The sequence below is a fragment of the Neopsephotus bourkii genome, unplaced genomic scaffold (assembly GCF_033783945.1).
Source record: "Neopsephotus bourkii isolate Nb327-2 ecotype Australia unplaced genomic scaffold, CSIRO-AGI_Nbou_v1 NB_1358, whole genome shotgun sequence".
NCBI lineage: Eukaryota > Metazoa > Chordata > Aves > Psittaciformes > Psittacidae > Neopsephotus > Neopsephotus bourkii.
Genome location: NW_026901837.1, coordinates 3,545,399 through 3,773,094, shown reverse-complemented (window position 1 = coordinate 3,773,094; position 227,696 = coordinate 3,545,399). Strand labels below are relative to the sequence as shown.

The 227,696-nt window shown below is 41.2% G+C and overlaps 4 protein-coding genes and 1 long non-coding RNA gene across 10 annotated transcripts; 2 read left to right on the top strand and 3 right to left on the bottom strand.

The window, feature by feature from the left end:
• Positions 1-7,648: 7,648 nt before the first annotated feature.
• On the bottom strand, positions 7,649-9,184 carry LOC133219507 (uncharacterized). Its single transcript, XR_009727463.1, has 2 exons — positions 9,053-9,184; positions 7,649-8,118 (listed from the first exon to the last, which is right to left on the bottom strand). It is a non-coding gene; the product is annotated as an uncharacterized LOC133219507 (long non-coding RNA).
• An 894-nt stretch (positions 9,185-10,078) lies between these two features.
• On the top strand, positions 10,079-56,228 carry METTL24 (methyltransferase like 24). 2 transcript variants are annotated; one of them, XM_061366815.1, is made up of 5 exons: positions 10,079-10,572; positions 30,566-30,664; positions 34,302-34,441; positions 40,074-40,302; positions 55,218-56,228. In XM_061366815.1, the coding sequence occupies exons 1-5, from the start codon at positions 10,288-10,290 to the stop codon at positions 55,530-55,532; spliced, it is 1,068 nt and encodes a 355-aa protein (XP_061222799.1). In that variant the 5' UTR covers positions 10,079-10,287; the 3' UTR covers positions 55,533-56,228. The 2 variants fall into 2 exon arrangements, with proteins under 2 accessions (XP_061222799.1, XP_061222800.1); XM_061366816.1 differs by lacking the exons at positions 10,079-10,572; positions 30,566-30,664; positions 34,302-34,441 and adding an exon at positions 35,678-35,812.
• A 10,754-nt stretch (positions 56,229-66,982) lies between these two features.
• Positions 66,983-104,336, bottom strand: CDC40 (cell division cycle 40). Its single transcript, XM_061366814.1, has 15 exons — positions 103,824-104,336; positions 95,145-95,231; positions 93,457-93,586; positions 84,807-84,890; positions 83,777-83,916; positions 83,123-83,219; positions 81,324-81,463; positions 79,650-79,724; positions 78,954-78,999; positions 77,466-77,567; positions 76,085-76,200; positions 75,869-76,002; positions 71,277-71,353; positions 68,942-69,086; positions 66,983-68,040 (listed from the first exon to the last, which is right to left on the bottom strand). The coding sequence occupies exons 1-15, from the start codon at positions 104,013-104,015 to the stop codon at positions 67,863-67,865; spliced, it is 1,743 nt and encodes a 580-aa protein (XP_061222798.1). The 5' UTR covers positions 104,016-104,336; the 3' UTR covers positions 66,983-67,862.
• A 666-nt stretch (positions 104,337-105,002) lies between these two features.
• WASF1 (WASP family member 1) lies at positions 105,003-195,205 on the top strand. Of its 5 annotated transcripts, none has more exons than XM_061366809.1 (9): positions 105,003-105,246; positions 169,345-169,505; positions 177,497-177,631; positions 187,352-187,505; positions 188,177-188,294; positions 189,089-189,261; positions 191,333-191,512; positions 192,819-193,456; positions 194,297-195,205. In XM_061366809.1, the coding sequence occupies exons 2-9, from the start codon at positions 169,373-169,375 to the stop codon at positions 194,452-194,454; spliced, it is 1,689 nt and encodes a 562-aa protein (XP_061222793.1). In that variant the 5' UTR covers positions 105,003-105,246; positions 169,345-169,372; the 3' UTR covers positions 194,455-195,205. The 5 variants fall into 5 exon arrangements, with proteins under 5 accessions (XP_061222793.1, XP_061222797.1, XP_061222792.1 ...); XM_061366813.1 differs by having other exon boundaries at positions 105,003-105,282; positions 189,092-189,261; XM_061366808.1 differs by having other exon boundaries at positions 105,003-105,282.
• Positions 195,206-216,237: 21,032 nt separating this feature from the next.
• GPR6 (G protein-coupled receptor 6) lies at positions 216,238-217,717 on the bottom strand. Its single transcript, XM_061366860.1, has one exon. It carries the CDS (start codon positions 217,715-217,717, stop codon positions 216,713-216,715), a length of 1,005 nt encoding a protein of 334 aa, XP_061222844.1. The 3' UTR covers positions 216,238-216,712.
• Between the last annotated feature and the right edge of the window lie 9,979 nt (positions 217,718-227,696).

Sequence of the window (227,696 nt, the reverse complement as noted above, 5' to 3'; positions counted from 1 at the left end):
CTGCCCATCCTCGGGTGTCAGTCTCTGGCAGTATCTTATCAGCCATCCCTCAGTTTCTCCTCCTCACCCAAGACCCTTGCCAGGAACTGAAGCAAAGATTAACTCCCCAGCTCCAGCTGAGGCTGAGGAACTTGCAAAACTCCATTTTGATCATAAATCTGTCTATGCTGTTGCATTGGCTCTGCAGTCTTGATCTAGAAACACAGAGCAAATGTCAGGGAAACACTCTCATGTAGGAGAGGATTAACAGTGGAAGGTCATTAAACCTCCCTGACTTCCTATGATGATGAAAAGCACCCTAAAGAAAGAAGGACTTAGCTGTCACCTGTGCAGAGCATTTTATCCTTGTGCCGTTCCTTAAGCCCAGGCGTGCCTGGACAAAAGTTAACTGGACTGTACTTGAATATTTCCTTCTTATCCACATTTTCTGATCTACATTGAATAGGCATCCTGGGCAGATGGCAACTGATCTGTCACGCTCACGGGGAACTTCAAGGATGTAATTATGGCACAGAAAGAGAATGACTATATTTTGAGATTTCTATCAATCCTTGCAGTTGCAGACAGCAGATGGGCTATATGATGGATTTTAGAGCTTGAGCATAAAATAATAGTGTTCTGCAACAGGGAATTTTGTTGATCTTCTTTGCACAAACAACGCCATAGACATATTTTCTAGATGTAGGGGTTTTGTCTATATTTAAAACAAATTTGCCGAATATCTGAAAAATACACAAAAATTGGCATTCACCAGTCATTACGATTCTTTTCCAGTTGAATGCTATTTGAGATGACCTTCAGTGTGAGACATTAAAATTCATTAGGAATAAGTGTAATAATTAGAAAGAAGATAATCGTCTGGACCGAGATTTGGTGGTGTTTTTTTTTCACAGCTATTAAATAATCGCGTATGTTGTACGATGCTTTATTTATCCTGCTTTACTCCTTATTATCCACAAGAGGGAGATGTTGGATCAAGCAGTTGAAACCTGCACACTGTCTCAAAGAGTAAATGCAGCGACCCTAAATACAGTGGAAATGTGGGTGCCCGATGGGATCCCACACAGCTATAAGGCTTGGAGGACTTGGGTGCTGCAATAGATCTTAAAGAATACTTTTGAATCCATTAGGTCTGTAACATGTCATGGGGAGAGCTTAAAAAAATGTATATTGAGGAAATAGAAATATGAAGGTAGCAGCATAGTAGAAGCTGTTGTTAATAAAAACCACAGAACCATAGAATAGTTTGAATTGGAAGGCACCTTAAAGATCATTCAGTTCCAACCCCCTGCCATGGGCAAAGACACCGTCCACTAGACCAGGCTGCTCATAGCCCCATCCAACCTGGCCTTGAATTCTAGGAATGGGACAGTGACAGCTTCTCTGGGCAACCTGTTCTAGCGTCTCACTACCCTCACAGTGAAGAACTTCTTCCTAATGTCTGATCTTAATCTACCCTCTTTCAGTTTAAAGCCAGTTCCCTTTGTCCTATCCCTACACATCCTTGTAAAAAGGTCCTCTCCAAATTTCTCGTAGGCTCACTTTAGGTACTGGAAGATGCTCTGAGGTCTCCCGGGAGCCTTCTCTTCTTCAGGCTAAACTAGTCCAACTCTCTCAGTTGATGATGGAGCAGGCACTAGGAAAACACTGTCCCACATTGCTTTTCACGCTTTCTGTTCATGTCTGTTACCTACCATGGGGGCAATATATTTCTCACATTGTAAGAGGTGTGCACCGTGTGCACCATGTGCATCATGTGCTGTGCTCCTGTCACTACTGCTTCTCTTGCCTTCTTATTCAACTTCTGCAAAGTTTGCCGACCAGCTGGTATCCAAGCCTTACATTAGCCTTTCCTTACATTTATGAGCCAGAGGAGGAAAGGGTTACTTATTTTCTGTGTCACTAGAGTGTGACACAGTTCTGAAGCACCTCCAGTCAGCATTTTGGCTAAAGTGAAGGTCTGGAAAACAACTTTTCCTTCAGGGAATGCACTAGAGCCACAGAGAGAGCCTCACACTTGCCTTCCTCCTCATCAAATGAGTGCAGGGTTGGGCTTCAAGCAGATGAAGCCTCTCCTCCCTGCACACCTTGCAGCCTGGTGAGCCAAGAAGTCTGCTGGCCAACTGGGCTCCTTTGAGCATTCAAGGAACTGGATTTGGGTTTCTCACATCCCACATTGCTGAGGCAGTGGCTACAGGAAGAATAACCACACTTTTAGGTGTGTTTTCAATAAATAAAAAAAAAAAAAAGAGCTCCTTTTTTTTTGAAAGAAAGGGGCTGTGGCACCTGACTCTAGGAAATAACCCACTTCTCCATAGAGGTAAAGTGTGAGTTAAAGACCTTGAGAAGCACTGGCCACTCCACATTTGAAAATCCCTCCATATACCTTGGTGGGCAAGGTCTGTGCCTTGTTCCTGTGTCGTAAGTGTATCTATCTGCAGAGCGTCAGCACTCCAGGAGTAATCACAGGGCAAATTGCCACAGAGATCTGCAGCAGGATAATTGCTTCAAACAGACAGATAAATAGCTTTTTCTGGCACTTAATGGGCCTCTTAAGTGAATGGCAATAAACTCTATGCGAACAGATGTTTTCCTTCTTTTTTTGTCCTTTTGCATCTCATCCATAATTATGCACTAAAATGTTCTTGTCTGGGTTGCTGAGAGCTATCTTGCTGCTGTTTGTCTTTGCAGTGGAAGACTGAGCAAAAAGTCTTGATGCCTAAAGGCTCCCGTCACTTGTACATCAGTGATCATCTTTCCCTTGTGTTAAGCCTGGGGGAGGAGGGAGAATTTGGGGGGAAGATTTACCTCTTCCAGCTACTGCTTTGCAGCAGCTCTGGGGTCTCTCCCTGCCTTCTGCAGTGCCCTGGGCTCCAGCCAGGAGGTTCCTGTGTTTGCCTGGCTTCAGGCATTGACCCAGCTGCTGCTCAGAGTAGTTGCTTCTCCTCTGCCTTGTGTGGGAAGTTAAGTGTGCTCTGAGAAAGTCCTCCCCACTCTATGCCACCTCTGCTATGCTGACCCAAGTGCAGAGAGGTGGCAGGGCAGGCTGTCCTCTGTAGCCACTGGCTTTGCCTCCAGCCTTGCTACTAGGACTGTAGCAGGAACCACACAAGCTCTGCAAAGAGCCTTTATGCTTTCACGTGCATATACTTTACCTTGTGACAGAATAAAGAGGAATGACCTTGCTCCTGAAGAAATTCAGTGCATTCTGGCAAACGGATCTCCTAACAAGGAGTCTGCAAGCGAGACAGGAGTTGGGATGCAACCACAAGCATTAGCCTGGTTGAATGTTCACTGCTTGTAGCAATGCCTGCATCTTCACAAACCACCTTCACATCTTCAAAGCGTGTGTCTGGCCTCTGCTTTGCACATCTATGGCTGAGGATGGAGGCAGACAACGCTGTGGAAAGACACGTGCCAGAAGGATGACCCCTGTGGTAACACCTAACCTATATACAAACTCCCAGCTAAGGAGGTCATTCCATTTTGAATCAATACCAGTATCTCTGCATCACTGATGCTGCTCTACATTCCATTGAGGACAGAGTGACTTGAAAGGAGCCTATGGGAAGAGCACTGAGTTTTACCCTCACCGTCTGGTCCTGGCCAGGCTGCTCAGCTGCAGGGGAGCTGCAGCATCTTTTTTGCTGAAGGCAAGGCCATTTCTCTTCTCCTTGTTAGGATTCTGTCTAAGACATTTACAATGCAACCAGCTGAAGGAAAGGATTGCCTGACCACATGGTAATACTTCAGAAAAACAACCTTTTTGTTACAGGTAAAGACAGTGATACTGAGTTTAGTGTCCTGCAAAAATGGGGCACTCTTCAGACACATGGGTAAGACCTTTTTTAAAGGTGGATGCATGCCATTTAATTGGGCTGCACACTGGTCCAGGCCATTTTTGCATGTCTGCTGTCCTGTGAACCCATCAGGTTCACCAAGGACGCTGCCAGCCACTCTCAACTTTTATCCTATTGCCTTTAATGAGGCATAAACTGTACAGACACACTGCAGTATATCAAACAAGACAGACTGTGGAAAAAGTCCACAGTGCATTAATTACAGGTCTTGATTTGTCTGTGAAACTGCTACCTGGAACATGTTCTCCCCAGCAGCCCCAGTGCTTTGGCTTGTACCTCTTCTCCCCTTGGAGAGACCTTTTCCCCAAGCAGATGAAAGTCTCTCTCAGTGATCAAATTGTGACATGTGCTTGATTGCTCCAGTGCCACTGCTGTCCCCTGTATAAAAACTTTAGTATTTGTACTGTACCATGTAAACCCATTAAAAACATGCAATAAAAGGCTTATGTAACTTCTTAAAGGCATAATTACTACTCCAGCTGTGGTGTTTTGTAGAATTCTGAGCATTATGGATTAATCCCTTTGCCAAATTACATTTTTTAATGAAATATATTAATCCTTGAGCTTAGAAGTGTAAAAATGCCAGTAAAATTGATTGCATCCAAAAAAGGGGAGAAAGCTGAGCCCAGAGTAACACCAAAGTAATCTTTAAAGCATACAGAAAATAGGATTTTGTAACAGAAACTGAGGGTAATTTTTAAGCAAAACTGGACATTTGTCTGGGATTACATTATAGATACAGTGGAAATACAGACAACAAACTAATATCATAAAAATCTTTGTGCAGTCGTACATGAACTGCCTATCAACTACCACTGCTTAACTCCTGCAAACTGGAACAAGGAACATCTTTTTAAAAAATGGTGATACATGTCAATTTTTACACTTCTATCTGTTCAATAAAATTGAGCAGATTTACTTAAAAAAGCAGGCAGAATTTTGCTTTTTCAGAATGAGCAGACAATTTAGTCAAAGGCAGACCATGAAACTACTGTTGTTCCTCTCCATGAGTGAAAAACAGCTGCTGGAGGGAAAAATCGTATTTTTAAACACCATGAAGATTAGGGTTAAATAAATAAAGGTAAGGCCCAGTGATAGCAGAGAGCTGCAGAGCATGTTCTATGAAGGGCTGTCTCATTCCTCTTCTCATTCCTGCAGTGACTGTATGTGCACAGGTACAGTTATGTATGTGTGCAAATATGTAAAAGCGTGACTCAGAGGTAAATCCTGATCTATAATCCCCTCTCCAGGCCACTAATTATCAACTATATCCTTCATTGAATTCAGAGCATGCAGCTTGGCTGTGGTGTCTGAATCTCTCTGTAGCCAGAGGGAAAAGAGAGCTTCTGCCCGTGTCTGAATCTCTCTGTAGCCAGAGGGAAAAGAGAGCTTCTGCCCATGCCTTGCACTGAGCTGCCAAGCAACAAGATCAATCTTGTGTTAAGCTGGCTAAGTAGCCACGAGCTTGAGGAGAGCTAATGGGAGCCCTCATGAACATATATTTTTTTTAGCTATTACCTTCAAACCTACTGTGGCGAGCTGAGAAGTGGTTTTAATGATCCACGCAGCTGAGCTTTAGCCTTAACAGCTGTTCAAACACCTATTTCTCAGCAGCGGTAAGTGGGTAATAGACAAATGTGGCCAATTTACTTCTCCATTGGTAACATCTGAAAGATAACAGAAAGAGGTTCTTTCTCTGAGTTTCCAGTGGGATTTAAGGCACAGGAAGGAGCAAGGGTTCTACTGCTTTTCACAGAGCTGCTGGCTGCGTGCAGGCTCCAGGGGGGTCTCTCACTTGATGTATAGAGAAATACTTCCAGGATTTCCAGCTGCAGTTTTTTAAGGAGCAGAAGCGAGACCAGACTTGCAGTGAAGCCATCTCTGAGAAGTCACCCTGGGAACTATAAACATTTAATCCCACATTCCTCAGGGTTATGGCAGAGCTTTGGCACATAAATGTGCAAGGCAGTAAAACAGGCCAGGACCAAAGCTCTGACTCCTGAAGACTCAGAATCAGAGACACTCATCTTCTGTGGGGAAGGACGCACTGTGCTTCTCTTCGTGAAGACACTTTTGAGATGATCTCGTGAAAGTTTCTATGGAAAACGTCTCTTTTTTCATGTGTACAGACAATGTCACTGCAGTTTTCAAAGCAGTAGCCAGGAACGTAGGAGGGAGGAGAGGGGAATAAAGTTTTCCTTCGCTCTGTCCTGTAGATTTTGGCAAGTGGCTCATACCAAATCCATCAGGGTTGTTAAACAGCGTCAAAAAGAGCATTTTTATTCATTTACTCATAGGAGGAATGTTTGATTTCTACTAACAGCCTTTCAAGAATCCAGGGAGTTCCTAGTGGTGTTTTTCCTCCCTGGGGCTTAGTTTTGCACAGAGATTTGGGCAGACAATTTGACTAGCCGGAAGACAACCAGAAGCCTTGACAGTGGGTGGAGGCAGACAACGGATGGTAATAGGCAAGATGAACTGAAAATTGACATAAAGAAGATCAACATTGAATAACTGTTGCAAAAGAGATATTTTGCTACCAGCAACATCCGAGGCAAGATGCAATTTGTAAGTAGCAAAGACAGCACTGAGACAATGATTTCCATTGATGTGAAACTTCTTCCTTCCAGAGGTTCAGAACCATAGACAAATTTGTAAATGCGGGAGGTATTTTACATTTTTAGAGGCTTTTTCTAGGGAAATGAAAGGAGCTGTAGACATCTGTGGCACCTACATAAAAAGTAGGTACAGTAGGGTTGATGTCTGATTTTGGTTATCAGGGCATCACGCTCGCTGCTCTCAGAATTTGCATGCTTATATTCAGAGTCATTGTTTCACATCCTATGGCAGAACTTTGTGCTCTATTGGATTCGGCATGATATATGTTCCTCCAACACCATCTATCTTGCTTTGGGAAGCCATTTGCTGTCTGACTCAAAGAGAAAGCATGTTTCTGCAGAAGCTGTGATCTCTCAGCAATCATCCCAAAAGGGCCCATCCTCCAGCTAAACCGGAACTGCATACATTATGCTGCAATCTTAATTTTCTTTTCTTCTCAACAGGCATTGCTCATTTGTAGGTGTCTTTGCAGCTAATTCTTGGGAGAAGAAATTAGTTTATAATTCACTTGTTAGATTGGAGATGTGAGACTGTTTAAGGTACTGTCTTGATTCCCATTCATTCTCTTGACAACCCCGGTAAGATTTCGCATTGTTTCTGAGGTTTCCTGAGATCCTTCTCTACTACTGCTCCCTTTTCTCTATCTTTAGAAACCCTCTGTTGTGTTTCAAACAGGCAGTCTTACATTCAAAAGAGAGGGGGGCGTGGGAGGGGGAGGAGCATCAGAAATTCAAATGTTTGTTAAAACACAAAAGCACAAGGAAAACACTGAGTTAAATTTGTGAACTTTTCTTTATCAGGACCACTCCTTAGCATGCTCACAGAGTGGGGCTGATCAGCTTTCTAAGAAAGGGAATGTCTTATACAAGGTCAGCATTTACAGTTACAGCTCAGTGATGACAAGGAGAGTGGCTGGATTCAAGTATTTGAGCTTTCTGTTGAAGCTATACAATGAGAGCAGGATAACGAATGGACCTGTGATGCTAAAACCAAGGGAGACCTTGTGGCTTTTATTCTGCTCAGTTGGACCTCTTGTACTTGAATATGCATTGTTCAAGCTCTTAGGAAAACTTTCATTTCCCAAGGATTAAACTTCAAGAGAGAGTTTAAAAATGTATTTGGGCACTTGATACTTTTTGAATCTTGGCCTTTAAGCTTCTGCCTTTAAGATTTTCTCCATAACCACACAAACACAAACTTTTATTTTAATAAGACCTTCACATGCCATTATTTACTGACCAGATGCTGATAGTTTAAAACAACTTTGGTGGTAAGAATTTGGTGATATAATGATTTTGGCTGGCAGTATTGCAAGCCTTGTCACATTTATCCCTTCATTTAGTGCACTTAGCCTATGTCTAAATCTCTCTTCCCAGAGCAGCAGCATTACTTTTGTCCTCCGGATGAGTGATTCCATTTCACATGGAGAAGCAAAGGGATTCACAGGCAGCCCTCCCTGTGCCAGCCTGAGTGACGTTCTGCTGATGAACTCCAGGTGATGCTCACGGATGGAGCTGGGTGCCCATCTCTTAAGCTGATGTCAGGTGTAGCTGTTGCAGTCACGCTCTCCCTCTGTCCTCATAAATGTGTCCTTCCCTTACACTAGCACCAGGGCTTGTCTGGTCTGCTTGTGAGCCACCTAAGGGGGGGTGGAAACAGGAAAAAAGCATGTGGTTGTCAGACAGGTCAGCACCAGAGCCAACCTGGTTCCCTGTGGCAAACAACTGAGCCTGACCAGGGATGGGGACCTCTGAGCAGGGACAGGGGGAGAAGTGGTCTGATCTGCACTGCATTTCCCTAAAGGCATAAACCACCCAGAGGCTGTTCCATGTTGGCTGTAGGCTGACCAACAGACAGGAAGGTGTCTGATAAAGGTGTCCAAGTCTATTAGGAAACTGCTCCAGAGTTCTTGAGATAGTTTTCATGTAGGTCACTGCCCTAGTTTGGCTTAGCTTACAACAAAGGGGCCCTCCTGCTACAGGAATGGCAGCCAGCACTGCCACCTACCCCCTTCCAAGAGGAGCCTGCTGCATTTAGGGCGATTTAAAACAACCATGGAATCGCTTTAACCTAACTTAGAAGAACACCTAAAAAAAACCCCAAAGGTCATCAGTGTCTAAATGGCAGGGAGCAAACACGTGCCCTGCCAGTACATCTGTGCTTGGAGCCACGTTTGAAATCCCACGTCTGCAGAGAGGCTGCTTGCTCCCTTTCCTATCTTCCCGCATGCTAATCCTCTGTCCTGCTGCCAGCAGGTCTGTTTGCTACCTGCTGGTGGGCTCCCTTTTTCCCCGTGCTCCTCTCTGACCTGCTGCCCTAGCAGCAGCCAGCTCCGGCTCTGGCTGAGGCTGTGAGCAGGCAGGAGAGGTCAGAGCGGAGCAGAGGGCAGCTGCTGGGGACAAGGCTGCAGAAGGGAAGGAGGAGCTCAACGCAGAAAGCGCCTCCCTTGCCAGGAGAGAAGGCAGGGGCACTGGAAGCACGTTACTGCATGCCGAAGGCAAGAGTCGCAACCTTTATCCCCGACTTGCAAAGAAACGGGAAGTAATTGCACGGCGATGTCCTGCACGTCCCACCTGAGAACGTATTTGTTACTCACTGAGCGGCATGTGCTGCAAACTGCCAGCCATTGCCCTTCTCCTTGTGCACAGAGCTTGCCTCCTGCCCCTGACACACTTCCCCACCCGCAGTTCCTGCTCCAGAAAATCTCACCAACCACCACCTGCTCATTGCTCAGCAATGCTTTAGCGTTGTGGCTTCAGACCAAAGCCAGCCTGTGCAGCATGTCCCCATTTTGAGGGCTGCATGTGTTCCTGCAGAGGTAAAGCTGGACACCCACCCACTGCACTGCCCCTCAACCCTGCTCAGCTCACCTCCAGCCTTTCCTTCACAGTTGAAACCAAGGACATACCATGAACATTTCCACCTGGCCTGAGCTGACCCAGGAGAAAGGTTCGGATGCAAAGTACAGACCTAGAAATCATTCATGCACATGAGGTGTTCCTCCCCAGCTGTGGTTTCACACAGGGTCTCACACCCTTCAAACAATCAAGCCCAACATGATTTAACTAATCACTAGCAGCTGCAGCACTGATTACTAAGGGTAATAAAACTTTCCAAAGCAACTTCTATTTTTGTGGTATTCTTGCTGTTTGTCTATTGATCCAGACCTCCCTGGAGTCAGCTTTGCTAGCTTTACTTATCTGCAATGTCTGGCAATGCTGCGAGGCCTTTAAAGACATGACAGAGGGGTTAGGATGTTGGTGTTATCTTGTCTGTCCAGGCTTATCCATTAGCATGCATGGACATCTCTAATCTCCCGAGAAACAAAGTCCTTACTTCCAGGGCCAGGCTGCCCTTTCGTTTGCTTTACTTGAGCATGGACAATACACAAATCTCCAGTAAAATTCCACTACTTCATGGCACTGCGATCTACAATGGGAACACATACTAACAAGTTAATACACTTCCATACTACAAAGGTGGGTCGATACAACAGAGAGAAAACTTTTCGTAAGAGATGTCGTCTGTCAAGCCGGGCCTTTGAAGGCAGCATGGCTCGGGGTGCGTGCACTACTGATACGGAGGTGTGACACGCTACACGGCAGGGACCGGGCACCGACCCACACCCCATCGCAACAGGGACCGGCGCCGGGACCATGGCAGCCACCGGAGCAGGGGCATCGCGGCCCCTCCCCGGCCGGCCCCACTCGGGGCGGGGTCTCCCAACTTTCGGCTGCGGCCGCGGGGTCCGGCCCGCCGGCGGCATGAGCCCTGCGGCGGGGCCTGGGCAGGGCGAGCCCCCATCGCCATGCCCAAGGAACGGCCGCTGTGGCGAGGCTCGGCCTTTCGCGTCTGCCTGCTCTCTGCCGCGCTGTTCCTCTGCCTCCAGCTGGGCATGAGGCGATCCTGGTGCACGGAGGAGAAGCCCCGGCCGGCAGCAGCAGCGGGGCGGGCGCCTCCGCCGGCCCGCGGCACGGAGAAGTACCCGGCGGCGGCGGGCAGGCGACGGGTCACCTATGTGCGGAGCGGGCGGCGGGGGAGCGCCGGGCCCGGCTGCTGCCCGCTGCAGCCCCCGGGTGGCCGCCGCAGGAAGGTAGGGCGGGACGGGAGGGAGTGGGGGGCACGGGGAAGCACCCGCAGTGTGACGCCAGGTGCTGAGAGTGACCGCGGCTGCGCTGGTGGCCGCAGGAGTGTAGGAGCCCGAGTGTAGGAGCTCGGCTTCGCAGATATGGTCTCTTGAGGTGTCGCTGGTACCCGAGAAGAGGGGGTTGGGGCGCGTTGGTTATGATGAGGCAGTGTGATAGTTGCTCCTTAGGAAGGCATCTTGTGGGTGGTAAGGAGATCTGTTTTGAGCTGTACTGCTCAGCTGCAGGAAAGGTGGAGTGTGGTGTGCACTGGGGGCTGAACAAGGTCAGACCTCGGTCTGGAAAGGCAACTTAGACCTGAAGTCACCAAAGTAGGTCAGCAGGTGGGGCACCCCAACATGAGCAAGCTTGGAATGAGCCCCTGGCATTCCTGGATCCAGATTTCATTTCATTCACTGAAAGCTATCAAGAAAAGTTTCTAAGGCATGCTCTGCATGAGAATTAATGCGTTGGTAGATGGACCTGTGACTAGGTTCAGACATGGTAATGACTGTAAAGCTTTTTGGAGATATGAGGACCATCACTGACATTTAGAGTTCAGCAAGAGTTATTTTGCGGAGGTTTCTTTGCAGTCTTTCAGGGGGAGAAAAGCCAGCTTCCAAAGGCCAGGAAAGAAAGAGTAACTTGTCACCTATTTTGAGTTCCCACTGTCAGGTTGCAGTAGTTAATGTCTGTGTGGAGATGTGCAGATATTTAAGGAAGCTCCAATGACAGTGAAGAGAAACAAACGGGATTTTCTAGAGATAGGACCACATTCCTGGTCAAAGTCAGTAACAATTTCTGGTGTTTGCCTTGACAAGAATAAACCCAGTTTTCTGTGCAATGGCTAAACCTTCTCCTGTCCTTAAACTGAAGCTTAATCTGGGTTTGCCAGTCTTGTGGTGTTTTTTTTCCTGCCTGTGTGCCCCCAGCAGTTTAGTGTTTCTCTGTAAAGAGGAGATGAACAACGAAATTGTGAATAGTTTGAGTTGTACATTTACCTGATCTTCTGTGGGGAGCTGTGATGGAAAAATGAAGGTGCTGTTTTCTGTCCCTGGTTTCCTGAAAGTTTTACAAGGAGAAATTAAATAATCATAGACTTGCAGAAAGATTTGGGTTTAAGGAAGGGACCTTAAGTCTCATCCAGCTCCAACCCCCCACAAGGTGCAGGAACACCTTCTGCTAGACCAGGTTCCTCAAACACTATCCAACATGACCTTACTTCCCTCACTTCCTGCACCACTGCAGCAATGAGGACAGCATCCTCCCATATTTCTTTAGCATAATGACTTTGTGGCATCCCAGTGTGCTGTGGTGTTGATACCATCTTGAGGCATCTAGATCTTGCAGGGTTGTTTTTTGTTGCCAATGTCATGTTAGCTGGTATTTTCCTAAAGCCCAACTTCTAAGTGTTAGTGATTATTGAAGGATTTCAGCGTTAATGGGGGAAAAAGACTGTGATCATGTGGATTCAGACAGTTTCTTGAAAACACATGCTAAGTATGGCTTCAACAAACAGGAAGTAAAGCATATCCTAATTTATTTCATTATCTTTGAGGAAATCCTAGTGGAGAATTAGCTTCAGGAGATGCTGCTCATCATACTGGAGAACTGGGAGCACCTTGTGGTGTTGGAGTTCAAGGCTCTGGAAAGCCCACAGTGCATTGGTGCATTGCCAGGTGAATCACAGAATCCCACACAGAATCCCAAGGGTTGGAAGGGACCTCAAGAGATCATCTTGAGGTGAAGCATGTGAACCATCACTGCTGTGGTTTGTGGTGTTGGGCATGTTGTTGCTGAGGTCTCATTTGAATCCCACTAATTAAGTCAAGTGAAAAATATTAGTACATATAGCACAGGGTGGGGTTGCTAGGTTAAGCTTGAGATCATCAGGTGTCTCCCACATTTAGCTATTTGACTTGAACATGCTGCTTAAGGCTGAGAAAAAACCTATTTAAAGTGAAGATAAGGCTTTGGGGATAATGGGAGTGGTGTTCATGGAGTTCCTGTTTTTTAAATAGAGTTGTTAAAAATGTAAGGGGGGAAAAGTAATGGGAAAATAAAGTAGAAGTGGTTTAAATACTGCCATTCTTTTCTTGTGGAAGTGGTGATCATGCATGATAGCTTAAAGTGATGAGTGATTCATTTATAAATATAAAAATAGTGCTGGTGTGTGTAAATGCTCCCTTGGGAAGAGAGACTAGCTCCTTACTCAGATCGTATGTGCTGTACCAGGTTGGGATTGCTTTTTGCTGTGGGTTTTATATGTTTTTAGAGTCTTCTGTCTATAAAGCATTGTCAGTCCTTTTCTGAAGTGTGCAGAGGCTTTATGGTGGTGATTTTGGAGTGTGGTGTGGTATGTGAGCCAGCAGGACAGCAGTAATGGAAAAGCAGCTTGGCCAAACAACAGCCATCAGCACCGAGGGGTGTGGGAGGGAGGCCCAGACAGGATGGAAAAGATGGAGACTGGTCCACAAATGGCCCCTGCATCTGCAGGGAGCTGCCTGTGGAGGTGTTCGTTGCTCCTGACTACTGGTAAATCTCCATCAGCCAAGCGAGTGGCTGTGCAAGCAGATGGGAGGGTTTGATCACTGAGGTTACAAGTGTCTGCTTGTGCCTTAAGAGGCACACATAAAAATGTGAACTGAAAGCAGCAGGGAATAAAGTAATTTAGCAATGTGACAGCTCTGGGAGCTGCTGGAGATGCCTTTTTTGATGCTTTTGGGAGCTGTGTTGCTCCCAGCTGTTTTGCTCCCAAGGGAACCTACCAAAGAGCCAGTGCTGCTGCTCTTGCTGACAAACAGTAAACAAAATTTGGCACTGAGAGCTTGTGGTGGTCATCTGAAGAATGTGAAGAGTTACATGTGCTGCAGATGTAAAGCAGGTGGAAGTTTGTAATCCTATTTGTGTTTTGGTGGGAGTGCTTAAAACTGTGTTGTTGCTAATAAAATGGCCAACACTATGTTTATAAACTGTGATTCTAGGTTCTGGTTGTGTTAAGCACTGGTCTGCTAACACATGCAGCAGATAAAAACTCCATCTACATGGAAGCACGAATTTTGCCACGTTGCCTGCTTTTGCAATAGGTATTAGTGAGGCTGCCCACATAGGGCTGCAGACGCATGAAGTGAGTTTTAAAAGGTCAATGCAGGGTGTGATGGTAAAAGAAAAAAAGGGGGAAATAAATTGTTGCATTTGGAATTTGAAATAACAGCAAATTCTTATGGCAGTGATTGCAAAAGGTTACGTTGGCTCTTGTGCACTGAAATGGGGAGGAGCTGTCTCCAAGAGTCTGGTTAAGAGAAGCTGGACTCCTTTGCCTTCTGGACAGATTTATTTCCGGGGTGGGGGATGGAGTTTTATATAGTTATGCAGGAAAGAAAAAAGGCCAGTGTTAGTCTGGGCAGGTGTTTCAAGCTCAAGCAGTTCTGCTTAATGATGCAGCAAGCACTGTGACTGTGTCTCTCCTAAAAAACGAGGCTCAGGGTCTTGATTTCTGCATGGGTGTAGTGGGACTGCAGAGTAGGGGACTCCTGTAAGCCAGGCTCGGAGAAATCCATGGGGCTGATGGGCTGCAGCTGCTGGTGTGTCTTCAGAAAGCCTGCTGTAAAACAAGCAAATTGCAAAATTTAGTTTGAAAATGGTAGTACTGGTTGGAAATCACTTTGATGTTGTAGCTGTCCAAAGGTGGGGAGTGCCAAAATTACCCTGGTGTTATTTTGGGTGATCTTTCATCCCTTATCTAGGGATGAAACGTTTGTCTCCAGAGATTGAAAACTAAGAGTGAGATTTTGCTGCTGGGCCATTTGTATTTGTCTGGGCTTATAACATACTTTGAAACATGGATGTTACTGCCTAAACCAGAAAAATCTTGTGAAGTTGTATTTTTATAGGTGTTACACTCGTATTCATTTGTATTTTGGTTCTGTATAAATACAGACTAACTGTCTTTTGCTGTTGCTTGTTGGATTATGGGTTTTGTTTTCCTTTGAATAGGAACACTTTCCGAGTGGTTACTGCTTCTCTGCAGCAGTGACTGGTAACAGCCTCATCTTCAGTGTAATTGAAATCTGCAGATTATTTTGGAGGCAGACCTTCAAAGTTGGAATAGCTGTTTGGCAGTTAATAGTAGGGCAGATTCAAATTAACCTCATGCAATTTAGCATTACATTATTGGTAAGATTTTACTTAAATTTTACGTTTGATTTTCAATTTAAAAATGACATTGCTACTTATGTTTATATCAGAGATACATAGGGCTTATACAAAGAGTCCTTTTTCATTTTTCTACAAATCTGGTTAAAAAACAGCATCAGATGTTTTAACTGCCTATTTGTATGTGTAGTGTTTTCAAGCTGACTTCATGTCTTCAAAAATAAGGTTGAATAGGAAATTACTCTGCCTTTTGATGAGCAGGAGCCAAAATTCTTGGAGAAAAGTTGCTTATTCTGAAGTCAGATGTATCCGCCTGTCTTTCTGTATCCCATGGTGTAATATGTCTGGTCTGTTTTGGACTGGGACTTTTATAACAGTTTATTCATTATGTATGCCTGGAGCAATGTTTTAACATTACAGCAGTGTTTAACCCAAAGGGCTGGGGAAGCTGTGCAGCGAGTCATATCAGGCTGTGTTTAAAGGAGCAGGTTTGCCCAGGCTGAGCCAAAACAAGGGAGCTGCTGGGGCAGCAGCATGGGTCAAGGTAGCCTTTTGGTTCTCCTTGTGAATTTAAATCCAGAGCTTATTCCCATCACCACACTGGTGTACCAGACACAAGATTTACAGCATGCAGCACTGTTCTCCAAATGCTGTGGTAAGGAGTGAATAATGTCCTAGCTGTGATGTGCACAAGTTGCAGTTGTGATTCTGTTGCAGATGAATGCAATGCTGAAGAGCTGAACATCGCTTATTCTTTTGAGTGTGCCTGCTTCTGGATACCTTCTTTAATAACATGTTGGCAAACTGGAGAGAGTCTCAATGGAAGGAAGGCGTTAAGAGGCCTGCAGGGAAACCCTGCTAGAACTGGTACTTGTTTTGAATAGGGAAAAGTAGGTTTTGAGAGGAACGTGCCAAGACTCTTCAAACTTAGAAAGAAAAAATATTGTTTTGTTGGGTTTTTTTTTGAGGAGCATAATGCCCACTGCAAATAGGACAAGAAGTAATTGGCTAAATTTTCAGGCAAAATATTAGTAAAAACTTTTAACTTTGCAATTGGGTAAGAAGTGGAAAGACTCCCTAGAAAAATGTGAATTTGGGGTAGCTACACAGGGAAGGTTTAGGTGTTGTTAGTTGGGCTTCAGGGCAGAGAGGTGGAGTCAGTCACTCTCCTGAGGTCCCTCTGTCTACATTTATCCGCTCTGCAATTAGAGAAGCAGTCTGCCAGGTACAATGTGATTAGCCAAACTGGATTTTGGACTGAACAATGATCAAACATCAATGTAATAAAAAGAGGAATGGGGTCTTTACAGACTGTGACCATTGCCCTGGCTTAATACATCACCAGAGAGAGCAGACCCCACCATAATTGTCCTGTGATGATTTAGTGGACCCCAGAGGAAGGAAAGCTACTTGAACAGCTTTTTTCCCTCTAGCTCTTTGAGGTCTCTTGCCAAATATAAACCGACCCAAAGTTGCTTAGCTTGTAAGATTAGCACAAGGTAGGAACTTACGGCTTCAGACCATTAGTACCCTGGGAACAGCTGTGACAGTGTTGGTTGGTTTTTGTTCAAATATTCAGGCTAATAGCACAGACTGAGATACTGTGTTTGGAAGAAAAGAATGAACTTTTATTGATAGCAGTTTTCAGTAGCATACAAGCAAATCTGGGGGGCTAGCTCTGCCTGTAAGTGGGGACAGCTGATACACCAGAAGGTACCCAAGCATGGGAATCCCTTTCCAAGTAGCCAAGCAAGAGCAATACTTGACTTTCACTGTATTTTAACTGCAGATGAAATGTGTTTATGGCAGACTGTAAAGAGGAGGTTGTAATGTTTTTTCTGACAATGATGTCACTTGCGAACTTGTGAGGTAAATCATTGCTCAGAATAACCTTGATTCTTACACACTTTTTACTTAGGTAGTAAAAGTAGGTTCTTCCCTTGTGAATTTTTGAGAGGCAGCTGGGGAATATTATTCTTCAGAAAATCATTACAGCTTTATGAGACTTAATTATATGTAGTAATACATATTTCTTTCAAATACCTACTCAAGGATTTCTTTCAGCATGCAAAGGCAGGGAAACAGTTTTTTCTAGATAGCTGTGGGACAGAAAAAATGTTTTTCAGGGTATATAAGCTTTCCTATTTAAGGACATAAAACAGGGACCAAGGTGATGATTTCTTCTGCAGAAGCTTTGCTCCATGATAGGTTTTACATCTTTTTCTTGAGCCATGCTAACTGATCCATGGGCCTTGTTCAGAACAGGAATCCTTTACAACTGTGGTAGCAGGTGCAGAAAAAAATACATACTGAAAAAAACAGGAAAAAACCCCATACTGATCCAGTCCTGTTTGCTGTCTTCAGCTTGAACCGTTGAACGGAGCTGCTGTGAAGTGACCCACGCTGCCCTTCTGCCTGTACAGTGATGCTCAGAGAGCGGCTGAACAGCAGTGGCCATGGCCTCTTGTGTCACACTAAAAGGCAGCAGTTCAGTAACTACATACTCTGCTCTAACCACTTTCTTCAACCCCTCCACAGTTGCCCGTGTATGGGGTACTGCGTTGTGTGATCTGGTGTACTGCTGGTATCTTGCTAGCAGTGAACAAGCAGGACTGCCTTCACATGCTGTGCACGTATGTGCTCAGAGGGGGAAGGATGTCTTCTGCACAAAAGAAACCGTTGAGCAGGAGGTGGGAAGAGGCGAGCCATGGTATGAAGGTCAGTTGTACAGTAAGTCACAGTCTTGTCATGGGAAAAGAGCAAGAGTCCCTGAAAGCTGGGAATTTTGACAGCATTGAAGACAATGAGCACAGTTAGTACCAAAAATAATATTTTATTACGTTTCATATTTTATACTAGAAATAATAGAAGTGAGGACAGTTTTGAACCTGCAGCTTTGCTTGCTCAAGCAGTTCTCGAGGTGGCCAAACTTGCTTCATTGTTTTCTAAAATGTCCTTCTCTGGGGAGAAGAGAGGCCAGAAAGAGAGATCTGGGATGAGTAAAATTCCCCCAGGAAGATTTAGGGTTTTTCCTTTATATCTCTGACCTTTAGCTGCCTTCTTATGAGACAAATACATAACTTCCTCATTAGTAAGGTTTTCGTCCAAGTTTGCTCAGTAAGTTCCCATCAACATTTACGCATCCAGACAGGCAGTCAACAGAGCTGTGTGTCTCCTTCAAGACTGCAGAGTAGGTACTACCACGCCAAACATCTCTCTCATGCCACTTTTAGTGAACTGTGGGCACAGTTCAGACTGATGTGCAACTGGTGGACCTTTGGTGTGAACCCAGAGCAAAACTCCAGTGGATGTAGTAGGGATGTATCCCTACTACATCCCTTACAAGGGATGCAGTGGTGAAGAACAAAACTCTCTAACAGCTGCCTTGCAGACTTGTACAGACAGCATGACAAGTGCATCACTTCTCTTACAAAACAAGTTTAGATAGCATTAGTGAGGGACCTTCAGTCTTCACACAAGCAGTTCGGTTTCATTGTGGTAGACCATGCTGTCCTCCTGCAGCCTGGCAGTGATGGCTTTCACTCAGCACAGCTTAGATAAAAGACTTAACACATAGGTGAGGAAGTCTGTGTGAACCATCACTAATCGTTGATGGCATCCACAGAGCCCCCTCTTATCTCTAGTTCTAATATTAACCTGGAGCTGTGTTTGTCTTGGACGGCTGTTCAGGTGCTTCAGAGCTGTGAGTGGTGGGTGTGAGTCATTTAATCAACTCAAGTGTTTCTGTAGCTAGCAGATACTCACCAAGATATGTTTGTGTATGATCAGCTGTTGTCCAGAGCCCTTCCGTGCTGTGTAAGTCTAAAACCAAATGGCATTCACTTCAGTGGGACGTGTAAAAGGGAGAAAAGAAGGGCGTTTGATGTGATTTTATTTTTAATTGTGGTATAGCTTGTATATCTAGGAATCTATAACATGCATTATTCACTCTGTTGTTTATGTTAGTGTTTCTGTATGCAACAGTGACAGGATGACACACTGTCCTATTTTGCTTTAGCCTGTCTCTTAAGAGTAATAGAAACCAAGTGTGCAAGTGGACTATCCCTCAAGTAGCAGACAGATGAAAGCCACGATTTTTGAACTCTTAGGGACAACTGGGTCAATTTAAGGAGGAGAATGGTGGAAACATTCCCAGCTGGTTATACAGTATGAAGTGGAAGAGTTTGGACCTTCAGTGACATGTGTTTTCCCCTGCCTGATCTTCTGTCTTCAATAGTCTTACTTTTAGATGTGCCATCGGGCTCGGGTGCCATCAAGAAAGGTTCTGGCTGTGAGGTGCTACTGGGCTGCACTGTCAGGGAATGGGTGGAGGAGGTGTCCTCAGGTGACTGCTGGCACCTGAGCACAAGTCCTGGGCCTGTCTCTGAGGAGAGCCCCTTGGTGGTTATTATCCTTTCTTTTTAATTTCTGGGTTTTTTTGCAGCATTTTAAAAACCCACCCTATAATTTGTGTCCTCCCTGACACTTGTGTAAATACAATGAATAAATCTTCCCTTATGTCTTTGTGGAATGATAAATGTAATAGATCCAGCAGCTGTTACCATGTACACAGAAATCTTGCTCCTCACCGAAGTCTTCTCTGTATGCTTTGCAGACAGGAACAAAGTGGCTTTGCAGCATTCTTTGAAAATCAGTACCATGGAGCTGTTTTGGCTCTGCAGGTCTGGGGAACTCTTATGAGGAACGTCCTTCCTGCTGCCACCTCTCCCCAGCAGCAATGGGGATTCTCCTGACTCTGGGAATGTAGGACCAGGAGGACTTCTGTGTGAGCCACTGACTTCTGAAGTGTCTTAGGATTCTCGGGTCAAGCCACCTACTTCAGATTTTATATGGAAACCTCTGGGTTTACATGCTTGTTTCAGAAATTGCTGACCAACAGCTCATTTAACAAGTGACCTGCTGACGTTTACTTTGGATTCCACCTTCTGATAGATTTCAGGTGCAGCTTCTGGTGCATTGCTGTAGGTTTATCTGGAAGTGACAACATTCTGGGTTGTATCCAGGACTGACTCTGTGGCTCCTGCAGATTGAAGGAATTGAACCTTCTGCCCTTCTTGGGCTGTGGAAGACAAACTTTGTGGGCCTTGAGAGCCTAGCAAGGAAAGCTCTTCAAAGCGCCAGTTAGGCACCTCATCTGTCTTGGGGGTATTGCTAAAATAGTGAGTGCTCTGTGTTGTCGCTGTTGGTTTTGATGAACTGACAAGTCACTATGTTTTATTTTTTGTGTGCGTGTGACAGGGTGGTCTGCTGGGGAGGACTAACCTAGAAGGAAAGTAAGCAAAGAAGCAAATACTGGTGATGTTCCAGGAGCTGGACCTTGTAGGGGAATGCGTGCAGTTGAAAATGGTGTTAGCACCAGTGAATGTTAACACTGTAGAACTGCTCTTGCTGTTTTAACCTCCCCCTCTTTGCCTCCTCCATCCCCAGCCCTCTTCCTCATTCCTCTCCTAGCAGCTGGCTGGCTCAGATGATTAGCTGGGAGCTTCAAAGTCAGTGCCCTTTATTTAGCATTGTCTTTCATATTTTACAAAGAGACAGTGTTTGAAATGCTAGGGGGAAGAGATGGTAATGTCTATTGATACGGTGTGTAATGTTAAATAATACTTGCCACTTAGAAGCCTGAAAATAGTAAAAATCAGTTTGAAATCCTTCCTGCTCCCTGCAGAGTTGACAGCATTAGTTGAGGATCGAGTTTTATCCCAGAGATGAACACTGCAGAGTAGAAACTGCCTGAAAAAGCCCCAAAGGAACAATGAAATTGTTAATACTGATGTCGTGCCTCTTTTTGGACTTTGCTGATGGCTGTTCTGCAGCACTGAAGCTTTCAAAGTGAACTTCGTTTCATCCTGACTAGGGCAAAGCAACGCCATCTTGTTCCTTTTCCCTCGCTCTTTTGAGAAGATTAAACAAGAAGCAATTATGTGTCAGTTGGCTGCTGCTGATCTTCTTAGTGTTTCTTCTTAGTTAGATGTCTTGATTAATGGTTTGATCTTGCAATTATTATTCATTAGGAAATCTGTGGGACTTCTGGGTGTATCAGGAGTTCAGGGTCAAATCACGTAGCTGTTTGGTGTTCTATTCTTTGTAATGCTCAGAATTAGTAATAAAACATTGGAAAATATCATTAACTACAGAGGATGGTGCATATTTGGCCAAGCCCATCCTCCACAGGATTATTATACTTGGATCTATACTTGTCATGAACAAAAAGTGTTTTAAAATTGTGTGCTTTGAAATGAACTTGATTTTCTTCTCTTTAAATCTTGGACTTAAAATCCTAACAACTTGTAAGCCAGCTGTCGTTTCCCTTCTAGACATGGGGAACTAATTGCCCAACACACTGTTTTGTTTTGCTTGGAAGACTTTTGCATAGCTCTAGACTAAGGGCAGTAATTCATAATCATATCAAAACCAAGAAAGGGAGTATGTTTGTAGACATTTAAAGCTCATATACATTTCATTCTGTGCGGCTCCACTACCTTGTTTTATTAACTAACGCTTGTATGAAATAAGGAGTTTAAGGAGAAAGAAGTAAAGTTTGGCTTTTTAAGTCTTCCCTGGCTATCCAGTAAAACTCAGTATGTGAACTGATGGTGGGTTGGAGGGACGGAAACTCCTAGGTATCTATTGTGAATATTTTGTATCTTACCTTAGGTTTTACCCTGTGAAATCTAAATCTCTGTGAAATTTAAATCTAAATAGAAGTCACACAGCCTTTCAGTTTACCCATTGATAAGGATTAAAGTTTACTTACTTTATGATGTTATAGATGCCTAGATTATATACTGCCCTCTCCTGCTCCCTGGACATAGAAGGTCCTCCTGGATGGAGGAGAAGGGGTTTTCTGATCTTCAGATCTCTCCTTAGACTGGAAGGTGTGGTGAACTATTTCTGTTTAGACATTTGTAGTCCCTCTGGATGGGAAAGAAAGCTGCACAAGTGTGAAATGCTCTTATTTGTGTGAAGGCATGAAGTTTTACTTTAAAGCACTTTCTTTTTCCCTAGTTTTTAGCCTCAGGCCAAGCCTACAGAAGTCTGTGAATTGGCCGCCAGAGCTATCTATCTGTAAATCACAGAGTGCTGGAATTGGCACAAAATAAACTTGGCTTATCTGGCTAGCTGAGTATTTACTGATGAGTTCTGTTTGTTGTACACTGTGGTTTGAATATTGCAATGAAGTAAACCTAGAGGAAAATAGCTTTTTGTATTTTAGCTATTGTATGGATTGTGACATTTCCTGTGTCTTTTCAACTAAAGCACTTAATTTAAAGTAGTTATGAATGCAGTTTGAAACTGTGGTCTTGCCTCTGCTTAGCTGAAGGATGGATTTGACAAGCAGTGACCAGTAGTTGCTCTGTCTCTTTCTTGGCTGTTATCCTTCAGTATTGGCAAAGACATGCAGGCACTTGAAAGAATTCAGCTAATTGAGTATCACACTGCTTTAGCAGTTTTAAGAATTTGCTTCTATAAATTTCAGTTTGTTCTGGCTTCTGGTTTTATCTCCATCGGATATAAATCATCATGCTGTCAGCCTCTGGATAGCACTGGAATGCTGCTGCCCAATTATTTTATTTTGTGAACATAACAAAGAAATCCCACTTGGTTATTTTTAAAGCCATATGTCTCTTAGCAGAGTAAAATCAATCTCTCTTTTAATAAATGTGTATTTCTCCCTGATGTTGCTGGGATTTCGATGGCAGAGCTGTCAAAACTTCGGTGACCTCCAGACGTCTAAGGAGGGGTACTCTGGTGCAATGATGCCTTTTCCTACTTCTGCAGCTTCCAGTTCCTTTGGTTGCTGTGGATTTATTCCTCAGTGGTAAAGAGGGGTGGTAGTTATGCTGTGCAAATAATGAATTAGATGCAATGCTTTCCAAATTCATGAGTGCCTACAAATTAATATTTTGGCAAGTGTTCTGAAACATGTGCTTCCTGTAAGTCACAAACCTGCACCCAGGGTGATGTACATTAGTCACTGAGGCCCAGGTCTACCAGTGAATTTGCGGGAGGGGTGTCCACATGGGTAATTTAGACCTGGGAAGCTGGTTCCCAGTGCCCATTTCCTGTGGAAGTTGGGATTTTGATTTGAGTTCAATGGAGTATTAGTCACCTAAATTCTTCTACAGATCTGGCTGTGTCATGTTAGTTTTGGAAGGCACTCTTTATTTTTCCAAAGCCATTTCTTCTTAAAGTGATACAAATTCTGTCACTTAAAAGTCAGTGCCAAGCATCCTTTTTTTTTCTGTGTGTGCTTTTCTTATGAGACACTTGTTTGGGGAGAAGACACAAAACTAAAAGTAAAGTTGGACAGAGCTTGAGTGTCAGCTTTGCATGGGAAATGCTGAACCTTCCAAGGTATCAAAGTTGGTGTTTTGCATCGAGGTTGCTGGTGTGGCTTTCCTGCAGGTTAGGCCAGCAGTTCCCTGCAAGCACAAGAGCTGTAATTTTATGTGTGTGGCTCCGATGCATCCTGTCAGATGGGAAATCAGAAGCAAAAGGAGCAGAAAATGAACATGAATATTAACAAAGGGAGAGCGGAGGTGAAACGCTTAGCAGCTGCTGACTTAGAGGGGTTGTTATGTATGCATGTTCATACTGATTTGCTCTACAAGGGTAAAGAATCTCTTGGTTTCAATTAGCATGCAGCGGTGCAAATCTTTCCTAATGGGAATTGCATTTTCATTTCAATGTAAAACTTTGCATTCAAGGTGGGTTGCTTTTTCCCTTTGTCCTGCTAAGCATAAGAGTTTTACTTATGATGCAAACTGAGCCTTGGGAAACAAATGCTGATGACCTTCGCTGGATCAAAGCCCTCTGGGTGATGCTCAGAGCCACATAAGTTGGCATCAGAGCAATTGCATCCTGCTCCCAGGCAGACAAATGTGTCCTCCACTGAAGAGGCTTGGAGAAGGTGATGCATGGAGAGCAAGGAGCTGGAGGGGAGTTCCCTAGTTCCTAGTTCCCTCTTCAGTGAAATAAACAATACGTGTCTATACATAGAAACATCTGTAGTTACTAGAATTCATACACAAGTTGTGTTAGAAAGTCATTTAAATTTAAGATACCAACTTCTTAATGCAGAAAACGATCTTATCACAGGACTGGTTTCCATAGGCAGGGTTTACCGTGGTAAGTAGCCTTGTTGCACAGGAGAGCCTGACTGTATACGTTACATTGCTCGTCTTGGTATAAGGCTTTTGTTCCTCAGCCTAATGTTCCACCACCAAGTCTTCAGTTAAGGCCATATAGCAGATCTTCCTGGAAGATACTCAAAACATACTGAAACCAGGGAGGTCGTCAGGGGCAACCAGCATGGCTTCACCAATGGTAAGTTGTGCCGGACTAAACTAGTGGCCTTGTATGATGGAGTGACTGCATCAGAGGACAAGGGAAGAGCTATGGGTGTCATCTACCTGGATCTCTATAAGGTCATTGATATGACTCACCACGATATTCTTACCTCTGAATTGGAGAGACAAGGGTTTGATGGGTGGGCTGTTAGATGGATAAGGAATTGGCTGGATGGACACATGCAAAAGGTTATAGTTGATGGCTGAATGTCTAAGTGGAAACCAGTAATGAGTGGTGTCTTTCAAGGGTCTGTACTATATTGGGGCCAATACTATTTACTTTGAGCAACCTGATGTAGTGAAAGATGTACTCCATGGCAGAGGGTTGGACTAGGTAATCTTTAAAGAGCGGAAATTCTCAGTTTAGGTGGCTACAGGACTGGGTGTCAGCTGCATTTCCCTGTGGTACTTCCAATGCCTGATGCCTCTCTCAGTACAGCCATGCACATGCGAAGTAGGACCGTATGTAGCAATTTCTACAATATGGTTTCTTAAGTGAAAACCTTGTATGTTTAAGAAAGCCAAGCTGCAAAGAAAAATAGAAAATAATAGTAACATTAATTTAAAAAAGGGAAAAGAAACAGTTCAGACATACAGGGATGGGATACCTATAAAGCCAGCCGTGTCAGCAATCAATTCACCTGGAGCTTTAAATATTAGTCAGTCACTTCGTAAGCCTGTGTTTTAAATTACAGCTTACTGATCCTGTGTGTTTCTCTGGTACTTCTAAATTAACAGCATAGTGCAGGATGTTTTTGTGTGTACATCTGTGAGCCCTCTGTGTGATGCAGATTATGTTTAGCTAAAGGGAACTATGTGAATTGGCCTTTCTCAAGGAGGTCTTTGCCAAGGCTGAGGCATACTTGTTCTTTCCTATTGACACCCCTGCTTTAGGGTGGAGTTTGTTTTACTTGTGCCATGTATTACTGCTCCAAACGTAAAATATTCAGAGTTACTCAGTCTTGTGAACAATAAAGTACAGTTAAGTGGTGTTGAAGGCTCACAGCTGAAGAGTAGGCTCCGTCCTCTAAAGTAAAAGTTTTTCTGCAGCATGGCATGCATAATAGTGTGATCTAGGCATCTTCTTCTGTGGTGTTGAATGTGTACAGTGTAGGTGTTTTCTGAGGCCGGCCTCCAGGCTTCCTTTGCAGGTCATGGAAAGACATGGATGTTTCCAGTGTGCGACACATTTTACTTACTTTAGATGTCTCCTCTATAGTGAGGTGAATCGTTCCCTAAAAGAGCCTGTCTGCCTTGTCTCTCCTGTCAAATAACTTAGCTCCCTAGCCCCCTGTGGGAGCTTGCTCCTTGGTTCTCCTCACTGCAGGAATGTTTCTTCATTCCCAGCTCTCCCTGGAGCTGACCAGCTAACTGCCTCTGAAACTAAATGTGGGTGCTCACGAGGGATCCTGCACTGCTGGAGCTGCTCCGTGTCGTCAGTGAGAGGAGCAGCGTGCCAGGTTTGGCCGCCTCCATCTGCAGGAGCTCTCCCACTCATCTCGGCAGGGTTTGCACTTGTTGCGTGTCCCTCGTGAGGCGTGCTGGCACATCCCATAAAGTCAGTACTTGGGTGGGCTGCAACATGCTGCTTTCACTATTTAAGCTTCTTTTGAATTGGGGTGGGGGGAAACAAAACAACAAAACCACTGCAAAATAATATGCTTAATGCCACAGGTGCTCCAGAGGGAGTCTTAAATACAGTGATGTCCTAAGCCCCAGATCATACCTAGGGGCAATCCACTCTCTTCAGGGATTCACTCCAGTAAATACACATTTGCCCTGTATATGTCTGAAATCTTGCAATTTGAATCCCACCCACTGGATTTCAAACTGATATAAAAGCCCTGTGAGATTTCACCCACGAGCAAGCTCTGTTCTGCTGTACCCTTCCACAAGGGGTGAGCGTGGTGATACACAGAGTAAAGCCAGAACAGTTGGAGGTGTGAGGATGTTTATGTAATTTGTTTCTATAGCTAGCACATGTTTATGGTTATTGAAGCTTATTGCAACGAGTGCTTTCCACTCACATTTCGTCCTGACTCAAATGTGAAAAATCATTGTTGCACAGTTTTATCAGAGGATTTTCTATTTTTCCCTTGATTAAGACATCTGCGTATGTATAGACAAGTGTTTTGTTTCTCATTTGGAAGCAACAGACTTCTTGGCAGGGCAATGGGATTCCCAATTTGTAAACATGGCTAATATGTTTCTTTAATAAGCTGCTAAAAATGAGGGAGGTTTAAAGGAGAGGAAAAACAGTTACTGATTTAAAAAAAGATGGAACTACGTAAAACTTCTGTAAGTTTTAATAATATAAGTAATTACAAGTAAAAATAGGTAAAAATTCCCTTTCAGAGTTAAGCAGAAGGGAAGAGAGGGGTTTGGCTGTTTGGATTAGTGTGCTGAAACTAGGATTGATCTAGAAAGAATGTCATTATTCATGTGTTCAAGTTTATGCTAGAAAAGACAGAAATTTTGCAGATCTACAGTTTTACACCTGCTGGATTGTGAGCCTTTTACACATGCTGATCTAAACTTTATAATATTATTTCAGATTTTTAGGGTAAAGAATGCATCCTAGTTCATTAAGGGATTATCAGATGACTCTCATAGATGGCTGATGGGAGAGACAAATCTAGACAGAAGTTGTTTCCAGAGAAAAGTCACTGTGATTACTGTCAGGTTGGGCTGAAGGAAACATCAGTCCTTCTCCTGAAGTGTGTAGTACCTGGGGGAAAAAACAGACCTTCAAATGCATCCTAGTTTTTCTAGAACAGCAATGACATTGCCTTAAGATTTTCTTTGCTCTGTGGTTATCCCATGTGGTAAAAATTTAGACATCCTTCTGGGTAACAGTTTCTGGATATCTGTTACCCTTCTGGGGTATTTGAAGTCAGTGTCCAACCAGTGCCTGTGATAGAGTCTTGCTGAAGACTGATTCTTCTCACAATACTGATTTCAGGTAATGTATCCATAAGCAAAACAATGTATATAGAGTAATACTTCAAGATGTTCAGTATGATGTTTTGTATGTGATGTTGTAACTTTCTAGGTACTGTCATCTCTTAATATCGTGGAATTAGGATATGCTGGTGTTTGGGAAACAGTCATGCTGTCACATGGGATGAGCCCTTACCCTGGAGAGATAGCACACTGATAACAATAGCCAGAGATGAAGAATGTCTGCACCAGTTTTCTGGGTCCTCCTGGGTGACCTTGGGGAGATCTGTCTGAAATTCATATCCAAAGCAGTATAATATGGGCTGTAATACCTCCTTTGCTCCTCTTCTGTACTTGCTGTAGAAGCCACCCATAAAAGCAGCTGCTCCTCAGCCTGTTTTGTGCATGAGCCACAGGGACATGCTATCAGCTATTTATTCTGGAGGTTTCTGTGATGCAAGTATCATGATGCCGCAGTTCTGTTTGCTTTGAGTAAATAAGATTGCTAAGTCTAGAGAGGAAAAACTTCTCAGAATAATGAACGTGTGTTTATCAGGAAAAAAACTGATTTTCACAAAGCAGTTGGTTCAGGGGTGCCAGGTACATTTTAGCTGTAGAGTTATTTGAGAAGGCTTATATGGAAACACTATGGAAGAGGCTGAAAGTTACCTGAAAAGCTATAAACAAAGGCTACTGGTGTACATAAGGAATGGCTCCTTCAGGAGGATATTCTGTGAGTCCTAAAGATATCCCTACTGCATCATTTACGCCAGTGAGTTACCTGCTGGGAGGGTGTACCTGGTCCAAGAGATGTACTGTATTTTCACCCCAGTTCAGTGTCTGTGCATCGTATTGAAACAACCAACGGGGTGTTTAGTAGGTGTTAGGAACAGACCTCTCTAATGTATTCATTAGTGAATGAAAACAAGCTGCTGCTTAAGAAGGAGGCAGGGACCAAGTGTGAAATTTGAGAAGCTATTCAAAATCATTGCTGTCAAACAGGAGCTTGGCTCTGATCTTTGTCAGAAAAGCAGCATCTGTATAGTGCTCCTAAATTTAAAGAACTATATAAAAGGCTGATCTCTTTCCAGGTTTTTTGTGGCGTTTTTTTGGTTGATTTTTTTTTTTTGTTTGGTTGGTTTTGGGTGGGGATTTCTTTGGTTTGGATTTTTTGTTGTTGCTGAGTTTTTTGTGTTTTTGTTTTGGTTTGGTTTTTTTTAGTGAAACTGCGTTATTATGTCACTGGGGTTTTAATCTTCATTTTCCTGTGTTTGTTGATACATTTTGGAGTTAGTGGGAAGGCAGTTTGGTTTGTCATGTTTAAAATTTAAGAACCTGAGAGTAAGCCACCGTAGCTCTTGGATATTGCACTCTGCTGAAAAAGAACCTCATTCACATGCTTAATTATAGGGATTTTTTCTTTTTCTTTCCCATCAACTCTGTGCAGAATATTCTTGCTGAATAGTGCCACAGTGGCCACCCTGCCATTCCCCTACTTAATGAGCGACTTCTCACACAAATAGATTTCAGAATAACTGGGCACAGATGTTTAGGTGTCTGTTTTGGTGGGGGTTTTTGCCCCAGAAAATGATTGTCAGTCTTCATTTCAGCTTTCAAGCCTGCTGAAATGGCAGCATTCCTCTCATTGCAAAGGTTATTCAGCCGTGTGAACTGTGACTCATTCCGAAAGATTACATGCATTTCCCTTCCCAGCGTGCACATGTCCTCCTGCTGCTAGCTGTTTGCAGCCTGCTATCTGCAATCAGTGGGTCAGGGGTACATGCTGCTGCAGAGCTTTCTTGCTAGCTTGCTCCAGTCTTGTGCTGTATACAGTATAGGAGCCCATGTTTCCTGCAGGCAGCAAGTTTCAGGATGGAAAATGCTACTTTCATATGCTTCTGGGGGAAAAAAAAAAGTCTCTTTCAGCATCTCTGTACAATATAAAAAAACCCCAACAAAACAAACAAAACACACACACAAAAAAGACCTAACCAAACAAAAAAACCCCAAACTAAACGAAATCCTGAACAAACCCAAAGAGCAAACCTTAAAGATACAATAAACCTCATACAGCCCTCCTGGTTCACATTTACTCCAGACTGTGTTTACTTAGGCTGCAAAAATACCAGTTCATCATACCAGCTCAAGGCAAACCCATCAGCTCTGGTGTCCTCTTTGAACATCTTTCTTTTCTAGTTTTGCCTTCTTTTCTTTCCTGTGTTCCTTTCTGGTGCCAGAGGATCCCCACTGTCACCACTCCTTTTCTCCTGGTGCTGCAGACCAGTCCTGTCTGGGGGCTCAGCACCCCGCCTCTCTGATCTGCCTCCATCCTCTGTGGTTAATTGCCATTTCCTGGATGTTTCCAGGGCTTCTTTTGAAATAAGGTCCTGTGAGAATTGGAATGATGTTTCTGTTTGCATGTTACTGAAAGTCGACATGAACCCATGCGGTAAAAACCTGATCTTGTTTGTTGTGGAAGCTCAGTTAACTGGGGATGATTAAAGGGAAGCTTGATAGTACCTGCCCAGACATGGAAGTGAGTTATGGCACCTGAAGAAGAACAGCCATGAGGAATCAATCTTAATTTAGTACAATTTAACATTGTGCTTGTATTTTTATCTACTTGAGGGCAACAGATAACATGTCTAAGCTTCCTAGTGTGACAAAAGCAGACACAACTTGGAGAAGGTGGCAGAAACGAGAGCACAGAGTCCTGTTGCTCTGCAAGCATGTAAAGACCTCTTCTGTCCTGTTCTGTCTATGTGGGAAGTGTTGCTGGAAAAGCTGTCAGGATCCCCAGGGTTCAAAGCTGAGGGGGCTCGCAGGGAGTGCAGAAAGCCTCCACCAATGCTGCTTCCTACTGGCTAAGAAAATGAGTGGTAGGGCTGCGGGCAGCCACACTGACCTTTTTTTTCTGTAAAACAAGGAATTCTGGTGTATCTTGTCAGGCAAGTGTTGGAGAGGAAGAGGACTTCTGTTAAAGACTGCAAGAAGCTGGCTCTTCCATCAAATCCAGATTTTAAGAATCAGATTATTTGCAGAGGTTTCTTTGGTGATTTGTGTTTGCAATCCAAATTCTGGTTTCAACGGACATTCAAGCAGAGATACGCAATAGATATAAAATTATTTCACTGTTTTGCTAGAGGATTTAGTTATTCAAATCTTGGTTTTCTCCATGTGTTTCTGCAAGCCAGGGCTTACTTGGGTGTCCTGGAATAACTGTGTTGACACATGTAGCCTGGATGAAGAGCCCTTTCTTTCTAATTACCTACGTCTGCTTTCAAAGCCGATCATAATAAATTATAGTTAGATGCTCTTTCACCGTAGTTCAAACTCTGCTTTATTCTGAAACACTTTGATGTGTAGGCAAGCCCCTAGGAAACTCTTTTTGTTTGAAACTAAATCTCCTCAGTTTATTTGCCCTTGCATTTTATCCTTCCTTATACTGAGAAATGAATCCTGTTCCTTTAAGGTGTTTTTTTGCTTTGCTTTGCAGACTGTAAAATGGCACATAGAGCTACAGCCGTGGGCAAGTCCAACTGCTTCCCTCAACAATGAGGCCTTGAGGTTCCTGAAATACATTAGCACTTCTCAGGTAGGTTTTTCATTTCAGTCTCTGTCTAGAAAACAGTTTGTCTGGTATGGGCTGTTCCTGCTCAGATAAGGAGTTAACCTCACACCAGGCTGGTTTCGAAAATGCTTTATTTCTATAGTGTAGAATGTTAACCTAGCACTGACATTCCGTATGAATGTAAAGGTCAAAACAGGGTAGAAATAATGCATTATTTCCTTGCTTTCCAGATGGGTTTATGTCCTGACAGGTGGAGGTGAAATTCCAGACATGGTTCTTCTCTCTCAGACATAGAAAAGTAGAGAGCACTCTGTAATGAGAGAACTGTGTATTCAGCCACTTCGCTTCTCAGTAAGATAACCAGGCTCATTTTAGCTAAAAACGATGCATTTGAGGTTCCCAGTAAAATGAGGTTTCCAGTAAAATGAGAACAGGGCATCAGTCCCTAACTTGGACAAGTTGTCCCAGTAGAATCCTGATGTTTTAAGGACAAAAGTGATGACCTGGAAAATTAGTGGTTTTATGAGCTTTTTCAATGGTGACATTTCCAAATCCAGATTGTGTTGACAGATACTTCCAAGGTTCAGCATATGTGGAAATTGGGCCATCATGTCTTAATGGAGGCATCACTTCTGTACAATAGCATTTATGCATGCATTTTGGGTAATAAAAAATGGAAAGTTGCTGAATGCTGATAATTCTGACAGGGTGTCTGCTTTTGGTACCCAGGCCTATCAGCTGTTGACCTGTGAATACAGATTTAGCTGCACCACTGCTTACTCTGGAGAACAGAAAAAAGCCTCGGATGTTCATGTCACTGGTACATCATTCACATATGAAATCCTTTCTTGATGCAATGCTTTCAAGGCTGAGATGAGATTCATTTGAAACACATCTAAAAATATGCTGCTCTGCTGATGGTGTGGTAACTGTGAGGGAAGCAGCGTGTTCACTTATCTTCCAGTTTCTTTCCAGTGGGTACTCCTGGCTAAATGCTCAAGAAAATGACATCTCTGCCTTCACTCCTGCCAGGACTGAAAGGGCAGGAAGCAACATGATGGGTATGGAGACATCAAGAGATGTGTGTAGAGCTCCTTGTTCTGTTGTACAGAAGTTTATGCAGTGGAAACATGTTAAGCTCAAAATGGCCTTCTTGGTGACTTAATAAACTCTGGCAGATGCTGCTAAACTCCTCTAGTTGGGTCAAAGCCTACAAGGGCATCAATTAGCAGAGAGTTTATTGCTTCTGACACACTAACGAAGAAGTTTTGTTCCCAGAGTAACTGGCCATGGAGGGGGGCACACACAAACATAAGTGAAAACAAAAAAAGAGACAAATCCTCATTCCTGACCTGGAAGATTTTATAGATTAATAACTGACAGGATAACACCATGATTGGTTAGAGCACTTCTGGAAATGGGATCATCTTATGTAGATGAGCATGAGATCTCATTTTCCTTGTTTGCTGAGCAAGTGTTTACTAATTACTGTGCCTGAGTTCAGCGGCCTGTCATTAGTGTAGGATGTCTCAAACTGCTGGAGGGGGGAGATGCCATGTCAGTAGGGTTGGGATGTATCCAGAAAAAGCTTATTCGATGCTGGTATCTAATGATCAGAAGAACCATGTTATTTGTACGATAGTAGTGAGTAAAAGCCCAGAACAGGACGTGAGCTCAGAGAATCAGGGCCTGTAAATCATGCAACAGGCTGATGATGGTGCTGAAGGCAGAGTTCTGTGCTTTTTATTTCATTTTTTAATTTTGGTAGCAAGAGCTACTAGGTAACAAGAGCTGTTAAGAATTGCTCCAAATTCTGAGTGTTGTAATTGCTCATAATGCCATGAGTCAATTAAGTGGCAGCACTGTAGAATCTTAGTTCTCTGTAGAGAGCACATTATTCCTCTGTGTCTTAAAATTAGTGCTTGTTATTGCAGTGCCATTTATTCCTTGATTGTCATGCGACTGAAGGGAAACGTGTAATGGGGTGCAGTGCAAATCATTACTTAAAACTTAGTGAATTCTGAGAGCAGCAGGAAGAGATGCTATATTAGCTTTTATGAATTTTCCATGGGAATTATGAGCTGAGCAGGAGCAGGGAGGCGGTGATGCAGCATGCAGCTTTTTGGATGTAATTCTCCAGGTAATGATTTTTCACAGCTTAAGATTGTTAAAGAATGAGAGTTTTATTTACTTATAATAAGGCACATGGTGTGCCTGCCACAGCAAAGGCTGCCTTCCAGTTTTTACTCCACCCCTGTGTAAAATTGTTCCATTTCTGTGGTTCTAGGTGGGGTTAGACATGTGCTTTTTATTCTGGCTAAAACCAGGAGCTGAGCCTGGGCAGGGTGCTGTAGAGGAAGGAAGGAGCAGGATGAGAATAGTCAGTTCAGGACTGATGTGTAACCTGGTTTTGTTTCTACTAGTGTTTTTTACACCATTTTTATTGTTGGCCTTCTGGCAGTGCCAGCTCCCATCCCTGCAGCCAAGATCGGTACTAGGCCCAAAGAACAATTTTTTGTCATGATGGCCCAGCTGTGTTCCTGCAGCTCTTCTCAGTCTCTGCTTTCCTATCTGCATATTCTCAGCCTGTGCCCTACAACCTCTAAATTTGATGGCCAGGCTGCACATTGTTTGAAAAGCCCTTCGACAACCGCCTGTAAGCAGGTGCTGATGCAGTGCAGCCCAGCCTCTCCTGGGCAGAAGCAGCCACAGCTTTGGTGCTTCTGGTCCCTGCTACCAGTGTACTGATGCTGTGGTGGCAGCTGTACACATTGCACTGGCTTTCCATTGCCTGATGTGCCCTGGCTCCTGAATGTTGGAAAGGCTGCAGCACACCTCAGCCCCATGCCTACCTCTACCAGACAGATATGGACAGGCAGACCTGGTGCTGCAGGCATGGGCTCCTTTGGGGGTGTCACTCGCTCCACAAAAGCCATAGCTTCACTGGCTTGGTCACTGCTGTGTTTTGGCTGTTGCAGGCTGCTGCTCAGCCGCTGGCAAAGCTGACTTCACCTCTCAGTTGAGTGATTTTTGACACTTCCAGATTTCTGAAGAATCCAGCATGTTATAGTCCTTTAGTTTTCGTCTTTATGAGGACTTTGACTTACAGTGTTCCTCCCTGCAGAGGACAATTATTTCTCTGTTCAGTTAAGAACTTGCTTAAATCCCTTTGTTGTTGGAGAGGGAATGTGTTGGGTTAATGATCAGATCCCTTCTGGAACTGAGATCAAGGACACTTTAGATAAGGTATACAGTGTACGTTGCAGTGACACTGCAACTTGTTATTACAGGCTTGAATCGTGACATGATTTTAGCATTATTCAGGATGCAGAATCCACTCCAAGGTTTGAAAAGAAAAATAAAAATTTTAATGCTGAAAGAAATTTTCTTGGGAAAAATGATTTTGGATATAGTGCTAATGCTTAATTATTTGCTTTTCAAGTTGCATTGCTAACTGGGGCATTATGTAAGCCTCAGATTTCACCAAGCAGAACAGATGATCAAGGAAAAAAAATCATCACATCTCCATAGCCGTGTATCAGATTGACAATCAGATTTAAATAAAGGCAGTTAACATTTTCCTTCTTTCCACTCTTTCCCCAGAAGGCAAATTAAAAACAAAAGTCCTGCCTTAAAATGAAACATCCTTTGATTTCAACAGATTTCCTGTGAGCACATGAACTTGAACAGCCTGAGAGGGCATTCTGAAACTGCAAAGAAGCCCTGGTCTGTATGTCTTGATGAGAGGTTTAGCCTCATTCATCGAATCAGAAGCAAGCAGTGCCGTCTCTATTCTCTTGGGTAAGTGCTTTCTTTAAAGACAGCAAATTGTTTCATGACACCTAGTTTCAAAAAGCCCTATAAATGCAACATAGGCTACAACAAGGTTGCCTTTTAAAATACAGACCTGTTGAGGTACTTCTATACAATCTCTTTTTAGGAAACAACCTTTCTCCATGAGGGTTTTTGTTTTACTTTGCTTTTCTAATGTTAGTATGAAAACAGATCGCTGAATGGTGAGTGGTAGGTCACATAGGAGAAGATGGAAATTAGTGAGAGAAACTGAGAAACCTACAGCATCTTCCCTGAGCAGAAATGACTTGCGTACTTATAAATCTTCATTAACTAGACCTGGGACAAATTAGTACATTTCCATATGAAGGTGTGTTTGCTAAGCACTTCAGGGGTGACATGGACCAAAGTGATGATAATAAAGGCCATTGTGGCTTTATTTTACAACATCTGTAGTGTTTATGGTGTTTACAGCTCTTGAAATTGAAGTTTTCACTCTTCTCAGAACAAGTGCATTCACAGGTAGTAAAACCATGAGTGCAGTCTGTTTGCCTGCTATTAAAATACTGCTTCCTGGGAGGATGAGGGAGGTCATCGGGCCATGCTGGCCTTTCACATTACCCGTCAGTGCACAGGTGCATTAGGAGAATGATTGCTGGGCTCTGGAGCTTGTGTCACACAGATCACCACATGGCTCCTGCCTAATAAAAATGTCTTTGCTGTTAGGTTAGAGGTGTATTGGAAGGCTTCATCTGCCTCCAAACAAAGCAGGTTATTTTTGTGATTTAGTTGCTGTGGGTTTGCAAGTGGTGGATAGCAAGGACCTGTTTCTGAGTGGCATTTCTCAATGATTAGCACATGGCAGTTAATGCCAGCATTTAATGTAGAGCACACTGCAGTCAGAGGGAGTGTTGTCTGTTTAATTTGGGTAGGCATATATTTGGATCAAGCTTATGTTGAGCTGAAAAAAACAAAATCCTCAGAGGGTGAACGGTTCTCTGGTTTTGTTCAGCTGCATTGCTCCGTGGCAGATCAATACCATGCCCCTTAGAGACAAATCACATATACAGAGAGCAAATTCCTCTCAACTATTGTTGCCTCTTATTTTCTGAATATTCTCTGCAGTCTGTTTCAAATTATACTTACCTGGTTCTAATGCAAAATACAGGTTTAATTCCACCGCCTTCCCTCCACAAACCCCCCACCCCCTCAGGTTTTCACGTTCCTGTGAATGTTAGGAGAGGCCCATCCATGCTAAGGTCTGGATTTATCTGCTTGGCTGTAGTACTGGCTAACTGCCTGAGGCTCCTTCTAGTAGTCAGTAGGGAGAGGCAGGCACATTCAGGTGGAAAATCAGCTAAGCTAAATAACATTTTGAAGGTAGGTACAGCTTTCCTTTGATTGTGGAGGAAGTGAGATAATGTGGCTGCTGGCTTTAGATGTCTTGGCAACATACCCAGAGTTTAGTAGAATTAATCTAGCTCTTCAAGTTACATGACCATTAATATTAGACCTGAGCTCCTGTATTAATGTCCCTCTTCCTTCTTGCTATAGACCAAGCGTGGGTTGAGAATGGTTATTTTTGTTCAATTAGCCAATTGGCACAATGCAAAGTTGACTTCATCTGTGCTAGGAAATGCAGATTTGTCATGAGCTGACCAGCACAAAGGTAATTTTCTAATGTTTTTTAACAAACTTGAGCTGGTGCATGTATTATACAGTGCTTTATATGTTCTGCTGGTTTAGGTATGCTGCAGGGATCCTGAAAGACAGATTTGCTGTACTGATGGAGCAGTAGGGCTAAGCAGAGATTGAAATTGTTGTTGGCACAGCAATCATCAGACACACATGTGCAGTAAATACCCAACCATGATGCATCACATGAAGCAGCTAAAAAGGAAAAGGAAAATATTTGAGGTTAAAAAGGAGCAGTCTTCAGTCCTCCAGTTTACTTCCGCAGCCTTTGGAGCACAGTTCTCTCCAACTCATGTCCTTAGTTTATGACAGCAGAAAAGTAATCTTGTTCCAAGTAAGACAAAAATCCCCTTTAAACATTTTCGTTATCTCATATACTTCATAAAGAGCAAAGGGGGAGCAGCTGCTTCCAATGAAGAACATTCTCTGTAGAGAGGATGGATGGAGGACAAATGTGAAAGTTCAATGTGAGTGTTACTGGGAATCCTGAATTAAATCCATATATCATTAAAACCGGACAATTCATACTGCCTAGGCATTTCTGTGGAAGAGGTTACTTGTGAATGGGGGTGAGAAGTGTCTGAAACATCTGGAGATCTTTTTGAATTAGTATTAGTTGTTTCCGCTACTGGGAGGCGGCAATGTTTTTGCTTGGGTGACAGGATTCCCCAGTATGATACATAATTGCAATATGCATTAGTGAGCTCTAGTTATTAGTGCTAAATCTGCTTAGATTAAGCTAAATCTGTTACAAACACCACAGGCAGGCACTCAAGCTGCGATAATATAAATAGGATTTCACAAACTTACCAGTTAAGCTTTAGAGTCTTGCTGCAATACTGTATAAATGCCCTTTCAGGTGGATCTTAAAATGTAGGGGCTTTAGGATCCAGGCAGGGGATGCTTCTTTTTTCCCACGCTGCAGAGCTTGGTTATCTTCCTTTGAGAAGGAGGAGAAACAACACAGAAAGGGAAAGGTGCACCTTAACATGCATGTTTCTACAGCTCTGTCCTGTGGTCTCTGTGGGAGCTGGAGTACCTGCAGTTATCAGGCTGGATCAGCTACAGGTGTTCCCTAGAGCTGTGCTGGAGGAGACAAAGCAGCTTTTGTGCTACCTGCATGCTGGCTGCACTCCAGGGTGATGTGGGGGCCAGTGTGATGTTTCAGTTCAGTGTTTATTCCAAGTGGGAGGCTCTGTGTGCTGTGACCCTCTGTGAACCCTAGGAGCAGGGGACAGCCAAGGGACACTGCTCCCTGTGGTGCTGTGCTCTGTCCTGGTCAGCATCCCTGCCCTGCTGCTGGATGGGAGCAGTGCCAGCAAGCCCTTCCTTCCCACTGGCACGCAGACTAGGAGAGCCATCCCTCAGCTGCTGTTGCTGCTGCTTTGAAAGCAGCACCTCTGCTCCCATTGCAGGGGACTGCACGCAACTGCCCACTGTACCTGAGCTCCCTTCTCCTTTACAGGAAAAATAGGTCAGTGTACTTAGCATTCTCTTATTTTGCTGTTGCTGGAGGCAGCAGCTGCTCTCTCGTGGTGATGGGGAAAGGCCTCTGCAGTCTTCTGTGTGTGAACTCCATGCCTTTCTTTTAAAATCATGGTCCCTTTTTAAGTAACACAAAGCCTTTCTTAGGAGACCTGATTTGTTTACCACTTTTCATGCTGTGCTATCCCCTAGCATGGTCACGTGTGAGCCAGGAATTTTACAAACCAGTTCTTTTGGAGATGACCTCATTTTCTCTCCTAAATATTTGTTGTTTGTTACATCTCTCCTCAGGCACAAATTTGAGCTGTTAGCTAGAGTGCCAGAAGATGTATCAGCACCTTCTTCACTGTCATTATATTTTTTCCCCTGTTTTGCACCACTGTGAACCCCTCTTTGCAGTCCACGTGAATGGCAGTCTGTTTGGAGGCGGCCTGAGGTTTGTCTGCATCAAAAGCATCTGGTCCTCTACGTTGTACCAGCTGGTATGATTTGAAGTGTGTCACGGACACATGTGTCTGTCAGTCTCTGGCAGGCTCATCACTCTAATGCTGTAACTGTCCCCAACAATTCACATGTTCATTTCTAGCCAGCTTCTCATTCCTAAGGGATTACACTGGTCTTTGTCCATCAGTGTCCCTTTTGTAGAAAGCCACATGCAAGTGAATATGTCAATTCACTTGGTTAACTTCTGAACTTTTTACTAATGTGTGTTGAATTTTTAATTCCTTTTAATACAAAAGGAAGCTACTCTCTTTTCCTCCTACGCAGCTGTGCAGGCTGGAATCATGTGAAATAGAGTTCTTAAAAGCATGCTGGGCTGTTTCTGCAAACCCTGTCTTCTCCTGCTTTCCTAGGATACCTGAAGGAAAAGGTGGTTGAGGAGAAGACCTTCTAATAAGGCACCGTTACACTGTGCTTAGCCAGTATCACAGCAAGTGTCATACCATACTGGAAACTTCCAAAACATATGTTCTTCCAGACATTGTTTCATGAGTTGGATTCATTTTAATTTATCAGTGTGTCATTTATGGAAAATGTTTAGTGCTGGCTTAGTGTCATACCATAGTGTATCATGATTTAAAATGTATTGTGTTTTACAGGTTGATGCAAATAGATTTTAGACTCACACCATCGCTTAGGATAATTGTGGTGTAGTGTAGCAGGTGCTCTGACAGTATGACTAACAGTAGTGCCATGTAACGGTTTGTGTATGATAGATAAATGCCATGCTGTTAGTACATAATAGATATTCTTAATTAGTACAACTTGTTGAAGTGCTGATTTAAAAATCTTGACTCTCTTCCCAGCACTACATGTGTGTATAATTTAGCATAATTTAGGTTAAGTTTAAGGTTTCGTGCATGATTTGAACCATGTTTGGAGCAAGCTTGGAGGAGCAGGAATGAGGAAGACATCCTATTTTACGCAGTAGCAGAGGCCTGTGGTCCAGACATGTGGTTATAATGGTAAATACCAGAACTTTTTAGTTCTAGTGTACCCTTTGTGAACCAGCTGGCTGTAGGAAGTGGGAATATGGCACAGCCTTGTAAAGTACGTCTTCTTCTTCCAGAGACGGGGACTGAGACCATGGCACTGTACAATGAGGCTATTAATTTTTCCTCTTTTGTGGGGTCTTTGCCAAATTAGCAGCAGTTTTCTCTGAAGTTGTGTAAAAACTCTGGTACTGTTGTGAAGGAGTCATTTTTAGATTTGCCTTTTTTATCTGTGTCTTCCTGTGCCCAGAGAAAGAGAGGCATGTCGTTCTTGTGTCAGTTTTGTATAAATTTTAAATGTATTTGTTCTTCTGCTTATGGCTTGGTCATTGGAAGTCTGTGCAGTGGGGACTAAGGAAAGTTGTAATCTTGTCAAGAAAAAGCAAATTGAAAATAGAGGAATATATATAGAAAAAAATAGATGAATAATAACAGCACAAAGAGTCTAACTTTTAATTTACTTCTTACAAATTATGTCAGCTTCTGAATTACAGAGAAGCTCTTGGGAAGGTTATCAGCCTGGCTAAAAGTGGATTAGTTCTTGCCTTGAAAGGAGCTGTTCATTCTAATTGTATGCAGTATACAGCTTGAATTTTCTGGTGAGGTTAGTTAAGCCCATTCACTTTGGTAGTTTAATTCTATAAATTACCAATGTCATTAAAAGTTTCTTAAGGTCAATTATGAATGTGACATTGGAGAAAAATAACACATGTTCCTTTAACTTTCCTTTATCTAACTACTTACTCCAAATCTTCAGTAGCTGTTACTTTTGACCATTAGCTTTATTTCTGATCACCTCATCAGAATTAGGGTTAGATTATGTTCAGTACTGTGGATGTATCCCAAGAAGGAGCACAACAGATTTTCCACTTTGGTTCAGAAACAAATACGTTGGATCTTACTGTAAATCTTCAGAATGTCCTAGTTCTTTTTGTGGCATTAATAGTTAAATCTTTCTGCTTTTGTAGGCTAGGCAACGATGACAACCAGTTTGAGACAAGCATGGCCAACAGTGGATGTGAGGTGCATCGCTTTGACCCCAGCATCAAGTCAGCACACATTCAGGAGGGTCGGCACCTCTGGTATCATCGCCTGTCCATTGACTGGAGGGATCCCAATCCAGCCATTGCTGCTCATAAACTTCACAGCAACACGAAGAAGCTGGGCACAATATTGAATGAATTTGGACATCAGAAGGTAAGGACTTGGGGGTCAGGTTTCTGACCGCAGGGTTAACTGTTCGGAACGCTGCAGAGCTTCCTCCTTGCTGTCTCAGGAGCCATGAGCACTTTCCAAGGTTATCTCCTGACAGCAGATCTTTTTTCAGCATTACTTGTAATACATTTCTTGAAGGGGTGCCTTTTCCATCTTTCTTTTTCTGTCTGCTGATGACAGCTACGTTGAGTTTAAAACACTAGCCATATACTAAACACTTCCCTCATCCTCTCCTCCTTTTCCCTTCAACTAGCTGGTGACATTCAGTGCTAGCATTTTGAGTCCTGTGGAACTTCTGGTCTTTGCCTGAGTATGAGCACTAAGCTCCTCATGCAGCCAAGTTTACAAAGAGTGGAAAAAAAATACTTGCAACAGTGATTAGAAGAGAAGAAGTAATGGATGGTTGTTTACATTCTCAAGGTCACTGGTCCTAATTACAGTCATCGACAACAAAAACATCCTGTTTTGAAATTGGCAGCCATCTGTGGGCTTTTTTTTCTTTTAACATTTTCCATTTTGTTTTTAGGGAACTGTAAAGACATTTGAAATCTTCAAGCCTCAAATAAGTGTTGCCAGAATACATTTGAGGAAGTTCCTTAGGCTGCTTTTAAGAGAGTTTTTTCGTTCAGAAGCTATACAAGCATGAATTCAAATGCTAATACACTTATTTGCCTGAAGCTAGTTCTGCTTCTCTGCTGGGTTTTTTAAGAAATAGCCTGAGCTAAGGAGAAGCTTTTCTGTAAGATTTACAAAGCCAGCAGAGCACTGTTTGTTTGGTTTGTTATTATAAACTGCAAGATGTCCTTTTCAGTTCACTTCTTGCTTTTCTTTAGTATTTTCTTTTGGTTCAGCTCTACTGATTGGACCGTTTTGAAGATAAGAGCAGAAAAAAGCTTTTTTCTACTTGTTAGTCATACTGTAACTATACTAGGCTCTGCATTAGTGAAACATCTGGGAAGACAGGGAGATGGCTTTTCTTTGACATGTGCCTTACATTAAGTGGTTTGATTTTAGAAGAATTAGTCTCACAGCAAATGATTAATGACCTGGTCCAGAGAAAGCGTGGGTCTTTTGATGCACGAGACCTACTGAGAACAGTCAGTTCCCAGGTTATCGTGGTAACACAGAGTGATTGTAAGACCTTCTGTGAATGAGAAAGTGTAGCTATGAATTCTCAGTATATACCTTTCTGGGTGAAAGTTACCTGACAGGAAAACAGCTGGCTCACACTAGCCAAGGAACATAATGCACATATTACACATGCAGTTAGGCTCTGCTCTAGCTTCATACACATAGCATAGGTTTTGGTTAAGTATGTTGGCACATTATGAGCACTGTATATAACCTCTTGCTCTGTTAGCATTAAGGTAGCAGCCATGCGCAGATTATGACATTAGTGAAGTCAGAAGCTGACTTTATCTCAGTGAGGATAAAGCTGTTACATACTCTACAATCTTCTTTACTTGTGAAATACCTGAGTGGGCTGACCCTCCTCACATTGTTCTGTTTAGTTTTCATCATTTGGAAGGCAGCCTGAGAAGTTGTATGTCATGTAAAGACACCGATAAACTCCAGTTTAGTAAGAGAACATTGAAGTAAATACTCTGACATTCAGGTTTTCATTCTTCCGGTGAATGTGAGTGGAATGTTCCCTAGACTAAATAAATAAGTTAATTCAAAACAGTTTCACAAAATATTCTCCAAAGCTTTTTTTTTTTTTTTAATTAGAACATGCTCTTCATTCCATTCTTTTTAATTTTAAAAATCCTTCTGCCTACCCTCAAAGGCACTCTGTTACCACTTCAAGGCAGGAATCCAGGAAGCTGCATTTGAAGTTAATGCTTCATTTTCTCCTTGCTTTTATTCTTTGTGATTTGGTACTTGATCCAAGACCCTCCAAGTGATTGAGACTATTTCTGCTGATGCCAGAGGCTTTGGATTGAGCTCATGAAGAGAGGACAAGGCCCCCTCTAATTCTTGCCATTGTAGCCTTGAAAAGAAAACATGCAATTTGGGGGGTTTGTGTGCAAGGGAATCAAACAGTTTGAATGAGCTTGTTTACACTCTGACTGGGATGAGAGCACACCTGCTATTCTGCAGTCAGTACTGGGACCTCATCCACAGAAAGGGAAACCCATCTTGATTATGGCAAGAAATACAAACAGGGTTTTGTTATTACAGTGGATGTGAGCAAAGATTGAAAGAATTGGATCTTCCTAATTGTCTGTGTGGCATAACAGTCTTCAGTTCTCTGGGGAGTGTAAATAGCCTGCAGATAGAGGACTTATCTAGTACTATATTAGGATAAGACTGACAAAAGAAACATGTAGTCAGAGTATTTGGGGGAACTGTTAGAGTGTGAAATCTTTTAAGCCTTGGAATAATCTCCAAAGGATGTCATGAGAGTCCTGTTTCCTAGTACACAAATCTCAACTGAGAATTTACTGGTGTATCTTTTAAGAAGAGCAGTATTTTATTTGCCACAGGAAAGGATAAAGCTGTAAAAATTGATCCTTCTCATCTTCCCTCCCTTCCTTCCACCATTTTTTTTGCTGAACATGCACACTTTGTAGCACACGACTGATAAACAGCAAGAAGAGGAGAAAGCCAAAGGATTTTCTGTCGTATTGCAGTGGTGTTCAACTTTGTGAAACTTTTTGCTTTCATGTTCTCTGACTACATACTGGGATGCTACAGTGCTGATGTTCCCTGTGGATTAGTGGTAGGTGGATGGGGAGCTTCTTAAAGAGTTGCTGGATCGTTCAGTTCAGAAGGAATCTTGAGAGGCCTGTAGTTTAATTCCCTGCTCAAAGCAAGGCCAGCTGTGAAGCCAGACAAGGATATTCAAGGCTTTATACACTCTGGTCTTGAAAAACACCGAGTTTTCTCCAAAATGGACACAGCACAACTTCTGTGGGCCAGCTGTTGTCCTGCTTGACTGTCCATTGTGAAGATGTTTCTCCTTATATCCAGTCCGAAACCCCCCTAGTTTCAATTTATGCCTATTGTCTCTTGTCCTCCTTGTATGTACTGCTGAAGAACCTCTCTGCTGTCTTGATGCCCTCTTGGTAGGTCCTACAGACTGATCCATCATTCAAGGCCATGTCATACCTAGGTTGAACAAGCCTCATTCCCCCAGCCTCTGGGGGGGGAGGGCAAGTACTGTAGTTCTCTACTATCTTGGTGGCTCTCAGCTGAGCTCACCTCAGTTTATCATTGTCTTGTGTTGTGGGGACTGAAACCGGATGTAGTATCTAGATGCACTCTCACAATTTGCATTACTTGGCAGCATAACTCAGCAGTGGATGAGATGGTTACTTGGAAACAAGTAAAGCTAGAAACAAGAATCTCAGAATGTGAAGTAAAAAACCTTCATTTTATCAGGAAGTGCCCCTGGGTGTAACTTTCAGGGGACTACAGGCATTCAACTCCTGCCATTCAAGTCATTGTGAGCAGTGTAAGAGACCAAACTGTGTCACTGTTTACCATGAAAAGAAACACAAGGCAGTCTGTGAGTCCTGATTTTGATTTGAAGGTGTTAATTTACACTGGCTCTTCACAAAGATTATTTTTTTCCCCTGACAACCTGGCTTCATGTTATTGAACAGGTCAGATTTAGGGTTTCAAAAGGAAAAACCTCCTCCCTTTCACCTGTTACTTATTACTCGACACTTCAAAATGCTACACCCTGAAACCATTTTGATTAATAGCCTCATTTCTTCCTGGGCAAGTAATTTATCACTTGCTCCTCTCCTAAAGCAGGTACAATAGAGTCTATGTCATGCTGCACTTACAGTTTTTAGAAGACTGGTGTGAAGGGGCAAAAATTAAAGAAAACATTTACCATTTTGGTTTAAAATTTGCTCTGTTCATAGTACAGAAACAAATGTAAAAGCCCTGGAAGAAAACTGCATAACAACTTAGTTATGCATAGAGATTTGATTAACAAGACACAAAATTAACTGTGCGTATTCAAGTTTTGGAGTAACCAAATCCATGTGGTTACTGTTTACCACACACACCTCAGGACTGCAGGGACCAGAATAGTCCTTTGAACCCTTGACCATGCCTAACAGAATCATTTAACTTTGATTATCCCTTGCAGGGGTAGACTTAGGCAAGGCACAGGGAGCCTGGGGGTTGCTGTGAGTTATGTTCCTAAAGGGCTGCTCAAGTTCAGTATGTGGATGCCATTGGTGTTCATAAACTCCGTTCAGCTGCCATTTTAACTCGCATAAGATCCTCAGTACTGGCTGATTAAGTGCCTGCAAGCTGGTTTATGTCCTGAGGTAGAAGCCTGACCTTGGGTTGAGAAGCCAAGAGCTCAGAAGCTCAGTAGCTCTTTCAGGGAGGTGAGTCCTTGTCACTGTTGCTGCTGCAGCCAGGGAACAGCCCCCTTAACCTTGCTGGAGCAGAAAGCTCAGATCTGGGCTTTGTTGCCTTTGGTTTAGTATCAGAAAGACCAGATGAGACCAGATGTCTTGAAGCACTGCACCATACCAATCCTTAAGTAAATGTCTGGAGTTCTGTCTTCAGAGGTCTTTTTTTTTTTTTTTCTTTGCTTTATTATGCATATTTGGGGCTTTTCCAGAGTCTCAATTCTAGAAGGAAAAATCCACCCTTCATCTGATTTTAGACCCATTAATTTCACATCCAAGTTTACTTGTGTAATCAATGATCTTTAGGCTTAAGTGGCCCTTTTTTCTGCAGCTGTTATTTACCATTCAGATATATTTGTACCATCCAGATATAGTTATGAAGAACAGCTCTTGCTTTGGTAGGGTTATCACACTGCCCTCTTTAAGTCTTCTCCAACATGAGACATCCTCTATTTCCTGTAACATCTTATTAAGGTTTTGCTGTCCTACTGCAGCTGGAGCATCAGCAGTCAGTCCTATTCAGAAGTCCCAGTGGGGTCTCTGCTAATGGTTAGGCTGTGACTGCCTTATTTCCTTTCCTCTCCTGGAAATGTCTGCACTGCTACTGCTTGTCGTAGCATTTGCTTTTATGTAGACACATCATACTGTTTCTTTGTTATATCAGTTTCTGCATGGCACAGAAGAAAGAGTTTTGTCCTGGAGCACTGGTTTTTTTGAAGTGTAGATGGCTGATCCTAGCCTGTTTATAGTAGAAGTAACTGCACTGTAAAGTTCCACTTTAGCACTGGCTACTTTTGCACCAGGCAGATTTGGGGCAACTTGGTTGAGTGTGAGGTGTCCCTGCCCATGGCAGGGGGTTGGAACTAGATAATCTTAAGGCCCTATCCAATCCTAACCATCCTGTGATTCTATGTAATGCCATAGCTATAAGAGCTTATAGTCTAAATAAATGGCCTGCCAGGTGGTGGAGGAGCATGGAAGTCACCTCCATTAAATTTCTACATTTGAGATAGCCTTTGAGGTCCTCATAAACTCAAGGGAAACCATTAAGTTGCAGTTCATCTCCTTCAAGAGCAGATGTTTAAAACAGGCTGGATGATGTGACCTGCATGTCTCAAATTGCCATTCAGAAGTTCCAGTTCTTCTCTGTGACCTATAAAGGAGCTTAGACAACTGGTTTGGGTTTAGATGTCTAAGGCTGGGTGAGGTGCATCCAGTCTTGAGTGGCTTGTCCACAGACTCTGCTCAGTATCCGTCTGCCTGAGATGCTGCCTCTACTGAACATGTGTTTGACAAGTCCTAACTTTGGGACTTGAGAGTGCTGCAGACCGGTCTCACTCCTGCTATCCATGCTGGTTGTGCTAAGAGGGAGAGCACTGGAGATAACAACTGGGTAAGCTAGCCAGAAGGTGTAATTTTATTTTTTTTAAGTCACCCCATTAGGGCAAAAGCTGGGAATGCTGGAGTGCACCTTATTCTACAGTAAGCATCTGCCTCTAGCTCTGTAGTTTATGAGTTCTTGTAAGACTTACTGCCCATAACACATTCATTCAGTCCCTTTGAGGTTATGTTTGCACATGCTGGGCCATATTAATTCCCTGATTAAAACAACCTATTTCCTTGGAGTTACAGGAAAGCTGCAGTTTAAGCACTAACCATTGCCGAGTGTGAACCTTTTGTCTGGGGGAGCATCAGTGAGTTGCCAAATTTTACTCCATGTGCTGAAAAGGGGCAATCAGACTGATGCAGATGCTTCCAGCTGCAGTTGGAAATGCTGCCTTCTGTAACCTTGTAATGATTGCCCCCAGTTAATATACAAGCTTCTGACACAGTGTTTCTTTCCTGGGTTGCATATATGTTTTAATTTCAGTGGTAATGAAATCAAGGTGGTAACTGCTCTGTGTTTGCTTAGTCAGCTGAGGCTGCTGTTGCGTAAAGTATTTCAATTGTAACTAGATTGAAGGCTTTGGCTGCAAGGAGAAATGGGCTTGATAACCTCAAATTTCTGGAGGCAAAGATCTTTGGACAGTGATTTACTGCTCACCACCTCTCCCACTCTGTGTTGTATGCAAGGAATGCCTCATACGCATTCCTTTACAGGGTTTTCTCTCAGTTCCTTACCTCTCCTTTTGCTTCATGTAAATTCTCTCTACCAAGAGCAGTTCTGAAGATATTGTTAAGGATGGTGGTGTTTCTAGGGAGCAACCTGAGGTGCCGTTCAGTATGTGATTGTCAGGCATGAAGCGAAGGTCTTTTTAATGATACTGTTGGCTGAATGTGATGTGATATGTAGCCTTTTCTTCCCCTAGGAAAAGGACTAGTGCAGTGCCTGAATTGCAATGAAAGTATTTTGCTGTTGAAGTAGAGCTTATGCAGGTCATCTTTGGAAACAAACAAAAAAACAAGAAAAAGGGGGATTTTCAAACCACATTATTGTCTGCTAAAAACTGGGAAGGAAGGAGTGTTGTTTTTTAGGGTTTTCTTTTTTTGTTGTTGTTGCCTTTGTTGTGGTCATTAGACCCTTTAGAAAATATTGGGTATTAATATCTGCTTTCCCCCAGCTTTACTAGAGGGCTGCACAAGCTGTGTTCAATTCCAGCACAGTTCAGTGCACTAATGCAGTTCCACCTTCTTTTTGACAGCAGCAGCAGCATTCTGCTATTTTGGTGTCAAATGGTTGCATTCAGAAGAGCATGGTACTTGCTGCAGGCACTGTGGAGTCATCACTGGTATGCTGCTGCTGTAAGAAGCCAGGCATTCCTGGTCCCCTCTTCCAGCTGAAAGAAGAGTTTGTCAGGAGCCTGAGGAGCCTGCCATACCTGGTACAAGATGCAGAGCATCTGCTGAGCTCAGACCTGTATTCATGCTCCCCAGCTCCTGCTTAAGCCATTAATACTGGCTTAGGCACAGTAATGTGCATCTGTAGGGTTTTAGTTCGGTCAAGGTGCTGAATATCTGCTCAGGGTGTTGGTCCATTACATGACACTGGATTAATGAGAGTTGAGAGCAGTCCCCTTTCCATAAGCATCCTGGGCTTTCTCCACTGCTAATTTCCAGGGAGTAATTCACATTAACAAGTTTTTTAGATAAATGCCCTATCCAGAGCACTTAGGAACTCTACACAAAAAAGTCATTTACCCCCACATGCACATTTGTACCTCGTAGCTCATTCCTCCTCCCTGTCACTGTTCATAAATTCTTGTTATTGGAATTGGTCATCTCTTGTTTGATTACTTTCCCATTAGTGTCTGGATCCTTTCTGGTCTCATTTTTGAGCTGACAGCAGTTTAAGGTATCCTTCTATTCTCAAAAATTTGAAATCCAGAGATCAAAGCTACAGCAGCTCTCCTTTCCCCTTCTCACTGCCCATACCAGATGAAATCTGGTAGTTGTGCAAGCAGTTCAGGGTGTTCCTTATTCATGCTTTCAGGAACACACAGCTTTCTTCCTGCCTTGGTTGCAAACAAACAGCAGGGTGGACAGTGAAGCAGAAGGGAGGCAGGTTGGTACCTTGGACCAGAGATGAAATGAAACAGATGTCCATGAAGGGTGAAATCTTAAAGAACTTCATTGCACTGGCTGGTGCAGGTGGGAACCAGGTCCTCCAGATTTAGTTGAAGCTATTCAGTTATACCAGGGCTGCATGTTCTCATCCTGCAGGAGATGTTCTTCAAGGTGTGGTAAACATTTTTTGAAGATGGGACTCTGAGCCCTTTCTTCAGTTACTTTTGAAGTCCCCCATGGGCACTGTATTAATAAACAATAACGGGTCTTACCACCAAAATGCTGCCTACTGTGTACAACCATTTTACAGTAGCCTAAGCCCTCTGTCCCTTGCACGTGTTCGCACACTTGCAGGTCTTGCTCCTCAGGGCTTTGGGATCCATTGCTGCTTAACTGTTTGGCTTCTAATGTAAACCTCCTGTGCCAGCTGCTGCCTTGTCCCCTTACAGTGTGTTTGCTGCTGGCTTTCACCTTTAGGAAGACTGGGATAATGTTGCTTTATGTAAGCACAGAGCAGGGTCCCACCATCCTTGCTTGGTGCTGGGCTGACACAAACAGACTGCAAGTGTTTGCTCCCCTTTAATGAAGAGACTTGAGGCTCCAGTGTACAGCATTTATTCTTTTGAGTAAACATCCGTTCCCACAGGCACCCAGCAGCGTCTGGCAGAGAAGATCAAAAGAACAGAAATAAAAGGATTTTCCCCCCTTAGCGGGGGGAGTGGGCAGTGGGACATCTCCTGTGAGATTGGATGGCTGAATGTGCTCTTTGCAGGGCAACTCGTGTGCTCGGCCAGGGCAGCGTGTGGAGCGGCTGCACTTCCAGCCTGGGCTGTTGGCTGCTGGTGGAATAAAGGCAACATTTAAAATGCCTGTTTGCAGCATGGGCTTTTCCGAGCAGAGCTCTTGCTGATGATCAGGATGTTAGATCATTTAAAGTCAGAGTTTCCGAAGCTCCCTTATGGGATTTTTCCCACTTGGGCAATCTAGCCATCAGACTGAGGGACCTGGTATGGGGATGTTGTTTTCATCTTTTTCTATACAACAGAAGAACTGTGCAAACTGGAAAAGGTAATATGGTGCAAATGGGAGCTGGAGCATGGTGATTCTGGTCAGGGATGCACCTTGTGAGCTGCTGCCATTCTGAGCAGGAAAGGTCACTGTCTGGGGAGCTCATGTCCTCACCCTGTTTCCTTTGAGAAAGCATCTCTGAGTCCTCAGCTAGTGGTTAAGCTCCCATTGCCTGCTGTGGAGACTGGTTTCGGTTTAAAGGGTTGGGGAACCAAGATCTTTGATGCTCAGGATTTTTGTGAGGAGAATATCCTCTCCCTCAGCATTGTCTACATGTAGTGCTGGCCTTCCCCATGCTGAGGGCTTGTAGATCCTGGGTCACTTGTACAGAAAGCTTGGTCTTGCTGGCTCGAAGGCTAGACAAGATGTTAAGCACAATACCTCTAGCTTTAAGGTCAATAGAACATAATGCTAACTACCATCAAACCTGTCTCCAAATCAATTCAGGCCTGGGGACGTGTATTGTTTTATGACCAGGAGATGAGTTTTAAGACCACACATGTGCTGCAGTCTCTTGCTGGTCCAGTGCCCAGTGTGAATTAAGGTGGGAAGTTGCCAAGAACTATTCCCATGGTTCAGAAAAAGGTTTGTGATGACAGGAAGGCCATAGGTGAAACTCTGCAGCCTCCTGACCAAATGCAGACAGGGAGAAAGGATTTTGGGCCATGCTGGTCTCCCAAGTCAAGTGACAGTTGTTATACCAGATTGTCTTGTCATCTGGTAAAGTGGCTTTGAAAAAGACTTCCTTCTAGCTAAAAGACCCCTTCATCTCTGCCTGTCCACTGAAGTAAGTGACATTGCTTAACTGTGCTGGACTGGAGGAGTGGGGAGTGAGGCCATCTCCTTTTCTGTGATGAGTCTTCAGAGAGAAATTGCTTCCAGATGGAGAGAGCATGTGGGAAACCTCTCAGCATCAGAGACGAAGGGAGGAAGTGGGGAAATAATAGTGCCAGGTCATCCCCATGCATGGGCTTTGTGGCTGTGGGAGGGGGTCACTTGGGGTGCTCTCATGAATCCTTACTGGGAGTGTCTGGTGTGGGACAGCATGGGTAAAGTGACTGTAATGCTCTGGAGCACACAGCTGAGATCGATGCCTCCTGCATGCGCTGGGTGGGCTTTCTGGATGGGTACATTTGTCTGGGCCCATTACTGCTTCTGGCAAGCTGTTGCTCTACTGACAGGGAAAGTTAAATAACTTTTCTTTTTGAAACATTTTTCTCCAGCTTAAGTAGCAAATTTAAAATGAATTAGTATCCCACTTTTATGGGAGCACATCACCAAAATGGGGAGAAAAAAAGACTTCTGACAAGGCTGCTAAGGATCAGCGGTGAGAGCAGAGGAACAGAGCTCTCCTGCTCCCACTGCCGGTTCTCTATTTTGGTGATGTGCATATTGTATGAGTGACTTCAGCTGGACAGTTTTCCCTTTACTGTACAATAAGACCAAAGACCATGTAAGTACGCAGCTGCACAAACTGGCTTTGTGGCTTTGATGCCTTAAGCAGATCTTGAAGATGTGCCCAATCTGTCACTTTGGGAGCGAATTATCTCACATGACACATTTGTCCCGGAGTCATTTTGAAGCTGGCCATACGGACCATCACAGAGTGGGGTGTAAGTGTGGGTAGGAAGGGAGGGAGGTAATTTGAAGGAGAAGTGCTGCTGTTTGGAGCTGTACATCAGTGACCAGTAGTGATAGATTTTCCTCCTGATTTCACCATCCGTGTTGCTCACATCGTGCCCACAGCAGGCCCAGTCTCCCCAGTGAATGGCTTGGAGAGAGCCAGGATGGTTCCCCCTCCCACCAGTAATGGGGAGCATGGGGAAAGGCAGTTGCAAGCTGCTGGGAGCATAATTTGCTATTAGGCTGTGTAGCATCCTGTCTGCCATCAGTTACAGCCTTGGCTCAGAATGAAAGGGACTGAACATCCAAGCCATCACCTGCTGGTGAGGAGGACGTGTGGATGTATTTTGAAAGGAGAGAAGTATTATTCTGAAAGGTTGCAGATGGAAAAAGAGAGAAGCTATGTTTTGAAAAGCCACACTTAAGAACCTGTTTGTTATCTGCAAAGTTATGTGCAATCAAAACATGAATTAAACAGCTTTTTGTAGAGGTTTCTTTCTGCTGAAAATAGAGAATTTTATGTAGGTAAAGAGGGGAAAAACTGATGCATGGGCAAGCAGAGTTTATCTTGCTGTACAGTGGATGTCAAAATGGTAACCTGGTATCTGAGAGCTGGAGCAGAAGGTTATTTCTCACAGCCTCAAATCCCCAGTGTGTAGCATGTTCAAGGAGGATGGGATGGTTCTGAGCTCTACTCCTCCACTTGAAAGCTGTAACCAACTCTCCTCTCCCTTATTCCAGCTTGTGCTGCAGAGCTGCTCCCACAGAAAGGGAGGGATCCTCCTTACCTGATCCATACAGTATTTGCTGGTTTTGCCTTTCCTGGCTGCTGCTTTCACATGCTGAGTTCATGCTGAAAGTAATACAGCTAAATTGCTTCTTCTAGCTACTCAATCTCAATTGACTCTTCTCTACAGGGAGCTTTAAACGGTGCCCACGGGGCAGCGCAGAGCCTGAAATCCCCCGTTAACCCTGGTATTTCAAAAATGATCAAGGCAAACAGATCCCTGCTTTAGGAAATTATGCACAGTTGTAACAAGTCATTACCTTAAAAAGAAGAAATGAGCCTTCATACAATATGTGTTGGCCTTCACTATTTTTCAGCTGTTTCGTATGCTTGGTTATGCATGAGAAAAGGCCTTTCTTTCTCCTCCAAGTCTCCAGCTACAATGCTGCAGTACTTTTTCAAAGGAGCTAAACTGAGAAAGCATTAAAAAAATATGCACTTTGTTTTTACTTTTCTGTGATAACATAGTTAGTTTGTGGAAGATAAGAGGAACCAGCTTTAGTCTGTGAGTGCTTGAAATGGGTGGGCAATCAACTGCCATCTTTTATCTCTGGGCACTGTAGCTCTTTCCCCTCCAGGATTTACTCCCAGCAGCAGATTCCAGTTGTGCTCCCAGGTGAATTATAGCTCTGAATTTATAGAGGTGCCCACTAATCCTTTCACTGGCACTTTGAATCAAGGCGTTTGGAAGGTGATGGTGTGTTTGTTATCAGTAGTGTGTTGCTTATCACTGATGGTAAATACCTCCTGAGCAGTCTAATCATCACAAAACTGGTGTTAGGTGTTAGCAGGACCCTTGTTATTCACTCCAGGTACTCTTGAAACAAAGCTGTTCTGCTGTTTATTTTACCCTATCTGTGGCATAAAATGTAGACTTTGGGCTGAGATGGATGCCTTTCCTGGTAGGCAGTCACAAAAGTTGGTGGGTAGAGACAGGTATCTTCCTTCTTCTAGGTCTCTGAGCAGTGCAGAGCACTAAAGGCAATGAAAAATCTCTGGTTTGTGTGTGCAGCACATCTGCACTAGCCTTATATTTCCTTCCTGGACATTTCAGTATGTGTTTAAGCGGTTATTATGGTAACTCATTTTATCCTACTGAGACATCGGTTAGCAGCCACTTTTTGGTTCAGTTTTGCAGATACAATGCAGAGCGTGCAGAGTGCCTGCTGAGCAGCAGTTAGTGTCTCAAGAGAAAAACAAACAAACCTGGATGATGACTGGAAGCATGACCATGGGAAAAAGATGTCCTACTGTTACCATAAAGAAAGATCATGGGAAACCAAAAGCAAACACTGAGAAACATTTCTCCCCCAACCCTCCAGAAAAGAAAGGTTTCGAATAATCGTTCTGCTTTCAAAGTTACAGAAGTCTGTGGTTTCTGAAGTGCACAGTCCCATGGCAATTGCACCCATGTGGAATCAACTACCCACAAAATTGCATTACAGGTACAGCTGCGAGTTGGTATCTGAAAAATAAGTAACCTATTTCAATGTATAAAGGAAAACAAGTGAGCTCAACCATGAAGTAGTCCTCTGTTGAAATGTCATGAGCAGCATATCATTTACATTCGGCCTCCCCTTGAACCCAAAGGAGTGCTATGTTAAACTGTTTCACTGACCCACAGATAGACAAACTGACAGGCTTTTTGTTGCAGAGTTAAGTTAGGAAATACCAGAGCTAAGGTTGTCTGTGCAACCTTCCTCTCCGTTCCCCGCGCAGACGTGCCACAATACCGGCTTTAATTCCATAATCCCTCTGTCATTTTCCACTGGCCCCCTGCCTCCTTCAGTGTGGAGGAGGCACAATGCTGCCTTAATGAGCAGACAGACGGTGACTTGGCTTGTCATTATTCGGTCTATGACCACGGACGTCATTCAAGTCCCACTTTCCAAGTCCTGCTCTGAAAATGCAGTGTTCTGTTTTCAGTTGGTTTACAGCTTGTCCCACAAAAGTCTCACAGCTCTTCACAGGCACAACCTTTGCACCCTACAGAGGGTTTTCAGTGGTTAATACCCTCATTTTGCAGATGGAGACCAGAGACATCAAGCATTTAACACCTATAGATTCTTGCCATCCTGTGCAAGCCCGCTTCCAGAGAACAAGTGAAGGTAGATGTGGTCACCCCATCCCATGGCCCCATGGTTTCTGGCTGTGGCCTGTGCAAAACAGAACAGGAGAGATGCTCACAGCACAGCCCCTGCCCTGAGCCCCTGCTCAGAGGGGTCTGCAAGCCAGGGCGCCAGTCCACATGGACAGAGCATAGCCGGACACCAGTGCAGCATCCTGATGTGACTTAGGAAAGTGGTTGCCTTGGCAGTGCTTTTACATCGGTCACCCAAATTTATCTCCTGTACCTGCATAAGCGCCTTTTCCAACACCATCATGATGGTTAGGGTAGGCTGCCAGAGAGAGTCTGGGGTTTTTTTATTGGTTTCTTTTTTTACTGTTCTTGACTCTAAATGAAGTCTTCAGTTTTTCACTTCAACTGCATCTTGAGTGTGAGCAGATGGGCAGCAGCAGCGGCTCAGGTGGAACCAGCACAAGCAAATCCTGCTCTCACAGCAGGGGGAGCTTTCCACTGTTTGTCTCTGGGACACACAGGCCCTTGAGCTCTGCAGCTTGTGAGTACTACTGCAGTCATCATTTTCTACCAGGTGTGAAATTGTGCTGAAATGCTCTTTTTTGTATTGAAGCATGCAACTCCCCCCCCACATTTAATCTCCAAGCAAAGTCAACCCGCACTTGTGTTGGGCTGTGAGAACTTGGATTACTGAACATCTTTACTACAGAATTAAATAATGGTCTAAACCAAAAAAATTTCTATTAGATGTATTTTTCCCTTCACACAGCCTCATGCCTTCTTTCCTGCTATCCCTTTGTCTTTGGAGGAGCTTCCCTTAAAACTCTGCAGACTCTTTGCGTAATTCTCTGTTGATTTAGTCATCCTCACTCAGCATCCATAGTGATGCCTGCAAAAGCTTTGGACAGCAGCTTGGCCATGGTTAGTTGTGACCTGAGCTGCTCGGATCACCAGCTACCTGAGCAGACATTTATTTCACTTTTGCCTTCTCTTGTACTTGTGTGGTGCATGTAGCATCTGGTACACAAGGATGTTGCTCTACTGTGCTGCAAGTAATGGCTGTTAGTGTTTTGTTATGATAGACAGATAAAAAACAGTAGTGCCTTAGTGTCTTATTTAGGTCAGCTTCTTTTTCCATAGCTTTGATACCATGACAAGATTTGTGAAAGAGCTAACATTCTTTGGTTGTAGAATGAGCTGCATCAACACCTCAGGGTACAAAGCTTTCCAGACCAGGAGGTGGAGGCAGGAGAAGGGCTGTGAACAGACAAGCCTGAAACTTCACATTGTGTGCATGTTAGCCCTGGAATGCTCTGAGATTTTTCAGTTTATTTGCAAAAGGATTTGTACATAGAACAATTATGTAATTATAAAATGGACAAGCCTGGTCTCTGAAGTTACTGACAATAACTACAACATCCCTCATTTTCACACAGTCATGGTGTTTTTGTTGCAGATTGATGTCCTCAAGGCAGATGTGGAGAGTGCAGAGTGGAAAATCTTGGAAAACCTGATCCTGGAAGATGTTGTTGAGCAGATAGGACAGCTGGTCTTCGAGGTGCACATCCACTGGCCTGGGTTTGAGGTCAGCGGCAATGACAGCACCGTGGTACGGTACTGGTACAGTCTGCTCCGGGAACTGGAGCTGAAGGACTTCAGGCTTTTCCATACCTACAAAGACTTATCAAAACCACAGATGTTTCTGAAAAAGGAAGCCTTCAATGCCAGTAGCTGTTACACACTGAGCTGGGTAAATACAAGATGGAAATAGCAGAGAGGAATTTATTATGTGCGACTGTGAGCCATCTGGCCCCGTAGCGTTATTGAAGAGGACTTCAGCATCACTGGCTAAAGTTCCTGAGTATGCACACAGTGACTGCTATCAAAATGGACCGGGTTTCATTTTTATATCTGGTTAAAAGAACCGGCGCTAGGAGAAGGTACATGGTGCAGGTTTATACAGCGATGTATTTGCCAGAGGGTACACTCTCAGAGGACAGAGGTTTCTGTAAAAGTCCATCTGGGGGGCTAACAGCAAGGCATTCCCAGGCTGCCGTGTGCCAGCACAGAGGGCATCCCTCTGGGTTTGCCCCAGGAAGCTCTGCTCACTGAGCTGTGCTGATCCTCTGGCAGGGGAGTGCTCATGAGGAGGTGCCTTTCTCAGGAAGGGTCAAGTTTTACTTCTTTGTAAAGCCATCATCTTTGATTTGCACCTTCTTTACTTTGGCCTTATTTCCTATGGAACAAATTTTAGGGAAGAACAGTATGTTCTTGAACCCACTGGCAAATTTCAGCTGAATTTGGCAGAGGCAGAAATTGCCTCCAAACTAAATTCCTACCTGTTTTGTTGAGCAGCTTCTGAGAGCTCTGACTCTGGCTCTTTAAGGCAGTCTGGCTGCGGGAAGTGTATTCAGTGCTTCTCACGCAGGAGATGGTGGGACAGTGAGACTCAGCTGCCAGAAAAGGCAGTACCTTTTGGCTCCCACTCAAACTCTGGTGGCTTCAGCCACAGAAGACATGACTTCCCTATTTCATCTGCTCAGAGAATGGCCTGTTTTCAGTTACACTTACAATGGCCATAGCAAATGGTTTGTCATCTAGTGAGTTACTTGTTTAAAAGAGCTGAAAGTGAAACCTGGTCTTTTCAGTTTGTTTGGGGGTTTAGTTGAAGGTTTTGCTGGTGCCTTTTCCCATGCTGTGCCTATTCACCTGCTGTGTCCTCAACACCGCCCTGGCCAGGTTGGTTCTCCCTGGCACCGGGAGGCCAGATCCTGGTTCTGCACTGATGCCGGCAGAGGTGCTGGCACAGGAGGGTACCCTGGTCTGCAGCCATGCTGAGCTCTGCAGGCTGACGTGCAGGTTGTCTGCAGTGCACTCCCAGGAGCCAGCCTTGGCTATTCCCTGAGGAGCTAAGGAATGGCGGGGGAGAGCTAAACTACATAGCAGGTTGGGTTTTTTTCCTCTTTAAACGGATTTTGACATTAAACTTTGCATTGAAATACAACGTGACACCACTTCTATGTCTTTGCTAGATGGCCTTTGTAACTACTTTTGCCTTCCCTCTTCTGCAGGGCTGTGTTTCTGCCCTTGGCATGCCTCAGCCAGGCGTTGTGTGTTTAACAAGTCTCTCTCTTGTTGCCATGTTGTTCCTTCTCTTGTAATCCTGGCATTTCCTTTTCTCACACCCTCCTTTCCTTTTTCACCGTCTCTGCTGCCTCAGCTCCCTCATCCACTCCTTCCCACAGCAGGGCCCTGAGCTGGACCCAGCATGCCCACAGGATCTCAGCAAGCAGCCAGAGGTGAGGAAAATGAGTGCAGGAGCTGTTCCTTCAGGCAGGTGAGTCAGGTTTCTCCCAGAGCTTCTGATTTGCCTCACTGCTGGATGGAGCCATTCCCCTCACCTTCCCAGGCTTCAACCCTAAGTCAGGCATCCAGCTTTCCTCCTCTCCCACCTCTCTGAGGACTTGAAACTGCTGCAGTGAAGCTGAGTTTGAGCACCCACATTGGCCAGAGATGGCACAAGCTTCAGAGTGTTAATGGAGGATGCAGAAAACCCCCTCCCTGCTTCAGTGGTGAAGGATGAGGGTGGTGATGGTCTGGTGGAATGAAGGGGATTTTAGTCTCTTTGGTGAAAGCCAGCTCTGTTCCATTGCATGTGCAGGTTTGTATCAGTTTTCCTAGTCACATTTTAACTTGTGGCTAAATGTTAACCCCTTTCTTCTCTAACAAATGCATGCTGGTTTTCAATCTACTGCCTTTCAGTCACACTGGCAGTGCCTTGAGTTGTGTGGAGTGTCTTATTTACTGGCTCTCCAGTTTTATTTTCCTTTTAAAAAATAATCCATCTACTTTAGTTACACTAGGATTTGCTGAAGTGAATTGTAATTCTAAGGGGACTTAACATGGGCTTCTGCACGTCAAATATCTCATTTAGGGAAGAAGGATGGTGCAGCTGGACCAGGACTACTGAGCAGGTGATGATCCCAGCTATGCCTGTGCTAGTAAATAAAGCAGTGGGTGACAGCATGCACAGGAATGGTTATCTGATTAATAGATTAGGTCCCTGGCACAACACTGGCTCAGGCCATTGTGGTGGTTTAACCCCAGGGCAACTAAGGACTGAGTTGCTCAATTACTTTCCCCCCAGCCCAATGGGATGGGGAGGAGAACCAGAAAAAAAGGTAAAATTGATCAGCTGAGATAAGAACACTTTAATAATTTCAGAAAGGAGAAATAATACCCAAGAAAGACCAAATGGTGCATACCATTGCTCACCACCTGCTGACTGATGCCCATCCTATCTCCGAGCAGCAATCAGTCCCTTCTGGGTAGCTCCCCCCATTTTATATACTGAGCGTGACGTGCTGTGGCATAGAATACCCATTTGGCTAGTTCAGATCAGGTGTCCTGTCTGTACTTTCCTGGCTTCTTGTGCGCCTCCTCACTGGCAGAGCATGAGAGACTGAAAGTCCTTAACTTGGAGGTAAGTGCTGCTTAGCAATAACTAAAACATCAGTGTGTTATCAGGGAAAAGGTTCTTCACTGAGAGGGTGGTCAGAGGGCGGTCAGTCACTGGAAGAGGCTCCCCAAGGAAGTCATGGCACCAAGCTTGCTCAAGGAGTGTCTGGGAGATGCCCTTAGTCATATGGCTTAGTTTTAAGCAGTCTTGTGAGGAACAAGGAGTTGGACTTGATGACCCTTTATTGGGTCCCTACCAACTTGAGATACTCTGTGATTCTATGATTCTATAAATGTAGCTTCCATTTCTCCTCCTGCACATCCTGCCTCGACTGGGGAGCAAGGAGCTTTGCAGAGCAGGGCAGTGTGGGGGCCCACTGGATCCTCAGTGAGAGCTCTGCAGCTCTCAAAATCAGGATGACTATTGCAGCTGTGTCAGATTCCCTGTGTCCAAGGCACTGGGTAAAGCACTTCTGGGCAAAGCTATATCCTGAGCTAGGTAATATACAACCCAAGAGATCCACAGCCTCTGATAATGGGGAGGAGGTGCCTTCTCCATGACAGCCATGCTAGCTGCAACCTTCATATTAAGTACTGATGTTGTTTAACAATGCAGGGCCATGAGCAGATTCAATATATGCAAGAGGGTGCCAGGATTTCCTAAACCAGTATCTCACTTGTTGGAACCATCATGCTTGCTGCACTGCAGAGTGGCTCAACTCCCATTTTGCAAATAATGGGGTGGCAAAAGCTCAGCTGCAAGTTTTGATTTATTAATAAAGCATAAAAATATGGGCTTTAGCACTGCACAGGTTTTCCCTCCTGATTAGTTGTAGAGTCACTAGTTTATCATGTTTTATTTAAGAAAGGGGTTAAAAAATGGTGTGATCTCTGTCAGATATTAAAATTCCAAAAAGATGTGCATCTTCCATATTTATTGGCCTGAAGGAAAAGTAGTGATGTGTATGTAAATTACAGAAATGGAGTAGAGATCCATTCTGGTTCTTCTCTGGTTAAGAGTTTAGCAAACGCTCAGCTAATCTCTTGCTCAGGGTTGCCAGGTAGTGTCAGGAACAATACAATACAGGCTGTAGCAAATACATCTTCTGCAAGAAAAGATTCCAATAACTATGGTAATTTTTAAGGAAACCTTATCTCAGATACAGGATAGATGGAAGCCATTTATCATTCTGGAGGCAGTTATCTGATACTATGGGAGAAAATTAGCAGCTCCTACTTTATGCGCTATCTGTGCCTTTCTGCTTCGCATCTCTTAAAGAAGAGTTACAGCCTGCCTTCTGAGGTCTTCCTTTTGTGCCCTTACCACTTCCCTTCTATTGATCTCTTTTACCTAAGGGAGAGACTCTTAAATGAATTCAGTTCCCATCTCCTGATGGCTGAGCTGCCAGGTAGGAGCACAGGGTGCAGGCCAGCACTGGCTGACTGCCCCAGTTGGTAGGCTGGCACTGAGGGATGCTGCATGGGGTGAGTCTATGTTCACCTACTGCCCTACCCAGGTACAGTCAGCCCCTACCTGCTGCAGGGTTCCAGCCACACACCCTGCTGAGGTGGTATCTCCAGATATTAGTAGTAACCTGTTACAGACTATGCTGAGAGAGAAGGGTAGGGATCTGTGTCTGCTGGCAGCCAAAGGCTCATGCTGCTCCAGCCAGAGCTGAAGATCCTCAGCCAGCCCCCCAGGCTTACTGCTGCATGCCGGCTCTCAGCCATACCAGCTACCTCAGGGGTACCCACACATCTGAGCCTGCCTTGCTCTGGTGGGATGGCTCCTTGCAGGGAGCACTGCACTGCCCAGGAGCAGCCCCAGAGGCCCGTGGACTGCTGGTGAGATTGTGAAGCAGGTGAGGAACTTGTTGAGCTCATCTTCCTGCAATAAGCCCCGCAGTGACCGCATGCCAGCCTTGTACTCCACATCTCTTCCCAGATCAGCCCTGCACAGAAATGGTGGTAGCTGCCCCCTTCTTCAAGGGCTAAGTACAGTGTGGACCATTAAAACCAGTGTGGGCAGGGCATTCTCCCATTATAGCCACAGCCTGGAGACTGGTAACTGCGTGGCCATGTCCAGACAGGAAGAAAGGGCCTGGCCTGGCCTCGCTAAAATATTCCCAAGTGCCTGGTGTGAGCTGCACCCAGCACCTCCTGCAGAGAATGCAGAAAAGCCTGTTTTCCCCTCTGGTTGATCTGAGAGAGAAATGGCCCTTCAGTGAGTGACCTGCTGCAGGGCTCTGCCCTCTGAGCTGAGGAAGAAAGTCAGACCCAGCCTTCAAACTCCTACTGCCAGGAGCAGCGCAGGAAGGTGCCAGGATCAAACCAGGGCAGGAGCACAGCGGCCAAATCACCCCAAGTCATCAGGTGAGAGCTGGCAGACGTGTGTCTCCAAGTTGACCTTCCAGCAACATGCTCAGCAATGTGTTTGCACAGGAGTTCATTGCAAAAGAATGCTGTGTCCCTTTTCCTAAGTGATATATCTCATACTGTGCCATCTGCCAGGTGCTCCTGGCACCTTCAGCTGGCCCAGATCTCTGCAGCATCACCTTTACTGGTATTGCCCAGCTCCATTTTACTCCCGGGCTTCTTCCCCTTGGTCCCCAGGTGCATTGGGCATCTTCCTGCAGGCACTCACATCAGCTCTTCAGAGCCTCCGGCCTGCCCACCCTCAGGTCATTCATGTTGGCCACAGCCAGTGCCAGACACAGTTTACAAGGACAGTACGACCTAATCTGATTCCGGAAGAGGAGTTGTTACTGCATTACTAGGACATCTCCACCAGAAGATGTTTCAGCTCAGTCTGAAGTGGATCTTTGCATACGTGACCTGTGTGTAGTGGCAGTTTTATTTGCCTTCTGTGGGGTGAGGGCATTTTCCTTTCAGAGAGGTTTGCAGTGATTTATAAATCACACACTTCTGTGAATCAGCATTTAGAGGTGCTGCCTGTGACCTGGTGAAGATGAAGAGCAGCAACAGATGTGAATCCCTATAAATTATCACATGGGCTTTCCATAGAGAGCCCACAGCAGCACAAGAGGGGGAGGTGTTAGGACACTAACACATTTCTCCAGGGAAACTCGTTCTTTTCTGAATGTGACACTGGCATCCTTGGAGATTCCAAAATCTGACTAAAGGAAGGTCTGACCTCCTGCTACACTCCAAAACATGATGTTTATGGAACAAATCCAGCCATGAGGATGATCAGGGAACTGGAGCACCTCCTATATGAAGATAGGCTGAGAAAGTTGGGGCTGTTCAGCCTGGGGAAGAGAAAGCTGCGTGGAGATCTCATAGCAGCCTTCCAGTATCTGAAGGGAGGCTATAGGGATGCTGGGGAGGGGCTCTTCATTAGGGAGTGTAGTGACAGGACAAGGGGTAACGGGTTAAAACTTAAACAGGGGAAGTTTAGATTGGACATAAGGAAGAAATTCTTTCCTGTGAGGGTGGTGAGGCACTGGAATAGATTGCCCAGGGAGGTTGCGAATGCTCCATCCCTGGCAGTGTTCAAGGCCAGGTTGGACGAAGCCTTGGGTGACATGGTTTAGTGTGAGGTGTCCCTGCCCATGGCAGGGGGGTTGGAACTTGATCTTAACGTCCTTTCCAACCCTAACTATTCTAGGATTCTATGATCCTATGAGTGCTGCTCAACTGTGAAAGATAAAAGCAAGCATAAAGGGAATATATGTGTGGCGTTTCTTGGCAGATGCCAAGAAGATGCATCACCCAGTACACACCTGAAGAAATAGCACTCATTCTTCCTGGTGAATTATTCAACATCTGAGACCATCTGGTTCATTCAAAAACTTTGATTTCCTGAGCTTCATTAGCAGCTTCCCTGCCCTTGAAAGGATCCTCAGGGTTATTCAGTAGGAAATCACTTTTGATTTCTTCCTGCTTGTTAACACAATGTGACGTTTAATTGCCGTCAGTAGAGACCTGGTTAGTACCAGTGGAAGTTCAGAGCTGCCCTACATTCGGAGACATATTTATACTTACCTCCCTCCACTGGCTTTCAGGGGTAGGGCAAGCCTGGCGTTTGAAGGGAACAGCCTGTGATAATGAATGGTTCTTCCCTTAAATAGAAGTCCCTTCTCACGCCATAGTTTGACCTACCTGATGTAAAGAGCTTCATCTGGTTCAGAAATAGACCTTTGCAGAGACAGCCTGTGCTGTGTCCCTTGTTTGGACGGGTAGGACCTCACACAAGGGGAAAAGAGGCTCCTGCTTTGAGCTGCCTAGAACTGACGACTCAAATGTGAATACCGATACAATGTCGATGCTCTGTTTGGTGGATTACTACCATATGTGTTTGGTTTTCAGTAGTTTCCTGCAGGAAAGTGCAGTGCTGTATACAGTACCCAACTGCTGCAGGTGATTAATATGCTCCTGTGCCTCAGCTGGTAATTCCCACCGCTATATTTGAGACTGTTTCTGAATTAAACCCGAACAATGTGAATCCCACCCTTGCATCCACCTTCAGATACCTAGAGCGGAGCCACCGCCCTGGGTGCCTTGCTGGGAGGTGGGGATGGCTGACTGGTCACTGTCAGACCCCACCTGACCACTCAGACCTCTAATGCGGAAGCAGCAGCAGCAGCAGTAGCCGCAGCAGCCATGCCCCAGGAGCACCCATGTATCTCCACTGACAACAGCAGGAGCAGCTGTGGCACAGGGGTTGGGACTTCACCAGTCAGCCCCTCACTGGCCTCCCAAACTGACCTGGCAGGCAGGAGAGACCCTGAAATGTCTTCGAATTCCTTATGAAGTGAAGGAAAATTGCTCTAACAGGAGAATGCGGCATCAGAAGAAGTATTCCATAATGTTATTCCACTTCTTGAATGTTGGAGGAATGACACAAACCAAAAGAAACCAACTCGGCCCCTGCCCCAAGGTACTCCCAAAGGGTCAGCACCACAGGAGAGAAAGAGAGGAGCTTGCTGTAGGGAAGCTGTTCTGACAAAACCCAATGTGGTTTAGAAAACCCCAGGGAATGGGCCTGCCTTCTTTTCCTGCAGATGTCTGGCCTGGCAACTGACTTCATTTGGAGTCAGACTTCCCTCTTCATCTCCTGAGGAAGGAATGTTGGAGGGGATTAGGTTTCCCAGAGTATATACAGAGGAGACAAAGGACCAAGACTGTGTAAAGGTGAGGAAGCGAAATACAAGCATCTAATCTGGGCAAGTTGCTGAGATCACCAACTGTTGGAGTCCCAGCTGTGTGGGGAAGTGACCCTGGTGCAAGCTAAGGTGAGGAAGTGAAACTGTTACAGCCCTTCTAGGACAGGTGTTTGTGTATTGTTTCTTAAAAAAATGTTGCAAGAGTTTAAATCCCACTGAAAAAACCCAAACCCACCAAACCCGAACTTATTCCACAACTGAAGTTCATCCGGGAGTTAGTGCTCGGCACAAACTGGGGGGCAATTGCGCTGGGAGCACTGGGAAAACGTGCAGCTCCCAGAACCATGTCCAGGTCACTGTCAGTGGTCTCGAAGTGCTGTAAATTTCACATTACTACAACAGCTCCCCAGGGGATTTGTGGCCGTGTCTTTCTTTCCCAGACCAGAGGGGGAGCAGGCTCAGGTGGTCTTGACATCTGTCAAAGTAAGCAAAACAACCCCAAGGCCTAATGAGAAGCTCGTACTCTGAATGACAAGCTCAACGCATCTGCAAGAACACTTGGTTTTAGCAGTCTCCCAGTGGCACGAAGCACAGCAGGTTAAAAAGGGACTCGGGCAGACTCAGTGCTTTAGGGTTTAACACATTTTAAATGTTCTATCACAAAAGACAACAAGCAGTCCTGAGGTCAAACTTCCAGTGTACCTGGAAAACCTGGAGGTCCATGTTGCATTGGAAGTATTGCTGCTTGTTTCTAAAAGCTTTAAACTCTGTGAAGAGCTTCTGTAAACGTAACCCTGCCACAGCAGTTTTCCCTGAGTGCTGCAGGACAGGACAGGACAGCCAGGGTGTTTCAGCAAGCATGACAGAAAAGCTGCATTTCATTGCAGGCTATGATTTTGAGCATATGTCAGTGAAACCCTATGGTAGCAAGTCCCTGAGTAGTCTCCAGAGAACCAGCGCCCTGGGAAGTGATTTTTCTGGTGTGTAGGTTCAACTGTTGAAAGTCTCCCAAGCAAAACTCCCCTCCCTCCTCTGTTCTCCCTTGTGCAGGCTGTTTGTCATATGGAGTCTTCCTAGCAAACGGGAGCATGATTTTGTAATGACCAGCTGGCAGAAAGAAGGAAAGTACATTGTGTTACTGGGCTGTCAGTGCTGCAAGGCTCGCTGTGTAAATCAGCCTTTGAAGACCACAGTGTTAAATCAAGCATCTGCCCATTGCTAAAACCTGGCTTTTTACAAGACATCCTTGGATGTTTCTGGATGTCCAGTAATTTAGATACTTGTTCCTTATAATGAGGGCAAAGACTGAGCAGTCCCATCTTACTGGGGACAATTACAGACTCTGAGAAGACAGATGCCAAGACCATCTGCTTCAAGAAATACCAGCAAGTTGCAAGAGGGTATGTGGGATATCTCTCCTCTTGCACATGAAAAGAAGTCCAAGAAGAAGACGAAACAAGGCCAAAGGAACTGTCAGGCTTCCCAGGCAGAACACCCAGGAATGATGGAGGTAGTTCACTTCTCTGGTATTAATAAAAGTGGCAGCATATTGGAACATCATTCCTGAAGGTTACAGAGCACTACGATGTTGTGACGGCAGCCCTGCACTCCAGCTTGCTTGCATTCCTTCCCGGCAGCACGACGGACTCCAGCCCTCCCAGGAAGCTCCTTTCTGCTTGAATCACATTGCATTCTCTGCCTAATGTTAGAGGGGAGTACCTTGGGGGAACTTGAAACACGCTTTTTGTTCTTTCTCCCAGCACTGCCTTTCCTCTGGCATTGTCTGCTCACGCGTCAAGTCAGCCCAGGGGACTCAGTCCGGACTTGCTCTGACCAACATTTGTAACACCATTTTCTGGTGAAACATGAAATTGGGAAGATAAGAGCTGGACATGATTCAAGTTAATGAGCCCAGCAAGAAATCTTTTCCCAGGTGTCTGCTGGAAAGACAAGTCTAGACTCGCACCACAGACACAGTACACCGTCTATCCCTGTGCACAGCAAACCAGCTGACAGTGTCGGCTTTGGAATTTGCAACTCTAAGATGACAACAGGGAATTAACCTCATAAAAATTCCCCCTGCAGGCTTCAGTGCAGATGTGAGAAATTCCACAAAAGATTAACACGGAGACCAACTGTGAGGAACAAAGGGTTTTATCTCAGAGTTTCTGGGGGACTTTTGATTCTGGGCTTCTTGCAAACATTTAATCCCAATTCATCAACCTCAGCACAATTGATTGAGTCAATGCTTACTTTTTCTTTTCTTCTAACACAACATCTAGTTGTATTACTACAAATGTTTATACATCTTTTTATACTTTGTATATTCTGTGTCTCTGTGTATGTGTGTATATATATATATATATATACACAAAGTTCTGCCTGGTAGGTGACATATGGGAAACCAGTCCCAACTACAGACCAAGCATTTTGCATGTTATGATTTAAAGGCTTTTAAGCATTTGGGAAAGGTTTTTGTGATGCAGAAACTAATGTACAGTTCCTGTGAGAACTTTTTCTATCTACTCTATCCCTCCTCTCCTCCCCAGTTCCCTGTACTTACAAGCTGTTAATGGCCAGGGCACGCTGCCACACATCCGTTTAGGAAATGGATTTGAAGGAAGAAAACCACTCTAAATTATTTCAGCCCACTTTTGGCTGACACAGCTCTTGGGCACAGTGCACACCAGAGCTCAACTCCCAGCTCAGGAGTTCAAGTCTTCTCTGTGAGAAGCACCATGTTGGAAATTTACCCTCTGTGACACAGCAACAGCTCACTCCCACCCGCACCCTTAAGAGCTGGGAAACAGCAACAGCCTCTTCTCTCCTTGCAGAGGGGATGGTCCTTGAGACACAGCACGCCGGCTCTTTTGTCTCTCTCCAGGCTTTACAATTTCCTACCTCAGTACTGGCATGGGTGCAAGGCCAGACAATGTCAAGTTACCACCAATGCACCTGTTGTGAAAGCAGTGTGTGGGGCGTTCCAGGTACACAAGGCTGCTGAGATGGGAAAGTAAACAGAAACATAAAAACTTTGTGCAGCTACATGACAGCATGAACGGACACGGAAAGACTCAAGCTCAGCTTTAGAGAGTTGGTCTAAAGTGTGTAAGCTCCATCTTCACTCATAAGGGCCTAACTTTCAAAGAGTACTCGCTAAGGAACAGAACTGTCTTGTTAATCAGCCAAAAAATCCCAAATCAACAAAATTGCACAAAACAATGAACCCACTTCCTTCCATCCACACAATTTGAGATCCTTTGCATACCATCGATTGAAGCGCCTTATCTTCTATGCTGCTGTCAATTAAGGTAATTATTCCTTTGCTATTGCTTATCCTTGATAAGCAGCCACTAGAGTTATAGTAAACAATATAGGGTAACTCAAAAGTGTAATTGAAGACTGATCCATGGGATAAAAATGTGTAATTAATTTCTTTCCATTATGTGCTTAAAAAGACAGAAGATAGGGATTGCGAAGGATTTGTTTCTCCTGCTTCCAACTTGCATTAGTTTTGTATGAAGTGCAAGAGAATGGGTTTATCTGAACACTGGTACACAACTGCAAATTAAAATACGAAATAGCAAGAAACATGTTATATGGACATGCTAGACAGAAGAATTAAAGATAACCAGACTTTTTATAAAAAGATTTATTAAAAATAAGTTCTTTAAAGAGGAAAAGGTATGACCCACCTATATACATTAAACTGGCAAATCCTTTATGGGGCTTATAATACAATGTATTCCAAACTGAACTAGCAATATTACATCTTTTTTTTAAACATGTCATGCTTATTGGAACATAAAAGCATATGGGAAGAGAAAAAACAAACACTTAATACACAACCATTACAAGCAAACTCTTGATTCAAATCAATGACTACTTGCAAAGATGAAACTCGGTGATCAGCATGATGCTATTGGTAAAGGCAGGCAGAAATAAGAGTTCATGAATAGTCTTCAGTGGATACAGTTTATCTGACAGCTGCTAGCTTCCAATTAGTTCTTCATTTGTATTGCGAGTTAAAAGATCTTAGCAAATGGGCTTGTGTTCTATAAATGTAGAAGTACTGGGGACAACAAAATGCCACCCAAAACCAGATAAAGAAATGCAGAATTTCCAGCTCTATTGCAGTAGGTATCAAAGATTACTTCTTAGGAAGCAAGTTACACAATTGCTCATTTTCTCTTCTAACTCCCCCCATCTCTGGCAGTCAGAACCACAAAAATAGTTTGCCTTAAAATTATTTTATTTTACAAGAGAGTTTTGCATAAACAGTGACATGACAACACTTGGTTCCACATGCTTCAGGTGACCTCAGCTTCTCATACCCAGAGGTCATACTGAGAAGTAAATCCTTTCAGTTGTGTCTTTAGAAGATTTCCCATTTTTTAGTGCATACATACAGCTAGCTGAGAACTGCAGTATTACAAACTCCTACTCATCCTTACAGAATTTGTTCTAATCTCAGATGTATACAGGACTTAAATCCTGAGATCTCTGTAGCATCCTCTTTAGTCCCATAGTTTAATAAGACCATCCCAGCCGCACGTAATGACTTTAGATGTTTCGTGTGGATGCCACACTGCACCGATACAGACTTTATCATGTGCTTTTAATCTGCTGTAGAGTTTTGTTGTCTTCCAATCCCAGATGTTAAGTTTTCCATCTGCATCTCCAGATATCACATAGCTGTATTAACAAGATTGAAATAAAAGCTGTATCATCATATAATATGCTCATATCATAATACTTTTATATTGAGCAACGGAAAAGGGCTTCACCCAGTGAGCTTCCCGTGTGACAGCCTGCAAACATATCTACCAAAGAATTAGCATTCATCCTGTGTTCTAATGCGCATAAATCCTGCAGAAGGCGATTCATCAACTGCAAGGTAAATGTGCTAAGGAATGCGATTATACCGTATATTGTGTTACTGGAGCTAAAGAGAATACATCAGCAAGAGAGAGAGTGCTGAAGTTTCTCTAAAATTTATAGATGATTCTACTTTTTCCTGCAGTGTTGCTGAGGCTATTCTCCAGTTTTTATAGTAACACATACTTTATGCATGTATAGTGTATGCAATGTACGAGCATACTACTGAGCAAAGAGGAGGAAAAATATAGTTCTTTGAACAATAAATGAGGATAACCACACCAGGCTTGCAAATTGGCAACACTGGGCAAGTCCAAATCCCAGGTATTTTAGACAAGTGCTTACTGTGGGAACAGACCCTATGCTACAGACCACACACAACAAGAGCTAGATGCACAGGAGGGTTATGGCTTGCTACACCAGGGCTAGTCTCTGAATGGTTTAACAGCAATGTAAATCATCTTTGCAGAATGGGGGAATCAGGAGTACATGGACTGTTACCTAAATTTTGCTCAGAGTAACCACTGAGTATAACTTAGTGTGATCAAATGACAGATTAAATGTTCCGTTCTGCTGCTTGGCTAGAGAACTCTCTCTGATGCCGAGTTAATGTGATGGCTGTGCACCAATGAATACTGCAGAGGATTCAAAAAGAAATTTAGTGTCTGTACTAGCAAGTTTTAAGATGAAGCTTATTCTCTCAAAAAACCAAACTTACCTCATGTCAGGTGAAAAATCCACTTGACAAGCATAGCCAGCTACCATGTGACCTTTGAAAATTTTCTTTTTGTTTAATCTGAACCTGTTCTGAGCTCCAAAAATCAGAATTTGGTTATCCATCGACTGGCAAGCCAACCATTTCCCTATAAATACAATAAAGAAAGGTGCTATCAGAGTGCTGCATTACAAAAAACAGACTTAACTGGAACATTTGAAGAGATTCTTATAACTTTTCTTGCACTATCTTAATCCAGATGTTCATCATTATGTAACAGGGTTCAAGGTAGCAGCTGATATTTCTTCTACCTGGTACAACTGTCAAGAGACAAAACCTTACATTTGACAGGATTTGAGACACCTATTCTACAAAATGCACTCAGGACTCTAGATAAGCTCTGGCTGTTACAAGAACGTGCTGCATCAACCCCACTGACTTACTGATAACTTTTTAAGCTACTAAATTTACTGGCGCACGTAACCAAGTAATTCAGATGAGGGGGGAAAAAAGCCCATTTAGCTGCAATCTATCTGATTACCTGTCTTGTGGATAGTCTGTCACCTCTTTCTTTAGAGAAAAAACAGGTCTAGGGTAGACAGAGGAGTTTTTAAATCGTTACATTTTTGCAACTATTTAGTATTCTCTGCCCCAACAGAATGCAATTTAATAAAGATACTTCAGTGAAAGAGAAAAACCCAGGCTTTTCTTCTTAAGTCTACCTCATTTTGCATCTTGGCAGTGCATTAACTCCTGCCTGAGAATCCAATGAAGATAATGTGTTACAGAACACCACAGAACAGAGATTTCTGTCCTGAATTCAGCAAATAGTCACTGTCTTTACAGAGTCTTATACAAACAGGGATAACGTAAAATGTGCTGACTTGACTGTAAATCTGATCACACTTACAGCTACTAGCTTGGAATTTGAGGATTTGTGCAGTCTCCCAAAGAAACAAATCAAATGTATACTGCAAGCATGTTATTCTCCTACTTCTTAAAAAGTCTGTTTCCTCCATCACTCAGGAGGAAAAATTTAATTGATAAGATTCTTAAATCAGTGCCCATAAGTAGAAAATTTCCACATATGTAAGATTTTCAGTTGACTTTTCTTTAAAGGACTCAGTTCCTTTATTGACACTAAAATGATGCATGACAGGTATGGCACAATCTGTAGCTTAACTATTCCTACATAACTTGTTTTGTGTGATACTGGACTATTGTAGTAAAGATAGTTACTTAATGTAACAGTTAACTAATGTGTTAGTTAAGGTGATGTCTTGAGCTGAAAAGATGACTACTTCATTCCCAACATCATTTACTGTCTCATCTCAGAATCAGATACACAAATGATAGCCAGACAGAACTGGAAAAAGAATGAAAAATCCAGTATTTCAATAGGGAAGAAGGATATGAACTGAACAATTGGGTTAGAATACAGCAAGTTGTGCAGAAACAGGGGTTGAAAAAGGCCAGCTTGGGAAGCTCATACTTTTAAACACAGCTCTCTCTCCAGAATCTTCCTTTTTATATTAGAAACTCGCTTCTATTGTTAAGAATAAAATATCTATGCTGGAAAGCCATACAATTTGATGCTGACAGCTGACTGAAAATGTTAGCTCTACAACAAGTTGATCAGTCACTACTTGGCATAATGGGACTGTTAACTGTAAATCTGGCAACACTTTAATAATGTTGACACTAAAGCAATTTAATTTTGGCCAAAACAAAGACTGTCCTGTTAGAAGGATTTTCACTGACTACTGGAAGCTCTAAACCTTTATTCTCCTTCAGTCTGCTTCTAATTGAAGAACATAAACATCAGCGAAACATTAACATCGAGAAACACTGAGGTTAATTCGGTATTTCTCTTCTGCAAGAGTTGTTTTGGGCTATATTCAGAACAGAGAAGAATAGCATTACCAGGATCATGTACAACATCAGTTTCTGCTTTAACTGTGGCACCACAAGGACTGCTGAACTTCCTTAGTACTTTCAAGCCATTGTCAGTTCCCACCATAGTTTCTCTTAGTATTTTAAATATAGCGAAGAGCATATTGAGCTCTATGAAGAGTCCTTTTGCCCTGTTTGGATGAAGGTCTAAATTTAAACAGATACATTTATCCTGATATAACTCTAATTTTTGACATAATTTTTATTCTTAAGACTTTTAAATCAAACCCAGATCCAGTCCAATTTTGGAATAAATGCACACACTGGTTCAGAATGGGTCATGTGGGGTGAGAGGGGGACACAACACAGCAACATCATGGAGATATAATCAGTAAGACATGTCTATGTAAACGATGCCTAAGAAGGCAGTAAAGTTTTAACTTACCATTTGGAGACAAAGTCACAGCTGGCATTGAATGCATACTTGGCTCAGCAATATATTTGAAGTCTACAGGAATGTCCCTGGAAAAGGAAGAAGTATGTTTTATGAAGACATGGAGATATTCCAAGGGGCTGCCTCCAGTCAGCTGATTTACTCAGCCACTGAGCCATGCAGAGTGCATCATGGTGTCCAAAGGATGAATGTGTAAAAGCTCAAAAATATTAGGAATGCCCACCTAGACAGCTCCAGTTGCAAAGCCACCTACAGGATAAACTTTAGAGAGTGAATTTACCTCCATCAAATAACCCCAAGTGCAAAGCAATCATAATTCCAATTGTTAAAGAGTAAAACTGCAACACAAAGATACTCTATTGCCTCCAGTTTAACTGCAGCTCTTACAAAATTCTTATACAGATAACAAGAATAGACTGATAAATGCAGGTATTTTACTGGAATGTCTTATTTTCTGGAATGTCTTATATCTTTTAATTGTCAGTCCCTGCAAATGCCCTTTTCATCCTGATCTCCCAAAAAAGATTGCTAACCAATTCTGAATGTTCACAAACCTGAACCGTGAACTCCCTGGTCTCAACAGCATACAGGACTATGCCAATGCACATTAAGAACATACACTGTCCTATACAAGACTTAAGGAAAAAAGAAGTACAGTCTAATCCTTACTCAACAGAAATGTAATTTGGTTTTGACTATATAAATTGAATTACTAACGGTCATGCATACTCACAGTATTCCTCATACCCTACACACTAGAAGACTGGTAAGGAGGGAAGGCATGCACATGTGTTTTTCATTAAGCAAAATAATTCTCCAGCAGAAAATAGATTTTATTAATGTATTTAGCATAAAGCATTTAAAACGTTCTGTAGCAACATTAATTAATACAAAGGGTTTATGACTGGTTTATGACTTCATTGTTTAATTGACACAAATAGAAGAGCTGCTGGGACACTATTGGAGCAGAGCGTGGGTGGCTGTTCTGTACTAGCTGACCGAGCCTTGCTGGATGGCAATATGGTTGACATTAGCAAGGCAATTACAGTTCTGTTTTATTATAGAGTAAGTGATTTCCTGTCACCTTGTGTTAAGCAACATGCACACGGGCAACAGGGTGAGAAGCTGCTCTGTTGTCAGGAAACAACACAAATGTTCCTGTGAGTTAGATGGTAAAATCATTTACCCCCCAGAATAAGAAGGTCAATCCACTTAACACAATCTGTAGATATGAACATACGCAAGGATAACTGGCTTCCAAACAGGCAGGCCTAAGACTACTGGTGGACAGTAAAACTGTAAAGGAGTAACAAAGTCCACGTAATCTCTAAGGCTGACCAACAGAAACTGCACCCCACCCTACCCTTTTGCATCAACACTCAAAACAGCTTCAAACCCCACCTGCAGCACAACACAAAGTCATCACTGCGGTAAGGACAGATCCTGATCAGCTCCCACTACCCAACACTCCCTCAAGCCCACTGGTCATCTGGAGTCCTCAATGCCAAGGTAAAAGCAACCCCACTTTAGGCCTCATTAAAAAAAAGCCTCATCACAGAAGATGCATCTCCAATGCCAAGTTGTATTGCTACAAGAAATTTAAATGCAGCACAGGTTGTCCTGCCTTCTATTCCTTTGCAGATGAGGGCACGCAGGCTCATCTACAGGATTTATTCACGACAAGTCTGCTTCATGTTGAAGCATACCAGACACACTTAGGACAGCTGCAAGATACACTGCATTAAGTTATTAGAATAAAGAAATACACTTACATTTCACGTTTTTTTCCCAGTCTAATTTCTAAATAAGTAGTATCAGCCTGCTGCCTCAAGAAAAAGCTAAACCAAAAAAATCATCAAGAAAGATGCTGTCATGGCTTCCTGACCTCGAAACTCATGTGATATACAGCTTGTTCAAATACTTAAAGATCTTCAGGTTCCCACTTCACAGCATTTCAAAGGCTGAAAAGTTTTAAATATCAAAAGTAATACCTGCTAGATAAGATTTAGAAATGTGATACTCTGGGGTTCTAATACAACTTCTTCCCTAACCAGCAGAGCAAAAAATCCTTTTAAAGAAAGAAGTATTTGTGTGTGTGTGTGACCAAACCAAACCAAAACCCCAAACCCAACCAAACCCAATTTTAGGATCTACACATCATGAAGAACTCTCTCAAAGGGTACAGTCTCTTTACTGAGAATGGTGGAGAAAAGGCCTGCTGATGGGTATAGCTTTACAGAGATAAGCCTCAACCTGTTAGGATAATAACTAAGCTACCACAGTATAGTTCTTGCTTTGCTAGTTCACTTGAAGGTGAAAGGAAATAAAAGTCTCCAAGGTGAATTGCCCACATCATTTCACTGCTTTTCCAAATAGGATCAGATGCACATGAAGCAAAGACAAACTAATATCTTGCTTTTCCAAAAGAACACTGCATATGATACCCATGCCAAGTTTAATATCCCTGCTGTAACAATACAATCACAGGAAATAGGAAAGCAGGTAAGTTTAAAAGTACTCCCGTTAAGATTCCTAAAGAAACCATTTAATCTGCAAGAGTCTGTGCTATACTCGCAGTCTGAATGTTCAGCAACCAACCAGCTGCAACTGAGATCTATGCATAGGATGAACTCTTGGGGAAAGGAGGTTTGAATTCTCAGCAGAGAAGTTCCTCACTGTGATGAAGGCTGACACGGCACCCCATTACTAGCTCTGGCCAAGTCAAGGAGCTTACAAAACATACTACAAAATTCCTCTAGACCATTGAAAGTAAGCAATTAGACCAGCTTTAATTACTGGCTTTTAAAGCCATACTCACATCATATTAACTTCTGCTTTGTTTCTGTAAGATACTAAAGAAATATTGTGCTGGAAAACATATGAACAAACATACAAAAAAGTATGTTTTAGTAACCAAATCACCCTAAGTTGCAAATTATTTTCCTTACCAACTTAGGAAAAAATGATTTGAGAAATAATTTTCCACAGAAGTGGAAGTGTATAGTGTGTAGTGAATATATTAACTTAGCTTTAAAGCATTATAAAACCTTGGATCTTAAAATTAGTGAAATATATACTATTTATGATAATACATATATCATGGTAGGTTGTAGAAAAAGTTTTTGAAGTCACGCTTACGGAGAAAGCATTACATTTGCTTTTTCTAAAACAAGAAAAAAACAACCAATGACTGTTTTATGCCATATTGCCAACAGTTGATTTCCCTGTTATCTGAACAAGGAAGCATACAACAAGTTCAGTATGTATTTTTTCTTCAGAGGGAAAAACCTTCTGATACTGGGACAATCAGGTTGTGATATTCCCATGCCAGAACCTTTTTGCCTTTCCTGCTCTTCCCCACAGAGTGACTAAATCCACCCACTTCACTATTTATTTCAGCCATCAACACAAAGCTCACAAAACAAGGGCAATCCAATCTCAAGGAAATAAGAGATTTGTGCAAGTGAGATCATCCTCCCACTCACTAGAGAGGAGGCATTCCTCAGAAGATATGCTACTGCAAAGATTTTTCTTTAAAGAGCTCAGTAAATGTATGGGTCTAATTATGAAGTATAGAACAGAGGCTCTCTTGGAGTGACATATGGTGACAACATTACATGTCTAGCCTAAGCCTGGGTTCCCAGACTTTGGTCATTACCACTGCTGGTACTGGCAATGATAGCAGCTGATCACAGACATGCTGAGGGTTTTTGCTGGCTGCTTGGGTAACATTCAAATGTCACAGATTTTTTTGTCTCTTTTGTCTAGGTTTGCCACAGAGCTGTCAATCTAGTGTCCGTATTGCATAACAGCTTTGCATGTGTGAGCAGCAAAAGAAACTGATACCTAAAGATATGGAATTATTTCAGAGAGAAATGTGAAATCCTAGAGGAATCTTACAAGTCTGATAATCTTAGTACCTAAAAACTTGTGAAAAACATTTCAGTTTGGAGAGATCTGCTTCCTCCTCAGGTATATTAAGAATTGGAAGTCATTTAAAATTATAGGTTTTATGAGTTTTTCTTTGACAGACTCTCCCTTCTCTGTCGTCTATTTTATTCACACTATGAGTATCAATGGTTGCCAACCCCCCTGAAATTAAGCTACTTTGATTAATGTATTTAGCAGAAAACACATGCAAGATGTCCTGTATCAACATTAATTAATACAAAGGGGTTATGATTATTATATTAATAATAATATTAATGCTAAACTACTCATTTAATAGATGGGCTAAGTATTATATGATACTATGCATATCCAAGTTCAAAGCATTCAAAACTGACACACATACACAAACGTAAGACTGCAGGTTAATTTAAGACCTAATACTCAAGGAAAGGAGAGAGAACAGAGATCACTATTAAAGTGCAATGTGCTTCAGGATGACAGGATGTCTTATGCTTTCTTTGGGGGAGGAGGAAATCTGGGAAGCATCTCAAGCATTAAGCCAGCTCTTCCTCAACTAGCTAGAACTGGGTACACTCCAGTGTTCCACGTGCTATGCGCTCTTTTAAAAATAAACTCTTGTCTCAGTTTGCTCATAATACACTTTAAGTTAAAATTTAAAAACTTAAACTTACCATTCCCAGACTCTTAAACTCTTGTCATCAGATGTACTCACAAACCTTCTATTTTCATCCACAAACACAATGGTGTTGACAGCTCCCAAATGCCTATCATATTCCTGCACAATCTCACCACTTCGAATATCCCACTACAAATAAAAGAGTCAGAATAAGACCTTTATTTTTTACTAAATATCAAATTTTAGAGTAAGAGATAGTACACAGACATACCTGCACAATTTTCTTATCTGACATTCCTGCAACAAAGAGATTTTGTTTATCTTCATCAGGATTGAACTTGACACAATAAGGAACCTTCCTGTTTGTGAATCTTGAAATACACTGCCCTGCAACAGAAGAACCATTCACAGTGCATTAGGGTGGAAGTTCTATGGGCTGATTAGTTTTTGCAGATATTGATGAAAACCATTTATTTTACTTTTACTAACATCATAAAATACTTGTTTCATAGCCTTGGAGAAGATTAGAGAGTAGAATTTACCCTGCTCTTTGATTAGACCTTCTTTTACATGTTTGTATTAATGCAACCTGCACAACCACATACACATATAAACTGTCCCCTACATTTACTACAGCTTTCTAAAAATATAACTGCACAGTACCCTGTATGTCATCAGGACACATCAAAACTATTAGGACCAGTCAGGACATCACAAGCTGACCAGTCTTTGCAAAGCATCACCCTCCTTACCATCAGTGGTCTTCTCAACAAGAGACAAAAATTGGGGAAGAATTCCTCAATCCTAAACTTAGAAAAGGGTAACAGTAATCCAACTGCAAAACAAACCACTGACCTCCTCCTCTCATAGTCTCAGCCATAAATACCCTAATTACATGTTATCTGTAACTTGCAGGAGCCTCTTTTTTCAGGTGTCTAAATGACTGAGTTCAGACTGGAGAATCTAACTTACACCTTCCTGTCTCCTGTGTAAGACTAGCAGCACTGCTAACCAAGAAAGCTAATGTTCCTTTTAAACATGGAAGTTTCCTGTCTTAGGAACAGACTTAGGGTTAAAAAGAATACTGACAAAAACCTATCCTGTATCTTTTTAGCTTAAGAAACTGCTGGAGCAGAATGCTACAGAGCATCTCCCAGACAGTTCTGTGAGAGCATCAGGCCTACCCTCCACCTCCCTATACCAGCAGTTTATCTTATTTGGAGTGCTCTTCAAGTTCAGGTTAACCAAAAGACCAAGTGAAAGAATTCTTTTAAATTAAGCATATTAAAGTATGATTTTATTACTAACTAGCATGTTTATATCTACAGGTATAAAAAGGTATAAAGTTAATTGATCTGGTAAAACTTTGTCTTTCTGTTGAAAACTGTTCTAGCACTACAAATAACTATCAGACTTCTCAAATACAAAAGGTATATGAAATACAGCTATATAGGTAGTGTCAACTGCACCATTACACATAACAAAACGTTTAGAGGAAAAAAAAAAAGAAAAGACTATTCATCCTGTAATACAAGCCTGAACACTGAACTACAAGATGACATTAAGGACAACTGGAAACAACATGACTGACAATATATCAGTATATTTACTATTAATTAAACATAGTGCCAAACAACAGTTTGTAAGCCTACCTGTTTCAGTGTCCCAGAGTTTAAGGTAGCGGTCATAAGCAGCACTAAGAAACCGAGTGCCAGCATTATTAAAACAGATGTCTCTAACAGCTTTGCTATGTCCTACAAGGCAGAAAAAAATGCATTGATAAACTATCTATTCATGCCTAGAATTAATGTTTTTGTTTCTTTAAAAATGTTACGCATGTTAAATACTCCAGTCTTTAACAATTCGGAGAAAACAAGAAAATCACTCAGTGAAGTTATTCATGAGCACTAGTAAAGAAAAAAAAAAAACCCAAGTAAAAGAAAGAGTAACTCCTAAAGAATAATGAAAATAAACCCCCCCAAATCCTCACACCTCTAAAGCACTGGAGATAGAAACAACAGCACTGCACAGAACCAAGCACTATGAATCATTCATAAATTGATTTACAATCAATCTTTGGCTTCTAAGATTGTTCGAGTCACAGTTAAGAGCTGCAAGAGGAATTTGAAACACTGTAATAATTGTCAACATATAACGAAAAACAGGAAAGAAACACTAAAGAAGATACATTTAAAAGAGGAACATTTATAATTAGAAAACAAGTACAAAATATGGGAAATATCAGATCAGAAAATTAATAGTGCTTTCATCTGGTGTTAACCTTGTTATCCCTCAACGCCAATTGTTTCATGTGACCACTGCATTAGACTTGTAGGAGACCTCTTTAGTTACAATATTGGCACAGTAACTTAAATACAGCAAAATAGCAGGTTAATCTGGTTTATAATAAGGACCTTTTGAGAAAAGCAGTCAAACTGTTCAGGAAGAGTAGTCTATTGAGAGATAACCTTTTTTGAGCCATCATTTTCATCACGCTGCTGTCATCAGAAACATTAGGTGAAAAAAAGACTTCTTTGTTATTACTCAACATATATTCACTCAGTGTTCTAGAAATGTTCCCATTTCAAAAGGGGAATCAGTTGCTTTTGTTCTGTATTCAAGGCTGCTAAGAAGTTTGTATTTCTGTCTCTCTAGGATATCTGCTTTAAAAAGCACTGGTTACATGAACAAAGACAGCACCTGAACCTAAAAAAAAATAAATTCCCATGCTTTCTGCACAGAAGAAATGACCTATTTGAGATGGGATCATCAGACCATGAGACGCCCTCACTGCATAAATACAGAGAGCTGCTGTTCTCAACATGAAGTTGGGGCAATTCAATTTCAAGATTTTGCCTTTGAAAAGGAGTTTTGCATAAAGTGCTGATGACTGCAGCACACTAATGTTTTGGTTTGAGGGTCATAAGATGTTCTACATGAACATTAAATTATATGGAATAATGACAAAGGCTCATTAAAAACTTGCACCTTTTTCAATTCTTATTGCCAAGATCATACTGAATACTACATGCTGGATGCCTACAAGTCCTCTCTGTGATAAATTAATACGCAAACCTAAATCATAGCCTTCCATGAAGTTGTTTTAAATGAAAAAAAATCAGTTAAGAAAAGACTATTACCAATAAATGTTCGTAGACATCTTCGATCTCCATATACTTCCCACAGCTTGGAAAAATAAAAGGGATGGGGAGAGAAGATGTCAGTTGTTAAACAATAATGATATTGTGCAAACATACATGGCGACATGTAATTAAGAAATTAATTTCAAACATATGACACCTACTGATTAATCACAACTATCACCACCCAGAAATTCACACAAACGCTCTGTCACCTTCTTGTTAGCAAAGCACCCTTAAACTAACTAAAACCCCCATACCATATTCCAACTTCAAAGCTCTAAGGTTTTACTAGTAGAAATAAAACCAAAAAATATCACCAGCTTTCTAATATGATGCATGATGGCCTAAAATGAGAACAGTTCAAGACCACAAATGCTTCAATAAAGAGAAACCTTTTGCCAGCTGTAAAACTAGGCTCCATAGAAAACAAATTATTATAACAACAAAGGCAATAACCTGAGGAACCTGCAACCTTCTAAATGCTATTACTAAATGATTAACACTGTTCTAACACCAACAGTCTTGTACACTTTTCCATCTTTGCTCAAACAAATTTGCACTTGAAAAATCAAGTCAGAAAACCAAAAATAACACAAATGAAAGATATTTGGTAGAAGCACTAAATGCACTGTCTGTATTCTGTGATAGTATTGTATATATAAAAAAATATATATTACCAGTAAAATAACTTACCTTAATTTTGCAATCCATAGAGCAAGACAACAGTATATGCCCAGAGAGAGGGAACAATCTAACTGCACTGACACCCTGTAAATAGACATAATTTAGCAGTAAGTGGGGCATCTAGATGTTTCCTCTGTTCACCTTCCCTCTTTTCTAAGGAAAAAGCTTACCCTCATAAAATACACAGATACTGTACCTTGAAAAGAAATAACCTGCCCACGTTCCATTTTGGAAACAGCAATGCATTTTGAACAATTGTTATTGACAAGTTGATTCATTTCAACAGCTGCGTACATATACCCTTTTACAACACTCACACTCCTACTGTGTGTGACACAGCAAAGAAATCCAACCTGTGGGTTTAGGGTGACTGTTTCTGTATAACAAGCCTTTTCAGGTGGGGCAGGTGAGGAATTTTTCCACAAAAAGTTTCTGGGGAGCTCCATTTCTTACACATACTACCAATGGCTTGTACCCAATGAACTCAGATTCCCTGAGCACAGCAGATTCCCACTTACCTATTTCAGATACTCCTTCCAGAGAAAACCCAAAGAACAACTCATTGTTTCATGTCCTTCTTTCCATTTCATGTCAATTACTCTATTCATATTCTACCCAGTTCCTCCCACCCCTGTTTGGAGTTGGGTGCTTTATCCTCCCTGTCATTGTCTCCTTATATTGTCCAGTTTTCTAGGGTTGTCAGCCCATCTTTCATCTGCTTCTCACATCAGTAATGTCATTCATCTCAGGAAAAAGCTGTTTTATGCACCAGTCTGCTTTAATAGGATAATAGGCAGAGGCGTAACTAGAGCTTTGTGGAGGAAATGTTATTCTGGCAAACACTGATAGTTGCAGCTACAAGCTTTATGATGCAGCAATCATTTAAAAAAAAAAAAGTTTAAAGCTGTGACTCAAGTAAAAAGGGGTAAAAACTGAAAGTGTTCCCTGTGTCCTTCTTTCTTTTTTCCATCTTTCCAATATCATTAAGGTGCTGCCCGTTGCCAGATAGCATATTCCTTCAAGCAACACTGAAAATTAGAGACAGAAGCAGCAGCAAATCCAGTATAAACTTTACAAACCTGAACCGTGGAAGGCTCCTTTAATACCAAAATATGTACATACTTATGGGCTCTTGCACAAGAAGAAACTGTAGATGTTAAATCGTATCAAAGAAAAGTCTCAACCAGGCACACCTTTCAAAAGTAGTAGCTTTTTGGGTAATAGTATTTGGGAAACTTGCTGATGCACCATAAGCACAAAACCATTATAACTTTTGATAAGTTTGATATGAAATGGCCCTTAATGACTTTAACTATATTAAAAAAAAACCCCAACCAAAACAAAAAAAGGCATCTTTAGGGATCTCTAGAATTAGTCTTACTCTTATTCATGTGGTAGTTTAGGAAGTAATTCCACATCCCACAGAAGTCACTGAATAATACTTGTCCCTTTAAGGGAGATCAGGAAGCCACTATGCTAATGAAAAGGTGTATGCAAGTAAATAACTGCATTTAAGCAAACACCTTGTCTGAGTATGTAGTGCAACCAATTACATGCATAACATAGTAAAGACAAAAATATCCCTTCCTTTTACTGACACTTCAGTTTTACAAAAGTTACGAGCTTCAGACACAAAGTGAAGCGTGTTTTTTATGATTCACACTCACAAACATGACTTCCTACCTTTGTATGTCCAGACCACACGTGGATTTGTTTCTTTGGAAGATAGCACTTTTCAGGTGGCATTGTAGAACGGAGATTAACTCCAACATCTTGAGGGACATGAAGGTATGATCTCCCCTGGTAGTCATACATTTCCTTAACTGAAAAGGTAAACACAGAACTCTGAGAATCCAAGACCCTGTACTGTAAAAGGTTATAGTCTTCGAAAGGCTCAACAGCCACTCAAAATTAAGGTTTTTCTGAACATAGCGGATCTGCTGTGAAGTGGGAGGGAAAGGAGGTAGGAGAAGAAAAATTCACTCCAGAGGACACAGATGGAGAATCTTATTTGGCATCAGTTAAGCTCAAATTAAATCATTTCAGCAAAGTCTGCTTGGAATCTGATAATCTGGACATGAAGACAGTCTCTCCCCACACACACGTGACTCTTCATCAAACAGCAAAAAAGTGCCCAACACAAGGGCTGCTTACACTAACTCTACATGGATTCAAACGTGCAACTCCAACCCTGGCATTTGCTTGCAACTCACATTCCAGCCAGCTCTGTGCCGTGTCAGTCATGTCAACAGAATGACTAATCAGAGTAAAAAAAAGGATACATTTGGCCAGTGTGAATCAATATTGGTCAGCAGTAGCCAACAGCTGCTCTTTAACTAGATTGAAGAAGTGATTAGACAATCAAGACATGCAAGGATGCACTATGCTCGGAAATGGGTACTTGAGAGTAGACGTGCTGGACAGCCATGACATTAAGCTCTGCACTGATTTAATTTCTCCCTTTCTGGAATATTGTTATGGCAGTTTCAGTTGTACAAGTGACCTCCTGCACAGTATCAATGCTTACATATTTCTGCAATATTTGTTTTTGAGAAGACTAAAGTTTATCTTAGAGGGTCTTTCACTGCGAAACTTCAGGTAAAGGCCATTAAAAAGCTGGATTAAAAAAAATAATTATTCTACAGGAGCTCAGTGGCTAAAATTTTAGGTTTGTTAAGATGATCACAATTCAATAAAAATTGTCATGATCTGCTACTAAAGAATGAAGTACTAATGCCAGCCACTTCTTCAATGCATGTAAGAAAGGATACTCCAACTTGTGTATGTGAGCCTGCCTGTAGAAAGTGGTAAACAAAGAGATATTGTGTTTACCACCTATCTATGCCAAGCAATATAAGGCTGGACTGTTTTACATGCACAGAGTTGAAGTAACAGTTTCCCCAAAATCACTAAGTTTACTTACTACACCATTTTATTTGAAGGTACCACTATAAATACCGATGCTATAGGCTTCCATAGGATAATTATTTGACACACAATTATTTATAGTATAGCAAGAACATTTACATTAAAAACTGAGGAACTATGAAGTCCAAGCAATTTTCTAAATTGTTTGTAAGCCATAACCCAAAGTACAACCTGCTGATGAAAATACTGGCATTCAGAACTGCAGTAATTCTGAAGCTGAAACTAAGCCAAACTCATAACTTTAAAATGCTTGCTCTGTAAAACAGCAAAGGGATGTGCACGTCTAGTAACATTAAAAGTAAATAAATAAAATCAGTGCCCTGAAAGATGACATTTCTAGACTGCTTTTCACAGTATGAAGTGGAATTAGTCCAAGTTTATCTCTTTCCCTGTCCTTTACACTTACACCTGTGAGTGCTGTTATCTCCAACACAAGAGACACGAAGGTGTCTCAGCAAAAATGCTGAGGCTGTCTGCCTTCGTTGCTAATTAACACAGCAGGCAAGAAAACACTGTGAACAAGATGAGGAGAACAGACAGGAAGATGGCACTACCATGTAATATAGTCTTCTCCTCTCCAGGTTTATCATCTTCTATTTTTCCTCTCTTCTGCCTCTTAGCTGTTATTTCATCCAACTCTTTCTGTTCTTCCTGGAAAAATAAACCATGATTTTTAAAAAATTCAGTGTCCAGAATCACATCACAAAATCCAGAGTTGTACTGCTGTTTATTTACTATTTAAGAATACATTTGTTTGCTAAATGATACTAGAAATATTTCTAAACATCAGTAAAGAGAATACCTTTCTCAAAACCAGAATAGTTTGAAAAGAATATTATCTTTTTATTCATATACTACAGCTAAGCATCACTGTCTGAACACGGATGTGTGTTGGAGGGTTGTGTGTGTGTGGGTGTGTGTATGTTACTGGGGGGTTCTTTTGTTTGGCTGGGTTTTTAAACAAGTTTAACTTTCAGTTCTTTTCAAGCTGCTTCTGTATATATAAACCTCTTTCAATCACTCTACACACAATGCACACATACAATGCCCTTTATTTCCAACCAGTCTTGCAAATAATATAATACAAAATATTTGGATTAGCTTATTTGGATATATAACTTGAGATGTATATCATCCTAAAGCATAGGATGGGTAAACCACTGCAATGTACTAACAATCTGTAGCTATTGTGTTAAAATAGTACTTACTTCTGATGGTTTGGCTACTTCTTTTTCATCAACATACTTTGCCCATGGTCCCAGAAAACCATCAATGTTGGATGCATCATTCTCCTTGAATTTCTTCCTTTTTTCAATTTTTCTTTGTCCTGTTTCAAACACTGTTAAACCTGAAGAAGGAAATAATACATTGGCTGGCTGCTAACACAGAATACAACATCACAAGTCACACCATAATCAGTTTAAAAGAAAAAGCCACCACCACCACTCTTTCCAATATGCACATCAGAATGGAAAAAGCATTTGCCTAAAACTGGCGAAAGCATTGCTAACTTTTCTAACTATGAACACTGCCAACTGGACAATAACAGAGGAACCACTTAAACTGCTTTTTATGGTTTGTTAGACAATGCAACCATCCATGTACCCATGCATTTTTTAACACTGAGTCTGCAGACATCAATTTTCATACTTGAAATAGGGCAGTGTTTGAAAGTAGAGTCCCAGCAATTGGCTTCTGATCCCCCTCATCCCTTTACCATTTAGCAGCCTTCAAATGGCTTTTCTTTTCCAAATAACCCAACAGCTTAACTCTGCTAAGTAGAGATAACATGCAGTTTCCAGCAGGGGTGCTAGAGGTTGTATACAGCAATCAGTTTGCTGAGTAGCACAGTTAAGATGATTAGCTGCATACAGGTATCCTAATAAAGACATATGACAGTATTAGCTAAGACAGAACATAAGAAGACCAAAAAACTGTTTCAAATATACAGATCAGTTCTATTTATGCAATGGCACATGCCAGGTTCCAACTGCAAATACTAATTTGAGATTTGACATGACAGCCTGAAATATCTGCTCCTTCAAGAAAGCAAAGCACTCCCATATCTCTCTTCCCTTTTGACATTACAACACATCTTTTTTTTATTGCACCTTTGGATATGCATAAGTCTCCCATAATTCCTTCCTCTGCTAATACCACTTCCATTTCTCAGTAAAAAAAAATAAATTGAAACAGTAATCAGCTGCAAGTCATTATATGAGATTCGGAACTAATTACCTTGATTTTTCTCAGCTTCTTCTACAGAACCAATATATTTAGTAGCAACTTCAGGGTTATCTATGGAGGGATCTAATGCATAACCTAGAACAAGAAGAGAGATAAAATACTGTTATTTCAAGCTTTTTAATTTTGTACAACCTTTAATACTTTGACCCTGCCCCTCAGATTTTTTTCTTGTTGACTCTCAAGGAGTTAGAGATGAGGAAGGGTTGATACTTTCAAATCCCATCCACTTTTTACTCAGCCTGAGTATTAAGATTAACACAAAGTATTATCACAAAGCCCTAAGTATGCGCTGCTGCCAGAATGCTTCCATTTGTATAAGAGAGAAGCAAATAAATATAATAGGCAACAGTTAACATAAGACACAAAGGGAGGGTTGTCACAGGAAGCAAGATCACCGAATATTTCTAGTGGGAAGGGTTCCCTGGAGGCCCCTGGCCCAATGTCCTGCTACGACCGAGGTCAACACTGAATTCAGACCAGTTTGCTGTAATACAAACTTTACTAGTTTTTTAAAATGCCGTAGCAGCCTCTTCTTGTAGTAACGTGGCATAAGGAAGAGACCAGCTCAAAATCTTATGTTGAGACGTGACTTTAAACAGATGCTGCTTTAGTTCAGTGCCCTGTTCCTTGGTTTTCAAAGCCAGTCAGTCACACTGAAACCAACCCATTGCTGGTGCACGCCCAGAGCTGTTCGGCCTCAGCAGTAACCTCTAGCCCTGCAGCCTCCTGCTCTGCCCAATACCTCTGCTGGGTCAAAGAGAATGCTACTTGTGTCTGTCAAGCCTGGGGATGGCAGCAGCTGGAAGGAAGAGGACACAGGGGAAAAATGAAAGAAATTAAGTTTTCTAGGGCTTTGTGCATATTCTGTCTCCCCCAGCTGAAATTACTTCATCCTCTTCCTGCCAGAGTTGGGAAAGCTTGTTCCTTCAACTTGCTTTAACTAACATGGATGGTATCAGAAGCAGCAGCAATTGCATTTAATTTTTAAGAAAATCAAGTATTTTTAATCAAGTATTTATTATCATTTCCTGATTACAGCTACTGAGTCTCATAAAAATCCTAAACCAACCAACCAATCAAAAAAAAAAACAACCATCAACATGAAAACCCTGCTGAATTCACTCTTTAAATAATTTATAAAATGTACCATCATTTCATAGATACTCAGGATATTTTTATACTGAGGTTCTCATTTTAATATGCGTATCTCACAGTTTTTCTCCATTTCTAGAGCGGATAGCAGGATCTTACAAGAATAAGACAGATGAATAAATTCATCTGGTTCCCAAGGAACAGGTGCACTGAACAGTTAGCTACTGACCACCATGGCTTTTTTTTTTTTTGGAAAGACTGCACCCTAGTGGACATATCACCAATTTATTAAACGTTATTCAAGTGACAAAATGTCCCTTGAGGACTCAATGAGAATCTCTCTGAATCAGGAAGGGGCAGAGGTGGAAAGACAGCAATGAATATATTAATCACTGGTAAAAGTAATCACATACACAGAAATCAAAGAAATGCTACAGCATATGATCTAATACTTATATTTCTGACGATTCAGAGACAATCATGAACAGTGGGACATTGCCCAGTCCACCCCAGAAACCAACAGCCCATAAAAGCACTTGGATACACACAAGTTGAGAACCTATCAATATCATTACAACAGCCCAAAGAGGTCATCTCCCCCCCCCTCCACATTACTCAAAGACTACTGTCCTAGAAGAGGGCCCTCATAATTTCTTTTCAGACGCTGGGGGAAAAAAATATAATGAAAATTAGCAGAAGAGTTATTCCAAGAACATACCAAGTGTTCCCATACAGGTGGAGCAATTTGTAGACCAGTTCTGGAGCTTCAAACCTGGTAAGACCCAGCTCCAGAACAACATACGCCCAGATGCTCCATGAATATGATACAAAGATAGAAATGCATACCAACGCCCTCTTATGAAATATAAATTCCCACTATACCTATACCAAACAACAACAAAAAAGGATCATTCAGTTATTCTAGACTATTACTACAACTCACTTCCAAGGATAAGCAAACGGAGAAGACACTGCAATTACGCTTTTGCTAATTAGACTGCCTGCTTTAACTAAGCCCCTATTTCAGTGAGTTCTCTTCCAAGCTATAATGATTCTGTTAAGAGCAGAGAGATATTTCTTTGGCTTTATGTCAAAATCAATACAGTGGATTACTTGTCCTCCAACTGTATTGACACAGTCTCTGGGACTCTATTTGGTCAGTACTTGTAAAAGAGGGACAGTATTCTAATGAATAGAGACCCTGGGCCAAGCAGAGCTTCCCATGGAAGTGGAGACTTCTTATAGCTGGGTTGAATTTGGTCCAGCATCATTCTCACAGCAAAGCTCTGAACAATTTCTACTTTCTAGTGGATATGTGAAAGAGAATCTTTTCTTTCTGGCTGGGACTCCTAAACGCAGCTGCAAAAGACAGCTTTCTTTTATCCTCCTCAGCTGGTACACCATATAATGTGCCCTGACTTCTACATCTCCTCCAGTGTTATTTAGGAGGTAGATATTTCATGCCATGTTTTAGCAAGGAAAGGTACAATTCCACCTACATCCATAATTTCAGTGCACCTGAAAATGGTTGGTTAAATTATCAGACTTTGGTACATTCCAGAAAGACAGATAATTAGAATTATGTTTACACTGTACTGCGCAATGCAGCATAGAGAGATCCAAGATAGCTCAGGTATGTGGAAAAATGCAGTTGGACTAAACCATTCTGACTGCACTGGCCTCTCCATGGAATCAAAGTAATCAGAGAATAAAGTGCCTGCAATTGTAAGAGGTAATAGTGACTGTAGGTGTTTTATGTAACATGAGAAGATGAAAAAAAAATTGTGTTATTTCCAAAGTCAGTCTTTTTAAGCTCTTAAAATATCAGTCTTACTGATGAAGTACTCCTGTTATGAGTATTCAGTAACTTGGTTATAACGAGCTTTGAGATTCATGGGCAGCAGACTGTTTCTTTAAAAAGGACTTCAATACCTTGGGAAGGAGAGATTTTAAACTACTAAATGCCCTGTGAACAAAGCAGTCCACTTCTACAATGAGTGCTGATGCTGAAAGAGCCATTAAATTATTTTCCTGCCATATTCATAAACAGTTTGTGTGCAGCATGTAAAAAATAATCTCAAAAAAAACCACTCAGAAAGGAATTGTCAAGAAAAGAGATGGCTTCTTCTGAGGGTACAGACACAGAAGAATAAATAAGGGCTTATCTTCTGGGGCGTCCTAGTCTTTTTAGTCATGCTCCAAGGACTATAATATTGGCTTTTGACCATTTACATCATCATGGCCTGTGAAGTGAAATTTTTGTTTTTCTAGAGATAAAGCTTTCTCTTTAGTAGTTGAAATCATATAATTTCATGCCTTATATGAATGGAGTTAAAATAGGGTAGATTACCTATGACTGCAGGTGCAAAACTGGTTACTAATTTAAAAAAGTCAGACTCTCACAGAGTAATTACTGAAGGCTTTCCATCAAATTAGGAAAGGATTTTACACTAAAATGGCCTGCCCAACTATAGTATTCAGTATTTGTTATGGATTATGCCATCAGAAAAGGATCCCATACCTGTAAAAGCTGCAGCTGACAACAAAGACAAGTCTGAAACACCTTCAGCAAAGATACGATGAATGATAAATACCGAAAGCAAGCAAGCAAGAAACTGGTTAGGTTCAAGAGGAAAAACACAGGCTGCCAGGGTACTGGTAGATACACTTAATAAGTGTATCCTGACACCAATAAGAAAAATAAACAAGTAAGTAATAATAAAAAAAGAAATCTGAGATTTATTGCAAAGGAAAAACGACATAAAACATGGAACAGCACTGGGAAGGCCTAATCTAGACTCGCATGTCAGGGTTTAAGCAATGCAGTCAAAATAAAAATTCAGAAAAAAATTAAGAGTAACAAGAATGATAGAATACTGGAGGGAAGGGAAGGCCTAGAAAAGACTGAGGAAACATGCTTGTCAGTCTAAAGAGAGATAAAGGACAAATGGCAAAAACCTGATGGAACCAAAGGTAGTTTCAACTTGCAAAACATTAGAGACAACAATGACCCATGGCTTGACAGGGCTGCTAAAGGGAATATGAGGAATAGTTTAGATTTGTAGCACAGAAGTTTTAGGGTGGTATCAATAAAATCTCAACTATTACACTTGTGAAAAAAAACTACAACATTTAGAATCATGCAATAAGTTATGTTAGAAAAGACCTTGAAGATCATGGGGTCCAACTGTTAACCCAGCACTGCCCAGCTCACCACTAACCCATGTCTCTGAGCGCCACATCTACACATCTTTTGAATCCCTCCAGGATCTTAAAAAAAGCCATATCCTTAAGCAAAAGGCAGCACAGAAACCTAAAACCTCAGATAACAAGGATAGCAGTAAGCACAAAATCCCATTTCAAATGAGGGCAGGGAAATGGAAAACCCGAACATGCATACGAAATGGCAGAGGCTAAAAATAAACCATAGCAAAATTGGAGTATCTTGTTTTAAATTTGTAAACTAATGTATTCTATTCAATTATGTCAGTATTACATTCTTTACCAGGTAAAAAGAATACAAAAATAAGATGGTCATACCAGAAGGGAAAAACATACTATATGCTACAGAAAGCTTAAAGACAATTCAGATAACAAGTTAACAGGCATTAAAGGACCCTTTGGATTGAAATTCCAGTTTTAAGTAGTGGTGAGTACAGTTGCTAGGACTCCCTTTCTGAGCATTCAGACAGAAGGTACAATAACTATGAAACGGTAACAGAGATTAAACAGGTGCTAGGGAGAGAAGCACAGTAATAATGACATGGTTTAGTCAACTCCTTGTAACAGACTGCAAATCTCACACCAAGATGTGACAGAAACAGCTTTTTTACACACTGTACTTGTACCATGAAGCAGTCACATTAAAGGCTCGCATAGGAGGAAAAAAAAAAAAAAAGGGCCAACTGAGCAGCACAGGAAACTTGATTTTAAAACATCTTTTTTTCTAAGTATACACATTTTAACAACAACCACAGTGCACTATAAATTCATAAATTAACACTGCTGAGGAACAAAAGCAAGCCATAAAAACATTCGCTACAATGATCTCAATCTCAGAACAGACGGGCTATATTAAATAAAGAAGATTTTAAAAAGGAACAGAAAGTGAGCAAAGGGTAAAAGCCTTTTTCCAAATGCAGGGACACTTCAAAGACACCATGTAGGAGAAAAAGAACTAATGTCTGCCAGCTATTAAAGAAGACTTTAAAGAAAGCAGAAGGAAGTGGCCACAGCTGAACAGTATGTAAAGAGAAACTATTAGAAATAAGAAACTATTCTTCAAAGAGCTGAAGTTGCATCCAGATGTGAAAGATACAAAGAACCAAACTCTAGCAGACAAAGTAAACACCACAGGAAGGCAAACCCCCTTTGCCCCTCAAAAAGGAGGAGAAAAATCACAATAAGGTATAAAGCCTAACATTTGCCCTTTGTCAAAAACTTCAGGGGCAGAAAGCATGTAGGCCAACAGATACAGGAATGAAAAGAGCATCAGCGAGGTTTTTTAAAATACATGTTCATTGTGAAGGAATGTGGTAGGCTCCTGTGCCAGAACCTCTCTTTATGGGTAATGTGACAAAATATCCATCTCAAAGTGAAATGTCAGGAGACTAAAGAGTCAAATAAGTGGTAACGAAACACTGGGAGCAGATGGTAGTTATCCAAGAGATCTAACGCAGAAACACAGTGCAGAAATGCTCATGCTGTATCACCTCAATACGATAGAAATGGAACGTGTCAAATACAATGCCAACTTTCAAAAGATGTTTCAGAGGAGATTGGGGGAACCAGAGGTCAACCAGACAGACGTTTGTATGGTTAGAAGTTTCAAGCAGTAGAAACTATAATGAAGGAAATAAGGAGCATCCAATAAGGCACTTGGATGAGCATTACATATCACAGCAGAGCAGACAACACAGCTCTCCACAGAGGTAAATTACAATGACAAAGCTCCCAGAATATTTCTGAGGTGACAAACATGAATGAGCAAAGCTTGGTTGACGTTCGATGCCTTTACAAAACCAAGTTAGACTGATTACAGAATGTCTCAAAGAGTCTTTAAGAACTCCACAGGTCTTCAAGTTATTAAAAGTTATTAAGACACTGTCAAGAATAAATGAACAGTTTCCCCAGCACAAGAAAGTTTCTGGCAGACACATGCTCAGGCGCATGCTGTTCAACATATCAATAAATTATCTGGAAAAAAGGAGCAAGTAGCTTTTACAAAGCTACTCAAAGTAGTACAGATAAAAAAAAAAAGCCATATTAAGAATTCTTAGAAGCTCAAGGGAAAAAAGCCTCTCACTTTATTGAGGCACAGAAATTCACGGTGAGATTACATCAGCTTTGCTGTTCACGTCAGGAACAATATAGTGAAACTAGCAGAGATTAAGAGAAAGAAAGCACAGCCATAGATACGGAAAAGCTGCGACAGAGGAAAGAAGATTGACCACTGAAAATTCATAAATATAGAGACAGTGCCCTTAGTTGAGAGACTACACATCGAAAAAAAGTATTCAGATGTATCACTATTTTCTTGCGTCTTTCTTCTGCTCCTCACTAGGTACCAACTGCTGCCCGTGTGTCTAACAGGATAAAGGGTTGAAAGGACCTCAGTCCTTTCAGTGAGCCAGGATATCGTGCTCATTTACTGCATCTTCTAGCTTGAACTTCAACTTTCCAGTGCTTGTTCTTGCAGTTTAAATTGCCTATATCTCAGCCTTTTCATAGCTCCATTATCACTGTACCCAGATCATTATCTCTTGAACATGCCCATAAAGCTGAATACTATAGTTGCTCAGTTGCCAATGTTATTAGTCTTAAAAATGTATTTTTTATACTCTCTTGTAAGGCAGCTTTCAATGCTGCACACTGGTGACATAAATCAACAACAGGGGCTTTGGGCAGATTTACTACCTCTATCTTTCTCCAAACTAAATTTTACAAACAAAAAAATCCAAACCCCAAACAGTACATGCACGCAGATCCTTTTTTTCCTGTATCTGTTTTACACATACACACACAAAACGCACAACCCATACAATGCAACATTTTATTTCACAGGAAAAAAAAAAATCTCATCTGTCAATTCAGACCCTGATTAGGGATCCTATTTGCATTATTTATCAAGTTCTAACATCAAATTGCAGTCTAGTAAGTTAAAGTTATGCTATGGAACTAGATACCTATTTCTTATTTGCCACATCCTAACAACTCCATGAAAAGTAAGTATTAGCTAAAACTGAAAAAAAAAAAAAAAAAAAACCAACCAAAACCCAAGGAAACAAATCTCCCCCAAACCAAACTGTCTTAAATATATTTCAATTTTTAACATTTAAAAGAAAACCTCTAATAAAACACAAATACAAAGAGAAACTGAGGATGTTATAGTGTCTGATTTTAGGTATTTTTTGCTTCCAGGTTTCACTGTAATACATGGCTCCTACAGATGTAACCAATAAAATTCCAGTCTTGACCATCACAGAATGCAGTAAGTGAATCCATGCATGCATAAAGCCCTAATGAATTTAAGGAGACTTGTGAGAGGTAATTTTGAGCCATGACAGTTTGCAGGTAATAGTATTTTGAATGTAAATACAAATAAAGACAGGATCAAGTCTGTCGTGCAAAAAGCTGAGTGTTGCAACACCTTAAGGTTACACAGGAAGTATCATTACTTGCCGAACAGACTGAATTTGAAGTACATAAAGTGATACTTCATCTGAAACCAAAGATGCATAACTGCAAGACAAGCCCTTGCAGCCAAGTTTAAAATTGAAATGAAAGCTTACAATGAAACACAGAATAAAAATTAACCACTGTTTTATGTAAATATATGACAGGTTTGTTCTTTCAAATGAGTCCAAAATAATGCTTACAATCCACAGTCTTTCCACATTTTTCTATTTAAAAAAACCCCAACATTTTTTTCTCACAATCCGTAAGAAGTCTATTTGAAACTCAAGCCTCCCCAAAACTCAGACATATTATTTTTCAAATGCAACTATTTACAAGTGTAAAGATTCTTCAAGATGAGAAAGCAGCTACTAAAATGACCACCAACCTGGAGTACTTTGGGTCTGTCTTTGCTAAGAATATTTTAGTGATATATTCCCACTTTTTTCAATTCCTGTTCATTCAACTTGTATCTAGAGGCAACCACTCTGAAGAAACTAACAACTCAGTAAGGCTTCCTTTTAGTTTTGAGAAAGCTACCTTTAGTTAGGATCACGTGAAAGAATCTGTCATAAAAAAAGTGTGAAATTTTGATTCATTTTCTCCACTGATGCAACTAATGGAAAGATTAATGAAGAGAGGCTTTGTAGGAGGTCATAAACCAGATTACAGTTTCAAAAGGCAATTACAAAATTACATTTCCCAAATAAATACTATGATATCCAGCCATATGGATTCTCCAAGACCTTTCTCCATTCTAGGAAGTCTCTTAAAAAGCAATTTACAAAACTTTCAGTTCTATTAAACTCTTCTATAGACAGTCCAACATGGGCACAGTACGGGTGGAGGTGAATTCTACCTCTTAAGGACTTACCATAGGTTGCAAAGGTTCTTCTTTGTTGTTCAAACATGAAATCATTGATGTGAGCTGGTTCTGCATATCCAGAAAGCATATTTCTGGGTGCAGCCATCTGTTGAGTCCTAAATGGGTTTTCTGGTCCAAACTACATCAAAGATGTTTAAAGAAAGTATATCAGAATTACCGGTTTCTTATTTATGTGCATATAATTTTTCAAGAAAAAAAAACACAGGGGAAAAAAATCCCAGCACCCAACTTGTCTTTCAAAAATTGTAACAAAATCACTTCAACTTTATATTTCTTCAGAACTACTGAATAATCTTCTAAGTCCTTTATTTTACACAGTAAGTGCTTGCACAGTTGCTCTGTACAGCTCATTTTGTGATTGAACTCTCTACCCTGTATTACTGGTACAGCAGACAAATCAATATCAACTACTTGACACAAAGTGCCGCCATTCAGTATGTGATCAGTACAACCATTCAGATGACAAAATAACTGCATAATGTTCCTCTTAAGGGAGAGACAGCAAAACCTACTAAACTTGTGTACTTAACGCAGAAATTACACTGCCAACTGCACTTAAAAAGCAACTGGGAACTTGTGTTATTTCAGAAAATTCACATATGAAACCCTGTCTTGTTTTTCTTCTTGCAAGACAACAATTGACGGTGTTCCTGACCATACCACAGTTAGGGGAAAAACAAATAAACTCCCACCAGTGAATACAAACAAATGCAATACACTGAGACTAATACAAAAATAAATGTAATTGTAACCCTATGACTGTTGCCATATTTGCAGACACCTGAGACTACCCCATATTAGGCTTCCCTAACTAAAAACACTTATACAAGGTAGCACTGTAGTAAGTTTAAAGCAGTATTTTTGCTCACTCACTTCATGGGTATGTTGCAAAAAGCAAGCTTGCTATGAAAAGACCAATTTATGTGATTCCACAAAAGGTTTTGTAAGCATAAAGTATAACTAATATAGAAATGTCACACTGATGCAGCCTTTGTCTACCTAAAATACTAACACCTAGTCTAACAGAAGACAAGCTGTACAAAGAAATACTGAAATCAGCTAAATGCATGAACAGCTATTTTTATCTTTCAGATAGTATGTCAATTATAACAAAATAGAGAGTGGCTCACATGGTACCAGGCAGTCCAAATTCAGCCTAAAATGATTTTTCACTATACACATTCAGCATAGCTTAAGCTACTAAAATACTTAAAGCTGATGCAAATCAAAATACTGAAAGAACTTGGATTTTAATTTTAAATCCTGCTCCAAAAGCCATGTATCCCCAAAACTTAACCATTCATTTTTCTAAGTAGCATGTTGAACAAATATCAAAAATGTGAGAATAGCAAGAGACTACTTTAATGCACTTCATGTTTTCTCAACATCTTTATAATGCTATTTTCCTACCTTGATTTTTCAATTTCCATAGCTATCATTCTAATAAACACATTAAGAATCTTCTTAGAACAGCTTTATGCAGAATATTAAAATTCAAGCATTAACAATACCAACACAACTGTGTAGAATCTTTTTTCAATTTCCTCAAACTAGATTCCAAAATAGAGCAAGCATTTAAACAAGGTATGTCTTATATGAATTTCACATGAGATTTACAGAACCTCTGCCTTTAGGCCAAAGGCATTTCTGCTCTAAAGATCAATACTGTTTCTTACCTCAGGTGCAAACATGGTATCATAAGTGGGATTGTACTGAACTTCCTTGATAGCAGGATCAAGGTGGACTCCTGTTTCCACATCTTCCTGAAATTAAACAGACATATTAATAAATCATTTTCCACATACAGACTTTCAAATATGTTACATTACCCCATTTCAGAACAAATTAGGGCTGTAGTTCAAGTTGACACTTGCAGGACTGTGAAAGGAGTAGCCTGGGCAAGGTTTCTATTTATCAAAGTATTGATTGCAAAACCCATGTTGGGCCCTCACTGAGAAATCCATCTAAGATATATGAGGAAATCTGCATGTGTATTATTACTTCTTTATTTTTTTTTTTTTTTAAGGCTTCATGCACGCAGTTTAAAACCAGTCGCAAGATTGGAGCAAGCTTTTTTTTGTTGTTTTTTTTTTATTATTTTTTTTCTTTGAGGATGTTTGAAAACCAGACTTTGTAAAGAAGAGTCGATTAAGTGGCCACCAATTTAATATAAAAGTGTGAAACTAGAGTCTACAAAATGTGTAAGGCTGAAGTCATAAGCAGCTGTTCTGAAAAACACCTGGGATAAAATATTAGGCATCAGTGCAAACATAACATGGAATGAGTTTCAGATAATCCAGCGATCCCTTATCTCCAGGTTTTTAACAAAAAGGTGTAAGTGTAATTCAACTTCAGTATTTAAACACATTTCCAAGAATGCTGTGACAAAAATTTAACTCAATAGATGAAGAGACAAGAAAGAGGGCCTAACTGAAATAACAACTTCTCAAGCAACTCAAAGAGAAAAACTCAGATGAGTATACACAGCTGAAAACGGAAAGCAGAAAAGATAGGAAAGGCAGTGCTCCAAAAGACCTGGTTTCACAGAGCTCTACTGAAGCTCATTTACACTGACCCTGAATTGACACACCTGCACATCCCCAGTTCAGAGCTCATGAAGGAGAATGTTACTTTGCAGTATTATTACTGGTATTACTTCCTACATCTTTATTCTAGAATAAATACATTTGAAAGGGATATACAATGTGCTAGTATATTGATAATATCCCTAGTAATTTTACTGAAAAACCTACCTTAGCATCAGCATCTAATCAGCGCTCACATACATGATCCAAAAGCATTTGCAACTCAGAGAAGTGGCACAACAGAAGATCGCATTTTAGCAGTAACTTCCTCAGCACAAAATTACCTTTAAGAAAGTCAATCTTGCTTTGCAATATAGTATCTTGAAAGACCAAAATGGCATGTTATTTACTTGTTTAATATTGTTAGCTATTCTCTAACATGGCATGCCCAGAAGCCTTTTTTTCTCCCCAGTTTAATAGTAGTTGAATTACAAATGAATTTGCTTAGACATGCAAGACTTAAAAACTTTTAAAACCTTGTTTTCCAGACACAGAAAAACAGTACCTTTGGCATGTTATCTGATCATATTTGGTCAAAACTGCTCAATAAAACCAAACCAACCAAAACTTGAGTGTTTGGTTGTTTGTTTAGATTTTTTGTTTTGGTTTGGTTTTTTTTGGGGGGGTATTTTTTTGTTTTGTTTTTGTGTTGTGGTGTTGTTTCTTTTTAAAGAATGACATCAGCTATTCCATCAATTTTTTTTTCTACTAAGATCACTGTCTTAGATCCTTAAATCCAACTAGAAAACTTTACTCTCACTGTATATCAATTATTCTAACAGGAACGTCCAGCCATTGCACTGCTCTTGCTTGAACCCTTAGCACTGCCAATTCCCAGCCTGACCTTGCTCCTCTCATCACACAACCTTAACAATTCACTGGGTTTAGACCATAATGGCTACCCGTACATTCACAGCCTGACTTTCATACACTATGAACTTGCATGGGAACAGCACAGCAGGCCCAATCCAGTCATTCAGCAACAACAACAAGAACAAAAAAACCCACCCCCATCCTCAGTTAGAATAGGAGCATATCAAAACCATTTTGTAACCTGTATTACCTACACACGTTCCCTTCTGCAGTTCCATGACCTAAGGATATTTTCCACAGGGACTTTTCCAAGTCATTGAATCATAGAATCATAGAATAGTTAGGGTTGGAAAGGACCTTAAGATCATCAAATTCCAACTCCACTGCCATGGGCAGGGACACCTCGCTCTAAACCATATCACCCAAGGCCTCGTCCAAGAGCTTGCTCTGCCAGCTAGATTTTACATTTTAGCAACCAACCTTATAATTTGAGAAAATTAATGTCATTGATAAGATGGCAAAATTCATCTTATGAACTGCTAGCGACATTAAAAAAAGTTATCAGTTTACTTGAAATTAAAACACCTCTTCTTTTTCCCCTGCTCTTTAAAACTGGAAAAATGAGAAAAACCCAGTATTGCAAAACTGCCAAGAATTTGTCAGTTCTGCTATTTTTCTTCCTCTTTTCTCCCTGTTAAGTCCTATTATATGCCACTTGGTAACTGAGAAAAGAAACAGATTGTGCCATGAAAGCTGATCTTCTGCTGGACAATTATAGCAATTCTGGTTCTACTTCACTGCTGGTAGAACAGTGCTGAGTCACTTGGAAGCCATACAATATGTTCACTCCTAGACCCACCACAGGCATAGTCTTCTGTGTGAAAACCACCGAGCCTTGAAATTGAAGCACATGTTATATTCAGAGCTACGCTCCCCAATACCTGCAGCCTTATTCATGTTTTCATATATTTGGGCATCAAATGATGATCTGTTAATACGCTGCTGAAACACATACTGGTTCTCTTTTCATTATGCCATTTCACTTTAAACGATATAATAATTTGAATGTGTCCCAATCCCTACTTTACCTTCTCAGTATTTTAAAGAACCAAAATCTTCATAAGAAAATAAAGCCTTGAGATAACATTCTGAAATGCAAGAGTTCAACAGCAAGAGTTGAAATTGCAGCAGACAGATTATCCTTTGGTCAGCATCTGATAACTGCTATTTTGTACAGCATTATGAGACTCTGGTAGGTAGCAGAAACATAAAAAATATGAAACTAGTCTATCAACCATTTCATAAATTGCCAAGCTGTCTGCATTGGGGTGTTTTGATGGTTTGTCTTTTTAAAAAAAAAAAAAAGAAAAAACAAAAGACAGAGGAAAGAACTCCAGCAACCTCTGCACACAGTGAAGATCCTGGGTACAACTGCATGCATCGCCAGAAGACCATGTCAGCAGAACTCATCATTCCAACACCCAGAAAGTGAAAAAAGTAAACATACAGGTCTTACAACCCTGTCCCTTTATGCTGGCATTCTACATGCAGCCACCACAGCTACAGCAAACAGATAAGGGATCACAGGTGCAGCAGTCTGGCAGAGCTGTGTGACTGAGATAAATAATCTAAAGGATCATGTCCATCTGCTGTGCTGTAGTTCTTCCTTTGGTCACATACAACATATCTTGATTTATCTAAAAGCCTAAGGTGTGCAATCTGTCATGCAGCTTATGTCCCAAGAGCGACAAAAGTGGCTCTGTGGGATGGAAAACTATTAGAAGGATAGAGTGAAAGAGGAGGGCACCTGTTAACTTAATGATGGGCTAAGTATTACTCTGTATAATTTCTCACTCACAAAGGCACAGGAATCACAAAAAGGAGGGTTAAGAAGCTGTCAATTTAAACAGATACAGGGTTTCTCCAGGGAAAAATAAAAATTGAGCCATATGATTGGCCATGAAGCAACTTGTGTTTGCTCCAACTTGGAAACTGTATAAATATGGGCTTTATGGCATGCTGTAACACCATCAAAGGCGGTATATCCCATATAAACTGAAAAAGAAAAATAAAGGTTTTAGGAAGTTATGTTTTACCAAATATGGCTTTCTTGGAAGACAATACAATAGAACTACAAACTTCTGCTCTGTGTGTCACCTCTCTGCTTTTCTCAGCACTGGTAACAAGCACCAACTGAAATATAGTGGCTACACTGGGCACCGCATATCAGCTAAGACACATACTACTGAAAAGGATCCAAAAGAGAAATTCAAGAATCAGAGGCCTAAGAAAATGACACGTACAGAAAAACTGAACAACCTAATTTACCCTAAAAAAGATTCAGATTATATGATTAGCAGAAACAAGGAAAGCCAAACACTGAATTTCTCAGTCTACAGATCCACTGAAGTTCTGTAGAAAAGTTAAATGAGTGTCTACCTAAGCAGATGCAGGTATCACTCTTGATGCAAGGCAAAAATGCAGCATTGTTGTCTTATCATTGTACTACTTGATATGTTGGTTGGGGTTTTTTTTTGTTTATTTTTTGTTTGTTTTTTAAATAGGTGTGATGTCTACTTACTTGCAGTATCGGGTTGATTTAAAGTTCAGATATGACTGGATTAGGCAAAAAATATTATTTGATATTTAGATGCTCTCCTTTTGTGTCTTTCACCCTCCAGCACAGCATCACACTGTCCCAGGCAAATGGTACTCAGGGCTGTACTCTGTGGTATTAGCATTTCCTAAGGAATCTACCTTGGGACAGAAAGAAGCTTTTGATACTAAGCGTAGACGTTATAACTCTAGAGATCACAGAATGCCTAGCTCCTACCAAGGCAGGCTCCACCTACCATAAAGGCCCTTTGGCCAGTTAAAAGTCAGCATAGGAAAGAGCACAGGATATAGAAGGGGTTTTAGACTATAAATCCAATAAATCAAATTAGCTTTCCTTCCTATGGATTCCTTAAACATGCCACAGTCCTGGTTTTCTTTGAAAAAACACTGTCTGAAAGCCATAAAACAAAACCATTATTGTATATGAAAAGTACTTGATTTATAGAATTCAAAACAGTTCAACAATAATAAGCTTGACAGAAGTTTTTTTCTGCTTCATTTTTGTTTCTTTGTATGCATGCAAGACAAAAAACATTTTTAATTAAACACAGGCCAAATCCCTGTCACAGGCATCAGAGCAAACCTTAAATAAAGGCTTAAATAAAGTTCTTTAAAAAAAGAATCTGCAGCATGGACTGCAACACTTATCTGTGCCTTAGAAAGAATACAATGTTATTTACATTGAGGCAACTCACAATCCTTTTAATCCACAATATTTTAAAGCTTCAGTCAAATTTTGTAATCTCCATTGTGCTATTATGTGGCTACCTGTAAGTTTAATAAGAACCATTCATGCATTTAGAAGCAGAATTTGACACTTAAATCTCAAGCATTTGTGTAAGCACAAATTTTGTTAGAACAAAGCAAAGGTCAGGGTTTTCCAGTTTCATATCATGCAAGCAAAGAGTTATGATGTCTATATGTTTTTTCTGGATATTTTAGATAATAAATCTAAAATGCTTCATTCTCCCAAGGTAAATTCATTACTAATTAGCAAAGTAGCTAAAAAGGGCATGCTGCTTTGCATAAGACCTAATTAGTTTTAATTATCCATTAAATTACAATATGGTAAATTAAGACCCCATCCTATGAGCCACAGAGGCTGACACAATTTGTCACTTACCAACTCTTGCATAAACCACTTGAGCTGTGAAATATGCTGTATTATCTTCTTTAAAGATTTTCAGACTTGTTACAAAGAGAAGAATGGCATTTGCAGTAAAGTCCCAATATTTCATTGTTTTCAGCTTTTACCCATTATACCTATTCATATTCTCTTAACAGTAAATGTCCATCCCACTAACTTCAATAGAATAAAAATAAAAGAGGGAGAAAAGGGTATGTTAAATGGATTTGTTGAACTAGTCTACGTTCCCAGCATCTTGCAGGATGCCAGTTTCTAAACATCTGTTCTCTACAAAGATAATATTGTGTCAAAGAAAGACGACAACCCCGCCATATTAAAAGAAGCCAAAACATTCCTAACAAATAACACCTAAAAGTCACTAACGTTCATTATTGCTACAGAATGGTCACACACTGACTTTGCATCATTTGTATCTCCATAGATGGGGAGGCATTAGGTTTTAAAGAACATCAAGAAATGCGACTGAAGTCTCTTTCTTCCACTGAAATAGTATTTTTCTGGACACCTGCATACTACCAAAGGTAAACTAGATTCTACAAACAGACCTGAGACTTCCAACCCCCTCCCACATCGAAGACAACACAAATGCTCCAGCTCTTGGACTGGGCCAGGACAATCTAGCTGATTTTAACCAAGATGAGTATCCTCCTCTCAAAACCAGTGAATGCAACACTGTAGATAAATAAGGTAAAATCTGTTGCCATCCAAGTACCACCCTGAACAGATGGAGATCAAACAGTAAATGTGCTGGTTTTGGCTGGGGTAGAGTTAATTTCCTTCATGGTAAACAGTATGGGTCTATGTTTTAGATTTGTGCTGGTAACAATGTTGATGATACAGGGATGTTTTAAATACTTCTGAGCCAAGGCCTTTTCTGCCTCTCACAGCACCACACCAATGAGCAGGCTGGAGGTGCACAAGAGGTTGTGAGGGGACACACCTGAGACAACTGACCCCAGCTGAGGATATTCCATACCATATGACATCATGCTCAGTGTATAAAGCTGGGGGAAAAGGGAGGAAAGGGGTAGATGTTCAGGGTGATGGCATTTGTCTTCTCAAGTCACCACTACTCACGATGGAGCCCTGCTGTCATGGAGATGGCTGAACACCTGCCTGTGCATGGGAAGGAGTGAGTGAATTCATTTTACTTTGTGTACAGCTTTTGCTTTACCTATTAAACTGCCTTTATCTCAACCCATTTGTTATCTCTCTTTTCCTTTCTGATTCTATACCCCATCCCACCAGGAGGAGTGAGCAAGTGGCTGACTGGGGCTTATTGGCTTGCTGGGGTTAAACTATGGCAATGTTCTCTCCTTTGCCTCTAAGGCAAAGCTTACAGCTGCAACATTTCCTGTGGAAGTTATTTCTTTACAGAATATGTCATTTCCTTCAGCATTTTTAATTCATTAGTGAACATAAATTGTGAGCAATCTTAGGGTGTTTTAGTTTTTGGGGTTTTTTTCATATCAGTAGAAGCTGTAGCAAAATTGATTCTAATTGGTTTTGGCAATGCCTAGAAAAAAAATGTAACTTAGAAAGAATCCTAAAATAAGAAATTTAGAGTGGAAAAAAGGAAAATGCTATGTTATAGGACTTGAAACACATGCTGGCCTCTACTTTCACATCAACATTCATAATGTACTGGTGTTACAGACCAAATAATGAATACCTATTTGACTTTTACAGTTTATGTTCTTAATTAGCCTAATTCACACCACACAAAAGCCACCACTAACATACCTTAGCCCGTTTTTGCATAGCCAATGGCAAAGAAACTCTAGATCATCAGACTTACATTTCTTAAATTTATTCTGGGCTTATTATCATTGTGTTAACTGTAGTTAATCAGTTCATTTAACTAAACACCTTGGCACTTAGAAACCTCACTTCCTTTTGACCTTGGTTAGCAGGCCCTCCGCAGAAGCAGTCCTAGTTGTACTGGTAGATATCCCTTCCAGGGCATAGCCTGGAGAACAGCTTTGAACAGAACATGCTACTGGCACCTAACTCTTTCCTCCAGCTGCTTGCTTCTCTGGCACTGGGAATTTAACTGTGCCAGCACAGCAATCGTGCAGCTACATGACAAGACAGATCAAGGAATGGATCCAGGAACTAATAACTCCACCAGATTTTTATTATTTTTTATTAAATTCAGACATTCAGACTAGTTCCTTGATGTCAGCCACCAAGCAACTACACAAGCCTTTGTGTTGTCATGGCAAAGCTGCTCCTACAGCCCCCAGAGCAGTGTACAGAACAGCCAATACTACTTGCCACTTATCATTCACACTCAAATGACATTACAGATGTTAATTAGCATCCCTTTCAAAGCCTGCATGGGAAGACAGTCTGAAGATGCAGTTCAGTATGTTAAGTATTTCTAAGACTCCAAGGGATCTGAAGATGCACATCTAGTCAGGACATACAATATAACATGCACACACAGATACAGCCAGGTGCGACACCATGTGAATTAACTAACAAAGAGAAAAATTCCATTCACCTCTTTGTTACAAAGTAGGTAACTTTTCAGAACAGCTGGAAGCTACACAGTACTACAGTGACAGCCATCATGGTGAGTCACCTGTTTTTAATTAGAAACTAGTTGCCTATATTAAAATCCCAAACCAAACCAACACCTTCTCCTTCCCCTTTCTGAAATCACAGAAGTGAACTAATATGATACTGAACTTGGAAAATTAAGGTTTCCCAAGCAGTAGTGGAATTGAAATAAAAAACACTGCTCAGCTTCCAGGATACTCTTTAGGTCAGGATTCTGCTGCACTCAGCCTATCAAGTATCGGTTTCACCCCAACACTGGTGCAAACCACATAGGACGACATCCTGAATTCAAGGGAACTGAATACAAGAGTATGTGAGGAACGCTAAGCAAGGCACGCCTTTCAGATAGCCATAATATGCCTTAATAAGCTTAACAGCCACAGTGGGATCCACCGGCCGAACTCCCCAACAAACGCCTTCAACCCCCAGCTCCGGCCTCACACCGCGGGTCAGAGGCAAGGCCAGGCGGCGACAACGTCCCCGCACCGGGCCCGCACCAGCCTGCCCCACTTCCCCGGCCTGGGCTGCCCCAAGGCCGTCTGACCCCAGCGGCAGAAACCAAAGTAGTGGCCGCAGCGGCGCACAGGCACCGGGGACCCCGGTCCAACGGGCGGCGGAGGGACGCCTACCTTCACAGCTACTTCCGGGGCCGCGTCCACGGCCAGGGCCCCTGGAGCGGCGGGCGGCGCCCGGAGGTGCAGCACGGCGTCGCGGGTGGCGACCACAGCGGCACTCTGGGAGCCGCCTTCAGCCTCCGGCTCTGAGTCGGGCTCCGAATCGGACCCGCCGTAGGAGGCGAGCGCGGCGATAGCCGCCGACATCTTGGCGCGAGGGATGACGGGACGAGAAGGTCCTGGCAGTTGCGCGGAACTCACCGCCTCCCTTCTCCCGCAGGACGAGAAGGGTGGGGCTGCCCATTAAGAGATAGCGCATTAGAACGGAACATACCCCCTGCAATGTGTGGGATAAACTATGGATTTCTATTGGATATGTAGGCGTTACAGGGGGAGGACCATCTTCCTTTGGTGTTGTCGGTATTCAACCTTTCAGGACTTCCAGAGAGAACTACAAGCTCCGGCATGCAACGCGGCGCCAGCAGGCCGGGTCCGGGCTCCGCGGGAGGTGCGGACGGCCAGTCCGAGTAGCGTGGTGCAGCTGCTGGTGTCCTGCTGCCCAGGCAAACGAATTTTATGGCACCGCTCTTGACGGGGACATCAGCGCAGGATTTGGGGGGGGGGGGAATCTTCCCGCTGCTTGTTCCAAGGGAAAGCGCTCCTGCCGATGACTGCTTCTCGAGCCCCACCGATTTCCAGCTCGAGCTCCCGCACGTGACGACTTGTCAGGGGCTCTCTGGGTTCCCACCCGCTCTCGCCTGCACCTTGTTAACATTCAACAGAGGGCGAGCGCCTTCTTCCGCACATAAAAGGTTCTCGCCATCTCTTCGGCAGGAAGGCAGAACTGGAACCCGGCAACAGCGGTCCCAACATTCACCGCCAGCCTCCCGCCGCTCGGCACAGGCCGCCCCGGGGCTGGCTGAGCCCCGCCCCCTGCCGCTGATTGGCAGCCAGCACCCGGCTTTGGGCAAGTCACAATGGCGGGCCCCGCCCTGCCCGTGCTAGGGAAAGGGAGCCGGCCGGCTGGACCGTACCACCTGCCGCCCGCGGGGTGGGGTGGGCTCGCCTCCCTCACGGTGGCTGGGGGAGGTGGCAGCGCATGGACCAGTCCGAGCATCGGGTGGGGGGGCGCCGGGTCCGTCCGCTGGGTAAACAGCGCTGCCTCCTCCCGCCTCGGCTCGGCGCGCCAGGAGAGGCCCCTCCCCCCGCGCGCACACACACGCTCTCACACGCGCGCTGCCCTGTGTCTATTGTGAAGCCTTCGGGGGAGCTCCGCGCCGCCGCGCCCCCCCATCCTTCCCGCCCTCAGCCCCGCGGAGCCGGCAGCCGGCCGCGGGGCGCCGCGCCGTAATGGCTGGCACCGTTTGAAGTTCCGACGGCGGCGGGGGCAGAGCGAGGCGAAGGGAGGGGCTGAGGCTGAGCGGCGTGAAGGTGTGAGGCGAGGGGAGGCAGCGCGACTGAGACGGGCCGGCGAGTAAGTGCCCCGCGCCCTTCCCTCGCGGCCATCGCGTTTTGCGGGAGGGATCGGCCCCCGCTTTCCTTCCCCGGCGCTGCGGGACGTGTCCGCCTCACAAAGGGACCAGCCCCCGCCAGGTGCTGGCCCCCTCCCCTTTGTCCGTGCCCGTGCCGGGGGCGGCGGGAGGAACGAAGGGATGCACATCGCGGCCGCGGAGCCCCTTCTCCCGTCTCCCCGCCGCCCCCGCCAGCCGGGGCAGGAGGGGGCGTGTTGCGAGGCGCAGAGAGGAGGGGGCCGCACTCGCTCCGGAGCGCGGAGGGGTCCCTCCTCTCGGTCTCCTCCTGGTGTCCTAGCCCCGTATGCCCGTACCCGGAGGGGAAGGTGGGGCCGTGCGGGGCCGGGGTCGGCGGGTGGGGGTGACGTCAGCCGCGGCCAGGTGCGAGTGGCTCGCGCCCGGCCGGTCTGAGGTGAGGGGCTCCCAAGGGCCGTTGTGGCGGGGGCTCGGGAGGGCACAGCCGGCGCGGCCGCCGTTCGGAGGCGAGGGGATGCGGAGCGGCGGAGGGCAGAGCTGCCCGCTGTAACACTGCTACCATTGTTAGGCGGGCTCGGAGATCGCGGCCGGCTGGGAGCGGGAGAAAGCGCGTAGGTTCCAACTTCTCCAGGCAGCAGAATTCCTGCGCCCGCTTCACTCGCGGGCAGAATAACTGGCAAGTGCAGAGCGCTGAGGGGCTAGCTTCGATGCTAGGTAATATGCACTGCATGCGCTTAGTACAGTGCCATGACTTCCTTTCGTGTGCCGCATGTGCTTCCAGAATTAAAGTGAACATACAGTGACATCTAATTGTGACACAGTGGCATTTAATCAGATTAAATGCTCTGGTTTGATTTCTCCATCCTTTCCATCAGTCACGGTTTTAAACAAGTACCTTGGCTTGAGAATAGATAACTTGTTTTTTTTTTCTGGGAAAAAATATAGATATAAGGACAAATAGAAAGTATTCAGCATGGAGTGAAGTGCTGCCTTTAGACCTGTTTTATTCAACACGGGCATGTATCTTTGATTCCTAGAATAGGGATTTTAGGTAAAATTCCTACATTTTCAACAACACTGAGACCTTTCTTTTGTTTACATCTCCAACAGCTGAAATGTACTTTTAAACTAGCATTTCATATGGTAATGAGTTTACTTTTCTGTTAAATACATGGATGATGAATCTGTAAGTAAGGAAAGCTGTATGACACTGTGCATGAATCACTGCTTATTAATGTCAAAAGTGGATCTTCCACTGCAGTCAATTTGTTTATTGGCTGTAACTGTTAACTGATTCCATATGACAGCATTCCTTTTTCTCTTGGCATACAGAGGCTGGGTATTGTCTGAAGTTGAAAGGTGTTCTTCCTGAAAAGTGAACTGTTTCAAGTTTATTTGTGCAACCAGTCTCTGATATTTTATTGGAGAATCGTGTTGAAAATGATTAAATAAATTCTACCTGGTTATTGTTGAATCTCAAGTGTTTAATTGGCAAAGCTTTGGTAGTTTGCTTAAGTATGTCCAGCTATGTTGCATCCAAGCATCCTGGGTCACTTGCCATAAGAATCTCAGATGATTAAATTTCAAATGTTTTCATTGTAGAACTTACGAAAATCACTTGATGGTTTAAATTCGTTGCCCTTCTGGTGCTTTCAGGCTAGTAATAACCACACAAGAAGGTGTTCAGTATAACACCATTTGAAGTTTCTCTTTGCTTAAATTGTAGCAAAGATTAATTTTTAGTAAGCATGCAGAGGCCATTTTTGAATATGAAATGGTGACTTGACTATGCTTTAAAAGTGTTGATGGATAATATGCATGGCTATCTAAAATGTGGTTTTACTGAAAGAGGTGAGGAATTGCTGCTCATTATTTGTACTGAGATAGTCTGTCAACACAGTAACTATCAAGTGCGTAGCTGTGGATTCAAGAAGGGGTTGATTAGTGTAAAACAAATCAAAAGAGTGATGCAGCTTAAAAAAAAAAAAAAAGTCTTCTTGTTGATTACTATATGCTGTGTGTTCTGTATTAATTGGGTTCCAGGAGATGTGTTACGTTACGCGTTGGATGCTGCTGGTTCTGAAAGACAGACTGGAGTAGTGGGTGGAAGGTGATTTGGGTTATTTGGCTTTTATTTCCATCCAGCTTTTCCACTGCTTTTCTTTCTTGCAGTCACTTAGCCTCTCTTGCTTTGATTTATTCAGAGGAAAATAAAGATGTCCAGCTTTATACAGCATTTCTGCGTATAAAAGGGGCCTTTTGGCACCTGTTTGTTTCCACTCCCGATGGTGAATACTATACCAAGTATTATTGTGTACTTCCTTTTTTCTCCTGCAGGTGAAACAGGAAGAAGTACTTTAAAGGAGTAGTACCTTGAGAAGTATAAGCTTTTGGCTTCTTACCCTTTTTTAAAAAAATCTCAGGGATGATTATAAGTTCTAATGGAATATTTTATAGTGTCATCCTTCTATGGATCATCTAATGCCTAATAAGGGCTTAATGCATACTGCAGCCTTTTACTTGGTCATGACACTCTTAGCATCTTGATTTCACGAACTTAACATTTTGTTAGGCAATTATCTTTGAGACCTCTACCTTTCTGTCAAATCTGATTGAATTCATCCAGCAGTTTCCAAGTGGGAGATCTCCCCACACTTCCTGTATAAGACTAATTTCCTTAAAAAGGTGGTGTAAAATATTTTAACATTTCACATTTTTTCCTTCATATCAATCTTTTCTTCCATATAGTAGATAATTGAATCTGTTGCCCTATGCTTTTAATGTTTTGTTTTGTTTTGTTTTAATCCTACTTTCTTTTACTTTCTCTTCCATAGTTCTTTTTTGTTGTTTCCATGATGGATGTGCTTTATCTCATATCTTGTATTTTCTATTTGTTTTCCTTCCCCACAGAAGATAATGCATATAATCCCACTTGTTCTATTTTTTCTATATATTTTTTTTTTAATACTCTTAAACTGCTATCAGCCCACTTGCATATACACTTAGTTTTCATCCACCAAGATCTGTAAGTCTGCATTTTGGAAGGAAGGGGGGGGGGGGAGCAAGCCAGATACTTAACAGGATTGAACTAAAATATGAGGCTCTATTGTCTGTGGGAAATAGAGTTTGAAAGAAAATGAAGGTTTTTTTTTTCCTTTGTATCTATGCTTTTGGATACTGAGAAAAAGGTATTATGGAAGGCTTATCAGGTTACTGTTACTGCATTCAGATTGGGCCTTTTTATAGCCTTCTGCTTGTGTCTGATGCATCTTAATATACTCTAATTTAACGGATTGAAGAATGAAGCACCTTTTATAACTCATGCTCTGCTTTTTCTACCACTTCGGAATCTCTGCTGTGAGAGTGATAATACCTCTTTTCCAGCCTTTTTTTTTTTTTTGGACTATGTCCCGGATTCTGAAAGATTTCAAGGCGCCAGATTGCAATAGGAGTTCTGTGTTCTAGTACATCTGTGAATCAGTCTCTTTAAGTTTTTTGGGAGGGATCTTGAGGTCGTCTGACACAGATTACAGGCTTTATATTTCATGTTAACAAGACATGGTTTTAAAGAAGAAAAGATACGGGTAAGACTCGAACAACTTGGACTCTCACACTTATTTCAAGTGTCTTTGCAAACAATTTTTTTTGCAGAGCCACCTCCTTCCTAGAGGTCAGAAGCTGTGCAGCCTCTTCAGACTGCTCAAGTGCTTGTGCAGTGCTTTGACCTGCATCTTACAACACAAGTTGAATGAAGAATGTCTCTGAGAGCTAGCAAAACACTAATTACAGACTTCCAGGAAAATAAACTAGTTAGCATAATTAGGAATGCTCATGTCTTTAATACTGGATTTCTTAATTGTCTGAATTTTTTTTTTTTTAATCAGTCAAAGGACAGAAAATCTCATCAAAAGTGTATGCATTTCTAAATATATATTAATTGAGATGCCGATTTTGGGGTGGTGGGAAGCTAAATTGAATGCTGGCTTACTTAGGGTGATGTGTTGGTGTAGTAAATTGCCTTATATGCAGAGAACTACAGAATAACGAAGGCAGTTACATTTTAACAAAATGCTTAATGAAGATCAGGAGTCATGGGTAGTTTTCAATGAGTTTGTATCTTGATGTGCTATACTTCTTAGTTAGATGCTGTGATTTTGACATACATGAATTTAGTCTTCCGACAGCAGACTCCATGCAGAAGTAGATTATTATGAATGCCATAACTGTCTGACACTTAAAACTTATTAAAAACCAGGACTCTATTCTAAAGCCAGGTTGAGTTTTTTGGCATTAAATTATCTTGAAGTATTTCTTACAGCTTTTTGTAGTATGTGTTTTTGTTGTGGGTTTGTTTTTTTTTTTTTCCCTCCCCCTTCTTTCCTGCTCCACGGTAAGATACATTAATTTACTGGGAGTATTAATAGATTCTCTGTTCTCTATCTGGCTGTTCTCACAAAATTTGAGAACCTCAATGTACTTGAGTTTGATTCCGTATAAACTGGTCTATAGATTTTAAGGTGCTGAAGGAGAGCTTCCAACAAATAACTCTGCAAGTAATCTCATAAACTTTGTTTGCATAGGAAGCAGGTCTGAAAATTGTTTGGTGCTCTTAAAGAAGAACATGAAAGATTGCACATGTAATTCTCATCCCTTACAGCTGCATCTGCCTGTACATAGAAGTAGTGTATGATGATAACAAAGACTGATGGCAGACACAGTACCAACTAGTGTTGCTAATATAGTTAGTACTGATTCTGCAAAGACAATTGCACCTTATCTGCTGGGTTTTTTCATTGTGGTAATAGTATAGCAGATTAAATTTTAATGCAGTTCTAATTTATATATACTTTTAAAAGGTGTAATTGAAGGTTCCTTGCACCAGGCTGTTAAAGAAGCCAGGATGTGAGAGGTAAAATGTTATTGGTCACAAAAATATCTGAGAGGAAGTAACAGAACTGAACTGTTAAGTTACAGGAGGTATAATGTTTTGTCTCATTAAATCAGAAGCTGTTCAATGATATTACTAATCATTTATAGAATTTGATTTCTAAAACATCAGTATTTTCTGGGGATTCAAAGCTGTTTAATCAAATTCAGAAATTTGAAAAGGTGGAAAGGTCACCTAAGAAGTCTAATCAAGATGTGAAAGGACAGCAGGATGACAGGTAAACCTGGTTGTTGAGCTATACCAAGTGTTTTGGAAGCAAAGAATGAGAAAATGTTTAAATATGTCTTAAAAGTTCCCAAATAACCAGTATTAATGTAACAAAAAATTTGGACATCATTGCAGTTTGCTGAGGTATAATTACCCAATTTATAGCTGTAATCAGAAATTGAGGGGGAAAAAAGAAGAAAGTGCCATTCTATATGAATTCTTATCTGCTATTCAGAGTGTGTTATTGTCAGTTGTTGTAGAAAGTTTGATGTGATATGGCAGAGTTTTTCAAAGTATTGAAAAAATGGGAATTATTTATCCGAGGAAATGAAGTACAGATCAAACAAGTGAGGAGTGGGAAGTTATAAAATAGATGTGAATTTAGGCTCTCCAATAGCAGATACAAAATTAAGAAAAAACCCCATACATTCAGGAAAATACAATTTATTGAAGCAATACTTATTGAAAGGGGAGGAGAATTGAAAATTTCCTCTGCTTCTACTCAAGGTACTTGTATTTCTATGATTCTGTGATTTCTGTCCATATATGTATTATGTCTGTATCTATCTGTCATTCAGTGTTAGATTTCTGTTGAATACACAGAACCAGCTTAAACTCCTTGCTTTATTTGCTTCAAACCAATAATTTGAACTTTGCTCTTTCTCTTCAGAGATGACTGCTCAAATAAATTAATATTCATTGGAGTGAGATATTCTCAGTCCACCATAGCTGAAATGAATTTTGTAGTTTCTGGGCTTTGGAGTAATTTTCTGGCTGTTCAGCGTAACAAACTGTTCTACAAAAAATGAAACAGTCTGTTAATGGGAGAAATTCTTACATCAATATGTTGAACACGGAAATGGTTTGTAGCATGGGAATGGCCAGTTTGAACACAAGCCACGGATAAAGATTGATGTTTGAAGAGAAAGCCATCTTAGGCCAGTCCAGCAAGCTGATAGCGAAAGTGTATGGCAAAGGAGCATGAGGGTCACTTTCTTCTTTCAGATTAACCTTTTTATTTAAGTATCAGTGCTGCATATTAGATGCATAAGTTATGGAAAACTGGAAGAGTGATTGGCACTGAGGTACGTTACTGGTGTTACTTAGGCTAAATACTGTGGCTTGTCCAGCAGCACCTAATTGCCGCCTCTAAAGTAATGGCTGTGGAGTGAGCATAATCAAAATTGTCATCTGTATTATCTATGACATGATACCATTCATGGTCTGAGGGACAAGAGTCTTTTACTTTCAGGCACGTTCAGGATGGTGGTGTGAGTTCAAATAAGATTATATGCCAGCTCAGCTATATCGGATAAGCAGGGTCGCTACTGAAGAGCTGGGAGAAGTTTTCCACAGAAGATTGTCATTATCATAAGACAGACCAGAACTCTCTGTAGTTATTTGGGCACAGATCTTAAAGCATTTAAAAAAAAAGGGGGGGGGGGGGAATAACAAGTCATTTATAACTTGATAATATGCGTGAACTTAAGTAGCTCAACCAGCTCTTGTAAAAATGGCATGCAGACTCAGCTTTTCAGTTTAAAAAAGGAAATGCTTAACTTGTTAAATCTTGTTCAGCCACTAGTCACTAAATGTGTGCAGGAATGCTTAGAGACATCTTATACGCTCAGCTGGTCCTGCCTTTTTGTTGATATTAAAGGAGAAGGCTGTCATTGAGAAACTTTTCCAATTGTGATTCCATGTGCAGTTGTGAAGCTTCCAGGCTTGAGAACACAACCAAAAATACAAGTTGAGTTTGTCACAGGTGCTCTTCATTTGGAAGCCATTCCTCAGGAACAGGGCCTTTACAAAACTTGTGCAATTCTTGGGGAGGGGAATTTTACATCTGTGCCTCCCAGCTATCTAGGCTGGCAAATGACAGTCTCTGGTAATAGAAGACATCTTAATACTCTAAACAACCTGCTCAGTTGATCCTGCTTTGGGCAACCTCAAATGTTCTATGTTTATATGATCTTCGTGGCAGGAGGGGAAAATATCTTAAAAAGAATTCAGGAGAAGTGATAGTAAAGTAGACTGCTGTAGGGGTGGTGGTGAAAGTTTCTGACACTTATATTCTGATCTAAATTTGCTCTTGTGAAAATACAAAAAATGGTACAACAGTTATTTGGTTTTGCAGGGATCTACAGTGCAGCTGAAGAATGGCATTATGTGGCAGAGTACGTATGCATATCATTCATATACAGAATGAACTGATGTTGTTCTGTAGGCTTGAAGATTCAAGACTGTTGCACTCTGGAAACCCCAGATGCATTTACCCACTTGAAACAATACTGTCTGTATCCCCAGGCAAGACAATGGAATGGATTCTGTGGCTGTAGCTAGTATGAGTGGTCTATTAAAAAATCTTGAATAATCTGAGTTACAAAGAAGTCAGCAGTTTTCATTTCCCATGGGAATAAACATAAAGCAAATCTATGTTCAGCAAGTTTCATGACACAGGGAGAAGTTCTGTACAATTCAGTCCAAAAAGAATATACTTCATACCAGCTATGATGTTTCCAGTAATGGAAATCAAATATTGGGGGTTATCCGTGTGTAACCTATGTAGCTAGACTTCTGTTTATTCTATTTCTAAATATATATATATTTAGAAAATAAATTATTTGTCAAGGAAAGGAGAAAAAGTTTTATTAACAAGGGAGCAGATTTTTGTTCACACACTGTTTTTTCTCACAGGAGGAGAATTGGACCTCTGTTCCATACCTGTGCCCACAGGTATTCCGTACTCTTCTAATAAACACATTATTTTATTCCAGCATGACAATGTACTTGTCTTTAAGCTCTGGATAGGTTTGTATCCTTCCTATACAGTCATCTGCACTGTAAGGATTTTTAATCTTTGTTTCCCATCTTCCTCAAAAGTCTTGACTTGCAACGTGAGCCTTTTCATATGTTTTTGTTTCTGACCTGCAGCTTGCCCATATAGCATTTTTGCAGGTTAGTAGTATATGTTAATTTTCAAGACATTAATCCCACTTAGATCCCAAGACACATCTGTTAGCCTCATTTTTAGAGTAGTTGGCTATCTCTAAGCTTGAGTTGCAGACAAAATGATAGATGTTTTTGATTTCATGTTGGAACAAGAGCAACCCATTGGACATTGTTGTTGAAAGGATTCTTGAGAAGCCTGATTCTCCTGTAGTTGGGAACAGTAATTTGATTCAAAAGATACACTTCAGAAAAATATATATTGTGTCAGGACCTTATTTCTGTAAGATTACAGGAATGTTGAAATATCTGGAGCCTTAGAGAGCAAAAGTGCATGTTCGGTGCACAGTATAACCCTCTAAAAATGAAGACATTTTAGGATGCCTAAAACAGCAATGAAACATTTAAATATCATGATAATAATCATGATGTTGTTCAAATTCATGTGTTGTTTTGGTTTTTCTTAATTTTCTTAATGAAAATTTTAAACTGGCACATGGTGGTCTCACTGTTGTGCATGTATTTTGGGTAGAATTGTGCACGCTTTGAAGTTAAGTTTTAGTAAGTGATGTGCATATCTTTTAAACTGTAAAATTACAGCTTCTAGACTTAATTGGACAAAATAATGCTAATTACTGATATGTAGTGGTTTTCCTTTTGTTGGAAATGCTGTGGATTTTGTAATTAAAATTGAGTGCTTCAAAACCACTTGTTATCCAAAGTTAGTGAAAGCTTATAGTAAAAATGAAATGTATTTAATTATGACGTATTTAGAAACTAAAAGTATTGCTGGTACTGTTTGTTGTTGTGCAGCTGTTAGGATTTTAACAATATATTCTGTAATTAGTGGATACCCTTACAAAGAGAAATTGGTGTATTAAATATAGTTAGCTAGAGCATGAATTGGGTAAATGAAGGAACGGCATCCAGTTTGACTCTGGTCCGAAGCCTGTATGAGCCAAAACATAGTCTTTTCAGTGGATGTACTTGTGCAGTGTGTGTCAATTAAATGACAAGTTGTCTTTCATAGTTGAAATCAGAATTAGATCATGGTACAGGACCATTGCTTAGTAATTTTAATGTGCTTCTGCTTGGCACTTTCAGCCTTTCCTAAAGGTTCAAAAACTAGTGCTCAAAATCTCAGGTAACTAGTATGTGGTTATATGGGAAAATAATTTTGATAAGTTTGATTAGCATTGGAGAAATTGATGTGCTGAATCTTTGGTACAACCAGCAATATTAAGAAGCTATCTTACTTGTCAGTAAAAAGGAAGTTTCCCTTACTGAGTATGAAAAACAACCTAAAGCTCAGTAAGTTTAGAATTTATACTTTCAATTAAATACTTATAATTTATAAGGTATTAATAGAAGATAATAACTTTTTATCAAGAAATTGCAGGTTGAAATTAATGCCTGTCAAATTGGTTGAGGCTTAGGTATGTTCTCATCTCTTCTGTGTAACTTGTATGAAAATGAAGGGAGAAGAAATGTTCTTTGGCTTTGTTTTAGTGCTAATTGAGATATGGTGTGTCCAGGATATGAAGCTTTAGGATAGAAAACACAAACTTCAGGGATCTTGGTTTTCAAGAAGAAAGTGGTAGATTACAAGGCTTCAACAAGGGAACTGAAACTGAGTTACGGGTGGTGGATGTCGCCTTTTAAAAAAGGGTGTCAACTGCTGCTTTGGATTGTGGCTAAATATTGTCTGGCAAATGATCAGTCCTTGATGTTTTGTCCTGTTTAGTAGCTACCTGCTTTTTTTCTAACAAATAAAATGAAAATAATAATGTAAAACTTCTGAGAGCATACATTTTTTTCTTTATTTTTTTAAAGGATGTTGTCTGTATTCTGAGTTTGGAACATATATTTTGCTGTTATAACAGAGAATTTTAGAAAGTTATAAAATGAAATACAGAAAGGCTCTCTGGAGGATGTATTGTGTGTCCTAACAGATGAGTCATACAGTAATGCTTGCTTTTTTTTTCTGCTGTTGTGAATTTTCAGTAATTTTATGGTTAGTGGAATCATTGCAGAGGGAAGCGGAATAGTTTTCTCATTTGTTTGCCTATAATCTGTCTTCAGTATATGTATTCTCCCCCATGGGAAGTAGGGGATATGCTTTTGAACTTCCAGAAAGCCAAGGAAGATATTTCCACTTTGTAGGGGACAGACCTAATATCATAGATACTAGGCAGCATCTCTCCTGGCTGCATTTTGTAGGAGAAAATAAGGACATTTGCTTCATTCTTTGAAGGAATGAATGTGAACAGCTATGTTCATCTTTAGTGGATAAAGAAACTTGTTTATATGTTTAAATCTGACAGGTGAAATCTAGAAAAGGGATTGGAACTTAAAATTCACCTGTATCTACTGGCATCCCTAGATTATTAGATTGTACCCTCTCTGCATCATACTGTATATGTGTAGTCTAGAAGGTTAAATAAGGGCTTTTCTCTCTCTGAAAGGTGGTCCAATCAGCCATGGGCATAGCATGGGGCAGAGGCAGTGCTGGCTTGCCTCCAGGCGTCTTAATGGATAGCTGTCTTCAGCTGTTCAGGTAGACACACTGTAAGCATTTTATTCGATGTAAGCTTTAATGGTAAGATCAGATTTGACTGAATTGTGTATAATGTAAAGTTACTTGATGCAACATGTAAATAAAAGCAAACTGGCTTTGTTTGTGTGGTTTTTTTGTGTTGCTTTTTGGTTTGTTTTTTTTTTTTCTCGTGTGTGAGAGTAAAGCTGTCTATGCAGTGGTGAAAAAAATGCGCCTTTTTAATGAAAGCTAACACAGATCTGTGAAAATAGAGTTATAGTGTCTTTTTCATAGTGCATTTCTTAGGAAACTAAATATGCCTGGAAATGAACCCTGGGGAATTGGGTTGGGTAGATTTGGTTTTACGTGTGTGGCTTTTTTTTGTGGTTTGTTTACCTCCTCCCCTCCCAGTATTTCAATATTAAGTGAAGCATCATTGTTAGATGCATTTTGTTTTAATGTAAGTTTGATTTATAGCATTTTAGTAATCTTGAATGTTGTTTGGGGACAGACAGTAAAAATGAAGTTGACCAGTATCTGTCGTATCCTGGTTTGGCTGAGAAATAAGAATTGTTAGAATGCGAAATCATGTTCCATGTGTATTTACAAATTTCTCTCCGTCACCGAAATGCTAGTCTCAGAAAGATCTTGTTCTTTCCTGGGCTTGTGAAGTTTAAAGTCACACCATTTTCATTTCAGTCTTCTAAATATGGCATCTGCATTTTAAGCTGATTTACTATCAGCTTTTTTTTATTGCCATGGAGCATGTATTTATGAAGGTGATCTGTTTCTAGAGGCAAAAGAGAAACTTTGAGCAGAAAAATAAAGATTTCTTAGTGTTGTTCCACCATTTTCAGTGCCTGAGATCCTTAATCTCTTCTCCCTCAATCTGGTGGTGTGCTGCAAACCTCCACTGCTGTCCAGCTAGTTCTTAAACTAGCAATTTTCTAACTTTTTTCCTTGAAGTTGCTGAGTTTCTGTTTACTGCAGTTTGAGAAATACTGGCTTGGTTTATTTGCTCTGTTGTACCTCCATGTGTACCCACAATACACGGCACAGAATGAGAAATGCAGACTTTGCTCTTGATTGAGACAGGATAGTACCTGAAACTGTTTCTTTTCTAAAGGGCACGGATGAGCTTCCTTTAGAGAATGCTGGCTAATGCCTTTCTTCTCACCTCAGAGCTTTGCCATTCGTGCTCTCTCCCACCTACCCAAAATGCACCCAGAGAGAGCCTTATCTGTAAGGGGTCACCTCTTAAAGTATGCTTCAGTCCAGCATTGAAAGTCCTTCAGACTGACAGCTGCTGTCACGGAGAAAGAGGTCTCTGCAGATGTTGTGTGACTGCTACATTTTAAGAGCAGGACCTTCAGTCACTTTTAACATTCTGTTGTGACACGTATATAATGGGTATTTCATGGAATTTGTAAGTCACTCTTTGTCAGAGCATTTTGAACTTCAGGTATTAGAAGCTAATTGAAGTGAACATTACACTTCAGCCCTTGCCGACCTCTTCAATCCATGTTACTGCTTGGGGTAGCAGTTGCATTCCCTCGTCTGCTAACTTCTAAAGCTCTACTGTCGGATCTCAAGAGTGTCATTTTCTTAATGGGATTTTTTTAGAGGTGGCCATAAAAGAAAGAAAGGAAACACCTACAGTCTGTAGTATTAAGAGGTAGTGTGTGCAATGTGAACAGGCTAGTTTAACTTGCTCCTAAATATAATTCTTTCAGATTCTTCTAAAAATAACTCTTACTCGAACAATAAAATTTATACAAGCTGATAGCATGTATTAGCAGACGCTGAAAAAATGTTCATTTCTGCTTTTTGAGGTTTTGGGTAAAAATGTAAGGAAACAATAATTTAAACTCCTCTTAGTAGATGTTGTTGCTGTATTATATTGTCCTGGTCAGTATTTTGTGTCAGATGAACACTATAAGTTAGCACTTCATTTGTCTTCTGATTCCTCTCTCCCCTTCCACACACCACACAAACACACCCCCCCACCCCCCATATCACACCATCTTTTTCTCCTCCTAATCTCTTTTCTACAAAATTGCAATGTTTTACTTTCTGAGGTAGTCCTAATATGAGCTAGATAGTAGCCTCTGTCGTGGAGTAAATTACTGTTCACAGTTCTTGCCTTTTTGTTCATTGCTACATGAACATTCATTTCTACAAAGCTAAAATGCTTTGTTCTCTTCTTGTGCTGGAGGTAAGTCTTTTCTGTGATAAAGAAGAATGATGACATGCAGGACTTGTTTTAATGTGTGTAGATAGCATACACAAGGCTAGGCAAGTAATTATGTTACAGACTCTTCCAGCAGGTGTCAAGCTATGCTTATTTGCATGGGTGGGTCACTTTAATGCGAGTATGTGGAAGGCTTCATCAGTTTGACAGCCTACAAAAAACCCTGAAAATTAAAGACACTGCTTGATTTTTTTTTCCCTAATTGCTGTAAATGGTAATGCATAATTTCCTTTACATCATTCTAGTTGTATGGCTTACAAATTTTTTTTTTTTCAAATATATTAAAGGTAGAAGTGCTGATGAGATGTGTTATACTGTGCTTACTTCTGTAAGCATGAGTTTATCATTATGTACCTAAGCAAAAACCCTGCATTTAATAGCAGTTGAATTTTAAACTGAAAACTAGAAAAATGTACCAAGATCAAGAGAGTAGCAAAGGAATCCTGTTTTGACCAGTAAATTATGGAATGTGAAGACATCGTTTTGTTTGTAACAACTAATATAATTAAAAGAGGTAGGGATATGAAGAGAATGTAAAATTTACTGTTGGAATTTTGAATTACGTCATGTCAGTCTCACCTCTGTGCCTGGCAAAATCTTGGACCAGATTCTCCTGGAAGGCATTCTAAGGCACATGAAAATCAACAAGGTGCTTGGTGACAGCCAGCATGGCTTCACTAAGGGGAAATCCTGCCTGACCAATTTGGTGGCCTTCTATGATGGGGCTACAGAACTGATGGACACAGGGGTAGAGCAGTTGACGTCATCTACCTGGACTTGTACAAAGCATTTAACACTGTCCCACATGACATCCTTGTCTCTAAATTGGAGAGACATCAATTTGATAGATGGACCACTTGGTGGATAAAGACGCAAAGAGTTGTGGTCAATGGCTCAATGTCCAGCTGGAGACCAGTAACAAGTGGTGTCCCTCAGGGATCAGTGTTGGGACCGGTCTTGTTCAGCATCTTTGTCAGTGACATGGACAGTGGGATTGAGTGCACCCTCAGCAAGTTTGCCGATGACGCCAAGCTGTGTGGTTCGGTTGATATGCTGGAGGGAAGGAATGCCATCCAGAGGGAACTTGACATGCTTGTGAGGTGGGCTGATGCCAACCTCATGAAGTTTAAACATGACAAGTGCAAGGTCCTACACCTGAGTCAGAGCAATCCCAGGCACAGCTACAGGCTGGTCAGAGAAGAGATTCAGAGCAGCACTGCAGAGAAGGACTTGGGGTGTTGATCGATGAAAAACTGAACATGAGCCAGCTCCAGTGTGCGCTCGCAGCCCAGAAAACCAACCATATACTGGGCTGCATCAAAAGGAGTGTGACCAGCAGGTCGAAGGAGGTGATCCTGCCCCTTTACTCACCTGGAGTATTGTATGCAGTTCTGGTGTCCTTAACATAAGGAGGACATGGAACTGTTGGAACAAGTCCAGAGGAGGGCCATGAGGATGATCGGGAGTGGAGCACCTTCCGTATGAAGAGAGGCTGCTAAAGTTGGGGCTGTTCAGCCTGGAGAAGAGAAGGCTGCGTGGAGACCTCATAGCAGCCTTCCAGTATCTGAAGGGGGCCTATAGGGATGCTGGGGTGGACTCTTCATTAGGGACTGTAGTGATAGGACAAGGGGTAATGGGCTCAAACTTAAACAGGGGAATTTCAGGTTAGATGTAAGGAGGAAGTTCTTTACTATAAGGGTGGTGAGGCACTGGAATAGGTTGCCCAGGGAAGCTGTGAATGCTCCATCCCTAGCAGTGTTCAAGGCCAGGTTGGACAGAGCCTTGGGTGACCTGGTTTTGTGTGAGGCATCTCTGTCCATGGCAGAGGGGTTGGAACTGGATGATCTTCATGTCCTTTCCAACCCTAACTTTTCTATCATTCTATGATTCTAAATTATTTGCCTCTCATACATATGGAGTTTATTCAGGGAGGTTGTTTTTGCGTTATGCTATGTAAAGTTTCCTCAGGAGAGAAATTTTTAAATAACTTGATGGGTTTGTGTATGACTAGGAACTGAGAAAATACCTTTTTAAACGAAACTTTGCAGTTACTGATAAAATTTTTTTGCTCTTGCTCCTTGCAGTTCTAAGCAGAACTGTATTTAGGGATATCTGAAGGGGGCCTATAGGGATGCTGGGGAGGGACTCTTCATTAGGGACTGTAGTGATAGGACAAGGGGTAATGGGTTAAAACTTAAACAGGGGAAGTTTAGATTGGATATAAGGAGGAAATTCTTTCCTGTTAGGGTGGTGAGGCACTGGAATAGGTTGCCCAGGGAGGTTGTGAATGCTCCATCCCTGGCAGTGTTCAGGGCCAGGTTGGCCGAAGCCTTGGGTGATACGGTTGAGAGTGAGGTGTCCCTGTCCATGGCAGGGGGGTTGGAACTTGATGATCTTAAGGTCCTTTCCAACCCGAACTATTCTATGATTCTATTATTCTATAATAAAACCATAATCCTGAGTGGACTTTTAAAAAAAAGTTTACAGTTTATGAAAACAAACATGCACAAGTTTGGAGAAAACAGTTGTCTTTGGTGATAGGTGGTGTGTATGTGGAATCCTAAAGGGTTTCTGTGTGACTATTCACAACTGTGATATATATATATATATATATATACACATACCATGTAACAGCTCATAGCATTTCTAGTTGTTGTAATGAAATTCAAACAGAATTTTTAGAGCTTCTCTGCTGTCTTCAAAGTCTGGACAGCAGTGTTACTAAGGAAGAAAACTATTTGGTTTCATTTATTTTTGTCTCAAAACTGGAAGAAATGAATAACTATAAATTAGGTTTAACAGGTGAAAAAGAGGATGTGGAAAAATAGAGGAAATTATTAGTGTGAACCGTAAGCGTGTCCAGGATCATGTGCAGCAGGTATGTTCTGACAGAAATTCACTCATGCTCCCAGCTGAGTCTTAAAAATACTGCCACCAAATTAAAGGGAACCTTGGGTGTTGTTGTCTGCAATAATAGTCTTATCTCTGGATATTGCTGAATCACCATAGAACACATGATCTATGTGGGCATCTCAGGAAACAGTCTTTAAAGTATTACAGCCTTTTGGAATGAGCCAGATTTAGTGAAATAAAATACAATCTTGAAATCTACCAAGATGGTGTACAAAAATAAGCTTTTCAATCACAATTTGTTCTATCCTTACATGTTAATGCCATGTTCAAATGAAATCTTGGTCTGTCTTTCAGTAAACTTGTGCTTTTTACAAAGAATACATTATTCTTTCAGCAAAATGCAGCTTCATATTTGCTTGCTTGCCACTGTAGCTATATTTTCCCATGGCAGTTATTAGAAAATTTCGAAGTGGAAAGTCAGACTCTAGCCCTTGTCATACTCCCTTTCTTTCCAGTTACAGACTATGGATCCAGCATTTTTGTCACAAGGTGAAAAAAATCTGGTTTAAGAGCTTCTTGTGTTATCAGAATCACTTAGCTTTCTACCATAGGTGGGCTTGGTAGGGATGGGAAGATTTCAAAGTTCTTCTAAGCATGTCTGCTGCAATATATCTTTGGGAAAAAAAATAGATGACTCCTAAAGAATTAAATAAACAAATGAGGTGAGTGAAAACACAGCTAAAGAACCCCCAACAGCAAACACCCTTCCCCCTGTTTTACCTGAAAGGCTGAAACAAGGACACAGACTAGTCAGTCATGCTTTGAACCCATTTATTTGACATTTGGGTTTATTTTCAAAGACTGTTTTCTGTTTGTCTCTTCCTGGAGTAGAATGAAACCTGACAAATGATGAGAAGGGGAATGTAGCCAGTGTCATACTTATCAATGTGTTTTACTTACATCACTAAGGCAACAGTTTTGAAAATAGGAAACTAGTGTATAGAGGAAATTCTTCATGTGTGTAGAACAGGAGGATTTTTGACTCTTTTCAGCATGAAATAGGAGTGGTTATGTTCATAGTTGTGTGTGATCACATCGTTGTATAATGGAGCTGCAAGACGTGTGGATGACTAGCATCAATAGATGGCATTATCTGAGAAGGCACAGGAATTAATCACCAAGATAAGATGAGTGAAGCAGTGCAGCAAGAAGCTGTTTGAAGGAGTTAGGGAATGGAGAAAAAGATAAAAAAGGCAACATTTGTGATTTTCATTTTCCTGAGTTTTGGAGACCCTGGAGGTTTCTGTGTTTCTCTGTGAAAATTCACTTTAAAAACTGCCAATTTTTCTCTTATATTATTGAAAGCCCTAACAAAGCCCTGACCTTTTAAAAAATGATAGTAATATTCTCAGTTTGCTTTAATGATGTATTGAATGTAGATAGTGCTCTATATAAGTTGCATACACTGGGAAGAGTTGAAGTTAATGAAAGGGTGGAGAGGGATAAAAGGATAGAGGTACTTGGAGGAGGAAGTGAATCTGGGAGGTGGAAAAGGGAGAAAGGGGAATAAATATGCTGTGTAGATAAACAATTTAGGAAAATGTAAAAGGTAAAGGAACTTTGGAAGAAAGCTCTAACATGCTGAATGTACATTTGAGAAAATATACAGGGCAGTAGTAAGGGAAAGGAAAATAAACTTGGGAAACAAAATTCTGTACACAAATATAATTGGTGGAAAATGTGACTGAAAATAGTGAAGGGAGAAAAGCAAGCAGAGAAAGACAACAAAAAATACTGAGGATACAGAGGAACAAAATGCATCTCCATCCTAAATCAGGGGCTCATTTAAGAGAAAAACACCCAAATTTACAGTCTCACAAAAATATGAGGCAGGAAGGGGGATATAGGATATAAACCTAGTTTAAACTACAACTTGCTGTTAAAAACCTCATGCAGATCTGAAAGGCATGTAGGTTAGAGCTGCTTTATGGGCAATGTTTGTTTTATTCAAGGGAACATCTAGACAGTCAGACTAATGTCTTGTTAGCCGTTTTCATTCATTCTAGAATCGTAGAGTATCACTTAGGTTTTCATCTTGCCTTCTGGCAGATGCTCTCTTCATTAAACATGAGATATTGCGGAGCAAGTTATTTAAATGTGTGTATGAGGATCCAGTGCTCTATGTTAACAGTCTGCACAAGGCCTCAGCAATGTCGTGTTTTAAGAACGCTATACAGTCTGAACTTCATTACTAACTTAGGCTAATACGTTGCATAAAATTCTTGTGCTGTTGTCATTGAACTTGAGACAGAAACCCTGTCTCTGTCTCTTCTGTCTTTATTTTGAAAAGTATGGATTTTATATAGCTGTAATATTGTAAGTAGTCTGAGTGAGTTTCAGAAATATGCTTGTTAAGAAATTCTTGAAGTAACAGTTTTGGTAGGCAGCCCCTGCTGATTGTTTTTGCATTCATGTCACCCTGCGATTGTATTGTCTTACAGTAGGTGGGATTTGGTACTCATTCAAGGTCTTTTTAGGTTTGCTAGATTACATTTTACTTGCATAAATTTTCTGTTCTTCACAGACAATTTTACCTGCATGCTGGGGTTAGAAAGGGGAAGAAACTGCAGGATTTCTGTGGTGCTTAAGAAGTGGTTATCAAATTATTACCTAAGTATTCATTGCAGTTTTGTGCAGAACTTTTCCATGAACACTCTTCGAATTTCTTTCTGCACTTGCAAAATCAGAGGGTTTTTGCAATTGATGTCAGTAGAATCAGGTTCCTTATATTTAAAAAAAAAAAAATAAAAAAATATATTGCATAAGCTGGGGGGCTGAAGGAAATTCCTGATTTTTTTTCTTAGAAGGTGCAAGTCATCTTTTCCATTTCCATCACAGTATGCTTAATTTCAAGCCAGCAGAGTAAGAAAATAAGGCATCTGTGTTGGGCTTTTGTCAGAAATAATGGTGATGAGTATTCTACACAGTTACAACGTTCTTTCTAAAATTATAGCTGTAAATGGTCCTTATAATTTTTTAAACCTAGACTGGTTTTCAGTAGAAAATGATTCTGGCAAATAAGTTATTCTGAGCTGAAGATGCCCTATTCCATGAATCCCTTAAATTAACTTAATTGAAAGTGCGACATTATAGATAGGGAAGCTTTATTAATGAACTTGGGGATAAGGGAGTTTGGAATAAAATAGGTAAGAAGGGGTGACAGTTAAAATGAAATGAGATTTTATGCTGTCAGTTCCATAAGAGAGCAGAAAGATATTGTTCTAAAATCAAATAAGCAGTTTGCATGTATAAGTGAGTAATCAGTAATCTGATGCCATGTCAGACAGACTGCTGTAGTCATTTACTTTTTCCAGAAGAAGAAAATACATAGTTAATATAAAAAAGTTGAAGTAATGCAGGGAGTAGAAGTTTGTTTCGCATGACATTCTTCTCATAAAATAATTCTCTAACATAGTATCAGGACTGGTTTAGTTCAGACCAGTCATTTGTATGTTATGTTTCAGGTGAAAGGACAAATTTTGTTTTAGTGGTAATGCCAAACTTCCATCCTGTTTTATTTTTGTATAGACCACAACTACTTTAAGGGGACGTAGTCCTAGAATACTTAGAGAATTACTGTAACACTAGGAAAATCAGGTTAGTTTTTCTGTATCGTCATCCACCTATTCTTTTAATATGTTAGCCATTTTAAAGTCTTTTAATGAGATAAAACCATAGGCATGATGACTAGTGACCTCATTTTATCTCGACCACACTCCTGCTAAACTCGGAACTAAGGACAGCACTAAGGCAGGCCAGGTGCCTTTATCTGGATGAGTGTCAAACACTTGCGAGGATGGAGCTTTCACTGGCTCCTCTGTGACTGGTTTCAGCCCTGCACCATCCTCCTGTGGAAGAATTTCCTCCAAAAGTCTGGTCTGAACCTTTTGAATTGCAATTTATGGCCATTTGCTTTTAACTGTTTGCTTCTACCAAGAAGAGCTTAACTCCATTTTCTTTGTAACTCCCACCCAGTAATTAACATTTGTGGTTATGAAATTGCTTATGAGTCCTTTTAGCTGAAATGATCTAGCTTGCTCAGTCTTTTTCGAGGCTGAGTTCTTAGCCCCTTACCATCTAGAAGGACCCTCTCCAGCTACCTGATAGTCTTTTTGAAATGGAAACCCCAAAACACAGACCAGTATCCTGTGTATTGCCTTACTAGCGCTGTTTTAGAGGGGAATGGTAACTTTTGTACTTTTTAGTGAACTTCACAGTTCAGATGACTTACTCCTCAAGTTTCTTCATGTCCCTCTCTTTACTGTTATATAAGTAGTTTGTTTATTGGGGTTGTTTGTTTTACTGTGTCAAAAAAGGATCAGAGCTAGATGTTCTGTACAACTCTGCTTACAGTCTGTGGTAATCTAAAGATGACTTGGGAATCAAGGAGTCATCAAAGTGAAAAATGGCCCTGAACATGTTGAATCTCAGTCCTCAAAAAAAGGCTTTTTTAGACTTAGGAAAAAAAAGGCCAAATTTCCAAACCTGTAAATTAGAGAGGAAAGGAAAATCTATATTTTAATCTTCATCTTTGTAGTGATGAGCATTTATTGTTACTGAACAGGTGCTAGTGGTATAGTAGCACTAGCAGTGGTTCCACCATCATTTTAACGCAGTATTAGCCTGTGTTGCCCTTCAAGGATGTTGTTATCCCAGTAGACTTTCCATCGATATACTACATGTGTTGAATCTGTTTTATAGACTAATGCCTCCTTTAGGGGGATGTAAATACCAGCAGCTCTCAAAGAGGAAAAATGATGGACAGCTATTTTAAAAATAATGGTACAGTCACACTGTGGGTGTCTGCAGTAAAACCTGATTTATACCCATGTATTGCAGTTATTGCCATACTTTGTTTTGATTAATGCAGTTAATATTTGGATTCTTTTTACATAAATAACAAGTTCAAACTAAGCCTATTATCACTTTTATATCTAAGTAGTTCTTTTGAAGATACAATTTGAACAGGAAGTGAAGGAATGAGATCTGATAAATTTGTGTGTGAAGGAATTAATTTTTTGTTAATCTGCTCATTAAAATTTTAAAAGAAAAAAACTGGAAGTTTTTCTGAGAACCTAATCTAGTACTTTATTTTTTATATTGCAGCTGAAATTAAAAGCATCCATCATAGTGATGTGGATAAATAAAGAAAATATTCTTCACAGGGTTGTTATTACAGGCTAATGTTCATCTACCAATAACATAGTTAATAGCAAGTGATTTGAATAGTGACCACATAAAGTTAATGAGACTGAGATGAAGAGTGCAAGAGTATTTCTGTCTGGAGAATAGATACTAAGATGTACACAAATACAACTTTCCTTATTTTTTTTTTTTAACTTTTACCAATCAAGACTGCAAGATTAAGAGCTAAAGTGCTTATATTCATTAGACACATGAAAAATATTTGTAGTAGCAATGCAAGTCTCCTACCCACACACCAAATGCTATTACTTGATTTCAGTTCATGTTTGCTGTAGCTGCTTCCACCTTTGACAACATTTATGTTTTAAATAAATGGTGCACAGATATGGGTGTTCTCTTGCATTCTGAGAAACTGTCTTTCTGAATTTGTAGTGCATGTAAATTGTAAGACAGAGGCCTATTGTGATTACTCTGCAACTCTACTTGAGATCCACATTCAGTTTAGATCTCTGTGTGCTTTGGTAGAGCAGTAGCATATTGCAACCTCAAGACTAGTAAGTGTGGTGCTTTTGATCTCTGAGCAGGGGGCATTTTTGATTGATACAGAAGGTTGGTTTTGTTCAGTTGTTTTACTCAGCTGGAAGCGTAGCATCCATGTGTAAAGTCTCAGAATGGAGTGGTGAATTCCCAGTAGATCTCAGACAGAGAGCCCCAGATGGAGTTACTTATCCATCTTATGTTTGTCTTGCTGTTAATTTGCCATAAACTGGCTAATTTAGGCAGAATCTTAATCCTTGTAGGTATAGTGACAATCCAGACAATAGTGACTCTGGAAATAGACTGTAGGACATTGTGTTCTCTGTATTTCCTCATTTTTACTGCAGGGCAAACAAGTGCATATTCTTTTGCTCACAAGCAGTATACCTGCTGAAGTACAGGACCCTTCCTCAACAATATTGCTCTGTGACAAGAGCATTATTATAACTGTATTTTTTCAGATAGAAGAGCAGTAGGAGGAATAATGCATTTAAATATACCAAATCATATTTAATTTGTTGCTTAGCAGCCAAAGCAAATTATGGAAATCTCTGAGACAGATCAAATATTGCTGTAGTAAAGGGATTTCAGCTCAGCTTGTCCGGTTTTGTTGCTATTTAATATTAACACCAAAGTTCAAAGGGGAGGGAGGTGTCTTTTCCCAGTTACTGATATTCTCATTAGCCCAAGTAATTTTGATGAAACCTGAGAGGACATTTGGAGAAAAGCAAAAGTGATTAGTAAAGCAAAAAAGGAAGTGAGGGATAGAAAAGAGGCACCCTTCCAACTCTGCCTTTTGAAATGTCACCAGATGGGCATTGAGTTAGGTACATAGATGAGAGAATGTAACCTATGCCTGGTCTGGATGGTTAGGGAATCCCTTGGATGCTGATTTAACTTACAAGATTTTTTCACCATGTAAGTTAACGCAAATGGAAAATACACTAACTGGTCTTTGTTGTTTTGAAGGTACAGGTGATTCAGTTTCATGTTGTGCAAAGAGGAAGCTATGTTATGTGTGAAATCTTAATCATTTGGTCTTAATTTAGTTTTACTGTGTGTAGTTGGATACAAAGGATAGTAATTACCACAGCAAAAGCAAACAAAAGCATATTTTTTGAGTATGTACAATTCTTTCAATGTTTTTCTGTCTCCAGTAGTGTGCACAGGGAAGGAATTATTATGAAATTGGTATTTGCAGCTTGGGGATGTGGAACTTACAATCTACTAAAAGTACCTCCAGGTTGGTTCAGCAGAAAGATACATCTACAAATACACACAGAATAAAAATAATTAATAAAAGATACCTTAATATACAGGTAAGCATTAAGGTGTATGCATGTGAAGCCAAACTGCTCCAGGTTGACTGAGGACCAGACTGAGCTGAGCAGAGAATGCTTGTATGTGACTTGCATGCAAGATCATCTGACCTATAAAAAATCAAAACCAAAGCTTATGTGGCGGCAAAGGACAGAGATTGGGAAATACGTTTTTTTGTCTACAGTGCAGTCTGATGGCTGCTCCTGTGCTTTGTGATCCCAAGCAGCCAACAGTGATGATATGGCTAATCAGGCCAGCAAAAGCATCTGAATTTGGGGTCTTAGAGCACGAAGGAAGCAGCTGCTGCAGTGCATGAGAGCTAGGCACTGTAATGAGTTGTGTGTGCATGTAAGAATTGAGGAAATTCCTAATCTTAAAGCATGAAAATGGACTAATTTTGAGTCAGTGTTTTGTGATCGCAAACCTGTTACTGTCATGAATTATACTTCGTAGAACCTTAAAATCTTTCTGGGAAGAAAAATCCTTCTGGTTGGAAGCTTGATGTACGCTAATCTCTGTGTTACCCAGCACACAGGCCACAGTCCATGTTCTTTGATTGACAGTAAGGAGATAGAAGCTGAAGTTCTCAGGCTATGACCGCAAATGCGGTTTTATGACTTTCACCTCCTCTAATTCTTTGGGCTTTTCTTCATAAATTTTTTCTTTTGGTATAAAGATAGTGTTCACTCTTCTTTTAAGTCTTCTCTTTCTGGTTTAAATGAGTGACCATTATGTGTGGGCAGCATCATTTTGAGGGTAGTTTTTGATGCATAAGCAATTGCTGCAGAGATACTGGACATTTGTGTAAGGTTTTGTTTGCCTTTTTAAAGGAGCAGAATATTTCTTATCCTGTATAGAGAAGGAAATATATACTTATCCAAATAACACGTAAAAGTTGCTAGTATTTTCTGTGTTGCAAATACTTATTTTATAAAGAAAAACCCAAGTGGTACAATGTTTATTTTCTTCATTATTGTGAAATATTTCTGCAGTTTTATGGTATTCCAAGAATTCTGTTTGCACAATATCTTTTGTTTAAAGGTGTTTGTGTACTTCAAGGCATAATTGGATTTAGTAAAACGTGCAAAAACCATGGGAACTATCTGTTTTCTTTCAGATTGAAAAGCTAAAGGGTTAGAGAATCTTTGTGGACTGCTTAAAATTAACACAATATGAGAAGCTTGGAAGAAGAGCCCACTCTCCAGACTCCCTAATCTCCAAAATATTATTTTTCATTTTTTAGCATTCAGAATTTAATTTCAACATTAAATTTTAGACGGTTGCAAAATTCCAGGTTGCAGAACAGTGTGACATAAATACCATCTATCTCAAAAGACACTTGGTTACTAAAGCTGAGATTTGACAACCTAGTTTAGTTGTAATTGAAGAAAGGGGCTCTTACTGTGTTGTGTTTGTGGGGTGGTTTGGTTTGTGTTTTTCCTGACAGAAACAGTTCTATTATTGTTGTCTACAGTTTCAATGATTTAAAAAAGAGACCAAAAAGAGCATCCCTTTGGTGTTTCACTGATGGTATTCAAAGATAATGGTATCAGTCAGCAGTGGGTATTTAATAGTTTGCTAACAGAAGTCTTAAAGGAGAGGTATTCTACAATTAGCAATGAAATTGTCAGAAGCAACCTTTTTCTGTAAGGCAGTGCAGGTTTTAGTTTGAATTGTAAGACATATTCCCTCAGCTGTATAGGACCTCTGTTTGTCTAAAAGTTACCACAGATAGGCTTTTGTCCTTGTCTTCTGTATGAGCTTGGGGGGATGTTTGTCACAGGCACCTTGTCATATGCTTACTTTTAGGACATGTGATCTGTATGTTTCTGATAGGACTAGTGCTTATAAGGCACTTAAGCAGTACAGTGAAGAACACTAACAGATTCCTGCTTGGTCTGTGAAAAGGCAGCATATAGAAATGGCACTACAACAATTTATGTAGTGTGCTCCCAACTGTATTCTTTCCTGAGAACTATGAAAAATACACTGATGACAAGTTAGGCTGCTGCAGTCTATTTCCATCTTCCCTCTCTTCTGGAGTCTCTACCCTGTCATAGGACTGAATGTGTCTTTCTCACATGGTGGGAGCAAAAGAAGTGTCAGTTAAGAGCAGACTGTAGCTACAGAGCAGTTCAGTTCATCTGCAGTCCATTTCCCCCTACTGCGTTTGAAAAGTCTTAAATAGCATGTGGACCGCATGTCAGGTGAATTGGGTTGACAAGTTGCATATGTATCTTGAACGATGTAACTTGGGAAGTGCTGGTGTTCTGAAGGGGCTGAAAGTATTCTGGTGACCATGGTTTTCTGTTAGTGTTTGGATATAACCAACCACATACTAGATTTGTTGAGTTGAAAATGGTTTGGCAAGAACAATGTTGAATCTTGATTTCTAGCCTGTTGTCTGTGGTCAGGGCAGAGACTCAGGGTTTCTGGGGTTTTGTTTGCATGTGCTGATAATTGGAATATAGATTTGTGAGGATTTGTTTTAACTGATTTTGCATTGAAGTACGTTTGAAGATTGCATCATCTTGCAGGATTGGATCATTAATTTTTATTGCTGAGTTTCTTCATTTATGATCTTGAACAGGTCCCTGATGCAGATAAGAGTGAATTTGTCTGCCTGCATTTATATTCTTATAGTAATAAATTCTAAGCAAGAAGAAGATACCGTGATGGTTGACATTATTCAGAGCTGCGAAGTTGTGGTTGTAGCAAGTATGTGAAATCGCGTAGTTTGTATAGAGAGCTTTTCTGCTTATAGAACAAAAAAGTGCACACATCTTGTACGTCTCGTGAACTCAGGTAGTTTTTTCATTATTTTCCCTAAATGCATAGCTGAAGTTTACTTAAAATTGCCAAAGATTGATCTATTTCCTGCTACATACATGGGTAAATTCATTGTAACTGCTTTTCAGGAATGTAAAAAAATTACTGCCCTTTCTCTACTCCCTGGATGTGAAGATACAGGGCTTCACCCACACTGAAAGAAAAGGATTTGCAGCTTTTGTTAGTTGTCTTTATCCTGGAGACTTACATACAAATGTGACAGTAAAAATTCTTATGAGGGAGCCCAGTGCTTTCCAGTCACATAATGCCCTTAGCAATCTGAAGGAATTCAGGGGAAAAAGGGAGAGCTGTCATAACATCAGGAATCTTCTGATATCGTCTGAATCTACCAGCTCTGAATTTTTACCTTGGAATTTATAAAAACTATAATTCCATTGAGTCACATTAGAACTTTATTATGTGCTCCTTCTGCTATTTCTTCTCACCTGCTCTTGTAAGCTGCCTGTTACATCTCAGGTTTTTTTCCTGCTCTTGTTGTCAGTCTCTTTCAGCATCTTGTTTTACTCCTTTTTTGAGTTATCGTTATTCTCTCCGGAGTCCAGAAACCACGTGTACAGCTTTGCCTATGTATGTGTTGAAGTATCACCTCTGTGAAGGAATAGCTTAGATTTTATTGTATTGTACCGGGTTTTATGTGGCAAGGTTTTGAAGGCAGGGGGGCTGCAAGGGTTGCATCTGTGCAAAGGCATCAGGAGTTGCCCCTGCATCAAATGTTTCAGCCAGCTCCAAAACAGGCCTCTTAGTTTCCTGTTACATTTTAGGTTATTTGGAAGGAGTAGGCCACTTCTAAGTACCAGGTGAAAAATAGAGTATATATACATAGTAAAGTGAGACAGGATGTTCAGGCACTGGCACAGGTTGCCCACAGAGAAGTTGTGGCTGCGCCATCCCTGTCAGTGTTCAGGCCAGGTTGGATGGGGCTTTGAGCAACCAAGGTGTCCCTTGCCATGGCAGGGGGGTTGGAACTAGTTCATCCTTAAGGTTCCTTCCAACCCAGACCATGCTGTGATGCTGAGAACCAGAAAGATTTTATGGTAGATGTACGCAATAGAAGAAATGGAGAAAGTCAAAGTACATTTGTTGACTCAGGGATCTTAATCATACCTTAGAAAATGTAGATAAAGAGTTTTTAACTGTTTGCAGTGAGAACTAATAACAAATATATTGTAATGACTAAAATGCTGTAGTATAGCTATAGTTTAATAATACTGCCCGATATTCATGTATTAAAAAACCTAAAGCTTTTAAAAAACATTCTTTAATAACATTTAACCAGGTGCTGTATCCCTATATGGGCATATGTATTACTGAGCTTTGCAAAGATGAGTGTAAGATTCAAGTATATTTTAATTTAACAAAGTACTCGACACTTGAATATTTTATGTTCACAAAGAAAATAGCTCCAGTCTGTATTTTTTTCTGAAAATATATGAAATAAAAGTGTATGTTTGACTGATGTCCCTGTTGGTGGGGGTTTTGGGTTGTTTTTTGGTGTTGGGTTTTGTTTTTGTGGGGTTGTTTTTTTTGTGTGGGTTTTTTTTCCTGGGCACTGATAATAGTGAGCACCTGCAGAGAAATAAAACCATGCTACAAACCCAGGAATCTTTCCAGAAGCCTGTCTGCTCTTTCAGGTCCCTCCAGTTAAGGAAATGTTAATTTAAGAACTTTGCCTATTCCTACCTAACAAGACCATTGAGGTATTTGAGGTTGACAGTCTAGAGACTTTAAAGTCACTATCTTTAACTGGGTCAGGGAAACAATTGGTGGATTTGTAGAGAGAACAAAAGCTATCTTATCATTGCCTCACAATAAAATTTATGTAGAAATAGATGCAGTTCTGTTAGTTCCTGTCTTTTGGCCTAGAGACAACTATACATGTAAACAGAAACCACCAGAGTGTTTGTACATCTGTCCAGCAGGCTGTAACAATTTATTAAAGAATCAACACTAGAAACAAAAATGCGAGAGATTGTGTGATTGGTTTAATATAATATATAAAACTGTTTCTGTTCTATACTCGGGTATATGATGAAGTCCCTGTGACTTCTAATGATGTTTTATTGTTTGCATTTTATTTAAAGCTTGGAAAGAAATCACAAGTGTAAAGCTCAGCCAGATGCATCGGTGTTGGTTCTTAATTTTTGTTTGTTTGTGTTTTCCACTGTGATTCATACACACTTAAATATGTCTGCTTCAAAAGATCATTAGAAAATAATAGTCTTAACAAAACATGTAAACCTAGGATTTCCTGATACACCAGGTGGTTCTGCTGCTGTTCAGGAACCTGGACAGACTGACAGGAACATCATGAAGTTCTGTAGAGAGAGTGCAAAGCCCTGCAACTGAGGAGGGACAACCTCAGGCACCAGTACATGCTGGGGACAGACTGGCTTGAAAGCAGCTTGGCAGAAAAGGAGCTGGGAGTGCTGGCTGAGCATAAGCCAGCAAGGTGCTGTTGCAGCAAAAGACAGCAGACGCTGGAGCTGCCTTAGGCAAAGTGTCACCAGCAAGTCAAGGGGTGATCATACCCCTCCTCTCAGCACTAGCAAGAGCTGGATGGTGTCTTCCAATCCAGATCTTTCTATGGTTAAAGGATTGAAGCATCTGTAACATGGGGAGAGTCTCTGCAAACTTGAGGAGAAGCAGCTTGGGGAAATCTTATCAGTGTGTATAAATACCTGACAACAGTAAAGACGATGGAGCTGGGCTCTTCTCAGTGGTGCTCATGACATGACAAGAGTCAACAGGCACAAACTGAAACACAGGAAATTCTATTTAAACGTAAGAATTGCTCTCTGTGGTTCTGGTCAAACACTGGAACAGGTTGTCCAGACACTGTGGACTGTAGAGATACTCTAAACATGACTAGACAAGGCCTGGAACAACTGCTGTAGTTGACTCTGCTTTGAGAAGGGGATTGGTTTAGGTGATCTCCAGAGGTCTCTTTGAACTGCATTGATTCTGTGGGTTATTGTCTAAAGCTGTTCTGACTTGCTTTTGTACTGAACTGAGGTTTTACGACTTCAAACGTGTTTCCAGAAAGTTTAAAAAAGTCTGCATTTTAGGAGGGTAGTGTAGCACTGGGATGGGTTGCTCAGAGAGATTGTAGTCTTCATACTTTCAGGCCGCTAGACCATGATGAACCAAAACCAAGGATGTCCTGGTTGAGTACTGGCAGACATCCTCATTTGACTGGGAGGTTGGCCTGAATGACCTCTGGAGGTCCTTCCAACCAAACATTTCTGTGATTCTGTGTCCCTGTGAATTTTAGATACGTGTGCATCACACATTTAGAAAGTGAATAAGGGTTCTTGCTAATCAACATGAATGAGATCAGTGTGATTAATTGATCCAAGCAACTTAACTTCCTGTAGCTGCAGTTCATTGAAGGGGCTGTTGTTATGCACATGGTGACCTACATTCTATCCCTACTGTTTGGAATTTCTGCAATTGAGGATTCCTGCCACTGCAGAGGCACAAAGAACAGCTTCATCTGTTATACCTGCAGGTGTCATAGCACAGAGACAGGGCAGCAAAAGAAAATGTTTCTGGTTAAAAAGAAGCCCAAGTTTACCAGGGTGCTTGCAAACCAGCAATGAAAGGTCAACACATCTGGAGTAACTATGTTTTGCTTCTAGATCAGTAACTGTTTTCTGTTTATAAAACAGATGTAACTTTATGCAACAAAAATACCTATGTTCCACTGCTCTCTTTTCCTTGGCAGTAACCTGTAGAGATTGCCATTGGGGTAAGGATAGTTTATCTCTGTGCTGATCCATTTTGATGACTCTGCAATAAATGAATAGTAGTGAATAATCAAATCCCTTCATGTTAGATGGTAACTAGCTTTAGGTAGTGTCACATTTGCTATACTATTAAATAATGGCAAAATTTAATGGCTTTTCATACCTATGCTACTTACAGCATGTGGACTTGTTTTGATTGTTTTTAGTGTTGGTTATCAAATGGAAGACTGTCCTCACTGTTCTGTTCCTCATTTTCTCCTCCTCCTCTACTGAATTGGGTAGGAGGTGGGGGAAGGAAGGAGGAATGAGGCAACACTGAAAATCGTGTTGCAGCACATCATCTGGAATGGTGTAGGCAGTTTCAGCTTGTGTGCATCTTATGAGAGATGTTTTCAGAGGTTGACATAAAATCATGCAGCTGGTAAAGTGTTTACTTCACTGAGTAATCTAGTTGTTCACTGATCTAGTTGTATAGTTGTGCACACACTTGCACACAGATCTAAGTGCATTTGTTTATCTGTAATAAGTATATCATATTAGTATATATGGTTTTGAAGTAAAAAAAGGGAAAAAAATGGTTTTCGTGCTCATAGCTAATTATAGGTAAGTGTACTTTAGTTCCAGACAATTATTCTCAATAGCTTGATTGCAAACTTGGAAAGCAGGGTATGTATGTGTTAGCAGGTGTTCTCTAAATATAGTAACTAGTTCTATCTGCCCATTTTCTGCATTTTCAGCAATGGCAGTAACATCTGTTAAGTTGAAAACATCAGAAGTTTCATAGAATTCTGTCAGGTTATGTTAACTCAAGACTTAATTTCCCTCCATTTCTTTGCAAGGAATGTAGTAGTTACTCAAATTCTTATTTCTGCAGAGAAAGAGGTTATCATAATGTATATTTGGTACAATAAACATTTAATATGGAAAGTATTTTAGTAAGTCCAACATTAGGCAGTTTACATTGTGTGCAATGGTTGTTAAGGTTGTCAGGGTAGTTTAAATAGATGCAGGACGTAGGGAATAAGATCTACATGTGTATACACAGCAAATGTATACACACTAGAAAAGCAACAGGTGTCTTTAAAAAAACAATCCCATTTTCCTCTCCGCTTTTACTATTAGTCCTAACGTTGGCTGCAAAAGTTCTGACAACAGGTCACAGACCTAAGCCTCTTTTCTGTTCCTTTAGTGCTCTGGGTGAGGTAATGCATTCTCTTTACCCAGCAACGCGTAGCTTTTTGGTGTCTGAAAGAAGGAACAGTTGGAGATCCAAGTTGCCAAAACAGAACTGAAATGCAGAGGAGAAACAGTTACTCAACTAAAAAAAAAGAAAAAAAAAGGAGAATGAACAATAAAGGCGAGAATGCATGAAGAAGTAAGATGGAGAAATCAGTATAAGGACACAGACAAAGGAGAATTAAACAATTTGATCTCTGATCAGATTTATCATTTGCAAGACATGAACACAAGCTGTTGAATTTGAAACAAACAAAACCAAACAAAAAACTGAAACAAACCCCAACAACAACAGTTCCTCCTTATTGTCTGTCCCCATGAAAGATGCCTGTAATACCTTTAAATCTAATCATGGGTTATATAACTTTTTAAAAATGAAAAACAAAACAACAAAAAATCACCATCCTCAACTACTGTTTAAAAAGATTGCAAAATACATTCTCTCCCTTTTGATAATAAAAATACTTGGATGCTGGTTCGACATCGTCTGTGGCCGTAAAGAAAGGAAACTCAACAAGTGTGCTTGAAAACATTGTTTATGTTCTAGTGAAAGTAGTTTCACTTTCATCCCCATTAAATATGGTATCGGAGGAGTCGGGAAATGAAATTAACTTTAAAAATTAATTAAGTTAGTGTTGTTTGAGTTATTTTGAAAATCAGCGAATTAGTTGCATAGCTGAAGACCTGAAGTGGGCAAAATTGCATGTACAAGGAAAACTCTTGTTTTGGGTTGCACAAAGCTTGTTTGCTTTGGGTTGCACATTTGCATTTATATGCAATAGTAGAATTGGAAGGCAGAGGAAGAATAGGACTCACATACTTTAGCATAACAAAATGTGAGTAGATGTATGCAATATCCATGCAGATATGTTTGGTTTTTTTCACGAGTTTCTCAAAAAAAACTCTCATGAAGTTTAACCAAGCGAAGTGCAAGGTCCTACACCTGGGTTGGAGCAATCCCAGATACAGCTACAGGCTGGACAGCGAATTGATTCAGAGCAGCCCTGCGGAGAAGGACTTGGGTGTGTTGGTCAAGGAGAAAATGAACATGAGCTGGCTTCAGTGTGCGCTCGCAGCCCAGAAAGCCAACCGTATCCTGGGCTGCATCAAAAGGAGCGTGACCAGGAGGTCCAAGGAGGTGATCCTGCCCCACTAATCTGCTCTCGTGAGACCTCACCTGGAGTATTGCGTGCAGTTCTGGTGTCCTCAACATAAGGAGGACATGGAACTGTTGGAACAAGTCCATTGAAGGGCCATGAGGATGATCAGGGGACTGGAGCACCTCCTATATGAAGATAGGCTGAGAAAGTTGGGGCTGTTCAGCCTGGAGAAAAGAAGGCTGCGTGGAGACCTCATAGCAGCTTTCTAGTATCTGAAGGGGGCCTATAGGGATGCTGGGGAGAGACTCTTCATTGGGGACTGTAGTGACAGGACAAGGGGTATGGGTTAAAACTTACACAGAGGAAGTTTAGACTGGATATAAGGAGGAAATTCTTTCCTGTGAGGGTGGTGAGTCACTGGAATAGGTTGTCCAGGGAGGTTGTGAATGCTCCATCCCTGGCAGTGTTCAGGGCCAGGTTTGATGAAGCCTTGGGTGGCATGGTTAATGTGAGGTGTCCCTGCCCATGGCAGGGAGGTTGGACCTAGATGATCTTAAGGTCCTTTCCAACCCTAACTATTCATGATTCTGATTCTATGAAAACAGACATCACTATAGAAAAAAAGATTTTTTATAGTGCCCTTGTCCTGACAAGCTTTAAGGTTTTAAGGGGAGGTAATGTGCTATGAAAAAGCTGAACTCCTGCATAGACCAAAGGTGATAGTTATGTTTCTGATTTTTAGACTCAGAAAATAGTAGGAACAATTAAGAAAAGACCGTGCTGTTCAGCCTAAATTAGTTATTTAATTCTAGGTGACTGGCTCAATTTTTATTTGATTGAAAATCCCTGGGAAGCATAATGATTTAAAATATATGGATTTACAGAGAGATGTTTTATTTGTGATTTGGTTTTGGTTTTCTTTCAGTTCTTGTTTATTTTGCTCAAAGATTGGGAAGGGAGAGATGAGCAGGTGGGAGCTATGCATAGCAGGAAGAGATGGCATAGTTCCCTGTAAGAAATACCCATGATTCGTTTGGACCACTTGAGGAAAAGAATACATGCTTCTGCTTCATCTTGCTTGTGGCACTTTAATTAAATTACATATTATGTGCAGAAATGTACAGACTCACTGGGGCATAATGGAGTGAAGAAGCGAGGACGGTCCATTAAGCACCCCTCTCACACTCCTCCCCACCCCCCCACCCCTCCCCCCTAATATTTTCTTTTGGGGGGGGAACCCAACAAAGAAAACAACAAAAAAACACAACCAAGTTTTCAGACTGAACATGTGATGTATATGTTCTGGCTCTTCCACAGTTTAGACTGTGTCCTATCACTGTGCATACAAGCGATGATTAAAATGGTCACAATATTAATAGACTTTAAAATTATGGGATAGTACCTTTGACATTTAATTTTTCTGAGTTAATTCTATTAGAACTGAATAGCCTTTCCCTTAGTTTCTACAGAAAAGATCAAATGGACTGGAATTTTTCAGCTTGGAAAAAAAAACATTCAAAAGCTTGAAGAATGTGAATGTGCTTTTTAAAGTAGGCTAGTGTATAGTGTAATGAAATTATGGTGCAGATGTTTTAAAACAAGGGAGTAGGTTTTCTAGTAATGCTTAAGTGTTGACATTAATTGCTTCTGAATCTGTATGCTGACAGAGTGATTTGTTCTATGCCTTAGGAAAATTATTAGATACACAGTTAAGAATCACTAGTGTGGGTACAATACATGATTTAGGGAGCACCTAAGTTGCTGGTGGTGAAAAGTTGCTAAGCTGTGTAATGGAAGTGTGTTTTTACTGCACTATTCTTAGATGGCTTCCTTAAACATTCATAAGTAGCTGCTCTCAGAAACAGGATCCTGAGCTGGAAATTTTGAAAGCGTATGACTTTTTTTCTGTAAAAGGCCACAGAAAGAAAGGTTCTGCACAATAGACAGTGATATTAAAAAGGTTGTGCAAGCTTTTTTTTTTTTTTTTCAACACCCACAGGAAAAGAACCCCAACAAAAAAAAAACCTAACACCCACCACCAAACACCAGACAAAACATTCCCCCATCCCCTTTTTTTTTTTTTTAACTGAAACAAACCCCATTTTCATTAATGCCTTGTATGTACAAAATAAGGACTGTGCGTCTTGGCAACAGTATTAATTGAGTTTTAATTCCATGAGTTTTGGTCTCATTCTTACAAATTATTTTGAATGAGTAGAATGACAAAAGCATTCTTTATAGATCAGTTTGTAGCATTCACATTGCACAGGTTTCAGGATAGAGAATCTGTGATCTCTTATTTCTAATAAGAGGCTTCTTTTCAGACGCTGTAGTAGAGCATGAGGTTTTATTTTAATATGACAGTTGCAATCTCATGCATTCTTTTTCTTTTATATTTAAATAATACCCAAGTTAGCCATCTGAAGTTTTCAGCTCCCCTTTGCTAGAAGGACAGAAGGAAGAAGAAGGTAGGGAATTTGTTTTTTTTATGTTGAGTACATCACTGGCAATGGAAGCAGTGATCTAAAATTTCAGCTCTGTGTTGGAATGTGTGCAGCTTTCAAAAACTGGAAGTATTGTAGGAGGTACATGTACCATTAATTGGGAGTCCCTGTTCTTGAAAAGGCTTCTTTCACTCGAGGCAGATTGAACAGCACTCAGCAAAATCTAGAGTGAGGTACACTGTGTTGGATCAAAAACCACATTATTATCCCTAGTTCATTATGTGTTCCCTTTTTGGTAGTAGTTGATGATCAGAGGTATATGTCTGAGCCCACAGTTTCTGTAAAACTTTTTCCAAATACATGTGTTGCGCAGGGCTGTTGGAACGGTTTGATTTAGGATTCTGGATTTGTCTGAAATAAAGATGAATTCACTTTTTGTGTTAGCCATGAGATCATCCTGTGTGCTCAGTACTTCACAGATCTGACCAAATGCTGCTTTCATAGTCTTACATTAACTATCAGTTCTTTTGCAAACTGTGTTCCTTGGTTTCTCTCCTAGGGAAGAGGAGCTTCATAATCTTCCCTTTGTTTCCTCCTCAGAGTCAGCTGCTGTTTTTTTCCCAGAACTGTTGGGAAAGTTGCTTCACAGAAGGCTCCCAGGATGTTTGTGGAAGGAGTAGCACCGCTTCCTGAACATTAACTTTATCAGTGGAAACAGCTTATCAGATGCAAATATTTATTGATTTTTCATCAGTCTAGGTATACAATGAATATTTAAGGCAGATTGGTTGAAATATTCATTCCATAGTGCTGCTTTCACTGCTAATAGTTATTCAAGAGAAACTGCATTTTTCAAGTGCTTGAAAGGAACTTTGAGATTTTTTTCAGGCAAGAGGATTAAGCCAGATTTATTTTCACAGGCTATGCCTGCACAAGTCACAAATCAAAAATACCTTCTTTATGCCTTGATCTAGTGTTGCTTGATATTGTTTGTTTGTTTCAAATCTACTACTGCCATCAAGAGATTATGTTAACAGATGGAGTGATAAAAGTGAATGACAGAAGTGATTTTTACTTCCTAACAGTAAATAAAATGTGTTGGCACTCACCTGTAGAAAATCTAACCACTAACAGAGTTGCACTTTGGGAAGTGAAGTGAAGAATGATTTGTGGTTTGCTTGTTTTGGGGTGTGTGGTTTTGTTCTTTCTGTAGTTCAAATGTAGACATAAAGCTTTAGGTAAGTTGTAGGCGGCAAAAAAACAACAAGACTCATGAAACTGTCTTGTACACTAATGGCTTCAATTCACAAGAGTATGACTGTGTTGTGACAAGAGATATGTCCTTCAGCTGGTTTTGCTTGTGTGTGTACACTTGCATCTGTATCCTTATGTATATTCAGTGTTGAAGAAATGGAGAATGCCATACAGTTGTAATGAAACAGATTCTATTTTCCTGCAGTACTTCACTTCCATAAGCTTGAAACATTCCTTTATGGTGTAAAACTGATTTTGCCTGTTGTTAGTAAGCACTGTGTATTTCTCTTCATGAGGGGGGAGAGGGATGTGAGAAATATTTTTATATGCAACTGTGCATACAATGCATGTACAACTTTGACTTCAGATAGAAGTAGCCACAGAAACTGTCAAAAGCGTTGAAAGCATACAACTTTGTGGAGATACGCCTTACAGTGGGATAATTCACTGTTGCAGGAGGATTAGAGAATAAGTTTGTTAAAAATAAATGGCGCTAAAAAGTTTTAGAAACCGTGTTTGAGCACAGGTATATAAAAATGCATGAATTCATGATGTTGAAAGAGTATTAAAGGAAGCATGGTGCTGAAAAAAATTATTATTGACATTTCCTATCATCACTGCATTATGTATTTAATTATTATGGCAAACAACAGCTACTTGTGAGGTTATAAATGGATTTGTCTTTTATATTTTAAATGTTTCCTGAACCAGAAAGTGTCATCTTTCCAGAAAAAAGACGTTAACTTTGAGGTTATTACTGTAGAGTAACAGTAATGTGAGGAAAAAAAATTACTAATGCTAGGAAAAATACATGTAAAATACCCAGCTTAATTAAATTCAGAGACCAAAGGACAAATTGCCAGAAACACACAGACGTGTGAAGTGCTGTTTAAGAGCTGTGCAGAGCCAAGCTAAAATGGAGAAGACATACCTCATATTCCATCTATGGCACTTGCAAGGAATAAGAACAGGGAAGGCATGTATACAGCTATTCTCTTCTAAAATACCTTCCCAGCTTTGAGTTTGCATTGGATTGGGATTTCCAAGGTCAAGAAAGTGATCTCAATAATTCAAAGATCTGAAAATTTTAATTAATTATTACCAGTGTGTAAAGTTTCCAGTGAAAACTTCCATAAACTTTGAAGACTCTGCTGAGCCCAGACCTGGAGCTGCAGCTGAAGTGTCTGACTTCCAGCAAAGGCTGTCTAGAAACCATGGATGGGCATACGTACTACTGCGTTCTTCCAGGAATGCAACCCAGGAAGAATGAGCTGAGCACATTTGACGCACGTAAAAAGCAGGGAGTTAAGCCCAAACCATAGCTCTTTTTTCTTTGTCAGATTTCAGAAACATGTAGAGTAGCAATGCCTGTTCCTGGTGCTAAAGGCATTCTCCTCTGAGGTGAGAAGGATGCATCTGAATAGATTGTGAGTTTCTGCATAGTGAATCAGTGTTTCCCCTTGGTGCCATAGTGCCTGAGCTGTTATGTGAGAAATGAGCGAAAACATCAATTAATCCATTTGTCTGGATACAGATAATATGGTTGAGAAAAACTACGGGAAATGTTTAACGTAACTTGAGGTGCTTATTTCAAATGTAGCTTAGGTATCAAAATTCATTAAAAAATCTGAAATTTCAGAAACACACTTCTCTTGCACAGTTCATTTTGGTAATTGTGGGTATTTCCTCTACTCAGTATACTCAGTATTGTGAATACTGTTTTTCTGTACCTAAGGGTATACATACAGTGTATAGAAAATACAGGTACTTAATGGACCCTGTGAGTTCCATCCCCAGAGCCAGCCACCTGATCTCTTGTGCTCTGGCTTTTAGTGCCAAGTCTTACTTTTGATCTGACCTTGGATACACTTTAACAGAGTAGTTTAAACTGGTACAGTTAATTTTGTGAGGTCACTTAAGGCACATTTGTTAATTTTGGTAGTTCTCTACAAAGCAAATAAAAGATTCCATTTTTCAGTTATATAAAAAAAAAATGGTTTAAAAATTCTGGAAACAGCCTTATCTTTGATTCCTGATGAATGTATGGCAAAGTAACATAATGGAAAAGTAACATAAGCAATAGAGGTGGGGAGAGGGGAAGGTTTTCAATGCAGAATATTTTGCGAAAATGGACAGTGCATATGTAAAGAAAACTTCCAGGTGCGAGTTGCATGCATGGATGTACTGAACTGTGCTGCTTGTCATGCTCGTATTAATGGTATTCATTATTTCATATCTGTAAAAATACTTCCTTATAGTCCATCAAAACACCCCTTATAATCTGTTGTCAAATACCTACCTAAACAGTCATGATGGTATTTGTGCTTATGTTCTTCTGTCTCTTTATTTTCTTGTCTCCTGTTGCAAGTGTCTTGGAGATACCAGTCTTAATCAGTACACAGAAAGTGAAAAGATGTTGGTATATCTAGATGAGACAGTGAAAAGCCTCATTTAGTAGTGAAAGATTATATTATAGAGGAGAGATAGAATAATTTTGGAGACTGAACTGATTAGGGTGAAATATAATAGGAAAGTGCAAATGTCAAAAAAAGCATTTATCAGTAGAAGAGTGCATAAGAAAACCTTGAGGAGTGCTAGCTGACCCAGGTGATATTTGCCAAGCAGAAATGAATCTGAATTCTGTAAAGGCACATTTGATATTAGGCTGTATTAGATGAAGTTGTCTCTGAAATAGCTAGAGCTAAATGAGGCTATTTTACAAAGCATTGGGAAGATCTAATGTAAAATTTTGTTATTCAGGAATGATGTATTCTGATTGTAATACATGCAGCTAAGGACTAGGAGAGTGATTTGAGTGCTTATCTTTTAAATACTTAATTTTATGTAAGGTTATTAGATACTTATCTCAGTCTTTGCAATGTGGATTGATTGCTAGTAGTTTGCAAAAAATGTTGCACCAAAATAGCTGACCAAATAATAGCCACCAGTAGATGCCTAGAGAAGAGTAAGAAGAGGGCTAGCCCATATGATACCTCCTAATCTCTTTTAGCTTTGGAGCATTTTCAGCTTGAAGGTTTTGTAAACTTCTGGGGTTAGTCTATTTACTTACCTGCAGTGAATCTCTCTCACAGGTACTTGTCTAGCTTTTCCTTGACCTCGTCATGTAAGCTTCTTGTATTAAGTGACCCTGGCACAGAGCCTAGCGAGCTGCTCTTCATTGCCCGTAGAATCACAGAATCCTAGAATGGTTTGGGTTGAAAGGAGCCTTAAAGTTCATCCAGTTCCAACCCCCCTGCCACGGGCAGGGACACCTTCCACTAGACCAGGTTGCTCAAAGCCCTGTCCAACCTGGCCTTGAACACTGCAGGGGATTATGGCATATTTACTTTCAACCCAGCTCCTCCTGCCTTTATGTGATACTCCTTTGTTTGTTTTATTGGGAGAAGCCATGAATATTTTATCTCTGTCTCAGATGTTGCCAGTAAAGATTCTGTAGATCTCTGTCATAACAGCTCCCAAACTCGTATTTTCTGCAGACAGAAGAGTCCCAAACTATTTGAGCATTTCTTGTATGATGTGGGTAATTCATAGAGTACGTAATTGTCCTCTCAGAACCATTTTCACTTCTACTGTGTCCTTTGTTGAGAGGACCAGGCAAAAGCTTCGTGCAATATTTAAAGTATGGAACAGACACAAGTTTTTAGAATTATATAGAACTACTTTTTTTCTAGTTTATACTCTTTTCCTTTCCTAATATTCCTAATTTTCATAATGCTTCTTGAGGTTTCTAATTTGGGTTTTTTTTCTGTATGGCCAAGCACTGAGCTAATGCTTTCATGGAATTATCTAACACAACTCCACTGTTCTGCTCCTTAGTGTTACTGGTCTACTCAGAGCCTCTTGTTTTATGTATGAAGCTAGGGTTAGTTTTCCATACATGTATCATTTTACCTGAATCTAAATTGAATTTCACCAGCCATTTTATTACCTGATCACTGAGTCTGATAAGGTGTTTTTTTTTTCTTTAAGGTGCTCATCCTTTCTACCTTGAATAAGTATGTACCATCAGTAGATCTTCTTACCTCACTGATGTACTGCCATCCCCTTCTCCTTCTCCCTTGCCGTTTCGCTTTTGCTTGTGCTAAACAGGACAGTTTCCAATGCAGCTCCCATGCATATGATCTCCCTCCGTTGTGAGAACTGAGTCTGAACTCCTATCTTCTGGTTCCTCTGTTTTAATCACTTACTTTTCCATACCACAATCTTTGCTTTTATGTCTTGGCAGCTTAGTTTCCTGAAAAGCCTTTAGTGAGGAATTTTGTTTAAAGCCTTATTAAGAAAAGTGAGTAGGCTGTGTGGGCTGGATCACCCTTGTGCATGAGGCTGTAACCCTTGCAGAGAATTTAAGCAGGTTTATAAGGTGGGACTTGCTTTTAGAGAAGCTGTGTTGGCTCTTCATTGATGGATTATGTTTACCAAGATGTCCACTAATTCTGTCCTTTATTATACTTTCTATTATCAAATCTTAGGCTTGCTCCAGTGTTTTCCCTAGACCTTTATTGTTTCTCAAGCTAGGCATTGCATTAGTGAGCTCTAGTGTTTAGATACCAAAGGAGTTGTAGTAATTTGGCTATTTTATCTTTTATTTCATTAAAACCCATGGAGCCTAGGCAATATGTTAATTTGTGTGTTTGTACTGTAGCTTCTTCCACAGATACTTTTATTTTAAGTTGAAGGTCTGTTCAGTGACTTAAGGATTTAGTTGTTTAGTCAGCTGATTACAGTTTACCTTGTACCAGCATTTGCTTTAGTAAGTTGTGTCTCTGGCACTGTGGTTCTGATGTGATATCCTTGTTCTGAAAGCCCCTTCCTGCTTTACTTTTTAAGGGTCATCTTCATTTTTGCATACTTTCACCTTATGAAGGTTATCACAGCTGTGGTGATTTTTCTTGGCCTTTGTTGCTCATGCAGTGACACTGATCTTAAGTACATTATAGTCACTGCATCAGTGGCACTTTCACTGTGAGGTTTTGGGGAGCTCCACCCATTCCTCAGTGCAAAACCTATCATGGGTTGTATTACTGTTTTGTGATGCTAACTATGAAGCAACCTCTGATCTAAAATATTAGTGGGATCTATAAAATGTGTATGATGGTTGTTCCATCAGCATTATAACTAATACAATTAAATGCTCTGCCTTCACTATATATCTGATTTCTTTTAGCAGGTGATCCTTCTGTTGCAGTTGGTGTCACTGTCGTGTTTGGGGAGGCAGCAATATGCAGCAGAACTTTGTATATCTATTTGTAATTTCAATTGATGCAGCTTGTCTGCTAGTCACTGAAATGGTAGTTACTTAGATTTGACTTTAAACTCTTTTTAATACATAGTCCTCTTGTACACCTAGCACAATTTGCAGTTGTCTGGATATTTTGTGTCCCCAGTCTTCCTTTCTCAAAGCTTCAAATATGTCTAGTATATTAATGTTTTTATTTAGAACAGGAAATTGATCTAAAATGGGCCTTTGAATTTCAATTCCTGTGCTAATATTAAAAGTATAAATAACATATTCTGCATTATTAATGCGTTCCATAAATTCTGAGACATAGGTGTTACTAATTTGATCAAATTAAGCATTTAGAGCGTAGTTTAAAATGTAATTGTATATAAAATGAAAATTAGGAAAAAAAGTGGTGCAGAAAATCACAAAATGAAATGTCTTAAGTGCTGTGCGCTGAAAGTATGAGCTGTATAGTACATGCTGTTAATGTGGAAGTGCTGGTGATGTAGAAATATGCAAATGGGTACTTTTTTCAGCTCTTCTGTTGAAAGCCTAGAATAATAAAATAGAAAGAATAGCTGAACAGATCAGCCAGAATAGTAACATTAGAATTCTGTACTTGACAGAACATTTTTGTGTGAAATGTATATCCTTCTCATTTTAAGGGGAAAATAATTTGTTTAAAAAAAGCATATGGCATTTTCTCTTAATTAAAGAAAAAAATTAACCAACCAACCCAACAACTAAGTCACATAATCAGCATTTCCTCCTTCTGATCTGTATCGTCAGGTGAGTCTGGTACCTGTAGGTCAGAGATTCCACAGTTATTTGGGTTTGACCTCTAAATAAGATCTTCAGGGCAAGAGTAATGTCTTTATTCAGCATCTAACACTAAATAAGTCTCAACGTGATACCGCAGTAAAAATAATAATGAGCACAGAAAGAAAACTGTTGCAGTTTTCATGATCGCTTCTTTACCCTTTGCTCTGTGTGTTATGAAAACCCACACAGGTCATTTTACCTTATTTTTATTACTAATTTTATCTAAATCTAACACACTGAACAACTTAGAATTATCCTAGCAGGATTGTAGATAAGCAGGTAAGTGTTCTCTTACATGTACAGATCTAGCATACAGCGTTTTGAGGCAGTTCTCTATGCCACAACTAGGGCTGTCTGGTGAAAGTTCTTTGATCTGTGCCTCAGAAGATTTTTCAAGTGATTTGTGAAATTTACTTAAGATTAACTATCCTCATTTCAGTGAACAAGCTCCAGGAAGCTTGCATTTTAAATAATTGTAATAACATAAGTAAGTATTGTCTGTGTTCCCTCCTCCACCCCTCATAGCCTTTCTTTGAAATTCAGCAACCCTTCAGAGCTGTACAATGAAGTCGTTCAATTTTCTTTGTATTTCTGTATTGTCAGAAGGAATTAAAAATAAAATGATGCAGCAAATAAGCTACTAAAGTATGTAAGAAACTGTTTCAAGACTTTGTAATAGTCTTGTTTTATATACATGTTCATTAATGCAAAGGGTTAGCACATAGGAACATCTCCTGTAGCACATAGGAACAAGCAGTTACTTCATGCTTAATTTGTACAGCAACTTGAAAGAATCTATTTTAATACTAAAAAAGTGAAATGCTTTCGTTAACACAGAAATGTGGCAAATGTAGTATGTGCCCACCCAAAGATGATAATTTAAAATGTATTAAATACTGAATATAGTGTTTACTTTATATACTGTCTGGTAGCAACTTAGCCTGAATTTCTCAGAACATTTATACAGCTTTAATACTTCCTCTTAGTTTTACTGTGAAATTTGCTCATTCTTTGCTCTTTTCAGTGGGAAAACATAAGTGAAGAATCCAGTAGCATTACCAGTTGAAATTAAGAAAAACGTTTGTAATATTTGTAACTATTGAAATTTGCCTCCCAGGTAGTGCATATGTTTATTACTGAAATAATTTATAGATGAAAAAATAGCTATTTTTTTTATTGATGGACTGATTTATCTGTTTTGAATTATTTTAATTAATCCCTGAAAAATACTTTGAATATTTTTACCACCATTGCTTATTACTTTGAGTTGGCTTCATTACAATTACAGGAACTATCAGGGCCTTCTCTAGGAGAGAGAATGTAGATCTGGATTACCAGTCTAAGACACTTCTGCTTGCTTTCTGCCTTCCCTCATTAGGTTATCTGAAAATAATTAGAAGTATTTCTTCTCTGTGTGTGTTTTGGGGGTCATTACAGACTTGTCTGAACTCCACACTGAAGATGCTCTTGCAGTAATGGCAGGAGAGAGGCTCAGTGATAGGGTTGTTCATTACAGTGTCAGGAGGAGATCTGGGGACCTTGCTGCCAGGACAGCAGTGCCAGACACTGTTAGTGTGTTCAGTCAGAAAACAAGCACATTCCAGCTTCACAGAGTACTGCACAGCACATAATTATGCATGACAATAGCCTCTTTCTCTCCATGTTTCAGTTTATGGAGGCGAATAAAATGCATCTTGGTATGGAGTACAATGATTCTATGCAGTTCTTTACAATGCAGTTTTAAAACCATTCACCTTTAAACTGATAGATCAGAGAGCATCTGATAGTACTCTGAATGCTGGTAGTTGAGGGCGGCACAGAGCTAGAAACAGAGGAACCTTGAACGTAGGAGGCAGTCTCAAAACCAGAGTTTGTGTTCAGTAATTCAGTAGTCCCTACCATAAAAAGACAGGCTCGGTTTATTCTTCAGGTTGCCTTTTGGGGGGGCATTGTACACTTGGTTAATTGCCTGCTTCTCTATGGGTCATTGGAAAGAATTGCATGGTAGTTACTGCTAGCCACTCCCAGTCTAGCCTGGATTGCAGCTGAGAGATAGAAGACTCTGGGACTATGAGCCATCCTGTGACCTATTGAGAAATGAATTTGGTTGTGGTTAACAGCAGAACTATTAAAACTCTGTCATACTTAGTTTGGATTTAGATGTATCTGAGATGTTTTTATTTATTTTTTTTTTAAAGGTGTTGAACAAAGACATAATATTTTGGTATAAACCATCTTCCTATGTAAGACAGGGATAAAGGACTGTACATTTTCTATTATTTTGGCAGTTACCTGGAGTCAGTACAAGTCCTGTGCTCCTGATAGAGACGGCTGAGACTCTTGACAAATACTGTTCATGTTTATTGTTGACTTTTAAGATGCTCGTCTCAGCTGCCTGTCCCACCTATCTGATGCCCCTTTACAAAGATTTGTCTGCTTTTCACCTGTTCTTGATTCAGTACATCAGCAGACACCACTGATAGCTTCAGCTAAATTTGCCAGAGCTTCTGTAGCTGAAGCAAGATACTTAAGTATGCAGTACAGGTGACCTTTGTTTTTTTTTTTTGTGAAACATTTCAGCAACTGTCTTTGGGAGTTTGCCAGACTTTTTGAAACATCTGTGGATGTTTTTAAGGACAGGTTAACCAATTGTTTGCTACCAGTAGCTTCATTGTCATTGAGCCTTCCTTAGAATGGAAGAATGGACTCTGTAGATGACCTAAAATCTACCCTGCTCTTGTACTCAGCTTTATGAGTCTTTTAAAACTCGTGCAGGAGCACTCTTGGGATCTGATTATTGTGGGTTTGTGCGCTGTTCAGTCTCCTGAGCACCTGGGTGGGTTGAACGCAGAGACCAGTCTTCCTGAGTGACCTCTGTAGGGTGGCAGGCTCAAGAGAGAAGCACTTTGGCAGAAGGTGGCTTTGCTGCCTCCTCCCCCCTCCAAAAGCCAAGAGGTTTTAGGAAAGCAGAGAGACATAAAAGATGCTCTGGTGAACATAGCTGGTTAAAGAGACCAACCATTGAGTTGGGCTCTCTCCAGAGTGACTCAAAGCAGCAGGAACTTCTACCAGGTGTCCCTAGGGGAGTCTCCTTTGGGAAGCTCTGGGAGATCTCCTGTGTTCTGCAGTGGAGTGTCTTTAACCTGCAGGAGATTTCAGAGCTTCCTGAAGCAGAGGTGGATCTCTGGGTAAGAGTACTTTCTTGCCAGGGAACTCCTCCTATGGAGCTGTTTCAGCAGCTTTGTACCTGCCTCGTGCCCAGGGGTGCCTAGTAATACATCTTCAGTACTATTTCAGCAGTGCTGACCAGAGGCTGAAAGGGGGTTTTTAAAATTGGTGTTCCCATCTACAGTTGTGTTTAGAAGGAGCAGGTGACCTTTAAGCAAGTTGGAAGTGGCAGGTAGGAAACTGGGCTGCTTGAAGACATAAAATGTATCAATCTCATGCAAACTTCTGAGAACTATGGAAACTTATTTTCTGCATGTTCTACTCATTCAGTGTCAGCTATTAGAAATCACTAAAAACTATGCAGTGATTGAAAACTTAGATTTAAATGAAACATTCTTAGCAAAGTACCTTCAAAGTGAAAATACATACTTCTGTAGTGAGAAAAGCCTGTTCCTAAAGCTTTTTTTGTTTCAATGTAATTGTTACTGTGTTGTTACGTTGACAGGGTCTACAAAGAGTAAGTGCCTCTTCTTACCCTTGGCCTCAAAGTTAACAGTTTTTTGTCTAAGTGTTGTGCAGTCCTTCTTCTCTCTAATTATATGGCAAGACGTTTCCTTTCTTCAACAAGTAGTAATATTTTTGAGTTACAGCAACAGTAGGGAATGTCTTTATGGGGAATAAGTATGGGCTGGTAAATTTACAGCCTTTATTATGAATGACTGTATGACTACAAATGCCAGCCAATCACTTTCAGCTTTTTTGTTTATGGATAAGGTTGTCTAAATATTTACAAAAGATAATTTAATGGTATTGCTGTAAAGTCTTGTACAAGGTCGGGCTTTGTTACTTTTTTGCTAATACAAGAAGAAAGGAAAAATATTCTGATACAGACTGGGTATTGGGAGAAGATGCTTTGGACTTACAATGTAGCTTAACAGCAAAACAGAAGGGTTTTCTTCTTCCTGTTGTTCTCCTTTTAATTTTTTGGGGTTTTTTTATAATGGTTAGTTCTCTAGAGGAAAGTGGACTTAGTTTATGATTAGGAAAAAGATTTTGAAACAGCTCCTTTCTTGTTGTTTTAATACTCAGATTACTGTGCCTCTTCTTTCCCCTGAATCGTATATTGGAATGTATCATCTCAGTGCTAATAGAATAACTCTAAACACACAGGAGCTGCCATGCGAGTTAAATAGTAATTATCTAAGCTGGTACTAGTCTTCATTTCCAGCCAGGAACTTAAACTGGAAAAGAAGTCCATTGTTTTGAACTTATATCCTACTCCTAACTGTTCACAATTTTTCCCTTCAGCCAGACTTTCTATCAAGGACAAATAAGACTGCCTCTGACTGTGAGACCACTGTGCATTTCAGGAACATGTTCTCAGCCAAGCTGTTTCTGTTAGTACTTCAGCTATTTTCTGCTGAGTCTGTTGGCTTTACTTTCCTCACTCCACTAAAAACTGCTCTAAGACTTGTTAGCTTGCAGAGGGCCATAGAGGCATGACAGGGAATTTCCTCACTTCCGAAGGGAAAACTTTGGGTTACTCTTGCTCAGAGGATATACGTCATGCTTTTAGTAGCCCTGTTACTTCCTCTGAAGTTCTTAGTATTACATATCAGTGCTTTACATACCTTGGTGCCATAATATAGTTACCTAGAGCCACTTTATTGGTTCCAGTTCACTAGTTACTCAAAATCGAGGGAGTTACTTTTCTCCTGGGACTTCAAAGCCTCCAGTGACATACTCTAAAGATTGCTGTAGATTGATTGTCTCAGATGTCTGTAAATTGGAGATGTGTATTTCATTCCCTGGTGGTACTAAAGGCAGGAACACTAGAAGAACTTGTTTAGCTACCCAAATCCATAGTCTGCTTCTCAAATGATGTTTGTTTTCAAACCTCTTGAAAGCTTTGGCCTAAGCAGTTGCCACAGTGTGGAGGAAATCTTATGGCATAAGACTACAGCACTGTAGGAGTGATTCAAGCCAGTGAGTAAGCTCAGATGGCAGCTTCTGTTCTTGCATGGGTAATGGACTCTCTTATCTTGGGGATATGATAACTGCTGTAAACAAAGACGAACCCGTCTTAAAATTCTTTATCTTCACATACAACTTAAAGCCAATCAGTTCTCAGCAATACTTGAATTGTGAGGTCAGGGGATTCCTTCCCAGTTGCTTGGTTTTGTCTGCTTGTTGTCTTTATTTGAGTGTCACCAACAGTGCAGTGAACACAGAACACAAAAATTGTTGCATAATAAATTTCCCTCTAACACAAGGCCTGCTTCTTAGTAACTCGAGTTCCTCCCCACAGTTAACATCACTTGAATTTGCTGCCATGGCTGTTCATCTAGAGATGTGCCGCTGTATGTCATTCCCCCTTGCCCCTGATATGGAGGGTGTTTAGTTTGGTGCTAATTTATCTGCCTTTTTAAGAATTCAGTGGTGATATTGCTGACCTTTTTTTGAGTCTTTCCTCTGGTTCTGAGGTGAATATTCTGATTTATTTTTATTTATTTATTCTTTTTTCTTCAACCTCATGAGTTTCAAGGGCATCTTAAGAATTCAACCACTGCAGCAGATAATTTTTGTGCTCAGTGTTCATTGCACCTCAGACATCACCTTGCATCGTTGCTTGGGAGATGCTTCCCTTTAGCTCTGACTTCCTCCTAACATCTCTTTGGGATCAGCCCTGAAGCAGTTTCACCTTGAAAGGAAGTATTCAACATCATTCTGTTCAGTAACCCCTACATCTGGTCTGATTCCTTAGCTGCTCTTAGCCTTACCACCTCCATCTTTTCCAGTTACCTTTTTTTTTTTTTTTTTAAATGAAAAACTGAAATTAAAAAGCTACTCTTCCAACCAGAGAGAGATGGAATTGATCTTTCTCATGTCAAGAAAATAATTTAGTGCAATTATTTTCTCAGGCCAAAGAGAGAGGGATGTTGGATCAGAGAAGTCTGGCTGCCTGCTTTTGCTTGTTCAAGACACAATGCTGCTTCTTTGAGAGAGGTATTGGCCAACATCTCTTGGTTTTCAGGACACTTCTCTGTCCTCTGTCTGGCAGAAAACACCTTGCAGTCAGTAGTGATCTGGCCATTATTGTGTGCCATTGGGGCTGATATGTTTTCATTAGTTAAATGCTCCTGGCAAATCACTTTGGGATATTAGTAAATATAAAAAGTATCTTCTAATCCATATGCAAGCCATTAGAGAATAGCAGAACCATTGTGGACTTGGTTTCCACCTATGTTTACCTTCTCCCAAGCTGTGATCTGTACAATGGATTTTTTCCTGGTGCTTCACTACATCCTCTTCCCATACACTGGTGAGCTCATTAGGTATTCTAGGCCACATAACAGCCTATAATGAATTCCCCATTAAATTCCACATCCACTCCTTTTCAGGCATGTCTCTGGATTATGTGGATTCCTGACTGGGGTTCCATCAGCATACTAGTTACAGTCTCCTGGACGGTCTTCTCATCTGTAAGTCAATAAAATAACCTGAATCAGTATCTAAAGAGCACCTAATTATCACAAAGTCCACGTGATAATCAAGGTATTTTGAATTTCCGTGACTACACAACTTGTCTTTCCATCAGAAAAGCATGTTGTTGCCTGGTTTTAATTGTCTTTAATTATAATATGTTTTAGTTATGCAAAACTGGAAAGATAGTAAAGGAGAGAAGTACAGTTAGAGAGCCAGAATTTTCTAAGGAAAATGGGCAATGAAGAACGTTTTAGAATGGAAAACATTATTAATCATAAATCTGGAATGTCTCCTGTCATCTAAGGAGTAAATTGTGCTTAAATTTAGTATCAGGGCAAGGATTTAACTAGATTTAAGACAGAGCTATATCAGTTTAGTTCAGGAGTTAGGACCATACAGTGTTCTTAGGACCTCTCTCGACCTACTAACCACCCCCCTTCTAATACACCCCAGGATGCCATTGGCCTTCTTGGCCACAAGGGCACAGTGTCGGCTCATGGTCATCCTGTCGTCCACTAGGACCCCCAGGTCCCTCTCCCCTACACTGCTCTCTAACAGGTCGTTCCCCAACCTATACTGGAACCTGGGGTTGCTCCTGCCCAGATGCAGGACTCTACACTTTCCCTTGTTATATTTCATCAAGTTATTCCCTGCCCAACTCTCCAGCCTGTCCAGGTCTCGCTGGATGGCAGCACAGCCTTCTGGTGTGTCGGCCACTCCTCCCAGCTTAGTGTCATCAGCAAACTTGCTGATAGTACACTCAATTCCCTCATCTAAATCATTGATGAATATATTAAATAATACTGGTCCCAGTACCGACCCTTGAGGCACTCCACTAGATACAGGCCTCCAACTAGACTCCGCCCCATAGACTACAACTCTCTGGCTTCTCTCCTTCAGCCAGTTCACAGTCCACCTCACTACCTGATCATCCAGACCACACTTCCTCAGTTTAGCTACGAGGATGCTGTGGGAGACTGTGTCAAATGCTTTGCTGAAGTCAAGGTAGACCACATCCACCGCTCTGCCACCATCCATCCACCGTATTATTTCCTCATAAAAGGCTACAAGATTGGTCAAGCATGACTTCCCCTTGGTGAAGCCATGTTGACTGCCCCTCATAACTCTCTGATCCTTGATATGCCTTAAGATGGCACCAAGGATAAGGTGCCATTCAGTTGGTCATGCCATATTACAGCACTGAGAAGTATGGGTGCAGCACTCAAGCTAGGTGATTTAAACCTACATTGTCATCTTTCTGGGGGAGAAAGAGCTAGGGAATAGAAGAAAAGTGCCTTTCAGATAACCAGCACATGAAACTGGAAAGACGCTTCTCTAATTTTCTCATCAATAATTCTGGAGATTGTTTTATTTAATGACAATGTGTGTATATATATTTAAATGCATAATTATTTTCTGGGAGTAAGATCTGGAAACTCAGTTCTGCTCCTTGCAGCTAATATCCCTGGATGAGATATCTAATGTTTCTGGGATAAGATAAACTGTATTTCTGGATGAGATTTGGCTTTCTTATTTTCTTGCTCACTTTCAAGTGCTTTCACACAAAATGTTCTGTGGTTTAATGCTTTTGATTATTGCAGTAAGGGAGGCATGAATTCATTCCTCTTAATCTGGCTTCTATCCTTTAATCAGTCTTTCCATTTCTCAAGTGGGTTCTCCAAACAGCTGGCTGTTCAGAAGGCAAGAACCATCCTTCTTTTGGAGCCTATACTTTAAAGAGGATTGAGTAAATCTGAAGTACATGGAGGCCTTTTAGATTTATGTTGGTTCCATACATCCATGGTAGAAAGATAAAGTAATGTAAATTGACTGGACTGCTGCTTATAGGCACCCATGATTTCTGCGCATTCTGTGGAAATGCAGACATTCGGGTAGGTAACGGTGATTTTCCACTGCTGTCCTCAGGCACTGCTGAAGTGATTGTGTTGCTGTCTTCCCAGCTGTGCCAGTTTCCTTTCTTTTCGTAACAGACATTTTGATGACAGCACCAATATTTGATAATTAAAAGTTTACACTGTTTTATTCTAGTACTTTGTCCTAAATTCTTGTAATACCTACAGTTAATATATCTTAAATGCAGAAGGCATTACTGAAATTACAGAGTTGCTTGATTCTTCTGTTATCTACCTCTGAAGCAAACAGCTATCTTTATTACTTGATAATTATATGCAATAGTTTGCAGACTAACAATTCCAAGCTGTCTTTTCATATCACCCTGTAGAGACAGCTAATCTCGTTTCTCCACTCCTATTCAATCACTATCTACCTTTTGCTAAATATTTGCGACGAGAGAAGGAGCCAACTTTTATTAACTCCCTCACCAGGTCTGTCCTTACTCTTGGCTGGCTGGGTAATCTTTTTGCTGTATTGTAGAGAATAAACAGATTCACCTTATCATGCCTGTAGTCCCTGAACTCACTTAAAGGAGCCAGCAGAGATCTGTGTTACTGTGGTTCCCTTATCACAGAAGATAGTATGATTTTTACATGTCTTGAGGATCATGGATGTTTTCCCCACAGACTGAGAACACCTTATTTTCCCTGATGCGTATGTACACACAGGTTTTTTGGTCATAGTGATTTAATAATGTTGATGTCGTAAGCCTTGTAGGGTGTACCTTTACAATATCATAGTTAAGTCTGATGTAAGACTGAACGGAAAACAGTCTTCTGATCCTGTGAAGATAAGTTCCCTTGCAAAGCTTCCAAATGTGACTAATTTGTTTCTGATTAAAACTCCAGTTTAGTAAATGTAGTTTTCATTTCTATGGATATTGTATTTCCAAGATCAAATCAGAAAGTGCAAGAATGTGTGGATTTCAGTATGTTCTTGTTTCATATTTTTGGCTTCGGTTATTTTAGCTAATAACTCAACGTAATTGTTGTTTGAAGCATAGCATAAAACCAACTTATTTTAAAAATCAAGTTTCCAAACCTGGGGGCAAGGAAAGGAGGTGCCTGCAGTCATCCCAATAATTTCTAAACTGCTGTCTAATTTTAGATGAATTTCATAGGGGAACAAGTACTTAAAGATCATTAAACTCCCACGCATATTATGAAAATGTATGTCTTTGCAAATGTCATGGGCAAGGGAAAGGTGATAGTGTTAGTTTACATGTAAATAGATACAGGAAACCAGAGAGGAAAGGCATGGCACAGATATCCCAATTATAGAGGAACAGCTTTAGTTAAAGCTCACAATCAACCATGACAGAAAAGCCTTGAGAGGACCAGCTTTAATTAGTTCCAGTGTTCACAAAATATGAGTTTTCTCATATTTTGGCAAGAATATTTCTCAAATTCAGATATAGGTAGTGAAAGTAAATATTGGCTAGCATTAATTTCAGTATTTAAATTTAGGCAAAAATACATAAGTAAATATGCTTGTGAAATTATGAGGAAATCTATTTTTTCTGGAAAATACGTTTTTCCTTCTGATATATTTTAAAGTGTTTATGGCTTGCAAAACTGCTGAAATATTAGAATTAGTTTATTAAAATATAACAGGTTTAAAAACTTTCATGCAAGTAATACCTACTTGCTACATACATTTGAAAAATGAATACTGATTCTTTTATAGGCCAAAGCATTGAGTCTTATTTATATTTAATCAGAGTGTTATTACAGAAGGGCAAACAGTGTCATATTTCTCCTTAATAAATATTGACATGAGTAGTTTTGTTGATACTGTGTAAGTTTTTTATTGTTTGGAAATCATACAAATTAGGTTAATACAATTTAAAATCATTGTACCTTCTCCTGTCACTGTAGGCCCTGGTAAAAAGTCTCTCTCCATCTTTCTTACAAGCTCCCTTCACATACTGAGAGGCCACAGTTAAGTTCTCCCTGGAGCCTTCTCTTCTCCAGGCTGAACAAGCCCAGCTCTCTCAGCCTGTCTTCATAGGAGACATGCTCCAGCCCCCTGATCATCTTCATGGCCTCCTCTGGACTCTCTCAAGCAGGTCCACATCTCCCTTGTGTTGGGGGCGCAGAGCTGGATGCAGTACTCCAGGTGGGGTCTCACAAGAGCAGGGCAGGAGAGTCACCTGTCTCAACCTGCTGGCCATGCTCCTTTTGATGCAGCCCAGCATATGGTTGGCTTTCTGGGCTGCAGTCGCACATTGCTGGTGAAACACCATCCTGTGTTTAGACTTGCTTAGGTATGCTCATGTAACCCAAATGCATTCAGAGTGCTGTTTCCAATTTTGGATACCACATTGTTAGAATAATGCTGATAAATAGGTGGTATTTGAATAAGGATAATATACATCACTGGAATTAATGATACTTTACTTTTGTGTGTGTGTGTGTGTGTGTGTGTGTGTGTGTGTGTGTGTGCTAAATAAGAAGAGAATTATAACTTGCTAGAATTGGTGGCAAAGACAAATACAACTATAAATACCTGAAGGGTACAAACAATAAGCAACAAGAAATGAGGACTCATCTGTGTAATCTGAAAGTACAGGGAAATAAATCTGAGAGGGAAAGAGGGAGAATTAACTCATTTTCCCGTGCATGAAATAGAGTGGTCATAGAATAGTCTACCCAAGAAATTGCTGGAAGCCACCCAGCTAAAATTATGAAAAAAGAATGGGAAAGATACTGGAAAATTTATTGTCCCAAACAGCACTGCACTGGGTAGGGGCAGGCCCATCTGAGTCCTCTAGTCTTTACTTAGTAAATGTTATATTCACTAAAGTGGGGAGTTTGGGCATTATACCAAGTGAAGGATGAAATGATCAGTTTCTAGCCTTCAGCAATATAAATCATCAGTGTTTCTGGACTGTTGAATATTTAATAACATTTCTGTTCAGAGTAAACTAATTCTCTGTGAATGTTAATACATTTTTCCCCACAGCATGACTGTTCAAACATGTTAAGTAGCATAAACAGCAGTAGACAGGGCAAAATGCTGTTTGTGCAGTTTCACATTTTTGCAACAAATCCTCTTCTGAGGAGTTCTGTTCTTCACAAGGGGGGGAAGTCATCTACAAAGAAGCTCAGCTAGTAATAATAAGGTGATTATTACACATCTGTATGTCTTACTTGATAGCTGATATATCTTAATTCTTTCTTTAAAACTGAAAAACCAAATAATCTGTCATTTGTGGTTCTGGTATCCTAGCATAAAATGAATGTATGTGTTTGGTATCATAGCATAAAGTGCAGTGAAAATTTAATTTTTAAAATACATGGCTTACCTCTGGCCCTTGCAGTGCTTACCATCACTTCTTAAAATCTCCAGTAATGTTTTGAGGCACAAAAAGCTTCTGGTAGTCATTGTTGATACCTGTTGTTTAGTTAGGGAGAACTAATTAGTATAGTGTGTATCACTAGTGGATTTATATATGGGAACTGCTTAAGTAGCTTGTGCATTGGTCTCATTATTACTGTGGATTCCTGACATTATTTATTATTTCATTAGTATCCAATTCCCTTCTCAGATTCAGCACATGAAAGGCCCAGACTGCCTATTCCCTTTCTTTCCTTTCTTCACCCAAGCACAGCCACTCATTTCTTCCATTTTTGGTACATCGTAATTTAATATTTACCAGTTGTAGCTTGGTACCAAAGGAATAATTATTTCTGAATTGCTGTGCCTTCAGGGGGTTCTCCACTTGTGTCTGGGGAAGAAGGGCAGGCTTGGTCACTGGGAGTGAGTGCTGCTGTGTTCCCTTTGTAAGGACAGCTCTGTTGTTAAGGCAGGACACTGTGTTGAATTCTAATGCCTTTGTGCAAGAGCCAGCCTGTTTCAAAGTGGTCCAGCGTGGGAGGTGTTGGCTGTGATTAGTAGTGCCACAGCCCTGGGGCTCCCTCGGCGTGGGGAGTTCTGGAAACTGGCAGTGTACCACTGATGGGGAACCAGCAGTTCAGTGCCGTAGCCAGGGTGGAACTCCTTATCTTCCTAGTACCTACCAGGTTGCTTTTCTTAGCAGCTGGGAAGTTCAGGTACCTTTTCTTTAAATATTTATAAAATACTGCCACAAAATAACTGTCCATTCAAAAGCAGGTTGTCCTATCTGTGCAGTAAAAGTATACCAGCATTCATTTTACATGCTTTTGGCAAATTTTGTAAGATTAAGTTAGAAAATTGATGTATGCATTTAATAGGTCTTATCCCGAACTGCTAAAGGAGTATGTTACAAAGGTAACTTAATATATAGAATATACATTTTCAAGAAAAAGTGTAGTAAATTTTCAAAGGTATGTTATGATAGATACACAAAGCCACAAAAGCTGTACCCTTAGTTCTGGTACTAAGGTTCTGATTTTAAATTAACACTGGATTAGTTATCTGTCTCTGTCAAGACTATAATAAAGAGCTTTTGTTGCAATCCATCATAGGGCTTTTGTGTTACACACCGTACATAGAAACTGTTAACAGGAAGACTAGATTAATGCAGAGAGAAAAAATGTCATCAGATAAAACATAGGTCTCAAGAAGCAATTTCAAATCACACAGTATGTTATGCATTAATACATTTTTAGCCTTTGGGGAACAGAGGAAAACTTGTAATCAAAAATTAATTTGAGCATTCTTGGCTGTACCTATATTAAAACCCAGGATACTTCCAAAATTACTTTTAATCAAATGACCTGACGGGAGCTCACTAGGAGAAAACTGCTGAGTACAGAGTCATCTGAATAATACTTAGTGATGCTCGTAAGAAATTTTGCAGTTCTTTTTTCAAATCTTAGATGTAATATTTCAAAAGATTTAGAGGAAGCCGCGTGTGTGCATGTATATAATCCAAATACATTGTGCATGGTTTATATTTTTTAAAATTAACTTATTCAGAAAGCTTAATAGAAATACAAGTGCAAGAAGTCACTATTTTTTTTGTCCTTGATTAGTATCTTAACAGTAAAGTGCATTGTGGTTCAGCATGGCTTAAATATTCCTCCGGTAATATATGGGCATGTAGTGAATGTCATTAATTTTTTGTGCCTGTTTGGGGACTATGGTTCTCCTCTTTTCTGTGAATTCACAAGATTGCTTTCGTAAGTCTTCAGTGTAGTTTAATACTGTAGTTTCAGTATTGGAAGGAAAAGAATTGGTGTATTCAGTATTTTGTGCCTTTAAGATTTGCATTTGGATTTGAAGAATGCAGTTATATGCTATTCAGTTTCTGGTTGTTTACTGTTTCGTAAAACTTAAAAGTATCACAGGTAATGAAGGCACTAGATCATCATATATGTAACAAAAGTTGTAGTTAAATGGTAGTGAGAAGAATTGTAAGGAAAAAAACCCTACCAAATAGTGATTAATTATAATCCAACATCTGGAAATCTTTAGTGTTGTTATGTTTTTATGTATATATTTAGGGAATTGTTTTTAACCAGAAATTTTATTCTTCATGTGATTTGTGTTTTGTAAGTTATATATATTTTGGGAATTAGTTGTAATATCAAAAAACCTTCACTATATTTTTTAATTTCCATTTTTGCTTAAAATACTTAAGTGAAGGTAGTTTGTCAGTCTGAATGTTTCTTGCTGTAGACATGCAAAACTGTTACATCTGACTTCACCTATTGAATTCTGTCTGTGAGCCAGAAATGCAACTGGCTTAGTGCCTTTTTGCCTCCAGCAGCCCTGCTGTTCATGGGATGTAGTTCTGAACCTGAGATTTTTGCAAGAGCAGTTTGATTTGAATAGTTCCTTTATTGAGATGAAATGTATTTACAGTTATTAGCAAGACATGTCAAGTAACTGCAGTTATGTTGGCTGCATTTTTTTATTTGCTTTTACTATAGATTTGTTAAAGTTCATACGAACAACTTGTATTTAAAAGACACCATGGTAAAATAGAAGCTGTTGGTAGGGTGGAGAAATGAAAAAAGCAACATGGTTGAAAGAATCAATGCTTAACAAATAGACAAATCAGTGGTTCTTGCATATATTCCAGATAATCAGAGGTGAAAACAAAGAAAAAAGCTTTGGTTACGTGAAATCAACCTGAGCTTAGCCCTGTAGAAAGAAACTATCTTAAGAAGCCTGTGTTTGTAAGCTGCTGTTCTCTAAATTGTTACTGTTTGAATTCTACTCCACTAACAGGAATTCTGCTTTTGTGAAAGGGACAAGATTTGCAAAAGCCACATGCTGTTTATTTAACCCTGTTGTATTTTGCACTTGTGCTGGGGAAAAGAAACCAGTATTGAGTTGGATATTCTCCCCTTTTATTCAGCATCCTTAAGATTTTGCTCAGTTCATGTGATCACAGAAAAATCTTCCATTAGGGTTTGAGGGGAGGAGAGCACTGCATAAATGATGGTGATAGCCCCTATGACTTGTATACTGGGACAAGAGGGACCAGTAATGCACAGACAAGACACAGGTGGCAGGAATTTTAGTCAAGTGTATAAGGAAGCCCAAAGCTATACATCAGGCTGTAGGCAGAGTCTGACTTTCAAAGGTCTTCCTCAACAGAACTGTAAGTGGCATGGAAGCCCCGAGGGCTGGACTCAGGAGAAAGTAGTTGCTGTGATGCTGTGTTTCGTTACACATATTTCATTGACTCAACCCAGATTGCAGTGTTTCACTTGCTGAAAATATGCTGTTGCCTCCTCTAAAACTTGGCGTAGCCTCTGTAGTTATGAATTGGTGTGTCAGCTGCTATTTCTGTTAATGAAGTTGTACGTGCTGCCCTGATACTACATTGATAGTATCAGCATTATCCATGCTGAGAATTCTGTTGCTGCCATGACCGGAATTGTCTCAGTGACAAGAATTGTTTTTAGGAAAAACAAATTTATCACAGATAAAGCTCTTACAAGTCAGCACACAAAGAATTAATTGCTTAATTTTTTCCCCCACCCATAATTTGCCAAAATTGCCTCAATTTTTACTGTACTGTTTCATGATAGTTGCAAACAATATAAGGCTGGAAGCCTTTTTTTTTTTGAGTGTAAGAAATTATTTCCCTTTTTTCATTTTGTTGAATAAAGGTGAAACCTAGAAATTTTGGCAAGGAAATAAATGTTTGTGCCCCTAATCAAACCCATAATTTTCAAATGTTTTTTTCTGTGTGCTTTAAATAAAAGTATACCTGTGTGTGTGCAGGTGCGCATGCATGTGGGAGAGATTGTGGTCTTATGATACACATCTGGGAGAAAATCGGCTCATGGTAGTAGCTGAAAGTAATTTTTTGCACTGTCTGTAATTATGTCTTAGAGATTGAAAGTAACTCAAGTCCTGCCCATTTTTGGACTTTGTCGTCTGTTTTCTGATACGTGACAGATGTACTAAGATGATTACAGATTGTTCTATAGGAAGAAAACAGTAATTGTCACAGACAATTAAAACAGTACAGAAGTCAGTCAATATTAAATACAGAATAAAAATTACAAATGCATCTTATGAGTTACTTTTTCACTGAACTCAAGACAAAGCTGTTTATTATTTTGCAAACCAAATACCTCTATAGTGTTACTGAGGTAGAGACTTCAGTGGCCCTTTGACATCTTCATCCATCCATGCAGTTCATCTTCAGTTCAACGCCAAAAGATTTAGACAACATTTGAGAGGCTGTTACTGGTATTACTTGAGGAACAGTAATTTTTATATTTGTGACTACAAGTGAAATAGACTTTATTAATGACTCTGTGGTTTAATTGAAAAAAATGATTACGAATTTTCTTATGTACTCTATATAGGTATTGCTCCCTACTTTGACCAAATGTGCAACAACTTTTCTGAATAGCCAATTTAGTACAGGAGGCCTCAAGATGTAAACAATTCATTTTACACTTGTTGACATTACTTCCTAGTAATAGATTTTGCATTTATTTCCTTTAATACTGCTTTATAGTTACCATAAGGTCATCTTTTCCTAGTCACTTGCAGTTAGAAAAATTGTTGAGAGCGAATTGCAGAAGACTGAGGTTTGAGGGAGGTGTTCTGATGAGCAGATCTTCCATTCTTTGACATGGTTCATAACAGAAAGGGTTGCAAATCCATAATTTTAACACATTTCTGTTGAACTGTCAGTTTAAGATGTCAGTTGTCATCTTCTCAGTCCCAAGATGTGTCCTTTAAGGGATGTTAATTGCTTTTAGAGTTTTAAAATTGTTATGTTGACTCAGCAGTAGGTGGTAGTGGCCTAATTTCTCAAAGGACACCATGTTGTTGGTGTCTGTTTTTCCTAAAGCTTTTGCTTGGACTTTGATCTTGCATCAAGAGCTGTAGAGGAGCAAACTGCATGAAGTCTTCGCACATTTGCTTTTTTGTAATAGAGGTATTAGAAGATCTTTATCTTTGGATTTTCTGCAGCTGGTGTAACATCATATCTTGTATAATTAAAAGAAAAAGTGACACGAGAATGAGCTCTGTTTTGTTAACTGATACCATTCTGATTTTACCAGATTCTTTAACACATTTGTGGGTTTTTATTAGCTACTTTTGTTCTGTCCCAAAGTCTGTATAATGTAGGTACATGATTATTCAAGCAAATATAGACTATTGTATATTCTATTCCTGTTTCTCAGGGTGGGTGGGGAAAGCGTTGAATTGATTGTTGCATTTCAAACTGTGGTCTGTTCTGCCAGCAGATAGAACGTGATCAATTAAATGAGGCATATGAAAGGCCATTGCTGTGGCACATTGTTTAAGGAAAATTACAAGACGTATGGTAATGTTAAGGCATAAAGATATGCTGTAGATATTGCTTGAATTAAATTTAATTCCATGAAAGCAAGGGCATTCAATGCTGCATTATTGGTATATTGTATAAAAATTACAGTCTTTCATTAATGCTAAGAAAATGTCAAGCTTACTAAAGGATGAAATGTAACCTAATCAGAAGTAAACTTTAATGAAAAAAGACATGTAATCGTGGAAAGTCATTGGTCTTCTGAAAGTAAAACTGAAGTATAGTTTAATTATCAGTTAACCTGTTGGGCAGGTTAGTTAGTTTTCCCCACCTAAATGTGCTTTCATTCCTGCTTGTCTTACTGTACTTGCTAGAAATCCGGAATCATTACTGTGACAGCTGACATTTCAAACTCTCCACAAGCCTGTAGTGATGTAACATTTCTCCACACGTCTTGCAATTCTGAAATACTCTACAGGAGTGTGTTGAAGGGAAACTGATAGCTGTTTCTTACCCAGGGCCTTCTCTTGGTACCAGCAGCAGGCTGGAACTGTCTTGGTTGTAGCCACGGGGTTACCCCAACAGCAGGTTTCTCAGCTGCTGCTAGCAGTGTTTGATAAGTAGAGAGATAGAAGAGTGTAACTGGTAAGGCCTCTAATAGCTGGAGGGCTGTGCAGCAACTAAACAACTTGCCTTTTGAAAAGAAGTATAGTCAAATCTCAATAGCATTGTTCATCTAGAAAGATAATAATTAACATTCATTGGTGCCATTGTTTTGCAGTTTTATTAAGCAATAGGAATTAATTGAAAAAGTAACTGGAGCATTTTACGTAATTCCTAAAAGCTCATGTATGAAAGTGTGGTAGGTTAACAGGAACATTAGACAGTCATTATGTACACACATAGAATCATAGAGTAGTTAGGGTTGGAAAGGACCTTAAGATCATCCAGTTCCAGCCCCCCTGCTGTGGGCAGGGACACCTCACACTAAACCATCTCACCCAAGGCTCTGTCCAACCTGGCCTTGTACACCACCAGGAAAGAACTTTCTCCTTATATCCAATCTAAACTTCCCCTGTTTAAGTTTTAACCCATTACCCCATGCCCTATCACTACAGTCCCTAATTGAAGAGTCCCTCCACAGCATCCCTATAGCCCCTCTTCAGATACTGGAAGGCTGCTATGTGGTCTCCACACAGCCTTCTCTTCTCCAAGCTGAACAGCCCCAACTTTCTCAGCCTATCTTCATACATTCATATTCTGTACTCATACTTTTCAGCGTATACATGGGGGTGAGGTTATGCCAGCCATTGTGCAACTGAAGTATCAGAAGGGTTTGTAAAGAAGATTAGAGTTGGCTTCTCAAGTGAGTTTGGAGTGCTTCAAAGGATGCATAGGAAGTGGGGGAAGAGTTCTCACTAGTGGTTCTGCAAAAGAGAGCAGCATCTCTGTAAATAGGCGTTTCAGTTTAAGATCACTATTAAGTACAGCACTTTCAGTTAACTAGAGTGTAAACTAGTGCCACTTCTCAGAAATTGCCTCAAAGATTTGTATGGCACAGTGGGGAAGAGGAGATACCTGTATTTGAGGATTGCCTTTCCTTCCCTGAGCTTTGAGCTGGGGAGCAGTGGGGCTGTTGGGAGGGATTGCTCTGAGTAGTGTGCCGCAGGAGGAGGACTGCAAGCCTCTGAAGAGGTGTCACCTAACCTTTCAGCATAGGGGATCTTATTATGCACGGACAAGCTGCTTCTGTCTTCTGCCTGGTTGGGGTTATGAACAGTTCCAGAGGCTTACTTGGGAGCAACATGGTAACAGGATTTTATGATACCGGAATGAGTTTTTCCTTTGCTGCCCAAGTGACTTGGGTAATGCATGGTTTGGGAGTGGGGAGTGGGGATGTATGTTGGTTTTTTTTTTTCTTTTCACCTTGGGAATATACTAGATTTTTATCATTGCCTTTGTTTGTTTTTCCTCTTTCACAGCTTTAAAGCTACATAATAAATACAGTGATTTCAGAATTTTTCAGCTTTCTGGACAAGAGCTGTGTTAGGAAAGACATGTTTTATAGGAGCAGACATTTTTTGATTACAGTAAAGTTCTGTTTGCTGTTACAAACCTGTTGCTCCCCATGTTGGGATCGCTGAATACAACTGGGAAGGAATTGCCAAGACCTTTTAGTGGCTGCAACAAACTGCAAGGAGTATGTGGTCTGTAGGGGACAAATTACTGGCAGGTACTTTTGTTGTATACAACATCCTGTGGCAATGCGTTCCACAGTTTATCAAACGTTGTGTGAAATACCTCTTGTTTGAAGCATGTTTGAATGATGTTTTCCTTTATTGCCTCCTTGTTCTTGTTTCTGTGGGAGACAGGGAAATACTCTTTGTTCAGGCTTTGCATAGTTTTCAAACATGATGTATAATTTGGAAGGTATCAAGCTATATCTTCTCTTATGTGTTTCCCTTTCAAGTTTATCCTTGTCTTAAAACTTTACATTTTATCACAGTTACTTTCTCTCTTCTACCTTTTCTTGTTGTGCTATATCTTTGGGTAGGACAGACACAACTGTTATTCGGATATTAGAAAATGGTATTTGTGGGGGTTCAGGAAGGCAAAAACAAGTAAAAGAGTAGATTTTCTGCAAATTTGAGAGAAGGCAAAGAAGAAAATTTCAGTTGTTGTAAATGGACTTTTATTCAGGTTCAGAGTCGTACATTTTTAGGTCGGGGAGTTCTGGCTTCATCTTTGCTTGTGCAGCATCTTTTTATGTCTGTTGGAGAAAATGTTTGGGCCAGTACTGCATCTTTTCAGCTATTTTGTTAAGCGTTGTATCCTAGAGACAAACCAGGCCAGTAAAAGGCGATACACACTCAGACACTGTTATTTAAAACCTATCTAGCAGTTGGCTGGAATTACTTACTTTATTTTTTTTTTTATTGCTATTGCACGCAGTTGTTTAAAGAATACGGCACTTGAGCATCTGAAATTTTACGATCTGTATGTACTATACATTTGGCAAGTTTTTTTTCATGAATGGTATAAAATCAAAGAGAGCAATATCATCACTTACATCTTGCTTATATAAAACAGAAGAAAAAGTGCCCTAGCCATCAACTGCTTTTTTGCTTGCTGTTTACAGAATTCTTTTTTACCTTTGTACTCCAGATCTGTATTTTCTGTGAAAATGTTTCTTTGCATGCTTGCTTAGACCTGTTTTTAAAAGACTTGCCTACTGTGCTGTTTATACAACAGTATCATTAAAGCAGTAATCAAGAAAGGGCTTAACTCTTTAATTAATATTTAATTGCTTCTGTAGAACATTGCTCACGTATCATTTGTTGTGCTTCCTTGACAGTGACAGAATGGTTCCTTTATTTTCTGTTGGGGAACCATAACAGTGAGCCTGTAGTTGAGGATTTCTTTAGGGTCTTGTCACTGGGGGAAGAGGATTTGTGCCTCCTAAGACAGCAGAAGCTCTGCTGGTAAGGCCAGTTTGATGTCCCTTGCTTCATGCTACATTTGTGTCTTACTCCAGCAGGATTAAAGTCTCAGTTTAATCGTAAACACTCTGTCATTGCTTCTATCTGAAGCAGTGTTCAGATTTGCACTTTTTTATTTAATTTAGCTTGTATGTCACAAGCTTGTAAGTAGGTGTTCAGGGACTAGAAAGATTTGGGATATTCCTAGAAAACAAAAATAAAAATCTGTTCTTATAATTTACCCCTGCCCCTTGCCCACTTCCATAATTTTTGCTGTTATTATTGAGGAACTAAATTACAGAATTTTAAGAATTGCATAATCCTTCCTTTAAGTCACTGATTGAGAAGAATTATTTTCATTGGTTTTGTCCCTCAAAAGCATAAAATATTTTCATTTGTTCTCTCAAGAAAATAAGAGCAGTAGACATGGTGTTAAAATGCAGCAAATAAAGTCTAATCAGATCCTGGCAATGCAGAGGTGTTTCTCAGGTAGACTTAAGGATCCTGCCTTGGTCTCTCCACAGTGAGCCCTGGCTTCAGTGAAAGAGTATACTCTCAAGAAAAGTGGTAAGGAGAAATCTAAGCAGTCTGAGGGAGTAAAGTACTCCATTAAGTTGTCTTTGACTCTTCTAATTCCCTATGCCATTCTAGGTCAGCAAAATTTCAGCCCTACCACCATGGCCTTCTGTTACAGCAGCTTCATATATCTTTATATACTGTGGGGAAGATGCATTCTGTGGCATAACACAAAGCCTTAGCTGCATGCTGGGAACGTTTTGAGATAGAAGTATCTAAGCAGAGGACAGAGGAAACTGTGGCAGGCTGTCTGGTGGAGTGACTAGGACTGCAGACTGTACAGTGGAAAACTTTTGTCTGTATATCAAATGGGAGGTTTGCTTTGGTCATTCGGTGTTTTACCTGACAGACGACAGAAAAATCACAGGATTTTAGGGAATCCTTTCTTCATGAAGAAATATTTTAGTGGACAGATCTTAATAAGCAGCACTAATAAGGTGGGAGGCATAACTTGCCCTCTGGGAAACTCCAGGGGCAATCAGTGCCGTGAGAGCAGAAAATTACAAGCCTGGGATTCACAGCCAGAGATGATTCTTAAGCTGTCTGTAGAACTAGTAAAGACTCTTGGTTAATTTAACATGTGCATTTGGAAGGGTTTGGAGGGGTAGGATTTCTGAGTCATGGAGGACTTTGCACCGCAAGGTTTTCTGAGGAGACTTTCGTACTTGGAAGATGTGTTCTTAGCTGAATTTACTTCCCGTAGCAGTGTAGGTGGAAAGGAAACATCTTCCTTAGGTATGATTTAGAAGTGATGTTTAGACTAGAAGCGTAATTCCTGTTAGTAACATGACATTGCATAATAATTGGGTCATATCTACATTTCAGGTGGAATAGACAGCTGGTTTGCCTTTGACATCATAATAAAGGGAAATTGTTGTTGGACTTTGCCTGGCCTGAATAAGGAAGTAGTCCAGCAAGAAGAAAGTAATTCCTTCATGGTTTTGTACTACAAAGATTTTCCTGTTCTTTTTTTCCAGAGGGAAATTGAAAAAAAATCATGAACTATAAAAAATTGTCACTTCACTGTCTTCTGAGTCAGGGTAAAGTTTTAAAGAGAGAGAATGAAATAGACTTTCATTGGGCAAAGAAAAGATTTAAGTACTCACAGAGCAATGAATTCCATCAGTGCTATGGAGGTATTTTTACCTTGTTAGGTTTAGTCAGTTTAGACATAATCTGAATTTAAAACATAATTAAACTTGTAACTGTATATTGTCTCCTTTTTTTACAGGTTTGCTGGTCCTCTGATACATTTCAGAATGCCACTGGTAAAAAGGAACATAGACCCTAGGCACCTGTGCCACACAGCTCTGCCCCGAGGTATCAAGAATGAATTGGAATGTGTCACCAATATCTCCTTGGCAAATATAATCAGACAACTGAGTAGCCTAAGTAAGTATGTTGTCCTGATAGCTATGTTTAGAATGAATATACTTTACTGTCATAGTTTTTGTGGCTGAAGTAGGAGCACCTATTGCAATCTCCAGTAGAGAATTGTGGCTGAACCTTGAATGTACTCCTTTTGTGGCTGGTGACTAGCATGGACTTGTGTGATAGAAAGTGAGGAATTTTTCCAGCAGCACCTTATTTCTGTTACCAGTGAAACATGATAGAAAAAGATACATGGTAGTTAATGAAGTCAGTCAGTAATTGTTAACCTTAGAGCAATTCTTGATTAGGGAATATGGCATAATGAGGAATATGTCAGTGGGGGCTTAATTCTCTTAACTTAAACCCTTGGTAATGTTATGGTCATTCAGAAAACAAAGTAGTTGCCTTTTAAAATAATAAAGCTGGAAATATAATTATTACATAGTATTTCAAACAGCTGAATATTTTTCTTCCTCCTTCTCCCTTCTGTCAACATTTTCTTTTTTTCTGTTGGTACATTTGAGAGGAGCGAATATTTGTCAAGCTCTAGAACTCTAAAGAAGTGTTTCTGAAAAGGCTGGTTCCTGGATTGTTTTTCTTTAAATTACATCAACTTAAAAACAACCCAGCTTTATTTGACCTTAAAAAACCCCAACAAACAAATCACTTGGCTTTTCAACTTTAAACAATACCAATGTCTAAGTTGATGACGTAGTGTCAGTACTTAACCTGTTGAAATTTGGCTGCCTTTGCTATGTTTTCTTGGTATACAGAGCCTATGGCTGATGCTGTGTATATAGCTGCTCAGGAGGAGGTCAGAATGAAGCAGTACCAGAACAGGAGAATTCAATTAATGGATTAAAAAATACTGAAGTATAACCATTGAGTGTTCCCATATTTGTCATATGGCTTGCTGAATGCATAGCACAGTTAGAGTGATACTTTCAAGGGAATGCAACCATAATTATGTAAACTCATTTTCGTAAAAGGAATGTGGTTCTATATGAGTGTGCACACAGGGGGATGAGACCTAAATGAGCTGTTTTCACTTGTGAAGAGTTTCTGTCATGAACTTGTGACTCACTAGTGGTCAGAAAGGCATGTGACTATGAAATGACAAGAGTGGTAAAAGAGGAGGGAAAATGCGCTCATTTACTCTGCAACAGCAAGCCCAGAATAGGTCTTTCAGATTTTTTTACTGATGAGCAGGACCTGTTATTTCAGTCTTCTGTTCTTTCCTCCATATAGCATCATGGTGTTCGTAGACTTTCTGGAGGCAGTATTTATACCAACTGAAGCAAGTTCCTGTTTTATACTCCGCATGTTTTCCAAGAAAAAAAAAAAGGGGGGGGGGGGGTATGCATCATGTTACAAAGGCATGACTCTCTGTGAAAGTATTTTGTTCCAGAATTCTTTTAGCTTTTCTGCTTGTTTGTGCTAGCAACAATACAAATTCAAAAAGATTTGGGAGTTCTGCCACAGGAATTTTGTCTCTCATGTGCTTAAACCCAAACAACTAATCTAAAGTCATGTGTCACTGTTACCAGTGTGACAGTGTTAGCAAGGGCTGCTGACATGCAAATAAATTTTAGTAGTTGCCTGTGAGTCACAACCACCATGCAAGATTTCATAGCAGTCACCTGGCAACCAACTTCTCTGCAGGCCTCCCTTTTTTTTGTTTGTGTGTACCTTTGAGAACCAGCATTTAAATTGCAGACTCTAAGAGCAGCAGCTGAGTGTGTTGGTAGGGCTTCCTTTTCTTTAAAGCTGCTTTTGCTTTTGATGGTAAAGTTATGCAAATTGCAGTGAATGGTCTTTGACCTAATTAGCACATAGTCATTTCTGCCTCTAAAATTTTTCAGTTACTGGCCCTCAAATAGAGAGAGGATTAATCTCCTGACATTATGACTCTCAAGGCCAACCATTCTTAACCTTTCTTCTGATATGATATGGACAAAGAGAGCTGTGGTGGAATTAAAGCCTCAAGTACTTTAAAGGATCTTGAAAAACATCATGGAGTAAAGCTAAGTGTAGAGTTTTCCATGTAAGTCGTTAGATCACCATTCTTGGAGTTAATGACTCGACTGGATTGGTCGAACAGCTAGAGCTAATCGGACCTGCTTTGAGCAGGGTGTTGGACTAGGTGACTTCTGGCAGTCTTTTCAACCTGAACTGGGATATATTTCTATGATCTTGGATACTATGTGTAAGTAGGATAGGCATGCAGAAACAATACCTATTAAATGACAGGAATTCTGTTTTGCTATGTTTTAATATAAAATGAAAAGAGCTTTACATCTGTGTGTCAGCAGTAGTGTTACGTATGTCAGTATGCTGTGTGTCTCCAGACAAATTCTCAATCTTTTCATAGTTTACTTGATGTGTTGCTTTTAATTGTTCACTTTGAGAATTTTTTTTAACCTTTAAAAGAAGTAGAGATGAAACAGCGAAATATGTATTTCCCTTTTGAGTGGTAGTCCTTGCTTTTCTCCCTGGAGCATGAAAACATATCACTCTGTCTTGATACAACATACAGTATTGCCAGTAAGTAATTTTTTTTTCCCCCCTGTCTATTCCCAGTTTTTTCTGCCTTCATAAAAGGCTCTGTCTTCTGACAGCTTTTCTTAGTGCTGTGGCAACAGAAACTCTCTGGACAGCAGCAACAGATGTTCTAGTATCCTTGCCGTTCTTCCCTGTATTTCTTGCTTACTGACTGTATCTGCTTTGGAGAAGCAATATTGCTTACCTATTTTTTTCAGCAATATTGTAGGTAATTAGTACACCAGTGCTGCCTGAGTTGGCATATGTTGGTGTATGTCAGTCTACAGCATTTCAGCATACGTGAAACACAACTGATAGCTCTGTGCAGCTGTGCTGTTGTTAGAAGATGGGTAAATAGTTCTCTTCTGTGCATGCAACCTCCTCATTTTGTTCAAAGCCATTGACCAGTCTTGCTTATCCTTTTATTCATCGGTTCCCTGTACACAGAATCTCGATGACACGTAAGAAATGTAACTGATGGGGTTTGTTCTTAGCCTGGGTCTGTGACACCTCCATCTGGGGAGGAGAACATTTCTTCTTTTGAGTATGTTTCTTTAATGAATATTTATATTGCAGATGTTCAGACCAGAACTTTTATTCAATCTTAGCAAGATGTCTTTTCCTTTTTTTTCTCGAACTCTGCATAGAGAATGCTGCGTAACTCTGTTTGCAAAGCTGGAGTGCCTTTTATGTTAGTGAAAACAACTTTCAGTTAATATTGAACCTTCAGTAGCCTTTCCCCTCTTTCTTTGTCTTTTCTTTGTACTATTTCCTATTTTTACCAAGTTCTCCTAGTTATTTCTTTTCTTCTCCCCTTTTCTATTAGTTTTCAGGGGCAAAACCCTAACTTTCAAGATTATTTCTCCTCCTTTTTTCCCCCCTCTCAGGTGCTTTTAACTTCCTTTTTTTTTTTGCTTACCCTGCCAACCCGTAGAGAGTTTTTAAGCATGGCTTATCTCGTGAGAGACATTTTCTCACCTCAGGACAACCCTCAGTTTGTTATAGCTTAAGGTGTTAACATTCAATAAGCAGGAAATGTTTCTCTAGAAACATTCAGCAGTATGGACTGCAACTGATCTTTAGAATCAGGCCTCTTCAGCTCAAAGACCACCCTCTTCATCCCGTCTGGACAACATCTCAGCACATGTGAGGACCCTGCATATTGCATTGTCAGAGGTAGGTCTCTACAGATCTGCAGCTGGAGCTTCAGTCAGTGTTCCAGAACCAGCAGAATCTCTGGGAATCCTCCTTTTCACTGTCCTCAAAAGCATATTGCGTATTCTCTGTAGATGTTATTCATTAATCACTCCTTTCTTCCTTATTACTATACTTGCCAGAGAACACTAGAGGTGTTCTTAAATACGTGGGCTAAGGGAAGTGATGGACTTGAAAACTAAAGGCTTACTCAGCTCTTCACACACACACACACACACACACACACACATCTTCCCAAAGGCTTCTGCCTAATTTCTTGATGTTGTCTACCCAGCAGTGGCAGTATCGGCAATGTGATGCTCTTTCGTGTCTATCTTGTATGATAATGAGGGGATGAGCAAATGGTCTGTGGTTTCTCATGGAAAACAACTATGAATTAGCAGAAAGAAGTCCTGTCTGTTAATTCCTTGCCTCCATAAAGCAGTGAATTCAGGTGGTATTAAAAAAGGAGGAGCAAGACTTCCCTGTGAAATGATCTTTAGGACCAGACCTTCAGCATCAGATTCAGCTCTCAGCAGTCTCTTTCACAGATTTCTGAATACCTGGATAATCTTGGCCAGTTTACTTGGTGGTGTCCTCAAGTGGGAGATAAGAAATGATATCTCAGACCTCCAGGACTGGGGACTTTTGAAGGCTTAGTTTCTTTTTGGTTGTCAACAAGAAGCATCATACCTGCTCCACAGGTGACCTTTAGGAGTTTATTTGGTATTTATGATAGCCTGATAAGGTTGTCTGATAAATGCCTGGTACAGTTTTGTTGGCTAAAGGAACCAAGTTGCCTCTTCAGTACTCTGATATTCCTGTACTCTTCAAATCCAGTCCTTGTGGACTGCCCTTACACCTTCCTAATGTTAAGTTCCTAATGAGCATCATTGAACTGTATTTAGTACTTTGTTCTTCAGAGCTTGCTCAGACAGTCACTGAACTTCTCAAGGATCTTTCAACGTTCTTATCTCCAAGCCTGGGAGGTGGTTCAGTCTCCTGGCTTTCAGTCCGTTTCTTAGCCACTGAGCTGAGCAATTGAAATGATCTGATGAGAAACAAACTTGGAGTTTCAAGTGAAACTCAGATACACTTAGATTTTTGCTAAGTTAGATAAAATTGATGTAGTGAAGAACTGAAGCTAAATCAGCAGGCAATGGATATGGTAAATTATGTGTCAGAATTAATGGTGGAGGGAAAAAGTATTAATAGAATAACTTTCTTGTTTTGTTTTATAAAGGGACACTGGTTATATATTGTTAGTAGCTTATGTGGTAGCTAATTATCCTGAAAGAATATTTTCTACCATGCACATTATATTGTGTAGGAAGGAACTATTGTCTAGTGAATAATGTAATTTTTGTAGTGTAAGTATATTGGGAAGGGACTGTACAGCAGGACACAAGACAGGTTTTATGGCTGCTTTTGTTCTATTGCTTCTATTTTTTAGAAAATATACTGGGCAGAAATACTGTTTAGTACGTGAATGGGATGGAGATAGTAGACATCAAGGAATGATAGCATATAGGTGGGTAGCAGGCTGAATTCTGAAAGCTTATTCTTTCTGATATTTTTATAAATTTCTACTTTTTTTAAATCAAATTCCCAAACCTGTATTTTTAAACTGTAAGAACATTTGAGGTTTATGTATTTCAGTATATCAACATATTTACTATTTTAACATTAAAATAACAATATTATTAAATTTAATGATATAGCACCTCAATATACATTGCCTTTAATAATATAATTTCATATTCAATATATAAATATTTTATAATATTTTACAATTTAATTCCAATCCTAAATATATCGTATTAAAGTTTGTTCATATACGCATTAGTCAGGTTCCTTCCCTTCCCCAGGCTCCAGAAGTCTGACAGATGAGTCAAGGCTAAATTAATGAAGATTAATACTACTGGTAACTTTGAGTAATTATCTCATTTTTGATTGCCCTGCTTGATGCATCTTGCATTGTCCTGAGATTACAGGTCATCCTGTTGAATGTTGCAAAATGATTTCATGGCATTGAGCACTTTAGATACTCAATTTATTTATCCAGATAGATACTTAATATTTAGACCGTGGTTCCTAAGGCTGCTGATGCCATAACTGATTCTCATGATGCTGTTCCAGGCTTACGTGCGGTTGAAGAGTTTGGAACTTCTTTCTTTAAAAGGGAAAAAGGATAGTAAAGAAGTGGCTTTTTCAACAAGTCCTGCATCAAGACTCATGTCCCACTATTTGTCTGAGAGCCTGTAACAAAATCTGGTGATAACTGATCTAGTTGTTGTAAAATGATTAATTTAAATGCTCTTGCCTTAAGGTTTGTTAATGAATACAGCATAAGAATGCTGTAGTTCAAGTGAATTTAAGGAGTTTTGGGCATACTGCTGATTTATTGCCCTGATTCTGCAGCATGCTAGTGTAGTTCTAGGAATTTGTACAACACAGTATCTTAAATCTCTCTGCCACGCTTTAATTAGCCTGGAAGTTCAGAACCTTATGTAGTGATTGTGGTTGACTTCACCTTATAAATACTTAGTCCCCCAGAGCAAGACAGAAATAACATTTCTTTTACCTTAGTATCCCTTCATATTAGTGTATTGGATACTGAGAAATTTTTCATTTGTGCATAGATACCAGTGCTGGACAAATGTTTAAGACATGGGGAAAAATCAGGAGATAAATTAAGAGAAACAAATGATGAAAGAAAAGAATTGTAAAACAGGTCGATCATTTTTTCAGATTTTATAAGCCATTGTATAGTGAGTGCAGTGGTAATGAACATGAATGGATGATACATATTTTGGTAGTTTCAAGTTAAAAAAAAATGAGGGAGGCAGTGAGCAGTATTTTCATTCTGTTTTCAGCTAGTAACTACTAGCTAGTATTCTGTTTTCAGCTCTGTTTTAAAATCGCTTGGAAGCGATATGCTGTCCTTCCTTGCCCCAAGAAAGTGAATGTGTTTTGATAGCCTTTTTTGAACAATTCCTTTCCTGACATTTGACTGTCACAAAAAAGGACATTGACTGACACCAGGGGGAGCTGCATTCCTGTATCCCTTTTCTTACTGAGGGGTTAGTTGTGAATAGAGCCCTATGAGACAAGAGAAAAACTTGTGAAAAGAATAAAGTGAATAATATATTCCTTAATTTAAAATAAATAATAATATAGCCTCTTATTTAAATAAAAAACCCCTTGTGCTCTGTTAATAAAAATAAATGCCAGTGTGTTGGACTAAGAAGAGCAACTAGTAATATTGGAGGGAATATGATTTGCCTTTTGAAAATAACAAATTTTGGTACATTTCTGGTCAACTAAGCAGGTTTTGCGAATACAGTAAATCAGGTTGGTTTCTTGGTTTTTTTTTTACTTATTTGAGTTTATGACACTGTTCAGTGTTATCACCTATAATCATGTCTTTGGTAATCCATTAAAAAATGAAGTAGAATTGACAAAGAATGCACACAGAGATGGCAACATTAGCAAATACTGCATTATAGATGATGTATACATATTTACATTCACATGTAGTAGTCTTTTGTACTAAAAGCAAACACCTTGCTTTGCTTGGAAAAGCATTTAGTTAAAATACGCTTCAGGCTAAATAAAGAGACTGCCAACAGACATGTAGGTAGAGATGTTATGGTTGGCATTTTCATATAACACTTAAAACACAACAGGGTATTTTTAATTTATTTCCCATTTGAGGGTTAGTGTTCATAGGTATCTGCAAATTATTCCTGGCAGCATGTTTGTGGCTGTATGCAACATATGAAAGATTGTTGAGTCAGATATTTGCAACTGGAGCTTATTAATGAGGTAAGTGAATTATAAACCTGATAAAATGGTATAGATAAAACAAACTGTAGTCTTAAAACACACCTATTAAAGAGAAATGATGAGATTTTAGAGACCTGGAATTTGCTTTTAATTCTATACATGAAATTTTATACTTTTTTTTAATATTAATTTGCATGTCTGAATATTACGAGTTGTCTAATTAAAATAATATAAATATATTACCTGAAGTACGCTAATTTTGTAGTAAATGTATATTAAAAGTTTAGTAATCTTTCTGTTAGTGAATTACCTTTTTAAAGTAATTTCACTTTTCTGAAGCACTCTTAATAGTTTCAGTAAGTACAGGTTGTTACAAGTGATACTAATGCATCTTTGATTTACTTACTTGAAATACAAATCTCTTTCAGGGCAAACTCATTTGGCTGTCTTGAGGTATGGTTGATTTTTTGCTTATTTTTTTATTTCAGGTAAATATGCTGAAGATATATTTGGTGAACTTTTTAATGAAGCACACAGTTTCTCATTTAGAGTCAACTCCTTACAAGAACGTGTAGATCGCTTATCTGTCAGTGTTACACAGCTTGATCCAAAGGAAGAGGAATGTAAGTTAACTCCTGCATTGAATTTCTCTTATTTTTGTCACCAGACACCACTGATACCTGAAATGGAAATAATAATAGTTTAAATTATAAGAACACGGAGCAAAGCATCAGGAGAGAGAGGTCTGTTTGTATTTCTGCTACAGGTTTCTTTTATAGCCTTGAGCATCTTTCTGAACTGAACATTTTCATGGTTACTGAACAGTACTGTTACCAATGAATTTAATATTAATAATACATTGTTTGAATGCTTGGAGATAAGTCTTCACTCTTTTTTAACCTTCCTACTAATTCCCATGGGATGTAACCATTTGCTACATTGGGGTTTTGCATTTAATTTGTTACCATCTTATTTACTGCAATTTATGAAGTTATAGTTGTACAGCTCCATTTATTGATGCTGTATGTCCCCTTGGAGTCTTCCTTAATAGCTTTAAGAACTATAAATATTGGTTAGCACTGAGAAAACAAGTAGTGCTGAAAGTCAGTCAGGTATGTCTCATGCCAATAAGATAAAATTTGTATGGGATTTCAATGATGCATAGGCTTTGTGATGACTGCAGGAACATTGACCACCTAATTTACATAAATTTACATAAATGCCATGTAGCTTTTTTTGCCTTCTTGGATATCTGTTGGTTACAAATGGAACTATGAAAGGTCTTGTAATCTAGAACAGGTTTAGGGTGTTCTAGGCTATATGGCTAAAGCCTGGACAGGAGAGCAACATCCAGTCAATGAAAAATAACTTCAGACTTGTGAGATCCAATTTTAAAGTATAGAAAGCTGTTTCAGTTCTAACTGTCTAGGTATAATAGTAGCATGTCATTCAGGAATAATTAAGTGTCAAACCAGGAACGTGGTCTTCAGGCTGTCTTTCTTTATGTTGAAATTCACTAATAACAAAATTTATCTAAGGAAGTTTTGATTCTGTATTTTGCATTACATTAATTTTAGAGCAGGTTTCAAAAGACAGCTGTTCTCAGGTAGTAGCAGATTTTCCATGAAATAGTGACTTGCCCAGGGGATTTCTTACATTTATGGGATTTTCCAAGTCTCTTGACAAGTGAGCATAAATCATGTACATGCACCTCTTTTGCAAATTGTTGTGGTTTAACCCAGTGGGCAGTTATACACCACACAGCCACTTGCTCACTTCCCCCTACACACCATGTGATGGGGGAGGCAAGTGGAGAAAAAAAGTAAAATCTGTGGTTGAGATAAAGGCAGTTTAATAGGACAGAAAAGGAAAGGATAATAATAATAATAATTAGAATATAGAAAGTGATGCACAATGCAGTTGCCTATCCCCTGCTGGCTACTGCCCAGCCAGTCCCTGAGCAGTGGCCTCTGCCTGGCTTTACCCTGAGTTTGTATACTGACCATGCCACTATATGGTATGGAATATCCCTCTGGTCATTTGGGGTCAGCTGTCCTGGCTGGGTCTCCTCCCAGCTTCTTGTGCACCCCCAGCCTACTCGCTGGTGGGGTGAGATGACAAGCTGAAAAATCCTTGACTTAGTGTAAACACTGCTCAGCAACAGCTGAAACACCCCTGTGTTATCAACATTATTCTCAGACTAAATCCAAAACCAGCACTGTACCAGCTACTAGGAAGAACATTATCTCAGCTGAAACCAGGACACAAATAAAATACCATGTTTACTATGATTGGATAACCACAAAATCTTTTCTGTATACAGTAACAAGTTATTAACAATTGTCATCTTGTAATAGCTGTAGTATTAAAGAGCGTTAATGGTATATCTGTGTTTACCCATGACAGCCTTGGTTTTTAGTTTAAATCAAAGTGGGATATATGTTGATGTGGTGTTTCTAGTATGGCAACCATTCACATTTCAGGAAAATGGAGAGACTGTTTTAAGTCATTGAGTTAAAGCATCTAAGGATGTTACAGGATAGCAAAGTGAAAAATTGTACTTTCCTGTGTAAATGGGCATTGACAAGTTTGGCTGTAGGTGTCAGTGCTAAATATCCATAACTATAAGCTATAACTATAACTATAAGCTGATGACACCAAGCTGTGTGGTTTGGTTGATAAGCTGGAGGGAAGGAATGCCATCCAGAGGGACCTTGACACGCTTGTGAGGTGGGCTGATGCCAACCTTATGAAGTTTAACCATGACAAGTGCAAGGTCCTACACCTGGGTTGGAGCAATCCCAGGCACAGCTACAGGTTGGGCAGAAAAGAGATTCAGAGCAGCCCTGCAGATAAGGACTTGGGGGTGCTGATCGATGAGAAAATGAACATGAGCCAGCTTCAGTGTGTGCTTGCAGCCCAGAAAGCCAACTGTATCCTGGGCTGCATCAAAAGGAGTGTGACCAGCAGGTCAAAGGAGGTGATCCGGCCCCTCTGCTCTGCTCTTGTGAGACCTCACCTGGAGTATTGTGTGCAGTTCTGGTGTCCTCAACATAAAAAGGACATGGAACTGTTGGAACAAGTCCAGAGGAGGGCCACAAAAATGATCAGGGGACTGGCGCACCTCCCGTATGAAGACAGGCTGGGAAAGTTGGGGCTGTTGAGCCTGGAGAAGAGAAGGCTGCATGGAGACCTCATAGGAGCCTTCCAGTATCTGAAGGGGGCCTATAGGGATGCTGGGGTGGACTCTTCATTAGGGACTGAAGTGATAGGACAAGGGGTAATGGGTTAAAACTTAAACAGGGGAAGTTTAGATTGGATATAAGGAGGAAATTCTTTCCTGTGAGGGTGGTGAGGCACTGGAATAGGTTGCCCAGGGAGGTTGTGAATGCTCCATCCCTGGCAGTGTTCAAGGCCAGGTTGGCCAAGGCCTTGGGTTATACGGTTTAGAGTGAGGTGTCCCTGCCCTTGGCAGGGAGGTTGGAACTTGATGATCTTAAGGTCCTTTCCAACCCTAACTATTCTATGATTCTATATAATGTTAGAGAATTGCTAGAAATATTTTTAAATAGTATGTAATTCCCAGTGCACCAGGTCAGTAACTTTTCATAGTACTGTGTATACTGAACTGTATAGCTAAAGAAAGGGACAGTCACCAGTTAAAGACAACAAGGCTGAAAAGTTGTCTGCTTGATCAAGTCAAGTGGTTAACTGTGACTTGAATCTAATACTTTGGATCTGTCTCTCACGCATAGAATAGCAGTGACTGCTAGTACTTTAGAGGAACACATGCAGTCCTCAGTCAGGACCTATTAAATTTCTACCTTTATTAACCTGAGAGTATTCAGTCCTTAACCCAGTGTTCCTTATTCACAAACGTCTGCTCAGAATGAGTCACCAGATGAAGACAAAGGAGATGAAAGGAAATTTCATATTATATTTCCTTAAAAGTGATGGATCAGGAAACTATTTCTCCTATTTGGGGCTTGAAATTTAGAAATTCAGCACAAATAGTTTTGTTTTAGACGTGATCTGGGCTAAAATATCTGGAGGATGTTAACATACAAAGGCGTGGGGAAAACACTGGATTTTACCTTTCTTAACCCTCCATGCAAGAATGAAACAAATTTCAGTACTTCTGCTTAACTAACAGCATGTGTGAAATAGGCTGTACTTGTAAAATGAGTCTCATTTGCTAGTTCTTTGCCAGCAGGCAGTAACAGAAGTTATAATGTGCTCCTCTGGGCCCATGTCATTACACAAGAGGAAGAAATTAAGATTCATTTAAAGCTAAGTGGCATGAACAAAACCAGCGCAGATCAGATTCATTGAACAAGTTGCAGATACTTGACAAGATGTTTCTTGTAAAGTCAGAGTAATAAAAAGCTCTGAATGTTTTTAATAGTCTGTGTGTTTTCTCATTTTGAATTATTGCAATATCTTTCTGAAATAATAAACCAAATAAAACGAAGGTTAGGATTGTATCGTGAAGGAACTAACTCCTAGTGCACAATCTTTCTGTCATAGAAGAATTGCTGCGAAGTTTGTTTCAATTATTTGAATTATTACACTGTTTTAAAAGTCTTAATTTCTCATAATTATTCATTTTTAATTGTAATAATTTTTACACATTTTATTCTTTTTATATACATGTATTTTTTTCCTCTCAGAAGAAATACTAAACTTGCATGTAGACAAAAAGAAATCCTCTGCTTTCCTTCAGTAAAGTGACCTTTATTTCAATTGTATAGGAAACTAGTCTGTGTGTATTCAAGAGTTATCATATCGAGGATCTTCTTAGGACTGGGAAAACATTTTCTTGCTACAGAGGTGAACTAAGGTTGATAGTTTCAGTGTCACTAAAATATAAGATATCCTCCTTATAGGTCAGAAAATAAACCCTAAGAGTATATTTTCTTGGCAACTATTTTTAATTTCAGTATTTACTTTATGAATAGTATTACTAACTCTTTCCATATATATGCAAATTTTATAAGTACAATAATAGATTTTTGTAAATTTACTGCATCTTTCTGAATTTATTTGTTCCATTAAGGTTGAAGTACTACAAGTAAATAATTTCCTTTCTGTATAGATTTTACAGTTTTTAAAAGAATATCCATTTTAGCCTTTATGTTGTTCTTTTTTGAATTGCTGATACACAGGACAGCTCTGATGTGCAGTGTAGTGAAGCATTAGAAAACAGTTGTGTATCACCCAGAAATGGTATCATGGCAGAAGGAGAATTCATAAACTGAGAGTTATGTGCTTATTTTGGTATTATTTTAGTGGTTTGTTAATATGAACTGCCTAGTTCTATTTAAATCTCAAACTGGAGAGGATTTTCATCTCAGCAGCAGGGTATCAAGTTCTTGATTTCTACAACGTTATCAGTTGTAACTGTGACAAGCAGCTTAAAAAACTTACTGGCAGAAGTGCTATGGGAGAGCAGCCTTTCATGCTTCCGGAATCAAAGAGTGTTGTGAAAACTGTATTTCAGTGGGCTTCTGGCTTTGAATACAGGTGCTTTTTTTTTTTTCCCTAAGCATTCTAAAAATACTGCTTTGTCATAAGGAATACAGTATTTCAGAAGTTTTGCCGGATTAATGCCAAAGACAAATTTTACATTTTGCTATAGGCAAAAAAGGTGGCATCAGATGGGTGAAACCTAAAAAGCTTGACAGCTAATTATGCTCTATACTGCTGAAAATGGGAGTCTCGGTCAACTTTCCAATGACAATACTCAATCTATTACGAGACTTACAAGGAGAGGGTAGTAGATCCCATTTTGAAGGCCAGCTCACTTACTGCCTCTAGCTTCTGAAGAGGAATTTGGTGATTTGGGTATAAATGTAATCTAAGCTAAGAACAGGGAGCACATGAAAATTAGATCATGACCTCCACATGTAATATCTTAATGTGGAGAACAGCACTACTGTCAGTTCATTCGTAAGAATTTTTATCCCCAAAGTTAAATGAAGAAAAAGATGGTTCAGTCGTATACAAAGTAACTTTTCCTGGCACATCTCCACCTAATGAAAGTTGGATTTGAGTATGCTTCCCTCTCAAAGATCTGTGCAGATGGGCTGAGCTCCAACTGCTCTTCATGCCTTTTCTCCCATCTTCTTATCACTCAATTCAATTTATGGGTTATTTATTAAGTAAATCAGTTTTAAATTAGTGTGTCCAAGGCTTAATAGTTCAGTGGTAAAGCCATGATAGCATAATTTGTATTTTGTGTGGCAGAAGAGGGATCTGGACAAAATGTCATTTGTTAAATAATGTGGCAGTTCTGTTGAGACTCACCACACTGCTTGATGCAGCTGGGTGATTTACATCTTCCCTAATGGGCTGCTCTGGGCTCTCTGATTCTGTGTGCTGCATTTAAAGCAGCTTCTGAGTCCTCTTAAAATTACTGCTCTAACATTTACACCCTCTCTTTGTTTACCTGTAATTAAGATACACACATTCTCTATCCAAAGAGTGCTTGAACTGGTTTGGATTTTTATAAATAGATATTTCAGAAAAGTTTAATTTCTTGTGTTAGGGACAACCTAGAAGGGGAGTGGTTCCTGCAAAATAAGACTCTCTGCTTAGCACTACTATTAAACCTGCAGCAATCAGGCAGGGAAACCTAATATGTGTGTGCTTGTAGGCATTGTTGAAGTGGATAATAGTTAAAAAAAGAAAATACATAATGTGGAAATCAGACTTCAAGATTACAGCACCTGCAGGAACTGAAATATTTATCTGAAGAGAATTTTCAAGCAACTCCCCAGTTAATTACCTTTAATGGGAATCTTATGACAAAGTTGCTAATTTGATATTGTCATTCTTCTTCCCTGCGCTTTTTAAATCGCTGGGCAAAATTTTGAACAGAGAAAAGGGAACTGTGGACAGCTGAGTCCGTTGACTTGTATATAATTTCCTGTAGTCATTCAGTTCTGCAAGGAGTCATAGCTGTGGCATTCAAGCTGTCTGGCTGAGGTTAAACCACGACACATGGTCTTAAAACTTGTCAGGATGAAATTCTGACAGTGAACTGTTGAGAGCTCTTGATTTTAAAAGGAATATACATTATTTCTCCATTTCCCATCTTTAGGAGAGCTGTAATTTTCGGCTTAGAACTTCTTCATAAATTGTACATTGGAGTGAGTTTAAAGGAATAAAAAAAAAAACTATTAACAGGTTTTTTTTCATCTGATGAGGGAAAAAAAATGTAATTTTTAATATCCTTGAAATCTAAAAGTAGCTACTTTCTGTCAGTATGCTGATGTGCTCCATTCCTGACTTTTACTACAAATTGGGGTTGCAGTTTAATGAGAGTTTAACAGGAAGTAAGATGTTATTATGTATACATATTACAGATGTGCTCTTTATTTTAATTTGTAGTTCAGGCAAAAGAAACCCAGTTATTGTAGCATGCAATTTAAGGATTTATTTTTTTTCCCAGTTCACTGCTGATTACAAATGAAAACATACTGGCAGATTGCTTCAAAACCAAATGTACAAAAGGTTGGTAGTTTAGCTTTCTGACAGAGAGACAGGGATAATTTTTAATTATGTAGAAAATACTGCTGTGTACAGAAAGTTGGACTGGCTGATATAATGGGTCTTTTCGTACAATCCAAACAACAGACACAGGAAGGATATAATGGCATTTATTCAGTTTGTTGAATTAGTTCTTAACTTAAATTGTGAGCATCTGAATATTTAAGGAAATCACATGACTCCATTTTTCATTCATCGCAGTAAACACGAGTGGTGTAGCAGGTGGAGTTTCAGGAAAAAGTATCGTATGAAATTTAGACTCTTGGACTATACAAAGGTTCTGGTGCTAGTTAGGAATTAGGCAACTGGAAGCTTAAATGTATCAGCATCAAGTCAAATGCCTGCAGCATTTCCAGCTCCTCCTTCAGTGTCTTGTCTCTTCTCACACTTGAATTCCTACATCCAATTTGTCCTCTTGATGTGCCAGTTTGTCAATGGGCCAAAGCTAAGTGGCTGGATGACCAGCCAGGTTTTCACATACTCCGCCCCCTGAGGTGGCAAGCCACAGAGGGCTTCTGTTTCTCAGCCAACTGGCAAGATAAACAAATGGCTTTGTAAGCCAAACCATGCACAGCCCAAGATTACACTGTGCTTGCCGCATGGGATTTACCTGATCCTTGTGTGTACGCGAGTTATATGGGTATCATGATTCTCAGTATGGCATGTGCCACGTCCTCTCACTTCCTTAGCAATGTTGTCCTAATGTTGTCAGTTGTTTTGATATAATGACATGCTTTTCAGTGAATACTAGTGTTTAGATATCAGTGCAGCAAATGCTGTTAGCTGTTTGAAATTGTACAGCATATGTTTTGTATGAAGACCTTTTCTTTGTAGATTAGTTTTAGAAAGAAAGTGATCTACACTTAACTGTTGGGAGTTGGTTGATTATCCTCAGGTGTGCTACTCCCCTTGTATATGCTTTTAAAAAGTGGAGATTTAAACAAGAAAATGGATATTATGAATTAGACTGGCTCTGTTTGAGTCATGGAATGGTTTGGGTTGGAAGGCACGTTAAAGATATCTTGTCCCAACCCCCCTACCATGGGCAGGGACGCCTTCCACTAGACCAGGTTGCTCAAAGCCCCGTTCAACCTGGCCTTGAACACCTCCAAGGATGGGGGAGCCACAGTTTCTCTGGGCAACCTGTTCCAGTGCCTCACCACCCTAAAGGGATTAAGGAGTGCTAATAAAGAGTTAATAGAACAATGTAGGTCTCAATAATACGGTGACACATACTCTGTGAGCATTTTAATATTAAAACAACTGTATTTATTGGAATAAATTTGCTTCATTGCCTTAAGAATGCACACAGGTTCAAGGAGAAGTATACTAACTTTCATTTTTGTTGGCATAGTCTCTAGTAAGTGACAGTCGCTTTAAAGACTTGCAGGATTACCAAGCAACTCTGAACAAGTACATTTGGTAAGATTTGTAAAACCAATAACCTGAAGGTAAAACAGCTGAAGTACAAAAGAATCTAAGACTAGGGTTTTAGATGAGGTAAAAACTGCTTCTTCTAGTTGTGAATAACCTGTACTTCATGACAGGTACTAAATATGTAAGGTTATTTATGGGTGCAAAATACCTGGAGAAATTGAGAGTTCTGGCTGACATTCATATAATACTTCTTTCACATACTTAAAAAGACTGCTGATAAGCTAATTAAAGAATTAAAGAATTAAAAGAATGAAAGACACTGTAATGAAACAGAACCTTAGGGTAAAAAGGAGGAAACTTCTCCATAAACACAAAACCTTGCCAACAGTAATAAACTTCAAAAGCTGAAAATCAAATCTTTAGCCTCACAAATGATGCTGCCAATATGCTTAGGTAAGAAGATAGAACATTCCATGAAATGCAAGCCCTCTGGAAAAAATCCTGCCTTCTGCCGCTTTGTGATCATACAGTAGAAATCTAGCTCTGTGTGTACATGTGTATGTTATGGGAACCAGAGTAAAATGCAGCTTTCAGCTTAAACAGATGCACTCTCTTAAAAAATTGTTGATGAAGGCCCCAGTGATATGGGAGAGAGGGGATGTTGTCCTCTCATCTTTAATAAAGTGGCACTACTACCAGCCTGTTTGTATAAAATAAGCATATAAAAATATTCCTAACTACTGTGCTTAAAAACTCAAAGTGTCTCACCTGAATTGAACAGAGAAGACTCATCTTGATTAAACAGTCTGATTAAAAAACAACATTTGACTAGTTTCATGTATTGGAACATAGTATCACCTCCCATTCAAACTCACTGATAGCAGTAGCATAAGCTTAAGTGATCTGCTGGTTTGACATCTCAGTGGGCCATCAGTGAAACTCCTACCCACATATAAGAAATGCAAAGTTTGACTTGCTGATAGCGTAAAGGTAAAATCTATACCTCAAGATAGAGAGTAACTTTTTAGTACCAAAGGAATTGTGAAAAGGAGTTAGTAAGCGTTGTTAGGTACTTCTGAACTACAGAATAGTATTTTATAGCTACAGCAAGCAATTTATTGAACTACTCTGGGGAGACAGAGCTCTGATACCTATCCATGTAAGCAAAAAATTTCCTATGAAGCTAAATGGAGGAGAATGTACTAGATCACTAAAAGCATGTTTTGACATAATCTGACAGTATCTTGCCCTGATACTGGTGCTAGATGAATTTATATCTGCTGTAAAATGTGTTAAGATATTAGTAGCAATGCTTAATATTTATATTCTAGTCAGTATTAAGCAGTTCCAGATTAATCCAAATAATAAGCCATTTATGATGGGTTTTTTTTTTAAATGGCAATGTCCCCTTTCAGTGTCACTGCAGGACATTACAATGAGGAAGGCTTTCCGGAGTTCCACAATTCAAGATCAACAGTTGTTTGACCGGAAAACTCTGCCTATTCCTTTGCAAGAAACTTATGACATTTGTGAACAGCCTCCTCCACTTAATATTCTCACCCCTTACAGGTTAGTAAAATAAAATGAATTCTAAACTAATTTATAGCTTATTTTATGTAATAGAGATGCTACATCCAGGAGCATTGCTGTTGATTAGCACTTGAATATTTAAGGAGCCAGGCTAGAAAACTGTAAAGGTGCTGGAGGAATACAGGCAGCAGAAGACATTATAAGCATTAAAACTTTACTTTACTCAGACTTCACCCCAGCATAACGATGGTAAGAAAAAGACATTTTTATTGCCTGTGTTTATTGAGCTGTGTAATGCTCTTGGATGCAAAGAGAACAAAACAAGTAGTTAAGCATATAGAAAGAAAGCTCTTTAATGGAAATGTTGTTTGCTGTCCCAAAGTCAATTTAAATCATTGGTTGGAACAAGACCAGCCACACAAATTCACTCATTGTTTTAAGAGCAAGATTGGAGTCACTGGTATGGGAGTTCTCGGATTCATGATGCTCTCTTTTTATCTGCAGGTTACATTAAAGTTACTCTTCTAAAATTAGGACCTGGAGTAGAGGGAAAGCTAGTAAAGAATAATGGCACAGGAGGGCAATGTTCATCTTTTTACTGTTCTTCAGTAAAATATTTCAGGGTCTGAGATACTAGGCCTTTGCCTTAATGTTTGGATTCACGTGTTGTCCAATAAATAATATGCTGTGTTTGCATCACTGTATTTCAGGGATGATGGAAAAGAGGGTTTGAAGTTTTATACAAATCCTTCATACTTCTTTGATCTGTGGAAGGAAAAAATGTTGCAGGACACCGAGGACAAAAGAAAAGAAAAGAGGAAGCAGAAGGTACGTATGTTAGTTTTCTATAGCTTCTGGTGTTTCTTCTATGAAAGGGTTTGCTTGCACATGTAACACTTTTTTTGGTTATGCAGTTAATAACAATCCAAACTTTACAGAGTCATCTTCGTTCTAAGAAAACTACTTGTATTCATTCAATTCTGTCAACTTTAAGAAATAAATATTTAATAATTAGTAAAATAATATAGAGGGGCCTAGAGCTTCCATGCTGTCCTAATGTAACTAACATCAGGCTTGCCAGAACTGTTAAGTTTTCTAGCAATGACTCAGAAAGGAGGAAAAGAAAGGAGGAATACAGCAAGAATAAAAAATTTCACTGGAACCTTTTTTTATAATGCAAAATTCTGAAAATCTTACAGGTGAAAACTCTGGAACAACGTTCTAATAGGTACGTTTCCTCTGAAAAAAATAATAGGAATAGAGCACTATGTTTATATTTTTTGAAAATCATACAAACACTTTTGCAAAGGGAATCTACTTTCTTGTTTTGCCATTATTCTGTACATTTCAGACAGAGATAGTAAATGTGTCAGATTTATTCTTTCAGACTTAGAATAAAAACCTACTTCTACAGTTATTTTTCTCTGTATTATTCATCGAATTTTCCACTACACTGAAGTTTTTTACAAGTCATTTTGCTTTACATATATTTAGACTGAAAGTAAATTTTTCTTGCACTTGAATTGGGATTGGTTTTCATTATTTTGAGGCAAATGTTTAAATGCGGCTAATTAAAAAGCACTGTCTTAGCTGTCAGTTTTGTTTGCACAACTCTCCTACAGCAGAAAAATCTGGATCGCCCTCATGAACCAGAAAAAGTGCCACGGGCACCTCATGACAGACGGAGAGAGTGGCAGAAGTTAGCCCAAGGCCCAGAGCTTGCGGAAGACGATGCTAACCTCTTACATAAGCACACTGAAGTTGCTAATGGCCCAGCTTCACATTTTGAATCAAGGTCACTTTTTATTATTCATATCCTTTATTAAGTACAGATATTCATACAGCATGGTGAACAAGTTTGAAAAATGGTGAATGATGAGAAGTTACTGCTATTCTTGAGATGTACTGGAAATCACTGATTTAGCTCAGTCAGACCTCAGTTTTAAAATATTTATTGTGTCTGTAAAGAAGTAGTTACTATCTTGTTATTTTTAATAGTAGTGTGTATTCTTGGAATCCATTGTATCCTTGAGGATGTGTTGTCTGCATTTTGAAGAAGGTGTAGTGTCACTGTTGCAAGCTTGCACCCAGGTGTGTCACTACATTCAAGTCTTGACCTACAAAATGCCTGTTATTCCAGTCTCTTGATTTTAGTTCAGCAGACACTGCCAAGACTATATGGTGGGTGTGATGTGAACAAACGTCTACTTGGAACTCAAATGAGAATGCTGCGCTTCTCTTTACTCTTGAACAAATCCAAGATTTGATTGACATTTCTGCTTATAGTCTATTACAGAATCCAACCTGTTGGAGTCTCATTTCACAGCACATATTTGCTTGTGGTTAAAAGTGGCATTTCACATGGTAAACACCTGCTGTGTTTATGCTTCTGGTGTTTGTGCAAAACCAAGTCCATTTTACCAGCCAAGAAATGTGTGATAGGAAAGAGGGCTGACAAGGAATACAGGAGTCTTAGGGGTATGTTTGAAGGTTGGTTAGTTGGTTGGTTTTGGTTTTTTGTTTTGTTTTGTTTTTTTTAATTCAGAAGTATTCACTGTCATATTTTTCCCTTATACTTTGCTGGCCAAAAGCGCATCCTAAAAAAGTATTTAATTTAGCTTTGTGAGGCCTTCAAACTAACTTAATAGTGACAGTGGATAATCATGACAACTCTAGATTTGCTGTCTGAAAAATGGCAAAACCTGCTTATAGAAAACTTAGGTCAATTCAGAAAGTGAAATGGTCTCAGTGCATTTTACTCAATAGGGTACAACTCAAATTGCGGTTACAAGCATTTTAATGGAAACAACTTTATCGTATCTTATCTTTGTAACCTGCTGTGTCACACTGTTGGGAGAAACATATGCTTTCCCCCTGTCCTTCTGTTGCGTTGTACATCAGATTCCATACATAGTGTTGCAGGATACACACATGTTGCAGATTCCCCGTACGTCTTGCAGGATTCCTTTTATGTCCAGGACCCTGTTTGAAAACTTGATTATCTCAGTACTTACACACTTATGCTGCAGTGTACTACATGTGCAGAGCAGGTTGTTCAGATACAAAACAGCACCATGGTTTTGAATAATAGAGTAAAAACTTCACCCCTGAAAAATGTAATAGACCTAGATACTACAGTGGTGGCAGTGTATGGAAATGTAGAGTATTACTTTACTTTTGCAAAGAGAAATCTTTTTGAAATCTTTGCGTACTTGATGAGAATTTCCTCACTGATCAGGACTTGACATGTTTCAAAAGTTGTTATTAACAAGAAAGTTAAATCATCTTTATTTGCTACTACTATTCAACAAAAGATATTTAGATTATCTTCCTTATATCCATTTCATAGCTATAAAGTATTAGGTCTTGAAGTACCGAGTTCTCCATATATCTTCTGACAGAAGTTTAGATAATTATTCAGTTGTTAATTTTACCGTTCGAACATTGATGGGTGTTTCATGAATGTTACAAAAGAATACAGTTGCATATATATAGGGATCGAGGAGAAGAAACAATTGATGAGTATAATGTCTGTTTCATAATAGACTCTGGTATATGTATACTTCTGATTGTATCACTCTGTTTACTTAACTCAAAATAGTGTGACTAATAAACACTAAGATATCAGATACTGTAGAAGTTGTGTGATATACCTGTCAAAATCATTAAACTCTTGAGCTGCTAGAAGCAATAGCATGGAAAGTGGGACAAATTATTAAAAAGCCATGAAGTACAATATGCAGCATTGATGCAGAGAAGATACTTGAATTCAGAAATCAAACTGGAGTATTGAACAGTAGCGCAGGGTGCTAATACTTGCTTTTACTAAAGGTTACGTTGGGTCATTTTTCACTGTTTTCCTACAGGTCTCAAGCATATGTGGACCATATGGATGGATCATATTCACTTTCTGCATTACCGTACAGCCAGATGACTGAACTTCTGAACAGAGCCGAGGAGCGAGTGTTGGTCAGACCACATGAACCACCACCACCACCTCCGATGCATGGAGCAGGAGATGTGAAACCTGTGCCTCCTTGCGTTAGGTACATGCAGATTTATTGAGGAGTTTTAGTTTTCCACCACCCCACTAATAGTCATTAGTATTATTCGCATGCAGCTCAGGCAGGACACACGTCCTGGGGGCAGTCAGTTGACAGCCCTGACACATCCGCAGCTGCAGGCCCATGCAGGAGTTGGAGAGAAAGGTCAGCATCTAAACCCCCTAGGGTGCTATCGTGGAGAAGACCTTGCCATTAATATTGAGGCTGTGTCACCTTCTGAGCTAGATGCATGGAAAATGTTTCTGTGAAAGGTGGTAGAATCTCAGAATATAGCTTTGGTATTTTTGAACTGAAAATCTGAAATTTGTACAACAGATCTGTGTTTCAGCCTACATGAAAGGAAGCATATATGCCTGTAAGACAGTCAGCTGTCAAAACTGTATATTTATCATATTTGCCAAATTGCAAATATGCCTTTTTTGGTTTTTTAATTCCCCTTAATGTTCTTATTTTTTTATTTCTCTGTGCCTTTCCAGGAGTGGATACACAGTTGAAGTATTTTCTAGACTGAGGCTCTGGTTGTCACTCCCCTGTTGTTTTATACCCAAAATTTTACTTTATGGTCAGGTACTTAAAGCTCGGAGTAGAGGACGGTTAATTCAGACATGGTTGTTGCAATCAGCAAGATGTGTTAGAAAGAATGTCTTTTACTGTTCAGAAGATTGTACACAGAAATGCATAACTCTTTAGATTAATTTTCCACAGCAGCTGAAAGAAATCCTTTAGTGGTCTTTCAAGAAAATAATTCTACTGTTCCCTTTTGTTTTCTTCAATTCACCTGCTCATTGCACTATGAGTATTTAGCATATAAATATACCTCTCTGTACATAGAATTGGTGACCTTTGATATTAGCCTCACTCATATTGTCATCAAACCTTAAAATATGTATTTTGAATGTAACTCATCCTCATTGCCTGTGAATGTGAATCAAAGCAGTAAACCAACCAGCATTTGCCTTACTTCAGAAAAACTATTTGGACTTATTTAGAGATGGGAGGAGAGAACTACACTAGTATAGGAAAGCTTTCGTAAAGATGCAGGTTTATGTAAGAGCATAAACTCAGTTAAGAGCAAAGGCCTGTTGGAAGACCATTCCATACTGAGAGTTAGATTTCCTTCTATATGGTATAAATTCCTTGAAATCATCATAGCATGTAATGCTCTTTAATGCCCAGAGTTCAATATTCTTAAGTTGTAGAAGTGAATCTACTACTTTGTAGTTTTCATTTCTGTAATATTTTTTACACTCTCCAGATCTAATAACTGTCCTGTTGTTCTGTGTTTCAGTTCTACGACTGGCTTGGTAGAAAATCGTCCTCAGTCACCAGCAGCAGGCAGAACACCAGTGTTTGTGAGCCCCACTCCTCCTCCTCCACCGCCACCACCTCTTCCATCTGCTTTGTCAACTTCTTCACTAAGAGCTGCAATGACTTCCACCCCTCCACCCCCAGTTCCACCCCCTCCACCACCTCCCACAGCTGCTCTGCAGGCCCCAGCTGTGCCACCTCCACCAGCTCCTCTTCAGATAGCGCCTGGAGTCCTACATCCAGCGCCACCTCCAATTGCTCCTCCCCTAGCGCAACCCTCTCCTCCTGTCACTAGAGCTGCCCAGGTGTGTGAAGCTGTACCAGTTCACCCAGGTCCTCCACAAGCTGAAGTACAGGGACTGCCTCCACCACCACCACCTCCTCCCTTGCCGCCTCCTGGCATTCGACCCTCTTCTCCTGTCACAGTTGCAGCCCTTTCTCATCCTCCTCCTGTTCTGCACCCTCCTCCTACAACCATTGTCCCTGGCCCTCATGCCCCCTTAATGCCCCCATCTCCACCATCCCAAGTGATTCCTGCACCCGAACCCAAACGCCATCCTTCAACTCTTCCTGTAATCAGTGATGCTAGAAGTGTTCTGCTGGAAGCAATACGGAAAGGTAAGGTTTGGCTATTAAGGGGGAAAAGGAATGGTCTCAGCCACTTGCTAAGTACACATTAGCTTTGAGAGATGGAATATTTCACATGTGTAAGAAGTTAGAGGAATGCATCTTAAGTCTGTTTCTGCTTTTTATTCTCTACAGCATGTGTATTGCCAAGTAGACAGATTTTTTCAGTTTGTAGTTGTGCTTATCAGATGTTTAGTTTGGATGCAAAACTGGTTCTCTGTGGAAGTTAGATTTAAAAAAAAATAAAATACATGTGTTTATAGATGATCTGTGTAGATTATCTCTTCATTTCTGTTCACCTAAAAATGCAGCTATTACTGATAATCTACAGATTGCGTAAAAGACAAAAACCTTGTTTCTCACAGACTGTTAGGTAAACGAACAGACCCATTGGCATTGGAATTTTGATCACATATCAGTGTATTACAAGCACATATAAATGGCATTCAGAAATCCTTTAAGACTTAAAGCTGTAAAGTATCTATTCTTGACATGTCTCAATGCAGTAGTAACGCAGTCTTCATGTTGCAAGATGCCCCTCTGACAGGGTGCAAGGGAATGGCAGAGGTGCAGGGCAGTGAAAAAAATGAAAATGTGGGTGTGTTTTTAATGGAAAATATGAGATGGGATATGATAGTAGAAGGATTGATCAATCTGGTCTGCCACTGCAGTTCTGACATTCCTCTCTTTCAAAACTTGACAGAGAACTTGAGGTGGACAGTATCCTCAGCCTTCATTTTTGTTTGCAAAGGGTTGTGTGAATCATGAGCTAAATACTTTGTATAATGCTAAAGGAGGAGAGTAACAGGTTTATGATTTGATGTTCTTCAGGTATTCAGCTACGCAAAGTTGAAGAGCAACGTGAACAAGAAGCTAAACATGAGCGCATTGAGAATGATGTTGCTACTATACTTTCTCGACGCATTGCTGTGGAATATAGCGATTCAGAAGATGATTCAGAATTTGATGAAGTGGATTGGTTAGAGTAAAATTATTACATTGCTGTACTCTGCAAAATCGAATGCTAATGTCCATTGTGGTGCTTGTTCTCTGAAAGTTTGATGGTCATTTCTAGTGGTTTTTGTATTCTTTTCTTTACATAATTAATCCATGTTTTTCTACTTTTCTGTTTACAAAAAGCTCCTAGTGCATCTTTGAAACTAAATGTTTTACAGTGGCTTTTCTTACACATCTTTTTTGAAAGAACATACTTTGTTCCAATAGACCACTAAGTATTAAGCATGGGCAGCTGTTGGTAGAGTAGCAGTTTCAATTTTTTGGCATATCTTAACTGTGCACTTTGTGAATTTTAAGTTAATGAAGGCAACTGAGATTGACATTCCAAGGGCAGCTGTATGTACTAATGAGCCTTATTCCACTTCTGATAGAGTTTTAAAGCATTAAACCTAGCTATCAAGATATCACTGCCTCCATTACATCTGTACACTAAAAGTACATATAGTTAGCAGCACTGAACACACTGAAAGGAAAATGGGTCTTTTGGGGGTTTTATTATTGTTTTATCGTTGTTTTTAAATAATTATGGCCTTATTTGAATGTTTAGAGATTCCCCTTCCCTCCTTCCCTCCCAGGTACATATTGTGTGGTACTATTTTTGCCTGCATAATAAAAGTTTAATTTTTTTTTTCCTTGTGAAATCTTTTGACTTAAACATGCTGTGTAACTTATGTAACTGTTAAAATAACAGTTTGGTTTAATAAATGGTTCATTTTAAATGTTCCTGGTTGTTGCATTTTCAGTGGAGCCTGCTTTTCACTGGTATACCTGGGGGATCCTTGCATTTCAGAGATTTAATCTGTGGTCTACAGAGTTACAGTAAACATTCTTTGCTTACCCAAGGATCCATATTAAATAAGAAAGCATCTATCATCACATTATACCTGTATGCGTATCTACCAAAAAAAAAAAAAAAAAGAGCAGAAAACTTACTGTGATTTGTAAGCAAAAAAAGAAAGACACCGCCCCCCCCCCAAAAATTTCTATTTTGTGGCCTGTAGGATTTAGGGTTGGGTTTTTTTTATAAAAAACTTTACCATCAGTGTATCTTGAGAAGGGGAGAAGCAGCAGTCAAAATCATGGTTAATGAAAGATGACAACATGGGTGATACTGCAAAGTCATTTTTTAAGTGCTGTCTAGCAGTACTGCATGTTGTGCAGGGCTTTGTGTTCCCCTTCTCTGGAATAATTCCTTCCAAGTCTGAGCCCACGGTCAAAAGCCTATTGAGAAGGAAAGTGTGGGAGTGCAAGAGCACTCTTACCTTGCAAGCTTGTGCCTAGAAGATGGAATTGTGTAACAGAAGAAAACAAGTGTTAAAAGTCAGATTTCTGAATGTGGAACGTGAAATGTTCTACTGGCTACAGAACAGTTTACAAGGGCATGTGGTTATTAGCCTACTGTTGGGACTGGGCAGAACTCCAGAGGTACGGTCTGGAGTAGGAGTACCATGCAGCAACCCTTCCAACTTTACTGTCACTGTCTCAGCCTTCGTTATAATCTTGTACATAGCTTACTATATTCAGGGCTTTTTCCTCTGCAACAGTAACGCTTTCGACTTTTCTCCCACAAACACAACATTGTCAAAATTTGTGCATCTGCATCTTCATAACTATGGAAGCAGCTCTCTATATGTGCTATTCTCTTCCATAGTTGTTTTCGCAATTATGCCATGTGGTTCATTCTGCCATTCTCAGTTAACTTTCCAAGTGTATGTCCTTAATATCTCCTCATAATGTTAAAGATGTCAGAAGCACCACAGCAGGAATATTTCATGGTGTTCAGTCTAGGTGTTTCCTTGGATGTCAGCAATCCAAAATTGCTAAATCTGGCCCAGTAACTCAATGAGGGAGATCTCATTTGTGCAGCTGTAGAGGGTTATGATCTTCAAGCCAAAGGGCAGTACACACACCTGCAGATACCCGTTACGCAGGGAGCCAGGTCTACACATTAGGCAGCTGAAAGAAGAGCATGCTGGAATTCCTCATGTAGGTAGTTCTGCCATTCACAAAATCACTTTTCAGCTGATGTTTATACATGCTCCTTGCTGAAGTCTAAAACAACCCTGATTTTCCTGGTGGATACTCCAGACAGCAGCGTGCATTGTCACTCAAACGAAACAGCAGCATGTCAGCGTCCAGGCTGTAACTGTTCAAGGTAGAGGATCTCCTCATCGCACCATCACGCCTGCACAGCAAGTATGCTCTGAGTGCGTTCAGGCGCTGTGAACTGGGCATCACTTGTCTAAAGGAGACAGGTTAGCAAAAGAAAAGAAAGGAAAGGAGAGAGAGAAAAAAAGCAAAAAGGCCCTTATGTGACTGCAGCTATCACATACTGGGCTTGAAAGGTATGAAAAAAAACCCTTACTGACAAATGGTTGCTCTTGACCTGCTTTGCTGGCCTGGCAATAAATAATAGCCCTTCCAAACCAGTACCCAGGGCAGACAAAGCACTCATTTAATATGACACAGTCACAGGAAGTAATGAACCTTGTCTGAGAGAAGTCAAGAATTAAATTCAGTTAACATTTGAAAGGCGGGATTCCTGGCCTCCTGCCACTGCTCCAGCTTTCTGCCATAGCAACTAGTCTCCAGATAGCAGTAGCATGATTCACTAGTAGCGAGAGGTGACTGTTGAATTTGAATATTTGCATTTATAGATCTACCCCCAGCGATGCATTTGCAGTCTCGGTGATTTGTGTCCCTCGTACTGGAGTCTCCAACAGCCCTTCTCTTTTGGTGGAACGCTGTGCAGAGGCTGCTGGGCTATTCATGCCTGTGATTAGATGTGTAATAGATTATTGATTGCTCTGTCTTGGAGGGTACTAAATCAAGTCTCCGGTATTGAACTGTTTACAGAGGCTGTTGTTTACTTCTGTACCTTTAGAGCAGCTGGTTAGAATCAAAGGCTCAAAAGTCTGCCACAAAAGTAATGCACCAGTAATGTTCAGTATAAGTGAAAACTTTGTCCAACTTCTTGCTTCTATTCATGTCCCATAATCAGAGACAATTAAAAATTATCTTCCTCTCCTACTGCAAAATGAGGGGGAAAGAACAAAATTAGGAGTGTAGAAAGAAGAAACAAAAGGCACTTGGTGGCAGAACCAGAGCAGAAGACTAGAGATGTGCAAAATGGCAAAGTAGTAACAATGATGCAGCCATCATAGACCAAAAATCAATAGGTACGTGGAAGAGAACAAGTACCAAAGAAACAAAAATTACAAAGAGATGTCATTCTGGTTTTTCAGTAGTGTGTCCTGAACAGCAACCATTAAATACTAGATATCATTAAGGGATTATGTTAATTAATCCCATTAAATTGGGATTAAAAAATTTGCAGGAGGTATTTTAAAACAGACCTTTGATTGATAAGATCATCCTTCCCTGTGTGGGGCACAGGGGTGCACTCTTCTGCATTCAGGTGGACACTGACACACCGTTGCCTGTCTGATGAACACACAGACTAATGTAGACCGTTCACTCTCCGTGCAGAGAGTGCAAACCAGTACCGGCAGCCCCAGATCTCTGTGACGGGCATTCTCCACAATGCTGGCATCTCAGCTTTTATGCAGCTGCCACCCCTGGAGTGCATCCATGCTTGCTTTACCTGGTGGCCTGCTCTGAGGATGTGAACAGAAGTACAGACTCCGTGGTGGGCCGTGTCTCCCCTGCCTGTGGATCGCCATGGGCAGGGGGTGTCAGCACCAGCTTTGGAGCACGGTGCAGAAACCCCTGGCCAACAGCAAGGCACGGCTCCACAAAGCTGCTAGCTCACAGCAGTGTACCCATAGCAGTGCAGTCAGCAGCTAGGGTCCCCAAAATCCAGCGTCTGCACAGACCAGAGCACTTCCGAGGAGACACCAAAGCAAAGCCTCAGTGCAGCCTCTGCAGCCCAGATCTGCACCAGCAGGGATACGATGGAAACTCGGCTCGAGCTCCATCAAGTGTCTGCTCTGTCCCTCAGCTACAGGCTAGGAAAGACTTCCTCTCATTCTCTTTTGCAGATGGCAATATTAAACACCAGGATAGGACTCACAGCCAGACGCCAGGGGCAGCAATAGCTGGGGGACTAAGCCACTTTTTCCCTCTCCTTTCCATTCCTGGCCACTTTTCCCACTCGGCTGATTCTCGGGGGTTGTAGCCTGCCTCAGGAGACTTTTCATACATCTTTTGTGGCTGCAGCCTGTACAGACCTTACTGATTGCCAAACTGCTTCTGGGGTACATCACCAGCCCTTGGTACGTGTTAGTGTCCCCCCATTTGCCCCTTGAGCTGCTTGAGACAGTGCTCCCTTAAGCCGCTCCAGCTGTAAGGATCTGGGATAACCTGCTCCCATGAGCGATGTGGCCGTCAGCTCTGAGGGCTTAATGAATGTCTGGCAGCACCCCACCAGGCAGCTGCAGAGGAGCAGGCAGGAGATGGGAACCTCATCTCCATTCCAACTGCTGCTAGAAGAGAAAACATGGACACGTGCCAGTAAATGGGCACTGGGGTACAGAGCAGACCCCACGAGGGTGAGGCCCAGCACCCCATCCTGTTCCCATTGGAGAAACAGACCCAATATTGTGCAGCCCATGGTTTTTCTTTGATCCCTGCCGCGCTGCAAGCAGATGTCTTTCTCCCTTGCTAGCCCCTGAGCCTGGAGAATGGCTCCTACCACATTAGTCATCACTCCTGCTCCCAGAGTGCCAGCAGCCCGTGACAGCAGCATCAGTAACAGCCTCCACAGAAAACTGCATCTGTCCCATTTCTTCCAAATTATTGTCAGAGTTTTTGCAGGCTTTGGCCAGTTGCTCCAGCACCATTCCTGTGGGGAGCTGGAAACAGCTGGGGATGGGATTAGGGCAGGTATTGAGCATCTCTCACCAAACAGGGCTGAATATTCCCCTCCTCACATTGCTCTGATGGTTGAATGGCTTCACTTTCAGACACAAGACAGCTGAGGACCCCTTACAGACAGATTGTTTCCATTTTCCTTTCTCCCTATTTAATGCCTTTAAGGACAGTGTTATTACAAAACCATGACATTTTAACCCAGATTCGTGGCAGGATCACTCCAAGAAAAGCTTCAAAAATTACCTCCTTTCAGTGCAGTTTTAAACTGTGTTTTAGCCACTTCCACTCCTCTGCAATGCATTTTCTTCACCGCATTCTAAAAGCTTCAGGACTCCTTGCCTCACCTCTCCACTCATTCCCATGGGGCAAGCATCCATAGTCATTGCCATTTTATCACAGCTTGGTGTTGCACTTCACTACCAGGAGAAATAACTCCAGCAAACTGCCCAAGGCTTCTAACCTCATGAGAAAGCAGCCTGCTGCTGTAGCTTTGGCACTGCCCATTCATGCCAAAGCCAAAACCAGTCTGTAAACATCACCAAGAGGACATGTGGCCAGTGTGGCCTTGTGCAGGGACGCTGGGGACCATTGAGCAGCCAGGTCTGGGGGCTGCCCGCCACCACCGTGTCTTCTGGGTTTGAAAAGCACAAGGAAACTGGCAAGGATCCCAAGTGGGACATGTGTTGCCCACCACCATTTGCCAGCCAGCAGGATTCCTGGCGGTAGTTCAGAGGTGATTAATGAGAATAAAACATTAGGGTAACTGCTTTGCTTCTCTATATTCTGTTCTCTGCTGTGCCCCAGCTCCTGCTGGGAGGAGTTTCAGTACAGATGATTCATCTTGGGATGAATCAGAGGTAGAAAGCAGCTACTCAGCCCTTGCCTTTCCTCCACTCCCCTGCAGGGAGAGCCCAGTTCTGGGAGCACCTGAATATAACTGAGATTCCCAGGCCTGCAGGTCACTCTCTGTAAATGTCTCTGAGGGAGATCTCTGAGGTGACATGGAGGAGTTACCACCTTACATCCCAGGGGGCTTCAGACCAGGCTTGGATGCCTCTTTGGGTTTTTTGCTGACTTGCCACAACTCTGGAGCTCGCAAAATCCCAGGATGTGAGGGTCTCCAAAGGGCCCTGCAAGCACAGGGCACAGCCAGCCCCATCCCCACAGCCGCAGCAGCGCTGACCTCTCACCCACTGTAGCCAAGAGGTGTTTTGAGGAGCACTGGGGCAGAGAGCCTGCCCCAGCAGTGGCCACGGTGCCCTCTCTCTGCCCCTAGGCTGGAGCAGGTCCCACAGGGGCAAACCGAAGGGGCTCACCTGGCTGCAGGCACACATGATTGCTGGAGCACCCTGCCATCACCCACACCAACCCTCAGTGCTGGCACAGACAGTGACACCTGTGAGAAGGTGTTTAATGGGATTCTGCTGGCAAAATATCCTCCCCTTGCAACACACACGGGAGCAATTACTTTTGCAGGGTTTGTTTTCTGGTTTTAATATTCCCCATAAATTTCATTAGGTGGATTTATCTGGACACTAAACTGCTTGATATAGTATTATATTCACAGCAGGAAATTATTTGCCATTCCGGTGAAAATGAGCATTTCCTAGTTCTGTCAGCACAGAGAATTACATTATCAGGGAAATAATAACCAGCTGAACTGGGGGAGGGTTTGATTCACGGTAATTACTGATCATATGCAGATTACTTTACGGTTTTAATTCCTTGGTCTCCCACTGTTTGCTTGCTAAACCTCTGAAAAGAAAGGGGGAGGAGTGAGCATATGAGCAACTTGTTAGTAAGGTAAATTACAGAACCTAATTTGTTGATTACACGAAAGGAAGCAGAGCTCTGCACAGACTGGTGGGACGGTGGGCAGGAGCCTGCAGCGAGCCCTGTTTGCACCCATCACTGGCCACAACCACTTCTGTGCTGTTTTTGAGCACCCAATTCACATCCCCAGGGTTGCAGCCCTCACCTGTGCTTGTGGCTGGTTTTACCAGGGCATGTGAAGGTGGCTCCTTCCTTCTCCAGCCCACAGCACCTCTCCCTTCTCTGCTTTCACCCTCGTTCATCAGGGCGGAGGGTAAGATGTATCAATTCATTCATGCTCAAAACGCCCCTAATTCCACTTCTTCCAATTGAGTGCAACAATGAGGCCCTTGCAAACCTTCAGTTTTAATTCGCACCATGCTTTAAAACATCAGAATTTGGTTAGCAAGCTACAGGATGCCTTTGATAGAGAGCTACCCGAAAACAGAGCAGTGCATCGCCACTGTTTCTCAGACAGTCTGGCCTTTCCAAACCAGCTCTTCTCCTCTTACTTCCTACAGCAAACCTTCAGCAGACTCACAATCCCCAGAGATGAAACTGACCCTTTGATCATATATATATATATATATATATATATATTATTCGTAGCATTGCTGGAGTGAAAATTCAGCCCCTGCTCTCTCTGTAACAGAGAGGTGGGGAGCAGGGCCCTGCTGCTGGCTGCCTCCCTGGGACCATGGCCATCCCCGCTGTGTCTGGGCAGTGTGTTAACTGCATGCTGCATCTATTCTTAAGATACATATCTACACCCTCCTAAGTGACAAGTAGGTTGCACAGGGGCAGCTGAAGGGAGGCCGGGGACAAGCCAGCAGACTTTTATCTGCCTGTGCAGGATGGCCATCCTTCTCCCTTTGCAGGTCACAAGTCTTTAGAAGAATGATATAGGCCGCTTTGCACTTACCAGTAAGAACTACTCACCCCACATTTACCACCTTATTTCTCTGCCTTCCTTCAGTGCAAGAACAATAATTAAAATGTAATCATAATGAAGTAAATAGAATTACAAGAGAGCTGCTTTACTTCGGCTGTTTGCTGTGGCAAGGCTGCTTCTTCCCTGCCTGCCCCTGTTGTTTCGCTCACACTCACCACCAGGTAACGTTTGATCAACCACCGCAGATGAGCAGGACGCAGGCGAGGTGTGATTTCTGTGCTGCTGGTGCGCGGGTTTGCTTCAGCACTGAGCCGCCTGCCCCCGGGGCCAGCCCTGAAACCACTTCAGGCCATGCTGAAAGCCACCGCGCCGCCTCCCGTCTGCCCCCATGTACCGGCCCGGAGGCGGGGCCCTGAACCCCGCCGCCGAGCTGCAGATGCGCATCGGGAGGTGGCAGCACTTTCCCGCTCCACAGCCCGCGGCCGGGCCGGGCGCAGCCTCTCGCACGGCTCAAGGGCTTTCGTCAAGAGAAAAAGAAGCAATTTTTACTACTTTTGATTTCAAGGCCCACGTCTGGCACCTCATACTTCCCGTTTACCACTTACTGATATTTTTGGCTCTCCCTTCCTGTCTTTTTTTTGTCTTTTAAGAGATGAGATGGAGTTTAAAGAAGCGGCAGAAAGACAGCAAACCACCTGCAGCTGTGGCAGCATCCCATGATTGCCCCAGCTCCAGAGAGGCTGGATATCTAAGGAGCGGTATCCACGGTCACCAGAGTCACTCACAGGATGCTCGCTGCAGGACCAGGCCCCCACCTGCTCCATGGAATGGGGGCTGGATGCCCCATGTGGTGGGAGCAGCCTCCTGCTTGCCTGGAGATAGCGGAACAAGCTCCAGAGGAGTCCTGTGAGAGTCCCCGAACCGAGTGAGAAATCCTCTTCCTCTGGTCATCTTGGAATGAGAAAGCAGCACGGCTGGTGCCCTGTGGGCAGCTCTGCAGCATGGGCATCATGAAGCACAGGGACTCCTGAGAAGGGACCCATGGGGGGGGACTCAGCGCAGCCAAACCTGCATCCAGCTCCTGACCCCTCCCAGGCCTGCTGCAGTGCAGCTGGAGCAGGTGTCAGAGCCTCACCGCCCCGGTCTCCTTCCGCTACTGGGAAGGCCATAAACCACATAAAACACATTTAAACACAAATCTGTGCTGGCTCCTGTAGTGAGAGCTCTGAAACACCTTTGCTTTACAGAAGGCAATGGCCTGATGCAGCAGAGATGCCCATCTGCTTCTCCCTGATGCAGACCTATTGCTCCTCTGAGGGATTTAATCAATCAGCCCATGTCTGACCAGCTGCACAAAATGTTCCTAAACCCCAAAGCATTTCTTTGCCCTCAGTGTGCCAGCTTTAGCCTCCTGCAGACCACAGATCAGTTCAGACCCAACAGAGCTTGAGAGCACTTTAAAAAAAGCACCCAGATGACTTTGGATAACATGAGATATCTTTCCCAAAAATTCTTTCACTGTGCTTTGGAACCTAAGAGGTTATCTGGAGGTTCCTGTGCTATTTCTGCCAGTGGGACATAGCTGATTTGAGAATGTTCCCACTTGTCTGCAGAAAGACCAAAGACCTAAAGTGGGAAAACACCCAGCTCTGCTGTGGGAAGGACCACTAGCAGCCATGCATTTAAATGCACAAGAGCAGCAGAGTCAGAGTCTGCACCTCGATGTAAACTGACTGTAAACTGGTCGCAGAGATGCTGGTGCCAGCAGAGCAGCAGCACAGCCCTTGGGTGCAGGAAAATTCACCCCAGTGCTAATTACTAAATAAACTAGACTGGGCAGAAGCAGCAGATGGCACATAGCAGGGTAAGTGAGCTGTTCCCTAAGGATCAGCAGAGCGCCACTCACATGCAGCTATTCCTCTGCGCCCAAATGGTGTTTCTGCCGGTTGGAAAGCTGTGACCTTCAGAGCACCACTGGGGGAACACAGGGGGAATAGGGAAGGTTTAATTCCCAATAGGCTGGTATAATCTTGTGAGATCTTATAGAAGTGTAGTCTTTTACAAACACTGAAAGATGGGGCTTCTGTCTCATTACGTTTCACTGACACCTGGCAAGTAATATACTTGACACTCACATGTTTGTGAACTTATTATGCCGTGGTGCTGCTGCACAGGGCTTTCCTCACCCATCCTCACTGCAGCCCCAGGTCATTAGGAACAACACAACCATGTGATAAATAGTCCTGCCAGGAGCTGGCCAAAGCTCAGTATGTATAAATTTGGAGCCTGCTACCCCCAATGACCATCCATGTGCACTTGCGCTGATGTTTGTTACTGCCTGGTTGACCATAGAACCACAGAATAGAACAGAATCATAGAACAGCTTGGGTTGGAAGGGATCTTCAAAGCCCATCTAGTCCAACCCCCCGCAATGAGCAGAGACAACTTCAGCTCCACTCAAGATCAGGTTGCCCAGAACCACATCCAGCCTGGCCTTGAACGTCTCCAAGGATGGCGCATCCACCACCTCTCTGGGCAACCTGTGCCAGTATTTCACCACCGTATTGATGCCTATCCGGCCCCTTCCAGCGAACCTGGGCAAGCGGCGCAAGGCTGAGCTGCAGTGTGAGGTGGCAGGAGGCCAGCCTGCTCAGAAATAAATGTGGCTGGCAATGCAAACAGCCCCCTGAGTCCCTTTAAATGAAACAACTGATCCCTCTCTCGTAAACATTTCCATGCAAGCAGCAAAGGCAGTACGTTTATCGGTGACCGGATATTGCGGTATCGGTGTCTGTGATTTCAGCAGCTTGTTTAAGCACAGATTTTCCTTTTACAAGCTGCAATAAATCAGGCCAATGATGGTGGATAAATTGCTAGCTTTCTTTTGGCTAGTTTTCTGCAGATTAGAGTTATTATCACTGATAACTGCCCATATTCCTGTGTCACATACCTTTCTAACATGAACTTTTTCAATAGCATGGAAAAAAAAATGCTGCATGGATCTCCCCTCCCCTTCTCAAGGTAAAGTCAATACAAAGAGCTAGCTACAAAATAATATGAATTCTTATTGCAACCATGTGGTTGTTTTGAACATCTCTATTAACCTCATGTCCACAGAAAAGCGAATGCTCTGGGAAAACATCAACAAGGGTAGCATTTTTTTGGCAGTTGCTCACACAGGACTGCTATGTGCTTTGCTATGACCATTTTAAAGCCGGTTACCAGAAGCACTGCGTATGCACAGCAGAGAAAGCAGAGAGAGCGTATTACAGATGTGAGCTGCCAAAATGAGTCAAGTCCATAAACTTAACCCAAACTCTGGCCATGGAGCAGGACCACGTATGAGGGACGTGTCCAACCTGCTCATTGCTGAAGATTCAATGCTTGGAATCCTGCTGCAAACCCAATGCTGTGAATCTTGTACCTAGCTGCACACACGGCAGAAATGTCCTTTCTGGGTAACAGCCACATCTGCACAGACACCCACTGCCACATGCCACCATGCCTGCCCCAGAAAGAAGTGTCTCCATGACCCCCTCATAACATTTCCACTGTCCAAAGAGCCCTCTGCCTTTCCTTCCTTCAGTCAGTTCTTCTATCTCTTTTCACAGTGTGCCCATGGAATGAGCCTGGGGCTCACAGGTCCTTGGAAAGATGTACCCAAGTGACACTGGCTACAGTCAGCTTGCTCTGTAACACACATCTTCCAAGCCGTATAAAGGCTTTCAGTCAACAATTATTTAGCATAGTGAACGAGGAGGGTTTCCACTTGGGATGATGAGTGCACCACACAGCTCTACGGGTGCTGGACAGCACCTGGCCCCCAATCTGTATTCAGAATGCATCCTGTCCTCCTCCCTCAATAGTCCAAAAAAGCTGAATTCTTGCCTTTTATTTAACTAAGAAACTTTGATTAATTCAAACTCAGCAGCATGAGCATCTGAACAGATTGCCTCTCCTCAGGTTTTCTACAAGGTTCTTTGTTGAAAGTTACTATAATTTAGATAAATTTCTACTCTTGTCACCAAGCCTATAGCTTTGACAAAGGTGGCTATTGATTCTGTCTGATGTGATCTATCCCAAATGAACACACGCAGTTTCCTACTCATCAGGGTATCGGCTACATTGCTACATATCGATTCCCTTATTTGCTTTGTATTTACCAGCTGTAAAAGTTGGTGGAGTTTTTTGGCAGTTTTGGAGCCCAACCTTCAAAAGACTCTACTTTATTCCAGTTTTCTCAGCAAAGCTTGGTCAAAGTTTGTCAGAGGGATGGCATCATTTTATCCTAGTTTCCACAGGTTCCCTGAATGGCCTGAGCAGAAAAGAAGCTGGGTGTCCCTTTAAGATCCCTTGTATCCTGAGCTTTCTGTCAAAGCCATAACATCTGTCCTCTGAAGCTTCAGACACTGAATACATGCACACACATACCTACCTTAACTTGACGGTCAGACACCATTACATTACAATTACCATCAACTAAAATTAATGGCTGTGTCCTAGTGACATGGACTAGAATTTCACCCCATTTGTTCATCCATATTGTTATGATTTAATTTGCAGTCTCTATAGTGCTATGCCAGCTGCTAACACAGCACATACAACAGACTTAAAGCATCTCAAGGAGATTTTCTTCCACGCCTGCTATTTTTGGTAGCACCAACCCTGCTTGTTGGAGGCCCTTCACTCTGCCTTGCAAGCGGTGGCTCACACTTGTATTTATGGGAAGGGCTCAGATCAGCAGCTGTGAACAGGGGATGGCAGTCTGGTATTAGGAGCTCATACTGATTCAATAGCTCTTCCCTTCCATTGGTTGTAAACAACCTGGAATAAAAAACATCTCCCTGGAAATCACTTTACTTGGGACATTTTTCCTAGACTGTTATTTGTTTCTCACCAGTTTCCAGATCCAGTGTTAGCTAAAGAGGAAAGATGGTTTATCCATAATCTTTTTGTGCAGCATCTCGAAGAAACAGAGCACATCAGTTTGTACCTGCCTGTTCAGCTGTCCTTAGAGGACCTCAGTTGTTTCTCTATAACAACTTGGAGGTCAGCTGGGTGTAATCATTACAGGAAATGTACCAAAGCACTTCCTACTGTGAGGGATGATTTGTAGCACGCCCTCCTTGCAATGGGCTTGCACACAAGGAAGTCCAAGGAAAGAAAACTTGATTAAAAAAGCTGTGTGTATATACACACAAGCAAATGCAGAGTTCAGTGTTTGATTAAGAAGATGCTGACATTCTGCAGAAAATATTATGGGGAAAAAGCCTGCTGCATTTATTCATAAATGATCCTGCTTGTATGGGCTGCATTCTGGTGCTTAGACGTTGTATGAATTGGGAGAAAAATTGCTGGCTCTAGGACACCAGCAATACATAACGAAGTAATCGCAAACCTAATTCACAAATCTGGCCTAAACATAAGGTAGACAACGGTAGCATCTGCAGTATCTGAATACCTGCTACTCAAGTATTTGCAAACAGCAAATTAAAGAAGTACATGTGACTATAACAGTAACATAATAAAATAGCACTGGAAGAGACCTCATGGGTTTATTCAATGTGTTGCTTTGCCTGGAGACAGACTTATTCTCCCTGGCTTGTTCCTGGTGGATGTTTGCAACTTGCTGTGAAAGCCTTCCAGTGAGAAAGGTCCCCACTTCCTCCCTACACAGATTGTTCCAGTGTTCCTTTATTTCTGCCAGTTCTCCAGTGTCAAGTCTGACTCTTCCTTGCTGTCATTTAAGCCCCTCATTCGTTCTACAAGCCAAGGGTGTTGGATGTACAAGATTTCCTTCCACTTTTGCAGGAGCTTCCGCATACTAGAGGAGCTTCCATGAGCCTTCAAAAATGGTCAGGTGAGACTATAGACCAAGATCAGCTCATGGTATTCCTCCATGGGTTTGTTCTGTGGCTGGTCACTCCCCATCCTGGACTTGCACTGATGATTTTCCTGCTGAGTTGCTGTGCTTGCCCTGATAGTCTACCTATCTCCTTCTTTTCCCAGATTCTCTTTCAGACTTGTTAATATCATGTTGAAAACCAAGTCAGTCCTCCAAGGCAACTGCAGCCCTTCCCAGCTGTCTGGCAGCTGCCCACTGAGTAAGTATTGTCCCTGCCCCATCATCCAGGTCATTTATGAAAAAACTGAACCACACTTTGGCTGAGACAGACACCTGAGGAGCATGACTCAGTACATCCTCCCGCTCCGGCAGCACACCCCCAGTCATTGCTCTCACTGGGGGCTTTACAGAGAAATTCCACTCATACAAAGCTCTCCTCCCTGTGCTTATGAGCCTAGCTCAACGCTCTTGAGAGATTTCACAGAAGAATTAAGGTTTGTGTCAGGCTTTCCTCCTGTACTATAATTATGATGCACATTTCATAAAGCAGCTGTTACATTTGTAGAAAGAAAACAAAATAAAATCAACAGCAGGAGAAGCACAAACAAGCAATAAAACAGCTCTCATGCTGCCTACATGAGCTCCAGATAAGACCTTAACAATTAAACCAGAAGAAGTGTAGTACTACCCATAAAGGTTTCCTCTATATCTCTCTACAAAGGAACATTTTAAAAAGTTAGAAACCACCACTGCTGCTTCACAGCATAAAGGAGTTTGTAGAAAGATGGACATCTGTGTGGTAGGTGATGTGTGCAAAAAGCTCTTGAGAAACACAGCTTGATGGGAAGCTGTGCTGAGCAACAGTTCTCTCTCCTTTGCTTGGGTGAACTGGGGGGATGCACCCAGTTAACCACAGCACAGTGAGCACATCACAGCAAGTCAATAGCTCAAAGTGCTGGAATAGCCAAGAAATTGCTGCTGTGGATTTATGTAGTGTTATATATTTTAAAGGGAAGTCACTTGAGAGTAATTTGAAGAAGCAGGAACAGCAACTTCTATGTGGAAGTAAAGAGAGGTGATACCAGGACAAAGTTGTAAACATCATATTAAGGTATTTGGAAATGAAGTGAAGGCAAGATGATGTAAAAGCTGGCTTAGGTTGTTTAGAAGATTTTTTTATTGCCTGTGGGTGCCATGCTCAAGGACATAAATGTGGATTGCTCAGTCTCAGTTTCTGATTGAGACAGGAAATTACAGACCACGATTGAAGCTTCTTCAAGAGGTAGCAAGACAGGGTGGGGGGGAAGGCCCTCTAGCAGCACACCACCACCACCTGCTCCCCTCAGCTGGGCTGCCCTCTCCCCTCTGTCTCTTGTCAGCATTGAGGCATCCAGGCTTGCAGGTCTGTATTAAAAGGGAGCCACAAGTGCTGCCACAGGGGAAGAGCTTGTTGCGTGTTCTTAGACCAACCTGCAAAGTATGCTAATCTTTCCAATTGCATTTCAAATTAAAATAATTCAGTTCTTCTTCACAAAGAGGCAGTATCTGATTACTCTTAGGGCTCTATTCCAGTGTTATGAGCAAGGCCTCATACAACAGATTGCTCTGCAAATGCCTGTCTCCCACATGACTCTCTTTGCCACAAAGCAGCTCTGATTCCTGGGAGAACGGAGTCCATCTTCAGCCACATCAAGCTGGGGAGCTGTTCAAAGTCACACTTTATCCCCAAACTCTCCCTGCTAAAGGCTTTCTGATGTGTTTATTTTGACAGTGTAATTCAATTGACTTTATTGCTTTCTTTGAGCCATTTATAGAACAGCAGTACAGAAAGGTGGAGCTGTCCATTTACTGGTCTGCCATTTTCCCTATTTGGCACTACACAATGGCTTTTAAAACAGAATACACCACTGCTTGGAAAAATGCTAAATGCTTTAGGAAAGTCTAACTTCCTGCTGATTAAGAAAAATTAGCACAGTATCAGAAGTCAGAGGCTGATAATGGAAAGCAGCAAGGTCCCCATATTTACTGACACATTCAATTTCCAACAGACGAGACTCCTTTTGACAGCATCTTCATATTACCTAGGTGCTCTTCTTTCTATAAAAAGCATCAGCAACTGAAAGTGACAAATTGTATCTGCCTGCAGGTACGCAATCACATTATCTCACCGTGATGCAAAGGATAAGGTGTCACTGAAGGTGGTTAGAAAAAAATTCAGTCATTTGAAGTGTGTCGTAGACCTAATTACATTTTGTAGAAGACTCAACCTTTATTCAAGCAATCTAGATCTTGGAGAATGTTTCCAGAGCCTCTCCTTCTGCCTTGGTTTCAAATGTAATTACTAACCTGAATGCCACCATGCTGTCAGTGAGAAAACGAGATCCGATCCATACAAAATATGCCTTATCTCAAAAAAGACAGAAGGTTCAAGCTAATTTTTACAGCCTTTTTCCAAACCTTCCCCCAAAACTCTCAGTCTGTCAGTTAAGCTAGGAACTGAAGCAGCGCACAGCAAGCAGGCCACTCGGAAGAACTCCTTCCCAGGAAAAAGAGTTTCAGTTCAAATCTCCCAAGTGCTGGACACCAAGTAGCACAAATGAAGCAGCATGAAAATAATTCCCCAGCTCAGAATTTCTTTCCTTCCCTTCCCCCAGAGCTGATTCTCCTCCTCCTGCCCCATCCAGCCCCTGGGCCTGAAGCATTGAAGCCAGCCTGCCCCGCTGTCCTGCACCACTGAACCAAAACAGCCTGTGCTAGAGAAACAAGAGTTTCCAACAGTGATGACAAACCTCCACTGCATAAAAATCCCCTCTCTGCCAATATGCTGTCCATTGGTGTGGGTGATGTGAAGCGCACAGAAATACAAGCTAAAAACAGCAAACGCAAATAGCAGGTTGTGAAGACATTAAGGACGCCTCTTGGCTTCTGCACCATTGGGGCACTATAAATTTTGTTTCCTTTTTCTTAATGGACTTGGTCTTTTAAATGTGTTTAATGCACCATAATTGGATGCTAGATGTTTCTGCTCTAGACACAAACATGCATGATAGAAACAAGGGTTCCTCTGCTTGGAAATAAAGGAAAACATTCAGGGTTTTTTAAGGAAAGCAGCAAGAAGCATGGACTAACCAAAGCTGGCTATGCTCAGGTGCAGGGGGCAATGGTGGGCTCAGTGTCTGGCTTGCTCTGGTCTTGCCTGGGTGGAGAGAAAGCCCATGTGGCAGGGGAAGGTGCAAGGAATGGTGCAAAGGTGCTCTGCCCAAGCATCCTGTGTCAGGGCACAAAGGGCAGCAGGGGATGGAAGAGACAAGTTGTCTTCCAGGCGATTGCTAAGTCTGAGCTTGCAGCTAGAAGGTAATTGTGCTCAAAAGCAGTGCGAAAAGTGGATCTGGACTATGTTTTATTCCTTCACAAGGCTGTACAGTAGGTTGGGCAGCTCAAGGGATCTGCCTGTGCATGCAGGTGCCCATCTGAGGGCTCTAAGACTGATGATAACTCAAACAACGCTACAGTGAAGAAATGCTTTTGGTCTTTTGTTTTGTGTGCAGGACCACCCCATTGTGGAAGGACACACCACATTCAGTGATGTATCACAGGTACCCGCCAGAGGAGCTGTTTCCATGTTGTGTGTCACACTTCGAACCAGTGTACTCTTCCCTTCACTCAGATGCTAACATGTTTGGGTTTTGCCTTGAGCATTTTCTTCCACCATTTCTATTATGATGCCAACAAAGCAGAATTATAAAAAACCCAATGTGAATCTGCCGAAAAAAATCCTATCAGGCTTGGCTGTAACATGTGGACTCTGCACAGAGACCGCTCCATTGCTTCATCTCCCGCTGCTTTCTGTCACTTCTTTGCAGCAGGCGGAGCTGACACGAGCAGACCTGCCTCCGCTGGACCAGTTGCCACCTCTGCTGTCAGTGCTGAATCAGTACTTATGGCTCTCTAGGTGCCCCAGCAGCAGTTGAATTATTCCCATGCCAAGTTACCGTCCTCAATAAAGAAAACTGCCCCTGGGGGAATGTTTTCTCTTGCTGAGATTTCTATAGTCAGAGGAAAGAGTTTAAACATCGAGAGGGTAGTGAAAGGCGTATCAGTTCTCCACCAAGGGGAGCTCCATGTGGCACTGCTAAGCAAAATGCAGCTTAGGAGTTGATCCATGAGCTTTCAGCTGCAGCAGGTCCCAGGGAGGAGTTCGATCTATGAAGACCAGGTAATGGGGATACACCTCCTAACTCAGACTATCCCCCAGTCAAGCAAACCCAGCAGGGGTTAGGGTGAGCTTCAGATGTGCTCATCCTCCTTGCAGAGATGAATTGCACCCGCTTGGTCACTCCTTGATCTCTGAGTTGCCTGCCTCTGTCATGAAGCAGCAAAGAAGGAGAAAACATGATTCTTTGTTCTCCCCCTTGTCTTCTTTTTCTATTCAAATGACTACCACAAAATGTAGCTGAAGAGCTGGGGAGCAGCTGCATTATCAGAAATTATTTTTACCTCATTAAAAATATTATCCTCTTAAAATAAGAGCAGCAGAATGGAGATTAGAGCTTCCAGCGCTTTGCCGGGTGTTACTTAGTACCTGTGGATCATTGCATTGATAAAAATATGTACAGACTCACTTTTCAGGTTTAAAAGTGGTTTGTCCTTTTGTTTGCTTAGCTAAATAAAGAGGTTTTGTTTGACCTGTGGTTTTGAATCCAGCTGGCTTTTTAATATACAGTGACTCATACAAAGCAGCCTGCAGAGTTTGTCTCGTTTCCACTGTTACACCGCTGATTTCAGCAGAAACCCCACAGAAAATCCAGCAGTGGGGAGACTTTTGGCTCCTGACCAGGCCTTCCTCACCAGAGCTGTGCTCTTTTTCCTGTAAATGCTCCTGCCGAAACGAGGGAGCTAATCACAGAAAGAGGTACTTCACGCAAGTGAAATTGCCAGGATCAGGCCTTCTGAGGCACTGCAAGTCCCCTAAGAGTTTCAAGGTTAGTAATAAACCATTAGTTTTTAATGAAAATTGGACCTGAGGCCAAGGACTTCCTGCCTCAAAATGGTAATTTTTTATAATGAGATGCTGTCATTATGCTGGCTGATGTGCAATAGAGCATCACTGGCTTTAGTGGAGCAGGCTCAGAGCTCTTTAGACCAAGACCAACATTATTTTATTTACATCAGAATAAGCCAAAGAATTTTTAAGGGTGGTAAAACACGAAATCTCATTTCCATTTTCAGTAAAGGCTGCATATAGTAGAAATCATTACCAAACCTGGAACTGATCCTTGTACCTAGCGCAGTGTTTTCTCCCCTCACAGACTGTGCCATTGATGTGAGAATGTAAAAGCCATTGAGCACATGGGCCCGCAGGGATAAGGGAAGATTTGCACTCACCAGTGGTAATGGCAATTTCTATTGCAGTTCTGCAGTCTCTGTGCATGCGAAGCTGCCCACTGACTCTTGGAAATAGAAGATCAGGCACAGGACATGGCTGTTCCCCAAGCTGGCACCCCATCGGGGCTGTGTGGGGATCACAGCAATGCAGTGCCCAGTGAATGGCAATGGGGGCTCCAGGAATTTTTGTCTTCCACAAATCACTTCATGACAAAGGTAAAAGTGCCATTGTCTGAAAGCAGGAGGAGTTTGTGGGTCCAGATATACAGCAAATGCAATTCCATTTTCTCAAATAAGTATCTGCTGTTTCAATAAAAAACTCAACAAGGAAAATATAGGCATCATGCTCTACACAGTTCCTGGATTTCCTCCATCAGAATTGCAGCTCTTCTTTTTCTAAAGTAAGATGTTATTTTGGGAGATTAGAGATTATGTAGTCTGCTTTATGTTATTCTGCTCAGGTATCCCTGCAGACCAGGACTCACTTTGAAATTGAAAGGCTGTATTTTACTGCAAGCAGGTTGACATCAATTCCACTCTCAGGACTAACCAAAAAAACCCATCAAAATACTCTCTCCTCTTTTGCCTTAATCTTTCCCAGAAATTAGGGGTCAGCAAAAGCTTTGTGAACATGGTATATATATATAAAAAAAAAAAAAACAAAACAAAAAAAACTAAACAAAACCCCCTCATTTGTACTGTCCCAACAAAGTGAATGTCTAAGATCACTCTAACCCAAAGTTGCTTCCTAGGAAAGGGGAAGAACACTCAGGGAAATAGCTTAGAAAAGAGTCACATTTTTAACAGGAGGGATCCAACTTTCTCTTGTAGACAGAGTGAATCACCTGGGAAAGTGCTAAACTGAAAATGTGGTCATTTACTAACAAAATGAAACAAAGCAAATAACATGCCGGGCTAAAAATGGAAAGGTAGCTCACCTACGTCCTTTTCACTCCTGGATTAAGCTGTTTATTGCTCAAGCAGGATTCTATCCATCCAAGCTTTCTGTATCTAATTATCATAGAGGTTGCCACTGCTCAATGAATTTGTGGTGAAAATCCCTGGTGCCCAGTTCCTGACAGAGTTAATGGAGGGAGGTGGCATCAGGGGTGGTCTCCAGCAGATTCTGCCTCCCTAACTTCATGGGCTGAAAGGACACATATGAAGTTTCTCCTAGGGGCTTATAGAGCTGATACTGGTCTTCAGAGCCTTCACAGGGCTCCCAGGACCCTGCTCAGGCTCTACTCACACTTGAGTGCAGGTTCGGTGCCAGAGTGCAAGGAAAACACTCAGTAAGGGAGCTGATGGCAACCCTGCCCTGCGGTTTTGTTTCAGCCCACACAGGAATGACAAAGATTTATGGGACTGAAGCCTAGCAGATAGCAATTTTCCAGTTTCACCAGAGAGCTTGTCCTGATTTCACCAGTCTGAAGCACTTGCTGGGTTTTGTTGTCAGCAGTTACTATCATGGGTGATGCAGCATCTTTGTCTGAGTCTGTGCAGGTTACCAGAGCAGGGCCAGGATGCTCCAGGCAGCAGTTTGGTCCCTAGCTTTCAGGGGGAAAAGAGCTCAAGCATTCTCTGTGCCACACAGCTTCAGGGCTAGAGGGCAGGACTTGCCCTCTTCTATTTACAGGCTTAGACCTAGTGTGTGATGTGGGGCTTAAAAGAGGGAAAGAGTGATCTTTCTCTCTAGCAGCTTTTAGAGTTCTTCATCTGAGCAGCATTTTGACTTACCATAAGATCTGGTTTAAATCATATTTGCAACGTGATTGAAACAGTGCCTTGAGGAACTGGCACACCTGAAGGTGTTCATCAATTACAATATCACATTTGTGATTATTAGAACTGATAAAAATAATGGGGCTAGCTGAATCTGGAATATACCTTTTTTTAATAACTATCTTTTGTATTATCAGAGAAATGATACTGGTTTTCATAACACTTGCACACACATGAATACAGCATTACTGATTCACAGCCTTGGTGAGGCTTGTTGGATCCTTGTGGCCCAGCTCCTCCAGCAGGTAAAGGCTTGATACATTGCTCAGTCATAAGCTGGAAAACACGAGTCTAAACTTTTCATACGGTACTAGGCACATAAAAGTAATCTTGTTTTGGCCCTTAAATATAAATTGAAATGATAATGGTAAACTAGAACATAACCAGGATGTAAATGTAGCATAACTGTATATAAACAAGCAGTAACACTGGTTCTGAAACCTGCCGCGTGTGTCATTGCTCTAAATAAATCAGTGGTCTGTGAATATGAACCTGAGGGAAGAAGTGTTTCTGAACTCTGAACAACATTGACCTTTGATGGGCTCTTTCAAGCCACTAAGGTTTGAGGTTATCAGAAAACTGTATACTGCTCCAAGACAGGCAGGCAGCAAAGATGCACTTAAATGATTTTTCTACAGCACGTTGTCCAAACAAAGGAGGAGAAACAATTCAGGTTCCCCTCAGAACCAGGGGTGATAAGGAAAGTCAATTTACTGAGCATTTTACAGGCTTTCAGGGGGAAGAAGACTGCGACCTTTTTCCTTCCCCCCCCCCCCCCCCTTAGACTACAAGAGGACAAAAAGAGCCGGGATTAGAGACTGATTTTTCCCCCCAGTCTGATAACTTGTTAATGGCACATTATCATAAAGGCTAACTTACAACTTGAAGATGAAAGCTACTGGAAACCTGGCAAATTAGCTGCAATTAGCAGCCTATTTGACTGGGCTTTTTGTTTCTTTGGTTGTTGGAAAATAAAAGCCGTTTGTGCTCTTCATTACTCTCCCTTTGCCAGACTAAAGAAGAGAGAGCAAACAAGCAGGAAGGTGCCTTTCTTGCTGCAGTATTTCATCTCCATAGTGAATGATGATCTCCTTAGGCAGAATTACACCAGGAGCTTGCAAAAGTAAACAAAGGGACTTTGCTCAACAAGGCAAATTTGCGAGCTCACTTATTTCTAAAAGCATCTAAACACACAAAGTTATATTACATTTTATATGTTTTTATTCATGTACAAAATGTCATAATTTATCAACATTGTGCAGCAAAGTATAGACACACACATACATACACACATACATACATACACCCCCCCCCCCAAACACGTGCACACATACAAATACATCACAAACCCAACTTTCTTTCTCTCTGCCCTTCAGAAAGGCAACACTGTTGTGGCAGGTCAGCAGCTAGAAATAAGGTGCTATAATTAAGCAGTATTGGAATGTCTTCACTTTACAAATGTGATGTGCAAATTTATATACAACCACTTTTTCTTTTTTCCCCCATGAAACCCAAAACTCCATACCCCGAACCACTCTCAGAGATACAAACATGTATAAAGTGCTAATACTTAAGCATGTTTCCAATGACTTCACGACGCAGTTTGAAGTTTAGAACAGGCACTGTGATAGTTCACTGGGTAGATTGTCACTCGGTGTGGTATGACAGAGAGAAAAGTCACTCAGACATCGCTGGGGGACCGGGAGCGAAAGGACACTTTAGCCTGAAAGCAGCCGCAGAAAAGCACCCACATGGACCTCTGGATCTCTTGGTTTCTGTAGGCGTAAATGATGGGGTTGATCATGGAGTTGTAGGTAGCGGGTAGAAGCGTGGCATATGTGTACACAGAAGGGTAGTTGGGATCCCCCACTACACAGTAGATGGCAAAGGGCAGCCAGCTGGCTCCAAAAGTCCCGAGGATTATAGCCAGGGTAGAGACCCCTTTTTTGGTGGCAACATAGTGTGAAGCAGTCAGAAAGTGCTGCTGGAGAGCTATCTGGTGGGCATGCCTGCAAACGATCTTGCAGATCTCGATGTAGAGATGGAGCATGATGAGGAAAATGAGAAAGAAAGAGGCAGACAGCAGTGTCACGTTGCTTTTGGTCAAGGGTCTGACGATGCTGCAGGCGGCAGGGTCGTGGAGGCAGTTCCAGCCCAGGACGGGCAGCAGCCCCAGGCAGAGGGAGACCCCCCAGGCGCCCGCCAGCATGGTGTGGATGCAGAGCACCGTTCTCTCCGAGTAGTAGGTGAGGGCGTTGTAGAGGGAGAGGTAGCGGTCGACCGTGATGGCCAGCAAGCTACTCACAGAGGCTGCGAAGGAGGCGACGAGGAAGCCCACCGTCAGCAGGCTGACCGTCTCGGAGCGGATCACGTACTGGAAAACGAAGTTGAGGATGAGGCCGAGGCCGGCCAGGAGGTCGGCGGTGGCCAGGCTGCCCACCAGCACGAACATGGGGGTGCGCAGGGAGGGCGAGTAGCAGATGATGGCCACCACCAGGGCGTTCTCGCAGGCGATGGCGGTGCCGGAGACGCAGAGCATCACGTCCCAGGGGTTGACGGCGGCAGGCGCGGGGGGCCGCGACGACAGCTCCAGCGAGGCGTTGCTGCTGCTGCTGCCGCCTGCGCCGGTTGCCGGCAGCCGCGGGGCGGCCGCTCCGCTCTCGTTGAGCGCCGGGGCTGGCTCCATGGCCGCCCAGGCGGCCGCGGCTGTGCGCGGGCAGCGGCGTGGAGCGGGGAGCGTGGAGCGGGGCGCGGGGCGCGGGGCGCGGGGCGGCGGGGCGCGCATGCCGGGCGGCGGTGCCGGCCCGCCCTGTCTGTGGTGCTGAACAGGGAGAAGTTTCCCGCCGGCCCGGCCGCACCCCGCGCCCCGCCCCGGCCCCGCCCACCGACCTGCCCCGGCTTTGGCGGGAGCGCTGACGTCAACGGCGGGAAAGCGGGGCGGACCCCGGAGGGACGGAGGGGGGCAGCGCGTAGTGGGTCCGGTTGCTCCGTCAAGCCGAGCAGGAGGGCGATCACGGACCGGTGCTCCGCGCTTTGCGACGGGGCGCAGCACGGCCCCGCAGCCGGAGGGTTTGCTCGGGGATGCGGGCGGAGAAGGAGCGAGTGAAGGCGCCTTGCGGCTGCCGGCCGGGAGCAGCCGGTGGTTTCCGTGCCCTGAGTGCCCCCACGGAGCCTCAGGGAAGAACAGGGCGAGTTTTGCGTTCCGACGGCGCTCGCTGGAATGGCCCTGAACCCGGCCGGGGGCTTTGTATACCGCGGAACGTAAATGATTCCAAAGAGCGCTATAAACTGCTGTGGAAAAGCCTGCTTCACACTGAGCCCCTTCAGACAGCATATACTCTCAGGCTGACAATCTGTTTGCCAGCGAAAGAATCCACACTATTGCCTGATGTCTCTCAAAATAATAATGTCAAACCAGAGAAGACCCAATTGCATGTGTGTAAAAAACAGTCTCTCTTTCCATGTCTCACCCTATGGTGTCTCGCAATGAACCAGCAGCCAAGGTATTTCCTCTCTAAAGCATATGAACCAATGAAGCCAAGGATAGCTGTCTTGTGCTAGTCATAGAATCATAGAATGTGTTGGACTGGAAGGGACCTTAAAGATCATCTAGTTCTGGCCCTACTGCCCTGTACATGGGACACCTTCCGCTAGACCAGGTTGTTCAAAGCCGCATCCAACCTAGCCTTGAACAAATCCAGGGATGGGGCAGCCACAGCTCCTACAGACAACCTGTTCCACTGTCTCATTGCACTCATAGAGTAAATAACTTCTTCCTAATATCTAAATCTAAATGTCCCATCAGGTTAAAGCCATTCCCCCTTGTCCTGTCACTACATGCTCTTGTAAAAAGTCCCTCTCCAGCTTTATTGCAGGCCCCCTTCAGGCACTGGAAGTTGCTCTAAGGTCTCCCTGGAGCCTTCTCCAGGCTGACAAGCCCAGCTCCCTCAGCCTGTCTTCATAGGAGAGGTGCTCCAGCCCTCAGAGCACCTTGTGGCCCTCCTCTGGACTCACTCAAGCAGGTCCACACCCCTCAGGTGTTGGGGGCCTCGAAGCTGAATGCAATAATGTAGGTGGCGTCTCATGAGAGCAGAGTAGAGGGGAGAATCACCTCCCTCAACCTGTTGGTCATGGTGCTTCTGTCACTACCAGACCCAGTTCCACACAAACGTGGGTAGCAGGTAGTTTTCATCTGCAGCAACATGGCTTCTCTGGTGCTAAGGGGACAAGCCAAAAGGTGCCCTCCCACCCCAGTCTGGTAGAGTGTTTGTTCTGTAATGGCTGATCAAAAGAATGTGGAAATCAAATGACCTCTCGGTTATGGGAACAGCATGTGAACTGCTCAGATACAATTTTTAGCAATACATTAAAAAATATGGTGTTTACTGTCTTGGACAGTCCAAACGTAGAAGGCACACAGGCCATGACACAGGAAAAGGTGGGCACATTCAGTGGGAATTAGAGTGTCATCATTCATTACACCCATCCACATCCTCCTACAGGCTAAACACTATTATTAAGACAAGCTGCAGACACTTTGTATCTCTGTAAAAAACTGCCAAAGCTCTTCCTTACGGGGATTCCTGAAACACAAATCTCAGAGTAGTTTAATTTGGATAGGACCCGTGGGGGTCAGGTCTGGGGCATTTCTCTGGTCCCATCACCTGCCCAGAGCAGGGACAGCATCAACTGTGCAAAGGTTTCCCTCAGGGTTGTGTTCAGTCAAGCTGATTATCTCCAAGGAAGGAGACTGTACAGCTTCTCTGGGCAACCTGCGCCTCTGCTTCACCCTCAGCTATAAAGATCTATCTAGTTGGACTTCCCCTCACTTCAGCTTTTGCCCACAGCCCCTCTTCCTGCAGGGTATCCCACTGCTCATGTATTTCCCCATGTCTTTCCAGGCATTAGAACAGCACTTGTAACAGCGAAACCAGTGGTAAGAAGGTTTAAGAGGGTTTTGTAAGCATACATAGCTCAAGCACTTGGCCACATACCCCCACTACAATTCAGAAAATGCAGTGTTATCTTGTTCTCTTTACCAAGTAAAGAATGGGTTGAGTATGGTCAACGTTAGCTTGGATTAAGATGGAGACCACAAGTATCCTAGTGCAGAAATGGATGTGACTGAGCAAGGTGGAAGAAGGTAAGGTAAAACCCAAGGTAAAGTAAAATTTTGGACTTGCCCAGGGGAAATTCTCCAATCTAGCCCTCAAACAGAGGTGGCTTATTTCAACATTAATTAAAAGGGCTGTGACAGAATACATTATTCCAAACATTTTCCAAACTGGATTAAAACCGGTGCCATTCAAACTTAGCAAGTCAGGTTTACAAACACGGGCCACCTGGGCTCCACGGTGAAAACAAAATATCTGCCGTATTTTTGTGTCATCTCTAAAGGAGAAACATGCAATTTGTTTTTTTTCAGTAATGAACTGAGGTGTGGAAGGTCTCAATTGTGGGTGGTTTGTCACATGTTTGACCAACTTACTGCCTTTGGGAGGCAAGCATATGGCAGGTCTTTTCTATGATGGCATGTATATCGTAAGGCAGCGCATACATTTTATGTTCCGGATATATGTCAGTTTAAACCTCTGTGTTCTTTAATACTTTTTTTCTTAACTGAAAACATTGGGAACCCGTGCTATTGAGGCAGAAGTCATTTCATGTGTGGTGAAACCTCGTGAGAGCATTTGGATCTCAGAGTAAGATGTAGGAAGAGTTGTTGACCTATGCACCTGTCCAGTCTCACAGCCCTTAGCTGTTGTCCTGTATTTCACCCAGTAAGCAGATTGCTCAAGCATTGTAGTGTGTCTCTGAAAGGGAGATGCATGTGTCCATCTTTAGTTTGCTCCTTGTTATCGGGTGTTTTCTAAGTCCTTCCAGCTCATTACTGCTTACTTTTCTCTGGACTTTTACCCCTTCAAGAGGAGGATGCTCTTACAATCCATGTCCAGTTCTTACTGAGCTCATCAAGCAGTGCTGTGCATCTCCCTCACCTCCCTCACAGTGCCGAGTATCAGCTGTCAGGGTTAATGACCAGCACCATACTTATTAAAATGGCTACACCTCCTTGGGAACTGTTTATATTTCCAGAGCTGTTGTTAAAGGCAGCTTCTTGCATCAGTCGTTCCAACAAAAGGTGAGCCGCCTGGATTGCTCTTAATTTCAAACGGTTTTAGGACAAAGAGGACTCAAAGAGTAGATAAAGCTGTCACCTAACAGCCACACTCATTTACCACGGCACCATAAAGAGCAGTGGAAAGAGGTCTGGCAAGACCTGCCTTCTCATCAGGATGTTTTCGTCTTGACTTCCTAGCGGAGACTGGATCCGTAGATCTCTCAGGGGAATGTAAAAATAAGAAGCTGTGTTTCAGCAGTGCATACCTAAGCACAGCCTATGATATACCTCAGTAATTATCTTAGCAAATTGCCAAAAATTAAGCAGCAACACAGTTTAAAAGTTGCTGAAATAAACGATCTAAAAACTCTCCCCTTGACTTCCCCATCTGCTCTGAGAGCTGAGCAATGTCGAGGTGCAATTTTAATATGTGATTATTTAATTTCAGTTAACTATGGATTATTTTGATAGTTGGTATTCTTTAATGATTAATAAGTAGGCTGAGTAAATGTTAAGTATTATTAAATGTGCTTTACATAGCATGAGTTGGAACCAAAACATAAAAAGCACTTCAAAATTTATCTCTCCAATAACATGCAGAAAATATTGAAGAGTCATTTTTCTTCTGGCAACATAAAGAAGCCTTAAAGTAAAGGCAGGAGGAGGGGAAGAGAGAAGGGATAACACAGATGGTGAGCTAAGCAGCGCTGACATTTCAGAGATTTCTATGCAGCTGGTGTGAAAAGATGTTTTAAGCACTTAGCAATCCATTTAGGCACCTCTTCGAGTTCGTCATTTTCCTGACTCGGTGAATTCAGCCTCGTCACCGGGTGTCACTGATGAGTAGGTCCTCATCAGAGAGACCCCCTGGCTGATCCTTCAGATTTAGGCACCCACAAACATGCTGCAGTGCAAAACTTACTGATGACACAAACCTCAGCGGGGTCCAGGCACCATTTAAGATTTCGGTAGTGTCCTACCCAGTCCCCTTTGTCTGCCACACATCGTGTTTCCCACGTGGTCTCTGACTGTGCTTCTCGAGGGAGCACTCGTGGTGCCATAAGTCCCCTTCAATGCACCTTCAGCTGCTTGGTTGCTCTGTGCCCCATGCAGATACAGCCCAGAAAACAGGCTGTATGTCTGTAAAATCTATTTTACTTGCAAAGTAAGGCAATATGGGACCACATGAGCACAACTATCACACTTTTTCTAGCACATGCTTAGGATGAAAATCCTGGTTTACTTTTGCATTCCTAAAGCTGCACTTCTCCAATAGATTTTATGGGTGCTTTGGAAAGCAGTACTGTGTTATGTGGTCTATGAATCACTAGCTGAAAGTACAGGGACAAACTTCACATAAATAGGTGAAAATATGCTTTAAATAGTGTAACAAATACTTTTTATCAGGGATGAATCGGAACTGAACCTTAGGTTGAAGCCTGCAGAGTTTGAGCTGTCATGCATTTCATTTTTAATGAGAAGAGAATGTAAACATAGGTACGTACAGAAAAATAGAGCAAACACGAGTGTGAGCTTTCACTTATGGCTCTTAAAGGACTTCTTTGCAACAATTTTATGTGAGATTCTTCCTCCACCCTTTTTCCCTCCCACCCAGCCTCCCCTCTTCCTGCCCTATCCCACACTCTTGGCAGCTGCCAGTTCTGCCCGTGGCTGACAGTGGCTCAGTCTCAGGGTATGAAACCTTCTCCCCCTACCACTCCCACTTTGGACAGGATGAGATTTTGATGCAGCTTTGACCTCTTAAGTCAAGCAGGGGCTCTCCCCTGGGAGACGCCTTCTGAGTGCTCACCACCCAGAGACTGTTTGGGTAATTTTTTTTCCAGGTGCTTGAGCTTTTTTATTAGGAGGGACATTAAACTGCTCTGAGGGAGCACTCTCCTATGAAGACACGCTGAAAGAGCTGGGCTTGTTAGCCTGGAGAAAAGAAGGCTCCAGGGAGACCTTAGAACAGCTTCCAGTAGCTAAACAGGCTATAATAAAGCTGGAGAGGAACTTTTTACAGTGATAGGAGTAGGGGAAATGGCTTTAAGCTGAAAGAGGGGAGATTGAGATTAGACATTGGGAAGAAATTCTTCCCTGTCAGGGTGGTGAGGCACTAGCAGAGGTTGCCCATAGAAGCTGTGGCTGCGCCATCCCTGTCAGTGTTCAAGGCCAGGTTGGATGGGGCTTTGAGCAACCTAGTCTGGTGGAAGGTGTCCCTGCATGTGGCAGGGGGTTAGAACCTGATGAGCTTTAAGGTCCCTTCCAACCCAAACCTTTCTGTGGTTCTATGACTCTGTGGCTATGAGATTACACATCTACTTAGCAATATGCACATCTGTCGGCCCACTTCCATCAGCCACCTAGGCGGGATTAGCTTCCGAAGGAATATTTGTCGGCAACACTTGAATGCTAAAAGAGCTGCACATGGATTTGTATAGAGTTTGTTAGGAAAGGCACAGTCATTGCTTACCTTTATTAAAAATGATAGCCTCTGGTTCACTCTGTTTATTTCTAGAGATAAGTGATTAATATAGTGAAGGTAAATATATGTACTTTGCAACTTTTCCTTCCTTGCCCTGCTTGTTCTGTTGATGGGAAGAAATCAAGCAGCAGAGGTCGTTCGTCATTAGATGTGTCATCTAGTGCAGTGGAGTAAGGTCTTTTATTGCTATTATTCTTTTAAACTTCTTCAAAACCTTTTTGCTCAAGTTTCTAAATGGCTTCAAACTAGCCTTTAAATTGTTAAAGGGCTTTTCTGCACATCTAAGTGAGGGAGTCCTGAGTTTACCTGACCAACGTCCTTTGCTGCATTGTAAAGAGAAGCTGCGAATTTATTTCGTTAAAACATTTGTGTTGTTTCATATGACCCTGTAAGTTGCTGTTTAGTTACCTCACAGGAGGGTGTAGGTGTATTTTTTTCATTAAAGTTAATAGTAAGTTTGAGAACAATTTTTCCAGATACTAAAATCCAAGCTAAAAATAAATTTCATTGCAGAAAAAGCACTGTGCCCATCTTCCTCTCAGAAATTGCTCTCGGAAATCGCAAGAACAATTTCCCTGCCTGCAGCATAGAACTGGTTCTATGGGCCAGTCCCTGTAAAGGGCTTGGGGAACTACAATAAAGTACCTGCCAGCACAGAGTAGGAAAATACCTGTTTCTAAGCCAGGAATCCCAGTGATGGGGATCCCTTGAGCAGGTAGAGCTCAGAATAGGATCCAAATGGAAAAGGGAATCAGCTCTGCCTTGACCTCTGTGGAGCTGGCCAGAGGGATGTGCTGAGAAAGTAGAGTTGCACATCTGACAGAAGGATCTGCACTAGAACTCTCTCCCCAAAACTGTTCCCATGTCCTTGCTCTGAGAAACCTGACCAGGGCTTATTCATCAGGGCTTTAAAACCAGAGAGAGAACATTTGCCCAGACAGAGCCCTGTAGGTACTCACCTGATGACTAAACAAGTCCCTGTGGAAATGGAGGGGTAGGTCTGGTTCCCTATTCCCCATCTCCCACAGGAATGTATTAACTACATGTCCTACCAAAAATATGGGAAACCAGCTATAAGGCATTAAGCAGCCACTGCCTGTAATACAGAAACATTGTCTTTAAGACAGGACCAAAATCCCCATCTTCAATCACCCTATGAGGCTGTAGTGAGGCTTTCTTCCCTGTGCTTGCTCTGGTAAATCTCCACATAGCCTCACTACAAAACCAGCTATCCCTGATAGATGGGTTTCCAATTTGCCCTTACAATTACTCTTAAAACTCCAGTGACAAAGTTTGTCTCATCTCCAGAGGCTATCCCTTTTATGGCTCAGTTAACCTCCCTAATTACAAGGTGGGAGCCAAGAAACACTAGGTGGGCTGGACTCACTAAACTGTAAGAAATCCTACACATCAGAGAAGATTGTGTACTAAAACAAAAAAGCAGAGGAAAAGATATCTTGCTTGTTAGCAACGAGGAAGTGGGGGAAGAGCTACTGGGCAGAGGAAGGCTGTACCTTCAGTAGCAGGGCACAGTACTGGGAGAAAGCAAGGCCCCTGCCCACCAGTGGGAATGTTGTCCTGGGGTCTTTGGCCTAGGAATTCAACATCACAGCACAGCACAAATCCATATAACCCAGCAAATGTATTAGATGTCAAATTAGACATTACCCAGAGACAGTAAGGATTCGGGTTTAATCCAATAGCATCTACTTACGCACCCTTATTATTATCATGTTTAGCGCTTTTAAGTATTTTATTTGAGTCTTTCAGATACAAAATGCAATTTCATATTTCCTTACATGCCCGCTTGGCAACACTTAGCAAGGACAGTTCTTTTAAGAGAACAAATTAAAGCAACTTCAAAACAAGCCTGTTATTGCTCAGCAGCCTGGGTCTCTGCCAGCAAGAATCAACTGATGATTACTTAGCTGCAGCAGTGGCAGAGAATAGTAAATTATCAGAAAACTTATATTATTTCCTGTTTTTTTTTCTTTTTCCTCATGGTGTCAGCTCTAACATAAAAGTAAACCAAGGGCAAAGGTGCATGGGTGAAGTTATTAGCATTGCTGGATGCTTACAGGGCAGAGCATAGTGGCCAGGATGGTTACATCTCCAAGGCAATGGGAAAGGCTGGGAAAAATTCAAGGGGAAAGCAATGTGCAGGTGCTGGAAGCAAGCAAAGCCCACCGTCCTCCTGTGGGCACCCATCCTGCTCCCCTCCTCCTCATCCTACAGGTGAGCACATGCTTGGCTCGGCAGCACCAGATCAAGGGGAAGGGCACAGTGGTGTATTATCCATAGGCCTGGACCCCTCCAAACAAATGCCCATATTGATGTAGATCACAAACGAGTAGTTTTCCAGGCAGAAGGATGTTTGCTTAATCTCTAATCCCTGCAGAAGGGCCTGTTTCCTGAGGTGACTGCTAGAATGACCTTTTAATATATGCTACCAGGTTTTCACTATTCTTTCCAAAAAGCCATATGAGCTAAGGGAATGCATTTGAAATGCAATGCTAGAGAGCTTTAAATCCAAAATTATGGGTTGAGTCAGTAGCCAGAAGTTAATCAGAAAACAAGGGAGCTTGAAGAGCTGAAGGTAGCAAAATGCTCTGGGGAGGGAAGGAGCAAAACAGAGTTTTGGTACTTTACTGTCAATATATGTGCTAATTGGTGGCATCCACTTTTTATCTAATCAAGGAAGTGTGTATATGTGCCATGAAAAATAAAAATCAATTGCTCCCTGCTATGAGGACAAACACTGGAGCACGGTGTGCCCTGGCTGAGCTGGGTCTTCGCTTCCTCTTCTTGGGAATCCCAGAGTAAGGGGAGCAGGCAGCCTCCCTAAGAAACTGCTCCCCTCCCCTCCCGAACATCAGTATTTCAACCAGAAGAAAATGCAGCAAACATTACTTGCCACCAATAATAATGTCTAAAAATAGCAATAAGGCCTCTTTTTAATCCAGAAAGTGCTATATTTGGCTAGAGGTAATTTGATGGTAAATTACACTCTGACAAAGAAGAGTTAATCACTGACCTCAAAATTAGCTGTTGCCTAGGTACCCTGGTCAGACTCTGTTGACATTTACTTGTGCAAACAGAATGTGGTACCAAACATGCGGATGTATATTTAGGATTCTAAAATGGCTGGCTTTCCAAAGTGTAATGCAACTGATGGGAATGTGAGTTTAGTGATGGAAATGTGGATGCCACCCGGACATCATTCAGATCGTTCCGTGGGTGCTCTTGCAGGTACAGTTCCAGAAGCATTGTAAAAAGCCCCCAAAACCATGACAATCTGTTTTGTTGGAAAGAAGATGCACATGTAAATCTAGCAGCCAATTATTACACGTTGCAAACCTAACTATTGTGGTTAACACAGCTTCTTAGAAGACAGATCACCTTACCCGACTTTTTCTTTCCCTCTGTGATGGGATTAGACTCCCACTTTGATGGGATAAACACCTCTCTGTAGAAAAGTACACGATTTCTCCAAAGCATGTGGCTTGTCACTGTGTGACATGGCAATGTTTGAGACATGGTGTTGAGGAGGCCCACAGTGTAGGGGTCAAAACCTACACCAAGTACCGGATTGCACCAAGCAGTGCAAAGTGGCAGTAGGGGGGAATCAAAGGCTCTTGCCTTCACTGATGTCTCCTAGGAATTATTACTTTTTAATAAACCACCCAGTATCAGCAAAACAGAAAATGATAAAGAAAAACTAAACCCCACCACTGGTAAAGTTCAGAGCCAGCACAAAGATTGGCAGAGCAGGTGGAGAAGGAGCAAGAAGACAAACTATCACTCTTGGAAGAGCGGGATCCTCTGGTCAAAGGGTTACAACCTGAGCAGATGCATTTCAGTTACAGTTAAAGGCTAGGCTCTCCATCTGGAAATAATTCCAAGAAAGTCTTCCTGAAGAATGCAGCCCAGCCTAGGAAAGCTGCAATTCAAAGGAAGAGGTGGCAGTTGACATGGATAACCGCTCTCGCATGTAAGTTTTGCATTAGAAATTGCTTTGTTCAAATGGCAATTAGCCATAATTTTAGAAGTATGTGATAAGCC

Excerpts from the sequence above, each read along its gene's own strand:
- METTL24 (XM_061366815.1), top strand. The coding sequence starts at position 10,288 with ATGCCCAAGGAACGGCCGCTGTGGCGAGGCTCGGCCTTTCGCGTCTGC. Across the intron at positions 10,573-30,565 it reads CGGGTGGCCGCCGCAGGAAG|ACTGTAAAATGGCACATAGA; the intron begins GTAGGGCGGGAC and ends TTTGCTTTGCAG. Across the intron at positions 30,665-34,301 it reads AATACATTAGCACTTCTCAG|ATTTCCTGTGAGCACATGAA; the intron begins GTAGGTTTTTCA and ends TGATTTCAACAG.
- CDC40 (XM_061366814.1), bottom strand. The coding sequence starts at position 104,015 with ATGTCGGCGGCTATCGCCGCGCTCGCCTCCTACGGCGGGTCCGATTCG. Across the intron at positions 95,232-103,823 it reads CCCCGGAAGTAGCTGTGAAG|GAAGATGTGGAAACAGGAGT; the intron begins GTAGGCGTCCCT and ends GTTTAATTTCAG. Across the intron at positions 83,917-84,806 it reads AGAAGCTGAGAAAAATCAAG|GTTTAACAGTGTTTGAAACA; the intron begins GTAATTAGTTCC and ends TTCCTTCTTCAG.
- WASF1 (XM_061366809.1), top strand. The coding sequence starts at position 169,373 with ATGCCACTGGTAAAAAGGAACATAGACCCTAGGCACCTGTGCCACACA. Across the intron at positions 169,506-177,496 it reads CAGACAACTGAGTAGCCTAA|GTAAATATGCTGAAGATATA; the intron begins GTAAGTATGTTG and ends TTTTTATTTCAG. Across the intron at positions 189,262-191,332 it reads GCTTCACATTTTGAATCAAG|GTCTCAAGCATATGTGGACC; the intron begins GTCACTTTTTAT and ends GTTTTCCTACAG.
- GPR6 (XM_061366860.1), bottom strand. The coding sequence starts at position 217,717 with ATGGAGCCAGCCCCGGCGCTCAACGAGAGCGGAGCGGCCGCCCCGCGG.